We start from the raw sequence: 228403 nt of genomic DNA on the forward strand, positions 1-228403 counted from the left end.
TACATGCTCAGAGCGGATCCCGTCCAGGGAATTCATGTTATTATTGCCACATGGGACCTTAGTGTTGAGCGCTATTAAAGCGATAAACAAAAGCACGCTGCACAGATTAGGGAAATATATAATTCGGTAAGAACCTGCAGAGATAAAGACAATAACTCATCAGTCTGTCACAATGAAAGGCCTCTCAGGACACAGATGCTCCTTTTTATAGAACTCCTTGAGTGGTGCACTGTTTTTGCAGTGCAGCTTGGTTGGTTGTCTCCACTGCAATATAGAAAAAAGAATAACAAATTCATCCATTATCAGGGTCTGGCCTAGTCTCTGGGCTTCAGGCTAATTAACGACAATATGACAGCTATTGTTCCAGAGCCATGGCCTTTTACTACAGAGCAATAATACTTTGTTTTTTTTGGGAATGCAACAGTGCTTTCACTTTATCTTTGAGTAGCCTAGACTTAACACAAACAGACCTCCTGAAAGATAGCATGACCTAATTCGCCACTGACGCACCACTCCATCATGATTTGGAAAACTTATGTGGCATTTTTACAAAGTGCTTACGAGAGCATGAAATTTACAGTGTGGCTGGGACAGATCTCAAACAGTAACAGAGCTTGAATATTCCTAAATTTGATATAATGTACTTTACTGTTCAGATGTCAGCGATGATACAAGGTAGTCTGATTGATGTGTTGTAGACTCCTAAAGGCCCTTTGGGGAATGAAACCTGTATTTGCTGCTTATTTGTGCTGATGCCCAGGGTCTGTCTGTTTATTGTAAAGCTCAGCTGCATTTATACATGCAGTATAGCCATATATATATATGTATCTGTGTGTGCAAGCAAAATTAGTGGAGGGAGTTTGGAGATGGGGTCTGCCTTGTTGGAAGAGTTGGAGGAAACACTGCTGACAGCAGGGTTTTCTTTCGGATTGCAAAAAATGTTTTTTGTTTGTATTTCAGGCATAAAAATTTCAAGATGGCTTCAAGAGCCATTGATATGCTCATTTTTAATAATGAATCATGATTGTTTTTTCTTTGTCTTGCCACAGTTGTTAGAAAAAAGAAAAATAATCCTGACGTAATCTCCCCTCGCATTTTGTAATGAAGTCTGTTGTCCTGTCATATTCACCTCGTCTGCTGTGAAGTCTTAAAATCAGAGTCTATTCAAAAGTCTCTGAAGAGCACTGTTGTCCTTACTGGTTCACAGTTGGGGATCAATAAAACACGTCGATGATTGTTCGATCTGCTGCAGGAGTCAAACGCTTTGCCTTCCAATTATAAAGGTGTTAGAGGTCGCTTTAAAGGGTGAAAGACCTCTGCCTGATTGTTCTCAAGCATCACATTAATCAATAATGCACTGCAGTTTGACTGCATGGCCGCTTAATTCACTGCTCTGCTTTCTTGGAAAATTATTCAGTGCAAAAGTTTCTCTTTCGTTGACACACATATCTGTGTCACATGTGTGCTTTCTAGCAACCAGCTGCATTAAACTGTGATATCTCGCAGCTCTCTCAGAGGAATAAATGCATTCAAACCATCCACTGAGTCTAGTGAGTTGCTTGTAAAGCAGGTGTTATGGATTGTCTCAGCTCTGGGAACAAGTTGCTGACCCTTTTGCCCAATCCCTTTCCTGTTTGGTGTTGGGTGTGCTGGCAAGTGCGGGGAGAGATCAAGTCAGTTTGTTTTTCTGCTACCACAGCGTGTTTTTCTCAATAATATCACCGTTGCCCCCTTCTCTCTTCCAGTCAAGCCATGTTCCAGGTGGGGTGACAGAGCGCAGTGCACAGCCACAGGCTGTCCAGGAAATTTGTGTCCTCCATCCAAAAACATGTTTTGACCGTCTGTGCCACATCTGGGGGGGATATTTACTACTGAAGCCATTCTTTTCTGCAAGAGCATGACACAATACTCTTGACAGGTTCTCTTTGCACACCCAGCAAAAGCAAAACATATTTTGCTCAAATGAAAGCACAAAAATAAGGTCATACGCACCAATTGTGAATAAAATACTCTTGAGAGTGGAACATTGGCACTGCCAAAAGACCAGACTGGAGCTATCTTTAGTCATCCAATTGAAAAACAAAAGGTTGCTTTATGGCAGCTATAAATGTGCTACTACTGACAAAAAAATATCTTGGCTTCAGCATACCACAATAGTTTTATTTGTGTGGTTTTTTTACAGTATCACAATCTAACAATTGGAAGCGGAACAACTGAGTCACAGTGATCAAATTGTTTTGCTGTACCGTATTGCAAAATACATTAGTCAGCATCATACACAAATAAAGAGTTTAATTACTGCAGCAAATGCTGCGGTCACATTTCCAAGTGAAATAATCTCATATTTAACATCCTCTATGGTGATAAAGTTAATAATTCAGGAATTGTATAATAGCAAACACTAATTTTATTATATATTTCTTAATTAGACGACCCACAGAAGAGCAAAGATAACATGGAGTCATTATGACATGAACACTCTCTGCACCTGCAGCAAAGTCTGGTCCCTTCTGCACCAAACCATCTGGAATGGGAATTTTCCAGTGTGTATAATGTATGGGTCTGTACGCCAGCGCAGCAGTGAAGACCAGAGCCCTGTGGTGATACACTAGATGATTCGTTCATTGTGCTTCTCTGCTCTATCACTATCCACTTCAACTGCGCTGTAGAAATCCCTGAGGTATGCTGCTTTGTGTGACCTTCAAGTGGGTAGAAAAGCAGGAAGAAAGAGGTGAGCTACTCCTATTCTAACTGTGGGCATTTAACCAGCATTGGGAGCTGTCAAATCAGAGACCCCTAAGTAGGCTACGGTCCCGGTCTCCCCATGTTGCACAAGGTGTCCTTGGAATCCCACCATGAGCCCCACTTTTAAGCTGTTTGAAGTTTTTCAATTCCTCGAACCATCGTGCTCTGCAGAGCACCAGTCAATCATCTTTGTTGGAGGTTACCTAAGGGGTTAACATTACCAACCTTTCCCATCTGTTGCTAGGGAAGTGGTGCCTGTTGTGCAGGAAACTGGGAGAGCAGTTTCCTGTTATGAAGAGAGGTTTTTAAAGGGTTGCATTCATTCAATCATGCCACAGATGCCGGGCCAGGAAGCCCAGCCAATAGCAAAAGCTTTGGTGTCCTAGAGAAACTGTTTTTGGAAACTGCTTTTAGGAGCCTTTCTATGCACTGTTCTAGTTCAGGAAATGCTCCATGAGCAAAACACACTGGAGAAAAACTGCTTCATTTCTGACTAGATAATCCAGAGATGCTCCAAGCACGACAAGTATGCAGCGACACAGCTGAACAGCTTATCTAACTTTGTGGATCTTCCAACTGTCATCAGTTACATGTCAATGAAAAGACACCTAACACACGCACACGCACAAAGAACAGATGTTGTTTTCCATGCAAAAAAAAAAAAAAAACAATAAAAAATGTAGCTGCAGATTTAAAGCTGTCCATCGGGACGATACGGAAGATGAATTGTGGCTTATAGTTTCATATGTACTGAACAAATCTCTCTCAACTCCATCTGACCCTGCTGGTCTGTATGGTAACATTTACACGCATATGTGGAGCAAAGGACAGCCACTCGTGTGGTGAAGTACACTGATTCGTCAGTGCCAAAACTTCCACAGCAGCTGAGAGAAATTGGTGTGCAGTGCATTTCGAGTGGGGCTGAATCGCGCCTCGAGTCCGCGCTGCGCTCCGTAATCCTGCCTCAGGAAGCGCCAGGCAGCACCTCCCGTTTCCACACAGCAGCGTCCGCTGCTCAAAGCTCAGCTGCTCATTCTGCGAGAAGAGGCACCTTGCACAAGTCGACCACCACTGGAGAACATAAAGATGACATGTTCTGCTCCTCTTCCTCCACAACTTGATTCTCCGGCGATGCGTTTGGATTAAGTTTCCGCGTCATTTGGAGAGGCACGATCGGCGTGTGGGCAAAAATGAGGATAACTTTCACTTACCGTGTATGATGATGTCCAAGAATGAACGCAGGTTGGTTGTGAAATATATAAGCGTTGCGTGAACACACCAGAAAGGCAACTTTTGGTTTTACATGATGAAAAGTGTGTTAATGCAAGAGTGTTAAACTGTGAATCTGGTTCATTGTGCCTGGAGTTATATTGCACCTACTTGCTTTGCACGTTACAGGATGATTTTCATTGTATGACTGGAAATGATCTGGTCCGTTATATTTTAGTTAGTTTGATAGTTTGGTCACACATCTACTGATCTTTTTTCATGTGAATTATCTGTTTATAACACTTTTCGAGTGGTTTAAATCACAGACCCGTTATGGCCAGTTCCCAGTGGAGGGCTCCACCAGGAAAAAATGTCCTGTTATAGGATTAGTATTAGATTTGGAATTAGGATTATAATCCATCTCCATGAAAGTGCACAAAGCAATTGTTCTGGATAAAAGGTCACCTGTCCTGAAAGGTTTAGCCTTCAAGAAAGAAAGAAAAAAAAAAAGAAAGTTAGTAACCGGGTACAGTTTAAGTGAAAAATTTCAACAGTGATTATCAGTTTCTGTATGACAGCCTCCTCGCTTTAGATTTTAGGTTGGTTTGGTGTGATTTTCATGGTTGGTATTCATAATAAGGACTCAGTCTGAAATCATATCCTGAGAGATTGGCACTGTCAAGGTCCCAGTGTCTGTCTCTTCCTTTGTTTTTCAAGCATTTGTTCTAATTGAATTCTTGTTGCGTAATCCATATCCTGTTGTTTGCAGTCGGTTGCTTTGTCAGACTGGGATCCTTGTTTTTTTCTCTTCCTCTTTTATTGTTCTTTGACACACTCTTTCAGGAAAAAAAAGAAAAGAAAAACTGTGTGTGCGTACATATGCGTTTCTGTTTCTGGGTGCTTGGGAAGAATGGCGAGAAGGAAGCGCATTTGTGTTGTGAAAATGTATACTCCTAAAGAGGTTTATGGAGGAATGATTGGGGGGGGGGGGGGGGGGGGGGGTCGTAGTTAATGTTCTTTCCCTATCCTGCGTGGAGTCCTTCATGTTGTCTCGGCTGGCCTGATTAATGAACCTGGAATTCTTTTTTTTTTTTCATTACTGAATAAAGTCAAAGTGTTGGAAGAATATGCTATAAACGAGAAGGAGAGTGCACTGGCACACACAGAGAGAGAGAGGGGGAACACTAAGAGATAACCAGGGTGCACACAGGGTTTAATAGGATGTGCGTCAGGGCAGGTACTAAATAACAGGAAGAGACCAGGGGTGTATACACACTTTGTTAAGTATGGGTGTGTTTCATTAGAATTATACATTTCACAAGCAGTGCTCTTCACTGACTTAACACAATTTAACACCTACTTCATTTTAATAGTAAAAAAAAGTTATTATAGGTATAACCACCTTAATCATATCTTATGAGATTGTTGAAATACACATATGGCAGTGTGAAGAATTTTTATGAATTTAGTTGAAAAGTTTTCACCATAACCAGCCCATCATTATCTAATCCTGCTTTAACTGACCAATCTGCATGTGTCACTTCCTAGATGGGAAATGTTATTGTTCCTTCTCTAAGTACCCTGTGGCTCTGTTATTTTTCCTGCTGATTGTGTCCCCTGCAGCTTTCTGCGTGTCACTGACTACTACAGTGGACAAGGTTTCCTCTTAGCAGTGTACACAGCAGCAGAAGCCACATATTTTATCCCAGCGTAAGCTTGCAAAGTATGGCAAATATTATTTGCGTGTCACTAATTTCTTTAAATTTTCTCACTTTCTTTGCACAGATTTTCAAAATCCACTGCAAGTCCCTCGACCAAAGGTCCGCAGTCATCTCGCCATCAAAGTGCAGTCCAAGCTAATGTCGAGGCCTTGTCCCACTGTCCAAGGTCCAAAACCTCCTGTCGCCCCCAAGCCCAGACCCCTGTATGAGCCTTACCCACAGGGGGAGCCCTGTGCTCAGCAGAGTCTCAGTAATGGAGATGTGGCTCACTCTGATGGAGAGACTGAAGAGCTCCATGAAATGGAGAATCAGGACCAAGAGGAGAAAAGTGAGGCACAGGAAGGGGATAATGACAAAGGGGACACAATAGAGACAGAAACTAAAAAGGAATCAGAAAATGAAGAAGAAATATTAGATAATAACGGTGATGTAGACAGCATTGGCTCTGATGACACGGTCAAAGCAGATGATATTTCCACTGTTGACACTACTGAGAATGAAAATGATGACACTGACTTGAACTCCCCTGAAGGTGGCAGTCGCACTGATGATGATGAGAATACACCAGCACCTTCTCAAACTGAAACAGAGGAAGAAGCAGGAGAGGAGGATGAAGAAGAAGAGGAGCAGAGATTAACTGAAAAGACTGAAATACTTTGTGAGCCTGCAGAACACTCAAATGAAGCTTTAGAGGAATCAGACACTGATCAAACCCAGTCATTCAACAACAGCGAACCGAAGGAGGAAGTCAGTGGAGAAAGCGACGAGCATCTGCACGATGACCCACTTACAAATGAGAATGAACTGACAGGTGGAGGGTTTGCCTTTGGATTCAGCATGCTTCCAACTGTAACTGAGGAATATCCCTACGATGTGATTGGTCCCACAGACGATGCTAGTGATACATGTGAGTCATGCGACCCAGCTGAAACAGGGGACACCGAGGTCTGGCAACCAGAACGGGCAACCAAGGATCCTTCCGGCTGTTTCCGATTCACATCCAGCACGGAGGATGTGTTTGGGCCTTACTCTGTCATACAAGCTGTTCCGGGAGATGTGACTGACACTGCTGACCCTGAGTGGAATCAGGATGATACTGATGGGAAACCTTCTACCACAGATGAAGAGCACACAACAGGCTATGCTTCTAACCAGGAACCTTACTATGTGTCATCAGATGATGTGGACAAGTTGGAGGATAAGCAGGCGCTTTCAGAACTGGGGCACATCGATGAGGCCACTGAACAGTCAAACGAGCACAAAGACAAAGCAAAGGACAGCGAGTCAGCAGATGAGTATGCAAACATTGATGATTCACTCTGCCCTAAAGACGATGACCTTGAGCAGTTAGAGTGCGTCTCATCAGAGGATTACATCGAGATAGGTGATGACGATGAAGAGGAAGCAGAGGAAAAGAAGCATTTCCGAGTAAAAAGTGCAAAAGAAAGAAATGCCAAAAGAGAGCAGGCTCTGCGCAGCCAAAGAAAAAGCTGCCAGCCTCGTCTCAGGTTGTGTAATATCACAGTGCCAGCTGACCTAGACCTGGGCCGAACCCCAGAGCTAACCAACAGGGTGGTGTTTGCCCACACGACTGAGGCCTTTGAAGAAGACATAGAGGAACTGGACTGCCATATTGTGCCTTATTATGAAGACACAGACTCCGATAGTGAAGAGCATATTTATGAAGAGGCAGGGTTTGACTCAGAAGGGGAGAATTTTGTGACACTTGATCGAAAGACAATAGTCACTCGATCACGATCCTATTCTGGGAAAGTTCCTGGTTATGTCCCGGAAACGGTACCAGAGGAGACGGGGACTGAATACCAGACCCATGACTACTACACGGTGTCCTTGGACAAGAACAGTGAATCTACCAGCCACCCCCAGCAAGCAGGTGTAAACTGTGTGATTCCATCTATGAAGTCTCGCCGCTTCTTGTTATACTCACGGTCTGCAGATGGCCCAGACGTGTCCTTGAGCAGCCCACTTGAGATGGGTCAATCATTGAAAGATGAAATCAGGATGAAGAGAAAGGATGACACCCTTTCCCTTCCATGTATGATAACTTCTTCTGGAAGTTTCTCCCAGCGTAGCCATCAGTCCTCCAGTGGTGTTTCCACACCAACTTCTCTAGTGGACATCCCTCCGCCATTTGAGCTGGCTTACATCACTAAAAGACCAGTTACCAAGAGTTCCCCATCCCTCCTCATCCAACACGAACCCAGTGACCTACCGAAGAAGAAGAAGTCCTCCTTTAAGCGCTTTTTAGCACTGAAGTTCAAGAAAAAGACAGATTCAAAGGGATTCAGTGATGGAAGTGTCCGCTCTTCGCGTTCTTCTTCTGAGTCAAGCCACCACGGTCCAGTGAGAGTCATCGAGCTTGATCGCAGAAGCACTGGGAGCTCTCCTCAGCCCCAGTCCCGCATGGTGAAACCTCAGCAGCGTCCCTCAGACCTCCCATCCACCTTTCTCCTTTATAAAGACCAGCACAGGAGAAAAGGAGACCCCAAAGCTTATGGCAGGAGCGTCTCTAGAGTGGAGTCCTTCGAGGAGCGCTCTCGCCGCTCTGCCATGCCGCTGCCTTTGACCAAACCCCGCTCCATCTCGTTCCCCAGTGCAGATACCTCAGACTACGAAAACATCCCAGCCATGAGCTCAGACTATGAGAACATCCAGATCCCAGGCAGACCCACTAGATCCCACACTGTTACTGAGTTTTTTGAGGATCCAAACCGTTCAACAGTCCCCTGCAATGAGAATGATGGCTATGTGGATATGAACAGTTTCCCTGGGATTGACAGCAAACCCCAGCCATCGAAATCAGACAGTGAAAGGTAAGATTAAAAATCCAGCTGCTCTTCAAATGATTTAGTTTCAAAACCAAGATTTTGAAAAGTTTGTTTCATCTGAGCTCTAAAAAAGATGTTACCTCACACCCTACTGTCTATAGTGGCATCTTATTAAATGCATTAAATGCATACAGTCATACAAAGATGAACATGCAAGTGCTACACAATATAGACCAAAGTCAGTTCAGTAACTGAGTGCCTAGTTTATACAGCCAGAAAAATTCACGCATTAAAAATTATGAAATGTATTTGGTCAGACCTGGTTCCTCTGTTGGTATTTGATGATTTATAGGTTTTTAACCTTTTTAGAGTTGTCATGACCCCAGCTTTATTTGTGTACACTGGAAATGTTTAATCTGATGGCTGAATGAGGCTTAAAGAAATTCAATCAAAAAGCTTCCGTTGTCATTTTCTACCAACAACGATAAATGAAATGTACCTTAGTGTATGTTACCGAGGACAGCTACCTGCCTGGTGGGTGTACCTTGAGAATCCCAGATATAGACCAATACAAACAACTATCAGTGTTTTTTTTTTTTTTTTTTTTTATGGCTGTGAGCACCACAAATGATATCACATCTTTCTGTACTGCACTGGGGCTAAAGCTGCATCCCAGCATCTGGGCTAAAGAAAATGTAATCTCCATATGCTATGAATTGGATTGCACTGGCCTTAATACACTACAAAAAACTGCTCCGTGAGCACCAGCCAACGACAGATGATTAGTGCTTACTCATTTAGTCAAATTAATTAGCTAATCCATTAGCTGTCCAACAGCTTGACTTGGATTGCAGCCTTATCTTGTATGTCTTTATTATAATACCCCTTTAATGGATGTTGTTTATGATCAGCTGTTGATTTCCAGCCAGTCTTTTTATACTTGGACATTTTAAACTCTAGAAACAAAGCTTATTCTGCCTGTTCATTTTGCAGTCTGCAGAACAAGAGAGCGCGTCTCTCACTGGAATCAGTTTTAAAGTGAGTAAAGCTTGAGTTGTTAAGGGCAGCGCAATACACGCAAGAGTTCAGGCTTAACCCTAGAACAGCTGACAGACATTGTGTGTGAGAGATGAGCAGCCTGCTATGTCAGGCATCACTGGCTTCGGGAAAAAAGACAATGCTTATGGGAGAGCTTACTCCTGATTTTCCATTTGGTGGATTTAGAGGTCACATCTGGTGGTGCTGCTGCTTCTTCTGCAAGTCTGAGTAGATAGAACAGGTAATGGCAATTGCGTAGCTGGCAGAGTGCAGGTTACACACATTAGAGAAAGTCATTATGGATGCAATTAAAAGTGCAAAAATCGAGAGGAGGTTTTTTTCACATGTAAGAAGTGGGGAACACTAAAGAAAGTGTGAGAGCGTGAGGGGAGGGGAGGTGTGACTAAAAGGAGCTGATCAGTAAGAAAACAAAGAGAATAGCGATCAAGTGAGGTGGTGGGTGGGGGCAGTAGGAACAGGAAAAAGAGAGCGAGAACAGTTGTGGTGTAATTGCTCTCCTGTACCTGACACTGATAGTTAAGTTCAGGAGGGCTTTTATTAAAGTAGCTCTCTCCTGAGTGCTCCTCTTTCATTGGACCCTTGAGGGGCAGCAGGGTTTACTGCAGTGCGTGATAGAGTGAGGAATCACCGAGATCAGACTGGGCCAAATTACCCCAGCCTGTGGCACAGCTTCAGCCACTGCAGGCCTCAGTGTTTCCCCAGTCTTAATAAAAGAGTCGTGTTTGATGACTTCTGTGTGGTCAAAGAGATGGGTCATTACTGAGAGCTCTGTGAAATGTTTAAGATGATCCTGGGACAGAATGCTTCCTCCTCAATTTGCCCTTATTTCTGGCAGTGTCCTTTGTGTTTTTTTAATTTAATGATCTAATCTACAGTTTGTTTTATAGGTTTATTAGCAAATTATGTCCTTCGTAACACTTAGCCACACAAAGCTTCTTCTCCAGGTATGCAGCTGTTCATTTTCACCATACCAGCATACATAGTTATATACATATTTCAACATCTTTTTAAATCATTTCAAGCCCTTTCCCGTGGCTTTTTGTCTCCTGATGATGCTATCAATGTGGCTCATTGTGTGCCGAAGGTCTCACAGCGCTCACAAGGATGCAAAAAGCCTATCTGTCCAGTCACCTTGCCTATTCTTCGTTCCCCCGGAGAGGCATCTATTGCCAGGGTCACTCTTTAGTGTATCCATATATGTCAGAGTGTATATACCGCATGTGTGTACCTGTGTTTTACTGCCTACAGTAATAAAGTCCTGTATAGTTGGTGTAGGTGCTTTTGTCTGCGTGTATGTGTACATCTTGCCCAAAACTCTTTTCAAATCTTGACACTTGCCACTGTCCCAGGCCACCAAGCCGACGGAGGCAGTGATTTATTGAGGAAAGATTCAACAGTCAATGTGGTTGTAGACCCACAGAGGAAAAAGTGTGTTTTTGTGGTGAGGAAAATGGCCAAGTGGCCCCAGAGCACTGCACACAAAAGGACCATGCCTGCAGTCGCAGACATGCATTTTAAGGAGAACTTACAGGCTTGGCCTGTTTCCACGCATGTGATTAATGTCCAGCAGCATTCAGACACTACTTTAACACAGGCATTCAGGCAAAGCAAAGAGACATGTTCATTAGCAAGCTACCATAGTGTACAATGGATAAGGAAAAGGTGCACTAATGATTTATTCCAAGCCCCATACAAGATGTTTGTTTGTAAGTGGTGTGTACATGCATATGTGCACACATACTAAGTTACGGCTCTGTGTGCTTTATCAAAGATGAGTCTCATGCTGAGTGTGCAGCCTCAGCAGAATAATGTTTGCCAAGTAGCCCTTGCAGTAACAAATGAGAGCTGGAAAACAAGCATTTTAGCAAGGAAAGTCCAGGATTTAGGACTGTGCTCAAATTACAAAGCATAAAGTGTCCCTTCAGGTAGCTCAAAGCACTTCCAGGTAGGTTTACAGCAGTAATGCAAATATGTTGCCCACACTATGCACACAGTAAAAGGTTTCCATGTGCTGAGCTCAGTGACACAGGCAGAATTGTGCATCTGTGGTTTATCTTTTGGCATCATTTTCACTTCAAACGGTTCAACGTGAACTTCCTCAGAGTGATGACAAAGCCTTGGCATGGCCTCTGAAACAGCTCCTCCACCCACTGTTATGTTAGTGTTAGTAGTGATGAGGGAGACATCTTAAGTACATTGTTGTACTGGGTGGTGGCTGTGTAGCGAGGTGGTGGACAGGGTGTGTCACTGGTTTGGCCAGGCCTGGTGCCAGTCACTCTGAGGTCATTGCCAGGTCATCCCCGGGGAGGAAGCGTCCAGCCTAGGAGCTTCCCACCAGCCTGTTTACAGGAAATGCAGGACGAGGGCTGGGCTCTGGTGGGAGGCAGCAAGGTGGAGAGAGGGGAGGACAGATAGAACGAAGTGGGAAGAAGGGGGTCACCGAGGTGGGGTGGAGGCTCGCAGACTTTCCCTTGAATAGCAGAACGAGGTGTGGTGCAGTCAGGAATGTCAGGTCCAATGTTATTGTTGTTCCAGTTTATCAAGACCATCCCCAGACTCTCGGCATCTTGGCCCAAAGTATAGCAGCATTAAGGATGAATCAACCAGAAGTGAACAGGAGTTATAATGCTCTTCTATATACGGATGGAATGAATTGCAACCAATCACGATATGGAAATATTAATAACCTCAATCTATTGATCACATCACAGGGAAGGCAGCAGCAATACAGCAAGTCTTCTTCTCACAGTTTCAGCTACACAACAGCCACAGGCTATATGTAATCGTCCTCTCTAAAAACAGAAAAACAGCTATTTAGCATTGCTCCCACACTCTTAATCCTCCCATTAGTATCCCAGTCTTCAATAGTTAGCAAGCTAATGAAGCTTTTCCTTTGGTCCTATTTCTTGTAATAGTGCCATTAGGAGAGGGAAAAGGCCTGTCTCATTGGTCCAAATATATACTTTAACACTCAGCGTTTAGCTCAATTGAATTACATATTACAAGCATCGCCAAATTCGCAGCAGATTGGTGGAATATCGGCCGTTTAGCAGAGAGCCATTGTGTCTTCCTCGGAATTTGACACAGTAGATTTAACTTTGTCGCATTAACAGGGGACATTGCAGTCGGCTGGCGTAATAGCATTGCCTTAATGGTCTTGCGAAAGGCCTAATGAATTAGTATATTACAAAACTCATATTTGCTGATTTAAATATGGTAATGGCATTTATGTATTTAGTTGGTTGAAGTTTAAATTTGGCATGCCACCGTTTAGAGTAAAAATAGGGCAAAATGGGCTGTTTTTAAAATGTTAGTATATTTTAAATCAGCAAGCAGTGTGTGTGTGTGTGTGTGTGTGTGTGTGTGTGTGTGTGTGTGTGTGTGTGTGTGTGTGTGTGTGTGTGTGTGTGCCTTTCACATTTTCTTGTTTGGGAAACAGCACTTGAATTTGGCCAGTGTAAAGTATCCATAACACACACAGAGGGTTTGTTTACAAAGATTGTTCTGCCGTTCGAGGTTGAAGGTGAAAAGGTGAAGGTGAGAGTTTGTCTTGGATGTTTGAAGTAATTGATCTCACTTTGAGCTTAGGAGCTACCCATTCCCCCACCATTTCTCTTTCTTCACAGTGTCACCCACGCAATCCAGGCTGACCTGTCTTCTCTAAGGTCACCAGGCTGGAGGTGCTTTCACCAGCCAAACCAGTGAGGTCAATTGGTGTCTGTGTGTGCACGTGTGTGTGTGAGTGACTGAGTATGTGTAAGTGAACGGAGATGAAGTCCAGGGGGATACCTCTTTTAACCTTTGGTCTACTCTCAGTTTGCGCTGAGGGCCGTTCGAGGCATCAATAAAAACACTGATTAAAGGAATGCATGTGAGAATCTATCTCACATTCTCACATGCATTCCTCCTTCATGGATCATGCTTGTATTTGGTGGGGTGAAGAAAACAGTAGTGTGAGTGGAGACCTGATTGAGGCAGGCAGACAAACAGAGAGGTCAAGAACCGGATGCACAGAGACACAAGGTCAGCTAGCGATAACTATTAACACTTGTGAATGTCTACTTGGACTTAACTTTAGTAGCACATAAGTCTGGCAGAGACTGGAGGGAACAGCCTGGCTAGAAATATTGCAGACTAATGAACCTCAGGTCTGTGGGAGGATTGGCAGCAGGCCGTGTAAATGGCATGCCACACCAAGAACAAACAGCAGACCAAACAAAAGCATTACACACAGCAACAAATGCAAGTAATGAGGAAAAGGTACAAGGAAAGATCAGGTCATTTACATTTTCTCCAACAGGTCCAATTCAAGGTCACAGAGGGTCAGACAATGATTCACACGCAATGTCATTTAAGAATCACAGATTAAATATTACTTGATAGTTAGATTAAAGTAGGTGTTTTTCTAACTCACAGCAGTATTTTGAACTGTGTGTTTCACAGTGTATCTAGTCAGGTCAGGTAACTGTGGCCCATCACACAATGCTGGGGGGAGAAGTTTGTCTCCAGAGCTTTGTGGCTGATGTGCTTTTTCTTATAGTTGCACTAGGGAAAACAGCAGTTGGAGATTACTGTTTTATGTATTACTGGTTTAATTACTATGCCCAGTGAACTGGAAATTGGTGCTTCAAAGACAGGAGGCAGGTCTGTGATCACTCCCAGTCAGCTACTGTCTTGAAGCAACATTGGTGCACTAAGACAGCAGTAAAATGGCAATAAGACAGAAAATAGATAGATCTGAAACTTCCTCCACAGATAGTGATGTAGTTGCTTCACAACAGCGATTCAACAGCAACTCAGCAACCTTGTTCTTACACAGGAATATAACCAGAATACAAGCAGTTGGGAACCAGTGGAGTCGAGTCCTCCAGTGTAAAGAGGCAAGTTTTCACACCTGTAGTTCATTTACTCTGGTCCCAGTAGGCTGGTGAATTTGTAAACTTGTAGCTTTCCCGCTGTGATTTGATTTCTTGTCACACGGAGAAAAAGGCTATCGAGCTCCAAACGAACCAAAATGAATCACTACAAACCATGTGAGCATATTTAGTCCACTTATTGGACAGATATGTCTGGGGCGGGAGCAACACAGGTAAATACAGGAAGAAGGTGCTGTGTTCTGGACTATTGGAGAACATATGGAGAATTTACTTTCATTTCATACCTAGTTGCTATCCTTTACAGACCTGTGCACATCTATAGTGCCTTGCTGCATCCCAAAATACAAAGTATTCATGGCTATGGGAAGTTTTTTAGCTATGCTTGCAGCGCACACCTGTTAGTTGGTTCAACTGAAGGTCCGATCATGTTCACATCATAAACAAATCGCTCTGGATTTCATTTGGAACCACACCAAGACCAAAGGGTCTCAGTGCGATTGTTTTGTTCCGCACCCAAGTGCAATTACCGTGTTCACTTATGCACAAACAGACTGCACCAAAGAGGAAAATGACTAAATACTTACTCAACCAGGCAACCAGTGCAGTCGCCTTGTGATTACACCCAGAGGCTGACCATGCCTCAACCTCTGGGTCAGCAGTTGGTCCTTGTAACTGCTTAAATCTATCTCAAACAACAAAATAATTCAATGTGATCACCAGGCAACCACCAATTTTTCCTAGTCACGAGGAGGTTGCCATCCCACTTTTACTCTAGGAGGTCAAGTGAGGTAATAAAGAGCAAAAAGGTTGCGGTGTGAGAAATGTTCAGACACACCATTTTTAAACTTTTAGGTCTAAGAAATGAAAATATTTGAAGATGTTTACCAGTGCTAAGCTTCTGTCACAAAGCTCTGAAGGTAAACTTTACCCCAGTTATGATTTTTTTTTTCAGTATAATAGTTAAAATAATAAAATGCAACCTAAATGCAAAAAAAGCTCTTACTTATATTCCACCTTGAGTCATTACCAGTAATTACTAGGAGTAAAAACTGATCATGTTTGGGTTAAAATTCTGAACTTTACTATGCTGTAATTGTTGAGTAATGTAATGTGATTTCCAGTGTCTGCCAAGAACAGCACTGAGGTTTGTTTAGGCCACCATGACTGAGACTCCTGTGGCTATTAGTGAGTGCCAGCGAGTGTTCACATTCAGGGTCATTGTTTTAATGCTAATTAAAGCTGTGTTCTTGTAGTCATGTAATGTATGAGGCTCAGTGACTGTGACAAAAATGAGATCTTGGCTCTACTAATAGTGTGAGAGTATATTTTGTGAACTGATTTATTTCCTAGTAACTTAAACTCATGTATATTGAGTTGCTTTTTATTTAATATTAAGTAGAGCTCACTAACATGAGTTAGGATTTAAAGTGTAGTAATTTGTGTTTCATCAGAGCACAGGCAGTGCTCTCAGCACCTATTATACATGTCCTATACATGTCATACTGCTGCTCTGCCAGTAACTGTTACTTAGGTGTCTTACTGACAGTGTGACTGTTAGGATACTGAATGGGTCTTAATGGGCCAGAGGGCATTAATAATTAGCACAGGTTGCATTTAAAGGGATTAAATGTGAAGTGACCTACAACGTGCCCCTCTCAGGTATAGAAGCTCACTAAAGGATTACCGGCGCACAAACACAAACGTGCCATCTGTGAGGAGCACAAATCAGGAAAGGGATTACAGTATCCCTCTGGAGGGCTCCATATGAGGACAGAAATGCTTAGAGATGCACACAGGAAAAAGAAAAACCCACAATTACAGGGAGTTTGAAGTAATCCTTAGTGTTTTAAAGGAAGCCCCATTAGAACACGGTGGCTTTTTACAGTAAATGTGCTAAATGCGTCCTCTGTGCTACCTTGAAATCCCAGTTGAATATATTCAGCATCTTCCTGGTTAAAGCAACACAGTTTAAGATTTGCTCTAATGATAAAGCCTCCTATCGTAGTAGATATTTCATATGTCATATTTCATTACCAGTGCTGTTTTGCTGCTTTCATACTTTTTTCTCCGCCTGGTAGTGCCTACACAGAGCCTTTCCCAATGAACCCCGTCTCTGCTGGGCTGTCAGCAGATGAGGACCATGGGCGTACCTCTGAGGAGGAAGAGGGGGTTGTGGAGCAGGGTTATGAACGACAGGTGAGTGGTGGGATGTGAAAGCGAGAGAGAAAGTGGTTTATTTAGCCCCATGAGCTGCTAATGGGTTTAGCAACTCTTGATGAACAACCGAAATCCTGCTTTATTTTGTTGACTAGACTAGACTTTGTGCTAGATTCGGATTGTCAGACCTTTAATAAAAGTAAAACTGAAAAATGAGGGGTAAACAATTTCTGTACAGTAGAAAGCAGACATTTTACAGTAGCTCAAAGATGGACCCCACCCATCCTGCTGCTATCACAATTGCATCAGCCCCCTGCTCTCGTTATGTGACTCTCATTTCCTTGTTCTCCCTTTCTTCAAAGAAAAGCCACAATAAACGAGAGGAGAATGCAACGAGGAAAGGGGAAAAGTGAGGTTTTAGTTGTTGGCCCCAGGAACAGATTCATTTAACTGCATTTTGTTTTGGTTTTATTTCAAGGAAATGAGGTATTTAATGCAGTATTTGTGAAATGCCGCACGTAGGAACAAAAATAAGGCCGACAAGCACAGGAGCTGTACCGGTAAATCCCTAAAAGGCTCCAATGTTATGTTTTGGCTCGGATGTTTTGAGGCCCTTTGATTAGCTTCTAAATCAATGGGCAGCACTGTTGTCACCACACACACACGCACGCACACACACACACACACACACACACACACACACACAGGCTCTCATACATAATGCATCTCAATTTAAAAGTCACGTATTTTGAGGAAACCTTCATGTCTGCGCTGCAGTGTAATGAAATAATCAGTCTTATTTTGACAGCAGGAATCTACAAAAAAGTGGATCTGAGTTTTTGTCGGTCTCCTCGGCCGCCGCGTGGCTTGGCTGCGCATTAGCGTTCGAGAGCAGTAAGTGTCCACAGAGAGCCTTTAAACATGCACCGTGTTCATTCGTCTCCCGCCGTTCTCCCTCCCTGTCACGCAGATTGATGGCCGATCCCGAGCGTTCTACATCGCCAAAGAGCTCGTCGACTCAGAGAGACTGTGAGTTGCCCGCACTTGTGGATTCCTCCAATTTGAGCCAAATCTCTCACAAGCATCGTCCTCTATCGACATCTAATTTATTTTTTAATACAATATTGTTATTTTTATGCTCCCGCCCCCCGTTTTGCTCTCCATTTCCATCCAACTGCATCCCCCCTTCTTCTCCCTCGTTCATCAAGCTGCATGCAGAGTAACTGACAGCCAATTACACAAGTGTCTTTCACCAGTCTCGCTCCTGCCCTGCTGCCCACTTAACCATTCCACTGATGTAGTTTTTCCATCATGCATAATTTAAATAATTAAATGAGTCCCATGGAAAAAAAAGAACTTAGTTGTGTAGAAGGTTGTAAATTCCTCCCCGCAGTTTAATTAGATCTAATGCTCCTCTTCTCTTCTTGTTTTGCAGACACATCAGCTCCCTGAAGCACCTTCAGGAGGTAAGAGGACATTCACCGGCACACGCCACAAAAGTGTCACATGGACATAAAATCGCTCCTGCTTGAAGGCCTATTAAACTGTCTTGATAACATCATATCCTGTGTGTCTGCTCCCCAGTCTCTGTCTGCTTTTTCTTACCCCCTCACCCCCCTCCACCTTTGTATGGGTCCGTTCAGGTTTATCAGTGTTGTTGCAGCAAGATCTACTTCCTGGTTCTGACAAAGTTGACATGTAGTACTCTGGCGTGGTCAGTTGTAAGATGACGCAGCGTTCCTAATGATGCCGTCCTTGTGTCCTTACTCATCTGACACTGTGTGCGTGCGCACGCCCACCCTGGAATGGCAATCTGCCACCCGAAGGTCACGAAAAAAACCAAAAAAACAAAGCAGGAGGGTCCTTTTTTATATTTTGCGCGCACCTCGAGTTCCTCGTGACCGTGTTGTGTCATCAAGTGGAGAATTTCCCTCTCATTAGAGGAACAAGTAAAGTTATTGTTGGACAGAGGATTTGAAAGTGAGCCGTGATGAGCCAGAGGGCGGCCACGCATCGCAGCCAACTGTTGTCACCTCTTCCCATCGTTTCTCACTCACTGCCTGTCATAACAAGAGCACATCCCCGCAGAGGTACAAACAAAGAAGGATATTTGACACCTAAAATGACCTTCAGTGACAACTTTTATTTAATTCACTTTTTTTTTAAAAAAAGAACTTGTGCATTAGAAGTGAAAACACGGTGTGGAGAAGTGGCTATTAAGGTGATGGTTGCCAGTACAAATCTGACAGGTAGAGTCATTGAAGCCGGGGAAGCCCATCAGTCAGCCTGTACCTTCTAACCTTGAATAAGGTCATAACCTGAATTTCTTATGTGTGGCCCTTCACCATGATTTATGAACGCCTGCCGTGAGTGCACCGTAGCAGCTTTGTGTAATGGCTAATTTGATGCCATTAAACAGCAACTAATATAAATATTATGCGATGGGCCCAACTCATTATCATATATCTGCAGTCTCATCATGATCTTCAGTCATGCTAATTAGCTGATGTGTGGCAAAGTGCAGGCAGAGACATATGCTGGACATCAGTGCATCAGCGATGAGACGTTTCAGCAAGTAATTAATGAACATTTTTCTTCTATGTAAATTATTATTATGTTACCAGAAATTGCCATTTAATAGACACCGAGTAACCTCGCATTCCTCCTCAGTGTCACCACACCACCTTTTCTGACACCTTTCAGAGGTGACATTGAGGCTTTTCAGGTTTTTAATCATGTATTTGCATAATGCACGGGGGTTATTCTTCAGACTTCAGAAATGTGGTCTTTTGAGATATCAGTCACTGTTTTTATGCAGGCTGATCTCATAATTAGAATGAAACAGAGATATTCCAGCCGCGGAACGCTCCAGCGGCACAACACGCACAAACACACAGTCTGGGAAAAAAAACAAGGCGCAGCGTAAAGTGAGAGGCACACATGAGCTATTGTTCCATTGTTTGATAAGGAATAACAAGAACACAAAGAATTTCCAGGACCGTGCCTCCACATAGGAAGGGAGGCTATGCTCCTCTTCTATGACTTTCCCCCATAACTGCTTCAGCATATGAAGCTCGGGCTTATTATTATTATCATTATTTTTATATATTTTTTCTCATTTATGACCTGCTGACCTCTGAACAGATTCTCTGTGCTGAATTATCACCGAGCATGACTGGCTGCTCAGCCGAGTGCTTAACGTGGTGCTTGTTGACCTGCTTTACGTGAGGAAAATCGGGAGAAGGTTGCAAGTTAATGGGCAAAAAAAAAAAAAAGCTGGGTAAAGCTCATTCATCCATGGATCTGAGGGAGTGTGTGTGTGTTTGTGTGCGTGTAGAGGAATTTGACCTGAACCGTAAAAGCAGGTGTGAGAAGTGATGAATGTTAACTTGCACCAAGATCGATTGCGTGTGATGGACGACGTGTAGCGAAGCGCCCGGTGTCACCACGTTATCTCACGGGTCTATGGGACATCTCTGTTTGTTTTATGGCTGCGCTTTACCCAGAACGGGAATTGATGCACTTCTACCTCACAGACTCACCTCACCTTTATAGACGGTAGTTTCACACAAAGCTTTCCTTATGAAGGAAACTGATATTTTTTAACCAGTGTTGGCAGCTCCAAATGATTCACCTACTTCCTTTAACTTTTTGTGCTTATTCGCTGAGTAGATAAATTACCTCTGATCTTGGTTTTCCCTGCCATAACTCCTCATATTCATCCTTTTAGTCACTGACGCCACAGCTATAACTAGATATTGCACACTATTTATGTGAGCGAATGGATTTAAGGGACCCTAATTCACTGTATATTAGTGTACGCTGAGAAATTAAAAGCTATGAGCTATGTACAGAATAAGAGTGTATCATTAAGTAAGGTCATTACGCAACAGCACCTGGATCACAGCTCTTGTGCAAGCAAGGCCACTTTTCCTGAATGCCTGGACAAAGACCAAAGTAATGAGATGATACGCGGGGAGGGCAGCAGGAAGGATGTTAAGGAGGATCTGACCTTCCTTCCATTTTTCTCCTGGTTCCTCATTCCTCTGTACCTTTCATTTCTCCTGCCTACTCACACCCCTTCCCCCAACCACCTACTTCCTTCTTCAAGCCTCTCAACAAATTCCTCCATTCCTTTTTCCCCCTTTTGCTCCATACATTTGTCTTCTTAAATAAAAGAACAACAACTAAAAAACGCTCTTCTCACTAATCCTGTTTTCCCTCTCTTATGCAGGACTTTAGGTCAGCAGTGACTGAGGCGGTGGATGAGGAAGGAGAGCCAGTGCTGGAGGAGCAGAGGCTGGGGGAAATACTGGGAGTGCTGCCTGAGGTGTACACCCTGCACAGCAGCATCTTTACTGAGCTGGAAGAGCGTATTAGTCAATGGTGAGAAGCGAGAAACTGTAGAAACTTTTACAGTCGTGTTAATTTACTGTCCACTGAGACTCTAATAATCACTCTGAAACATTCAAACACCACTTTAAAAGGCCGATTATAATCGTTTCATTACAGAGGGGTTCTTCCTCAACCAAAGGTAGTACCTGTTACCTGCTGCTAAGCATAGATCTATGCTCTTCTACGGTCTGCTGCGTCCTGATTTCTGGAAAAAAAAACTGCATTAATTTCTTTAGCCAAGATGGAAAGAGCGATGATGGGCTCATGTCCATACACTAAATTTAAGTTGCAACTACAACGGATATATTAATTGCTCATTAAAGGTTCTCAAACATCCCGATGAGAAATGTGTGGCTTGAGTAACTGAAGTGCTGCTGGAATAAAGTTCATGTCAAGTTTGAGCTCAGCTGACAGACTTTGTGTGGGACTCTTTCTTTAACAAGAAAATGACTTGGAGTGATTAAAGAGCATGCACTTAATCGCTGATTTTCTCCACTGTGAAGGGAGGAGAGTCCAAAAGTTGCAGATGTGATCTTGTCACGTCGGGACAACTTCAGCGCGTTTGACACCTACATCTCCGAGTACGACCGCAGCATGTCTTTGCTCGAGGAGAGCTGCAGGAAAAACCCGGCTTTCGCCAAAATCGTCAAGACGTTTGAGGTAAGACACTGAACAGACTGACTAAAATGCATACACATAGTAAAGACAGCTCTTTGTCGTGCTTCCTGCCAACTTTCTCTTTCTGTTGCAATTTTTCCTTTGTTTTCTTGTTTCTGCAAGCTTGGGTTCAGAAAAAGCACATGATAAAAATGATCCCATCCATCCATCCATTTGCTTCCGCTTATCCTTTTCAGGGTCGCGGGGGGGCTGGAGCCTATCCCAGCTGTCTTAGGGCGAGAGGCAGGGTACACCCTGGACAGGTCTCCAGTCTGTCGCAGGGCTAACACATAGACAACCATTCGCGCTCACATTCACACCTATGGGCAATTTAGCGTTTTCCAATTAACCTATCCCCACTAAGTGCATGTCTATGGACTGTGGGAGGAAGTCGGAGCACCCAGGGAGAACCCACACAAACACGGTGAGAACATGCAAACTCCACACAGAAAGACCCTGGCCTGATGGTGGAATTGAACTCACTGAACTTCTTGCTGTGAGGCAACAGTGCTAACCACCTTGTCACCGTGCTGCCTTCGCTAAAAATGATCCAGTATTTTTTTTAAAAACATAAACAAAAGAAGTAAAATCTCAGGTTTCCTTTAAACATTCATGGAGGGAAAGCAAATCAGGGTGCAGAAATCAAACCTAGCGTTTCCCCTGGTGCTTACTTTACAGCTCTCAGCTTTTATTTTTGTCACCCAGCTTCCACAGGGAGACGCTGGCCTTTCTGAACCCCCTCTATCCCCTCTCCTCTTCATCTAACTGACCTTTCTGCTGCCATGCTCGCATATTCTATACCCACTCCAAAGCAAATTCTCATTGTTTTGCCAGCGTGAGTCTCTTCATCCAGGAGGTTGGATTTGGGTGAAGGGATCAGCAAAGGCTCAGTCTAATAAGGTCTGTGGTCTAATTCCATCACTGTGGTCAAAAAATTGTGCACATGGTCCGCTTAATAATCCTTACTTTGTGCTCCTGCTGAATATGAACATGTACAGCTTGAGCGGGTAACAACACAACTGACATATTTTGAGTAAGACGCAGGATATTAAGAAACCCTATAGATAAACCCACATACACAGCATTCTCATCTCTGCGCTGCTGTTTACTGAGCTTAAACCAATGTGAAGCAGCACACAGGTGACCCTGAGTAGAAAGTCTACCAACTCAAAATGATTGAGTCTTTATATAAGCCTCATCTGCCTCTGGTTTCATCAGTGTACAGATCATTAGAAAGCACTGCCCGGGCTCATTCATGTTACCTATTCAGCTCAGCTCCTCTGTAACCAAATGCACGCGTCAACAGCTCCATGCCGTGTGCTGATTCGCCGTGAGTGCCTGACACAATGGTTCCAAGCATTTCTGGTTTGATAAGAAAAACGAATGGACAAGGCACCAACTGTCTTCGCTCATGAATATTCAACAGCAGCTGCCTCTTCCCAGAAAGAAAAACTTTGGCTCTGTCAGATCAAATATAAATAGAGGGGAGCGGAGGTGAGAAATGACTCGCAGCCACGGACAGTAAACACTGACCTTTCGTAATCTTACGACATGTTTCCACACTTGGACAAGCTCGGCTCTAAATAACCTTGATCAAAGTCAATTACATGCCTCAACATGAAGGCGCTATAAGCTCCTTTTCTCACATCATAAACTGCTGCTACCCCAGAATATATGCCGTGAATGGCTTGATTGGTCTGAATGATTTGTGTGGGGTTGGCCTTACATCTCCAAAAGTATCACCCGGAGAGGCAGTCGCTATTAAATTCTCCTGGGAGGATCGCTCCAGCTGTCAGTATATATTCAACCTGCATTTACTTTTCCCTTATTACATATAAGCATGTAACCTGGAGTCTGTCCTTCCCACAGTCCCACACCAGGGCATTATGTGTGGGTGATGAATGCTGTGCTGTACCAAAGGACTGCTTTGGGAGTTACATGGTGATTGTGACCCCACTGTAATCAGGAGGAAAGAGGGCTGAGGGAGAGCAAAGACAATCATATAGGCACACTGTACCTGCTCCTGAGAGATGCTGTGTTGTTGTTTAATACTGGTTGTGTGGCACATCTCAAGTCATTATACCTACAAAAAAGCACAAGCATTGACTCGGGTAATTGTACTCACAGCTTGCTGTTCTTTTTTCTGCATTTAAAAATAGTCAATCTTCATTAGATCTGGCTATTTTCAGTGCTTACCTCCCCTCAACACCTCCGTTTCCTTTTTTCCACTCTCCCGGCCAATTGCTTTTTTAATGCCACAAGCCAAAGTGCTGCAGCATAAGTGCTAGCAATTTCATTGTGGATGTGGTGATGACAGTGATAAAGTAGCCACAGACCCTGATCAGATCACTGCTCGACCCTTACAGGATTACAGTCTCCTCTGGATGGCCAGTGTTGCTCATTTACCACGTGAGCCAACACAGCGTGGTGTGCTTGTGTGTTACCCATTACCTCTGTTACCCATTCATTTGTGTCCCTGCATGTGTGTGTCTGATTGTCTTTGCAGGGCGATTGTCATTCACAAATTGCATGGATGTCATTCAACTGCAAACACTTCAGAAATCTCCTTCCACAGCACTTCAGGTTGGATTAGTATTCATGCGGTAGCGTAGATGTGTGTAAACGTCGCGTGTTTTCCTCCTGTGCCAGAAGCCTAGGGGGACAGTGGGAGGCTGTGCAGCAGGTGGACAGAGAGCGATAGGGGGAAGAGAGAGCGATGGAGTGAAATCCTTGTAAAGGCAGCTGGGCAATGAGGCAGACAGAAGCTAATTAGAGCCACAGCCTCCTTTACAACTCCCCAATTAGATCAGTTCTGTGTGCAGGCAGCAAATCAGCTGGCCGTGACAGAGTGTGAGAGGTGTGGGGCTTCTTTTTTTTTTTATCTCTGCGTTTCTGTGGACGTGTTTATTTGCCAGCACAATGCATCGCACATTCGCTCCTCTCTCCCCCTTCGTTTGGTCTCACCCAAACAAACTGCAGGCTAATTACCATCTCTCGAAAGCTACTTCCTCTTTACAAGTGTCAATTGGATGACAATTTACATGCAACACTTGAGTGGAGCGGATGCTCTGAAAACAGAATGGAGAGCTAGTTATTATTGTTCTCAATGCATCATGCAGTGATCAGTGAGACAGGAGGAAAGAAGGAAGGCAGAAAAGTAAAGGCTAAAGCTGAGGGGTAAAAAAACAACAACACACCTTCATACACAGAAACCTAAAGAGTAGGTGAGTGGACGTCACTAGAAGAGGCCTCAGCTTTCTGTTACTTTTTGACTCCTGCAATCCAGATAATGAAGACAAAGCGGTGTGTTTAAGTCATACCGCATCCCTCCCCTTTTAGAGCCCCAATCAGCGTTATCTCATCACCAACCACGGCCTGGGTGTACGTGGGAAGTGATCCATCATTTGCACACTGCACGCACGTGTGAATGCGTCTGAAATTGGATGATAGAGCGTGTGTTTGTGTCTGCGTGGGCTCCTGTGTGTGCACGAGTGTGTATGCGTTTGTGTGGTGTAAATAAGATGAAGATGCTGTTTCCCACAGGGTGCTATCTGTGCCTCGCTAATGAAGGATGGGACTTCATTGGATTAGAAAAAAAACTCTGTGCGTGTGTGTGTGTGTACACAGACAGTACACAGACCCCCACTGCTTCTCCACCGCTTAGGGCATAAATACCTGTCAGAGACAATTAGATCCTGATTGATTTTCTAAAGCTCTCTCTGATTGTGCCACTTTTTGTCCCCTTTCACCTGCAAATGACTGCACCGAGCAGAAGAATGGGAGTCGCTTCAGGTTTTTATACACTGGTGGAAAAGATGTTTTAAGGTCATCCTGTCCGATAGGTTTCCTTTGGTCACTGGTGCCCTTGACTTGCAACACTGACTCATAGTGGTTAACCTTATTTGGGAGCCAGAGAAGCGGCTCTTTGTGTGTAGCTCAGGGGCACCGTTGCACTCTTTTGTGGGTGAGATCTTTTGTGGGAGAAGGTATTTAATTTCACAAAAATTTTGTTCTGCGGAAATAATATGTCTGCAGTGTACACTTCAGCAAATGACCCCTAATAAAAACCTTTCCATGTAGACTAGTCATGGATGATTTTTTACAAGCCTCTAAAATTTCCAATGTGTGTGTGTGTCTGTGCAGAGAAGAAGCCCAGAAGAAGCAGAAGTCCCACTGAAACACCAGCTGCTGCAGGTTATAGTGAGAGTGCTTCAATACCGCATGCTACTCACAGGTAACACATAAACGCACATATGCACACATTTAATTGTAAGACAAAGTGTTATTTATGCTTAACATGAGCTGTTGTTTCCACTTGGAGCAATTATGTGGCAGCTTAACCTGCTGACATCAGCTAACAGTAGCCACTCAGCATAGTGTTGCGCATCCCAGGAGTTATACTGGGCTGGGGCTGTCTGGGGTCCATCCGCTCTTCAGTGTCATCACAGCACACTCAACCTCACTCATTTTCAACAGTGTGTATTCTTGCAAAAGTTGGACTTAAAGATACAATTTCATTTGTACCACTAGTTATGGCCAGACAACCGTAGATGCTTCACACCTGCAAATTCAGATTTAACCTTGTTTTACCTTGTCTTGTTTTCATATCTTCTCTCTGATTTCTCCAGATTACCTGAACAACCTCTCTCCTGATTCCAAAGAATACGAGGACACTCAGGGTAAATCTGCATGCTTTGTGCTGACACACGCGTGCACACTTGCACGCAGCTGTATCGGGGCCTGGCTGTTGTGTCAGAGCCAATGAGAGGGTTCCAAGTCCAACACTCTCTCTTTTTCTTTCTCTGTTTGTGTTGCAGCTGCCTTGGTGATTGTGTCCGAGGTAGCCGACCAGGCCAACGACAATCTGAAACAGGGGGTGAGTCTCTGAGTCAGGATACACCCCGCGAGTTTACATTCAGACTGTGTAGCCCCTGTTGAGTTTGACATATTCACAGCCCAGCGTTGCGGTTGCTGCGTCTTTATTCTGCGTGGCAATGAAAGAACAATTTTCAAGCGTGACAAGATTAGACAGCTGAGGTTTTTCTCCCACGTGAATCCTTCTTCCAAACGACTTGCAGGAGTGAAGGGGAGCTCTATTCCTCTTTTTTGGCATTTAGCTTGTTGATTTACGCAAGAGGCAAGGAAAGATGATGTCATCAGAAAGTCCCAGGTGTTTATTACAAAGGGAGCAGTGTAAAGGGTGAATATGACCCCCCACCCTCCCACACACACACACACACAGACACACACACACACACACACACAAATTATCTCTTCATGGAGATAATTATAAGGGAGGGAATGGTTTGTGAATGAACTGGCAACTCCACCTCACTGCCGAGCTCCCATGTGGATCTTTGGCTTACCTCCTCTGTTTATCACACTTTTTTTCTCATTTGTGCACAAGCCCTGACACATACACATACAAACTGACAGACGGTGGTAGCACATCTCTCTCTTTGGGCATGAAAGGGAGGGAGTCGGAAAGGGATGTGATACTAAAAATGTGAGGGATGGCAGACACAGAGAAACAGGGATGGTTCAGTTCTTTGTCTTCTCTTCCATCAGTCACTAGATAATCTCTCTCTCTAACTTCCTGCTTCTCTTCTTCTGCAGGAAAACTTGTTGCGTCTGGTTCACATTGAATACAGCGTGAAAGGGAAGAGGGACCTTCTGAAACCTGGAAGGGTGAGTATCGTGTAGTTCTGTCTGACAACGTTACTGCTGCACTGTCAAAAACAAAGCAACACCAAAATCTGAATGCCAGACCTCTGAGGTCACTTTGAAAGCATAAAATGACTGGTCATGTGTTTACGTAATGTTGTAAGGATTAGTTTACAACATTACAACAACCTAACATGCAAAGCTTTTATACTGTTTCTTTTGGCAGATGTTTGTCAAAGAGGGCACACTCATGAAGGTCTCCAGGAAAAGTAGGCAACCTCGGCACCTGTTTCTGGTAATGGCATTACATCGGATACTTAGTACTACTGGTGTTAAAGCTTAAAAGTATTTCACTATTTTGTTTCTTCAGTAGTTTGAAATGATCTAATATTAGCTGTGATTAGCCTAGCTTATCTTTAAAAATGCTAATCATAGGAAAGATTAAAGAAAATGTGGTGGACAAACTGTGCAATGTAAACACTCGTAACATGGTGGAAGGTTGTTTCTCCCATCTCTTCTTTTTATGTATTAGCCTTATTAACCTTTGCTGAAAGACTGGTAAATATCTAATATCAGCCAATAGTTTTACCTCACCAATAAATCAGTTGGGTGCCAATCTTTGTTCAAAGTAGCATATTTAATATTTATCCTGAGTGACTTAATCAAACTTTTGGCTATAGCTTGACCTTTCTTTCAAGTGCTTTTTGCATTATTTCACACACGTTTACCAAAACAAAGCCTCGTGTATTCAGTATCTTTGGAAAGTGCCATCTCAGTTAGAGTTCAAAAGAAACTCGTGTGGTTTTAAGCAAGGTATGGATGGACAGCACGAGGACAGAAAACACCTGCAGTGTTATTTAGGTAATGTTAAAATGAATGCTGGCGTGGTCTGCAGAAAATGTGGAGGAATGTTGGACAGGGTTGTGCCGCAAGTTAGGTGAGGTTTTGGGGAAGGGTGGGGGGCACAAGGCCAAGGCTGTAAGACCTCGACTAAACACCACACCCATCTAGCCAAGGGCCTCCCTCTCCACTCTCCTCCTCTCCCCTCCTCCCCTCCCAGGACTTGTTTTCCAGGGCCCCACTTCCTTACAGGATGTTTGGTGTGGGTCACTGGATGCCGACTTCCTGTGTATTGGGAGGGAACTGACAGCGAAGTGAAGGCCAGACACCCTGTAGAATGCAGGGAGGAGGGGTGGTGGTGCTACACAAACACATAATGTGAAATAGAGAAGTCCCATCTATTGTTTCATGTGCAATCAGTGCTGTCTCATGTTATGAATTTCCATGGGCAGCATATTTGCCATAGGGTTTTCCAGGTAGCATGTAACATTTGAGACACCCAGGATTGAATCATCTTTTTCATTTTGTTCTCTTCCATCAGTCTCTTGCTGTTTCTAAACTGATAAGCTCTAGCTTGAAAATGTTAGTGGTTGATACTTTAGGCTATTAGGACTATAAAGCTATTTTCTCCCTTGAAGCCGACAGCTCCAGAGGTTGAGGTGTTATTTATGGGACTTTAAAGAAACTGAAATACAAACGGCGCCGATGAAAGCAATCAACCACCTCTGTGACAGAGAGAAGCTGCACCCATGTCACAAGCCAGGGCTCACAAAAGAAAGAAAAGCAGGCTGAGTGAGTGAGAGGAGGGATTAAGAGGGAGGATGGAGATCTAGAGAGATGTCAGAGGGAAACGAGTAAAAGGGGCAGGTAAAGGAGGTGACGCTTTTAGGGGAGGAGATGAAATGCCACTGTCGAAAAAAGTAAATGTCTTGGTTGCTCAAGTGGATATAATTTGCGTCTCGTGGGTTATGTCTGTGAAATCTGTTAACTTGGCGCTTGCTTGGATTTCTGTGGAATGAGTAAATGAGCAGTGCAGGGTGGAGCAGAAGAGCTGCGGCGGCTCGAGCACAGAGGTCGTAGGCAGGGCTCGGGCTTGGCTATCATGCAGTGTTTTGTCTCCAGCCAGTCGTCCAATGAAATGCGTTACTGCTGCTGTTTGTGTTGTTGTTGTGGTGAAGGTGGCCAGTTCCACCCAGCTCTGGTTCTCAGCGTAGCCTAAGAAGGCTGTGAAGGCGAGGGGAGGCCCGGAGTCCAGAGCAGGGTGGAGAATTCCTGGATGCTGCTTATAAGGCCCCAGCGGATGTTTAGAGCACACATAAGGTGTGACCGATGATGTCATTTCTTTTGTCTGTGTTGTGAGAACACAATAGACTCTTGGTGAATTCAGGGGATTCAAATACCTCAAGTTTGACAGGAAAATAAACATTTTCCTTACAGTAATGCCTGATTTTGTTGTTTGCATACATGGGAATTCTGTGCTGACAGGATGCACAGAGGTGAGTGTGATGTGAAAACGCAACCTAGTACTTAACCAGCTCTACCCTCGGTGCTGTTTTGGGCAGCTGTGGTGCTTTTGTTTATATAACACTACCACCTTGTGTTAGCAGGTGGTATTACATCCCGAGTAAATCATTTTCTCATCAGGAGGAGAAACTGTAAAAATCTACAATAAATCAAAAGCTTAGTCAACAAATAAATCAGTTAATAAAAAATATTATGAATTAATTTATTGTTTCTGCTTTTTTTTTTTTTAAATGTTGGCAGTTTCAGTCCACCATATAATATTGTGAGAATAAGAGAGCAGCTGAAAGTAGCCATTATATCTCAAATAGTCAGTGTTGGGGAGTAATACATGTACCGCCGTTACGTATTTAGAATACAAAATATGAGTAACTGTATTCCGTTACAGTTACCGTTTAAAAAGGTGGTATTTAGAATACAGTTACTTTGTTGAAATAAATGGATTACACGGCGGTACTTTCCTGTTTCATATTGTCGCGGGTCAGGACTGTTTGGGTTTGTTTGACAGCTACGTTCTGTTGTTCCAGGCGGCAGCGTTACGGTTGCCATGGTTACAGTGTGACGCGCTCTCTCTCTGCGTGTTTCCTGGGTGAGAGAGCGCTTTTTTGTTGTTGTTGTTGTTGTGCTAAGCTAAAAGGCAGAATGCTACAGGCATGGCCCTAAAGAATGTAGCCTCATGGGCAGTGTAGTCCGTGCTGCAGCGAGAATGGACTACCATACACGTTATGTGTCTGTGAACGAGGGAGGGAGAGAAAGGAAAAGTCCGAGCTGTCACGGAGCAAAAACGGGAGCTGGAAGCATGTAAATATAATAATAACCACTGCAGCCAAGAAGAGTGCCTGACGAGCCCATTTGTAAGTAAGCTATTAAGACTCAACTGTACACTGTGTTCGTGTTTTCCTCCGGAAAAAATAAGTTCCGTTGGAGCAGCCTTTCAACGCCTCTCTCTGTCTCTCGCTAGCAAAGTTGACCCAGACAACAAAGTAAAGCTAGTTTTCAGCTACGAGCCCGACACGGAACCCGCCGTATTAGCCAGATGTCCCTTTACTGCGGTTCGGAGCCGCGGACCTTCAGTAACAGTAATAAATCACAGCAATAGTACATTCACGTAGTTGTAAACAGCATGATAATATATTAAGTAATCCAAAGTATTCAGAATACGTTACCCTCATTGAGTAACGTAACGGAATACGTTACAGAATACATTTTGGGGCATGTATTCGGTATTCTGTAATGGAATACATTTTAAAAGTAACCTTCCCAACACTGCAAATAGTGAAATCTTTCTATGCCTCTTATATTTTCTTTCCTTTTTCTCCTTCAGATGAACGACATAATGCTGTACACCTACCCTCAGCAGGATGGGAAATACAGGCTCAAGAACACACTGTCTCTGTCAGGGATGAAGGTACATTAACTTTTCCAAGTTTCATATACACGTTTTGCTTTTTTGCTTTTTACTGCACTGTGATCTGGTCTTGTTTGTCACACACAGGTGAGCAAACCCACGCTGGGCAATGTGCTGAACTGTCTTAAGATTGAGGTGTCCGACATCACCATTACACTCTCTGCCAGGTGAGCCGCTGACATTCAGAACTCTGATGTGAACAATGGCTGTCATTTCCAAAGAAATCTACACATTCAGTCAGGCACATCAGGGGCATCAAGTGTGTATTTCTGTATTTCTCTTCAGTTCTGTTGGAGAAAGGGAGGACTGGTTCCACACACTAAGTCGAGCCATAGCGGACCACGCGGCGGGACTCTGCACATTTGGCGGGCCCTGCAGTGAGGTAGGAAAAATAACTTCAGTGTAACACAATACGATTTGTCATAGAAGAGAACTTTCATCTGAGTCATAGTAAGAAAGTATGGCGCAGAATTAGCTAAGAGAAGGGTTTGATGATTCACTTTTTAAATAAATTACCATTTATAAGCCCTATCTACTTATTATTGCTGGCAATAACTTGCAGTTCAACTCCTATGATATGTATTTGTCAGAAGGTTCAATAAACTCTCTCAGCTTTGAAAACAAAAAGACTTTTCTGGCAATTATTTTGTGGTTCGAGCTTTACAGGGTTAAGAGTTGAATTCTGAAAAAGCGAGCTTTATTCGTGCTGTAACATCTCAACATCACTGTCCAATCAGGCCCGTGAGAAATTGTGGATGGCCCTGGGTGAGGCTGCACCTGTCCTCGTGCCAGTTTCTCATGTGATGATGTGCATGAACTGCACCTCCGACTTCAGCCTCACTCTCAGACGACACCACTGCAATGCGTGTGGCAAGGTCAGACCCAAAGTTTGCTCTCACTCGAACGTGGTTGGCGTTTAGCTGTAAACTTGTTTGGGGATATTGGGGACATAATCTTACCATACCTTACTGTTACTTTGGAGATTTTCACTGTAGATGTATTACGATGTCACTGATGTGTCCGCACAGGTGGTGTGCCGGGCTTGTTCCAGAAACAGATACCCTCTGAAGTACCTCAAAGACAGACTGGCTAAAGTGTGCGATCACTGTTATGCCGAGCTCAGGAAAAGAGGTGAAGCTTGTTTTAAAACTCACTGTACAATGTAAACCTTATTATTTCCAGTTGTTTACCTTGATAAGGTAATGAGTTTGCATTTGCCTGCAGGTGGAAGTGTGTCAGCTGCCTGTGATAACTCCAGCCCTCGGACTCACCGGGCCAGTCGTCCCCTCTCTGCTGTTTTCCAGAGTCTGCAGCCCCCTAGTCTGTGGAAGTCCCGGAAGAGCATTTCCCCTCTGACCCAGGTGAACTACTCGCTGCCTGTTATCTCTACCCTTTTTTCAAATCCTGATAACTATTAGCAAGAGAGTATTGCTTATTATTACCAAAGTAACACGGACCACTGTGATATTTAGGAAAACCTTTTAAGAACATTTATATCCCACATACCCTTGTATTACTGGCGAAAGTAAAGATTATTCCCTGACCGGGAATCGAACCCGGGCCGCGGCGGTGAGAGCGCCGAATCCTAACCACTAGACCACCAGGGAGCTGTGTGAATGGAGGATGTCTGTGTGTACTGCCATCACTGGAATCTAGTCCAGCTGCTTACTGCAGTACACAAAAACTGCCACTAGGGTTCACACTACTTTGTACCCTTTCATTTGTCTTTACAGCTGTGACAAACAGCTGACTCATCATCCCTGTTATTAGAGTTTCTGAATGTCTAATAAATTACAATTATCTGCAGGTGTCACTTGGTGTGGAGGGCTCAACCATGAGTGGGAGTTTGCAGCGCAGGAAGAAGAGCAAAAGGAAGTGGAAGCGACTGTGGTTCCTCCTCAAAGACAAGGTGCTCTACACCTTCACAGCCAGTGAGGTGAGGGGGCACAGAGTCTCCCACACCAGCCCCAAACACATTCACACATTATCGCCACTCAAGCAAAGAAATATTCTTACTGCCTTTATCCAGCTCTTCTCAAGTGCATGACAGCTATTTAACTACATATCCATTAACTTTTTCAGCCTCATGAGCAGAACACTTATTGACTAATAAAGGGAATCTCTGTGCTCTCTCTCTCTCCCTCTCTCTCTGTTTCTTTTTTCTTTTGTTTTCCTCAAAGCACGAGCAACTTATTAAGTTGTTGTTGCTGCTGACGGCCAGATTGGCATTTTTAACTTGTGCCTGCTTCCTTCAGGATAAAGTGGCTTCAGAGAGTCTGCCTCTGCAGGGCTTCACCGTCAAGCTGACTGAGAGGCCAGAGGGAGAAGAAAGCAGTAACGTATTCCATTTGTACCACAAGAAAACACTCTACTACACCTTCAAAGCAGATGATCAAAACACTGCTCGCAGGTCAGTGCAAATGCTTTTACAAGCACATTCATGGAGTGTCTTTTAAAAGCACATTCTCTGACTAGGAATCATAGCCAGACTACAGCAACAAGAGCGCTAAATCTTAATCACTGGACCACCAGGGAGCTGTAGCAAGGCATGTGTGGTATGTTAGACAGCAGGCAGTGAGCAGCTGATCTCCTGCAGTGCAGCATAATGTACTCTCCATGCATTCTCGCTTTCTCGTGTAAGATTGCTGCACTGACCGTTAACAAGTCTCCTGTCTTCTGTTAATGTTTGCACTCGTTTATCTGCATTTATGTCCTCTATTGCTGATCTGTTTTGGTAGAATGTGTGACTCTGTGAAGGCTGACAGCAAGCTTATTAATGCACTTGTTTTAATAAATACGTGGCAGTTTGCAGCATCCCCATTTTACTGGCAAAGAGTGGAGGTGGCAGGCTGTGTTTGTTAAAGTGGATTCGTTTCTCTTCCAACTGACTTTGAGATTTACAAAAGGCATCAATTATTATAATGGGCCATGACAATTTATTTGAATTCACTTGTTACTTACTGTCAGCCCTGTTTTGTAGGTTGTTGGGGTTTTTTGCTTGTAAAAACAGTTCAAAAGAGTGCATATATATTTATTTTTGAAAAGTATTTGAGCAGGAGGTCTTCCAAGATTTAAACTGGATTCCTTTGAGGGGCTCCTGGGATGGGATGACATAAAAAGAAAAATAACTCCAAGGCACTTTCTTTTAAATTGCAAATAAAATGGATTTATTCTCACGGCGCTCCGTGAAATCTGTTCTGACTCCCTGACGAAGATTTGCATCCCTTTTTTTTCTGCTTAAAGTTAAATATAAGCGTGTCACAACAATAAAAGAGAGCCTTTTTTAACTTTTAAAGTTCATATTCTTATTGAACAAAGCGTGAATGTTATTTGGAGCGCCGCTGGATTTATACAGTCATGTAAAATAGTAAGCTTACCCTTATTAAGAGGGTAAGTAGCTATTGGGGACGCTGCTTGTCAAATGTGCTTGATTAACGGATCATCAGCGCACGTGAGCACCTCTGTGAAAGCAGAAGTTTTGTCCTGGGAGTAACAGGCAAACCTTAATTGAGAATGGGTCATGCAATAGGACAATGATCTCAAGCACAGTTACAAATCTACAGCAGAATGACTGAAAAAGGAAAGAATCCGTGTCTTGCAAGAGCACAGACCTCAACCTGATTGAAATGCTCTGGTGGGACCTTAAGAGAGCTGTGCATATATGAATGCCAGTAAATCTCGATGAACTGAAGAAACTCTGTAAAGAAAAGTGAGCAAAATTCCTCCACAATGATGTGGAGAGGGATAAAGTCATACATGATTACTTCAAGTTTTTGCTGATAAAAATGGCACTAAAAGCTACTGAATCATGGAGTGTTTTTGGTGTTTCACAGTAAAATAGTCTATTGAAATCAAAACAAGCTGATAAAGAGAATGAGCAGAAGGTGTACACAATGAGTGCAAATCATACAAACCTGTTAAATAAAAAAGACAAAGAAAGCCGCTGAGTTTTATGATCTATTTTGTAAGATTTAATTTGTTGATTATACTCCACAAAAAACAAAGTGGTTAATATTCATATTAACAATTTAGTATCATAATTATGAGAAAACAGAAAAACACTGGGTGACCTTGACCTCTGATCTGTGACATAAGCTGACTTTCAAATCCAGTCAAAAAAAAAAAAAAGACAATGAGGTCGAAGGTCTAATGCTCCACTTCTTTGTGTTTCAGATGGGTCAATGCCATGGAGGAGGCCACTATTTTATAGCATCTGCTAAGTTAAATAAATGACGCATCCACTCCGTGACTGCAACAAAGCTACCTGCTGCATGTGAAGTCAGTCCATCAGTAAGGATTCATCACATCAGGCCTTTTGTGGGATATTGAGTGACAATTCAAACACCTGGGAGATTTTTCCTCAGAGGAATTCTGCTGTATGGAGAAGAGCAGCAGAATCCTCGAGTCGGATTTCACAAGAGCCTTCAGGAGCAGCTCAGATACCTTAAATACGTCACCTGAGAGAAAAAAAGTTATTTCTTCTGTTTTCACCTTTTTTTCAGATGTCTGCACTTTTTCCATTTTTTTTTTCATTTTTTTTATTTTTTGCTTTTCTGGTGTATTTTACCCGAGTTTCCACTGAACTGTTAAACCAGTCTTTGTCTTCTGCAGGAGACGTCCTTTCATATCAGTTTCGTTGCAGTTATGCATGACACAGTTTTGAGGTAACTGCAAAGACATGAAAAATAACTTTTGCTTCAGGGTAGTATGCATATCTTGTAAAGGGGGAACGGAGAGATACTTGGTATTCTGAATATATATTGTGAAGTATACACTGCAGATACTGAAGTGAGTTAGATGATTTATCTGTATAAAAATTGTGATTCACGATGTCCCCAATAAGGGTTCGTTTTAATCATCATAGTATGTGTACATTATTGTTCTTGTGGAGTTTTACACAGTTTTACTCTTGTGTTGAATCTGCAAAGCAAAGAAATGACCCTCGGCATGCCGTCCGCTCTAAAGCGTTTGTCAAAGGATGAACAATTTTGAAGATACTTTGTATTTTTTAAAAGTCTTTTAGAAATTTTTCACACAGCTCTGAAGTGCCAGTTGCTTTCTTCCTGTTGAATGCAGTGCATTTTGCAAGTGATGATGAATGTGCCTCACTCTTTATGTTATCACAGTACTGTACGGAGGGACCTTGCTTTTTAATCTATTCTTACATATACTTTAACCTTATAGTATTTTTGAACAGTTCAGTTACTGTGCAATCACATAAGAATATGTTATTGTGCCATTTTTCTGAGGGCCTTTTTAATGCTGTATATATATGCTGCTAGATATAATCATACTTTGGCTGCTTTATTATACAAAAGCTTCTTAAAAATACTACTGTCAAACTACCTTCATCCTCACAGTATTAGAGTGATCTCAGCCACTCGTGCCACAGGATTTCACTCGTAATCAGATGCAGAGTTTCTCTTAAATAACCCATCCAATGGCATTATCTGTTCCTTTCAGAATGAAGATCCATCATCAGACAAGCAGCATGATATCAAAAGCACATGTTTGAGTACTGTTCAGCTTTTCTACCCGTTTCCTATAGCTCACACCTACAGTGTTACTATGGTTGTACCTCTATAGCATATACTGCATTGTAAATGTTTATGTATATAGATGCATATAAAAAAAATAAACTACATTAAAAATACTTACTTAGTGGGCGTTCGCTGTGCCGTGCTGTGCTGCAGGCTTGTTTCTTTTTTACATTAAAATTCAGTATCAACAATAACGAGCGACTGTAAAATGATACCCACTGCAATAGCATAGTAACTTTTTGTATGTGTGTGTGGTTCTGGCTTTGCTGAGGATAGTTACAAGCACAACAGCACTGGATGCTCAGAAATGGATGTGCACTTCATCCTCTTCTCTCTGACAGAATCGTCTGTTGATTTATTCCCGTCTTGTTGCTATGCATTGTGTGTTTTTTGTACTGATGTTCACGCTGTGCTTATCTCCTACTGGTGATAAATACCGGGGTGATGGAGAAATGAGAACACAATGTACCTATCCTTCTCTATTGCCTGTGGTGCTGGAAAAATACAGCTTGGTTAAGTGAGCCTTTAATCCAGAAGGGGGCAGCACTACATCGTGTCAAACTGGTCTAATGTGAACTTTAGCCAGCCTACATCCTGTTTATTGTCTGTGTGAGCATGAGGAAATAGCTGGTGTTAAGTTTAAAAGGAGAGAAGTGAAAATAAGATTTAATAATCAATGAGAAAAGTGGACTTACATGGTAATGTTAATGAAGTTGTCAGCCCACTGATATGGATGGAAATATTTTGCTTTTAATATAAGGTTTTAAAAGAGAAAGAAAGAAAGAAAGAAGATTCATTTTGTTGTTTTATTGTTTTATAGTGTATCAGGATAAGTGTGTGCCAGAAACACACCACAGAATTTATAGTCTTAGCTTATTTGCAAAGGCCCGTGGCCTTTAAAATACATGAAACTCAACCACAAACACAGCAGAGGTAGTACAACACACAGTCTGCACAATACAGGTATAGATCAAGAGCAAAAGCTCACAACTGAACAACAGCAAAGTTGGCAAGTCACAAGAAAACCATGTAATAGAGAGCAGCAGATCATCCATAATTGCATTACTCAGAGTTTCAGGTGTAAATGATTTCAGTCAAAATCCAGATATTCCACATGTCGATCCCCAGAGAAGAAAAAGCTATTTGCGGAAATGGGGATTTACATAGAGCCCTTTATACTCCTCACTGGCTGCTCATCATGTTTTTGAGTACAGTCATCTTAAGGGTGACTAAGCACCTGAGGAGCCTGATCATGTGATAATTTAAATACCTTGCATCCTATTTAAAGCATTAAATTTTGGCTTCTGAGCTTAGCCATGCAGTATGATTCTCAATTGCATAGATGAAGTTGCTTGAAACATTCCTTAGAGATTTTGCTCCATATTAACATCATAGCAACTACTAATGCAAATCTCCCATTCCACACCACCAAAAAATAGTTGCAAATGATCTGACCTTTATGACATAGTGTAATCCTGGTGGAAGCAGCCATCAGACAGTACACAGTACTTTATGACCACAGTACACTGTGGTCTGTAACAATACTCAGGCGGGCTGTGGTGCTTAAATGATGCTCAGTTGGTATGAAGAGGCCCAAAGTGTTCCCCAACACCATTACACCACCATCAACAGGCTGAACTGTTGATGCAAGTTGTTTACACCAAATTCTGACTCTGCCATCTGCATGTTACAGTAGAAATCAAGACTCATCAGATCAGGCAATGTTTTTCCAATCTTTTACTGTCCAGTTTAGTTCAAATTGTATTCTCGGTTTCCTGTTCTTAGCTGAGAGACACCCAGTGTGGTCTTCTGCTGCTGTAGCCCACCTTACATCATCTTACAGTGCTGTGATTGCAGCCATTCCCCAACTCTCTGTGAATGGTACTCATGGCCATTGATCAGCGGTCTTTGATCATTGGTTGCTGATCAATGGGCATGAGAATTTGCATAATTATGATGAATAAACTGACCTCCCAGCCTATTGTTCCTTCAGTGGGCTGGTTTCAGTCATTATGCAAATGTACTGTTTATAAGATTGGGGAAACCTGCAGTCAGCTGAGACTGAACAAGTCACTTGGATGAGTGACGAAACGTTTCTCCCACAAAACGCTACATCCAAATGAACAGAATCAACTTTTGGAGATTTACTTACCTGGATGATTGAGAATGCATCAAGATGTTTTTACCCACTTAGGATTCAGGCATTTCTTTTAGTTTGATATCACAATCATTCTATGATTGAGTCGTTTACAGAACCAGCAGTTAGCTGCAACTTTAACACAAGTCAAGTACAGTTTTATTGTCAACCCAACAATATACACTCAACTATACAGTGGGACAAAATGTGGTCCTTCTGGATCAAAGGCGCACACTGTAAAAATAAATCGAAAAAATAAAAATGAAAAAATTCAAATATACATACATACATACATACATACAACTACACAGAAATAAGATAAACTAAAAGTACAATAATATTGTACTTGAATAAAGAGAGTAAAAAAAGAAGACAATGAGAATGAGAATAAATAAATACAATAGTACACAGAATAAATACAACACACAGACAGAGTCAAACAGTGCAATACAGAATAGTGCAAGTGTTGGGAGTGAGAGGAGAGTGTTATGTAGTCCAAGAAGTGTGTAGTGAAGAGAGTCCAGTGTGGAGGAGGGCAGCACGGTGTTCAGGAGCTGCTGGGGGGAAAATGCTATTGCACAATCACGCCGACCTGCTCCTGATGCCGCAGAGTCGTCTTCTGGATGGAACAGGAGTAAACAGTTGGTGGGAGGGATAATGCGGGTCAGCCATGATTCTAGTGGCTTTCCCATTGCAGGTGTAAATATCCTGTAGACTGGGTGGAGAGCTGCCAATAGTGTGCTCTTCGGTCTGCACAATCCTCTGGAGGGCTCTGGTCTCGTCATCCGATATATTTCGTCATTTCGCACAGGACCTAGGTGGAGGTGTTAACTTCGAGCAGGTCCAGCTTGCCGATCAGCTGTTAGGGAATGATGGTATTGAATGCTGAGCTGAAATCAATGAACAGCATTCTTACGTGGGCGTTGCGTTGATCCAGGTGTGATAGGGCTAGGTGGAGAGCCAATGAGATCGCATCATCCGTTAATTGGTATTGGTACAATTGATTGGAGTAAGTGCTACTGGACGGTAGTCTTTGAGCTCGGGCTGTAGCTGTCTTTGGTCAGCACAGGCTCTGAGCACATGTCCGACTTGTCTGGCCCAGCAGCTTTGTGTGGGTTGACTTTAGCGAGTCTTTCTCACACTGGCCTCTATAGTCCATCTTCCATCCCATTTAAAGAAGTGTGTGTTCACACTGCCCCTGGATGTCGTCTGAGGTGGCCTCTGGTTGTTGGTTGTAAACTGATCAATTTATGATGGCAAAGCCTGTGGTGAAAAAAAACAGAGAGGCTGATCATAAAAATGATCCAAGCATGCCTTGTGATCTTTACAGCATGTACAGTTAACACAGCTAAGTGGCTGAGAAATTTTTAAGATACTTTTGAAATAAAGCTATTCAAAGTCAATTAACTGGGACTATAATAATAGCAATGTTAGCCAGCAAACAAAACATTAGCTAACAAAGTTACTAAGTTATGTTACTGTTTCAAGCTCTCTCCCTGTTTGACATGCAGGGCGGATATTTTGGTGACACCGAGATTGGTAAGACACTAAACAGCAGTGTAATACCAACACTAGGTTAGATGACTCCTAATCCGATAAACTGAAATTATTCCTGTTTATAGAAGAAGTTTTTTGCCTGTTCGTTTGACTGACAGGAACAGGAAACAGTGGTTGGAAATTACTGTTGGTGTTACATGAGGGTAAAAAAGGGCTTTAAGCACCCGGGTAAAAACTCGACCCATGATAAAGCAGTACAACAAGTACAACATATTCTTCAGTTTTAATATGTGTCAATATTGTGCAGACTGCTGGCTACTTTCGTTCTTACATTTGATTTATACTGGGTCACTACTTTTGCGCTATAATGATGCTGCTGGCTTCTTGTTTCACACTGAAAATTAGGAAATGTGTCATCAGTTATAAAAAAGCTGACAGGAAAAGAAGGATGGAAATGTAATTTGGTTAATTTAGTTACACTTACAAATACTGCTGCCTCCAAACTGCAAGCATCAATAAAATGTTACAGTATTGTTTTCTATATCCGTGGATATATCATTATTGCTAGTTTTCTTGAAATAGACAATGTTCATTAAAAAGAATATCTCTGATAACAACATTTCACTGTCCTACAACATACAGAACAGACCACATTAGAAATGATGTATATGTAGACGCACTAATTACACCTGGCTGAATGGATGCAGTAACAACATGTTACTTAGCTAATCTAGTTATTTGTTTCCAGTTGTGTGCAGTTGCTCCAGTCTTATTGAAAGTATACTTTTTTAATCTTAGCATGCTTGTGGACCAAGACTTGTGGCCTGTTGCTCGATAACTTATTGTCTGCCTACATTAACTACAGTTCATAAACATCATTCATTTTCTCCCACTTATTCCATTCAGGGTGTATTCCAGCTGTCATAGGGCAAAAGCACACCCCGGACAGGTCGCCAGGCTGTTGTAGGGTTATTAGAGAGACGCAGGCGACCACTCACACCGAGGGCCAAGTAACCGAACCCGAGCATGTCTTTGGAGGAGTTCAACACCAGTCTGGCCAAATCACAGATAAGCAGGGTGTCTGTGCTGCAGAGCACAGCTGTGTCAGACACTCGACATCAATTTAGCGTTAAGGAGGGGGGTCAGGACGGGGAGCGATGGGTGCACTAACACAATGAAATTATGACAGTGATCGTCATCGTCTCTGTGCTGTTGCGCTCTTATTCATATTATTGAAACCACATATCTATTCTAGCTCACCCTAAAACTGTGGAGAAAATTGATCTGTTAATAAACGTGGTCAATTATTTGGGAATGTTCTGGCAAGCACGTCGCATTCTTCCGGTGGGGAAACTAATCAAGGGTAAAGTCCAAATAACACCTGCCACTGACTTTCATAAGCATACTTGTCGATCACTTCCACGCAGTAACGTTGTAATAAATATAATCCCCGGTAAAGTCAGTTAGCGAACGCTACTGGCATGTAATGCCAATGACGACCATTTCACAAACTGTGGAAAATGCTCAAAATGTTGTCGGCACCAAAAGTGAAGGGCTGACAGTTGTGTTTATTTACAAACCGCAAGCGCTAATGTTGGTTAGCGTCAGCTAAAGTTAGGAAGTCTGACACTTGCAGAGGCAGTGAACGCAGAGAGAGCTTAAAAGTGCATCTGTGTTTTTTGTTTTGTTTTTGTTTCCTTTGCTTTGTTTTTCGGTTTTCTTGCATTAAGATGTTGCGCACAGAATTCGAGATATAACAGTGACGTAACTGCTTGTTGGATAAACCCATGGACCTTAGAAAAGATTAACATTTCCCAGATGTAAGCACCCATGTATAACAAAATGGGAAAAATTACGCTTGCTAACTTTTCCACATCATAGGTTTCAAAGTAAATAAATGTTTTTATCAAATACTCACCAAGGTCTGAGTCAGTTTAAACCTTTTTTTACTCTGAAAATATGGCTGTATGGCGCTAAACTTTTCGCTTGACAGCTAGTGCAACGCTAAGATTTACACGGAAACGATCCGCGGAAATCCTAAAAGTACTATTGGTCCACATTTTTCTTCTATGGTAGCAGCCTGGGCAGAGTAACATCCAACTTTAAACTGCTGCGATCTGTTGGCACCAAGGACTGTAGAAAACATTGGTTATTGCGTCGACACTTTTTTTTGAAAAATAACAGAGATTGAAACTTTACTGATAATTTGTCCAAGTTGAAAAATGCCCTCCTCCACAAATGTCATGTGACAACCTCATTGCCTTACAGAGTTATGACGTCACACACATGTAGAATCTTACCACCATTCTGATTCTTTGATCCTTTGATCCTTAAAACCCTTAAATAGGGGTGAAAAGCAACAACTTTTAGTCCGCTACTCGCAACATTTATGTTCGCAGCGTTCAACTGTTCAGTCAGAAAAGCCTTTTGAAATATTTGGATCCTGTGCATAGTCACTGTATCCAGACCCAACATGTCTCAAACCGAAGATACAAAGAGACAAGAAGTTGACCTCAACGCTCTTCCCTGGGATGAGCCACTAGACCCTTACCTTTCCTCTCTTCCTTGGAGTGACCAAGTGGAAATAGAGGAAAAGCGTTCGGAAGAAATGGAGGATGAAGCGCTCACAAACACAGACAAGATTAAGTTCTTGATGGAGGAAAATGAGCGAAAGAGCGCTGAACTAAAAAAGTTGTCATACCAGCTTCAAGAAAAAGAAGCTATTATTGAGGAGAAACAACAGGATCTCAATGACATGGACAAAAAGAACCAGGAGCTCCAAAGAAAGCTTGATCAAGCTCTGCAACAAAATAAAAAACTCCTCCAAGAGAAGAAACAAGACGGCATGAAGAAGAGAGGGCTGCACAGCAATCTCCGAGACATGGAGTTAATGTACAGTGCTGACAAAAAAAGGCTTGATGACACACTACAAGCAAATGAGAAGCTTCTTCAAGAGAAAAGGGAACAACAGTTCAAACAAAAAGAATTGGATCGCAAGCTTCAGAGCATCAAGCAACACAGTGAAGGCTTGCAAGGAAAGCTTGATCAAGCTCTGCAACAAAATAAAAAACTCATCCAAGAAAAGAAACAAGAGGACATGAAGAAAAGAGGGATGCGCTGCAATCTCCGAGACATGGAGCTAATGTACAGTGTTGACAAAAAAAGGCTTGATGACACACTGCAAGCAAATGAGAAGCTTCTTCAAGAGAAAATGGAACAAGAGATCAAACAAAAAGAAATGGATTGCAAGCTTCAGAGCATCGAGCAACACAATCAAAGCTTGCAAGGAAAGCTTGATGAAGCTGTGCGACAAAATAAAGAAATCCTCCAAGAGAAAGAGCAGCTGGACAGAAAGCAGGGAGACATGGAGTGCCATCTCCAGCACATGGAGGGAAAAGAAAGGATGCTGCAGGTAAAGTCTGATGAGACACTGCACAAATATCAAGAGCTGCTTGAAGAGAAAGAACAGCTGGCCATTAAGCAGAGAGGAGAAAAACTTCTTCTCCAGGAGTTTGAGAGGAAAAACCAAAATCTGCAGGAACTTTACAACAAAATGAAGTTCAAAGCATCTGAGCTGGAAGGAGAAAATGAACAACTGCAAAAACAGGAGGCAACATCTAAAGTGCTGAAAGAAAGGTTGGAAGAAAAACAAGCCGAAATAGAAGAAGTGGAGAAAAAATACAATACGCTGCAGAAGCAAAATACAGAAATAATCGAGGAGTTGAAAATCCTCATCCTCGAGAAAAAGGTGCTCGTGGAAAAGCAGCTGGAAAAAAAGAAAAAACGCTTCCGCTTCTTCCGGAGGAAGAACACTCCTTCTTTCACTACTGCCGATGTCACCTCATCTTCCTCCACCTCCGTTCCAGCTTAATCCTCCCCCTTCTCCCTTTAACTCCTAACACCTCTCCCATCTCCCTCCCCTCTCTCTCTGTTTTCACACTCACCCCCCAACCAGTCCCGACAGTTGACTGCCCCCTCTAGAGCCTGGTTCTGTCATAGGTTTCTTCCTGTAAAGGGAGTTTTTCCTATCCACTGTCGCCTAGTGCTTGCTCAGAGGGGATTGTTGGGGTTTTCTCTCCTCTCTCCCTTTACTACTTTCAACAACCCCCCACCCCTTCTTTTTTCTCAATAATATAACAATAAAAACAATTGGCTGCATTTTAAATGTGTCAGATCAATGTCTTTATTCAAGAATACAAGTAATGGGTGCTGCATGTGTGTTTGTGTGTGTGCATAATATGCATACTTTACTTGTTGGATCCATATCCTACAAGGAATTAAATAAAACAAGACGACAAACAAAAACAAGACAAAAATATTTTTCTCTCCCTTCCAAGGTCAGGAATCAGGGTGAGGAAGAAATTAGGTCAGATCAGAGCAGGTTTTCGTACTGCTGACATTGAAAAATGTTTGGCAAGATTTCCAAAATACATTTGCAATCAAATAACTTTGACAAGATAAAGTTTTTTAAATCAAAGAGCGGAGCTGGAAAGACAGCTTAGCTCAACAGGTTACAGGAGATCCGATGCCACCTACTTTTCATGACAATCTTCTTTGTGGCATAAATCTCCCCTTTGATCATTGATCAGTAAATCACTGCATATAAATTCATCTAACCGTTATAACTTAATGAGTAAAAATTCTCAGATGATTGAATTGCGGTTTTAGTAAATGTTGAACCTTGTTGCGATTTCTGTTATTAGAATCAATAGCACACATTTTGATCCACTGCTGAAACGTGCCTTTGAGTTTTTCATCATTTAACAAGAATAGGTTCAGGCAATCATTGTGTAATTAGGCTTTGTGTATGTTGGAGATGGCATTTGGCCAAATAGAGAACATGCTATTACTAGGCTGCAGTGGGGTGTTGGTTCTTCACAGTGGTCTGAGATCGAGGGCGGAAGGGCTGCTCTGAGATCCTTCCCTTGCTAGCAAGTAAAACCCATCGATCGCTGTTCTGTCTTGCTTTCTTCATGGGATTAAGTCTGAACTAGCGGGCCTGCTGTAACGCAGACCCAACACTGGGTGATGCTGTTGCGCTCTTATTCGTATTATTGAAACCACATATCTATTCTAGCTCACCCTAAAACTGTGGAGAAAATTGATCTGTTAATAAACGTGGTCAATTATTTGGGAATGTTCTGGCAAGCACGTCGCATTCTTCCGGTGGGGAAACTAATCAAGGGTAAAGTCCAAATAACACCTGCCACTGACTTTCATAAGCCTACTTGTCGATCACTTCCACGCAGTAACGTTGTAATAAATATAATCCCCGGTAAAGTCAGTTAGCGAGCACTACTGGCATGTAATGCCAATGACGACCACTTCACAAACTGTCGAAAATGCTCAAAATGTTGTCGGCACCAAAAGTGAAGGGCTGACAGTTGTGTTTATTTACAAACCGCAAGCGCTAATGTTGGTTAGCGTCAGCTAAAGTTAGGAAGTCTGACACTTGCAGAGGCAGTGAACGCAGAGAGAGCTTAAAAGTGCATCTGTGTTTTTTGTTTTGTTTTTGTTTCCTTTGCTTTGTTTTTCGGTTTTCTTGCATTAAGATGTTGCGCACAGAATTCGAGATATAACAGTGACGTAACTGCTTGTTGGATAAACCCATGGACCTTAGAAAAGATTAACATTTCCCAGATGTAAGCACCCATGTATAACAAAATGGGAAAAATTACGCTTGCTAACTTTTCCACATCATAGGTTTCAAAGTAAATAAATGTTTTTATCAAATACTCACCAAGGTCTGAGTCAGTTTAAACCTTTTTTTACTCTGAAAATATGGCTGTATGGCGCTAAACTTTTCGCTTGACAGCTAGTGCAACGCTAAGATTTACACGGAAACGATCCGCGGAAATCCTAAAAGTACTATTGGTCCACATTTTTCTTCTATGGTAGCAGCCTGGGCAGAGTAACATCCAACTTTAAACTGCTGCGATCTGTTGGCACCAAGGACTGTAGAAAACATTGGTTATTGCGGTGACACTTTTTTTTGGAAAAATAACAGAGATTGAAACTTTACTGATAATTTGTCCAAGTTGAAAAATGCCCTCCTCCACAAATGTCATGTGACAACCTCATTGCCTTACAGAGTTATGACGTCACACACATGTAGAATCTTACCACCATTCTGATTCTTTGATCCTTTGATCCTTAAAACCCTTAAATAGGGGTGAAAAGCAACAACTTTTAGTCCGCTACTCGCAACATTTATGTTCGCAGCGTTCAACTGTTCAGTCAGAAAAGCCTTTTGAAATATTTGGATCCTGTGCATAGTCACTGTATCCAGACCCAACATGTCTCAAACCGAAGATACAAAGAGACAAGAAGTTGACCTCAACGCTCTTCCCTGGGATGAGCCACTAGACCCTTACCTTTCCTCTCTTCCTTGGAGTGACCAAGTGGAAATAGAGGAAAAGCGTTCGGAAGAAATGGAGGATGAAGCGCTCACAAACACAGACAAGATTAAGTTCTTGATGGAGGAAAATGAGCGAAAGAGCGCTGAACTAAAAAAGTTGTCATACCAGCTTCAAGAAAAAGAAGCTATTATTGAGGAGAAACAACAGGATCTCAATGACATGGACAAAAAGAACCAGGAGCTCCAAAGAAAGCTTGATCAAGCTCTGCAACAAAATAAAAAACTCCTCCAAGAGAAGAAACAAGACGGCATGAAGAAGAGAGGGCTGCACAGCAATCTCCGAGACATGGAGTTAATGTACAGTGCTGACAAAAAAAGGCTTGATGACACACTACAAGCAAATGAGAAGCTTCTTCAAGAGAAAAGGGAACAACAGTTCAAACAAAAAGAATTGGATCGCAAGCTTCAGAGCATCAAGCAACACAGTGAAGGCTTGCAAGGAAAGCTTGATCAAGCTCTGCAACAAAATAAAAAACTCATCCAAGAAAAGAAACAAGAGGACATGAAGAAAAGAGGGATGCGCTGCAATCTCCGAGACATGGAGCTAATGTACAGTGTTGACAAAAAAAGGCTTGATGACACACTGCAAGCAAATGAGAAGCTTCTTCAAGAGAAAATGGAACAAGAGATCAAACAAAAAGAAATGGATTGCAAGCTTCAGAGCATCGAGCAACACAATCAAAGCTTGCAAGGAAAGCTTGATGAAGCTGTGCGACAAAATAAAGAAATCCTCCAAGAGAAAGAGCAGCTGGACAGAAAGCAGGGAGACATGGAGTGCCATCTCCAGCACATGGAGGGAAAAGAAAGGATGCTGCAGGTAAAGTCTGATGAGACACTGCACAAATATCAAGAGCTGCTTGAAGAGAAAGAACAGCTGGCCATTAAGCAGAGAGGAGAAAAACTTCTTCTCCAGGAGTTTGAGAGGAAAAACCAAAATCTGCAGGAACTTTACAACAAAATGAAGTTCAAAGCATCTGAGCTGGAAGGAGAAAATGAACAACTGCAAAAACAGGAGGCAACATCTAAAGTGCTGAAAGAAAGGTTGGAAGAAAAACAAGCCGAAATAGAAGAAGTGGAGAAAAAATACAATACGCTGCAGAAGCAAAATACAGAAATAATCGAGGAGTTGAAAATCCTCATCCTCGAGAAAAAGGTGCTCGTGGAAAAGCAGCTGGAAAAAAAGAAAAAACGCTTCCGCTTCTTCCGGAGGAAGAACACTCCTTCTTTCACTACTGCCGATGTCACCTCATCTTCCTCCACCTCCGTTCCAGCTTAATCCTCCCCCTTCTCCCTTTAACTCCTAACACCTCTCCCATCTCCCTCCCCTCTCTCTCTGTTTTCACACTCACCCCCCAACCAGTCCCGACAGTTGACTGCCCCCTCTAGAGCCTGGTTCTGTCATAGGTTTCTTCCTGTAAAGGGAGTTTTTCCTATCCACTGTCGCCTAGTGCTTGCTCAGAGGGGATTGTTGGGGTTTTCTCTCCTCTCTCCCTTTACTACTTTCAACAACCCCCCACCCCTTCTTTTTTCTCAATAATATAACAATAAAAACAATTGGCTGCATTTTAAATGTGTCAGATCAATGTCTTTATTCAAGAATACAAGTAATGGGTGCTGCATGTGTGTTTGTGTGTGTGCATAATATGCATACTTTACTTGTTGGATGCATATCCTACAAGGAATTAAATAAAACAAGACGACAAACAAAAACAAGACAAAAATATTTTTCTCTCCCTTCCAAGGTCAGGAATCAGGGTGAGGAAGAAATTAGGTCAGATCAGAGCAGGTTTTCGTACTGCTGACATTGAAAAATGTTTGGCAAGATTTCCAAAATACATTTGCAATCAAATAACTTTGACAAGATAAAGTTTTTTAAATCAAAGAGCGGAGCTGGAAAGACAGCTTAGCTCAACAGGTTACAGGAGATCCGATGCCACCTACTTTTCATGACAATCTTCTTTGTGGCATAAATCTCCCCTTTGATCATTGATCAGTAAATCACTGCATATAAATTCATCTAACCGTTATAACTTAATGAGTAAAAATTCTCAGATGATTGAATTGCGGTTTTAGTAAATGTTGAACCTTGTTGCGATTTCTGTTATTAGAATCAATAGCACACATTTTGATCCACTGCTGAAACGTGCCTTTGAGTTTTTCATCATTTAACAAGAATAGGTTCAGGCAATCATTGTGTAATTAGGCTTTGTGTATGTTGGAGATGGCATTTGGCCAAATAGAGAACATGCTATTACTAGGCTGCAGTGGGGTGTTGGTTCTTCACAGTGGTCTGAGATCGAGGGCGGAAGGGCTGCTCTGAGATCCTTCCCTTGCTAGCAAGTAAAACCCATCGATCGCTGTTCTGTCTTGCTTTCTTCATGGGATTAAGTCTGAACTAGCGGGCCTGCTGTAACGCAGACCCAACACTGGGTGATGCTGTTGCGCTCTTATTCGTATTATTGAAACCACATATCTATTCTAGCTCACCCTAAAACTGTGGAGAAAATTGATCTGTTAATAAACGTGGTCAATTATTTGGGAATGTTCTGGCAAGCACGTCGCATTCTTCCGGTGGGGAAACTAATCAAGGGTAAAGTCCAAATAACACCTGCCACTGACTTTCATAAGCCTACTTGTCGATCACTTCCACGCAGTAACGTTGTAATAAATATAATCCCCGGTAAAGTCAGTTAGCGAGCACTACTGGCATGTAATGCCAATGACGACCATTTCACAAACTGTGGAAAATGCTCAAAATGTTGTCGGCACCAAAAGTGAAGGGCTGACAGTTGTGTTTATTTACAAACCGCAAGCGCTAATGTTGGTTAGCGTCAGCTAAAGTTAGGAAGTCTGACACTTGCAGAGGCAGTGAACGCAGAGAGAGCTTAAAAGTGCATCTGTGTTTTTTGTTTTGTTTTTGTTTCCTTTGCTTTGTTTTTCGGTTTTCTTGCATTAAGATGTTGCGCACAGAATTCGAGATATAACAGTGACGTAACTGCTTGTTGGATAAACCCATGGACCTTAGAAAAGATTAACATTTCCCAGATGTAAGCACCCATGTATAACAAAATGGGAAAAATTACGCTTGCTAACTTTTCCACATCATAGGTTTCAAAGTAAATAAATGTTTTTATCAAATACTCACCAAGGTCTGAGTCAGTTTAAACCTTTTTTTACTCTGAAAATATGGCTGTATGGCGCTAAACTTTTCGCTTGACAGCTAGTGCAACGCTAAGATTTACACGGAAACGATCCGCGGAAATCCTAAAAGTACTATTGGTCCACATTTTTCTTCTATGGTAGCAGCCTGGGCAGAGTAACATCCAACTTTAAACTGCTGCGATCTGTTGGCACCAAGGACTGTAGAAAACATTGGTTATTGCGGTGACACTTTTTTTTGGAAAAATAACAGAGATTGAAACTTTACTGATAATTTGTCCAAGTTGAAAAATGCCCTCCTCCACAAATGTCATGTGACAACCTCATTGCCTTACAGAGTTATGACGTCACACACATGTAGAATCTTACCACCATTCTGATTCTTTGATCCTTTGATCCTTAAAACCCTTAAATAGGGGTGAAAAGCAACAACTTTTAGTCCGCTTCTCGCAACATTTATGTTCGCAGCGTTCAACTGTTCAGTCAGAAAAGCCTTTTGAAATATTTGGATCCTGTGCATAGTCACTGTATCCAGACCCAACATGTCTCAAACCGAAGATACAAAGAGACAAGAAGTTGACCTCAACGCTCTTCCCTGGGATGAGCCACTAGACCCTTACCTTTCCTCTCTTCCTTGGAGTGACCAAGTGGAAATAGAGGAAAAGCGTTCGGAAGAAATGGAGGATGAAGCGCTCACAAACACAGACAAGATTAAGTTCTTGATGGAGGAAAATGAGCGAAAGAGCGCTGAACTAAAAAAGTTGTCATACCAGCTTCAAGAAAAAGAAGCTATTATTGAGGAGAAACAACAGGATCTCAATGACATGGACAAAAAGAACCAGGAGCTCCAAAGAAAGCTTGATCAAGCTCTGCAACAAAATAAAAAACTCCTCCAAGAGAAGAAACAAGACGGCATGAAGAAGAGAGGGCTGCACAGCAATCTCCGAGACATGGAGTTAATGTACAGTGCTGACAAAAAAAGGCTTGATGACACACTACAAGCAAATGAGAAGCTTCTTCAAGAGAAAAGGGAACAACAGTTCAAACAAAAAGAATTGGATCGCAAGCTTCAGAGCATCAAGCAACACAGTGAAGGCTTGCAAGGAAAGCTTGATCAAGCTCTGCAACAAAATAAAAAACTCATCCAAGAAAAGAAACAAGAGGACATGAAGAAAAGAGGGATGCGCTGCAATCTCCGAGACATGGAGCTAATGTACAGTGTTGACAAAAAAAGGCTTGATGACACACTGCAAGCAAATGAGAAGCTTCTTCAAGAGAAAATGGAACAAGAGATCAAACAAAAAGAAATGGATTGCAAGCTTCAGAGCATCGAGCAACACAATCAAAGCTTGCAAGGAAAGCTTGATGAAGCTGTGCGACAAAATAAAGAAATCCTCCAAGAGAAAGAGCAGCTGGACAGAAAGCAGGGAGACATGGAGTGCCATCTCCAGCACATGGAGGGAAAAGAAAGGATGCTGCAGGTAAAGTCTGATGAGACACTGCACAAATATCAAGAGCTGCTTGAAGAGAAAGAACAGCTGGCCATTAAGCAGAGAGGAGAAAAACTTCTTCTCCAGGAGTTTGAGAGGAAAAACCAAAATCTGCAGGAACTTTACAACAAAATGAAGTTCAAAGCATCTGAGCTGGAAGGAGAAAATGAACAACTGCAAAAACAGGAGGCAACATCTAAAGTGCTGAAAGAAAGGTTGGAAGAAAAACAAGCCGAAATAGAAGAAGTGGAGAAAAAATACAATACGCTGCAGAAGCAAAATACAGAAATAATCGAGGAGTTGAAAATCCTCATCCTCGAGAAAAAGGTGCTCGTGGAAAAGCAGCTGGAAAAAAAGAAAAAACGCTTCCGCTTCTTCCGGAGGAAGAACACTCCTTCTTTCACTACTGCCGATGTCACCTCATCTTCCTCCACCTCCGTTCCAGCTTAATCCTCCCCCTTCTCCCTTTAACTCCTAACACCTCTCCCATCTCCCTCCCCTCTCTCTCTGTTTTCACACTCACCCCCCAACCAGTCCCGACAGTTGACTGCCCCCTCTAGAGCCTGGTTCTGTCATAGGTTTCTTCCTGTAAAGGGAGTTTTTCCTATCCACTGTCGCCTAGTGCTTGCTCAGAGGGGATTGTTGGGGTTTTCTCTCCTCTCTCCCTTTACTACTTTCAACAACCCCCCACCCCTTCTTTTTTCTCAATAATATAACAATAAAAACAATTGGCTGCATTTTAAATGTGTCAGATCAATGTCTTTATTCAAGAATACAAGTAATGGGTGCTGCATGTGTGTTTGTGTGTGTGCATAATATGCATACTTTACTTGTTGGATCCATATCCTACAAGGAATTAAATAAAACAAGACGACAAACAAAAACAAGACAAAAATATTTTTCTCTCCCTTCCAAGGTCAGGAATCAGGGTGAGGAAGAAATTAGGTCAGATCAGAGCAGGTTTTCGTACTGCTGACATTGAAAAATGTTTGGCAAGATTTCCAAAATACATTTGCAATCAAATAACTTTGACAAGATAAAGTTTTTTAAATCAAAGAGCGGAGCTGGAAAGACAGCTTAGCTCAACAGGTTACAGGAGATCCGATGCCACCTACTTTTCATGACAATCTTCTTTGTGGCATAAATCTCCCCTTTGATCATTGATCAGTAAATCACTGCATATAAATTCATCTAACCGTTATAACTTAATGAGTAAAAATTCTCAGATGATTGAATTGCGGTTTTAGTAAATGTTGAACCTTGTTGCGATTTCTGTTATTAGAATCAATAGCACACATTTTGATCCACTGCTGAAACGTGCCTTTGAGTTTTTCATCATTTAACAAGAATAGGTTCAGGCAATCATTGTGTAATTAGGCTTTGTGTATGTTGGAGATGGCATTTGGCCAAATAGAGAACATGCTATTACTAGGCTGCAGTGGGGTGTTGGTTCTTCACAGTGGTCTGAGATCGAGGGCGGAAGGGCTGCTCTGAGATCCTTCCCTTGCTAGCAAGTAAAACCCATCGATCGCTGTTCTGTCTTGCTTTCTTCATGGGATTAAGTCTGAACTAGCGGGCCTGCTGTAACGCAGACCCAACACTGTGTAACGCAGACCCAACACTGGGTGATGCTGTTGCGCTCTTATTCGTATTATTGAAACCACATATCTATTCTAGCTCACCCTAAAACTGTGGAGAAAATTGATCTGTTAATAAACGTGGTCAATTATTTGGGAATGTTCTGGCAAGCACGTCGCATTCTTCCGGTGGGGAAACTAATCAAGGGTAAAGTCCAAATAACACCTGCCACTGACTTTCATAAGCCTACTTGTCGATCACTTCCACGCAGTAACGTTGTAATAAATATAATCCCCGGTAAAGTCAGTTAGCGAGCACTACTGGCATGTAATGCCAATGACGACCACTTCACAAACTGTCGAAAATGCTCAAAATGTTGTCGGCACCAAAAGTGAAGGGCTGACAGTTGTGTTTATTTACAAACCGCAAGCGCTAATGTTGGTTAGCGTCAGCTAAAGTTAGGAAGTCTGACACTTGCAGAGGCAGTGAACGCAGAGAGAGCTTAAAAGTGCATCTGTGTTTTTTGTTTTGTTTTTGTTTCCTTTGCTTTGTTTTTCGGTTTTCTTGCATTAAGATGTTGCGCACAGAATTCGAGATATAACAGTGACGTAACTGCTTGTTGGATAAACCCATGGACCTTAGAAAAGATTAACATTTCCCAGATGTAAGCACCCATGTATAACAAAATGGGAAAAATTACGCTTGCTAACTTTTCCACATCATAGGTTTCAAAGTAAATAAATGTTTTTATCAAATACTCACCAAGGTCTGAGTCAGTTTAAACCTTTTTTTACTCTGAAAATATGGCTGTATGGCGCTAAACTTTTCGCTTGACAGCTAGTGCAACGCTAAGATTTACACGGAAACGATCCGCGGAAATCCTAAAAGTACTATTGGTCCACATTTTTCTTCTATGGTAGCAGCCTGGGCAGAGTAACATCCAACTTTAAACTGCTGCGATCTGTTGGCACCAAGGACTGTAGAAAACATTGGTTATTGCGGTGACACTTTTTTTTGGAAAAATAACAGAGATTGAAACTTTACTGATAATTTGTCCAAGTTGAAAAATGCCCTCCTCCACAAATGTCATGTGACAACCTCATTGCCTTACAGAGTTATGACGTCACACACATGTAGAATCTTACCACCATTCTGATTCTTTGATCCTTTGATCCTTAAAACCCTTAAATAGGGGTGAAAAGCAACAACTTTTAGTCCGCTACTCGCAACATTTATGTTCGCAGCGTTCAACTGTTCAGTCAGAAAAGCCTTTTGAAATATTTGGATCCTGTGCATAGTCACTGTATCCAGACCCAACATGTCTCAAACCGAAGATACAAAGAGACAAGAAGTTGACCTCAACGCTCTTCCCTGGGATGAGCCACTAGACCCTTACCTTTCCTCTCTTCCTTGGAGTGACCAAGTGGAAATAGAGGAAAAGCGTTCGGAAGAAATGGAGGATGAAGCGCTCACAAACACAGACAAGATTAAGTTCTTGATGGAGGAAAATGAGCGAAAGAGCGCTGAACTAAAAAAGTTGTCATACCAGCTTCAAGAAAAAGAAGCTATTATTGAGGAGAAACAACAGGATCTCAATGACATGGACAAAAAGAACCAGGAGCTCCAAAGAAAGCTTGATCAAGCTCTGCAACAAAATAAAAAACTCCTCCAAGAGAAGAAACAAGACGGCATGAAGAAGAGAGGGCTGCACAGCAATCTCCGAGACATGGAGTTAATGTACAGTGCTGACAAAAAAAGGCTTGATGACACACTACAAGCAAATGAGAAGCTTCTTCAAGAGAAAAGGGAACAACAGTTCAAACAAAAAGAATTGGATCGCAAGCTTCAGAGCATCAAGCAACACAGTGAAGGCTTGCAAGGAAAGCTTGATCAAGCTCTGCAACAAAATAAAAAACTCATCCAAGAAAAGAAACAAGAGGACATGAAGAAAAGAGGGATGCGCTGCAATCTCCGAGACATGGAGCTAATGTACAGTGTTGACAAAAAAAGGCTTGATGACACACTGCAAGCAAATGAGAAGCTTCTTCAAGAGAAAATGGAACAAGAGATCAAACAAAAAGAAATGGATTGCAAGCTTCAGAGCATCGAGCAACACAATCAAAGCTTGCAAGGAAAGCTTGATGAAGCTGTGCGACAAAATAAAGAAATCCTCCAAGAGAAAGAGCAGCTGGACAGAAAGCAGGGAGACATGGAGTGCCATCTCCAGCACATGGAGGGAAAAGAAAGGATGCTGCAGGTAAAGTCTGATGAGACACTGCACAAATATCAAGAGCTGCTTGAAGAGAAAGAACAGCTGGCCATTAAGCAGAGAGGAGAAAAACTTCTTCTCCAGGAGTTTGAGAGGAAAAACCAAAATCTGCAGGAACTTTACAACAAAATGAAGTTCAAAGCATCTGAGCTGGAAGGAGAAAATGAACAACTGCAAAAACAGGAGGCAACATCTAAAGTGCTGAAAGAAAGGTTGGAAGAAAAACAAGCCGAAATAGAAGAAGTGGAGAAAAAATACAATACGCTGCAGAAGCAAAATACAGAAATAATCGAGGAGTTGAAAATCCTCATCCTCGAGAAAAAGGTGCTCGTGGAAAAGCAGCTGGAAAAAAAGAAAAAACGCTTCCGCTTCTTCCGGAGGAAGAACACTCCTTCTTTCACTACTGCCGATGTCACCTCATCTTCCTCCACCTCCGTTCCAGCTTAATCCTCCCCCTTCTCCCTTTAACTCCTAACACCTCTCCCATCTCCCTCCCCTCTCTCTCTGTTTTCACACTCACCCCCCAACCAGTCCCGACAGTTGACTGCCCCCTCTAGAGCCTGGTTCTGTCATAGGTTTCTTCCTGTAAAGGGAGTTTTTCCTATCCACTGTCGCCTAGTGCTTGCTCAGAGGGGATTGTTGGGGTTTTCTCTCCTCTCTCCCTTTACTACTTTCAACAACCCCCCACCCCTTCTTTTTTCTCAATAATATAACAATAAAAACAATTGGCTGCATTTTAAATGTGTCAGATCAATGTCTTTATTCAAGAATACAAGTAATGGGTGCTGCATGTGTGTTTGTGTGTGTGCATAATATGCATACTTTACTTGTTGGATCCATATCCTACAAGGAATTAAATAAAACAAGACGACAAACAAAAACAAGACAAAAATATTTTTCTCTCCCTTCCAAGGTCAGGAATCAGGGTGAGGAAGAAATTAGGTCAGATCAGAGCAGGTTTTCGCACTGCTGACATTGAAAAATGTTTGGCAAGATTTCCAAAATACATTTGCAATCAAATAACTTTGACAAGATAAAGTTTTTTAAATCAAAGAGCGGAGCTGGAAAGACAGCTTAGCTCAACAGGTTACAGGAGATCCGATGCCACCTACTTTTCATGACAATCTTCTTTGTGGCATAAATCTCCCCTTTGATCATTGATCAGTAAATCACTGCATATAAATTCATCTAACCGTTATAACTTAATGAGTAAAAATTCTCAGATGATTGAATTGCGGTTTTAGTAAATGTTGAACCTTGTTGCGATTTCTGTTATTAGAATCAATAGCACACATTTTGATCCACTGCTGAAACGTGCCTTTGAGTTTTTCATCATTTAACAAGAATAGGTTCAGGCAATCATTGTGTAATTAGGCTTTGTGTATGTTGGAGATGGCATTTGGCCAAATAGAGAACATGCTATTACTAGGCTGCAGTGGGGTGTTGGTTCTTCACAGTGGTCTGAGATCGAGGGCGGAAGGGCTGCTCTGAGATCCTTCCCTTGCTAGCAAGTAAAACCCATCGATCGCTGTTCTGTCTTGCTTTCTTCATGGGATTAAGTCTGAACTAGCGGGCCTGCTGTAACGCAGACCCAACACTGTGTAACGCAGACCCAACACTGGGTGATGCTGTTGCGCTCTTATTCGTATTATTGAAACCACATATCTATTCTAGCTCACCCTAAAACTGTGGAGAAAATTGATCTGTTAATAAACGTGGTCAATTATTTGGGAATGTTCTGGCAAGCACGTCGCATTCTTCCGGTGGGGAAACTAATCAAGGGTAAAGTCCAAATAACACCTGCCACTGACTTTCATAAGCCTACTTGTCGATCACTTCCACGCAGTAACGTTGTAATAAATATAATCCCCGGTAAAGTCAGTTAGCGAGCACTACTGGCATGTAATGCCAATGACGACCACTTCACAAACTGTCGAAAATGCTCAAAATGTTGTCGGCACCAAAAGTGAAGGGCTGACAGTTGTGTTTATTTACAAACCGCAAGCGCTAATGTTGGTTAGCGTCAGCTAAAGTTAGGAAGTCTGACACTTGCAGAGGCAGTGAACGCAGAGAGAGCTTAAAAGTGCATCTGTGTTTTTTGTTTTGTTTTTGTTTCCTTTGCTTTGTTTTTCGGTTTTCTTGCATTAAGATGTTGCGCACAGAATTCGAGATATAACAGTGACGTAACTGCTTGTTGGATAAACCCATGGACCTTAGAAAAGATTAACATTTCCCAGATGTAAGCACCCATGTATAACAAAATGGGAAAAATTACGCTTGCTAACTTTTCCACATCATAGGTTTCAAAGTAAATAAATGTTTTTATCAAATACTCACCAAGGTCTGAGTCAGTTTAAACCTTTTTTTACTCTGAAAATATGGCTGTATGGCGCTAAACTTTTCGCTTGACAGCTAGTGCAACGCTAAGATTTACACGGAAACGATCCGCGGAAATCCTAAAAGTACTATTGGTCCACATTTTTCTTCTATGGTAGCAGCCTGGGCAGAGTAACATCCAACTTTAAACTGCTGCGATCTGTTGGCACCAAGGACTGTAGAAAACATTGGTTATTGCGGTGACACTTTTTTTTGGAAAAATAACAGAGATTGAAACTTTACTGATAATTTGTCCAAGTTGAAAAATGCCCTCCTCCACAAATGTCATGTGACAACCTCATTGCCTTACAGAGTTATGACGTCACACACATGTAGAATCTTACCACCATTCTGATTCTTTGATCCTTTGATCCTTAAAACCCTTAAATAGGGGTGAAAAGCAACAACTTTTAGTCCGCTACTCGCAACATTTATGTTCGCAGCGTTCAACTGTTCAGTCAGAAAAGCCTTTTGAAATATTTGGATCCTGTGCATAGTCACTGTATCCAGACCCAACATGTCTCAAACCGAAGATACAAAGAGACAAGAAGTTGACCTCAACGCTCTTCCCTGGGATGAGCCACTAGACCCTTACCTTTCCTCTCTTCCTTGGAGTGACCAAGTGGAAATAGAGGAAAAGCGTTCGGAAGAAATGGAGGATGAAGCGCTCACAAACACAGACAAGATTAAGTTCTTGATGGAGGAAAATGAGCGAAAGAGCGCTGAACTAAAAAAGTTGTCATACCAGCTTCAAGAAAAAGAAGCTATTATTGAGGAGAAACAACAGGATCTCAATGACATGGACAAAAAGAACCAGGAGCTCCAAAGAAAGCTTGATCAAGCTCTGCAACAAAATAAAAAACTCCTCCAAGAGAAGAAACAAGACGGCATGAAGAAGAGAGGGCTGCACAGCAATCTCCGAGACATGGAGTTAATGTACAGTGCTGACAAAAAAAGGCTTGATGACACACTACAAGCAAATGAGAAGCTTCTTCAAGAGAAAAGGGAACAACAGTTCAAACAAAAAGAATTGGATCGCAAGCTTCAGAGCATCAAGCAACACAGTGAAGGCTTGCAAGGAAAGCTTGATCAAGCTCTGCAACAAAATAAAAAACTCATCCAAGAAAAGAAACAAGAGGACATGAAGAAAAGAGGGATGCGCTGCAATCTCCGAGACATGGAGCTAATGTACAGTGTTGACAAAAAAAGGCTTGATGACACACTGCAAGCAAATGAGAAGCTTCTTCAAGAGAAAATGGAACAAGAGATCAAACAAAAAGAAATGGATTGCAAGCTTCAGAGCATCGAGCAACACAATCAAAGCTTGCAAGGAAAGCTTGATGAAGCTGTGCGACAAAATAAAGAAATCCTCCAAGAGAAAGAGCAGCTGGACAGAAAGCAGGGAGACATGGAGTGCCATCTCCAGCACATGGAGGGAAAAGAAAGGATGCTGCAGGTAAAGTCTGATGAGACACTGCACAAATATCAAGAGCTGCTTGAAGAGAAAGAACAGCTGGCCATTAAGCAGAGAGGAGAAAAACTTCTTCTCCAGGAGTTTGAGAGGAAAAACCAAAATCTGCAGGAACTTTACAACAAAATGAAGTTCAAAGCATCTGAGCTGGAAGGAGAAAATGAACAACTGCAAAAACAGGAGGCAACATCTAAAGTGCTGAAAGAAAGGTTGGAAGAAAAACAAGCCGAAATAGAAGAAGTGGAGAAAAAATACAATACGCTGCAGAAGCAAAATACAGAAATAATCGAGGAGTTGAAAATCCTCATCCTCGAGAAAAAGGTGCTCGTGGAAAAGCAGCTGGAAAAAAAGAAAAAACGCTTCCGCTTCTTCCGGAGGAAGAACACTCCTTCTTTCACTACTGCCGATGTCACCTCATCTTCCTCCACCTCCGTTCCAGCTTAATCCTCCCCCTTCTCCCTTTAACTCCTAACACCTCTCCCATCTCCCTCCCCTCTCTCTCTGTTTTCACACTCACCCCCCAACCAGTCCCGACAGTTGACTGCCCCCTCTAGAGCCTGGTTCTGTCATAGGTTTCTTCCTGTAAAGGGAGTTTTTCCTATCCACTGTCGCCTAGTGCTTGCTCAGAGGGGATTGTTGGGGTTTTCTCTCCTCTCTCCCTTTACTACTTTCAACAACCCCCCACCCCTTCTTTTTTCTCAATAATATAACAATAAAAACAATTGGCTGCATTTTAAATGTGTCAGATCAATGTCTTTATTCAAGAATACAAGTAATGGGTGCTGCATGTGTGTTTGTGTGTGTGCATAATATGCATACTTTACTTGTTGGATCCATATCCTACAAGGAATTAAATAAAACAAGACGACAAACAAAAACAAGACAAAAATATTTTTCTCTCCCTTCCAAGGTCAGGAATCAGGGTGAGGAAGAAATTAGGTCAGATCAGAGCAGGTTTTCGTACTGCTGACATTGAAAAATGTTTGGCAAGATTTCCAAAATACATTTGCAATCAAATAACTTTGACAAGATAAAGTTTTTTAAATCAAAGAGCGGAGCTGGAAAGACAGCTTAGCTCAACAGGTTACAGGAGATCCGATGCCACCTACTTTTCATGACAATCTTCTTTGTGGCATAAATCTCCCCTTTGATCATTGATCAGTAAATCACTGCATATAAATTCATCTAACCGTTATAACTTAATGAGTAAAAATTCTCAGATGATTGAATTGCGGTTTTAGTAAATGTTGAACCTTGTTGCGATTTCTGTTATTAGAATCAATAGCACACATTTTGATCCACTGCTGAAACGTGCCTTTGAGTTTTTCATCATTTAACAAGAATAGGTTCAGGCAATCATTGTGTAATTAGGCTTTGTGTATGTTGGAGATGGCATTTGGCCAAATAGAGAACATGCTATTACTAGGCTGCAGTGGGGTGTTGGTTCTTCACAGTGGTCTGAGATCGAGGGCGGAAGGGCTGCTCTGAGATCCTTCCCTTGCTAGCAAGTAAAACCCATCGATCGCTGTTCTGTCTTGCTTTCTTCATGGGATTAAGTCTGAACTAGCGGGCCTGCTGTAACGCAGACCCAACACTGTGTAACGCAGACCCAACACTGGGTGATGCTGTTGCGCTCTTATTCGTATTATTGAAACCACATATCTATTCTAGCTCACCCTAAAACTGTGGAGAAAATTGATCTGTTAATAAACGTGGTCAATTATTTGGGAATGTTCTGGCAAGCACGTCGCATTCTTCCGGTGGGGAAACTAATCAAGGGTAAAGTCCAAATAACACCTGCCACTGACTTTCATAAGCCTACTTGTCGATCACTCCCACGCAGTAACGTTGTAATAAATATAATCCCCGGTAAAGTCAGTTAGCGAGCACTACTGGCATGTAATGCCAATGACGACCACTTCACAAACTGTCGAAAATGCTCAAAATGTTGTCGGCACCAAAAGTGAAGGGCTGACAGTTGTGTTTATTTACAAACCGCAAGCGCTAATGTTGGTTAGCGTCAGCTAAAGTTAGGAAGTCTGACACTTGCAGAGGCAGTGAACGCAGAGAGAGCTTAAAAGTGCATCTGTGTTTTTTGTTTTGTTTTTGTTTCCTTTGCTTTGTTTTTCGGTTTTCTTGCATTAAGATGTTGCGCACAGAATTCGAGATATAACAGTGACGTAACTGCTTGTTGGATAAACCCATGGACCTTAGAAAAGATTAACATTTCCCAGATGTAAGCACCCATGTATAACAAAATGGGAAAAATTACGCTTGCTAACTTTTCCACATCATAGGTTTCAAAGTAAATAAATGTTTTTATCAAATACTCACCAAGGTCTGAGTCAGTTTAAACCTTTTTTTACTCTGAAAATATGGCTGTATGGCGCTAAACTTTTCGCTTGACAGCTAGTGCAACGCTAAGATTTACACGGAAACGATCCGCGGAAATCCTAAAAGTACTATTGGTCCACATTTTTCTTCTATGGTAGCAGCCTGGGCAGAGTAACATCCAACTTTAAACTGCTGCGATCTGTTGGCACCAAGGACTGTAGAAAACATTGGTTATTGCGGTGACACTTTTTTTTGGAAAAATAACAGAGATTGAAACTTTACTGATAATTTGTCCAAGTTGAAAAATGCCCTCCTCCACAAATGTCATGTGACAACCTCATTGCCTTACAGAGTTATGACGTCACACACATGTAGAATCTTACCACCATTCTGATTCTTTGATCCTTTGATCCTTAAAACCCTTAAATAGGGGTGAAAAGCAACAACTTTTAGTCCGCTACTCGCAACATTTATGTTCGCAGCGTTCAACTGTTCAGTCAGAAAAGCCTTTTGAAATATTTGGATCCTGTGCATAGTCACTGTATCCAGACCCAACATGTCTCAAACCGAAGATACAAAGAGACAAGAAGTTGACCTCAACGCTCTTCCCTGGGATGAGCCACTAGACCCTTACCTTTCCTCTCTTCCTTGGAGTGACCAAGTGGAAATAGAGGAAAAGCGTTCGGAAGAAATGGAGGATGAAGCGCTCACAAACACAGACAAGATTAAGTTCTTGATGGAGGAAAATGAGCGAAAGAGCGCTGAACTAAAAAAGTTGTCATACCAGCTTCAAGAAAAAGAAGCTATTATTGAGGAGAAACAACAGGATCTCAATGACATGGACAAAAAGAACCAGGAGCTCCAAAGAAAGCTTGATCAAGCTCTGCAACAAAATAAAAAACTCCTCCAAGAGAAGAAACAAGACGGCATGAAGAAGAGAGGGCTGCACAGCAATCTCCGAGACATGGAGTTAATGTACAGTGCTGACAAAAAAAGGCTTGATGACACACTACAAGCAAATGAGAAGCTTCTTCAAGAGAAAAGGGAACAACAGTTCAAACAAAAAGAATTGGATCGCAAGCTTCAGAGCATCAAGCAACACAGTGAAGGCTTGCAAGGAAAGCTTGATCAAGCTCTGCAACAAAATAAAAAACTCATCCAAGAAAAGAAACAAGAGGACATGAAGAAAAGAGGGATGCGCTGCAATCTCCGAGACATGGAGCTAATGTACAGTGTTGACAAAAAAAGGCTTGATGACACACTGCAAGCAAATGAGAAGCTTCTTCAAGAGAAAATGGAACAAGAGATCAAACAAAAAGAAATGGATTGCAAGCTTCAGAGCATCGAGCAACACAATCAAAGCTTGCAAGGAAAGCTTGATGAAGCTGTGCGACAAAATAAAGAAATCCTCCAAGAGAAAGAGCAGCTGGACAGAAAGCAGGGAGACATGGAGTGCCATCTCCAGCACATGGAGGGAAAAGAAAGGATGCTGCAGGTAAAGTCTGATGAGACACTGCACAAATATCAAGAGCTGCTTGAAGAGAAAGAACAGCTGGCCATTAAGCAGAGAGGAGAAAAACTTCTTCTCCAGGAGTTTGAGAGGAAAAACCAAAATCTGCAGGAACTTTACAACAAAATGAAGTTCAAAGCATCTGAGCTGGAAGGAGAAAATGAACAACTGCAAAAACAGGAGGCAACATCTAAAGTGCTGAAAGAAAGGTTGGAAGAAAAACAAGCCGAAATAGAAGAAGTGGAGAAAAAATACAATACGCTGCAGAAGCAAAATACAGAAATAATCGAGGAGTTGAAAATCCTCATCCTCGAGAAAAAGGTGCTCGTGGAAAAGCAGCTGGAAAAAAAGAAAAAACGCTTCCGCTTCTTCCGGAGGAAGAACACTCCTTCTTTCACTACTGCCGATGTCACCTCATCTTCCTCCACCTCCGTTCCAGCTTAATCCTCCCCCTTCTCCCTTTAACTCCTAACACCTCTCCCATCTCCCTCCCCTCTCTCTCTGTTTTCACACTCACCCCCCAACCAGTCCCGACAGTTGACTGCCCCCTCTAGAGCCTGGTTCTGTCATAGGTTTCTTCCTGTAAAGGGAGTTTTTCCTATCCACTGTCGCCTAGTGCTTGCTCAGAGGGGATTGTTGGGGTTTTCTCTCCTCTCTCCCTTTACTACTTTCAACAACCCCCCACCCCTTCTTTTTTCTCAATAATATAACAATAAAAACAATTGGCTGCATTTTAAATGTGTCAGATCAATGTCTTTATTCAAGAATACAAGTAATGGGTGCTGCATGTGTGTTTGTGTGTGTGCATAATATGCATACTTTACTTGTTGGATCCATATCCTACAAGGAATTAAATAAAACAAGACGACAAACAAAAACAAGACAAAAATATTTTTCTCTCCCTTCCAAGGTCAGGAATCAGGGTGAGGAAGAAATTAGGTCAGATCAGAGCAGGTTTTCGCACTGCTGACATTGAAAAATGTTTGGCAAGATTTCCAAAATACATTTGCAATCAAATAACTTTGACAAGATAAAGTTTTTTAAATCAAAGAGCGGAGCTGGAAAGACAGCTTAGCTCAACAGGTTACAGGAGATCCGATGCCACCTACTTTTCATGACAATCTTCTTTGTGGCATAAATCTCCCCTTTGATCATTGATCAGTAAATCACTGCATATAAATTCATCTAACCGTTATAACTTAATGAGTAAAAATTCTCAGATGATTGAATTGCGGTTTTAGTAAATGTTGAACCTTGTTGCGATTTCTGTTATTAGAATCAATAGCACACATTTTGATCCACTGCTGAAACGTGCCTTTGAGTTTTTCATCATTTAACAAGAATAGGTTCAGGCAATCATTGTGTAATTAGGCTTTGTGTATGTTGGAGATGGCATTTGGCCAAATAGAGAACATGCTATTACTAGGCTGCAGTGGGGTGTTGGTTCTTCACAGTGGTCTGAGATCGAGGGCGGAAGGGCTGCTCTGAGATCCTTCCCTTGCTAGCAAGTAAAACCCATCGATCGCTGTTCTGTCTTGCTTTCTTCATGGGATTAAGTCTGAACTAGCGGGCCTGCTGTAACGCAGACCCAACACTGTGTAACGCAGACCCAACACTGGGTGATGCTGTTGCGCTCTTATTCGTATTATTGAAACCACATATCTATTCTAGCTCACCCTAAAACTGTGGAGAAAATTGATCTGTTAATAAACGTGGTCAATTATTTGGGAATGTTCTGGCAAGCACGTCGCATTCTTCCGGTGGGGAAACTAATCAAGGGTAAAGTCCAAATAACACCTGCCACTGACTTTCATAAGCCTACTTGTCGATCACTTCCACGCAGTAACGTTGTAATAAATATAATCCCCGGTAAAGTCAGTTAGCGAGCACTACTGGCATGTAATGCCAATGACGACCACTTCACAAACTGTCGAAAATGCTCAAAATGTTGTCGGCACCAAAAGTGAAGGGCTGACAGTTGTGTTTATTTACAAACCGCAAGCGCTAATGTTGGTTAGCGTCAGCTAAAGTTAGGAAGTCTGACACTTGCAGAGGCAGTGAACGCAGAGAGAGCTTAAAAGTGCATCTGTGTTTTTTGTTTTGTTTTTGTTTCCTTTGCTTTGTTTTTCGGTTTTCTTGCATTAAGATGTTGCGCACAGAATTCGAGATATAACAGTGACGTAACTGCTTGTTGGATAAACCCATGGACCTTAGAAAAGATTAACATTTCCCAGATGTAAGCACCCATGTATAACAAAATGGGAAAAATTACGCTTGCTAACTTTTCCACATCATAGGTTTCAAAGTAAATAAATGTTTTTATCAAATACTCACCAAGGTCTGAGTCAGTTTAAACCTTTTTTTACTCTGAAAATATGGCTGTATGGCGCTAAACTTTTCGCTTGACAGCTAGTGCAACGCTAAGATTTACACGGAAACGATCCGCGGAAATCCTAAAAGTACTATTGGTCCACATTTTTCTTCTATGGTAGCAGCCTGGGCAGAGTAACATCCAACTTTAAACTGCTGCGATCTGTTGGCACCAAGGACTGTAGAAAACATTGGTTATTGCGGTGACACTTTTTTTTGGAAAAATAACAGAGATTGAAACTTTACTGATAATTTGTCCAAGTTGAAAAATGCCCTCCTCCACAAATGTCATGTGACAACCTCATTGCCTTACAGAGTTATGACGTCACACACATGTAGAATCTTACCACCATTCTGATTCTTTGATCCTTTGATCCTTAAAACCCTTAAATAGGGGTGAAAAGCAACAACTTTTAGTCCGCTACTCGCAACATTTATGTTCGCAGCGTTCAACTGTTCAGTCAGAAAAGCCTTTTGAAATATTTGGATCCTGTGCATAGTCACTGTATCCAGACCCAACATGTCTCAAACCGAAGATACAAAGAGACAAGAAGTTGACCTCAACGCTCTTCCCTGGGATGAGCCACTAGACCCTTACCTTTCCTCTCTTCCTTGGAGTGACCAAGTGGAAATAGAGGAAAAGCGTTCGGAAGAAATGGAGGATGAAGCGCTCACAAACACAGACAAGATTAAGTTCTTGATGGAGGAAAATGAGCGAAAGAGCGCTGAACTAAAAAAGTTGTCATACCAGCTTCAAGAAAAAGAAGCTATTATTGAGGAGAAACAACAGGATCTCAATGACATGGACAAAAAGAACCAGGAGCTCCAAAGAAAGCTTGATCAAGCTCTGCAACAAAATAAAAAACTCCTCCAAGAGAAGAAACAAGACGGCATGAAGAAGAGAGGGCTGCACAGCAATCTCCGAGACATGGAGTTAATGTACAGTGCTGACAAAAAAAGGCTTGATGACACACTACAAGCAAATGAGAAGCTTCTTCAAGAGAAAAGGGAACAACAGTTCAAACAAAAAGAATTGGATCGCAAGCTTCAGAGCATCAAGCAACACAGTGAAGGCTTGCAAGGAAAGCTTGATCAAGCTCTGCAACAAAATAAAAAACTCATCCAAGAAAAGAAACAAGAGGACATGAAGAAAAGAGGGATGCGCTGCAATCTCCGAGACATGGAGCTAATGTACAGTGTTGACAAAAAAAGGCTTGATGACACACTGCAAGCAAATGAGAAGCTTCTTCAAGAGAAAATGGAACAAGAGATCAAACAAAAAGAAATGGATTGCAAGCTTCAGAGCATCGAGCAACACAATCAAAGCTTGCAAGGAAAGCTTGATGAAGCTGTGCGACAAAATAAAGAAATCCTCCAAGAGAAAGAGCAGCTGGACAGAAAGCAGGGAGACATGGAGTGCCATCTCCAGCACATGGAGGGAAAAGAAAGGATGCTGCAGGTAAAGTCTGATGAGACACTGCACAAATATCAAGAGCTGCTTGAAGAGAAAGAACAGCTGGCCATTAAGCAGAGAGGAGAAAAACTTCTTCTCCAGGAGTTTGAGAGGAAAAACCAAAATCTGCAGGAACTTTACAACAAAATGAAGTTCAAAGCATCTGAGCTGGAAGGAGAAAATGAACAACTGCAAAAACAGGAGGCAACATCTAAAGTGCTGAAAGAAAGGTTGGAAGAAAAACAAGCCGAAATAGAAGAAGTGGAGAAAAAATACAATACGCTGCAGAAGCAAAATACAGAAATAATCGAGGAGTTGAAAATCCTCATCCTCGAGAAAAAGGTGCTCGTGGAAAAGCAGCTGGAAAAAAAGAAAAAACGCTTCCGCTTCTTCCGGAGGAAGAACACTCCTTCTTTCACTACTGCCGATGTCACCTCATCTTCCTCCACCTCCGTTCCAGCTTAATCCTCCCCCTTCTCCCTTTAACTCCTAACACCTCTCCCATCTCCCTCCCCTCTCTCTCTGTTTTCACACTCACCCCCCAACCAGTCCCGACAGTTGACTGCCCCCTCTAGAGCCTGGTTCTGTCATAGGTTTCTTCCTGTAAAGGGAGTTTTTCCTATCCACTGTCGCCTAGTGCTTGCTCAGAGGGGATTGTTGGGGTTTTCTCTCCTCTCTCCCTTTACTACTTTCAACAACCCCCCACCCCTTCTTTTTTCTCAATAATATAACAATAAAAACAATTGGCTGCATTTTAAATGTGTCAGATCAATGTCTTTATTCAAGAATACAAGTAATGGGTGCTGCATGTGTGTTTGTGTGTGTGCATAATATGCATACTTTACTTGTTGGATGCATATCCTACAAGGAATTAAATAAAACAAGACGACAAACAAAAACAAGACAAAAATATTTTTCTCTCCCTTCCAAGGTCAGGAATCAGGGTGAGGAAGAAATTAGGTCAGATCAGAGCAGGTTTTCGTACTGCTGACATTGAAAAATGTTTGGCAAGATTTCCAAAATACATTTGCAATCAAATAACTTTGACAAGATAAAGTTTTTTAAATCAAAGAGCGGAGCTGGAAAGACAGCTTAGCTCAACAGGTTACAGGAGATCCGATGCCACCTACTTTTCATGACAATCTTCTTTGTGGCATAAATCTCCCCTTTGATCATTGATCAGTAAATCACTGCATATAAATTCATCTAACCGTTATAACTTAATGAGTAAAAATTCTCAGATGATTGAATTGCGGTTTTAGTAAATGTTGAACCTTGTTGCGATTTCTGTTATTAGAATCAATAGCACACATTTTGATCCACTGCTGAAACGTGCCTTTGAGTTTTTCATCATTTAACAAGAATAGGTTCAGGCAATCATTGTGTAATTAGGCTTTGTGTATGTTGGAGATGGCATTTGGCCAAATAGAGAACATGCTATTACTAGGCTGCAGTGGGGTGTTGGTTCTTCACAGTGGTCTGAGATCGAGGGCGGAAGGGCTGCTCTGAGATCCTTCCCTTGCTAGCAAGTAAAACCCATCGATCGCTGTTCTGTCTTGCTTTCTTCATGGGATTAAGTCTGAACTAGCGGGCCTGCTGTAACGCAGACCCAACACTGTGTAACGCAGACCCAACACTGGGTGATGCTGTTGCGCTCTTATTCGTATTATTGAAACCACATATCTATTCTAGCTCACCCTAAAACTGTGGAGAAAATTGATCTGTTAATAAACGTGGTCAATTATTTGGGAATGTTCTGGCAAGCACGTCGCATTCTTCCGGTGGGGAAACTAATCAAGGGTAAAGTCCAAATAACACCTGCCACTGACTTTCATAAGCCTACTTGTCGATCACTTCCACGCAGTAACGTTGTAATAAATATAATCCCCGGTAAAGTCAGTTAGCGAGCACTACTGGCATGTAATGCCAATGACGACCACTTCACAAACTGTCGAAAATGCTCAAAATGTTGTCGGCACCAAAAGTGAAGGGCTGACAGTTGTGTTTATTTACAAACCGCAAGCGCTAATGTTGGTTAGCGTCAGCTAAAGTTAGGAAGTCTGACACTTGCAGAGGCAGTGAACGCAGAGAGAGCTTAAAAGTGCATCTGTGTTTTTTGTTTTGTTTTTGTTTCCTTTGCTTTGTTTTTCGGTTTTCTTGCATTAAGATGTTGCGCACAGAATTCGAGATATAACAGTGACGTAACTGCTTGTTGGATAAACCCATGGACCTTAGAAAAGATTAACATTTCCCAGATGTAAGCACCCATGTATAACAAAATGGGAAAAATTACGCTTGCTAACTTTTCCACATCATAGGTTTCAAAGTAAATAAATGTTTTTATCAAATACTCACCAAGGTCTGAGTCAGTTTAAACCTTTTTTTACTCTGAAAATATGGCTGTATGGCGCTAAACTTTTCGCTTGACAGCTAGTGCAACGCTAAGATTTACACGGAAACGATCCGCGGAAATCCTAAAAGTACTATTGGTCCACATTTTTCTTCTATGGTAGCAGCCTGGGCAGAGTAACATCCAACTTTAAACTGCTGCGATCTGTTGGCACCAAGGACTGTAGAAAACATTGGTTATTGCGGTGACACTTTTTTTTGGAAAAATAACAGAGATTGAAACTTTACTGATAATTTGTCCAAGTTGAAAAATGCCCTCCTCCACAAATGTCATGTGACAACCTCATTGCCTTACAGAGTTATGACGTCACACACATGTAGAATCTTACCACCATTCTGATTCTTTGATCCTTTGATCCTTAAAACCCTTAAATAGGGGTGAAAAGCAACAACTTTTAGTCCGCTACTCGCAACATTTATGTTCGCAGCGTTCAACTGTTCAGTCAGAAAAGCCTTTTGAAATATTTGGATCCTGTGCATAGTCACTGTATCCAGACCCAACATGTCTCAAACCGAAGATACAAAGAGACAAGAAGTTGACCTCAACGCTCTTCCCTGGGATGAGCCACTAGACCCTTACCTTTCCTCTCTTCCTTGGAGTGACCAAGTGGAAATAGAGGAAAAGCCTTCGGAAGAAATGGAGGATGAAGCGCTCACAAACACAGACAAGATTAAGTTCTTGATGGAGGAAAATGAGCGAAAGAGCGCTGAACTAAAAAAGTTGTCATACCAGCTTCAAGAAAAAGAAGCTATTATTGAGGAGAAACAACAGGATCTCAATGACATGGACAAAAAGAACCAGGAGCTCCAAAGAAAGCTTGATCAAGCTCTGCAACAAAATAAAAAACTCCTCCAAGAGAAGAAACAAGACGGCATGAAGAAGAGAGGGCTGCACAGCAATCTCCGAGACATGGAGTTAATGTACAGTGCTGACAAAAAAAGGCTTGATGACACACTACAAGCAAATGAGAAGCTTCTTCAAGAGAAAAGGGAACAACAGTTCAAACAAAAAGAATTGGATCGCAAGCTTCAGAGCATCAAGCAACACAGTGAAGGCTTGCAAGGAAAGCTTGATCAAGCTCTGCAACAAAATAAAAAACTCATCCAAGAAAAGAAACAAGAGGACATGAAGAAAAGAGGGATGCGCTGCAATCTCCGAGACATGGAGCTAATGTACAGTGTTGACAAAAAAAGGCTTGATGACACACTGCAAGCAAATGAGAAGCTTCTTCAAGAGAAAATGGAACAAGAGATCAAACAAAAAGAAATGGATTGCAAGCTTCAGAGCATCGAGCAACACAATCAAAGCTTGCAAGGAAAGCTTGATGAAGCTGTGCGACAAAATAAAGAAATCCTCCAAGAGAAAGAGCAGCTGGACAGAAAGCAGGGAGACATGGAGTGCCATCTCCAGCACATGGAGGGAAAAGAAAGGATGCTGCAGGTAAAGTCTGATGAGACACTGCACAAATATCAAGAGCTGCTTGAAGAGAAAGAACAGCTGGCCATTAAGCAGAGAGGAGAAAAACTTCTTCTCCAGGAGTTTGAGAGGAAAAACCAAAATCTGCAGGAACTTTACAACAAAATGAAGTTCAAAGCATCTGAGCTGGAAGGAGAAAATGAACAACTGCAAAAACAGGAGGCAACATCTAAAGTGCTGAAAGAAAGGTTGGAAGAAAAACAAGCCGAAATAGAAGAAGTGGAGAAAAAATACAATACGCTGCAGAAGCAAAATACAGAAATAATCGAGGAGTTGAAAATCCTCATCCTCGAGAAAAAGGTGCTCGTGGAAAAGCAGCTGGAAAAAAAGAAAAAACGCTTCCGCTTCTTCCGGAGGAAGAACACTCCTTCTTTCACTACTGCCGATGTCACCTCATCTTCCTCCACCTCCGTTCCAGCTTAATCCTCCCCCTTCTCCCTTTAACTCCTAACACCTCTCCCATCTCCCTCCCCTCTCTCTCTGTTTTCACACTCACCCCCCAACCAGTCCCGACAGTTGACTGCCCCCTCTAGAGCCTGGTTCTGTCATAGGTTTCTTCCTGTAAAGGGAGTTTTTCCTATCCACTGTCGCCTAGTGCTTGCTCAGAGGGGATTGTTGGGGTTTTCTCTCCTCTCTCCCTTTACTACTTTCAACAACCCCCCACCCCTTCTTTTTTCTCAATAATATAACAATAAAAACAATTGGCTGCATTTTAAATGTGTCAGATCAATGTCTTTATTCAAGAATACAAGTAATGGGTGCTGCATGTGTGTTTGTGTGTGTGCATAATATGCATACTTTACTTGTTGGATGCATATCCTACAAGGAATTAAATAAAACAAGACGACAAACAAAAACAAGACAAAAATATTTTTCTCTCCCTTCCAAGGTCAGGAATCAGGGTGAGGAAGAAATTAGGTCAGATCAGAGCAGGTTTTCGCACTGCTGACATTGAAAAATGTTTGGCAAGATTTCCAAAATACATTTGCAATCAAATAACTTTGACAAGATAAAGTTTTTTAAATCAAAGAGCGGAGCTGGAAAGACAGCTTAGCTCAACAGGTTACAGGAGATCCGATGCCACCTACTTTTCATGACAATCTTCTTTGTGGCATAAATCTCCCCTTTGATCATTGATCAGTAAATCACTGCATATAAATTCATCTAACCGTTATAACTTAATGAGTAAAAATTCTCAGATGATTGAATTGCGGTTTTAGTAAATGTTGAACCTTGTTGCGATTTCTGTTATTAGAATCAATAGCACACATTTTGATCCACTGCTGAAACGTGCCTTTGAGTTTTTCATCATTTAACAAGAATAGGTTCAGGCAATCATTGTGTAATTAGGCTTTGTGTATGTTGGAGATGGCATTTGGCCAAATAGAGAACATGCTATTACTAGGCTGCAGTGGGGTGTTGGTTCTTCACAGTGGTCTGAGATCGAGGGCGGAAGGGCTGCTCTGAGATCCTTCCCTTGCTAGCAAGTAAAACCCATCGATCGCTGTTCTGTCTTGCTTTCTTCATGGGATTAAGTCTGAACTAGCGGGCCTGCTGTAACGCAGACCCAACACTGTGTAACGCAGACCCAACACTGGGTGATGCTGTTGCGCTCTTATTCGTATTATTGAAACCACATATCTATTCTAGCTCACCCTAAAACTGTGGAGAAAATTGATCTGTTAATAAACGTGGTCAATTATTTGGGAATGTTCTGGCAAGCACGTCGCATTCTTCCGGTGGGGAAACTAATCAAGGGTAAAGTCCAAATAACACCTGCCACTGACTTTCATAAGCCTACTTGTCGATCACTTCCACGCAGTAACGTTGTAATAAATATAATCCCCGGTAAAGTCAGTTAGCGAGCACTACTGGCATGTAATGCCAATGACGACCACTTCACAAACTGTCGAAAATGCTCAAAATGTTGTCGGCACCAAAAGTGAAGGGCTGACAGTTGTGTTTATTTACAAACCGCAAGCGCTAATGTTGGTTAGCGTCAGCTAAAGTTAGGAAGTCTGACACTTGCAGAGGCAGTGAACGCAGAGAGAGCTTAAAAGTGCATCTGTGTTTTTTGTTTTGTTTTTGTTTCCTTTGCTTTGTTTTTCGGTTTTCTTGCATTAAGATGTTGCGCACAGAATTCGAGATATAACAGTGACGTAACTGCTTGTTGGATAAACCCATGGACCTTAGAAAAGATTAACATTTCCCAGATGTAAGCACCCATGTATAACAAAATGGGAAAAATTACGCTTGCTAACTTTTCCACATCATAGGTTTCAAAGTAAATAAATGTTTTTATCAAATACTCACCAAGGTCTGAGTCAGTTTAAACCTTTTTTTACTCTGAAAATATGGCTGTATGGCGCTAAACTTTTCGCTTGACAGCTAGTGCAACGCTAAGATTTACACGGAAACGATCCGCGGAAATCCTAAAAGTACTATTGGTCCACATTTTTCTTCTATGGTAGCAGCCTGGGCAGAGTAACATCCAACTTTAAACTGCTGCGATCTGTTGGCACCAAGGACTGTAGAAAACATTGGTTATTGCGGTGACACTTTTTTTTGGAAAAATAACAGAGATTGAAACTTTACTGATAATTTGTCCAAGTTGAAAAATGCCCTCCTCCACAAATGTCATGTGACAACCTCATTGCCTTACAGAGTTATGACGTCACACACATGTAGAATCTTACCACCATTCTGATTCTTTGATCCTTTGATCCTTAAAACCCTTAAATAGGGGTGAAAAGCAACAACTTTTAGTCCGCTACTCGCAACATTTATGTTCGCAGCGTTCAACTGTTCAGTCAGAAAAGCCTTTTGAAATATTTGGATCCTGTGCATAGTCACTGTATCCAGACCCAACATGTCTCAAACCGAAGATACAAAGAGACAAGAAGTTGACCTCAACGCTCTTCCCTGGGATGAGCCACTAGACCCTTACCTTTCCTCTCTTCCTTGGAGTGACCAAGTGGAAATAGAGGAAAAGCCTTCGGAAGAAATGGAGGATGAAGCGCTCACAAACACAGACAAGATTAAGTTCTTGATGGAGGAAAATGAGCGAAAGAGCGCTGAACTAAAAAAGTTGTCATACCAGCTTCAAGAAAAAGAAGCTATTATTGAGGAGAAACAACAGGATCTCAATGACATGGACAAAAAGAACCAGGAGCTCCAAAGAAAGCTTGATCAAGCTCTGCAACAAAATAAAAAACTCCTCCAAGAGAAGAAACAAGACGGCATGAAGAAGAGAGGGCTGCACAGCAATCTCCGAGACATGGAGTTAATGTACAGTGCTGACAAAAAAAGGCTTGATGACACACTACAAGCAAATGAGAAGCTTCTTCAAGAGAAAAGGGAACAACAGTTCAAACAAAAAGAATTGGATCGCAAGCTTCAGAGCATCAAGCAACACAGTGAAGGCTTGCAAGGAAAGCTTGATCAAGCTCTGCAACAAAATAAAAAACTCATCCAAGAAAAGAAACAAGAGGACATGAAGAAAAGAGGGATGCGCTGCAATCTCCGAGACATGGAGCTAATGTACAGTGTTGACAAAAAAAGGCTTGATGACACACTGCAAGCAAATGAGAAGCTTCTTCAAGAGAAAATGGAACAAGAGATCAAACAAAAAGAAATGGATTGCAAGCTTCAGAGCATCGAGCAACACAATCAAAGCTTGCAAGGAAAGCTTGATGAAGCTGTGCGACAAAATAAAGAAATCCTCCAAGAGAAAGAGCAGCTGGACAGAAAGCAGGGAGACATGGAGTGCCATCTCCAGCACATGGAGGGAAAAGAAAGGATGCTGCAGGTAAAGTCTGATGAGACACTGCACAAATATCAAGAGCTGCTTGAAGAGAAAGAACAGCTGGCCATTAAGCAGAGAGGAGAAAAACTTCTTCTCCAGGAGTTTGAGAGGAAAAACCAAAATCTGCAGGAACTTTACAACAAAATGAAGTTCAAAGCATCTGAGCTGGAAGGAGAAAATGAACAACTGCAAAAACAGGAGGCAACATCTAAAGTGCTGAAAGAAAGGTTGGAAGAAAAACAAGCCGAAATAGAAGAAGTGGAGAAAAAATACAATACGCTGCAGAAGCAAAATACAGAAATAATCGAGGAGTTGAAAATCCTCATCCTCGAGAAAAAGGTGCTCGTGGAAAAGCAGCTGGAAAAAAAGAAAAAACGCTTCCGCTTCTTCCGGAGGAAGAACACTCCTTCTTTCACTACTGCCGATGTCACCTCATCTTCCTCCACCTCCGTTCCAGCTTAATCCTCCCCCTTCTCCCTTTAACTCCTAACACCTCTCCCATCTCCCTCCCCTCTCTCTCTGTTTTCACACTCACCCCCCAACCAGTCCCGACAGTTGACTGCCCCCTCTAGAGCCTGGTTCTGTCATAGGTTTCTTCCTGTAAAGGGAGTTTTTCCTATCCACTGTCGCCTAGTGCTTGCTCAGAGGGGATTGTTGGGGTTTTCTCTCCTCTCTCCCTTTACTACTTTCAACAACCCCCCACCCCTTCTTTTTTCTCAATAATATAACAATAAAAACAATTGGCTGCATTTTAAATGTGTCAGATCAATGTCTTTATTCAAGAATACAAGTAATGGGTGCTGCATGTGTGTTTGTGTGTGTGCATAATATGCATACTTTACTTGTTGGATGCATATCCTACAAGGAATTAAATAAAACAAGACGACAAACAAAAACAAGACAAAAATATTTTTCTCTCCCTTCCAAGGTCAGGAATCAGGGTGAGGAAGAAATTAGGTCAGATCAGAGCAGGTTTTCGCACTGCTGACATTGAAAAATGTTTGGCAAGATTTCCAAAATACATTTGCAATCAAATAACTTTGACAAGATAAAGTTTTTTAAATCAAAGAGCGGAGCTGGAAAGACAGCTTAGCTCAACAGGTTACAGGAGATCCGATGCCACCTACTTTTCATGACAATCTTCTTTGTGGCATAAATCTCCCCTTTGATCATTGATCAGTAAATCACTGCATATAAATTCATCTAACCGTTATAACTTAATGAGTAAAAATTCTCAGATGATTGAATTGCGGTTTTAGTAAATGTTGAACCTTGTTGCGATTTCTGTTATTAGAATCAATAGCACACATTTTGATCCACTGCTGAAACGTGCCTTTGAGTTTTTCATCATTTAACAAGAATAGGTTCAGGCAATCATTGTGTAATTAGGCTTTGTGTATGTTGGAGATGGCATTTGGCCAAATAGAGAACATGCTATTACTAGGCTGCAGTGGGGTGTTGGTTCTTCACAGTGGTCTGAGATCGAGGGCGGAAGGGCTGCTCTGAGATCCTTCCCTTGCTAGCAAGTAAAACCCATCGATCGCTGTTCTGTCTTGCTTTCTTCATGGGATTAAGTCTGAACTAGCGGGCCTGCTGTAACGCAGACCCAACACTGGGTGATGCTGTTGCGCTCTTATTCGTATTATTGAAACCACATATCTATTCTAGCTCACCCTAAAACTGTGGAGAAAATTGATCTGTTAATAAACGTGGTCAATTATTTGGGAATGTTCTGGCAAGCACGTCGCATTCTTCCGGTGGGGAAACTAATCAAGGGTAAAGTCCAAATAACACCTGCCACTGACTTTCATAAGCCTACTTGTCGATCACTTCCACGCAGTAACGTTGTAATAAATATAATCCCCGGTAAAGTCAGTTAGCGAGCACTACTGGCATGTAATGCCAATGACGACCACTTCACAAACTGTCGAAAATGCTCAAAATGTTGTCGGCACCAAAAGTGAAGGGCTGACAGTTGTGTTTATTTACAAACCGCAAGCGCTAATGTTGGTTAGCGTCAGCTAAAGTTAGGAAGTCTGACACTTGCAGAGGCAGTGAACGCAGAGAGAGCTTAAAAGTGCATCTGTGTTTTTTGTTTTGTTTTTGTTTCCTTTGCTTTGTTTTTCGGTTTTCTTGCATTAAGATGTTGCGCACAGAATTCGAGATATAACGGTGACTTAACTGCTTGTTGGATAAACCCATGGACCTTAGAAAAGATTAACATTTCCCAGATGTAAGCACCCATGTATAACAAAATGGGAAAAATTACGCTTGCTAACTTTTCCACATCATAGGTTTCAAAGTAAATAAATGTTTTTATCAAATACTCACCAAGGTCTGAGTCAGTTTAAACCTTTTTTTACTCTGAAAATATGGCTGTATGGCGCTAAACTTTTCGCTTGACAGCTAGTGCAACGCTAAGATTTACACGGAAACGATCCGCGGAAATCCTAAAAGTACTATTGGTCCACATTTTTCTTCTATGGTAGCAGCCTGGGCAGAGTAACATCCAACTTTAAACTGCTGCGATCTGTTGGCACCAAGGACTGTAGAAAACATTGGTTATTGCAGTGACACTTTTTTTTGAAAAATAACAGAGATTGAAACTTTACTGATAATTTGTCCAAGTTGAAAAATGCCCTCCTCCACAAATGTCATGTGACAACCTCATTGCCTTACAGAGTTATGACGTCACACACATGTAGAATCTTACCACCATTCTGATTCTTTGATCCTTTGATCCTTAAAACCCTTAAATAGGGGTGAAAAGCAACAACTTTTAGTCCGCTACTCGCAACATTTATGTTCGCAGCGTTCAACTGTTCAGTCAGAAAAGCCTTTTGAAATATTTGGATCCTGTGCATAGTCACTGTATCCAGACCCAACATGTCTCAAACCGCAGATACAAAGAGACAAGAAGTTGACCTCAACGCTCTTCCCTGGGATGAGCCACTAGACCCTTACCTTTCCTCTCTTCCTTGGAGTGACCAAGTGGAAATAGAGGAAAAGCGTTCGGAAGAAATGGAGGATGAAGCGCTCACAAACACAGACAAGATTAAGTTCTTGATGGAGGAAAATGAGCGAAAGAGCGCTGAACTAAAAAAGTTGTCATACCAGCTTCAAGAAAAAGAAGCTATTATTGAGGAGAAACAACAGGATCTCCATGACATGGACAAAAAGAACCAGGAGCTCCAAGCAAAGCTTGATCAAGCTCTGCAACAAAATAAAAAACTCCTCCAAGAGAAGAAACAAGACGGCATGAAGAAGAGAGGGCTGCACAGCAATCTCCGAGACATGGAGCAAATGTACAGTGTAGACAAAAAAAGGCTTGATGACACACTACAAGCAAATGAGAAGCTTCTTCAAGAGAAAAGGGAACAACAGTTCAAACAAAAAGAATTGGATCGCAAGCTTCAGAGCATCAAGCAACACAGTGAAGGCTTGCAAGGAAAGCTTGATCAAGCTCTGCAACAAAATAAAAAACTCATCCAAGAAAAGAAACAAGACGGCATGAAGAAGAGAGGGCTGCACAGCAATCTCCGAGACATGGAGCAAATGTACAGTGTAGACAAAAAAAGGCTTGATGACACACTACAAGCAAATGAGAAGCTTCTTCAAGAGAAAAGGGAACAACAGTTCAAACAAAAAGAATTGGATCGCAAGCTTCAGAGCATCAAGCAACACAGTGAAGGCTTGCAAGGAAAGCTTGATCAAGCTCTGCAACAAAATAAAAAACTCATCCAAGAAAAGAAACAAGAGGACATGAAGAAAAGAGGGATGCGCTGCAATCTCCGAGACATGGAGCTAATGTACAGTGTTGACAAAAAAAGGCTTGATGACACACTGCAAGCAAATGAGAAGCTTCTTCAAGAGAAAATGGAACAAGAGAGCAAGCAAAAAGAAATGGATTGCAAGCTTCAGAGCATCGAGCAACACAATCAAAGCTTGCAAGGAAAGCTTGATGAAGCTGTGCGACAAAATAAAGAAATCCTCCAAGAGAAAGAGCAGCTGGACAGAAAGCAGGGAGACATGGAGTGCCAACTCCAGCACATGGAGGGAAAAGAAAGGATGCTGCAGGTAAAGTCTGATGAGACACTGCACAAATATCAAGAGCTGCTTGAAGAGAAAGAACAGCTGGCCATTAAGCAGAGAGGAGAAAAACTTCTTCTCCAGGAGTTTGAGAGGAAAAACCAAAATCTGCAGGAACTTTACAACAAAATGAAGTTCAAAGCATCTGAGCTGGAAGGAGAAAATGAACAACTGCAAAAACAGGAGGCAACATCTAAAGTGCTGAAAGAAAGGTTGGAAGAAAAACAAGCCGAAATAGAAGAAGTAGAGAAAAAATGCAATACGCTGCAGAAGCAAAATACAGAAATAATCGAGGAGTTGAAAATCCTCATCCTCGAGAAAAAGGTGCTCGTGGAAAAGCAGCTGGAAAAAAAGAAAAAACGCTTCCGCTTCTTCCGGAGGAAGAACACTTCTTCTTCCACTACTGCCGATGTCACCTCATCTTCCTCCACCTCCGTTCCAGTTTAATCCTCCCCCCTCTCCCTTTAACTCTTAACACCTCTCCCATCTCCCTCCCCTCTCTCTCTGTTTTCACACTCACCCCCCAACCAGTCCCGACAGTTGACTGCCCCCTCTAGAGCCTGGTTCTGTCATAGGTTTCTTCCTGTAAAGGGAGTTTTTCCTATCCACTGTCGCCTAGTGCTTGCTCAGAGGGGACTGTTGGGGTTTTCTCTCCTCTCTCCCTTTACTACTTTCAACAACCCCCCACCCCTTCTTTTTTCTCAATAATATAACAATAAAAACAATTGGCTGCATTTTAAATGTGTCAGATCAATGTCTTTATTCAAGAATACAAGTAATGGGTAATAGCTGCATGTGTGTTTGTGTGTGTGTATAATATGCATACTTTACTTGTTGGATCCATATCCTACAAGGAATTAAATAAAACAAGAAGACAAACAAAAACAAAACAAAAATATTTTTCTCTCCCTTCCAAGGTCAGGAATCAGGATGAGGAAGAAATTAGGTCAGATCAGTGCAGGTTTTCGCACTGCTGACATTGAAAAATGTTTGGCAAGATTTCCAAAATACATTTGCAATCAAATAACTTTGACAAGATAAAGTTTTTTAAATCAAAGAGCGGAGCTGGAAAGACAGCTTAGCTCAACAGGTTACAGGAGATCCGATGCCACCTACTTTTCATGACAATCTTCTTTGTGGCATAAATCTCCCCTTTGATCATTGATCAGTAAATCATTGCATATAAATTCATCTAACCGTTATAATTTAATGAGTAAAAATTCTCAGATGATTGAATTGCGGTTTTAGTAAATGTTGAACCTTGTTGCGATTTCTGTTTTTAGAATCAATAGCACACATTTTGATTGGAGATGGAATTTGGCCAAATAGAGAACATGCTACTACCAGCATGAGCCCCCTTTTTTCTCAACCTTTTCACTGGTATCCATTACAGTTCATTTGTTATACCAAAGACTTCCACAAACCCAACGCAACTGACTCCAACCAAATAGAAAAACTATGACTGCTTAAGGAAACCGCGCAAAACATTTCAGCCTGTTTCAATTTCAGCATCTGCAGCATTAATTAACATGAGTGAAAACAGATCAGCTTTCTGAACTAAGAGGTTTTAATAAATTTGCACAAAAGGTAAGGAAACTTGTGTTTGGTTGATAATTTCTTTTCATCAGTAAACCTTATAACGTCCGCCCCCCCGCTAAATGGTGCCACATTTGTAAGGAAAATGCATTTTTGGTAACACCCATGAGAAACTTGCCAAATGTTCTCTGAGAATCAGTGTTTTCTGCTACTGACTATTATTTTGAGCCTCTTGTATTCCACGTGCTGACAATCAGGTGCCTGAATGGAGCCTGGTTGTCAGCACCTGTTAGCTTAGACGGTTCCACAACAGTCAGTTGCTGTTTACTCCAAACATACCACATTTCTCTGATCTGGATAGTGCCCATCCCATAAGGTATCTATAAGATGGTAGTCTACAATGAAGATGAAATGGCCTGCCCTCAGTCCTGAACTCAAACCCACTGAACACTTGTGGGATCAGCTTAGGCATGCTAGAGTAACCAACACAACCCCACTGGCTACTGTTGTGCCTGTGTATGGTTCTTCCACATGCAACTGAGGCTGTCTGATAAATGAATAAATTGTTAAATGTATTGTCTTATGTCTTGTCTCTTTATACTTCAACCATCCAATCCAATAAACAACAACAAACAAGAGTCAAGCAGAGAATAAACTGTTTTTGGCAGAGAAGATTTAGCAAGTTTTTTTTATGGGCACACTCCACAACTCTGCTGCTCAACCTACACGTGCATTTTCCTTACAGATGTGACACCATTTAAGGTGAAATACACAGGCTTTCAACAGTATAAGGTTTATTGCCGAGAAACAAAGAAATAATCAATTTCCTTACTTTTTGGTCTAATTTCATATCAGCTGGAAATGGATCCTTTAATGACTCAAAGCAGTCATTTGATTTGCTGTTTAATAATTTTATAAGGTTGTCAATATTGATAATAAGGAAGTAAGAGAACAGAGGACAGTGTTTGCTGAGGACATGGTTACTGTATATAGAGATCAAGAGTGAAAGGTTATTTTCAATCAAATGACTAAAGCTGAAGAGTCAGGAAATAGGCAGAACAGAAAGTAGGAAGATTGGGGTTGCTCTAGATACACGATCCCAGGAGCCTCAATGACCCAATACTTAACTTGAAGTAACAAAAGAAAGAGAGAAGTGAGAGCAGCAATGAAAGCGATGACAGTTGTTCATTCCCTTTAAACATCTGATAGTAAAAGTCACCTTGTTCCCACCTCTCGGACCCAAACTCACATCCTGCAGCTTCTGTCGCACAGAAACTCATTCAGCGGACCTTTCCTCAAGTAACTGCTGGTGCATTTTAATCAATATGTTTCAATTTCTGAAGTCTCTGCAAAATTTTAAGAAAAAAAGCTCTAAAAATAGTAAAAGAACACAAAAATCAGATCAATGCAGTGCTGCTATTACAGCTGTATGTAGAATGTCAATAGGGAGAGTTGTTTGTCTCAGAAAAGTACACTGACATCATTGTAGGCATTGTAGGCAGATTAGCAACTTTCCATGCCGGCATCTGAAATTCCTGTCTTGGTGCAATACTGTAGGCACAGTGGAAAAAAACATTTGAGGGTTTTTTCGAAGGTCAGGTGCTCCGTCTACATTTTTTTCTTGTCTAATAGTCACGTTAGAGCATAGAATCTGTTACACAACAGAGGATGGGCATGAGTGACAGGGGCAGCCGAGTACACTAATGGATGCAACACACCAAAACCTCACTGATCTTCAAGCTGTGCGTGTTGTCTGCTTTCGCAACTGGCACATTTTAACCACAGACAAGACAAAACACTTGTAGATGTGCTTCTGTTTTGTTTTTATTTTCACACAGTGATGATAAAAAAAACTTCATTGCAACAGTGGCACTGCTTCTTTTAGAGATAACCCAAACCCCAACGTGATGTTTTTGACTACTTCATGTTGCCATGTCTGTGCACAAAAACTGGCACCGTTTACATCAAGGTCATTTAAATGAACCAACAGTTGACAGCTCTTTGTGTTAACAAGCGCACACTTTTCAGTCTTGAAATCTGAAAAATAGGCAAAAGAGCATGTAGAGAACAGAGAGAGAAAAAATAAGGAGAAAAAAGGGGATGGAAATGAGGACAGTTAGAGAAAGGCAGATTTAGTCTGTGGCATGTCTCTTGATGAAAGGACCATTTCTCTCCTTTTTTAGGGATTGTTTTTTCATCCCTCCCTTCACTCCCACCGCCCCTCTTGTCTGTTCCTCGCATTACTCACTGCAGTGTTTGCACTGGCTCAGCTGGGATTGCAGAAATGGCCACCACAACAGGAACCGGCTGGGTCCCCAGCCTGCTTATATGGCTAATTCACACATAAAATCTGAAGCCTTCGTAGGCAAACATTTGCTGTGTCATAACATGCTTCTACTGTTTCTTTTTTTGTTTTTCTGTGAACTTGCATAACCCACACAGACTGTAGCCGAAGTGGAATTCCCACAGTCAATAATGCTGTTTCTGATTTCAACTTTAAATCGCTTGTTGATTTTTTTTTTTTCACCTTTTCCAGTGTACTGGGCAGACCTTCACAAACATCACTTGACTTGTAATATATCAGAAAACCGTGCAGTACTCTGACCTACATTGCCTCTCTCTGAGGGTGGTGATGGTGACATTGTTTTTTAATTATTGCTTGTTCATGTCGAGAAGAAAATCTTGCTTCCCCATTTTGATGTAGTTCCTGTTAAACCTGAATTCTGGCTGTTACAAAACAGAGGGAGGTGTGACTCAAGTACATATTCACTATTATGACTAAGAGGCAGGTTAACGTAATTGGAAGGGCAGGCAGGAATGACTGATCAAAAGTCCATAATAGTTTTGTTGGGAGAATTTTTTTCTTTCTTTCTTTTTATTACAACACTGGTGCAGCATGAGGTCATTGGTGAATATAAACAGTTTTCCAGGAAGTAAGAGTAGTGGAAAGAAGTCGTCTTTTCCTGTCACAATCTGAAGAAGTTCTTTTTCTTTTATAAGAGATTTGAGTGTCTGTTTTGACTGATGACCAGCGTGATAAAACTTTCTTTGATATTAAAATCCTATCACACAGTTGAATTTAAATCACTCTAAGCTACATAACATATCCTATAAGATTATAATAGAGTGATTTAAATCCAACCATATTATAATGTGGTATCCTGCCCACCCCCTCGCCCCTTAAAAAATCATAATATCCCTCATCTCTGTTTTAACTGACATGTTTTTCATAAAGATTGAGTGCTCTTCTCAGTAATCTGTCATTCAACAGTAGGTATACCAGCATGACACTGCTATACCTAATGTCGTGGCTATAAATAGCCCTTTTGGACCCGAAACAGATTTACTGAATTTACCAACCCATTCTCTCTTATAGCAATGCAGTTTTGGTAGGTGGGGCTAATGACTCAACACCACGTGGATCAACAGGCTTTGTGTAGGCCGAGAGAGAAATGGGATCGTGGAGGTGCTGTGGGAAGGCCTGATGTGGAAACGCATGGCTGTTTGACTTGACCTGAGTACTGAGAGTCCACAGTGCCCTAATATCCCGGTTCCCTTGATCTACCAAATTCATATTTTTCACATAAAGAGGTTTAATCAGCACCTGCTCAAAAGCTCCCTCGCTTCCTTGTTTTGCCTTTCCGCTTTTATCGCCTGATACCGTGCGTCAGGTTCAGGTCAAGGTGTTGTTAAATACAAAGTGAATTATGGGAAGACGCAGGCGCTGAGAAAAGCCGGTTTACCCGTGAGGAAGGTCAGATTTCAAATGCTGCCGGTCCAGTCTAGCAAAGCGACCGCGCTCGGTTTGTAAACGAACATGTGAACACGCCTTTAAATGGGTTTGTGGCAATCACAGAGTCGCTCGTGCTCGTGTCTCCGGGAATGCACCTGTATGACGTCACGCAGTCGCCGCGCGCACCGCTAGGAGCCGCGACACACAAAAGCTGGCAGACAAACAGAGAGGGAGAGCCTCGAGTAACAGCAGCGCACTTGAACACTTCCTTAAAACCATTCAAGCGTTTAAAGTCGAAGCTCCGGGAAAAGAAAAAAAAACTTAAAAAAGAAACTTAGAGTCAGGCTAACGAGGTAAGTCGCATTTTTTTAATAAAGCAACAAAAACTTAATTGCGTTAAAAAGAAGAAGAAGAAGAAGAAGCTTGAGCTCGGTATTTGACAACACCGAGACAACAGTCCTTCCTCGCTTGCAGTATAGATACTGGGAGTCAGGAGTCGCCAGCGTTTGCCTTGGCACGACTCTGGCTGGTGTTTAGTCTCACTTGGTGACTACAAACCTCGATTGTTTAGCCGTAAATTGATGGTTAGGGCTGTGTGGTTTCGAGAAAGAGGAATGCTGCTGTCGCAGAAAACCTCTCTGTGTGTTTTATCGTGTTTTTGTCACTTAGCCCGGCAAACTTTAAGCCATGTGTCATTGCTGCAGGTTCGCGTACTGTGGCAAGAGCTTGTATCAGTGAGCTAGGTAATAACCCGGGAAACAAGCTTATAGGTCCTCCGAGTAACTACTACAAGTTGGCGCAAAAGGTAATCCGTATAATAGTGAAAATCAGGGACAGGGCGTTTTCTCGTTATATCAAATCCACCTGCTGCAGAAGCTAAAGGGACGGTTTAAATGGGGGTACACTCGTAATCATTAGTATAGGCCTAATTCATGTGTGTAAAAGTGTCATAAACGCCATATTTTCATAGCTATTATTACCACTGTTTATATGCAAGTGCTGTTAATTATTATTTTAAACGTCATAAAACTGAGTTCTGCAGCTATCATAGTGACATAAGCGGTACAGTACTGGGTGAGTGTTTAGTAGATTTCCATTAAATCGCAGGTTTTTGGTGTGGCTGGACAGAGTGCTGACAGTCTCACCGTCACTACAAACAGCAGCCGTCTGCCGAAGCGGTTTAACTTGTACCGAAGCCGGATTGTATTGTTCAGCTGAGACTAAAGTCCACCAGCTCGAAATATCAAAGGTCCTCCCTCACGTTAGGCGGCTGTCATTGCTGTTAGTCATCCTGCGGTAATGTAACTTCTTTTTTGTTGCCAGAATCACATGTGGCTTTGACATGACAGCATAACCCAGAGTACATATGATGGCTCACTTTGGTTTGTGGGGATGTGTCTGTGTGAGGATTACCCTTCGTTCCTGCGGCTGTAAAAACTCGGCCTTCTCAGTAGGAAATGGTTAACACAACTTCTTATCTGACCGGCAACACTAAACCCATTATCCCATGTTGAAATATTCCATCCACTGCTTGCAAAAGTCTTGTGTCACTCACTGCAAAACAAGCCTCTTGTGTTGCGGAGGCTGCAGGTAACATTATCTGACTGCATCTGCCTGCAGTTACTGGTTTGTCAATATTGGCTTGTGGCATCATGAGCTGCTTGGAGGACGCGGTTGGGACATCTGCTCAGTGAGGAGCAGCACTGATCCTGCCGGTTGCACGAAACTCACAAACATTACAGATTCACGTAAGCCTGACAGTGTTCAGGGCGTATTCATTATGTATGAATAACTAAAACATTGTTTAAAGACAGTACCTAAGAGCTGGTTACATTTAAACAGCTTAAACCTTTTAATTACCAACCCAGCTATGTTTGAGAATTAACTAGAGAAATACTAAAGACAAATCATTATTCTTTATTTCTCCAATTTAAATAATATGGCAGACTTGGAAAGTGTATTCTGATTAGTGCATCCCCTCACACGCACATATGATGTGGACCTTTTTAATAGGACACATGCAGTTTTTTTTCCCCCCACACAAGTAAACAATGAAAGAGCAAGAATCGTGGGCATTGGGCTCAAATTTTGCTAATTCATCTGCGGGTGATGATAGTTTAGCTCATTACTTGCCCTTGGCCTTGTCCCTCTTGTCTCTCACACACACATTACAATCCTGCTTGGCTCCCCTTGCTCTGATGCTATTTTGCTCGACTTAACCAAGGTTTTGTAAACTGTGAGAGGGGCAGAAATGGACACCGCTTTTAATGCATGTGGAGAGAGCACTCTCGCGCACGTATGCAGACAGGGGCAGGATTCTGTCCTCACTGTGGTAGCAGGTTTGAAGCTGTGCCAAAGAGCTCAGTGTTCCTCTGAAATAAGTAACAAAAAGCCCCCCTCCCATTTAACAGTTGCACTAAAATTTCAAGTTCAAGTGTACTGTTCCTCAAGCATTTAATACCAGCGTGTACTGGTTTGATTGACGCAGTTCCCAGATCCAGAGTGATCACAGGCATGGGTGCTTCACTGCAGCGATTTGTGTCTCTGACCTTGCAGCGGTAACATCAGTTCATCTCTCCAAATCTTTCTCACTTTTCTCCCCTGTCCTAATTTAACCTGATCGGTGGTGCATGTGTGTCTTGTGAGTTTGTGATAGAGGGGAAAGTCGGGCAGAATTTAACATCACAGTATAACTTCTCTGTTAGTATTACCTGTGTGTGTGAGAGAGAGACAGTGTTTGGGAAAGGGGTGTTAGCTATTAACCCAGGTTAGTGAAAGAAAGGAAGGCTTTGATTTTTCTTCAAGCCACACTCTGCTGAAATTCATTAAAGGCCCCTTTGTTCAAGGTTATTAGTATGTGCTTATGCGAGCACACTTGTGTGCTTTCCAGAAGGTAATGCGGTAATAATGCACACCACCGTGCCTCAATGAAAGACTTGTGGATTTAAGTGAGGTATGTGGAATTGATGAAGTTTTCTGTCAAAACTGAGGTTGAGAAAGGAAATCAAGCGATTGATTAGGTTCAGAGGTTTACCTATGTCATGTAATGTTATTACCTCCACCAAGGAAGGTCTTGGTTTTGGTTCTGCCTGTCCCTTTATATTTGTATCAACCACTCACCTTTCCTCAGCTGCAGATTTTGAAACTTTGCGCTACTACTCCTGCCTAGTTTTTTGGCATACCGTTTTTTTGATGTACTGTGGCATTCATTTGTAACTAGTTGCTAAATTTGTACGTGGACAGTAAGCTGTCAATACTGCCATCATAATGAATGACCAAAAGTCAGTAATCCCAGTCTGACTCTCCTGAAACTTTACTCAGTTTATCCATAGAAAATGCTGCATGGTTTTCTTTGTGCATGCAGGATGCAGAGCTGGATCTACAGTTTGACTTTTAACGTCTGACAGGTTGTAATTTAAACAGAAAATAGGAATTAGTTTTTGCTGAGCAGTTCAAAGTTTCCTGCTCTTAAATCAAATGTGGTGTAGGAGCTAGGAACAGCACTTTTCCATGATCACTGTTTGACTCCAGTGTGGAGAGGGTTTTTTCTCTCTCTCTCTTTCAGTCAGCATTAAGTGCCATTTTGTGATTAATAATGGATGTTTACATACACAGCCACACACCAGGTTATTTGCTCTAGGTCTGACGCTGACTATGAAGTTAGAGGCTCATAATAATTTGTGTTTGTTCAGCTCTCATGTACCAGGCCACTGGCTCGACCAACTCTATTAGCAAGACTGTTCTGGGTCTGTCCGTAGCCTTGTTCATACATGATCTCTGGAAAATGTTAGGAATCAGGTCACACTGACACTGTGTGTAAATGAACACAGCAGGAGATCGTTCACATCAGACACATTCTCACTACTGGACATACTCCATTTGGTTTAGGATATTTAATGTCTCGCCTGCCTGCTTAGGACATTAGTGTTCAACCATACACCTTTGCTGGGTAATGCCTAGAAAAGTTCAGGTCTGCAGTGCATGTGTGCAGACTGCATTCCCATTCAGTCTTGCATCCCCCTCTCTTTCTCTTTCAGTGCATGTTGTGCATTGAAGTAACTAGTACACAAGAGCCAAAGTTTCTCACAGGGCAGATTTTCTTCCTTTTCATTTTTTTTACGCTGTGGTCGATTTCCCAATAATTCTAACTGAATATGTTGCATGCAGTATGGGAACGTGCCAAATCTACTTCATGTAAGCATCATCTGCCCTGAAATAGAACCAGCTACTAAACCTGACATCCTCTCACTGTGGTTTTAATGATATTACCTGTCAGCTGTTTGAGTTATCTTCATTAATGTTGGGATTCTTTTGAAATGCACTGGCTGACTGATCATTTCCAGAACAGGTTGTTCTGTTGCCTGCATCCACACTCTTCATTTGCTTGTATATAGAATCCTGTTAGGCTAGTTTTCATTGCTCTGGGTCATCTTTTGGCACAAAGGCAGACAAAGTGTCTGTGAGAAACAGCCACGTTTTAGTTTTGTTTTTATTTTTAAGTAAGCAAACGCATGACGTATGAAGCTCAAAGGCATACTGAATATACTGCAGATGCATTTTCAGCAATTCTTACACATCAGTCTTGTAGCTCAGCTGTCAGTGATTGCTAATGATGGCTCAACTCTAAATTAGAGTCTCAGTAAACAGCGACAGTGAGCAGGCCTGCACAGTGCAGAACCATGAAACCAAAGCAGCACGAAGGAAACTGAAGAATTAAATAATTTTCAGTCAAGGTCACGGGTTATCTTCCATCCTTCCCAATCTCGTTAACATGATGTAAATCAGGAATGTATTGAGGAAGTTTCTTAACATATGCCGAAAATCTCGTTGTTTTCCGTGATGAACTGATTAGAACCTGGAGGTCAGAGGTCGTTGTCATCGTGATCTCACAGGAGATGTGGTCTTCTTTCTTTTTTCTTTTTCTTTTCTGAGCTCAAACTCAATAAATCATGATCGAAATATTGCACTGTACATAGGATACTGTGCTGCTGGGTTAAAATGTTATTCTTCAGTTCACTTCTTCTCCTTTAAGTGTTGTCTACTCCCACGTCTAAGATATGTCCTCACAGATTTGTTTTCTTGGCCGAGCATAAAAGCACTTAAAACAAATTGTTCCAGATCCCTGTTTTCTGTATAAGTCTGTGCAGATGTAGATGTCAGCTGCAAATTGACTTGTTGGCAGCGTCGTACAACCAAGAGCCAGTAATTCTAGTTCTCCACCTGTGCTTTTCCACCTGTGACATGTTCAAACATCTTCTGTGGAAATAAAAAAGCCCTCAGTATGTAAGCAGAGAATGCTGGTGTATTCAAATCTGCGCAGATCTTTTGTTTTGTGGACATTGTGATGTGTCACTGGCGATAAGGTGATGTAATGTCAGCATTAACAATGGTTACATTCCATCTAAGTGATGTAGTTCAGGGTCTTTACCGTAGCCATGCTGGCTTACAGGGTTATTTTTGGATCGCTTCAGCTGAGTCATGTTTATTTATGTTAGTTACACCTGCCCATTTTTCACCCATTTGAAATTCAAAAGTACCTTAAGTGTGGAGAGTCTTCTAAAGTAAAACACAGCTGTTTTGGGATCATCCCATTCCCATACTGTATATATGTATATATAAAATATGGGCATAAAGTGCACTCAAAGTATCTCGAGAGTTCCAATTTTCTAGCACTTGCACAGAGACTTTAAAATTAAACTGTGTCTGTGGCAACAATTAAAATGGTCTTTAAATTAACATCTCAAGAGAATTTTTATTGACTACCAAATGAAGTGCCTTTAGCTTCTTGCAGTCAGTGATTGTCTGAAGTCTACAACCTTTAGATATCAACAGACACTTATTGATGCTAGAGGCTCTAATTGCCTTTTATTCATCCAGCATGCTCATGCTTTGTCCGAGGGGATGGAGCCAACTGGGCTAAGATCAGGTCACTAACTTTACTAAATTAAACTCTCTTCTCATTTAAAAAATGAGTTGGCTGGCTTTTCGAGCCTGCTAAACTATTCTAATATTGAGAGACAGTTCATATTAGCCTACAAGTTCTAAACTGCTAACCTTATGTGGACAACATCACATGCTGGTTTTTTTTTGTGTTTTTTTTTTAAACGAATAAATCTTCCTTGTAATTATGTAGCAAGAGGGAAGCAGGACAAGGATTTAAAGCAATGCCAGTAATATCTTAGATCATATTTCTGATTCTTGTTTGTTGTTCAACTTTTGTTTATTTCTCAAATTACCCGTCTTTGTTCCGACCTGCCAATCAAAGGTTACTCCCCAGCCTGCTAGACCGGCTTGGTCATTTATTCCCCATCTCCACAAATTCACTTCATACCAAGCCTTTGACTTGTCCATGGTGCATCGCTGAGCATGAACTCAATGATGGCCTAGCTTTTGTAGGCAGTCATGCATGTCCCTCTCCCGGACTATGTCTTGTTAACTCAGTGCACAAAAATAGAATATTTGTTTTACGTCATTTCAAGTAAGGGCTATTGTGCCACTGGTTTTCTTGTACTGTTTAATACCGAAATGTGTGTTTTTTGCTGTTGTGCGTATTACAGGGTTAGCTGTTTCCGTATTTGTTCTTATTAAACACTGACTTTGACATTAATCACCGTGTGTGATTATTGGAAGAGAAATCCTTCCCAATTCCCAAACCAAGTGGCAGCTAAAGCCCTAGTTACCAGCATCTTTTTGTTCTCTTGTTTTCCTCATACTGGTGATCCATCTAATTAATTCTGAAGAGCATTTTGAAATTAAGAGAGACAGTACAGGTATGCAGCCCAGCCTTACATCTTCTGGCACTCCAAAAGTACTAAAGACTTATTTAAGAGTATCTTGGTATCTCTTCAAAGACGCACACTGACAGATGTACGTACAGTATCTGTTTCACTGGAGGTTGATTCTATTGTATGAGTCAGTCTAGTGAGGGCGACTCTGGTTTCCCCCTCATGTCCAGTGGCATGTCTGCCAGTGTGTTGTCTGTTTTGTTTTTTCACCCTCTCTTTCTCTCTCTTGCTCTTTTCCCCTTCCCACCCCTTCCTCAATTGCATATGCTCACTTTTTCCACTTTCTCTGGGGAAACAAGGCCTTCTTTTGCACATAATGTCTGTGCATGTGTACATTGGAAAAAGCGTGTGTAAAGTCCTGATAAAACTGGAAAAGTATATATTCCCAGTAAGTGTTTATGTGTTTTTCTTCATATTCCTGTATGCCTGCCTGTGTGAGTACATGTATAGGAACTTTCAAGAGCTCTCCTCATTTAAGAGCAGTCTTGACCGCAGTCAGAAACAGTCATTTGTTTAGCAATCTTCAGTTCGGCGTCTGCCCGATGGTATTATTTCATAACTATATAAACATTTAAGGTGCCCGAGGCTGTGAAAGGGGCGTATATGTGCTGGTTACTGAATAATTTCTGTCTGTTGAAGAAGTTGGCAATGAAAGAGCACATTGGAGACGATTTCTGAGACATCACTGTTAGTTATTCATTTCCTCACCCAGACTGTTTGTTTTGGATTTCAAGCCTTGACCTCCAAATCACAAGGCCTGTCTGTGTAGGACATCACTGCCTCCCAAACACTACACATCCCTTTATTATAGTTAAAAAAACTCTCCTGCTTTCTCTCTCTGAAAGTGTCACCCCAGCGAACACAAGATGTGATCTTACTTCCAGCCTGAGCTCAAAATAGCATCTAGTCTACCTTTTAGCAGTCTGAGCAGCATGCTTATACATACATTAAAAGCACATACCAGGTTCTTCAGTTGGCACCTCAGAGCATGTTTCATTCAGCAAAGTGAAAGGAACGTGAACACGAACAAACCTTGTCTTCTTATGAGTGACAGATAATGTAGACACACAAAGGCGGCATGTCATTTCTGTGAATCTCATGTACAGATTCATGCTTAAGCGTGAGAAGAAGATTTTGCATTTTGAGATTACTTCCTGTTATTGAGAAATGTTTTCATAGAGCAACTGAATTATGCAAGTAAAATCTGATGTTGTCAGATATGTAATTTCTTAAATATAGACATTAATAGTAATTTCCATCTATTAAATATACCTTCATATATCTAGCTCCTAAATTTTGAAAATGTTAATTTTTTGGGGTAGTTTGTTTTAAGGGCCCTTGATGGATATGTCACTAATGTTGTGCTTTCTATCAAAGACCACTGAAATATTGGAATTTGTGTCCTACAACTGAATATGCAGGTACAAGCCAGCTACTGTAAAGCAGAGCTGTTGTCCGCTAAAAAAAATCTTCCAAAGAAAGTGTTTAGCAGTTGACACGAGGCAAAAAATCCTTTTAGTAGTGGAACATCCATCCAGATACAATCTTTCCAGCAAGTTCTGGTGTCCTGGGTGTTGAAAAACTTTATTTACAATTACTTTGGGGTGGTGTGTCTGCTCATATTTATGTAGAATTCATCACGTCTTTTGGGAAAAGCATTCATTAACACTGAAATAGTATATAAAGTATAGTGGTTGACCGCTTGGCAAGTGAAAGGTTGCTGGTTGAATTGTAGCTGCAGACCAGCATCCTCTTTAGATTTTGTGACAGGAATGACATCTCCAATGCAAAACAGTTTAAAATAGCTTTATGCATTAACACTGAAATCCTTTCACACTTATTATTCTGTCCAGATGGATAAAAGGCACTTGGTAACAGGTTGCGTAGACTAGAAGCAATATGTGCACAAACACATAGGAAGCGTTATTCAGCCAAAGTGGTCAGTGAAGCTATGAGCTTCTTTGGAAGTTTTTGGTTTCATTTTTATGCTTTGAAAATGAAGTGAGGAATTTATCTTCCACTATGACACAACATCTGAAAAATGAGTTTATTTTAGCACAAGAAATGGAGCTTTAATAAGTAGATGACTTGTCTTGTTACAACAACAGTTTTAGGAACTTAGGACATGTAAAATTTATATAGATGGATTCAGAAGCATTCATTTTATTAGACTACACTAGATGGAAGTATTAGACAGAAGAGATGAGATTACTGAAAAAGGAGACATGCATTTGTTTGAACATTTTGTTATGCCCCTCACCTACAGGCCCCAGAACTTCAGCCAGTAGCGCTAACATCCTGGATAAACACAAGCCCCCCCCCAATAAAACATTAAAAGCGCTCCAGATTTGTCCACTCACAAATAGCAGGGCTGTTGTTGGTGTTGACAGTTATGGAGCCTTTTAAAGAATGGTCAGAGCAACAGATGGCGACATCTGCTGAAAAGAATTCATAACAGGCTTGAAATTATATATTTGTGTTTTTAAAAATGTTCTCTCGCTGTCTGCCTCTCTAGAGTACAGTTTAGGATTGACATTCTGTTCCTTCTTCCCTCGTTACTGGCAGGTAGTTTCCAAACTTATGTATGAAGTAGAAAACCACTACTTCCTCTGCAGGATGCTGCTAGCCGCTGTTACCCTCTTCCTTCTTGTTTTACGCACAGAACTTGAGCAATGTGTGAGTGTGTGTGAGAGCAAGAGACTAAGATCTCTCTCTAGAAAGTCTAGACAGAGTGGCTTAAATCACAGTCTTTTTTTCCCCCTCAGGAGCCTTTGGTGAGTGGTCACCATGCCACCCTTCCTGCGTATCACCCTCAGTAATTACGATGTGGGCGCGCTGTCTCCTCTTTCTGATGCTCCCATCTGTGCCATCAGGATAAAAGAGTCTATCGACACAGGTATGTACAGTTGCACGTGTTTGTGCTTGTGCAAGAAGTGCAACAGTTGACAAGGAGACCTTACAACATCAGTTTGACTGTCACTATCTACTGCCCTCAAAAGTCCACAAGCAAACTGATTTTTAACAAACTTCTTTGTGCTATAACCATTCCTTAATGCAGCGATGATGATGATGATGATGATGATGATGTCATTGTTCTTTCACAGAAAGAGGGAAGACCCTGGTCCAGAGGAAGCCCACCATGTACCCCCCCTGGAAGTCCAATTTTGATGCTCATATCAAGGAGGGGCGTGTCCTAGAAGTTGTTCTTATGCAGAGTACTGAGGAGCCATTGGCCAAGGCCACAATGGGCGTGTCTGTGCTGGCAGAGCGCTGCAAATCCAAGTCTAGAGGCAGCGGACGTGCTGAGTTCTGGGTGGACCTGCAGCCTTCTGGGAAGATTCAGATGGCTGTGCAGTTTTTTTTGGAGGATGGTGATGCCGGTAATGTGATTCAAGTTTAGTTTACAATCACTAGTTTTCTATTCTTCTTGGGGGAGAGAAAACATGCAAGGTCTTTTGATCATTATCAGTGGCTTTGTGGAAACATAAACATGTGACCAAACAGGTGTCACCTTCAGATTCAGATAGTGATATTGGTGCATGGAAACATATGACATCACCTTTACTCCAGTTGAGTCCAGCCCATTTCAGGCATGATTATAAAGCACATAGAGCTCTACATGCTGTTGTCTAATGTGAAATAGCTGAAAATGGTTCCAACTTTATCAAAGTGTCTGTTACTTGAAGTAGGTTTACATTTAAGAAATATATATTACAGGTTGTAGAAAACAGTTTTTAATTCAAAATATTTTTATTGAGTATTTGTGGATATAGTTTACAAAGAAAAAAAAGAAGACGGAAAACACAAACTGTTTACAATGAATACAAAACAACAAAATAACAAAAGCCACAACCCGGGAGGGATTATGATATTAACTAACCCTTTCCATAAGAACCACACAGAAGTTAGCTACAACATCACTGAGCTTCACATTCCCGTTAACACAGACAGACAACAGACCACTATGGAGAAGCAAATCCGTTACTCAGCTGGAACATCCTTAAGTTGAAGTTTAGAGACGTTTTCCAGAAAGGGACCCCAAATTTTATTAAATGTGCCCTTTTGGTTCTGGATGGAGCAGTGGATCTTTTCCAGACTGAGACACGACATGAGATCAGCAAGCCACTGAACATGGGAGGGCGGGGCAGCAGCCTTCCACCTCATCAAAATGGCACGCCTAGCCAGGAGGGAACCAAAAGACAGCACCCTACGCTTTGCTCTGGGAATATACTTATCATCCTCTCCCGCTGTACCAAAGAGAGCAAGTAGGGGGTTGAGAGCTAGTTTCAGGCCGGTAGCCTTGTTCAAAGTGCAGGAAACCTCCTCCCAAAAATTTTGCTAGGCCAGGGCAGGTCCAAAACATGTGGAATTGTAACAGGGAATGACGGGCGCAGAGTGATGTAGAATTTACCAGAGAAAGGACTGAGTCCCAGACGTCATGTGACATAGATATGTTCAACTCCTTCTCCCATGTGGACTTGAGGCCCACAACGGGAGCTGGGGTTACACTGCACAGTTTATTATAGAGACATTACAGCTTTGCCTGATAGTTGCAAATTAAGGAGCTTGTCCAGTAAGTTAGCAGCTGGAGCTTCTGGAAAATTGGAGAGGTGGGATTGCAAAAAATGTCTCAGTTGTAAGTATCTAAAAAAGTGAGTTTTGGGAAGACTGTATTTTTCTGACAGCTGGTCAAATGATGCTAGTTTATTGTGTATAAAGAGATCTTTATACTGCTCTAAACCAAACCTGGAACAAGTTGTCCAAAGTTGGGGGGAGGAATAGGTGGTTTGAAAGGATGGGGCTTTGAAGTGAAAAATTATTATTATTATTGCCGAATTATTGGATTAGATCTAAAGTTGTCAATGGATAAAGGAAGAGAAGAACCCAGAAAGGAGGCAAGAGAAATACCCTGAGTTGAGTCTGATTCCATTGCCAGTCAGCTGGTGGGGCCCACACCCTCCCCAGACGGTAACCAGTAGGTCAGAGATCGAATATTGGCAGCCCAATAGTAAAAGCGGAAGTTGGGGAGTGCCAGACCCCCTTCAATCCTAGGTTTCTGTAAATGCACCTTAGCTACTCGAGGTCATTTACCCTTCCAAATATAAGAGGAGATTATAGAATCTAGAGTTGTAAGGAAAGACTTGGGGATGAAGACTGGTAAAGATTGAAATAAGTATAAGAATTTAGGAAAGATATTCATTTTAATTGAATTAATTCATCCGACCAGAGTTGTGTTCAGGGGTGACCACTGTTGAAGGCTTTGTTTGACATTCTTCAATAGTGTAAAAAAGTTGGCTTTGAGAAGTTGTTTATACTTTCTTGTGATTGTAATACCCAGGTAGGCGAACTGCTCTTTGACCACTTTAAAGGGGAAATTTAATAGACCAAGTTCGCTCTTGGACAGATTTAATTTATAACCAGAGACTTGACTGAAACGCGCGAGTAGTGACAATATATGAAAACAGTTTTCCCTGACCGGGAATCGAACCCGGGCCGCGGCGGTGAGAGCGCCGAATCCTAACCACTAGACCACCAGGGAGATGTGTGCTCAGTGAAAGTCGAGACCTTTTCCGGCAACAGTCACCCACTCCTGTCCCTCACCACCATTTTCCCATCTGTCTACTCTGTTTGCTATACATCACCCTCTACTGGTAGAAATGCTTCATTTTCCTTCTTTTTCTACAACCAGCCACAGATTCCATGTGTTTATACCTGACATGTGTTTATGAGGTTTGTGGAGCAGACACGCTTCTAAAGTGCCTTGAAATAATCTGTCTGCCTCAGGCTGTTGATGATTAATCTGCATGCTGGTTTCACACCTCACACTGGTCTGGTCAGCTGACTAGGTGTGCCATGAAACCATTGCAGAATAAAACTAATCCTCTGGTGTCATTACAAATTTAGCCTGTGGCTTGGTCTGCAGTTCAACTATTTCTGACAAGGACTGTGAATGTTTGTTTTTCTTAATACACCGCACTAGTGAGTTTACTAAGAACTGGGGTAAACAAACACCTACACTGTATTAATTGTTTTTGTCTTGTCAATTAAAATGAAAAAACACTGCAGGATTGTCAGTCTGTGAAGCCCATTTAAATATATTGAATAACATTCTTATAATAATGATAATAATAATTATAATAATAATAATAGCAGAGCACTAGCTGGCTTCATGCTGCATTTAGGGTACCAAGTTGTCCGGATGGCAAGGCCAGCCCGCATAGTCACTGTTAACACAACAGACATTTCGTGGTATTTCCAAACTGCGTTCTGTGTAATGAGAGTTTCAGTGTGGGAGTGGCACAGTCTGGGTTTGCTGTTACTGGGTCATTATAATGAAAACTCCATATTCTGCATCTTGTCTCCTTCCAACACCCTCCGTAAGTTTCCTGAAAAGCAGCCCGGAGTATTTTTAGGCACGTGTGAACAGTCCTCAGCAGTATCTGCCCCCTCTGTCATTCTCTTTTCCTCTCGCTCGCTCCCACTTTCTTGACTCAACTTACCAAAATGCTGTCCAAACAAACATCTGTCAGTAGACTGGCAGATAAGAAAAAAGTTTCTCCCTCACCTCATCACTCTTCCCACTTTCCCCCGTCTGTTCTGTTGTCTTTAAGGCGGCTTCTTTTTTGAATTGTCCCAAAATGCCACCTCCCATCCACCCACATACCCTCCCTATCTCTTCCATAGTTTCTGTTATGTCTTTGTTTACCACTCTCACGCCTCTTTCGCTGTCTTCTCTGATTGACTTTTGACCCCCACCCATTTGATTTGCATCAGTTAGAGCAGCTAATCCAGGGAGGCATTTTGCAGTGTTTAGCCTCCATTCAGCAGTGGCAGTGGCTCATGTCTCCCCTTTCCTTAGCTCATAAGGTATTCTTAACAAATGGTTTTCTGTTACAGTTCACAGTTACTGATCTATGATCAAATACACAGTGGCAACATTCAAGGTTTATCAGCCAAACTGTTTGTGAATTTAGGTAACGTTTGACAGAAATTATGTTTCTAAAATTTAATGGAAATGCAATTATTTGATTGGTAACTCTATCTCTCCCCACAGTGGCTGCTAGGCCGACCCCGAAGGCTCCTACTGAAGACGGATTAATGACCCTGAACAGGAGGAGGGGCGCAGTCAAGCAGCCCAAGGTTCTTGTCATCAAGAACCATGAGTTCACCTCCACCTTCTTCCACCAACCCACCTTCTGCTCTGTCTGTAGAGACTTTCTCTGGTGAGATGCAAAAGTCCCTCTTTGTTAGATGGCAGCTGCCACTATTATTATTAAATCTTAGTTTTTCACTGGTGTATTTTTTTTTTTAAATCTCAGTAGAGTCTCAGAGTGAGGCTATGAATGTTTTTCCTTCCACTTTATTTGAACATGACTAATCCAGAGGCAGCTAGTTTGCCTGTCTGTTTGCTTGCTTTTCTGCTTTGCTTTGTGTGCGTGCGTGTGTTTTATTTCACTGGTACAACTAGTCCATACTTTCAAATGTCTTTCTTAAAAGATTGGTTATTTTGTTTTGCTTAATGGAGCAGTTTAAGGGAATTAAGGGGGGAAAAAAACCCTGTAAGAGTGCTATTGTGAGAATGAGTCACCTCCTAGGGAAATCCCACAAGGCTGTTATATCAGTGTCAGCAGCACTAATCTGTGAACCAAACTCCTCCTTGTACTCAAACTTCAGTATTATCTATATCTTGTAAAACAGGGAGGAGGAAGTCTGATGTTTGTTGAGTCTGTTGTATATGTATGACGCTGGTATTTTTACACCCATAGAGTTTCAATCTTATGACCTAAGATGGGAGGGGAATCTAGTTATCTCCACACGATCTAAAGTATATCACTATCATCAGCAGTCCTACAATTAAAATCATCCCGTGTACATTACTCTTTTACAGTATTAGCAGAGAATATTAGAATATATTCTCTAAATTGGATATATCTCAGCCATTTACCTTCTCCCTTTTTTCCCCATGCAGGGGGCTCAACAAGCAAGGATACAAATGCAAACGTGAGTGTTTCTTTGACTGTTACCAATTCATGTGGCGTCAGACTTGCACATAAACACCTTTCACCTCCAGGAAAAGGGGAACCATCAAAGTTGCAAGTGAATGGACTGTTAATATTTCAGTCTCACAGTTAACACAATATTTATCGATTTATTTATTTCACACAGAATGCAATGCAGCAATCCACAGGAAGTGCAGCGACAAAATCATTGGCAAGTGCACTCGAACAGCGACCAACAGTCGTGAGACTATGGTGAGCGAAGTTGTGTATGGACAAGTACAGTCACTCTGCTGGTTTCTTTTTATCATGAAATTGAGGATGATTTTGTATTTTATCTTGTAGTAATATATCAGTGATACACTATTATGTCAACTAAACAGTCATTTTAACACTATACATTTTTTTTTTGTCTTTACACGACCACATATCTTTGACTCAAATGAATACTCATCCAAACACATCCAACCAAACCTACAAACATCATCAGTATTGGATTCAGTGTTCAAATCAGTTGAAACGTGTGATTGCTTATTGTCTGTAGAAGTTCTGTGTGACTTTTACCGGCCACTCAAAAGCAGCTTAAACAGGCAAAACATATAATCTTGCGTGTTTTAATCGTCAGGTACCAGCATTCTCTGGGTTTAATGCTCTTCTTTGTGTCTGTAGTTCCAGAAAGAACGTTTCAATATTGACATGCCACATCGCTTTAAAACTTACAACTACAAGAGCCCCACCTTCTGTGACCACTGTGGAAGTCTACTGTGGGGTCTGTACAAGCAGGGCCTTAAATGTGAAGGTAAGTCTGATGTGTTGAGTTTCTTTGTTTGTTTTGTTGTTTTTTTAATTTTTATTAATATATTTTCTACTAACATTTTCTCTCTGAATCTTTTCCTTTGTTTGGGCCGTTCCGTTGTTGACTCCACTGACCAGACTGTGGCATGAACGTACATAGTGGCTGCACAAGCAAAGTGGGCAATCTTTGTGGAATCAACCAGAAACTACTAGCAGAGGCTTTGTCTCAAGTCTCCCAGGTTTGCACAGTCATTGGTTGAACATTGTATTAAAAAGCTAAGAAAAACTAATTAAAAATATGAAAGAATCTGTTGCCAAACTTCTTTTTCTCCATAGAAATCTGTGAAGAAATCTGATGACACCCCTGCACCAGATATTGGAATCTACCAAGATGTCAGAAATGCAACAGTGGACCCTAGTGGTGAGAAGCTTTCATTGTAGCACTGACTGTAATACAAAGTTTTTCTAAAATGGTGTATCAGCTTTAGGGGACCTATTACTAGACCTGAGTGACGCTTTGTCTGCGGTATGCAGTTTTACCTCCTCTGCTTTTAAGGCCAGATGCTGTTTAAGCAAACTTTTGCAAACAGAAGGTTTGAACAGCAGGTGGGAGAAGCTGCTGTGCTCACAGTCAGAGCTGTCTGCCTGAGATGGCCATATTAACAATACACCCTCTAAATAACATAATTCAGAAACAAGAGTAAGAAAACACGATGTAAAGCAAATCTGAAACTCTAGCTTTTGGATCAAAGCAATTGCTTGCAAGTATAATAATGTCATTATCTGCATATATATATATATATATATATATATATATATATATATATATATATATATATATATAATTCTTTCCTTATTAATTATGTCTTTATTATCAACCTTAAAATGACCTTTTTGCTGTTTCAGTTTGCATGCATGTTTGTTTACAGGTTTGCATACTCATTTACTTAAAGTTTGCAAATGTGCATTTACAGCAGGTGGCAATGGGAAGGGCCCTAGCGCTAGCCCTAGCCCTGCCCCAGCCCCAGCAACAACTACAGTTTCCCAGGTACGCCTCTCCCTCAACCAGCTAATATTCCACAAGGTTCTGGGAAAAGGCAGCTTTGGCAAGGTATGCTCCATGTTGCTGTCTTTAAATCTTTAAGTCTTTATCATGGACTGTAAGGCACCATAATGTTACACAGACTTGCATGTGAAAAGAATGTTTGCTTAAGAAAATAAACTCAAAATACTCCTTCAATTGTCCACATGGGAATTTTTGCTGATGTAGATTAACTATGAACTATTATGTTGGTAATGGGAGTAAAATATTTTGAAAAAACTGTATACAAAGTAAAAATTCACATGTTTTAGAAGACAAAACCATTAAAAGTAACATTACTAAGGAAAAGTGAAGATGTTTAAATTCAGATGAAGGGAACCTCTGAAAGGAAATCACTTTCATAAGGGAAAAAAATCTCATGTGCTAATTTCTTTTTTCTTTTTTTTTGTTAATTTAAGTGTATAACTAAAGCACATTTTCATTTACATGCCAGATGTAGTTTACCCCACTTTTGATCTTTAGTCTAGCTTATAAGATCTGTACAACCCCCCGCTGCTTCTGAAATGACTTCCTTCACTCTGCAATGGGAGCATTTGACTGCTTTCAAGCGCAATAAGAAGTTGTTCATCTGTCACCACAGATACCAGACATCATTTAACACACAGAATGATTTACAAGAAAAGGAGAAGGCAAATTTATTTATATCCAGTCCCAGTGTGGGCATTGTGGGCTCTGCATTGAAGTGAAACATCTACACAGAAATGCAAAAACATAGCTCATTTTGTTTTGTTATACTCTAGTTAATGAAGCAGGTGTGATTACCCTGATGATGTTACTGACAGTAATGCGGTTCTGACACCCCAGGTGATGCTTGCAGAGCTAAAGGGACAGGGCCTGTACTTTGCTGTGAAGGTCCTGAAGAAGGATGTCGTTCTCATGGATGACGATGTGGAGTGCACCATGGTGGAGAAAAGAGTCCTTTCCCTCGCCTGGAACAACCCTTTTCTCACTCATCTCTATGCCACATTCCAGTCAAAAGTAAGTGCACACATGCTAAACACCTCTGCTAGTAAAGTTCATAAAACATCTTCTCTGATGTGGAGTCTTCCAGGCTGCAGCAATAAGAGTCACAGTTCCAAGCTGTCATTAAAGGCTGCATCCTCAACAGTTCAATTCTTTCAATTTGTTTTAAAATAAACACTGTTTTAACAGCGGTTCAGTTCAAAGGAACACACAGCAGTGGTAAAATATTGAATTTATCTGCACAACAGCTATGGGTATAGAAAACAACACCTGTAATGCCTGTAATTCATTATCTGTATTAAATTTAGTGCCATGCAATAGGTAGTAAGTAAGTAATAACTGATGAGAGCCAGTCAGGCAGCGAGCCTTGGCATCTATATAATTATTTTAAAATGTTAGTTTTTCTGCCTGTCAAGACTTAATGACCCTGTGTTAATATAAAACTCTTTTAAGGTTTTTGGAACTTCTTAATTGTCAGATTAGTGTGGACTCTCGGCGTACCGAGAAAATGGATTAGTGTGAGCAACTTACCCCGCTCTCCATATCTCCTTTACGTCTGCTGGTTAACTTACGATAATGTATTATTTGCACAGGAGCACCTCTTCTTTGTAATGGAGTACTTGAATGGAGGTGACTTGATGTTTCACATCCAAGACAAGGGCCGATTTGATCTCAACAGAGCTACGTGAGTACATGGGGATACAGTGTTTTAAAAAAGGAAGAAAAGAAAAAAAGCTACAAGTGTTGTATGAGTTATCATTTTCAGCGTCATTAGGTCTTAAATCGTACTAAAACTGTGTTATTTCCTCAACTTTTAGATTCTATGCTGCTGAGATTATAGTGGGACTGCAATTCCTCCACTCAAAGGGAATTATCTACAGGTAAAATCCCACAGGCTCTCTGTACTCCTTCCTGCATTCTCTGCATTCAGTCTGCTACTGCAGCAGAGTAAACGGAAATTTCGTTTTAGATTACATGGCTTCAAACTGAATTTACTGTGACAGTCCTACATTGTTTAAATATCATCCTATATCTGTTTACAGAGACCTGAAGCTGGACAATGTGATGCTGGACAAGGACGGACACATAAAGATAGCAGACTTTGGCATGTGCAAAGAGAATGTCTTTGGAGATGTCAAAGCAAGCACATTCTGTGGGACACCAGATTATATCGCACCGGAGGTTAGTTTGCCTGGCTAAGGGTTCAATACCTTACTTTTCCATCAAAATCTTTCATCTTTTTATAAAAGCCACAATCTGTATGCCATTCGGGTGGCAACCTGAATTGTTTGTTTGCAGTCTCTTTGTAATACTATGTAACAAGAACAGAACACTCCAGACATCACATTTCCTCATTCTTCTTCCATGCTTCTGATCAATTTGTCTCTTATCTCAGATCCTGTGTGGACAGAAGTACACATTCTCAGTGGACTGGTGGTCTTTTGGTGTCCTGGTGTATGAGATGCTAATTGGTCAGTCGCCATTCCAAGGTGACGATGAGGATGAGCTCTTTGAATCCATCAGGTCGGACATTCCTCACTACCCTCGGTGGATCTCCAAGGAGTCCAAGAGCCTGCTTGACCTGGTAAAAATATAAATTAATAAATTACTAGGCAAACATGTGTATTATGGAATTATAGTTACATAATGAGATCTATTGTGTTCTGTTATTATTTCAGTTGTTTGAGCGAGATCCCACTCGCAGATTGGGTGTTGTGGGGGACATCCGAGGACACCCATTCTTCAAAAACATTAACTGGACAGCACTGGAGAGGAGACAAGTGGAGCCTCCTTTCAAGCCTAAAGTGGTATGGGCCTAAAATTTTGGTTTTAATTAACATTAGTTCACAGCTATTAATTAGAGCTGTCATTAAATATAATTGCTTGCCTCTGGGATATCAGATACCTCATCTTTTTTTTTCTTTTTTACTTTAACCTGACTAAATGCCTAACCTCCCACCAACAGAAATCTCCCAGTGACCACAGCAACTTTGATCGTGAGTTCCTGAATGAGAAGCCGCGTCTCTCCCATGCTGACAAAAACCTCATTGATTCTATGGACCAGGCAGCTTTCGCTGGCTTTTCCTTCATCAACCCTAAACTGGAACCCATAATAACCAAATAAGAAAGTAAAAACGGCATCCTCAGATGGCTCATCACTTCCAGCAAGCTTCTTACCCAATTCCCTTTGTCTTCATGTGGTGGAGGGCCTGAGCTTGACAATGAAGTTTTTTTGTTTTGTTTTGTTTTTTCAGTTCCCCAAAAGAGGAAAAGATCAAATAAAACCAAGATGTTGTTGGAAGCTAAAAGTGTAATAATATCTCAGCTATCAAACTTGTACAGGTGTATAAAAGAGTGTCTAGAAATTAAGGGAGTTTCTTCAGAAACCAGTGTTACCATTATCAGTCTGGGGACGGGTGTGTGTAGTAGAATATATTCAATCTTTGGGCACTTTTCTTTCCCTTTTCCACGTGATCACACTTTGAATCTATATGTATCATTTAGTGTACTGTATCATAAGTTTTTATTCACAGACAGAAATGCAGCACCTTTGTTTAGTCATAGAAATTAATACACCTAGCATTGCTTAGTCAAACCGTGTTTGTGTTTGTGTTTGTGTGAAAGACAGAGTGTGTGTGGTGCATGCATAAGAGCCTGTGGGTGCGTGCAGGTATTTTTGTATGTAAATGGTGCCTCTGTAGCCAGTAACATTAGCTGTTGGTGTACGAATTCTCAGCTGGTCCAGGTAAAGGTGCCGTGAATTTAAGTCTAGCTGAAATAAAGTTGTTTTTTTGTTTTGTTTTTTTTGTTTTTAAATGCTAGAATTGAAATTTTCCCTCACTGACTGCACTCTTGTTTAGAAACTAGACATGCATTACCCACAGTGTCACATCTACTTTTTTAAAAAAAATGCACATGATACCCACTTTTCTTGTGTTATTTATCCAACACTGGTGTTAAAACTCATTCTTTACCTCAGACTCAAGCGCGGGGAGGGGGGTCACTGTAAGGACAGATCTTTAATATGTCTTATATTACTTGAATGCAGGAATTTTAACATGGAAATAATATTGCTGTATATGGAAGATTAAAATGTATGTTACTATGAGCTTTCTGTAAGTTATGGGTGGACTTATTTTTTACTCTCCTCATCTTTTACATTTGATTCTGAATAAATATACTGTAAACTCATGCCTTTTCTTCTGCTTTAAATCCATTTTGCATCCCAGTTATTTTTGGTACAGGTTAAGAAAACGTTTACTTGGTTCACGTGCACCTCTGTACTACTGGCATTGTGTTAGGAAAAGACCTGTGGTAATTTACCGCCACCTAGCGATCAGGTGTTTTTATTGCAGCTTAACGTGCCTTAGGGGGAGGAAAAAAAAAAGGCGAGGAAACGTTCATGCAGCGCGCTCGCCTTTTTATGACCTGTCCTCGTCCTCTGTCCCCCACCCCGCCCCGACGCATTTCGGTGTTTTAAGTCTTAGTGCAAACTGTGGACAAACAGCAAACAAGAGACGGGAAACTGAAAGCTGCACTGGGAGGCAAACGTGTTCAACTTGTTCGGAGATTTGCCTCTCTATGCAAACAGCCTTAAGCCTAATGCAGCGTTAAAGTTGCAGGCCATTTTAAAAAGAAAAAACGACCCAACCCAGATGACAAATTAAAAATAACACGATCAAAAAGATAAATTGAAAAATGCGGCACGGTTAACAAATACTTTCTCATTCAGCAGCAGATTTATTTGTGGAAACCCAAATTCCTTCTCGTCTAGTCGAAAGCTTTTAGTGCAAGGCAGCTCCACACTGGAATAAAAATCACCAGATAAATTTTGAAAATAAATGCGTGCCCCCCTCCCCCAGTCCCCGTCACTTAAATTTATTCACGGCTCTGCGATTGTTTCGACTGTTTGTGCAAGATCCGATCGCCTCTCTGTGGCCAACATTTACTGTATTATTTCCACCTGAAAAAGAAAAAATAAACGCTTTTAAAAATATTTGTAGGCATCCGTAAGGCTGGTCTATTGTGGGGGATTATATGAGGCAGTTGCCTTTATATGATCCAAGTGAGCGGCAAAATGTGTTTTAGATACCGGGTGAGGCTTGAAGAGCTGAAGACGGGTTTATCGAAGCGAGGTGTACACTTGTTTCATAAGGAAAGCGCCTTTCTTGCACAAAATAGGTAGACTTTGTGCGCTACACTCAGTGTCAGCGCATATTTCCAGCAGTTTCTCCCGCCCTCTCCCCCCCAAAAAAGAACCAAAAAAAAAAAAAAAAAACACACACACAAAAAACAAAAACGGCTTGGCATCCTTGCGCAGCTTGAGTACCCTGACAGCAAAGACGCGTAGAATTGTATCCTTCAGTGTGATTATCCATTTTAAAAGTACGGGACGTATGTCAGGCATTGTGTGTGAGCTTATTTCATTTACTTAACAGATATTACAGTGAATGGAAATAAACCAACTCGAGGTCATCTTCAATAACACAGCCGATAGCCTACTTCAATACAGAATGAATTGCTTTTCTTTTGTAGCAGAAAAAGAAACCTATTCCACTTATCGAAATTGTGTCGATTATACGTGCAATTAATTCCGGCTCAGCCATTAACTAAGTGTTGATTCCGCCGGGTATAAAAAAAAGCCCTTTAACGGCTGGTGAGGCTGACCCTCCCCTTCTGCACGAACACGGCAAACATTTAGCTTTTTGTGTTATAGATTTGAGTCTTCACTCCTGTTGTGTGTCATTTTTATTGTGTGTGTGAAGATGGAAGTCAGTGTGATGTAGCCAGGCTCAGAGGCATATAGGCGGCAGAACATGCGCAGTGGCCGCTCGTGCCATATTGGAATGAGGTCGTGAACGAGAACTGCGTTAAGCTAACGGCACGCTGCCGAAGCAAAGCCGGAAGTATCTGCGGATTAATCCTCGTCACAGCAAAAGCTCGTTGCTCGGGCAACGGCTGTAAAGCGGTGGCTCGTGAAGGCGGTTTTATTGTGAAACGTCCCACCGGGGCCTCGGCTTTTTATTCGCGCTACGCTAACGCTGCTGAGAGCGAGCAGGCGGAGAGGATCGGCATCTAAAAAGCGACTTGGAAAAACTACTTAGCGGTAAGGGGCCGATTTTGCGACTAAATATTCACTTGGTCCGTGTTGTTGCGCACAAATTCCTAGCGATGTTTTGTGCTGGGGTGGCGCATTCGCCTTTTTTCCCGTCTCTCAAAAAGATGAGTCGGGTTCGGTCGAGTGTAAGCGCCCTTATTGCTCGTCAGCCTGCTCTTATTGCTCAAGCCGTGACGTTCAGTAACTTGACTCGGACACAGGCGGTTTTAAACCATGTGTCCGAGAAGTCCCGCACGGCCGTTACACGCTTACCCTCGTGTTTTTTAATTTATTACACGGAAATTGAGCACATTTCTCCGGCTGTCTGTGTCATGTTCCGCTCAGTGTGAAAGTTAGACCGTTGGCGCTGTAGTCTCTCTCTCTCTCTCTCTCTGCAAAGCCATTGCGTTGATGGCCCATCTCTCTCTCTCCCTCTCTGAATGCTGCGGTTAGTCGGAACAAGCGGCGCAATCTTAAGCTAGTTACAGTTCAAGGACCGTGTGGAAGTGTCCACGGATGTGCCCTCGTGTAACTCCGTATATTTGTACCGTTTAAGTCTTGCATAATGAAGGTTGCACGACCTCATCCGATTTGTGTTGCTACCACCAAGCAGGCTGCATAAACTAACTGCCCCCCCCCCCCAAATCCCTCTTTTTCTCTCTTTTTTTTAATTCCTCCAGCTTTTTAACGCGGATAAACGAGATGATGCTCGAAATGTCCGCGTTTTCCCGTCAGATTCACCGTTCACTTAATGCACCCTATTATTCATCAGCCCCCTTAACTTCCCTATTGTGCAACTTGAGTGATCCGCTGGCTGGCAGCGCTTGCTCGGCTTGACGTGCCGCTGTGCAACGAGCAGCCTTTACTGAAACTAAATGGAGCACCTGAAGGAAATAGGTGTTATTTAAGCGTACTGTATTGAGGAAATTGGTCTTTTCCATTTTTAGCCTCCTCCCCCTTCTTCTTTTTCTTCTTCTTTATTTTTCTTCTTCTTTGGATGTGAAGTTGTCGCAGGTTTCGCTGGGATGTCGCAGTGATTTACGGGAGCAGGCCAACTCTTATTTGTTGGGCTTTTGTTTACAACCATTACCTCCACATTGAAGATGTCAGGGTGTCTGAAGTTATTTAAGGTGTGTGTTTGGTGATGGGGGGTGGTGTCTGAGGAACAACCAAAAAGGCTGCTGTTGTGAATTTTATGGTATCGTTTTAAGATGCATTATCAAGAATGACATAGAGTTTCAACCTTATGTGCTAGCCCTTTAAAGGGGGTTTCGCCTAAAACCAAAACTATTCTCGCTTACCTATTGTGCTATTATTATTGACCTATAAACCGTGTGGCTTTCGTGTCATGAGCCAAGAGGTATCAGTCAGACAGTTCTGCCTCTGTAGACTCAATAGAGGATCATTCTGTTTGTGATGTGAAATTATTCTACTGCAACACCTCCTGGCATTTAACATAACCTCATATTTCATTGTACACAGTTTTTTTTTTTTTTTTTTTACCACATAAAATGCTCCTATTAACACATTGGGTTATTTAGAGCATGGTGGGCTGTCACAGTTTCCAGATGGCTTTGTTGTTGGTGATTTTTTTTATTATTATTTTTTAATTTGTCACATTTCATTGCTTTGAACACCACCAACAGAACTCTGTTTGGTTTGCAAGAAACCACGAAAGATTTGATAGCATTACAGGTGTAAATTTATACCAAATGCAACAGATACGTTTTAGGTTTTGTGAAGGTCAGAGTGTGGGCTGCTAACTGTAGAAATGTATTTTCAGTCACTGGTGGATGCCATTTAATAGTGCTTGGGGAAGTGACTAATTTAATTGTATCGAAAGCAGATTGTGTTCTAGACAAGCCACACAATGTGTAAAGACTTATTTAGTTGGTTTGCGTTTCCCTCCCCGAGACGTCAGAGGCCCTGAAAGGCATTATTGAGAACGCTCAGTGGCATGCTAAGTGCTGATGAGAGTATGATTCGGTGAGTGCTTGTAAAGAGGATGTAGTGTGGATGTCAGTTGTGGGTGTGTGTGCATTTGGCTCTTTCTCTTTCAGGTTCAGTCAGAGTCTTGGGTGTAGAAAGATTCAGGCAGAGCTGTGGTCCACACAGACCACTTTACTTTATATGAAACAGGGGAAGTTGCTTTTCTTCCTGTCTGCTGTGGCAGTTACACAGCAAAAGTGCTGCAGAAAGTTACACCTCATGGACTCAAACAATTCCCTGTGAAATAACCAACTCCATGGAACGTATCCATGTTCCACTCATAGTGATTCTCAAATGCTGACGTCCTCCTATTTGTTCAAGAAAGCATGATTCGGTTTTATGCTGTTTGATTTTTGTCAAATGTATTTATTTAATCTGAAAATTCCATTGAGACCAAATCTGGCCAAGGTAGCAGCCATACAAACTCCAAAATATAAAAAAAATGCAACAAGTACCATAAAATACAAGATTACATAATTATATACAGTATAATTTAAAACTAGTGGTCTCAAGAAAAACATCCATACGTCTCCTGCACTGCATTCCCTATGATGCTTTTAAAATCAGCACTAGACATAACTGTATTTAGGTTTGGGTCTTTCATGTAGGCACAAAAGAGAATGGGAATTACATGAATTTGGATGTCTCTGCCTTGCTTGTGGGTGTATTTTTACACAGCTCAAGTAAGATTCCATGTAGATGCTTCTATTTCTAGCAAACAAGATGGAAAGATAGGAAAGGCAATACAGAAACCTCACAAATCTCAGCAGCGTTAGGGGCTAAAGGAAACAAGTTGTGCCAAGAAGGTAATAGGGAAGTTGTTCAGGCTACAGTACAGAGTAGCGGTTCTTAGAAAAACCATAGCCCTTAGTTTGCAAAATATTTTAGCAATTGATGTGACAAGACTTTAAAATATATCGTGTCTTCAGGTGCTAGCGAATAAAGCCATGAAAACAGCCAAGGTGAGCTTTAATCCTGTCAGGCTGACTTTTAACTGCAGTTTGAGCAAAATGTCTATAATGTGAAAAAAAATGTAAGTGGTAAAACATGGTTACATTGAAAATTTAAATTTTCAAGTCATTACATTGAACAGTTTTAGAACAAAATAGTTCCTGTGGCTTTTAGGGTATAATTAGTGGTACGTATTTGCATAATCAGGGTTAGGATTCTGAGCGAGTGCTTTAAAAATTTTCTCCTCTAAGGGGTCCCAGTGACCAGAAAGCATGAGGAACTTTTGATGCAAACTCACGTCGTCAGAACGTAAATGTTACCTGAAAATCCTCCATGTGTGAACAAAATTATCAAGGTATTGTGCTCGCGTGCTTGGAGGGAAAAATGAAGCAATCGAAGAGAGAATTTCAATTAGAAAACACAGACTTCTTCATATATGAACAATAAAATAAGACAGATCTGAGAAGAGCGCTGCACTCGCTGTTTGACTGAAGGGTGTAAAAGTCATCAAGAAAACAGTTTTCAAACTATGACAGGGTGTTCACAAGCAGAAAGGGAAAATACCTCATGTGTTTAAGCAAAATGAGGAAAAGAAGCGCCAGCAGACTCCTCACAGGAGGACTCATTGTTGAGCACACATCATTAATCGCTGAACTTGAAGAAACTGAGAAAAACGTAATTTCTTTATTGCAGAAATGCTGCAGCCACAAGAATGTCAATCATTCCCTTAGCTTTGTGAGTATCAGAATCCAAAAATTCTGATATTTAAAAAAATAACAATAATCAAATAATTAAAGGAAAAATAAAGCGGTCTAAAAGATATTTGGATATGAAGTGTCTAATGATTCACAGGTCTGACGGTGTTTCTGTGTAATAAGTGAAAGCGTAGTTGTTAGAACAGCCTGGGATCTGTGTAAAATTATTTCTGGTTACAAAGAAATACAAAGAAATCTGAGGCTCCAGTCCCTAAGCACTGGATGGACATAGTTAAAGATATCTTTGTGATGGAAAGGGTGCACTAGAGATGCAGGTTTCTCAAGAAAAGGAGAAAAATAGACTGTTTACATAAAGTGGGTGCTACATTTGTGTGATTTCATTATGGATGGTAATGGAGTTTGTGAGACCCTTTTTAGGGTTCTGTTTTTCTTTATCTGTTGTATCAAAATGTTAATTTTAATTGAGTACAGAATAAAAAAAGAGATATCAGTTTAGAATGAGGCCCCTAGGACCCCTTGGAATATAGCTTTTTTACTAAAGGCCTGTAGCTCTGCTCCTATCTCTACTGCTCTTTTTCCACACTGGTGTAAGGAGTGTGCAACCCCCCGGCCCCCCCAGGACAATGAGGTCCTCTGCTGCATGTTTGTGTATGTGCTGGAGGGAGGGGGATAAAGGCAGAGCGAGTAAGGGACAGGGTCGCGGGTGAAAGGCGGCACTGGTCCCGGCGGAGCACGGGGGTCGCAGTGGTAGTCTGGCGGTTGGGAGGGGGTGGCTTCTGATGGCGGCCTTGGTTTTAATAGAGACATCAGATGTGACAAAGACGGGCTGACAGGGCGCCTGAATGGAGCTGCAGTGACAGACAAGCTCTACTCAGCATCCCATACAGCGTGCTCTCCACCATCGTCACGCCCAGCGCTCCGCTCTTTCTCATTCATGCCACTTCTCTTGTTGTATTAACTTATTTCATCTGGCTCTCACAATGCTCTGGGTTGGGTTTCATGTGTCCGAGATTGACGTGCGAGTCCGCATTCATGCGTTTGTGTTTTCACATTGGGCAGGAAAAGGCATATGACTGTGGTTTTAAAAAGAAGAACCCAAATGAGTTTCATAAGTAGAGAGGTGAGGTTGGATGAGATTAGCATAGCTACATATATTTTCCAGCTATCGTACCATCTGGTGCGTTACTTAGGTGGTAAGTCTGGGACCAGATAGAAGCACTTTGAATATTAATGTTAGATCTTCTCTAAAGACACTGGCAGCCCTATTATCAAGAGGCAGCAAGTCCTTGATTTTCGAATGGCTCAGGGATTCAAACTAATGCAAATTCATTTTTTTTGTTTTGAAGCACAGTTTGCAAATTAATGGTGTTGAATTTTCTTTGTCTTATGTCCGCTGTTTGACCCAGTAATGCAGGTTACTCTGCCTGCCATTGTGATGCTTTCTATTCTCTATGGCGAGTGGCTTACATGCTGTTAACTGATATGGATGTTTATATATTATAATGATATAGATGGTGTTAAAATAAAGGTATAGGCACAATAGTGGTGTGCCACAGATGACTATTAGGAGCCTGGATGAGTGCACTGTTTTCATTTCTGTGTTTCATTCTCTCTTCTGCCAGAGTTTTGGAGTCCTAGTTGGCCGCGAGGGCACCAGCATGAGCCAGGAGACACTGGTGTCTGGTAAGAACAATTCTGTGAACAAATGTGTGAAAGGCAAAAAGTTTAGGGAGGTTTTGATTATGAAATTCAAAACCATCGTTGACATTTAAAATAACAGTTTGGCTACACAAAAATCTGGAGTGACCCCTCATTGCTTTATATTGAGCTAGATAAGTGTTAATAGATGCAGCGATTCATTTAAACATGGGCAAAAAGTTATGTAAATATAGTATATGAGGAAATATTAGAGGTGGAAAAGGGGCACATTTTAATTAACTAAAAAAATAGACATTTGTAGGACAGAAAATTAACCGAACCAATTGTGTGAATTTGGAAAACAAACTAAATTCAAATTCAAATGTAGAAATATCCTTAGTTTTAGTCTTTGTCAGTAGGCAATATTTGTCATGGAAATGTTTATTGAGACTTGTCTGCGAGTCAATTGCTTTTAAAAAGTTCTGTATTATTTTTTGATTTTACTTATGTCTGACATGTGCCTTCCATACATAATACGTAAAAACACTGAAACTAATGAAAATGAAACAGCAAACCGATAATTTTCCAACAATAAAAACTAAGTGACACAAACAAGCCCACTCTGGAAACGTTCAAAGGTTTTGAATTGAAAACAGAAAGTCAAAACGAAATAGAAACAGAAACTAGTTAGAAAATACAAAAGCTTTAATAACTGTGCTTCTTGAAGGGGATTCAAAGCTCTTTGGATGTTGGCTGACTTTTAATCTTTCGTGATGATCCCACGCTGAGGTCCGGGCCAATCCATGACTGATATGGTTTTTCTGCCCAGGTGCTATCCAGTTTACTACACTGGCAGTGTGTTTGGGATCTTTGTCATTGCTGAAAAATGAAGCTTTTGCCAGTAAGAGGTTTTTCAACAATTTTGATAGCTGCCCAACACCAGTGGTTGAAATGCAGTCCCACACTATGACAGAACCTCCATCATATTTTACAGATGGATGCAGACATTCACTGTTGGACCTCCTTTCCTGTATGCATTTTTGCAACAGGCTACTAGTAACAAAGGCCCCATTTAAATTGGTTACTTGCTAGTACGTAGACACAGCACTACTTCATCCCTTGAGTTCCAGTTGTTATCTTTAATGCTTGCTGTTAAGTGACTCAACAAACGACAAAAAAACATTCCTACAAGAAATGGTCAGCTACAAGGACTGTGCTCAAAATAAATATGAAAAAAAAAAACAAACAAACCCAAAAATATATATAAAAATGCAAGTGACCCGTGGATATTTGTGCATTCCTGTGTAAGACAAAATGCTGGAAAGCAGGTTCATGAAGAAAAATGCGTTTGCATTCCAGATGGAGACTCTGCTCAGGATGCTCCTGACTTTAACTGGGATGATTACCTGGAGGAGACTGAAGCCGTGGCTGTGCCCCATCACAGCTTCAAACATGTGGGTGTCGACAACCTTGACAGCTTACACACATTTCTGGATAAGCTTGTGCTAGCTATTTATGATGAATTACATAGCTTCTGTGTAAAGTCTTCAGAGAGACTGGTGGGGTCAAACTTCATATTAAAATTTAAATTGAAGTTTTTAAGCTTATTAGCATGCCCATATGGTGTTTTCATTAATGTGCTAGAAGGCATAGAATGAGGAAAACAAGCAGTCAGCACCATGTCTGAATGTTCTTTTTGTAGTAACAACAGAGTCACCAATGTCACCATTTTTTTCTTTCCCGACTAGTGTAAAGTTGGCTCTAGCTGTTACATTGTTACAAATTACTTCCTGTATAGGCGCAACTTAAGTTATTCTGTTGTCAGACAACCAAAGCAAGTAAATATGAGTGAAAATTAAACCCTTTTTCATAGTAACTCTTGTTAATTCTATTAACTAATTACAAACATGTGCCTCACATACGGGCAGTCCATACTGCAGCACCTTTTTTCTGAGGTCGTTTTGATTTGACCAGCTGTAATATGCAAAATGCATTGAAAAAGTTTGGAGATGTTGAGGAAAAATGTGGGTCAGGTTTTGAAGTAATTAGAGCTGGGCGATATAAGATTTTTTTCATATCACGATATGTTTTTTTTCATTTCAGGCGATAACGATATATATCACGATATAAGCCAAATAACTATATTTGTAAGATTTAAATGTGCCGTTGCTCACAAGTAAAATGTGAAATAATCTGCAGCTTGTTTTGATTTAAATATTTAATTCCCATAATAAGTTCAACAGGGTAGATGTACTTAAGGAACATGAGACTTTTTCAGATAAATAAAGGCAAATATTGCAAACTACACAAAAGGCAGCCGCTAAAGCGTTTAAGTTTCAAAATAGAACAAACAAAACAGACTACTAAATTGTCAATTCCACTTAGAAACAAAATATTAATTCAAAAAATAAATCTTAGTTTGTTTTACAGAAGAACAGACAAAATTGACTAACTTTTGTCAATATCAAATAAACTGAGAACTAAAAGGAAATTCTCAATCTCTCCTTGTTGTATAGCTTAGCTTTTCAAACAGTTTTAACAGTGACTTTAGTCTGACAAAAGCCGAATGACGAATTAGCGCTTTCAGTCAGAGATTGAGCATGCACCGGTTTATTGTATTTCCAGACTTGCTTTCGGCACAATTTACAGTGCGCGTTACTCTGTTTTTTGTCTGACTTGAAATAGCCGAAATACCTTTGCACTACGGAAATTCTATGGCCTTTCCGTTCGACAATCTCTCCGGCATTGGAACCATCATCGGTTTTTTCTTCGGTAACCTTCGCTCACGCTCTCGGTTGATTTTTCTCTAGTCGGCAAACTCATTTCCTCCATTACCCGGGCAGCCCGGCTGCAAAAACAAATACACATGTGCGCCTTGGCACTTGTGCTGTACGTAACAAGTCACGTGACGTGACGCTGCGGCTGTGATTGGTTTGGCTCTGCACTACTTAATTTGGATTGGCTGTTCTTTATTTTTTTTAAGAGGACAAGAGGGATGAGGCCTATCGCAATAGTTAAATTTTTCTATCGAGAAAAAGTTATTTCGCAATACATATCGTTATCGTTCTATCGCCCAGCTCTAGAAGTAATCCAAAGAAATTTGACCACATGTTCTTTGCAATCCAGTGGATTATATGACTAAATATTTCCATGTGCTTTGTGCTCATTTTAAAGAAACCTAACCCAACCCTGTGTTCTCTGGATAAGTTACTTGTAGCAAACAATTGGAGAGTCCTTGTGTTCTCTCATAAAACTAGTGTTTTAACCCATGTTACTTAAGCTGAAAGCTGGTAGGTAGATTTATTTAGGATGAAAACCAATAGAATAAAAGTCTTTTCTCTTATGTTGATTTGATCTCCTGTTTTCCGTTCTCCCCTCAGGTGGACCAGGGCCTGCAGACAGGGCTGACTCCAGGCATGAAGCTGGAGGTATGTGTGCGCTCTGAGGCTGACAGCCCTTACTGGGTGGCAAACATCATCACCACATGTGGACAGCTGCTGCTTTTACGTTACGAGGGATACCAGGATGACCGCCGTGCGGACTTCTGGTGTGACATCATGACGGCAGACCTCCACCCTTTGGGTTGGAGCCGGCAGCACGACAAGACAATGAGGCCCCCTGAAGGTGAGGCACTGCTGGGGTTGGCATCGTGATTTTTGAATTGTGGGACGCATAGTTAGAGCTGACTGATCTCATAAATCACAGTCAAGTAACCTTTCTGTCTTTTAAATGGAGAGAGCTCTGCAGAGACAATGCAAGATTTTGGGGGGTTTTCTTTCATGCCAAAATGTAATTTAATGTTGGAACTCAACTAGGTAATTGGACTTTTGTTCATCAATTAGATTTAAGTAATGAATATTTCTGTTCCCCTGATGTGCTGCTGGCACAGTTGCCCACAGGTGAAACACTGGGGTTTCCCTTCTTACGTTCTCGCTTCATGAAAAATAGATTTCCCACGAAATGGGTAGGCGAAACACTGAAGGAAATTAACTTTTTTCTTGTGCATTTTTTACATTAATGGAGATTAAAAAAACCTTGATACTTGTGTGTATAAACAGAAAACATAACAAAACAAAATACTTGATTTGCCATTATGGGATGTGGTAGATGACACAGATGAAAGTTTGATAAGATAACATCTCACCTTCAGTATATGATCCCTCTAGTATTTTTTTTTTCTGTTTTATAATTGATGTGATGCTTCAAAGCAGCTGTGTGAGGAAAAATTAGAATTGGGATGTGTGTAATGCTAAAGACCACCAGCTTGTTTGGTTAATAAACTAAATGGTGTGTGTGAATCATCCACCTCAGGTGTGCGTGAGAAGCATCAGGACTGGGAGGCTTTGCTGGAAAAGGCCTTGGCTGAGGAGTGCAGCGCGCCTGCCAGCCTGCTGGAATTGGTAAGGCAGGGGAAGGAAGCAGCTGTCCTTCCAAAAGGCTACTCACACCCAGGGTGGGGCGTTAGCTTTCGGCATTTCGGTACCCACCCGTGCCAACAACAGTCTCCTCTATCAGGGCAAATTTACGGCACACACTGTGCACTCCCATGTGCCATATCACTTAAATGTCAGATAATTACAAGTTGCATCCTCTCACATTAGACGGGCAGTTGAGGAATTGTGGATATATTAGGGAAGGGATGTTGAAGATAGAGCTGCCAGGGATGTGGAGAGACGGAGGCAGGTGATCAGCTGTGACAACCCCTAAAGGGAGCAGCCGAGAGGAGATCCTCTCTCAATATTTGACTTACCTTTGAAAGTAATGGGGTAATATTAGAGCTTATTCCAAATTACAAAGTAACAAATTAGATTTGCTATATTAAAATTCAGGCCCAGCAGAAGGAATTTAAAGCAGCAGAAGTCAGTGTCTTTCTTCCTTTTTCTCTTTTTTTCCCACTTCTTAGCTTTTCTGTCTTCATTTCTGATGCCAGACTCCCTCAACATGGACAATTCCAGTTTTTGTGGAGAAATGCCATCCTTCAGAGACTTTTTTTTTTTTTTTTTTTAAGCTGTGCTTTGCTAGCAGAGTGTCTCTGCTACCTTTGTGACATCCACATTTTCCTCTTCTGTCAACTCTTTCTGTGATTATTTTATTTGTTACATTTTGGCCAGTTTGCCTTTGATTGTTGTCAAGCTAGAAAATGTCTCTCCTGCAAATATTATGTAAAACCTATCAACCAGTGTTTCAGTGTATCCACAGGCATTCATCTATACATGTCATCCCAAACAGACTTTGCCTCACGCAGCCCCATATCACACTCTCATCTCCCTTGCTTCGTGGTCAGAACATTGGTTTCACTGTGGTACTCTTGGCCAGGATCATGCCAGCCATGCTGGAAACCATCTGAACAAATTTATCTTGTGTCTCATCTGATCAAAGAATGCGCTTCCATTATTAATAAGGCTTTTTTGTGCACTTTAGCACAGTTTAATCTTTTAATTTTGTGCCAAAGAGCAAGCAGGGGAATTTTTTTTTTCTTGGCTGGTATCCATAAAAGCTGACATTAGCACAGCGTCCTTCACACTGTCTGAGCTGTTGCAGAGCATCTCATTTCTACTCAAAAACTCTGTGCCAAGTCTTCTTTTAAAGTTCTTTTTGTACAAGTGGTTCTTGGCTTATTCTGTAACTTCTGATTACTGTGGAAATGTGTTCCACTAATTTTTTCCCCTGATCTTCCTCTATCCTTTTGCGTCTTTGTGAACTCTCAGTATCAGATTGCTGCATTGATTTTCTACTTTGGGGCCTGTATTCACAATATAGTATCTCTGAATATTTTGAGTGTTTATGATAGGAAACGGGCACAGAAATAAGGCAGTTGTTAGAGATGAATTGCTTTAAATTTTAATGATATTGCACTCATCACTGTTGCTACTTAGTTATTTGTATTCTCCTATTTGTATTTTAAGTCTAGATTTATATCTCTAAGAGCCATAATAAAAAAATCGACATTAGAATACATCTCAGCTTGAACTAAATAAGATTTTATCTGCTGAAGTATACAAAACACAAGGCTCTGAGCTTTTGTTTACACCATGGATGATGTGCTGCTGGAAGCAAATACACTGTAGGAGCAGCCTGTGAAATTCTTCACATCCATTAGTTAGCTTTCAGTCACCGTGCTTCAGTTCTGCCACTTAGCCATGCAGTGCATTCTCTCCACTGCAAATTCCTCTCCTTGTCTAGGCGTGTGTTCATGTGTGTTTGTGTTAGTGTGCTATGGGCTTTCCATTTACCACTCCTGGCCCCCTTCCAGCCCCAGCGTGGCAGAGACCCAGTGGAGCTCCTGTGTGCGGGCTGCTATGTGGAGCTCCAGGATAGTGTTGACCCGGGGCTGGCCTGGGCTGCTGAGGTGGAGGAAAATGTCGGAGGAAGGTTGAAACTGCGGCTTATAGGCACAGAGGGTCTCCCAGACACACCTGCAACTCTCTGGCTCTTTTATCTCCACCCACGCCTACACCCACCCGGCTGGGCCAAAGAGCACGGCTGTACCCTCAGGCCTCCTTCAGGTCAGTGGCATCGACATGGGTCAGGTTTTATTTCCAGAAGTAAAGGAAGTTCCTTTCTTCTTCATCTATAGGTTTCTGAGCAAAGTGCCATTGCATGCATTAGTGACAGTTTAGAAGAAAGGACACGTGGACGATCCATATGAATGCATTTTAATTATCAAGTGTAATTCTATTATTTTCCTATACACTGGCCCAGCAACAAAACTTCTCAGTACTTCCTGCTAGACCTTGAAATTAATTTTCCATACAGGATTTGATAGATCACTGCTAATACTTTTGAGGTGGATACAGTTTGTTGGCACTGGAGGCTGTAGCTCTGTCCTTACTGATCTGTCTTCTAGTACCACCGAAAGTCTTCATTTATTTTAATACCACCCTTTTTATAGCTCAGATACAGGATAATGTTAGTAAAAGGAGTTAATTAGATGTTTTTAGATTACTTTTTCTTCTTCGTAAGATGTTTTTATTGTATTTTTTTTTTCAAAAGCAGTAATTTGATTTCAGCCATTTAATTTCTGTCTGGAGTCCAATATCCTGTGATAAGAAGTTTCTGTTTTGTGGTTGCAACATTGCGGAGAGCGACATTGATTTTTTTTTTTCTTCCCTTGTTTAATTAACTGGGAGCAACTTTTTCAAGGTCCAGCTACAGACCAAGCTGACATACAGGCTGTGTTTTACCAAGTACTGCTTTATACTTTGTGTTTATTTAGTCAAATTCAAAAGCATGCCCTTGATAATCAAACATTACCACAGTTATCTTTAACAGTTATTTGGTCTTTGTTTCAGATCTGTTAGGTCTGCGGACGGAGGAGGAGTGGGAGGACGTGAGACAGAGGATCAGTGACCTGCCTCAGGATGAAGCTCTGACTGCAGAGTTAACTAAAGTACGGTCAACTGCGCTCTTTATTTGTTCTTCCTGACCAGAACATTCCTCTGTTTATTCACGAGTTAACATTTGATATTTATGCTTAACTGAAAGCGACATTCTCCAAATCGGGTGCTGAAAGATTTTTAAGACCAAGGCTTTTGGAAATGGCTCTTCATACAAGTGTTTGTTTGTCTCAGGATCAACCTGCCATCTCTGCTCATTGTTTCAAAGAAGGGATGAAACTAGAAGCTGTTGACCCTGCTGCTCCCATTTCCATCAGGCCTGCAACTGTCACCAGGGTAACGGAATTTCCCATTAAATCTGTGTCTTCTGTGCTCAGTTTTGCTCCTGTTTACTGAGAATTTCTTTGCTATCATACTGCAGTGAAACTCAACTTACAGCGAGTTATTGGCTTGCCATCCACTTTCTATTTCAGAGCAGGAAATAGAAAACGCGCAGTTTTAAACTATGTACTATTCTTAATCATTATTTTCTTTATATGTTACAATAATATATGTAACACAATCAATAATCAATCATTTTTTCATCAGCTCAGCACTACTTTGATCTTTTTATTGTTATATGTGCAGAGTGTGAAAACAATTCAGCACACTATTATTATTATTATTATTATTATTATTATTATTTTTATTGCACTATTCTCAGTCTTTCCTCTTCAGACACCGGGGATGCAGCCAAATGTAACAACACAGTTTCATATGCCAGAATGAAAGCTTCCTTGTAGTTAGCTTGAGTTGGGCAGCGATGCCAGTTTACTTTAATATTTGTATGTGAAATAATCTCAAATTTTAACAGCACAAAATGCTGTCATTTAAAAATGCTAAATATTTCTCTACAGTAGATTCCTAAGAAAACGGTCTGCTTTGATGATGGGCTTTTTCTGCTCTTCTGCTAAGCACAGCTAATGGCCCCTCGTTTACTCACGTCTGCAAACCTGCGTACAGGAAAGAAAGTAACTTAAATTTTATCAGATCAGGAGCAGACTTTCGAGTTCCAGTGTTTAAATTATATGTGAAAGTGACTCATCACTGCAACGTGTTCTGCAGCATCTTGGGCAGCAGGTTCTAACTTGTGAAAAGGTTGATCTTTTTACACAGAAGTGTGGCTGCTCTGCTCTATCAGCCCATCATAGCAGCTGTATCATCGCTCGCAAGCCAACAAACTGCGCATAATTTCTTTGCACTTTATAAATGCAGGATGTTGCAGACAGCAGCCCCGGTGCAGAGCTGCAATTTAACAAGCCACACAGCTCCCCTTTGTAGGAAACTGATGTCTGACGAAGTCTGGGCAGACAAACAGCAGCAACATTTCTAGGGTTTTTTTTGTGTGTGTGAGTCTTCTGACACTTGGAATCCAGTTGATTTACCCCTTTATTTAGTTAACAGTAGTGTAGTTAATGAAAAGTTGAAATACAACAGGATCCGGTTCATCCCCCCAAGCAATCATGCTGTTGACTGTTTCAAGGCGACGAGCTAAAAATCTGAGTGTTTCTGTTTGTTTTTTTTGTTGTTTTAAAATAAGCCCACTGGCATAAAATAATATAAGCAGAGGGAAGGACATGTAAACCAGAGGACTTTGGGGGAGCCTCCTCATCCCTCCTGGCAAGGCACACACACACACACACACACACACACACACACATACATACATACATACATATATATATATATATATATATATATATATATATATATATATATATATATATATATATATATATATATATATATATATATATATATATATATATATATATATATATATATATATATATATATATATATATATGAAATATGGGCCCCCGCACAAAGCACCCAGAGTGTCCATGCTGTGCTGTCTTTATTCAGTTAAAAAATGTTTATCCAACATGCTTACATATGCCTGAAACAATAGATCATATTAGAAATGCTAAATTGCTAAAAACTCAACCAGCTCAGTGTAACTACAAGATAAAACATCTGACAGTCTCTGGGTCCGGTGTTGTATATTCCAGGTGTATAACGAGCAGTACTTCCTGGTGACAATGGACAACCTTTGTGATATTGAGGAGTCAGAGAGCGCTGGGCGATCCTTCCTGTGTCACAGAGACAGTCCGGGGATCTTCCCTGCTCAGTGGAGCCTCAAAAACGGGCTCCCACTCAGCCCCCCACCAGGTTTGTTCTGTCACTTATCACTTTTTGACAACTTGAAATCAGATAGTTCATGATAACAGTGGTGAGATTGCTTGTGCTGTCTTGGTTTCTCTCTAAATTGCCTTATTTCCTTCTCTTGTTGGTGTTTATTGTATCATGCACAGGATACCAGGGTCCAGACTTTGACTGGGCAGACTACCTGAAACAGTGTGAAGCTGAAGCCGCTCCTCAACATTGCTTCCCAACTGTAAGTAAACCTTTTTTTTTTTTTTTTAACCATCTGTCTTGCAGATTACTGACCAGAAAAATAATGATTAAAAGAAAAAAGAAAAACTTGGGTCTCACTATTTATTCATGCTTCTGAATTGAGGGTTATTTGTTTGTTTGTTTGTTTGTTTGTTTTTTTATATGAATTGAGTTTAAATAAAATAATGTTGTTTATATACATGATGGTGCATCTAAAAACTAGGCTAAGTTAAAAATTTGAGGAATGGGGAGAAAATAGTTCAATAAAACATTTTTCTGATATAGTTTTGAGAGAGACTGCAGGCAGCGAAGATAACAAAGATAACAAATAGTGGAAATATTGGTTTTCCTTGATTGTGTCATTGCTTATTCTGTTTTTGCCCCTTTTGCCTGTCATAAATGACCAAATATGAGAAATTACACTTTTCAGTTTAGCCATGTGACTGACGGCATAATCGGATACCAGTGATGAAATGTATCCCGACAGTGTAATGGGGTTGTAGAGCAGGTGACCCACTGTGACTTCTCTTGCTTTTTACGGGAGACTCAGCATGTTGTTTTCCTAATGGACAAATTTCACAAAAACTAACCATCAGCCATCCTCCCTCACCGTGAAACAGCTCTCTCTGTTTACCTCCCAGGAGCAGTGTGAGCATAGCTTCAAAGAGGCCATGAAACTAGAGGCTGTCAACCCACTGTCACCTGAGAACATTCACGTGGCCACAGTCACCCGGGTCAAAGGGCAATACATTTGGCTGAGCCTTGAAGGTGAGATGACTACTGAAACTTTAGTAGATGGATTCAAATGAACAATTACAATGTGCACAGTTTTTCTTCTGCTGTTTTAATAAGAAAATGCTGACATAGTATTTGAATGGCAGCAAAAAACAAATTTGCAGCTAATTACGCAGAAGGCAAAGTTCATTTGTGCCTTTCCATTGTGTGCCTTCCCCCTGTTTTGTATATACTCCTCTTGTCTATTATTTATTTTTGCTGTCCTACTATTTATATTTTTATTCCATGGACAGTTGGTGTGGAGCACCCACACTTTAGTTGTACATGTGCAATGACAACAAAAGCCTATTCTATTCTGTTCTTCTATTTTGAAAATAATCTTTTGTTTTAAAAGAAGCAGTTTCATGTCTGATTTTTATTTTTTTGACATTGGAAGGGATTTCTTTAGAGTTTAAAGAGTGTGTGTGTGTGTGTGTGTGTGTGTGTGTGTGTGTGTGTGTGTGTGTGTGTGTGTGTGTGTGTGTGTGTGTGTGTGTGTGTGTGCGTGCCCATGTCTGTATTCTTGCAGGTCTAAAGCAGCCCATGCCAGAGCTGATAGTTCATGTGGACTCACTCGATATATTTCCTGTCAGCTGGTGTGAGACAAATGGCTATCCACTTGTCTACCCTATTAAGCCCTCAGGTATACAACATGACTCATCATTGTAGAGTTTCATGGTAGTGGTGGTTACCCAGCAGCTTGAATAAGCCTGTTACTAAGAACACAAATAGAAACAAAATACGATCTTCATTTTATCCTGACGTTGGAATAAATAGCAATGAAAAGCAGTGCATCCGGGCACACGTTAATCTCTCCTTGTTTTTCAGTTGAGAAAGAAAAGAAGATTGCTGTGGTGCAGCCAGAGAAACAGTAAGTATGAGAGGAGGGGTGGGGTGTGTGATTGGTGGTAAAGTGGACTAAGCTCAACAGCCTTTCAACATCTCATTTAATTTTCATCCTTTTACAGCAGAACTCCCCCCAAGTCTTCATCACCTGACACTGTCAAGCAGCAGATAGCAAACCAGTCGGAGACAGGTCAGTTTGTCTGATCAGTTTTTAAGACCCTATATATTATGTTCGGTCTGCTGGTTATCTACTGTGGTGGTTCCATCATATATATGGCCTTGTGTGAACGTGTGCAGGGCAGGGCAACGGGAAATACTGCTGTCCCAAGATCTACTTCAACCACCGCTGTTTCTCAGGGCCCTACCTTAACAAGGGACGCATCGCTGAGCTGCCTCAGTTCATCGGCCCTGGAAACTGCGTCCTCGTGCTCAAAGAGGTGAGAAGGCTTGATCAGCTGGTGACATGTCAGATATTTTAGCCATTTTTATATCCAAAACATTGTTATATGACCAAATATCAACAAAACTAATGCGTTCCAGAAGTAAAAATCCCATCCATATTCTCCATAGAGATTTTGATTATGAGCCATAAAGTTGTAAACATCCAAAGCAGACTTAGGACAAGCTACAGCATTATGGAATGCCGGAAAGTGTTTCTATGGAAACCACAAGTCTGCATGTATATCCGCCTTGTTTTAACAGAAACATCTTTTATTGTGATGCTGTGGAACTACTTTACCCACAATCCTCAATCAAAACAGTGATGACTCTGATTGGTGGAGGTTGCTGTTACCATAGCAATGTTTAAACCCCACCAAATGCCAGAACACCAAACTTCAGAAACTGTGAGAATGGTAATTACAGTCAGGAATAAATCACTCTACCAATAACCATGCAACTATGCTGTACTTTACTACATATACACAACACAGACTACTAAATGTCAAGCCATCCATCCATATTAAAAAATGGACACTTAGCACTCAAGGGTCAGGAAGTAATTTGCTGTGGAATCTGGGATTTTCAGTGGGTTATGGGATTAATAATTCTTTCACCAGTAAAAGTAATTATCTACACAGTCTTGTGCCTGGCCTCTTTTCTATTTTTATTTTATTTATTTTATTTTTATTGTCATGTTTCACCTTGTAGCTGGTTGGATTGGTTCAAAGCTTGAAACTCTTGGTACATAGATTTTTTTTTTTTTTTGGTTAATGGAGAAAATGAATAAGGAATTCACTTCCAGAAATAGAGTCCTTCAAAACGAGTGCAGTGGCCATTGTTCTGTTTTACATCTTTCTTTTGTGCAAATTAGTCAATGTTAGCAATGTCCTAAACTGTCATACTGAACACTGCAAATGTAAATGCCAAATTAAAGGTAGCAGCTTTGTCACTGTGAGGTTGTTAGTATAATCAAGTTAGGATTTCACCCAAAGCACTGTATAGCACGGCTAGACCCAGGTTCTGAAATTGTTTAGCTCGTTGTGTTTCGTCAGAAACTAGTGAAATTATGCCTATTAGTTAACAACACAATGTTGTACTGTACAGCAAAAATCTTGTCTCAGGCTGATTAGGGATTTTTGATGTTAAGAGAAAACACATAGTGCTACTAAAGTATAAAATAACTAATTCTTTTCATCGTTTTCATCTCGTCTCCAGGTATTGACTCTGCTGATAAACTCGGCCTACAAGCCCAGCCGTGTGCTGAGAGAGCTGCAGCTGGACCAGGAGAGCCGCTGGCAGGGCCATGGAGAGACACTCAAAGCAAAGTGAGGAGACGCGTCATTTAATTCTTCACTCAAAATACTCAGTTCTTCAGAAGAACCTGCAGGAATAGAACAAGTGCTTCCAGCTGGCATATTTGACAGAACAAGCTGGTTTAAAAGTGTACTTAAAGCACAAATAGGTACAGACATGGGTATATTCACACCGGAATCAGGGGCAACCCACTAATACTTCAGTAAAGTGGTGAATAAGATGATAGCATCTAGGTTTCTGTAAGGAGAGATCTTGTTAGATTACATATCGAAGCGGTTTGGGTTTTAAGTAACTGAAATTTTTTTCCAGCCCAGCACTTTGTGGAAAATTAATCACATTGACCATTGCTTTTCTTTAAACATCAGGTACAAAGGAAAGAGCTACCGGGCCACCGTGGAAATAGTCCGTACTGCAGACCGTGTGGCAGACTTCTGCAGGAAAACCTGCATTAAGTTAGAGTGCTGCCCGAACCTGTTTGGACCTCGCATGGTTCTGGAGCACTGCTCAGAGAACTGCTCTGTCCTCACCAAGACCAAATACAGTAGGTGGCAAACAGGTCATTGAGACTTAAAATTATTTCTCATTTCATCTGAAGTGTTTGTTTATATAGCTAGAGAGGCAATATAAACAACCTCTGATATTCATGTATAATAGCTTAGAAATCTTTGTATTTGTTGATCAGCTGTTATAAACTCTTTGAGATGCAATTAGAAAACTCAACAGATTTCTAATTGAATTAGAAAGTATATGTGCAATCTGGACGTTACCCAACTAATAAAAGACTCAGATCATGCAGTGATACAGTGGAAATCCAGTAGAACGTGTTTCTGTAACTGACAGCATTTGGCATTTGAAAGACTGTGAATATGGTGGTGTTTGAATCAGGAAAAGGAATGTCATTGCAGAAGTGATACGGAATGTCTAACGTTTCCAACCAGTGTTTGTAATACATGCTCAGCATTGTGGTGGCACATGTAAACCTTTAAAGCCCCAACCATGAAATAATTGCTAGAAATTTCTAATGTTTTGAAAATTGTAGAAGTCTCAAAATGCATGTATTAAATGTGATAGGATTAATTTTACTTTTCATTATCTGTTTGTTATGTGTGGAGCTCCATAGTTGTCTACTAAAGAGGTTTTGCACTCCAAAATAATATTATTGTGTGTTCTGGTCAGTGCATGTCTCCTCTTTTGTCTGCCACCTTTTGGGGCCGTTTGTTTTTGCAGATGTGTTTTGTTTGTTTTTTTAATATAAAAACTTGTATATGGAAATGTAGGTATTTAGAGATTTTAATTAAGTTATATATTTTTATTTTTATATTTATACATTTTTGTGAATATATATATATTTTTTGTAATTTTTGAATATTTTTTTTCCTTTTACAATTTTCTTTTTTTATGGCGCTCTCATGGCTCTCATTTTGTCCAAAGCTTATTCACCTTCAGTTCTTTTCATTTGTGTAGCTCGTGAATAGAAACGATCCGTGCGTATGTAAACACTGCCTTGAATGTGAATATTCTGAGAAATAGAACAAAGGGCTACAGCATTTTTTTTCTTTTTTGCAGTAACCTTTGGCTTAGCAGGTATTCAGTGAGCACACAGAGTTGGTAGAAAATCGGTGTCAGGGTTGGCCTCTTTGATCTTGTGTAAAACTCTTTTTTTTAAGCACAAAGCCACAGATTTGCTGATATGTTTACTGCAGCTGCATCAGTGTTGTCGTTAACTGATGCAATTCAATAGCAACAGACAAATGATTACGCTTTCTCTTTTTTCATCTCATTCAGACCTACCGAACAGCCTGTTTATCGGTGCTTTTCTTATAGAGAGCATTTAAGAATACAAGCATTAGAGTCAGATTAATATCCATCTGTTTCAGTAGTGTGTTCAAGTCTATAAGACATGCCAGATGCAACATGATAATGACACCACAGGTTTGTTGTTTTACCATCAGCATATTACTATGGAAAGAAGAAGAGTAAACGTGTTGGTCGTCCACCTGGAGGCCAAACTAATCTGGATGCTGGAGTGAAAAGAAGGGGGCGGAGGAGGAAGAGGAGGAAGCAGCTCTTTGTCCATAAAAAGAGACGCTCATCAGCTTCCGTTGACAACACACCTGCCGGCTCTCCACAGGTACCCCAGAACTCATGTTACTTCTGCATTAAGCTTTAGGTTAAACGAACTGTGTGAAATGACCGCTTGTCACCCTTTTGCTCACAGGGCAGTGGGGAGGAGGAAGATTTAGATGAAGATGACTCCCTGAGTGAAGACTCTGGCTCTGAGATGCAGGACGATCTCCAGGACGATTCTGAGCAGTCAGTCGGGAAATCTCAGCCCACCACACCGTCCCCTTCCCCGCCGGCGACTCCCAGACCGACACGCAGACGCCGGAAACCCCGCTCCCCCTCGTTCTCTGATGATGAGAACCGCCCCCCTTCACCAAAGGTGATGAAAATTACAGAGAGGAGCTTTGCAATATTTCTAATTATGTTTCCAAGCAGTGTATCTGTAATTAATACTCAGCAGGTTCACAAAGATTTTCCACTTGTTCTGCGCTCTGCCCCTCCAGTTGCACTCTAAATAAATGCCTTGTGCTTTCTAACATTTCCATTTTAGTAACATTTTAAAAGGTGTTTCTGCCGCATTACACTCTGTCCCATTATGCTGCTTCAAAGAAACAAAAATGTCTCCAGTGACTGTTTGACTGTGACCTTTTACTGCTTTTACACAGCTATTATTTCTTTAATGAAATGTTTAGGTCTGGTACCCGTCTCAGCATCAATTGCAAGGGTTAAAATGAGCTGCGAGCCTTTCCTCTTTGGCAGGGAAATCTCAGTCTGTCTGACTCACACTGTCTGTGTGTTTGTAGACGCCAAAAGCTGAGCCTCCTCAGAAACTGTGTTTGGATACCAGCCCCCTGGAGTGGAGCGTTACTGATGTGGTTCGCTTCATCAGGACCACTGACTGTGCGCCTCTTGCGAGGATTTTCTTGGATCAGGTATGAAATACTCAGACTTAATGGCCGTTGCCACTCGGGATAAGAGCTCACTCTACTTCAGCGCAATAAGTGCATTATACACTTGTACTGTATCCATGGTTAGAAATGGAAACATTTTAACATTTCTCGTGTGTTAAGCCAAAAACAAGCTATATATAGAATGCATCTCACATGAACTCGTGTGTCGGCAGGAGATTGACGGACAGGCGCTGCTGCTGCTGAACCTCCCAACAGTGCAAGAGTGTATGGACCTGAAGCTGGGACCGGCCATCAAGCTGTGCCACCACATCGAGCGGGTCAAGCTGGCATTTTATCAGCAGTTTGCTACGTAGCTGACGGGGGACCAGATGTGGGATGTGACTGCACCCTGTTCTGTGTGTTAATCCATTCAAAGACAATGGGTTTTTTTGTTTTTCCCCTAACACTGGACATCGTTTAGAATCCTTCCTATTCCACAACCTGCGTGGACATGAGATAGACAAAGCAACATTTCTTGATCCTTGGGGAGGGGGAAAGACAGCTGAGAAAGTAGAAGACCCAAAGGAAGGACTTGTGGCTCTTTGATGGCACAAATAAATGTAAAGACACATAAATATAAATTCAACATATTTTGACATCAAAACAAACCATCACCAAGGACTTGCTTTAGGTTTAAAAAAGAAAAAAGAAAAAAAAACTTGGTTTCTGTATCTATTTTAATGAATGCTGTTTGACTAATTTTTATCTTCAGAGTGTTGTGAACCTGTTTTTTTTGTTTTGTTTTGTTTTTTGTTCCCCCCCCCCCCTTTTCTTACCCCACTTAAAAAGTGACTTAGCGCCACTTCTAGAACTCTTGTTCTATTTAATCATACTTTTCAGTCCGCTTACGGCAGTACCACAGGATCAAAGCTTTTAAATTGTAATACTGTGTGATAATCTCACTAAGTAATAAGTGAGATTAACTGCCTTCTGATCTGGTGACTTCTGTGGAGAATATTTAAAGTGTCTTCAAAAATGTATTTCGGTGTATTAGTTAAAGAAAAAACAGAGTAATCGTTTCTTCAGAAATCAAACTAGACGATGCAAAGAGTCTGCTGCCCAGTTGTGAAGCGATAGTTTGAGTCATTGCAGGGACTGCATTAGATTTTAAACATGCAACATGTATATCAAGATCCGTTGCTAGTTTTAAGATGGAATACTTTATGCCAAATTTGTATGCTTAATGTAAAATGGGGCCTTGATCTTAAAAGACTAAGGCTCTCTGGTTTAAGTCTCAATATGTGAAATGATTTTGTACTGCAAGCACAAGCAAAACCATGCACTACATGGTGGTATGCAATTATGACACGTGCATGTCTGTATATAGTGTACATATTCAAATATCTTCTAGTGCAACAGGGTGATTTGAAAGAAAAATCGTCTTTGTGCATACATGTAAATGCCCAAACACAATATATTTGCACAGAATAGGTCTAAACTTTGCAATATTGGGTATATGATGCGAGTCCGTTTAGCTACAGTTGATAAAAACATTTTTAACAGCAATGGGTTATTTTAATTGCTAATGCTAAATTAAATTGGCAGTTTTAAAGCAAGATGATACTCTTAACATGCTTTTGTAATTCGTTTTTCCCCTCGTTTTTTTTCAGTCCGTGTCGTGCGATTTGATGTAACGTGCTTCATTTTGTGTGATGTTTATGTTTACTAATTTTCTCGTAGTTCCCTTGTGCTCAGAACAATGGCACAGGCCTTCGTTTGAAGATTATTATCACTGCTATTTAAAGACAACACTGCAATAAAAGCTGAACAACGACTTTTTTACGAGACTCGTGTGTTCCTTATTTCCCGGCATGCACTTTGTGGCTACGTGCGCGTCACGTGACCCAGCGTCTGTCAACATGAGTGGGCACTGCTGGGCAGAGGAAGCAGCTGGATATGACCTGCAGTTCTTCATTTATTTTTTTGTTCTTTTTAAACAGACGAGCTGGTATTGTGCGCGACTGTCACGAGACGCCGGTGCAGGCGCCGTTTTAAACCTTGTAGCAAGTATAACTTTGCCTGAAAGCTTTTGCTTAACTGAACTCAGTAGTTCGCTTCGAGGTTAGCTAGGTAGATAACGATAGCAGCACCTCAGTCGCTAGGTCTCCTTAGACAGTGGACGGTTTCCCATCAATTAAAATTAACCTCCGAGTGGCTGACATGTCCGTATAACGCCTTAAACACTTGCAGTTTATGCTGCAGTTTAGCCGGGCGTTTATTTTTATTGCTGATGTTAGTTGCCAGATTAAAAGATTCCAGGTCGACCTAGGAAGTGTTTGCTCTACTGTGTGTGTACCTTTAAACTAGCTTTTTTTTTTTTTAGTGTTGCATTGCCGTTTTAAACTGTGTACACGGCTCAGTTGGGACCACGCTATACGTCGTTGCAACTTCGAGCGCCGACGGCTTCACTTCTCCAGTGACAAAGAAGCTATGGCTGTATGGATGTCTGAAGCAGGAGAATGAGTGCGAGCTTTCAATGGAGAGGATGTCACCATCTTTCACCGAAGACTGTCCTGCTTAGCGTATCGATTAGCTGACCGGCAACTACGCAAGAGAACTGGGTCCGAGCGGCTGCTGCTGCTTTTCTTCACTTTATTAGTCACGTCCAGATCTTCTGTCCCATGGCTGCAGCAAGCGGGGTCAACATGCTGTCCCAGCATGGAGAGGTGGCACTGGCCGGTCCAGGAGGAGCAGGAATGCCCGCGGGGCCTCTTACCAATACATCGGTGTCTTCCATACTGACACCAGATTCCAATAACCGAGGGTGCGAGAGCGGCGCCTTGATGGGCTTCCTTGGGATCTTCCTGCAAGGTCTTCTCGCTGTGATGGCTTTCAGCACGCTCATGTGTAAGTATGGCTAATGCTCTGCTGTGTGTCAGATATCTGACACCAGCTGCTGATGTAAGCGGGTATCATCCAATAGCAACACTCCGATAATCAAATGTGATATTGATTTCAGCTGGGAGGGTTGAGGTAAATCTATACAGAACCAGACAAACGACATTAATACGTGTAAATCTAAATGCAGGGGTTTCACTTCACTGTAACAGCATACCAGTTGGAGTCACTTGTTGGGGCTTTCTTGGCTGTGTTGATAATAAAAAAAAAAGATACTTCCTCTCTGCATTTCCTGGCACATTTGACCTTTCGTGCTGCATGTACTCCATATACTGCTGCGCTTTGCAAAAATAAATGAAAATGACTTTGTTTGGATGTTGCTGTAGTTTTCACATACATTTCTGCTTGGCAGTCAGTTGAGGAAGCAATCGCTGTGGGGAGGAAAGATACAAAATGTTGCTTTCTTTTGATTCGGTGATGTGCAGATAGAAAACTGTCCTAAGTAGATTCAGAAAATGTTTTTAAAGTAAAGTGCTGTATCGCAAGTGATGGTCACTCTATATATCCTGTAGGTGCTTCACAGTAACAGCCACTAATGAGGTTTCTTTGTCTCAACTAGCATATATGGATTTCAGAAGTAGAGATCATGTTATTATTATTATTTTTAATAAACTATTTAGAGAGACCATCTTAAATAGGTTTAGAAAACTGCAGTATCACTGAGTTTTCAAAACACACTTCTTCTTTCAGTTCTTTAGGGGTTACCCTATCCCTCGCCTCTGTGCATGTCCCTCTTCTCTACATCTGTAAACATTCTCTGTGTTCTTCTCATGGCCTCAGAATCACAATCAGAATTAGCTTTATTCACATAAGCTCTCAATGTAAACAGAACAGACACACAATTGCAACATGACACAGACAATATGTGCAATGGTGCAGAGTCCAACAACATTCCTCTCCTCTTCATTTGTCTTCAGCAGTAGCATAGTTTCCAACAGCACCGGTGGCAGTCATCATTAACCCAGGCCTGGACCAATCTTGTTTCAAGGTTGCATTTGATGAGCATTGTATTTAGTTTGATGAGGGTCCTTCCTAATGGGAAACATGCTGCCTTATGTAGTCAACATAGATTGTAGCGCATCACTATATCTAGTTTTTCTTTTTTCTTTGGCTGTCCTTGTCTCGTGATGGCTAAATGTCATCTTGGTGACACCTACTGCAGCATGAGACTATTCGCTAGATTGTCTCTAGTTGCTTGTTGTCATTAAGCTCATCTTCTTTTACCTCTCCATGTGGACAGACTGTAAAATTTTTCTTTTTACACCTCAGGCTAAGGTGGCTTTACATTAGAGATGGGCAGGCAAATGTCCATAAACACAGACAAGGAAACACTGGCACAGAAGATTGGGTTCAGCCGGTGTCTGGCACCAAACTGGCAGCTGTGTGACCTAATGAGAGAAGCCTTAGTTTTATGTGGCTCAGCAGCCTCGCAGCAGTGAGTATTTTTTTTTTTTCTGGGCAGAAGGAGGAAGCAGAGGCCTCTGTCTGCCTTCACATCACACCCAGCTGTAAGTGGGGTGTGTTGGTTATGAAGTCACACTCGGCTCGGAGCACAAACTGAGCTCATAGTTTTCCATAAAAAGTAGCCCTCAGTATATATTTGGACAGCGCAACAACAACATTTAGCTTAAGTTTACAAAATTGAGGTAGTTTGATGTCGACTTTCCATGATGGAGCCGTAAAGCGAAGACTTGAGTGAAGCAGATTGCTTCCCAGAATAACAGTCACACCGATGCATACATACAGTGGCTTTAGTGTTTGTTACCCAGCAGGAGTGCATAGCAAACAGTTCACTAATAGCTTAATTTGTATCACTTTATTTCATGTATCTTTAAATTGGGCAGACTAGATGAACAGTTTTCCTTCTAACACTGATTTATTGATTCTCTCCCTTTTCATCATTTTGAAAGAAGCATCCATTGCCTTTCACTTAAACTCTCATAGCTAATATTTTCATGTCAGCTTGATTAGAAACTCTTTGATTTCTCGCTTGTTAACATAATTGACTGATATCAGGGCAACGAAGGCAAGAGTCTTAGTTAGAATGAACCGGTATTCATATACGAAAGCAATAAAATGCTCACTGGAGCTTTGATGGCTCAGAGGAGGGTTGTAACTTGGTTTAATGAAAACAAGAGAGAATGTTTGAATGTGTGCAACTCTATTTGCAAGAGTGATTTATTGTAAAATCCCACTATCTGTGTGGCACTCTCTTTCCTCTACAGTGAAGCGCTTCAGGGAGCCCAAACATGAGAGGAGACCCTGGAAGATCTGGTAAGGGAATCGAGCCAGCGCTAAATTAAATTCTGTGCAAAGAAACCGCATGAGACCCACTGGAGTGCCTTGGAAGTAACGTAAGCATGTATCTGCAGGTTTCTGGACACCTCAAAACAGGCAATTGGGATGCTCTTCATCCACTTTGCTAATGTCTATTTGTCGGACCTCACAGAGGAGGATCCCTGCTCATTGTGAGTATTTGGATGTCTCTGATAAATCAGAGTAATCTTTTTAAAATGAAGATCATTTAACCTTGTAGACACTCAGTTCACATTAATTTTCCCTTTTCCCTCCAGATACCTCATTAATTTCTTGTTAGATGCTTCTCTGGGCATGTTGCTGATCTATGCAGGGGTAAGAGCCGTCAGTGCTATTGTAGAATGGAGGCAATGGGACTCCCTGCGTTTTGGAGAATACGGTGAGGACAGTGCCTATGATCTCCAGTGGAGGGCAGTAGCTGCCCTTGCTATTATAGCGCTGCAGTGCCATTTCCTACCCTTTCAATGCTTTACTTTGTTCTTCTGGCAATTATGTGACATCTAATATTTCTGTACTATATATATATATATATATATATATATATATATATACACATACATACATGTGAAATACATAATCATGGTTTTAGACAATCATCTGTCTCCCCAGGAGAGCCAGTGCAGTGCACAGCGTGGCTGGGACAGTGTATCCTCTACATTCTCATCATGATGTTTGAGAAAGTCCTTATCATGTTGGTCCTCCTCATCCCCCAGTGGAAGCAGGTCAGTAGAAGAGTGTGTTTTTTGTACATGACCACACTATACATGTGAGGTAAATTCACTTTACACGGGTCAGCCCTGCCTCTCACTCGGCATGCTGCTCTGGTCTTGTTTTCTACAACTGAACGTTTTGGTGGATGTTGTGCTAGTTTATTTAAGAGTAATTTGTGAAGTTTAGTACACAAAGATGATGCCCAGAGAACTTGTGTAAATACAGTAAAGCATGGTTATAGAGAGTTATTATAGTTTTGTAATTTCTAGAATTTAGTTTAGGTTCAGCTAGTTTCCAGAGTGAGTTTGCTTGTTTCAGTTTAGTTTTTTGAAAATGTTTTAGTTTAATTAATGTTAATTTTAGTCTTAGTCTTTATTCATTATTGTTTGGAGGGCATGTGTCAGTGGTAAGATCTAGGAAAATCAGTACAGATATAAAAAAAAAACTTTTTGAAAGCAGAAGAGAAAGTATTTTGTTACGCTACTAACAGTTTTACTTTCACATTGAGAAATACACTTACATAATTACCATTTAATAATGAAATTAATCTCACAAATGATGAGGACACACAGCATATTTCTTTGAGTGTTTCAGTATGAGCCCAAAGCTGACAGCCAAGCAAGTTGTCCAAAGAGCACTTAACTGTGATTTTGATATTGCAACATTAGAAAAAGAGTCTGCAATCCATCACTGTGTTTGTTACCTGCTGAAGGTCAGCCTCTGGCAGCTTGACTGGGGTTAGTGTACACTTAGGTTTAACTTCACTCTGGGTTCTTCAGTACTACCTTTGTTGGCTCTGCAGATGTTTTCAAAGAGTCTGTGTGGTGTGAGCATCAGTTGTTCCTGGCCCAGGGTGCAGCTTGCATTTATTTGAGAAACTATTGCATTCATTCCCCTGCTGGACTTGACCCAGGGGCACTGAAAGCATTAATTCCTAACCACTGGGCCTCCAGAGACAATTTTTTCATGCACAAAACAGTTTGTTGTGCTGTACTTTAGCAATTGTGGCGCACTGATTATTTGAGACCTCAGTGTTAGGGGGAGAAAAATGAACGCACCTCAGGCCATGCGGTGACTACGTAAGCTACGCAAATTACGTGCGGGATCCGCCTTTCCTTCGTGTTGTGTTAGCGTGGGTGTCGGTCGTTGACAATAATGGTCTAAAACCACGGGGTTACAGCTAAAAAAAATAAAATAAAAGGTTGTTTATCTGCAGCACGTTAATTTAAGGGTAATACTGCTGTAATTGTAGTAACCGCGATTTACAGCACAAGGATGATGCCTCATTGATGCCTATCTATGCATACTATGCAGTCTGCAGATTTGCCAGCTTTCCTCTCTTTCTTTCCTTTGTATTTGCAGCAGCTGTTTTCCATTCACACATTTGCTTATATTTCGCTTGAATATGACAGGCCCGTCCTTTTGTAATGGTCACTGTTTCTTTAATGTGAACTTATTCGTATACAGGCTGGATAAACCCAGGTTGACTTTGAATGAAACAAAGTTTAATTGACACGATTTTAATGGGGGGAAAGCAGTTTCCAGATGCTGTGGCATGAACCCTTTTTCTACAGATTTCCTCGGTTTGTCCATATTAATATTCTGCAGGACTGTGCACAAAAAGTACAGCTTTTTAAAAAAAAAAAAAAATTTTATTTGGACATTTATCTAAGGTCAACTTTATGTGACCAGAAACTGAGGTTTTCTGAACCGGGCTCCTGATTTCCTCAGGATAATACACTGCCTACACACAGTTTTATGTTATAAGGCAGAGAATATGACTTTTGCTTAACAGAGATTTTTTTAAAAATCTCAAAACACCTGCAGGGGCATTCCTTTACCAGGATTTGAACCTGTGCCACACCAGTTAAAGTGCCAAATTCTGACCACAAGACCTCTAGGGCTGTTTTCTTTTGTATGTTTTTTAACTTAGACTTTAACAAAGGCATGTGCTGGAAGCATTTCAAATCACTTTGTTTCTTTGCATAGTCTTTATAAGGATTGATGGTGTACAAAACCTCTGCTTTCTCTTTGAAGGTTTCTTTTGACTAGCATCCTTTAACTGGCCATACCAGCTCCACATGACTCACTCAAATAAGCAACATGAGCTCATGGTTAATTAATATATCACCACATAATGCAAGTGACAAGGCCATTTCTTTATTGATATTATTCATGTTATATTTAAAGACGTACTGTTTACAACAACACCAAGGTTGCTCTTGACTGCATCTCAAAAGACTGTGCCACTTGTGGTCAACCTGTGACATGTTAGATTTACCTGCCAGAGTTTGCTATGGATCTCACGTTTATTCTTTCTTTTTTTTAACTGTCTAAAACCTATAGTGGTGCCAGATGTACCAGTATACTGATATAAATCGGTATCCAGTAGGAGTCCTGGCTAGACCCCCCCCCATGCTAAACCAAGCCCTGGAATGGTCCGGCTACGTCTGCAGCCTGTCTGCAGCTCAGAGACAAGCATTTCACTACATGTTGTACTCTGTATGATGTGTTTGTGACAAATAGCTTGTTTGTTGTTGTTTTGTTTGTTTAAATGTCCCATGTGGTATGATTCTTTTTCTTTTTTCTTTTTTCTTTTTTTTTTTAAATACCATTATACCCAGAATAACGTGTGTGGAAGGCCACACTGGGCTGATTGAATATTTTCTTGGCCACTTTTCACACTGAATAGTGAGAGGTAGTGAGAGGTGGGCTTTATTAACTGTACACGGTTTACATAATGTTGAAAACATGTGACACATTTACAGGTCCATTGAATACTGCTTTGTGCATTTAAGACTATAATATTGTCAGTGTACAATAATATTATGGGCTGCATGTTTAACCATCAAAAGTTAATGCTGTCACTAAGTGCAAGATTATATTTGTGCTTGTTGTGTTTGTTTGTGTGGCAGCTGGCACTCCTCAAGCCTATACACAATGCTGCCCTGGAACTGGCCATCGTTATGCTCATCGTTCCATTCTTCATAAATGTAAGTCTGCCTTTATCTTATCTTATCTTTCTTTTCTTTTTTGTCTGATTTTTACATCTCCTGCAAAACCAATATTACATGTCTAGCAGGGGTGGGAGAAAAACTGTTTAATTTGAGGACCTAGTTTGTAGTTGAAACAATGTGATAAATCACAATATATGTTACTCAACAAATCAAAAAATGTTACAAGTCACAATAACATGAATGAAGTGAGTGAAGTACTTCGATAATATTGTGTCACTAACGTGCAGTGAGACATTGTCATTGGTTACCAAAATCATCAGTGCCCATTGTGTTGCTTGTACACAAAGGTAAAAGCTGTTTCTCTAGTTTTGGTGGATTTTTAAAAATCGCTTGAATCAGTTCTGTAGAGAAATCATCCACCTGTATTTTCTGTGTCATATAGGCCCTAATGTTCTGGGTAGTAGATAATTTCCTAATGAAGAAGCACAGAACAAAAGCAAAGCTTGAAGAGAGGGAAGAGGACTCACGGGGGAACGGCAAGGTGCGATACAGAAGAGCTCTTTCCCATGATGACTCGGAGTCAGAGGTAAGTCTAACTGGAAAGCTAATGCTAAAGGAGACAGATTAAACTGACACATACCATTTCATTTCTTCAGTCCATCTGTCTCTCTCTCTTTTTTTTAACCCAGTAATCTTCTTTTGAGCTCAAACCTAATAAAAAGTGGTACATCACATTTACACAGTAAAGGTTTCAGTGCTGCTGTGGTCCTCTAACTAGTGGTTTACTTTATAGCTGGTAAACCAGTGTTTACATATCTCTTCTCCACACACACACACACACACACACACACACACACACACACACACACACACACACACACACACACACACACACACAGACAGAGTATTCATTCACCATTTATTCAATAACATTTTTCAAATGTTAGGACAGATAGTCCCTAGATTTTCTGGAATTTTATACTGTTATGCTGATCACACTTAACTATTCTGTTATATATATATATAGATAGAGAGAGAGAGAGATCTTTCTAGTCCTAAAGTATACTGGCAGCAGTTTTCACATCGTTTTTGTGTGCTGCTGCCTTTGGAGCACATGCTGTTACTATACCACAGAGTTGTGGGGGATGGGTTAACTGTTTTGGAGACACGTATTTGTGTAGGCGGCCCCTTCATTCTGCAGCGGGCCAGTGGCGCAATGGATAACGCGTCTGACTACGGATCAGAAGATTCTAGGTTCGACTCCTGGCTGGCTCGTCACTTCTTTTTTTTTTTTTCTTCTTCTTCTTCTTTTTTTGGGGGGTTAGATTGACAGTAGTACTCAGTGACTGTTGTCCTTTGCTGGAATTTATTCTTTTTTTTGAGGGGAGGGGGGGGGGGGGTTCTTGTTTCCTTAGCAGGTGTTGATTAGGAAAATGAAATGATCCAGACAGGTCGTAGCATTTTAAACAGTTGTTAAATGAAAATTTGTAAAGTAAAGGATACATGGGAGAAATAGTCTTTGCAATGTTTGTTCATCAGAGGGCACTCAGCAACTTTGCTGTTAGAAACATGCCACAAAGTCAACAACCAGCTGGTCCAAGTAGAGTAGGGCAGAGTATAAATGAGTAAAATACAACTTGTTGTTGTGACAATAAAAGAAGATTATTTTCATGTTATCTTAGCAAGGACTCAGAAATCAATACACATATTATTGTCCTTTGACTGAAATGATTTTTGGCCTGTAAAATTGGTGGTTGTTTATAAGTTCATGTGCAGTGTTACAGATTTGTATATATTTGATGTATGTATGTTTAATCTCAAAGCAATATCAGGCTTATTTTTGAGGCATTTGAACACTGTAGCAGTCATGCAGTGTTGACAAACGCAAGCTTTGTGTTACTTCCTTCTTCTTGTGTGTTGCTGTTGAGTACCACATGCAGTCAGCAGAGCAATAGACTGTGGGGGATGGGCTGAGCTGTAGTAAGACGCATGTATTCCTGTAGGGGGGCACTGCATTCCACTGCGGGCCAGTGGCGCAATGGATAACGCGTCTGACTACGGATCAGAAGATTCTAGGTTCGACTCCTGGCTGGCTCGTATGTGTTTTATTTTCTGGGTTGCTTTGATTCGGTTGAAATAATAGAAGCAATTATTGTTATTCTTGCATAAGATGAGAACAGTCATACTATGAATACATTTTCTGTGACCTACTTAAGGCTATAGCAAAATTACAGCATAACTTCATTAAATAAAGCTACAATAACTAGCTTTTAGGATTCAGGGGTTTGTAACCTTTTCTATGGAGAGATTTTAGGGCATTTTGTGACCACAATATTGAGCATAAACCGACATGAACATATGTGGGCCTTTAGTATAACAGTTACTACATGGTGTGCAAATGAGCAGCAGTGCAGTTCAGTTAACAGTCACAGATGTAATTATTAATAACTATAGTTATATTAATGAGGTTGCACAGACCTCCACAAGTCCAGTATTTAATCACTCTCCAAATTCCTCTTTATGAAAAATACAACAAATCTCCTTAAAGGGGACATGAAACACTGCACATATAAAGGCTAATTTACACGATAGAGCACTGCTCTCAACCACTGACATGGATGTAACAGAATCAATAACTCAGAGGAAAATAAAGACACTAAACCAAAAATCAGTTTAAGGGGATCACATTTGTGCTGTCTCTGCTGCAACAATGAGTTTTATGTTACGAAACCGAGGATATACTGTCCACTTTCACTGTCTGTCTCTTTAGCAGTAATTGGCTGTTAATGTCTAGCGTTTCTTGTCCCCTTTAACACAGTCATCTTTTCCCTCTTATTTATTTGTGAAGTAGTGTTTACTCCAGCTTCTGTTACGATGTGTTTACATTGTGGAACAACATCAAGTGGATTTTGAAAGCATGAAAGGTCACAGCAGTGCAGTTTAGCTTCCCTTTCTGAGAAAGTGTTGCTGCTACACGTGGACCTTGCACCCAGGGCACAACTGTGGGGGATGGGTCGCAGTAGTTGCATTATGGGGCCAGTGGCGCAATGGATAACGCGTCTGACTACGGATCAGAAGATTCTAGGTTCGACTCCTGGCTGGCTCGTAACTTTTCTTTTTTCTTTCTGGGGTTAGATTGACAGTAGTACTCAGTAAAGTCTTTGTTTTCTTTTTTTTTTGTTTCCTTTTCCACATGTTAAAATACAAAATTAGCAGGGGTTGATTATGAAATGATGCAGACAGGTATTGGCATTTTAAACAGTTGTTAAGTGAAACTTTAATTTGACTCCTCGCTGGCTTGTGATCTTTTCATGTATTAAGTTTTGCTGTTACTTTAGATTTTGTTAGTTTGTAAAATAAAACAATCATTCCCACTGTTGTTTTTTAGTGAGGATATTAGACATTATAAAATTATGCTATTATGCTTTCATATCATGCTCATTTGGGAGCTCGAGTTTTATGTGGGAGGTCTTCTTTGTTAGGTTTATGTGCTTTACTCTGACACCCCCCTCCCCCCACAGCATTTCTTTTCATTTAATTTTTTTGAGCAAGGTTAAAAACAAAAAGCTACATCAGCAATGAGGCTGTGAGGCTAGATTGGAATGTGACTGTGCTTTTATGGGAACGGGCTCTAAAACATCTGGAGGGCAAATATAAAAAGAAATATTTCTGTGTTTATCTCCATTCTGTGATCAAGCCCTTTAGAGTAAACAGTGCATCTGGGAGTCAACATGATAATGATGATGGCAGTCATCGTGGATCTTTTTTTTTCTTGTTTTTCTTGTTTGTTTGTTTTTTAAATGTAACCGTTAACCCCGTTTAACCTTTGAGGTCTGATATATCTCTGTCTCTCCTTCGTCTTCCTCAGATCCTTTTCTCAGCAGATGATGAAATGGATGAGTCTGATGAAGACGATGTCCGTCGACTCACTGGTGTGAAGATGGTGAAAAAGAAGAAGCTTCGCATGGGGATCCCTGTCTGACCTGCGTGCCTAGCTTTACTGTTAGGATCAAAAAGTCCGCATACATCCCCCATTCCCCTGCAGATTGTGTGATATTGCCTTCAATCAGTGACCTTCGATTACAAAATAATACACTGTATCTGAAGTTCCTTTACCATTGGCTCCTGGAGGACAGCTATGTGAACTTCTTTTTAGCAGTTTAGCAGCAGAAGTTTTTCTTTTCTTTGTTTTGTTTTGTTTTTTAATCATTGTTTATTTTAAACATGGCTCTCATGATGTGAGTGTTGTGCTTCAGGACACTGGGAAAAACAATAATGAGTGAAGTTACTGTTAAATCCTTAATGTAATGGGAAAACTGAAGTGGCTCCAGCAGAGCCAAATATGATGTAGTGGGTTACATTTGATATCCTTCCGAAGTGCACCCCCCTCCCTCCAAAACAAACAAACAAACAAAAATGAGCAAACAAAAAAAAAGATGTTTTCCTTGTGTTCATTCCACGTGAACGTCTGTCCTGTTGTCGTCACATGTAGATGCCCCACCATGGCCCCTGTTATACGTGTGTCTGTGACGGTGTGTACAATTGCACACCCTTTAACTTTAAGAGGAGCATTACGTCAGGTTTTGAATCACTGTATTGACTCTCAAAACTTTGCAACACACTTAACTACCGTATATCTTGTATGTGATGTTACTTTAGTCGAATGGAGCACATTAATCCTTGCAGCAATCTTCCATTTCTTTTAACAAAGACATCTGAAGTCATTTTTGAACTGTTGATCCTGTAAGACTGCAAGTGCTGCACTGCAGCGTCCTTCTAATGTCAGCTCAGCCACTGTTTTTTCTGTAAGCAAACGACTGCAACATGTCTGACTCTTTTACTGATGTGCTCTGACTTTATGTTTTAGTCCTTGAATGTACTTTTTTTTTTTTTTTTTAAAGTTTTGAGTGTTTTACTTTCGGGCCAAAAAAGGTGAGTATGCTCATCCCAAAAGTGTTTTTTCATACTTTGATTTAAATGGAGAAAGTAATTATGGGAACAGGTTCTTGCACAATTTCCCATTTTTCTCAGCTTTCGCCTTTCCCTGTTCTAATGTGTGGGTTTTTTTGTTTTGTTTTTTTTGTTTTGTTATTGTTGTGTTTTTGTTTTGTAGTTCCAGCAATGTGCCTGAGTTAAATTACCAGCAGTCATTTTATTTTTGGCTTTGGTTCGGTTTTGTTTTCTTTGACTGTTTTAAGCAGAGCTCGAGATCTCCAGAGGGGTATACTACGAAGACAGTTTTAACACAGCCAGGCTTTCTTTGTATTAGTATCATCTTATTAGTACATGCACATTCCAGTAAAAATGTGGAACTTCATTCAGTGGTTTATTAAGATACAGCTTAACAACTTGCACAAATGAAATACATTCCCCTAGCATAGAATCTACATTGCGCTTAACACATGCTGTAAGTGAAAATGTGAGACTTCTGCTAATTTTTTAACTGAAACTCAGAACATAACCTGCTCCTGTCCAGTTTATGTGTTGAGCATAAGTTACTACGGCAGTTTTGCAAGCTAAAAAAGGAGTCACATCTGTGACACAAAACTCTGAGTTTAAGCTCAGCATAGCTTTCTAAGCCACTAATCTCACTTTGTAGTACACCCCTCAGGCATGAAGCACCATCCAGCAGGCTCTAATGTTAAGGATGTGACGTACATAGACCTCTAAACTGTAAACAGTAAGTGCAGACCAGGCAGCTGAGAGAAAGGGTGTGTTTGTGTGTGTGATTTAACACACACACACACACTAGTGTGTATATAAACTGGCATGTGCTGAATATATGTGTGACTGCTGGTCCTGTTTAAAGTAAAAGGCGTGACTTAAACTACAATGATTACGGTGCTGCTGATGATTTCATTCTGATGTTTTTGGCATGTTGGTAAAGAAGGAAAGACTGTGCATTTTTAAAAAGGGGAAAGTACAGGACAGTGCAGAAGTCATGGTAACTGTCAGCTGAACTAGGACAAAGAGGGCTTTAGTATTTTGCAGAGCTTAATCTACTTGATGAACAACATCTGATGGAAATAAGTTATCATATGAATGCTTTTCAAATAAACGGTATGATACAGAATGAAAGCAGTGGATTACCTTTCTGTTGTGGCAGAGAAAAGGTGTTCCCTGACCGGGAATCGAACCCGGGCCGCGGCGGTGAGAGCGCCGAATCCTAACCACTAGACCACCAGGGATTGAAAGGGGGTACGATGTGACGTCATAAAATGTGTAAACGCATTTATGTTAAAAAAACAAAGGGGGGGAAATGATGTTCATCCCAAAAGTGTTTTTCATACCTTGACTTTCAAACTTTGTATTTATTTTATAAAAGTGAGATTCAAAGACATTCATTGATATCTGCATTTGTTTTTTTTTTTAATGCCATGTTTATACAACAAAATTACAACACGGTGATGATTTCAGCATCTCTTTAATTGTGGGGATTGCTTGCTGTTTACCAGTAGGGGTAACGCATTCCTTATCAGAGTCGACCGGTAATGATTGTGTTCCCAGAAATAGATCTGCTTTCAACAAATACACATGCAGTAATTAAGCATCAGGAGCCATTCTTAGGGGCTCTTTAAAGTTCACGACATGTTGGATCAACAGCTTAATTTAAAAGGCACCTTTTGTCTCTTTGTCTAAGACTTTTTGTCTATTTATTGCTTTTACTGTAAGTACCATGTTCTGCTCAAAAACATATCATTTGTTGCGTTTAAGATTTTAAGTGTTGTGGTTTTAAATGCTGATGATGGAGCTCCAAGCCAGTTGTTTAAGGGTGAAGGATATATTTAACTGGCCAGCATAAACATACATGCGTAATGAGATGCTCTAAACATCGCACTGGGAAAAGTCTTAATAATCATCATAATCATCATCTGTACAAACGGATAATCCAAATGATGGCTAAAAGTCCTATAACTGCTTTGACTGCTCTAAATGGGTAACAATCACATACAAAAAGTAACGACTCTTACTGTGTGTCACTGAGTTAAAACAGTGATGAGTCGGTGTTTCCATCATCCCACAGCTCACACCTTGAATTCAAACACTGATGCCAAGTCTAATGAGTAATAGTGCCTGAACAGTTTGCTTACTTGTTCCAGGCTAAAAGAAAAGTGTAAAGGCATTTAAAACAATCTGGATCGAGTGCATAAAGTAATATGATATTAAGTCCTAATGGTCCATACGAACAGATTTGGCAGAGAATGCGTACTGAAAACACAACTGGTCCAGATTGACATTTGGGCGGCTCTTACTGGTCCAGCCCTTATTTTGATGGTTAATTTGTTAACTGGCTGAAAATGCTTTTTACGACATCCCAACAAGAAACATCCTCTTGCCTAAATCAAGTTATAGAACTGAGTAAGCAGATTCCCAAGAACTGGCTCTACAAGGCGGTACTGCTGGGTGGTGAACACTAGTTTAATGTAGTGCAAAGCCCTACAGAGACATTTTCAAAAGAGGATGTGAGTGCAGGGTTAACCGGAGGAGGAGGTGTAGCCTTCTGCCACTCGTGTTGTGTCCTGAAATTGTCAGCTGTTGGCCTGTAAGCTTATCGTTAACGATGGGAGCCCCATTCCAGCTGTACTATCCTTCACATCACACCTAATAATACACTGTGACAACAGGCAGTGGAACCGATGGCAGGGGGGCCTGACTGACTCACTGCAGGCTGACACAGGACTATATATAATGTCTGGGGGACAGACACACACACAACAGAATAACAACCAACAAATCAATTACACTGTCTGCGGGATCAGAGCACCAACTCTAACAGCCATGTCACAGGTACGTTACATCACCTCACATACAGCAAATGAATACACAATGAATCCACGCTTAACCAGAGAGCCACATACGTTTTATTTGCCCTTATTTTCTTTACTGTAGCCAGGCGAGGTAAAAAAGAAGAAGCGCCCACCGATGAAGGAGGAGGACCTGAAAGGAGCCCGCAGTAAACTGGGATTGAAGGGCGAGGTTAAGAGTAAGACCTATGAGGTCATGGTGGAGTGTGGTGAGTAAAGTCCTTGCTGTCTGCAAAGACATTATGTCTTCCTGGACTTACTAGTATGATCTCAATGGGCGCATAGACCGTAAACATGACTATGTATATCTCGTAAAAACAGACTAGCTGACTTTGTGTTGTACTCGTGTCCGACTGTTGTTTAAAAAAAAAAAAAAAAAACAGTTCCCTGACCGGGAATCGAACCCGGGCCGCGGCGGTGAGAGCGCCGAATCCTAACCACTAGACCACCAGGGAGAGCTGCAGCTTCGAAAACATGTATCACTTTTAAAGGACACACTGACGCTGAATTCCCCGTGTTTCGGGTAGTTCTCTTGATAATAAATCAGCAATGGTTTCTGTCGGAGTGAGTGGAGGGACATTTTATAGCTTCTTCAAACATTGACTCTTTGAAAAAGTAAATACAGAAAAACCCCCAAGTCCTACGACAGCACTATCTCACGAACATTGCACACATTCACATCCATATAAGTGTCCACACTCCAAACACCTCATAGTTTTAATAGCAGCTTACTTGGACATGACGTTGAATGATTAGTATTCCTTTGGGGTTGGTGCCTGGTACTAAGAAGTGCCTGATTAAAATTATGAATGTCAAATTCTCAACTATGAATCGAGGAAGTGCCACAAACAGAGAGTGCTTTTCTGACATGTGTCCTGTGTCTCTGTCTCGTTCTGTGATCAGAACGCGCGGGCAAAGTTGCTCCATCTGTGTTCAGTGGTGTGAGGACAGGAAAGGAGACCGTGCTGGACCAGCCCACAGCTGCCAAAGCTCCTGGAGCCAGTGTGTTCAGCAAGTGAAGCACACTGCAACCTAAAACCAAACAAATACCACAGGAAGAACATGCACACTATTGGCTTTGTGCTTCAGACTTTTAAGTGTGTGCTTCTTCCTGCTTTAATGACAAATTTAAGAAAGATTAATTGAAGACAGATGAATGTGGTTCATTGCTATGATTATATATTGTGAAAAAAATGTTTGTTTGTTTTTTACTCGTGTTCAGCATTTTCCTAAATAAACTCTCACTGTGACAAGCAACCTTAAGACTTTTATTTCAACATATTATAATCTGCTTATTGTAACCCAATTATTTAGGATTGATTGTAAAAGTAAAAAACCCCCCCACATGAACAAATGTTTTTAATGCAAATGTGCACATCTGCACCAAAATAGAAATGTGTGATAAATCCGATGTTTTATTATTGTACAGGACTGTAAATCTCTTTCTTTTAAAGTTATTTGTTAACAAATCTCCAGATTTTCAGAGGCCTTCCCTAAGTATCAAAAAAAATAAATGTTCATTTGTTGTATTTTAAACACTGATCCCTAACTAGTGAACAAATAGAAATGTGGGGGTTGGTCAACATAGTGCCACAAAATGAGTTACCAGATCTGGCTAGGTCTGGAGTAGAGAAGAGCCAACATCAATAGTTGTTTGCCAAAATTGCAACACAACAAATAAGCAGACAAAAATCTAGTTTACTGTCTGTGGAGATTATGTCTACTTATGTTTCTGGGCTTAATGACAAACACATCTTTACATAAATGCTGATGATGAGAAATGATAAAAAGCCTCTTGTAGTTTCTGACAGCTCTTTAATTCCAAGAGCATAAAAAGACTGCAGACCAATATTAAAAACATCAGGCTCCTATATCATCGCCCTACACTTACTTTAGTACACTTGTAGACTGCAGTGGCATAATGTTGTGTTTGAACTGTGAACTATTTAATACAGTAGGGGAAATAATGAGACATAAAGAAACAGAATATCAACCAAAAATCAGGAAGAAAAACATTATATAAAAGTTATTATTTCCATGTCATTGAGTGAAATATGTATTTGATCCCTTCCAACCCAGTCTGAATATTGGCTCCCTCAGTCTGGAGCTTTATGAAAGAAACAATAGTAAACCAATATGATGTAGGGCTGTTTTTTTGCTATGGGTACAGGACAATATCATGGCACTGAGGAGCCAATAGACGGGATCATGTAAAGTCCCACACAAGAACCTCCTTCCTTCAGCCAAAACAACAAGGATGGGATGTGGAAGATCTTGGAGTGGCCTAGCCAGTCTCCAGAGCTCAGGCCTGTAAAAAATAAAGTTTTGAGTTTCCAGGCGGCAGCCAAGAAACCTAAAGGATTTAGAGTGATTTAGAGACATCTTTCCCCATCTTACAGTGCTGTGACTGCAGCCATTCTCCAACTTTCTTTGAATGGTACTCATGGCCATTAATTAGAAGTCTTTGATCAATGGTCTTTGAAAAGTGTTTGTTGACCAATGGTCATGACAATTTGCATATTAATTATCAAGGAACTGGCCTCACAGCCCATTGTTCATTCAGTGGCCTAGTTTCAGTCATTGTGCAAAGGTACTGTTTATAAGGTTGGACAAACCTGCAGTCAGCTGAGACTGATGAAGTGACTTGAATGAGTGACGAAACGTTTCTCCCACTGAAAACGTTACGTCCAGATGAACAGAATCAACTTTTTCGGATTACTTTCTTAATCTTGAAACCGTTGGTGTCGATTTTATTGTCACTTTGCTGAGTCTTTAAATAAGTGTCGATTGGATTCACTCTCCCAAACTTACACAAGCTAGCAAATATTATCTTTGTGGTTCACAGTACTCACAGCCTCCTGGACATTGAGCTCAGGGCAGTTGACCAATATAAGAAAACACACACATACGTGTCCCTCCCACAGGGCACTGAGAGTTTTGCTCTGCACTGAAGTCAGCCAGTGTTCAGTCAGAGTTTGATCATGTCTGGACTGTTGGGTGTTCGTCTGCTGCTGCTGTGGGGCTGCGCCTGCCTCTGGCTGAGCAGCTCGGCCTCGGGAGCTCTGGTCATCTCCAGGCACAATGAAGCCATACAGGTAACGTCAAACACTTTTGTGTTCTTATATGAAACTGAAATAACTTTGTGGCATGATTTTGACAGCATTGACCTCAGAAAGTAGTCCTATGATTTTTTTTTTTAAACCCAAAACCCTTAAACAGAAACTGTGTCTGAGTTTTTTGGAAGCTTTTTCTTACAACTTACTTCATGTAATCTCCGTAATATCCTGTGTGTGTATTTCAGGAAAGAAGAGGCGCTGCCAGATCACTGCAGGTACTTGGCAAATTATTCACACATAGTCTCTTTGTCTTAGTGAAAACATCTCATTAGTTTTTAATCACTGCTAAACATCAGTTTCTGATACTGCGTCATAAAAGCTCAACTTCAACATAACACAGATCACACTATTTTTAAAGATATATCTACTGTAAACCGATAACTATATAAATATGCAGTGGAAATTAAGAGCTTAGTGCAGCCTTATTATTTTTAATGTGAATCTATTGCCTTTTTTTCTTACAGAAAAGAAGTACAAATGAAGCAATGGTAAGAAATGTATCCATTCATATTCCTGGTGATGATAATAGTGATGAGAGATAATTGATTTAATTCAGATTAAAAAGTCAGAATCGTGGAGAGAAACCCATTTTTATCTTCTTACATTTCCTTCTGTCTCTCTGTCTCAGGTGGAGGTGTACAGTGTGACAGTGGACTGCACTGTGACCTCTCGTTTTGCCCACACTGTCATGACCTCCAAGGCGTTCAACAAAGCAAACTCGTCACAGGAAATCTTTTTTGAAGTGGAGCTGCCCAAGACTGCTTTCATCACAAACTTCAGCATGTTAGTCTGTTTCCTCTCTAATCGTTCTGACAGTTTTTATAGGACAGTCCTTCATTTCACAACTGTGCTCCAAAGCTGAATTTGTCACTATCATGGTGTCAATTTATGTGCTTTAACATCCCTCATGTCAATCACCATCTTTTTGCCTCACAGGGAAATTGAGGGTCAGGTTTATGTTGGAGAGGTGAAGGAGAAAGAGAAAGCTAAGAAACAGTACGAGAAGGCTGTTTCCTCTGGACAGACTGCTGGACTCGTCAAGTGAGTCGTCCAAATGAACCATAAACACAGATTGTGTAAATTCACTGGAGCAGCTGTCAGATGTCTCTGTGCTGTTTTGTTGTTGTTGTTTTTTCCAGGGCTTCTGGAAGAAAGATGGAGAAGTTTTCAGTCTCTGTCAATATTGCAGCTGAAAGCAACGTGACCTTTGTCCTGACATATGAGGAGCTCCTTCAGAGGAAACTGGGCCGATATGAGCTGTTGACCAGAGTCAAACCCAAAACACTGGTTCAGGACTTTCAGGTGAATCCATGTTTGATTGAATTCCCTACTTAGGGTGTCCCAAAAAATGTATTCTTTGTATCTGGCTGTAGTGCTTTCAGTGGGAGAAACATTTTGTCACTCATCAAAAAGCATCTTTGCACAATAACTGAAATTAGCCCACTGAATGAACAATGGGCTGTGAGGTCATTCACTGATCAGTGATCAATGGTCTTTGATAAGTGGTTGCTGATCAATGGTCATGACAATGTGCATATTAATGATCAAGGAACTGACCTCACAGCCCTTTGTTCATTCAGTGGGCTACTTTCAGTTATTGTGCAAAGGTACTGTTTATAAGGTTGGACAAACATGCAGTCAGCTGAGATTGAAGAAGTCACTTGGATGAGTGACAAAATGTTTTTTGCACTGAAAACAGTACATCCAGATGAACAGAATCAACTTTTTGGGATTTCCTTACCTGGATGATTGAGCATGCATTAAGACATTTTAACCCTCTTAGGGTGATTTCCTGATTTACATTAGAAATGATCTCCTGTCTCTATGTTTGCCTTTGTGGAAACAGATTGTGACAAACATCTATGAGCCTCAGGGCATTTCTTATGTTGACGCCCATGCAACCTTCCTCTCGAATGAGCTGCTCCCTCTGGTGGAGAAAACTGTCACAGAGAGAAAGGTACCTTCATACAATTGATGATCATCTATAATAAACTTTCTGATTATTGCGCTGCATTTTATTGCATGGTTGAATCTGAGTTGGGATGATAATTGTTTATGTATTATTCCCTTTTCAGGCGCATATCTCCTTCTCACCAACCATGGAGCAGCAGAGGAAGTGTCCAGGTTGTGATGGAACACTTATTGATGGAGATTTTATTGTCAGCTATGATGTGAAGCGAGAGAAGAAGCTTGGAGACATACAGGTCAGTGAAAGCTTCAAGTGCTGAATAAGATCAAATTGAAAAAGTGATTTATTACACTGTTGTTTCAAAATTCATTACTTTTTGGAATGTGTCTCTTCTTCAGGTTGTAAATGGATACTTTGTGCACTTCTTTGCTCCTGAATTACCCAAACTCCCAAAGAATGTGGTCTTTGTAATTGATACAAGTACATCAATGAGTGGAAGAAAGATGGAGCAGGTAAGAAGTTGTTCTGACCCCTGATGTGCTTCTAATATGTCAAAGTTCACATGGACACACGTCATTCTCTGACTCTTTGTAGACAAGAGAAGCTATGCTGGCCATTCTTCAACAAGTCCATGAAGACGACCACTTTGCCATCGTCAGGTTTGATTCTGTTATTGAAACCTGGAAGGATTCACTTACCAAAGCAACAAAGGAAAACATAACTGAAGCCATGGATTACATCAGAAGGATATATAGCAGAGGGTGTAAGAAATACAAAAAAACAAGCAAACAACACAAAAAACCAAACAACTAACAGCACAAAAACATTAATAGTTTATGCATTTTAAAACATGAATTGTGTTTTCCTTTTAGGGACCAATATTAATGATGCAGTGTTGACCGCTGTAAACATGCTGGTCAAAGACAGACAGATGGAGAGGCTACCAGAGAGAAGTGCAGATATGATTATATTACTGACTGATGGAATGCCAAGTGTGGGTAAGTATTTAGAGTGCAAACATACTGTAGGACAGATTATGTTTGTTCAGCATTTAACATTACATTGCATTTTTTATCTTTGTGTGTTGCATGCATGCATATTTAGGAGAGAGCAACATTGGCAAGATCCAGGAGAATGTGCGTACAGCTATTGGGGGAAACATGTCTCTGTACTGTCTTGGATTTGGAAATGATGTGGATTATTCCTTTCTGGATGTGATGAGCAGAGAAAACAAAGGCCTGGCCCGCAGAATCTTTGAAGCTTCAGATGCTGTTGTTCAGCTCCAGGTGCGAGTTCCTCTTCCAGCTTAATCTGTGTAGCTCCCTTATTTAGAAACCTTTAGATAATAATAATAATTTGTTTCTTCATTAAAAGGGTGAGTGTGTTGCATCTGAAAACAAACATATCTATGCAAACACCTCTCCTCTCCTGCGGCACACTTTGCTCTACCCCCTTCTACTCTTAGGTGTCCCGTTCAGATAATATATACAGCCCACAACAACCCAGACAGTTTGAATTCATTTGAAAGCCTGACTCTTAGCCAACACAATGCAGAGCAGCTACCTAAACTCTCACAGAGGTTGAGAGTAGAGTTTGGTCCCCTGCACCCTGTTTCTGGCTCCCCTGCAGTGTTGGGCAAGTTACTTTCAAAAAGTAATTAGTTATAATTACTAGTTACTTCTTCAAAAAGTAATTGAGTTACTAACTGAGTTACAATATTATAGAAGTAACTCATTGCTGGGAAAAGTAACTATTGTGTAACTTTAAAAAAAATGTCTAACCCCCTTGGGTCGAAGGTATAATTGTTGTTATTTTACTTCTACAGTTCACCTTTAAAAACTATTTATCTTGCCTTGTTTGGTATCATTCTTTTCAGGACAAGTTATTTGTGCCACTCCAAAAAATAATCATATCCACTATAACAGCGGTCCCCAACCCCCGGGCCATGGACCGGTACCGGTTCGGGTGTGAAATGGATGGTTTTCATGGTTTTTATCGGTTTTTAGCGTTATTTTGTTATCGTTTTCGTCGTTAAGTCAGTTTTCCTGTGAATATGTGAATAAATCTTCTTTTTTCGGTACCGGCACTAGTTTTATTTTGTTGTATTTATCTGCGACACCTTAAATATTGTCGGGCATAAACCGGTCCGTGGCGCAAAAAAGGTTGGGGACCGCTGCAGTATAAGATAAAGGAGCACATCACAAGCCTGATACCTGCAGGCATGACAGCAGGAGATGTATCACTCCTCCTGTTTTCCACCTGGAGACAGCGTTTACACTGCAGTCTGCCTTTGGTGGCTTTTTGGCAGCAACTATGACATTCAGCAGTCGCCTCATTGTTCTGACACACAAAACAAAACTATCGACTACACTAAACACTAACTACACAACACACTGACTACACACTCCAGACACGCTAAACATCACAAATCTCTCACATCTCAAAGCTCTCTCTCTCTCTTTCGTTCTCTCACCGCCATCACTCCTAAAACATCCCCCTCTCCCTAAAGATCCAAATGCCATGTGACCATATCATTTTTTTATTGGTCGACATGGTACATTTTTCCACCAATAGGAAGGGGGTGTTTTTTTTGTTTTGTTTTTTGTTTTGATCATAAGCAGAGAGTGCTTGCAAGCGCTGTCCTTAGACAGTAAACGTGACGATAGTATTCTGGAAAAAACACCACGTATATTTTTTTTTATCTTGACATTTATGATTTTTTTAATCATGACTCTGGTTTTACTTGGCCTATCAACACAATTTATATAGCATTATAGCATTATATAAGATGCTATATGGTATATGGTATATGGCATCTTGTTTCTATGTCATCTTTAACTGGTCATGTGATTGGTTTACCATGAATGCTTTATTCTTCGTCAGCCAATCAGCAGCACTCGATTGTTTCGCCCTGCTAGCTCCCGGTGAGATGAGCTTCAGCCGTCTTCTGTGTGTTGAAAAATAAATAGTAAGGCGACTGCACTGCATTTTCTTCTTAGTAAGAGTAACGGCATTGTAACGATAGAAATAGTAATTAGTGAGATTACTAATTGCTGAAAAAAGTAACACCGTTACTTTTAATGCCGTTATTACCGTCACTGCTCCCAGGGGCAGTCCTAGCCTGTTTGGTGCCCTGTGCAAACACTCCCTCTGCCACCCCCTGACACACACACACACACACACACACAAAACATATTAAGGATTATACATTAACATATCTTATTGTGAAAACTGATGTTGGAAACGTACTGAATTTAACCAGATAAATATTTTATATAGTGAGGGAGACACTATGCAAATGGCTAACAAACAGTCATTATAATTCGTCATACATTGAGAATACCAGACAAATCAACAATACAGCTCTTCCAATTAATGGCTAATTAGTATTGTGCTGAAAACAGTCCAAAAGAGTCAATAAAGCCACATCAGTGTCTACTGTTTGTCTACTATATAGCCAAGTGGCTAAGAAAGGTACAAACTTTGGACAAACTGCCTGAAATGCGTTGACAGAGACATGTCAGGGATTTTGAGTCATTCTGCGCTCCAGATGGATTAATTGCGTTAAAAATTTTAATTGTGTTAATCGTGATGAGGGCGTTAACGTTGACAGCCCTAATTTGTTGGGTTTTTAAATTTAGTTTTATTTTGCAAGCTGGTTTTAGGTGCTGTTCCAGCCAGCAGGAGAGTACCCTGCCATTCCGCCCCTCCCCTCCCTGTGCCGCAAGAAGCAGGCGCCTCGTAAATGGAGGGCGCCCTTACTCCTCGCAAATAGGCATGTGCCTATGCAATCTCCAAAATTTGCTGGCATGATTTCGGGACAGGATGGGTGCAAGCAACTTTTTTTTGCCGATGCCATGATGCCGCTCTGGTCAACGGCCATGTCGCCTATATCAAAACCCGCGACTGACTGCTCCCCTGAAAATAGCCTCAAATCAGAAGTACCTCATCCAACTTGATTTCAAGAACATGGTGAACAACATTATTGAATCCTATTTCTTCTGTCCAACAAACATTTGGATCAACGAAAGCTGCAGCTTCATCAACTCACAAACATGGTTTCTCACTAATTAGAAGTTCTTCACTGAGCCAGAGTTTTTTGCTCTTAAAAGAAGTGATTAGAGTATGTCTTAGGTGTCAAATGTACTGCACTGCAATGATTTAAATTAAGTCTATCTAATAGACTATAATTTGGTCATGTAAATGGGGGAATTCTCTTCACAAAGATTAATTATGGAGTTCCACAGGGTTCTGTGCTTGGACCATTTCTGTTTACATTATACATGCTTCCCTTAGGCAGTAAAATAAGAAGGCATAGCGTAAATTTTCATTTCACATACGAGGTGTTAAATACTCAGGTCCCACCTTCTCTTAAAGACGATAAAAAAGTAATGTAGCACCTCAACAGAGCACTTCGCTCTCTTACTTGTGGTTCCCAGGTTATGTAAAAGTAGAGTGGGAGGCAAAACCTTCAGTTTTCAGGCTTCTCTTCTGTGGGTTCGATTTCAGGAGCCAGACAGACATTGTCATGATTTCTTAGATTTTCATTCAAAGCACTGCAGTTATGCCATATTCCTATGAATTATATGCCGTCACTATTTCATGCTAAATTAACAACAGAAAATTGAAAACATGCAAATGTGATAAAGTGTTTGTATTTATTTCAGGGTTTCTACGACGAAGTGGCCAGCCCTCTACTTTTAGAGGTGGACATGCATTATCCTGACAATGCAGTGGATTCTCTGACCACCAGCCACTTTAGCCAGTTGTTTAATGGCACAGAGATTGTTGTGGCTGGTCATTTAATGGACAACGACCTTGACAACTTCCTGGTGGAAGTGGTTGGACAGGGGGTGAGGAAAACCCCCCCAGAAATGACAGAAACATTGAGATATTGAATAGACATAGCCTATATTTATTTGTTTTACTCTGATTTATATGCATTTTATCTTTTGTTTCCCCTGTAGCTTGAAGAAGACTTCAGAGTCCAGGGTCAGGTCAGTGCTGCAGACTGGGATGTTTTTTACCCAGACGAGGAGTACATCTTTGGAGATTTTACTGAGCGGTTGTGGGCCTACCTCACTATCCAGCAGTTACTGGAGAAGAGGTCAGTTTAAATCAGTTCAGTTTGGCTGCTAAGGCACATTGTTCTCATAAGAAATATGGTATGATATATAGTCTTTGATGACACTTGTTCTTTTACCAGGACGCTCATTTTAATGATTTGATGTTCTTTTATAGATTTCCCTGTAGTAATACATATATTTTCCTTCTGGCAGCAAGAGCGGTACACCAGATGAGAAAGCCAACACAACAGCCAAGGCCCTGGATATGTCCCTGCAGTACAGCTTTGTCACCCCTCTCACATCCATGGTTGTTACCAAGCCCGAAACCGAAGACTCAACAAGCAGCCCTCTTATTGCTGACAAGCTGACTGAAGGTACCTGAAGAAAATAGAGTTTAAAAATGTAAAACACTGGGCTGGCTTTTCTCTCTCTCGCTCGCTCTCTCTCTCTCTCTCTCTCTCTCTGTGTGTGTGCGTGCGTGCGTGTGTGTGTGTGTGTGTCACTTTGAAATGGCTGCAGTCAAGCTTTACCAGAAAAGCAAAGCATGGCTGCAGCTCATTCATAAAGAGAACTGGTGACTGAGTTTACATTTTCCACATATTATTCCTCTTTAGTGAAGTATACCAGCAGAAGCTGGAGCTCCAGTTTAAAACTGTTATCTGTCTGTTTTTTCTCACAGAGCAAAGACAGCAGGCTGAAAAAATGGGTAAGTGATTTTTTTAATGATAAATCACAAAAAAGATTTATGGGACAAAGTCAATTTGTTGTATTCATGTTGATTTGGATTTTATTCTCCCTGTTCAAAGGATATAATTATATACCCGCGCAGTCATATCCACGGCATTACCAGCCAGCACCCACATATTTTGGTAAGTACATCATATACAGTTCAGATAGGATAGATTGTGCTCCAGCTATGACGTCTGACTTTGCTGATATTTACAGATCTGCATTAAGAGGCACTGTTAATTCGATAAAATGCCATGGCATCTTTCACAAACATAGGAGGACTTGGTGACTGCTTCACTTTAAATTTGGTGCCACTGCAAGGTTTAAATTATTGCTAATTATTATTTCAAGTCCTACTGCACTAACTGGTCCAAAGATGTGTGGAAATGCTCTTCATTGCTCTCAGATAATGAATAATCTTGGCTTCATCTAAATTTTAGCTTTGTTGGCATGTTTTCAACAGTATGCTAGAAAGATGCCATTTCTTTGAATGTAAGGACATGCTTAGACTCTGTTTAAAAATGGATAGATGCAGATGAAACATTAAGGAGAGCAATGTTATTGACTCTGAGTAAGGAAAGGCTCACTTGTAGTCTTTTCTTAATATGCTGCTTTTGAATTCTTTTTTATTCTAATGGGGGAAGTTTACAAAATGAACCCCATGTTTTTTCAGTTAGACTTAAAATCATGACTAAGATCATAAATTAGTCAGGAAATAGATTACTGAAACCACGGGCCAATTCCCAAAGATATTTATACATATAATTTTATTTTTGAAACACTGACAAGCCTCCCCCTGCTGGCCATGAGAATGACAGCAGATTTAAGACATCTCCATATTTGATTCTCTTTTTGGATCCAGAAACTATCTCCATCTTTAATATACAGTCTATGATGGACAGATTTGTTTTTTTTTTTTTAAACAGCATCAGTGTTTCAAAACACTGACAACAACACTTAAGATTATGTAGCTGGAACTAAAATGAAGTAGATGGATGTGGTTCCACCCATGAGTGTGGACTCATGGGTGGAACGTCATGAACGTCATGTTGCTTGTGTGTTTTTCTGCAATATGTATTTATTCCTGTCACTGTATTCTGGGGCCCCTGCAGTGGATGGAGATCCTCACTTCATGATAGAGCTACCAGACCGAGGTGATGCTTTGTGTTTCAACATCAATGACAAACCAGGAACCATCTTCAACCTGGTCAGAGACTCAAATTCAGGTCAGCCCCGTGTACACAGCTGTCTTAAGACTTAGGAAATGCAGTCTTAGTGTCCTCCTTGTTCTTTTTTATGTATAATTTTATAGATCCAAACTTATACTGATATTTTTTCCTCAGTTTACACATGAGTTATGCAATATGTGCCAGAAAGTCCAGACATCATGTGACTGACTGGATCCCACTGTCTCCAGGTATTTTGGTGAATGGTGAGATTATTGGAGACAAGAAAACTCCCCCTGATGGGAAAATAAACACCTATTTTTGGCGTTTTGGCATTGTCCACCAGACCCTTGGGGTCAGGCTAGAGGTGAGCACTGAGGACATCTCGCTGTTCCAGGACGGCAAATGGGTCAAACTGCTTTGGTCTGACGCGGCCTCCATTAAAGGATCCAAGTGAGTGATTACATTTTTAAAGTTACAGCAAAAAAAAAAAGGTCTACGTAGTTTCTCCATCATCCAGGGAGTCTTACGAGTTTTAAAACAAAGCCACTTGATTTCTTGAAGTTTCATGATGACGTTTAAAGATATTTGCCTACATACTACCGCTCTATGTAAGTAACAGTGGGCTACAATAACTTGAAAGGGAAAAGAAACTACTGGCTTATCAACTGCCTTTTAAAACTCCCAAACAAAAGCCAAGCAACACAGTGTCTTTTGTGCATTGTTCAAAGGAGTGCTTGGACCTCTACATGGGAAAAACCAAACAACCACTCCATTAAGGCGTGGCATAACATAAAAGAGCTAGTGATGTGTCGGTCGCGAACAAAATGGCTCTTAGAGCCGGATCTTTGAAGTGAACGACGCGAGCCAGCTTCTTATCGCGAGCCGTGGGTTTTTTTTTTATTCTTTCTCTCACCCTCTCTCTCTCACTTTTTTTCTGCTTCACTCCGCACACGAGCCTTGTGCTTTGCGCTGGGAAGAGGGGGGAGGGGCGGTAGTTACACTCGAAGTAGCACAGGAACAGAGCGGGAGGGAGAGACAGAGAAAGAGAGCCAGGGACAACAACGTCACATTAGAAAGGTATAGTAATCATCCACAACTATTTTCAGTTGCGGATGATAAAGGATTCAGAAAGTTTACTCATGCAGGCCCACAGAAGACGGCCCGTAAAAACTCCAAAACACGTAAAAACTCAGAAGCACGTAAAAACTCCAAAACACGTACAAAAGACAACAGAAGTGCTTCGGGAAGCTAGGTGCAGTGTTGAGCTTTTGTTACCTAGTGGCTACACAAGCCAGGAAGTGCCAACGACCGAATGTGGTGTGTGGTAGTAAAATGTAAATGAACATTTTTTTTGAATTATTTGAATATATATGAGTGCTTGTGTATAAATACACAAACAATACACATATGCTTTCAATTGTGTAATTTAAGTGATCTGGGTAGCTCTGTTTTGGAAGTTCAGTTAACGCTAGAAATGTGTTTTGGAGTTTGTACGTGCTTTGTCTCTAGGGGCCACCGCATATATTTTTATATAAACATTTATAAATAAACCCCCTTTTTTTACATTAGTAATTCCTTTTGTGCATAATTTTATATTGTTGTTAATAATAAATTAATTAACGCAACAAAACAACCTAAAGATCCGGTTCAGAGCCGAAAGAGCCGGCTCTTTTTAGTGAGCCGAGCCGAAAGAGTCGGTTCTCTAAAAAGAGCCGGAAATCCCATCACTAAAAAGAGCCCCCTCGACAGGACAAGACTCACTGTAGATCTGCATCTGAAGGATAAAGGTTAGTCTGTTGAGGATGCCAAAGCATCCTTGACAGACCTCGACAGCATTTGGACAGACAAGACAGATAGTTTGAAAGAGAAGTGAAAGAGGCCATTTAAGTCCACTGTGAACGACCATCCTTGAACAGAGGGGGTGACTTACGCCACCATCTGTCATCCACCTAAAATGCAGTTTCGAGATTCCTTCCCAGGTGATTCAACCTCCACTAACATCTTGTGTCAGGTAACCTCAATATGCCACATGACAAGTGAGGCAAGGTCTCACAGTGGTTTCTCTCAAAAGGTCTGGTGGTAATGATCCACAGCCTTTTTCACACTTTGGCTCATGTGATTTTGTGCATGATTAATCATGAGCCAATGATCACCTCCTAAGGCACAACCCTCACTGTGGTTTAAATACCTGGGACTCTCCATCTTTTGGTTTTTGAATCAAAGACGTTTCTTAGATGTGAGATGAAACGTCTCCATGAAACTTAAAGAAGTCAGGCTGCCTTCTTTTCAAGCTCTTATGATTGATTTTTATTCTTTCTCCTACAGTGTGGATCTTCTTGTGACCAAGGATCGCAGCCTAACAGTAACACTAAGAGATTCAGTTAAGTTTGTGATTTTGCTTCACAAAGTGTGGAAGAAGCACCCATACCACCGGGACTACTTGGGTTTCTACACCCTGGACAGTCACCTCCTGTCCCCTGATGTTCATGGCCTGCTAGGTACAACATGACACATTTCTTCTCTAAATTTGTGGTTTATCACTGATGTTTTCTAAGATGTTTCCATGTTAATGCAATTATGCAATTAACAATAATATAGGACCACAAATTTCTTGTGTGAGCAAAACAAATACAGCAAAACTCAAAATATTTAGGTATAATTTAAAATTACCAGTATTGGAAAGAGTCCAAATTCAAATATTTTTATAATTTAAATGGTTTACCGTCCTCCAGGTCAGTTCTATCATGGGATTAACTATGAGGTGGCAGACTTGCATCCAGGAAAAGTCCCAGAGAAACCAGATGCCACCATGTATGTGAAAGGACAGGAGCTCAATGTAACCAGGTACACTAAAGACTTCAGTCTGGAAGTGTTTGCATGTAAAATGAATTTTAAATGTGTTGTTGCTGTATTTGTGCTCTCGCAGTGTGAATTTTCTAAATGAAACATCTCTCTCTGTCACAGAGGCTGGCAGAGGGATTTCAGGAACGATGTGAAGAACGGAGAAAATGTTCCGTGCTGGTTCATTCACAATAATGGGACTGGCCTCATTGACGGACATGTGACAGACTACATTGTTTCTGGCCTTTTTAAATCTGTTTAAGACGAGGCCACACAGCTGTACCAGCTACTGAAATCATCAAAATGCAATTCTTTTAAATAAATATTCAAATCTGCAGGCACTTACAGCACCGATAACCAGCAACCAACACAAGACAGCTTTCATTCATAGTGCTGTATACATAATAAACTTAACAGTGTCAAGTACTTGGAGACTGTCTCAGTGTTTTCTTGTATTAAAACATGTGCAAAACAGTCATTAAAGATGTGCTCAAGATTGGCCAATATGTGTCCCTTTTTCATGGTTTCAAACACTGTTCGTGTTTCCTCCTATTTACTGGAAAATGTATTTAACTTAGACACTTTTAAAACAGGGATGGGCAATTAATTTTCCCAACGGGGTACATGAGAGACTGGGACTGTTGTTGAGGGCCGCACCAATAAGATGAAGTCAATTCTCTTTATAACTGTAATCTCAGCTACTGGTAAAAGTGGGAGCTATAACTGGGCAATGAAGATGTGAAACAGGCATCGTAAACATGCCAACATTTTATTACTATCTAATCCATATTTCCCAAAACAATGCTGACGCATGATGTTAAAAACTAAAATGTAAAAATCTAGTGTGTTTTGGGCTTGAACGAGCACATTACAGTCAGGCGAGAGTCAGTGAGAGAAGATGTGTGTCTGGATTTGATTTTTTATTTAATCACTGAGGATGTTTGTTCACACACACTGCCCTCCATGATGTTTGGAACAAAGAAACATTTTTTTGCAATTATGCCTAAGTACACTGTTTAAGAATTACATCTAGTTTTTATACATAGTCCCAAGTCTGAGAAGATCAAAATTAATGAAAAAATTTACATCAATTTAAATGTGAATTTAAAAAAAATGTAATATTTGAATCAACCCATGGACATCACTAAATGTTGTGCTTCCTCCCTTTAGATGCTCTGCTAGGCCTTTACTGTTGCCACCTACAGTTGCTGCTTGTTTGTGGGTCTCTCTGCATTATGGTTTGTATTCAATATTGGGTTGACTTGAAATCAGGTCACTGACTTGGCCATTGAAGAATGTACAATTTCTTTAGAAAGTCGGGTTTAGTTTCTTTTGAAGTCACATCATCAATAAACACTAGTGGCCTGGTTCCACTGGCAGCCATGCATGCCCATGTCATAATGCGGTCTTCACCTTGTCCACCATTCAGGTACAAGTTACTTTTGGCAGGATAAAAAGTAGAAAAGCAGAGTATGAATAAAAGTGTCATAAAAAATGTGGAGAAATGTATGTTTTGTTTGTCACGACTTCTTCTGAAAGCATTAAGAAATAATCATTTTTGGATCAGCATGAAGCTTAGAATAGATCTTTATAGAATAGAATAGATCTTTATTGTCACTGTTGCAAGAACAACAAAACACATTAGAGATAACTGCATACAGAAAAACACATTTCAGTATTCACATATGCCTGACTTGAAAAACAGTGACTCTGTCCTTTATGTACATCTGCTAGGAAGGTTTCTGTCTCTCTGTCTCAGGTGGAGGTGTACAGTGTGACAGTGGACTGCACTGTGACCTCTCGTTTTGCCCACACTGTCATGACCTCCAAGACGTTCAATAAAGCAAACTCGTCACAGGAAATCTTTTTTGAAGTGGAGCTGCCCAAGACTGCTTTCATCACAAACTTCAGCATGTTAGTCTGTTTCCTCTCTAATCATTCTGACAGTTTTTAGAGGACAGTCCTTCATTTCACAACTGTGCTCCAAAGCTGAATTTGTCACTATTATGGTGTCAATTTACGTGCTTTAACAGTCCTCATGTCTATCTCCATCTTTCACATCCACAGGGAAATTGAGGGTCAGGTATATGTGAGAGAGGTGAAGGAGAAAGAGAAAGCTAAGAAACAGTACGAGAAGGCTGTTTCCTCTGGACAGTCTGCTGGACTCGTCAAGCGAGTCGTCCTAAAGAACCATAAACACAGATTGTGTAAATTCACAGCTCTCAGATGTCTCTGTGCTGTTTTGTTGTTGTTTTCTTTGTTTGATTTTTACAGGGTTTCCTAAAGAAACATGGAGAAGTTTTCAGTCTCTGTCAATATGGTTGGACAAACCTGCAGTCAGCTGAGGTTGAAGAAGTCACTTGAATGAGCGACGAAACGTTTCTCCCACTGAAAACGTTACGTCCAGATGAACAGAATCAACTCTTTTGGATTAATTTCTTAATCTTGAAACCACTGGTGTCGATTTTATTGTCACTTTGCTAAGTTTTTAATTAAGTACCGATTGGATTCACTCTCACAAACATCCACAAACTAGCAAATATTATCTTTGTGGTTCACAGCACCTCACAGCCTCCTGGACATTGAGCTCAGGGCAGCTGGTCAAAATGGGAGAACATACACATACGTGTCCCTCCCACAGGGCACTGAGAGTTTTGCTCTGCACTGAAGTCAGCCAGTGTTCAGTCAGAGTTTGATCATGTCTGGACTGTTGGGTGTTCGTCTGCTGCTGCTGTGGGGCTGCGCCTGCCTCTGGCTGAGCAGCTCGGCCTCGGGAGCTCTGGTCATCTCCAGGAGCAATGAAGCCATACAGGTAACGTCAAACACTTTTGTGTTCTGATATGAAACTGAAACAACATTCTGGCATGATTTTGACAGCGCTGACCTCAGAAAGTAGTCCTATGATTTTATTAAAAAACAAAACAAAACAAAAAAACTTAAACACCAACTGTGTTTAAGTTTTTTGTAAGCTTTTTCTTACAAGTTACTTCATGTAATCTCCGTAATATGATACTACTACTACTACTACTACTAATAATAATAATACATTTTATTTAAAAGCGCCTTTCAAAACACCCAAGGACACTGTACAGAGCAAACAAGACAAGCATAAAAACAGGAAATAAACACAATAATAAAAGAAAATTTAAGAGCATGGAAAAGTTATCTAGAGTAGGCTATCTTGAATAGGTGGGTTTTGAGGGTGTGTCTGAGGTCAGGGGGTAGGGAATTCCAAAGTCGAGGGGCAGAGCGACTAAAAGCCCTGTCCCCCATGGTAATAAGAAAGAAGGGAAGGAATAGAAAGGAGAGAAGAGGAGGGTCTGAGGCACCGGGATGGGATGGAGATCTGTACCAAATCAGAGAGGTATGGTGGGGAGAGAGAATGAATAGCCTTAAATGTATAAAGGAGTATTTTAAAATTAATACGAAGTTTAACCAGGAGCCAGTGAAGCTGCTTCAGGGGTGAGGTGGTGGTAGAGGGAGTTCTAGTAATAATACGGGCAGCAGAGTTCTGGACACGTTGAAGCTTATTGATGGATTTTTGTGTAAGGCCAAATAAGAGTGAGTTGCAGTAGTCGATCTGAGGGGTAACGAGACTATGGACAAGGATAGCAGAGGCATGTGGAGTGAGGAAGGGGCGGAGGCGATTGATGTTGCGGAGTTGGAATTATGCCGAGCAAGTGACATTATTGATGTGAGAGTTAAAGGATAGTGTACTGTCAAGAATGACACCCAAACTTTTTACAGAGGGAGAGATAGAAACCTACGAGTTACTGATAGTAATAGAAAAACTGTTAGTTCTGGATAGCGATAATTTGGAGCCAACCAGGAGAAGTTCTGATTTGTTGCTGTTGAGTCTGAGAAAGTTGGAGGAAAGCCATTAATTAAGTTCAGCTAAACAGAGGGTGAGAGTGGGTGGAGGGTCGAGTCTGCTTTGGTGGACAGGTAAAGCTGGGTGTTGTCGGCAAACAGTGACACTGAATATTATATTTACGGAAAATGTGTCCCAGTGGGACGAGGTAAATAATGAAAAGGAGGGGCCCGAGGACAGATCCCTGGGGCACCCCAGTAGACAGAGGAAAAGGCTGAGAGGTGAAGGATTTTAATTGAATGAACTGAGTGCGGTCAGACAGGTATGATTTGAACCAGGCTAGGGGGTATGAGAAAGGCCAATAGAAGCTAATCTGCTGAGAAGGATGGAGTGAGAGATGGTGTCAAGGGCTGCACTCAGATCGAGGAGAATAAGGATGGACAGGAGACCGGAGTCAGCTGCCATAGGAAGGTCATTCGTTATTTTTATAAGAGAAGTTTCGGTGCTATGATAAGGACGGAAACCAGACTGGAACTGTTCATAAAGGCTATTGTTGGTTAGGTGTAGATAAACTGGTAAAGCAACTATCCTATATCCTGTGTTTGTATTTCAGGAAAGAAGAGGAGCTGCCAGATCACTGCAGGTATTTTGGCAAACAATTCACACGTAATCTCTTTGTCATAACATTCAACAACACAGATCACACTATTTTTAAAGACATATCTACTGGTAAACCGATAACTACATAAATATGCAGTGGAAATTCACAGCTTAGTCAGCCTTACTATTTTTTAATGTGAATCTATCGCCTTTTCTCTTACAGAGAAGAAGTACAAATGAACCAATGGTAAGAAATGTATCCATTCATATTCCTGGTGATGATAATGGTGATGGGAGATAATTGATTTAATTCAGATTAACAGATCAGATTCATAGAGAGAAACCTGCTTGTTGTTCTCTATGGGCCGTGTGGATAATGTCACGTTTAGTTAACGGACTCAGGCGCAGACCAGAAATCGTTGTAGAGAAGACAGTAAGTTTATTGATACAGACAGTACCAGGTGATACTATATACAACGTGCTGGAAGGGGGGGGGGGGGGGGGGGGGCAGGGCTCCGGGGTCCGTGAGAGAAAGGAAGGGGATCAGACGCGCTCCAAAGAATCACTCTTCTCTCTCCACAACTGGGTTACACAAATCCACACACTCGTCCACGAGATGACAGGCAGGCAGGGAAAGATCTGTACACAGAGGCAAACAGAGGCCTAATATGTGATCCGCCCAAGGGATCCAAGACTGTTCCTCCAAGCCGTAGCCTTCCCAATCCACCAGGTACTGGTAGCCACGCCCCCGGCGCCGGGAATCCATGATACGGGTGATAGAGTAGGCCGGGTGTTCTGGGAATCCATCCTACCTGACAAACCATCCTACCCGTTGTTTCTGCGTATGCGCACAACACGAATTTCAGTGGCGAACCGTCCTACCTTTGTGAATGTGACCTACAAGCATACTTTAACAGCTAAAATTCAGTGGCAAATCATCCTGCCTTTGTTAATAAGATCTAGAAACATACTCTGAAGCAGGGCCGTGCAGAGACGTTTAAAGGGGCGGGTGCTCAAAATTAAAAATTGGCACATTGAACCAGGCTGAATAACAACAACACACATTCATCAAGAATCTAATATGTGATCGCACCATACTATATCACTGTTGTGAGGTGGCGACAAGGCAAAGCAAACGTAGCCTATGTTTTACCTGATGGGTACATTGTTGCTGTTGAGGGGTTTCTGCTGCTCCTGCTGCTGATAGTGCTGGAGTGCAGGGCTGTGCTGATGTGATACTGTAGACATTAAAAAGTCCATAGGAGAAATGGTAGCTGATTAAACAAGTGTCATGAGATAATAACAAAATGCAAAGAACATAACAAAATGTGCTTGGAACCATAAGGCAACATAAAACTGTGAGAAATAAACTAGGCTCTGCCTGTAAATCTCTCTTTGCTTCTCTTCTTCCTTCCATCCCCTCATTTCATATAACACTCTTCACTTGCTGTCTATCTGAGAATAAGGCACAACTTGCTATTGCAATAAACTATAATTTAATTATCCACACCTAACAACTCCTGCACTTAATCTATAATAAAATGATGACAGAAAAATGTTATAGAAGCAAAACATTCCAGTTGTGCTTATTATTATTTTTATACTGGAATACCTCTCCAACAACTGGTACATGTGTTAATGTTACCTGTGCTCTTTGTAATCCAGCTGCTGAGGGATCCACTGCCTTTAGTAGCCTCACACAGCTCCTACTGTTTCCTCCTCATGTCCTTATCAGGCATGTCTGGACAATGTTATATCATTAGTAATTATTTTTAAAAATCCATATAAATAAAACACACACATGCACGCACACACAGTGACATTTTAGACCTTCTTCAGAATACTGTATACACTATGGGCATCATGGTGCTGATCCAGAATCCTTCCCTTATTATTTATTAATAGAGCTACAATAATAAAGCAATGAGGGGAAAAAGTAATAAATATGAAATAATGTATTTATGATGATTCCATTTGTTTCACTATCCACTCTGTGCAGGCAGAAAGCTTATTAAACGTTTAAACTGCAGAGATACAATAATTTTACTGCTGTAAAATCAGCATTTTAAAATATAAATCTAATATAATCTGTGCCTTAATGTATGTTCTTTAAAATACAGCATATGTTTTTTTTTTAAATATTATAATTATAATAATCCATAATTATGTGGACATGCATATTACATCGTTTTTAGTGAAATATAAGCCCCCCAGAAAGGCAGGAAAAGCCCTGTAACTTACTTTAAAACTAAATATGTTCCCTAAAACGGTGGACAGAGCTACAGACCCATGACAGCCTTACCCAGTTAGCCAGCAGCTATGACCAGCACTACTTGTGCAGTTAATAAAAGGACAGGTAATGTTTGTCGCGCTGTTACACACACAGCACGCTCGTTTGTTTCAGTTCGTCAGTTGCAACAAGACAGCTTACCAACGTGTACGTAAATAAGCTAATACTCCTGTGTGCTATAGACTACAGTGTACGCTGTACACCTACTTACTGATTTTGTCGCATCAGTCTGTCTCTGAGTTAATTTGTGTTTCTCCTACAGCTCCGGACCGCTAAAAATGCGCGTGCTTTTTATGAGCTCGTTCCCGAGCGCATTCTGCCGTCAAGGGCGATCATTGGTTAATAGTGATCATGTGACTGATGCAAGCCAGATCCTTTTATTTAGCAAAACTGTGATTAATAGTTAAATAATTTTGTTGAGGGGCACAGACAGGACTCCACACGCACACACATTAAATAAATAAATAAATATATATATATTTTTAAAGTTGCCTCAACTAAAGGGCACTTTGGGCACAAATCAGGAAAGGGGCGGGTGCTCAAGCGGGTGTGTGTGTGTGTGTGTGCGTAGAGAGAGAGAGCTCTTAAAATTAGGTGGTGTTCTTCATTGTAATAGTAAAGGTAACATGGGTCCCCACCGTTTCTCAAAGACAGGTTTCTGTAGTCTGAGTATGTAATTTGTTCCATCAGACAGACATCATACACTCTCTGGATCCATAGATTATATGTGGTTTTAATCATCTGATAGTTATGCATTTTAGGGCTGCAGTGAGTAATATATTCAGTAGAGGTTTTAGATACGGGCGACACGGGCGGTTGCCCGGGGCGGCATCGTGGTGGGGGGCGGCATCACGGGCATCGGCAAAAAAAAAAACGCTCGTACTCATGCTGCCCCGACATCATGCCAGCGCATATTGGGAATGGCATAGGCACCGATCGGTTTTCTATCGCCCATTTGCTGGGAGTAAGGGCGCCCTCCGTTTGCGAGGTGCGCCTGCTGCTTGCGGCACAGGGCGGAGAGGGCGGGGCGGCGGGGGATTCTCTGGGTGGCTGGAGCAGCATCTAATAACCAACTTGCAAAATAAAACAAAATAAAAACAAACCAACAACACGAAAACAGCAGACATTATGATACAGACTTATAATTTGCACCGATGTTTTTTCGAAATTCTATACGCGAAAAGTGAGCGCGAGAGCCCTCGGTGCGCCTACTCGCTGCTGAAGTAAAGTAAACTTTATTGTTATCTCCGCTACATACAGTCCAGTATATAGAGAGACGAGACGACGAGGCTCCAGTTACAGCAGTGCAAGAAAACAAACAATAAATATAAGAAGAGTAAGAAAATAAATATACACTTTAGGACCAGGGGTAAAGGGATCAATAACAATTTAAAATGTATATTTTATATTTTGTTGATTTAAAGTCTCACACACAACCCGTTTTTAAAGTTTAAAAAAAGAGAAAAGAAGAGGAGGAGTTTAGCGACTTCCACAGTCGCTAGAGGCCGGGGATGGAGCCTGCCTATTTGCCTGACGCGCTGTCAACTTTACGCAATAATGCGAGAGGTGCAATTGCTTGCTTGTTTATTAAAGTGCTTGAAAAGTTTACAGAGCAATGTGATCGGCTCGCGATTCAAACTCTTAAAACATCACAGCTCTAATGCAACAAGGGGAAACTCGTTGTGCTGCGGTCAACAAAAACTACGGCTACCCAGTCCTCCTCTCTGTCAAAATCAAACCAGTGAAAGACAGACTGACAACGTCCTCTTAATGTCACCGCTAGCACCCACGTGACTACACATCACCATAGCAACCAAACAAATGAAAACCCAGTGATCATTAAAATTCAATACATTTAATTATGGCTCCTACAAGGAGAAACGAGCAAAAGATACAGGTAAGCAGATGTGTCATTGGATAATGGCAGGTCATGTATCCTAAAACATTAAGAATCAGAATACTTTCTTAATCCCTAAGGAAATTATGTGGGTTACAGTTCCTCCAAGAAGAAATGGTAAAAATAGTAACAGTAAGAGACTAAACTCCAAACAATATATACAATAATATAATATTAATTAGTCAGTTTGTTGATTGTTGATTTGTCCTGTTCTCATTGTATGACGAATTATGATGTCTGTTTGGTAGCCGTTTGCATACTATGCATACTCTCTCTCTCTTCATATATAGGGTCATATATGTGTGTGTGTGTGTGTGGGGGGGGCAGAGGGCGTGTTCGCCCAGGGCGCCAAACAGGCTAGGACCGCCACTGAATATATTTAGCAGGTAAGTTGCGGCTTTGCAGTCAATATGTTCTGCAATCCTTCCCAACACTGCTACTGTGGGACTTAGTGGAATATTTACCTTGGAAAATGTCTTTGAGAGCATCAAATATCTGCCTCCAGAATACACAGAGTTTAGGGCAGAGCCACAATATATGAGTATGGTTGGCAGAGTGTGTCCCACAGTTCCTCCAGCATGAACTCAGATGTGTTGGACTCATCTTAGCAGTTATTTCTGGTGTTCTGTAGAATCTGGTGATATTGTTCCATTTAAACTCTCCATGTGTTTGAACTAGTGGTTTGCTGTGCTTCAGTACATATTTCCCACCAGGTGTCATCAGGTATTTTTTTCATTTATTTCTGCCTCCCATCTTTCCCTCATCCTCAGGGAATTATGCTTAATCATGGATGAGCCTGCGTTATAGATTTTACTAATAGTCTTCTTGTCTCTGTTTCTGATTTGTTTATTTTTTAGAAATTCTTCATTAGGTGTGGGGTTGGCAATGTTTCCCCAGCTTTTGAGTGCCATCAAGAAGGACCTTAGTTGTAGAGATCTATAAAAATCTGTCCTGAGGAGATTAAATTCATTCTTCAGATGTTCAAATGTCTTAAAGTTCCATTGTTCCAGTAGTTGTTGTACATATTTCAGTACATTATGTGCCCACGTTTTAAACCCAGTATCTGAGTTATTAGAGGAAAAGGTTTTCATAGATCCTGTGCTTGATAGTAAAGAAAGACACTTTGGTAGTCCCAGTGCTGACTGAATTTTATTCAAACTTTTTAATGTATTTTTGTCCAGGTTGCCATTTCTTTTACGGGTTTTTCTAAGAAAGGTAGTGTTTCCAGTGTTTTGAGAGATTTACTTTTTTCTATTTTGAGCCAGCGAGTATTTATATCATTTTGCAACCATGTCAGCAAAGGTTTTATTTGTGCAGCCCAGTAGTAATATTTAAAATTAGGTACATTAATGCCCCCCTTTATTTTGGGCAACTGCAGGGCTTTGAGTCTAATTCTAGGCCGCTGTTTAGCCCACATGAAGCTCGAAATTCTTTCATTCAGCTTATCAAACATTGTCTTCGGGATTTCAACTGGTATCATCTGAAATAAATAGAGTAGCCTGGGCAGAACATTCATACGGATATATTCAACTCGACCTAACAGAGACAGGGGGAGAATAGACCACTGCTCTAAATCATTGCTGATACGCTGAATAATTTTATTATATTTTTTGTCAAACAAGTGGTCCAAGTGTATGGGAATGAAAATTCCTAAGTATGTAATACCCTCTTTAGACCATTTGAACTCACTTTGTACTTTAATATTTTCTGGAATTGTGACATTTATATTTATTGTCTCAGTCTTGTCTATGTTAACCTTGTAAGCTGAGTTTATTTATTTTATTATTTTTTTTAATTTTTTTTTTTTTTAGGTATGATATTGTAGAATTGGGTTTTGTTATATATAATATTATATCCTCAGTGTAGAGGGATATTTTATTTCATTGTTCCTCTGGATAGCAGCATGACTGGCAATTCCTAAAATGGTCTGTCTGGTTTAGAGTGAAAAAAATGCATTGAGCATTTCTCAAACAACCAAGGAACAGACAGGACAACTGCTCAATTACTTTAAAAAATATATATTATTTGACTAAAAAGCTATTTGAGCAACAAAAATCACAGACAAATGGTAGGATGTGTGATGTGTGTGTGTGCCAGTGAAGTAAAATTTGTAGCTGAGCATCAAATATAAAATAATTAGGTCAGTGGCAGAGAAAATGAAAGACAGTCACTTCTTTTATAAAAATGAGTAGAGATGTAATGGATTGTGTTTAGACATCAGCACTTATGTGTCACAAAATTTGTTCTTCATGCACTACGTTACTTTGTTTTTCACAGAATTTCACAAGTTTCAAAACGTTTGTTTGCAAATAAATAAAAGTTTAGTGTTGCAAGTGGTGCCACTGTTAAAACCTTTGACTATAACTGTACTACCTGACTAACTGGAGGAAATTACTAATAACAACCCCAGTGTGCTCACAGCTGTCTGCAGCTTTCTTTGGCAGAGGTGCTAAATCTTATCTGAAAATTGAAGAAACACTCACACATCTCACACATCTGCTTTGGTAGAACAGCTTACAGGGATCACTCCCTTTGCTTGAGTGCTTGAGTTTTGTTTTAGCCTCACACTACACAGTCAATTTCTCCGAAACTTAAGATTTCATTTTGGACTGAGAGGACTGACACGATGGCTCAACAGTGACAATGGATTTTAAGAGATTAAGCAAAAAAATAAACATCTGAAAAAAAGTGCTGCGAGCTATGGATACAATGCAAAAGTACACCATCAAACACAGAGGTGTGTTGTAGATCTCTGGATTTAATAATCAGAAAACCAACCTCATGGTTGTTATACTACATTACACATGGAGGCATTTTGCAGATGGGGCAATGTGAGAACAGTATCTAGTTTAACATATTTACACTCAATATCTTCTTAGAAAATAATCTATGAAAGTGTTTCTATTTTGCGAAATCAAGTAGGACAATAGGAATTAAAGCTAACCGCAAAAGATTACATTTTTTTCCCCCAGTATAGTTTTACTGTACGGCTTAGTAGCAAATTTGATAACAATAAAAAGCATCTCATTTCTTCCTTCTTTCATATTTCTAATAATGATTGGTTTAATGGATTTGCAGTAAATTTCATGTGCTCTGCACAAAGGGAAGATTATTTTTTTTAAAAAGTATCAGTGTCCAAAAATGTACGGACCCAGCTGTTCCATAGCGTTGAGTCACCTCCCAAAAGGAGGAGAGCTTGTTTATTTCACAGGGTCAGTGCTCTTTTACCTCGAGTGCACTTGTGAGGACACTTCTCCACACTTTAAATGTGCTCTGATGGGAACTTGTGGTAACATTTAGTCTTAACTGACATAACATATTGCATCTATAAATGTGATTAAAATGTTTACCCATGACTAACTTTTTTCATTCAGAACAAACAGCATATTTCAGGTTAGGGCTGCACAACTATTTTGTCCAATATTAAAATGACAGCTGTTTGTTACAATTATTCACAGATTGTAGTGGCAAAATGTGTTTTGATTGCACTGTCGTGTCAGAATACTGCTTTCACATTTACATTGTGCCACACTCATGTTAATTAATCTTCATAAATTAATGTTTGCAAACAAAAAATATAAAGTTTTCCACTCTGTTATTTGTACCTGCACAATAGATGTGAATAAAACTCAAACCTATATGAGCTCCTTCTGTGTTTCCCTACAACATTTTGTGTAGATCTAATTCTTTGCCACATAAATAACCTTCTGATGTGTTTACAGTAAATGTATTTGATGTTAGCTTATTTTGTTACTTTTAGTGGGCCTATGACATTCAGTACCCAGTTATTATTATACCACTTAAAATGTTAAGTGTAAATCATCCCCAGCCCACAATAGTAGCTGAATTTACTACCATTTCAGATCTTTTTACACTTCAATGAGAAACCACCGATGTGTGGTTGACAACAGAATGACGTAAACAACACTGCTGTAACTGTGCAGCTCTGAGGTTTTATCTATTGTTTCTCTGTGTGGCCAGCAGGGGGAGGTATACTGCTTAATATTATTTTTTTTTAAATATTAATGAAAACAGTTTTCTTGAAATTTGCAAATCTGCTATCTGCTTTTATGACATTTTTCACTGTGGATTACAACAACATCAAGATTAGAAAATGAAATACATTTATAGTAGGTGATCATTAATCAGTGTTCTTGGCACTAATAGAGGGCCCCAAAAATCTAATTTTGCTTAGAGCCCCACAGAGACTTTGGCCAACCCTTTTCACACTTCAGCAGTTGTACACAAAATACAATCATCCATCCTTCCATCTATTTATTTTCTTCCGCTTATATAATTCAGGGTCACGGGGAAGCTGGATCCCAGTTGTTTTTCACACAGAGGGCCAAGCAGTGGAGGGAGCTGCCGACCTCCCAGTAATACATGTAAAAGCTTTATTTTATACTGACTCTGGTCATCTTTATCTATCATAAAAATTTGTTTGATGATCTGAAACATAAGTGTGGCAAATATGCAAACAGCTAAGAAATCAGGATGGGGTAAATCCTTTCTCACTGCACTTCTGTTAGGCGACTGAATGAAGAGACAAAGTCAGCAGTCTGGCTATGAATGTCTTTAATGTTTCCCAGATCAGAATCACAGCATACAGTGTATAATAACTTCTAAAGTAAACAGAAATATCATCACCTCATTTATTTATATAATTTTACTTTACTTTTTTTTAATAATCATCTTTTTTTTATTCCATTATTTAACATTTTTCTTCATCTCAAGTCTCGAGTTTCTGAGTTCAACAAAGAAAGTAGAAACAAGACAACAGGTGCAGATTTGCAATGGACACCAAGCTGAGGATTTCTCTGTGGGTGTCACTGTCTCTGTGCACGTTTGACACTGTGGACGTGACACGGGATCATCCAATCATGAAGTTTTGCCTTGCTGACAGTTTTTGAGTGTTGAAATAAAATAAATCCAGCAGTTAAACCACAGAAAGGACAAAGTGTGGCTCTAACAGCTGTTGAACACACACAGACTTTGATGTTCTCCACACGTCACACATCGCTCTGCACTTTTCGAGCATCCAACTGTTTTTCTGCTACATAACATCACTGCACGAGAAAAACAACGGACAGACAGACAGCACAGTGTGACACGAGTAGGTCAGACCACCTGTGTGATCTCATGAGTCTGTGAGGATATGAGGCATCTTATGGTATCAAAGCCCTGGAGTCTGTCAAACATGGCTACATGTAAACACTGCTACATGTTAGGTGAGCTAACATTTAACTGACTGCACTTTTTTTCCAGTCTCAGTTTAGGTCATTTATGTCCTTACTGCGAATCACTGAAAGGCAAAGCTGGCTTTTATCGCTCTGATGTTACGCACATCACGCAGCACAGATTCATCTCTGATCACAAGACTCATATTTCAAAATAAAAGCGAGCTAAGGCTTGAAAAGAGGACGACGATTTTATGACAATCGCAGAGAAAAGAGCAACGAAAGGATTTAAAACTTGATGAAAATGTTTTTTCATCAAGTTCTCCCATACTGGACGTACGCTACCATGTGGGCTCAAACAGCAGCACATCAGCTCAGTTTACATACTGTTGACATCTTCATCAGAGGATCAGCAGGGAGCGCTGCTGAGCTGCAGTCGTCTCCACCAGAGTGACGGAGCAGGAATCACAAACAGCACAAACCCGATATATAGCGATACTCTACTTTTCTTTCGTTTTTCTTCTCCCTCGATGAGAAAGCAAACACAGCAGTACTTACTTGGCACCTAAAAATGCTGGTAGAATGAAAGATATCAGTGTTTTCATAGTTATATTTTTAGTGTACGCCTCCCCCCTCCAAACTGCTCAGCAGATCGGGAATTTTTAGAGAAGAGCAGGAGGGAGGCGTGTCACATGAGAGGAAGAGAGCAGTAATAAAACACGGATGTAGAAAAGAGAAGCATAATGTGCACATAACACACAGGAGATGGAAAAAGAGATGACGCCAACGTAAAAAAGAGAAAACAGCGAGGAGCGAGAGAGCATTCGTCCCTTTGACAAATGTTGGAGGTCTTGAGCCTGGAAACAGCAGACCGTCTTTGAAAACAGTATCTTTGAAAGATCTGAGTCACCCACCCCACCCCCACCCCAAACTGCTCATCTGCTGCTGTACACTTCAGTTGCACCTCCACATGCCACCAGTGGAGGGAGCTGCCAAGTTTTACAGCACATGACGCAGCAGGTGTAGTTGCTTTTGGAGAAAGAAGACAATAAGAGGACAGAACGAAGGCCCACGTCTAGAGGCCTCCCTTCCAGAGCGGTATTAGAGCCAGTGTTCCTGGTCCCTAGGTGGCGCTGTGTCGGGCCTGTCCCTACTATACCCTGGTGGTATGGTGCAGAATCATCAACAATGATCACAATGTCTCCTGGCATGAAGTTTCGTTTTGGGTCGCACCATTTCTGTCTTTGTTGCAGTTGTGGAAGATATTCTTTAATCCACCTTTTCCAGAATAAATCTGAAATATATTGGACTTGTTTCCATCTGCGACGAGCATATATGTCATCTTTCTGAAAACATCCTGGTGGTAGTGATGGTGCAGTCTTAAGAAGCAACAGGTGGTTTGGAGTAAGCGCTTCAAGGTCATTTAGATCTGTAGAAGCCTTTGTAATAGGACGAGCATTCAAAATAGCTTCAGCTTCACATAAAACAGTTCTGAGACTCTCTTCATCAAGACTTTGTGCATTTAAGGTGGAATTAAGAATCTTTCTCACAGATCTTATAAGTCTTTCCCATACACCTCCATGATGTGAGCCAGCTGGGGGATGGAAAGTCCATTTAATGCCCTTTTGAAGAAGGGTATTGTGTATACGACGTTGGTTCCAATCTGCTATCATTTCCTTCAGCTCACGATGGGCTCCCACAAAGTTGGTGCTGTTGTCAGATCGCAGTTCTTTTATTTGACCACGTCTGGCAATAAAGCGACGAAGGGCATTGATAAAAGAGTCTGTGTCCAGTGATGATGCCATTTCAATATGAATGGCTCTTAAAGCTAAACATGTGAATATCACACCATAGCATTTTACAGTAGTCCTTCCACGTTTTACTAGAAATGGTCCAAAATAGTCCACTCCAACGTACGTGAATGGTGGTTCATCAGGAGTTACTCTGTGTAGGGGCAGGTCTGCCATTTGCTGTTGTCCTGCTGGGGCATTTACGCGCCGACACACAACGCATTTAGCCACAATTTTTCTTATAGGTACTGTGACACCTGGAATCCAGTATTTTTGACGCAGTTTAGATTACACGTGGTTACGACCTCCATGACCCACCGCTTCATGGACATGTTGAAGGATTAGGTTAGAAATGTGGAAGTCTTTGGCCAGAATAACAGGATGTTTTCTCTCTTCTGGCATTGCAGTTCCACTGAGTCGTCCACCAACTCTCAACACACCTTCTTCCAGGATGGGAGTAAGTTTATAAATGTGACTGGTTCTCTTAACATTCGATCCTTTTGTTAAACAGGAGATTTCATCAGCAAACTGCTTCCTTTGACAAAAGGAGATTATAGCCATTTCAGCGCTAATCAGCTCCTCAACTTTGAGACTGCTGGTGTCCAGACAGTGTCTCTTTGTTTGAAGTTCAAGATTTTGTTCAGGATCGTGTTTAATGTGTAGTTTTCTTCTACTGTAATGCAGAAGCAGTTTTTTAACTCTCAGAATCCATGCCACTGCACACTTCAGCCGTGTCCAGGATGAAAAATATTGAATGAAGTGAGAAACCGGATCCATTTCTTGTGACGTCTGAACACCATTCACTGTTGTCTTAATTTCTACATCGTTTGATGAGATTTGTTTCACTTCATCAGGATTCTGAGGCCACTCCTCTCGTGGCAGTAGAAGAAATGGAGGTCGAGAGAGCCAAGTTTGTTTATTTTTCAAAAAGGACTGTACCGTTAAACCTCGAGAAGCCAAATCTGCTGGATTGTTATCTGTGTCCACATATCTCCATTGTTGAGCATTTGAAACTTTGACAATTTCAGAAACTCTGTTGGCGACGAAAGTGCGGAACCTTGTTGTTTTATTGTTGATATATTTTAGTACAGAGGTGCTGTCAGTCCAAAATACTGAGTCCTTCAGATCCATCTGCAGCTCCTTCTTCCACATTACATCCATTCTGCTTGCTAAGGTGGCAGCAGTTAACTCCATTCGAGGGACTGTAACTGGTTTTAAAGGAGCAACACGTGCCTTTCCCATAATGAATGCACAGTGTGCCTGGTCTCGTTCATTCTTTAGTAACAAATAAGTTACTGTTCCATAGCTGTCCTCAGATGCATCTGCGAAATGATGTAACTGAGCAGATTTTACAGTTCCAAAACTGTTGGTCTTAAAACAACGATCAACCTTAAACTCCTCCAGCTTGTAGAGCTCTTGCATCCAAATAGTCCATTCCTGTATAAGTGCATTAGGTAATGCATCATCCCATCCAATCTTTTTTCAATACAGATTTTGCAGTATCTTCTTAGCATTTAAGATTACTGGTGCCAACATTCCTAGGGGGTCATAAACAGAGCTGACTACAGAAAGGATGCCACGTCTTGTCAAAGGTCGATCTCTCAGAGTGATTCTGAACTTGAAAACGTCAGACTCAACACACCATTGAACGCCCAAAACTCTTTCCACTGGAAGCTCATCACTGATCAAGTCTAGATCCTTTATTTTGTTTACTCTGTTACTTTCAGGTATTACAGCCAACACATCACGACTCTTACTTATCCACTTGTTCAGTGGAAAGCCTCCTTTCAAGCATATGGCACAGAGTTCATGATAGAGATCTATTGCATCCTCTTCTGTGGCTGCTGAGACGAGACAGTCGTCGACATAAAAGTTGTTCAAGATTGTATCCACGGCTTGTTGTTTATGATCTTCAGCACATTTCCTTAGTGCACAACTGGGAGATGATGTTGCTCCAAACACATGTACTGTCATCCTATATTCAACCATGGCTTGAGTGTAATCTCCGTTGGGCCACCAAAGGAATCTCAACATATCGCGATCCTCCTCTGGTATTTTAACCTGGTGAAACATGGCTTTAATGTCTGCAGCAATGACAACAAGTTCTTTACAAAATCTTGTCAGAACTCCAATTAACGTGCTGGTCAAGTCTGGACCTTGTAAGAGCTTGCAATTTAGCGACACTCCTTGATATTTGGCTCCACAGTCAAACACGACTCTAAGGTTTTTCTTTTTGCGGATGCAGAACACCATGGTGCGGCAAATACCATTTCCTGCCATCCGTCCGTTCTACGTTGTCCTCTGGTACCTTTTCTGCATAACCTTCAGAGATCATATCTGCCATAAAGGTGTTATAGTCCTGCAGAAAAGAAGAGTTCTTCATAAGTCTTTTCTTCAGATTCTGAAGGTGTTGTTCAGCAACACTTTTATTATCTGGCATGCAGACCTTTAAGTCTTTCAATGGGAGTCCAATATAATAATGACCATTACGTAGCTTTGCAGTATTGGAAACTTTATCCAAAAACTGTTGGTCTTCCTTAGAAGGTTCCTTCTCATCTCTGGCACACTCTGGAAAATCAGTTTTAAACTGCTGATTCCACAGCTCATCAAGTTTCACCACTGAAACTCTATTGACACTTATCTGTGGCTGATTGGGTGAGACTCAAACTGAAGCTCACAAAGGTCCATTTACTATCCAGCCAAGGACAGTTTTAACAGCATACGGTCCATCTCCAACACTTCTAATGACATCCAGTGGTTCCAGAGCCTTTGGCACATTCGAGCCAATTAGCAAATCAATTTCAGAGTCAATTTCTGGCAGATGTACAGACTTCAAATATGGCCACCAGAATATATCGTTCTGGTGAGGAATGTTTCCTTTATGCACAGGCATAGTGAACTGAGTATAAAGAATGGGAAGATCACAAAACTCATTCCCGTCTAGTCCAGCGACTTCTAAATCTGCAATAATATCCATTTCAACAACTTTATTTTGTCCCATAGTTCTCAGCAGAATGTTGGATCTTCTTCCATGAATTTTCAATTTGATGCAGTGCTGCCTGGGTCAAGAAATGCATAGGTGTACAATATTACATTTCCTTTCTTGGCCTTAACTTTCACAGGCACGATTGAAAGTTTGAATTCATCTTTACCGGCCCCAGTAAGAGCACTGGTCTGAATAGAGACTATGGCACGCTCTTAAGTTTGTTCCTTTGGTTCTTGTTCTTTACTCATTGTCTTTTGATAGATGTGTAACATTTGAGGATGCTTTAAACCACACGTCTTGCAACTGAGGTGCTTTTTGCAGTCTCTACTAATTTGTCCTTTACAAAGACATCCAAAACAGACTCCATTCTCTTTTAGAAAAGTGATGTCTTTTTGCATTTTTCTTTCCAGCTCTTGACACTTTTCTAAGGTATGTTCACCTTTGCAAAACAAGCAACTCCTCATTTGTGTGGTTCTTTCCTTTTCCTTAACTTTCTTTTCTTTTTCAGATGCCATCACAGAGGTAGCAAAAGAACTTTCTCTGAATCTTGTGTGAGTTTGAGACTTAAGTTTTCTTGTGTCTCTGTTTGTCGTGCAGATATCCTTGATGTCCCCAAACACTGGGTCAGATGCGATCTTCACTTGTTTTTCAAAAAAATCCACAAGATCCTTAAATGTAGCTTGTCGATTACACTTCTCATGGAAATCACTGACTGCAGTTCTCCACTCATCTCTCTGTCTGTAGGGAAGTTTCTTTGTTGGCAGGCATGTCAAGCTCCTGCATATAGCTGAGATCTTCCATAGCATTGCAACAGCCTCTAAGGAATATTGTGTAAGCTTGAAGAGCTTTCGTGTCTTCTGCTTTTATTGAAGACCAAGCAAGAGCTTTGCTCATGTAAGCCGTGGCAAGTTTATGTTCATTACCAAAATGCTGCCGTAATAAACACTTTGCCTTTCTGAATCCTGCTTCTGAAGTCATGTGTAGGCAACTCCTTACAAGTTCTCTTGGTTGACCCTTTGTGTATTGTTCCACATAATAAAGACAATCTCCAGGGTTTTTATTTCTGCTTTCAATGTTGTGTTCAAACGCTTTAATAAAAGTCTGGTACTGAAGTGGATCTCCATCAAAAACTGGGATCTCCTTTTTAGGTAATGAAGAAAGACTATGTTGTTGGATTAATAAAGCAGTGAGTTCATTTTGCTTACTCATGACAGATAAGATGTTACAGTCTTCTTCATGACTAGAAATTTGAGAAGGCACATATTTATTTTCACGTGAATTTCTAATGTTTGACTGATATGTCAAGAGATCTTCAGAAAGAGTCTGAGGTTGTGTTGGAACTCTGCCTGTGGTTAAGAGAGATTGTGAGCCTGCAACATTATGCTCCTTAAAGATATGCACATGTTGCCTTTCATGTACAGGATTATCAGGACTAGTATTCAGCACTTGAGTTACTTTTTGTCCCTTTTCAAAATATGACTCCATACCATCTGATATTTTTGATAGTTTACTTTTAATACTGGATCCTTTTGAGCCTCCCAGTACTTTCATTTTTGCAACCGTGGCAGCTATATTTGTTTCCAGCTCCAGTTGCTCCCGCTGTCTCCTTAACTGTGCTTCATGTTCCTCCAAGGCGTGTTTATCCTTAAGCAGTTTTTGCCTTACAATCAGTGCAGCTGCTTCAGCTTCAGCCATTATTCGTGCTGATCTTGTACTTGAGGCTCTGGAGTTTGAGCTTGAAGAACTGATTTTACTCTTTTTGCTTCCTATGTTTGAAACACTGTCACCTGGCTGTATGTCATCTTGTATGTCTGAATTTGTTTTAACCTGCTTTGGAGATGTTAAGATGTTATGTTTATCGTTTGTGGAAGAAACCATCTCCTTTGATAAAACAGTCTCAGCAGAAACGGGCACATCTAAACTAACAGCAGTAGGCATATTCTCAGCTTCATTGCCTTTTTCCATAAAAGGTCTTCCAGCTTCAAGAAGCCACCGTTTCACATCTTCAATAAAATCATCATTACATTTTGTTATGCGTCCAAACCAATCAATATGAGCGTCTTGTTCATCTTTAGGAATCAATAAAATGAATGCATCATGAACTGCTTTACCATTTTTATACAAATCATTCAATTTTTCCAAGTTAAGCTGCACAGCTTTTGCACTGTCATCCTTTTTCATCAATTCTTTAATATCGCGTGTTAACCCTTTAATCTTGTTAACATGGGACTTTCGCTCTTTCTGCAAAGTTTCCATTTTAAAAGCAAGTGCTTTAGCCGTCAGTTTTGCAGATTTTTTTCCTTCCAGTTCATGTTCGGCTTCTTTTATTTCACTCATCATCACTTTTTCCACATGCATCAAAACAACATTATATTCCACAGCTTCAAAGATAGATCACAGCCAATACTTTTCGTCCATGTAAACCAATGTGCAGCAGCATCACAGGCTGTCAAAGCCAGAGCAGCGTCCTCCAGCTTGCCAAATCAAGCACGTGCACGCACACAACTCAGATTAAACCAATGTCCCCAATGGACAAGCGGTGACACTTACAAACTGTGTTCAAAACATCCAATAATACACAGAGTGAATCCGCGTGTCCTACCGCTTCTGAAGTGTCTGTTGCACTGCGTTCCACCGTGCCAGTGTGACGGTGCCATTTACTCATTTGAGAACTGCGTCCGCCCATCTGAAAGCTCCGTGACTCCAAAACGTATATCCAAAAATCCTCTTCATTGTTTTCTGATGTATGCGATAAAAGAGGATTTCTGTTGACTAAATGTTGCGACTTTCATCCATAAATAAAGCCGCAGCCGGCTGAGTTGGTTGTGCTCCTGTGACGTGCCTCCAATAATCCATAATGAGTCATACTTGTACTTTGCGCATTTATTTTAAGAACAAAACAAAACAAACTTTTGCGCTTTGAATCAAATTACAAACAGCGCATGCATTAACTGATGTGCCAAAAAATGACGGTCAACAGAAAAGTTTGCCCACAAAACACTCACCCAACACCCCTGCTGCGAGCACAGAGATCAGGTAAATAAACTGTGACCACACCCCCATGCAATCACCTGAGATGCAGGTAAAGTTATACACCTGTGCCACCATAACAAACAAAGAAAACATAAAAATTGACTTTGGCTCTTACACTGAGATTGGGAGCTGACTACCTGGGGGATGATAGCATTACTGCCCACAGAGCCTCAAAGGTTAAGGCGCAGACAAGCCGTGATGTGGATGAGTGGCTCTCTTTAGCACGCTTGTTTTGTTTGATTCACTAAATTGGGCTCACATTTTACTGATTCCATTCTTTACTTGCATGTTTTAAACACTTAAAGACAGGTTTTGATATTCTTTTGAAAATTCATGTGAACTCAAGCTGTCAGAACTGTAATGTATGCTTTAATAATTGCCCACATTTGTAATTTTGATGATTATCCGCTTATTTTAATGAATACAGCAAACGGGGGGGGGGAATCCCAAATCAACAAACGCGGCTCCTAATAAGACAAAACCTGATGATGCTGCAAAACGCAGTTAAGTTAGAGGAGGCTGTAAAATGGAATAACTGAAAAGTGGCAGTGTACAGAGCTGGCGTTCCTCACCCTCTGGGTATCCGTAGAGGTTGTCAACAAAGTTGGAGATGGTGTAGTCGAAGGCTGCAGCTGAGATGCCGTCGTTGTCCTCACTGTCGTCCACAAACTTCAGCCCCTCTCCCTGGTTCACTCCTATCAGGATGTCATAGTTTAGGAACTCCCCCTGGTGGAGAAAATAAGGAAGAACATGCTGAGTGCTGGAACAGAGCCTGTGTGCATCACAAGTCTACAACAGGAAGTGCAGCTGAAACACAGCTTTGTGAATTGGCAGCATTTCATTTCCCAGTAAACAAAAAAAAAGAATAGCTCTTGGCATGAAATTCCTAATATAAGCTGTAAATCCTGCAATATATGCAGGGTTCATACTCATTTTTCAGGGTTAAATTCAAGCACTTTTTAAGCACATTCAAGGTCCATTTTCAAGCTTTTCCAGCACATTACCAAAAAAGAAAGCATGTTTCACTTTGCATCACCTCAGTAAGACCATGTAAAATTTTAAACAAATCATCTTAGGTCGACTTAAATGTCTTTTGTTCCCCTTTTGTTAAAACAGAGAAATGCACCACACAAAAATACTGAAAAAGGAAACGGTTGCCTTATATGCATATAGTGTACAAACTCAAAAAACACATTCCTCTTAAAAATTAAGATGTGCAAATGTGAACAAATCAACTTGTTAGAGATAATCATCTCCACTGTAAATAAACAACCCAGAAAACAGGAAAACTGCACCAAACACCACAAACACTAACAAATTAATGTCTGCTCATCAGATATTGATGCTTCTTTCCTGTGTGACACAAAAAAAATAGGAGACAGATGTTTGTTTGTTTGTTCTTTTTAACTAGTTAAGCACCCACGCCCCGAAAAATGGGGGCATTTCATTTTCAAGCAGGAAGCTCCCCCTTTTTGTTATACCCTTTAGATCAGGGGTCGGCAACCTGCAGCTCCGGAGCCGCATGCGGCTCTTTAGTCCTTATAGTGCGGCTCCGCGTGGTTTGGGAAAATAAATTAGTATTTAGTTGAAGTGTATTTTATTTATGTTAGTTCTTTTTTTTTTAACTTGTAGTTCTAAATTGGAAGATTATTGTGATTTTGCAATATACAAATAAAATTATATTTTGTTATTTTTTTCATTGCTCAAAATAAGCGTCACACCAGTGTATCCGGTGAAACGCCGTGCATTTATCGAGACTTTCAACCCCAGGTAGGCCAATTATGGATCTTCGGCTCTTTGGGTCTTAAAGGTTGCTGACCCCTGCTTTAGATGAACAGAGTTTTTTAATTAAATACATATTCTTTAATAAATGTTCTCTTTTATAACAAGTAGGATAATTTAAAAAAAACTTTTATTATAGCTCTATTGCCTAGAAAAAAAACTGTCTTGTTTTCTGTTTTCTGTTATATAATATTAGGGATGTTTGTGACAATTAATTTCTTAATTGGCTGGACTAACCAATAGTCCACAACTAGGAAACACTGAAATTTTAAGTTAAGTTTGAAAACAGTTTAAAAAAAAATACCCCATTCCAAAATGTCTTGTGACAATCTGATTGGCTTAGGGAGTGATGATGTCATAGGGAGATCTTAAGAATCTTAAGTCCTTTGATGTTTTTCCTTAAATAGGGGTGAGACACAGCAAGTTTTAGTTCGTTTCAGCAGCATCTGTGTTTGCAGCCTACAAAACGTTCACCACAGAAACATTTGGAAAGCTTTTCAAAGTCATCGTATAGAAACTCCAACATGTTTCCAAGAAACAAACAAGCAATTCAAAAAGATTACGCCGCCTCTCCTTCCTGGCGTGGCCGGCCAATTTCCCCAAATGGCGTCTCATCCTTCCAAAGGGCGTTAGAGGAGAGTAGGAAGGAAAACTACCTTCTCCAGAAAAAAATGCAACAAATTGAAGAAGAGAAACTTCAACTGGAGGACAAGTGTAGACGAATGGAAGCCCAAAATAAAGAGCTGGAAGACAGACAACAGCGCCAGCCGGACATAAAAATTATTAATGAGGGCTGGGGAATTAAGTTTGCTCAGGCCCGAGAGCAGATTGTGCACCTCATTAAAGAAAATAAGCAAAAGAGCGCGGAACTAAAAGAAATGACCAACCAGCTCCAAGACAAGAAAACGATGACTGATAAGATAGAAAGGGATCTCCAACACATCGACCAAATGGATCAGCTGCTCCAAAGACAGCTCCGTGAAGTTGTGGAAGAAAAGAGAAAAATCCTCCAACAGAAGGAAGAGCATGACAAAAAGCAAAGAGACATGCAGCACGAACTGAAGAGCATGCAGGAAAAATACCGAATGCTGAAAGAAAGCCTGGATGAAACACTGCACCAAAATAAAGACCTTCTTCAACAGAAAGAGCAACAACAAGAAAGACTGAAAGAAGGAAAACGTATCGTCCAGGACTTTGAGTCTAAAAATCTAAAACTGCAAGAGTTTTGTAATCAGCTGGAGGACAAAGCAGCTAAAGTGGAAGAAGAAAAGGACAAACTGGAGAAACGCTGCTCACAGATGCAGAAAAGGATCGAGCAAAATGCGAGAAACAACTCCGAGCTCGTTAAGGGGATTTTGGTGGAATTCAATAACTTGAAGCGTGAAAACACTCAAATGCAGGCGCAAAAACAACAACAGGACAAAATACATGAAGACCTGCAGCTCACGCTCCAAGAAATCCAGAAAAGAAACGAGCAGTTAGAAGACAAGCACAAAGAAGTCCAACAGAGAAATGCAGACATGCACAAGGACAAGCTGATACAGGAGGCAACATCCAAACAACTCAAAGACAAGCTTGAAGAACAACAAGCAACATTAGAAGAGGTGGAACAAAGATGCCAGAAACTTGAAAAGCAAAACACAGAAACAATCGATGAGCTGAGAAATCTCATCCTGGAGAAAAAGGCGCTCGTGGAAAGGTGCATGAAAAAAAAGACAAAATGGTTCCGCTTGTTCCGGAGGAGAGACGCTACTGCTTCCTCACCTGATGTAGCCTCGTCTTGCTCCACCTCTGTTCACCCCCCCAACCAGTCCCGGCAGTTGACTGTCCCCTCCTGAGCCTTGTTCTGCCGGAGGTTTCTGCCCGTTTAAAGGCAGTTTTTCCTCGCCACTGTCGCCAAGTGCTTGCTCAGAGGGGATTGTTGGGGTTTTCTCTCCTCCGCCTTTTTTCTTCATTTACTTGTTTAACTTTGTTCATTATTACTTCATTTTACCTTTTTTCTTCATTTACTTGTTTAACTTTGTTCATTATTACTTCATTTTACCTTTTTTCTTCATTTACTTGTTTAACTTTGTTCATTATTACTTCATTTTCTTCTTCTTCATTTTTCTTTCAACTTATCTAAATAATAAACCAATTAAATTTATCCTTTGAGCATTTTTCGTCTCATCTTTACAGAATTTTTACAAAACATTTTCAAACATTCAGATCTGTCTTTTATTTTCTTCTTGAAACCTCATAAATGGTGAACTAAAAACCCCAGAAATTGGTTTGAAACATTGTTTCAGCTGAAACCGGCATAACGTTTCAACAGAGTTGAAAAGGGCTGGCTTTTCTGTGTGTGTGTGTGTGTGTGTGTGTGTGTGTGTGTGTGTGTGTGTGTGTGTGTGTGTGTGTGTGTCAGGGTATCACTAGTTAGGTCATCATGTTTAGGCTCATTCACCTCAAAATTATTTAGGCCAAATATTTAAAACAGTGTCATTGCATACATATTTTCAATTCACTTCAATCGCACAAATGCAGAAATAATTATTTGCAGTATCTTATTTATTATGAGAATGTCATGACTGATCATTTGTACCTACACCACCAAAAATGGGAGCAAAAGCGAGGAGATCATGTTTAATCGGTTATAAGAAAAGGTCAGAAATATAAGTGCCGACATGAGCAGTGTCCACAGAAACCTCTGAATCTCAGCTCAAAGCTCATATAAACCATTTCTACAACCAGCAAACAAAGCAAAGACACCAAACAGTTAAAAGAGCAGTTACGTCACCACGAATCTTTGGTCAGGTAATATCCATACTTTGATTGATGATTTTCTGGAGTTAAATGTGAACCGAAGCATATTTTCAAAGGTGTTATATGCTATAAAATACTTTTAAATAAAATCATCTCTAATTAATTAGGTGTGGGAAATAAAAAAATCTAATTTTTCTATGTTTGAGTCACAGTAACTTTTAGTTACAACACTTTCAAGCACATTTAAGAACCACATTTGAAATTCAAGCACTTTTCAAACCTTGAAAAGACAATATTAAAATTCAAGCATTTTCAAGGATTTCAAGAACCCTGTATATGACTCTTAAGTCCATGATCTTCATCATATTGCGTGTTCTGCAGGTCACGGCTTCAAGTCTGCAGTGTCGATTAATGCATAGAGCTGCAAAACTCACACTTCTTCCTCTCACACACAATATGTCACTGTAGTGATTTTCACGTTACTGCTTTCTACACACCTTTTGTTTGATTGTTTTCACCTTACATAAAACACTTCCCCCGTCTCACAAAATGACTTTCACATTAATGACACTGATTGCATCTGCAACCTCTTCAAAATGTAGCATTTATTTAATCAAATTATAAAACTTTTGAAGAATCTCTTTTGTAATTAAAAATCCTGGTCAACCAGCAGTGGTTACTCACAATAATAATACACACAAATCAACTTCTTCAGTTTTTCACTTAGAAGATGATCCAAAATACCATCTGGATGGATGAATAAAAAAGAATAATAATTTTTTATTCTTGTCACATGAAAATATTCCAGTCGAACTGAGAAGAGAAACCCGCTCTTTGAAAACCTCGACAACTCTGTCGGCTTTGAATTACAGGATCACATCTTGCTGCTTTAAGGTTCTGTTCCAGCTTAACATTTTCCAGGTCTGACTACATTTAGCTTATTTGCTACTGTGTCTTGTTGCTTCCTGTTTTATTTTGGTAGCGATTGTTAGAAGAAAGCTGCTCTCCCAGTTAGTTTTACTTGTCCCAGTCAGATCGCTCTTTGTCTCTATAGTTGTGTCTCTTCTTTGCGTGTACTTGTGTTTATACTTTTCGTTAATAAAGTCTTGTTTGTTTGCTTTTTGGGCTTCTGGCGAACGCTCATGACAACACAATAGAAACATCTCAGTGTGTCTAAAGTATACCGCCCCGATCATGTACATCACCAACACTGCAGTTATTTTCTCTGCTTTACAGTTTGGTTAGTTTTGGTTTCACGTCACGGCTGATCCCAGGAGTTCTCATCACTTTGCTTGTTTAATAAAACACAACAGAGATGTGCAGCTACTGTTATCAGACCCTCACCTGCTGCATGAGAATCTCTGGATCATCAGGAACTACGTCTCCGTCCACAACAGGCCCAAAGGCGATGTGATAGCGGGCCGGCTGGATGTCTTGGTCCACCAGCTCTCTGAAATTCTTGCGCCTCAGGCAGTCAACGAGGTCAGCCGTCTCTGCGTAGGTGCAACCCACCTTCCGTGCCAGGATCTTGGTGTACTTGAGGGGTTGGTAGTTAACGGACCAGCTGGAGATGGCTGTGCCACTATGCGCTATGGCCCTGTGGCTAATCAACGACGTTGATTAGCTGCGTATATACGAATGTGAATCGCATTATTGGCTGGACTATGGGATAAGGTGGCATCGTTCTAATCCCATACGGGAGCAGCCAGTCACTTACTGACTAACACTGCAAAACAGAATTGTTAAAGTATTTATTTTAATTTCAATTCAGGTTAGAGGTTTTTTTTGTGCGCAACGCAGATTTTCTGTGCGCAGAGACCGTGCCAGCAGTGCGCAATTGCGCACGCGCGCAGTTTAGAGGGAACATTGATGCCAACCTCTTGGAGAGTGTTGTTCACTTGGTTGGCTGTTTTTAAGGGGTTCACCATGGAATTGATTCTGCGTTCATCCATCACTGTTGTCTTCTGTGGATATCCAGTTTGTTTGTTTTATGTTTGTGTTTGGGCAGGGGAGGGGGGCGTCACAACAAAACGAGAAAGTTATCCTTGTCTTAACTTTTTGAATAGAGAATGGTAATAATCTTTTTGATGTTTTATTAATCATAATCATATCATAGTGTGTATGATAACTAGTTTACTTAACTATCTGTTACTCTCAAATGTAAAGGATAATTAATAAAATAAAATAAAAATATATATATATAAAAAAACAAGCTGTGAATCTACTTCATATTTCATGCTGCCTCCTGACTTCTTAGTGACAAAAAAATACAGAGAAATTCAGGAAAACAAATTCAGGGAAACTACACCTCCTGCTGTCCAAACAGGTATGAACACCAAGATCACAATACTGGTGTATCTTCTTAATTATTACTGTTTTTTTAACTCAATTTTTATTTATTTTTAATCAGCAGTGATACATCCTTCACCTCCTCTATTCAACTGTACCCGCATGTACAAACATATACTCACACAGGGCCGTGCAGAGACGTTTAAAGGGGCGGGTGCTCAAAATTAAAAATTGGCACATTGAACCAGGCTGAATAACAACAACACACATTCATCAAGAATCTAATATGTGATCGCACCATACTATATCACTGTTGTGAGGTGGCGACAAGGCAAAGCAAACGTAGCCTATGTTTTACCTGATGGGTACATTGTTGCTGTTGAGGGGTTTCTGCTGCTCCTGCTGCTGATAGTGCTGGAGTGCAGGGCTGTGCTAATGTGATACTGTAGACATTAAAAAGTCCATAGGAGAAATGGTAGCTGATTAAACAAGTGTCATGAGATAATAACAAAATGCAAAGAACATAACAAAATGCGCTTGGAACCATAAGGCAACAAAAAACTGCGAGAAATAAACTAGGCTCTGCCTGTAAATCTCTCTTTGCTTCTCTTCTTCCTTCCATCCCCTCATTTCATATAACACTCTTCACTTGCTGTCTATCTGAGAATAAGGCACAACTTGCTATTGCAATAAACTATAATTTAATTATCCACACCTAACAACTCCTGCACTTAATCTATAATAAAATGATGACAGAAAAATGTTATCCATCCATCCATCCATCTTCATCCGCTTTATCCGGGGCCGGGTCGCGGGGGCAGCAGCCTAAGCAGAGAAGCCCAGACCTCCCTCTCCCCAGCCACCTCCTCCAGCTCATCCGGGGGAACACCAAGGCGTTCCCAGGCCAGCCGAGAGATATAATCTCTCCAGCGTGTCCTGGGTCTGCCCCGGGGCCTCCTCCCGGTGGGACATGCCCGGAACACCTCACCCAGGAGGCGCCCAGGAGGCATCCTTGTCAGATGCCCGAACCATCTCAACTGACTCCTTTCGATGTGGAGGAGCAGCGGCTCTACTCTGAGCCCCTCCCGGATGGCCGAACTTCTCACCCTATCTCTAAGGGAGAGGCCAGCCACCCTTCGGAGGAAGCTCATTTCTGCCGCTTGTATCCGCGATCTCGTTCTTTCGGTCACTACCCACAGCTCGTGGCCATAGGTGAGGGTAGGGACGTAGATTGACCGGTAAATTGAGAGCTTCGCTTTTACACTCAGCTCCCTCTTCACCACGACGGACCGGTGCAGCGTCCGCATCACTGCAGCCGCAGCACCAATCCGTCTGTCGATCTCCGGCTCCCTTCTCCCATCACTCGCGAACAAGACCCCGAGATACTTGAACTCTTCCACTTGGGGCAGAACCTCATCCCCGACCCGGAGTGGGCACTCCACCCTTTTCCGGCTGAGAACCATGGCCTCAGATTTGGAGGTGCTGATCCTCATTCCCGCTGCTTCACACTCAGCTGCGAACCGTTCCAGTGCGAGCTGGAGGCCTTCACTCGATGAAGCCAACAGAACCACATCATCCGCAAAAAGCAGAGATGAGATTCTGAGGCCACCGAAGTGAAAGCCCTCCGCCACTTGGCTGCGCCTAGAAATCCTGTCCATAAAAATTATGAACAGAACCGGTGACAAAGGGCAGCCCTGGCGGAGCCCATCACCCACCGGGAACGAGTCCGACTTATTACCGGCAATGCGAACCAAACTCTTGCAACGGTTGTATAGGGATCGAATGGCCCGTAGCAATGGGCCAGACACCCCATACTCCCGCAACACCTCCCACAGGACACCCCGAGGGACACGGTCGAATGCCTTCTCCAAGTCCACAAAACACATGTAGACTGGTTGGGCAAACTCCCATGCACCCTCAAGTATCCTCGAGAGGCTAAAGAGCTGGTCCAGTGTTCCGCGACCAGGATGAAAACCGCAATGTTCCTCCTGTATCTGAGGTTCGACTAGTGGACGAACTCTCCTTTCCAGCACCCTGGCATAGACTTTCCCAGGGAGGCTGAGGAGTGTGATTCCCCTGTAATTGGAACACACCCTCCGGTCTCCCTTCTTAAAGATGGGGACCACCACCCCGGTCTGCCAGTCCAGGGGTACTGCCCCTGATCTCCACGCAACATTGCAGAGGCGTGTCAACCAGGACAGCCCTACAACGTCCAGAGCCTTCAGGAACTCGGGGCGGACCTCATCAACACCAGGGGCTCTGCCACCAAGGAGTTGTTTAACTGCCTCAGTGACCTCGCCCCCGGAAATTGGCGGGTCATTCCCCTCATCCCCAGACTCTGCTTCCTCCTCGGAAGACGTGTCAGTGGGATTAAGGAGGTCCTCGAAGTATTCCTTCCACCGCCTGACAATTTTCTCAGTCGACGTCAGCAGCGCTCCGCCAGCACTATACACAGTGCAGGTAGAGCACCGCTTTCCCCTCCTGAGACGCCTGACGGTTTGCCAGAATCTCTTCGAGGCAGTCCGAAAGTCTTTTTCCATGGCGTCTCCGAACTCCTCCCACACCTGAGTCTTTGCTTCAGCCACTGCCCGAGCCGCATTCCGCTTGGCCTGTCGATACCTGTCAGCTGCCTCCGGAGTCCCACAGGCTAGCCAAGCCCGATAGGACTCCTTCTTCAGCCTGGTGGCTCCCTTCACCTCTGGTGTCCACCATTTGGTTCGGGGATTACCACCACGGCAGGCACCAACCGCCTTGCGGCCGCAGCTCAATGCAGCAGCTTCGGCGATGGAGATGCTGAACATGGTCCATTCAGACTCAATGTCCCCAGTCTCCCTCGGAATGCTGTCGAAGCTCTGCCGGAGGTGTGCGTTGAAGATCTCGCAGACTGGGGCCTCTGCTAGACGTTCCCAGCACACCCTCACTACGCGTTTGGGTGCACCGGGTCTGTCCAGCGTCCTCCCCCGCCCCCTGATCCAACTCACCACCAGGTGGTGATCAGTTGACAGCTCAGCCCCTCTCTTTACCCGAGTGTCCAGAACATATGGTCGCAGGTCTGGTGATACGATTACAAAATCGATCATCGACCTGCGGCCTAGAGCATCCTGGTGCCACGTGCACTTATGGACACTCTTATGTTCGAACAAGGTGTTCGTTATGGCCAAACTGTGATTTGCACAGAAGTCCAATAACAAAACACCACTCGGGTTCAGGTCAGGGAGGCCGTTCCTCCCAATCACGCCCCTCCAGGTCTCGCTGTCGTTACCCACGTGAGCATTGAAGTCTCCCAGCAGGACAACAGAGTCTCCAGGTGGGGCACCTTCCAGCACCCCCCCCCAGCGACTCTAAGAAGGCTGGGTACTCTGAACTGCCACTCGGCGCATAAGCGCAGATGACAGTCAGGACCCGTTCCCCGGCCCGAAGGCGCAGGGAACAAACCCTCTCATCCACCGGGAAAAACCCCAACGTACCAGCAGCAAGCCGAGGGGATATTAGAATACCCACCCCAGCCCGCCGCCTCTCACCAGGGGCAACTCCAGACTGAGACAGAGTCCAGCCCCTCTCCAGGAGACTGGTTCCAGAACCCAAGCCATGCGTAGAGGTGAGCCCGACTATATCTAGCCGGTACCTCTCAACCTCACGCACTAACTCAGGCTCCTTCCCCACCAGAGAGGTGACATTCCATGTCCCTATTGCCAGTCTTGGCAGCCGGGGATCAGTCCGCCAGGGCCTCTGCTCCTGGCCTCCGCCCGGCATGTAGATAGAATAGAATTGCTGTGTATAGAAGCAAAACATTCCAGTTGTGCTTATTATTATTTTTATACTGGAATACCTCTCCAACAACTGGTACATGTGTTAATGTTACCTGTGCTCTTTGTAATCCAGCTGCTGAGGGATCCACTGCCTTTAGTAGCCTCACACAGCTCCTACTGTTTCCTCCTCATGTCCTTATCAGGCATGTCTGGACAATGTTATATCATTAGTAATTATTTTTAAAAATCCATATAAATAAAACACACACATGCATGCACACACAGTGACATTTTAGACCTTCTTCAGAATACTGTATACACTATGGGCATCATGGTGCTGATCCAGAATCCTTCCCTTATTATTTATTAATAGAGCTACAATAATAAAGCAATGAGGGGAAAAAAGTAATAAATATGAAATAATGTATTTATGATGATTCCATTTGTTTCACTATCCACTCTGTGCAGGCAGAAAGTTTATTAAATGTTTAAACTGTAGAGATACAATAATTTTACTGCTGTAAAATCAGCATTTTAAAATATAAATCTAATATAATCTGTGTCTTAATGTATGTTCTTTAAAATACAGCATATGTTTTTTTTTAAATATTATAATTATAATAATCCATAATTATGTGGACATGCATATTACATCGTTTTTAGTGAAATATAAGCCCCCCAGAAAGGCAGGAAAAGCCCTGTAACTTACTTTAAAACTAAATATGTTCCCTAAAACGGTGACAGAGCTACAGACCCATGACAGCCTTACCCAGTTAGCCAGCAGCTATGACCAGCACTACTTGTGCAGTTAATAAAAGGACAGGTAATGTTTGTCGCGCTGTTACACACACAGCACGCTCGTTTGTTTCAGTTCGTCAGTTGCAACAAGACAGCTTACCAACGTGTACGTAAATAAGCTAATACTCCTGGGTGCTATAGACTACAGTGTACGCTGTACACCTACTTACTGGTTTTGTCGCATCAGTCTGTCTCTGAGTTAATTTGTGTTTCTCCTACAGCTCCGGACCGCTAAAAATGCGCGTGCTTTTTATGAGCTCGTTCCCGGCTCGTAACCAGCGCATTCTGCCGTCAAGGGCAATCATTGGTTAATAGTGATCATGTGACTGATGCAAGCCAGATCCTTTTATTTAGCAAAACTGTGATTAATAGTTAAATATTATTGTTGAGGGGCACAGACAGGACTCCACACGCACACACATTAAAAAAATAAATAAATATATATATATTTTTAAAGTTGCCTCAACTAAAGGGCACTTTGGGCACAAATCAGGAAAGGGGCGGGTGCTCAAGCCCCTCCAGCCCCCCCCCCTGCACGTGCCTGATCTGAAGGGTAAAATGAAGTGCCAAACCGTCCTGGCTTTACGAATATGAGCTACAAGCATACTCTGATGGGCAAAGTTAAGTGGCAAACCGTCATACTTACTTAAATTTGTGCTGAAATTACTCTGTGACAGCAGAAATGTGCATAAACTACTTACGGTAGGACGTTTTGCCAAAGTAGGATGGTTTGTCAGAACACCGGCAGACCATCCACGAGCCTGGGGGGAGGAGGGGGCCTGGAAGGAGGGCACAGAGGGCTGGACTGGACAGGTTTAATCTGAGACACATTGAAAACGTTGTGTATCTTCATGTTGCGAGGTAGTTTGAGCCTTACTGAAACAGGGTTAACCAATGCTGAGATCTCGAACGGGCCAATAAAGTTGGGGGTGAGCTTCTCGGATTCCGCACTGACGGGAACGAAGCGCGTGGAAAGTCATACCTTTTGTCCATCAGCGTAGGCGGGGGTAGAGGTCCGGTGGTGGTCAGCAATGCGTTTATTACGGTCCTTGGTGCGCAATAACGCAGCCCGGGTGGCCTTCCATACCCGACGACACCTACGCAGATGCGCCTGGACTGACGGCACAGAGTGTTCGCCTTCGATGGAGGGGAAAAGAGGTGGCTGGAATCCAAGGGAAGCTTCAAAAGGCAACTGGCCTGTGGCTAGTGATGCGCGAATCATGAACGAATCGTTCAATACTCGAGAATCACTTTACTGACTCATGAATCATGATTCACAAGCCCAACTGACTCACTGACTCATCCCTGTTGCTGTTAGCAGCAATATATCTAGCTTATAATTAAAATTGTGGAGAAAAACACAACATCCAGTATCTTAACAAAAACATTTCTGCTCTGAACTGGAAGAAAAAACCCTGAGTAGAAGCTCACATCAAGACAATAGCTCCTCGGTTCACAGTAGCATCGCTCTGCTAACATGCTAACAGCACATTTGAGCTACTCACCTCCTCCCTTCCTGTGCTGAATCGTAGCATAAGCGAATCACTCAGGACTCACTCACCCCCTCCCTCCTGTGCTGAATCATAGAGCAAGCGAATCACTCAGGACTCACTAACCCCCTCCCTCCTGTGCTGAATCATAGAGCGAACGAATCACTCACTCACTCACCCCCTCCCTCCTGGCTCACAGCTTCTTCTTCTTCTTCTTGGTTGGCAACCAATGTTAAGGCGCATTACCGCCCCCTGGCTCACAGCTCAGTGGACATTTAGATGAGAAAATATATATTTGACACATTTAAGGAAAATACTAATAAAATAAAAATAAACAAAATAAATGTTCCCTTTAGAAATTTTTTTGCTCTTTTTTGCTCTATAAAATAGTTGTTTTCTTTTAGAATCACTCATCTTAGCAGTAGGATATACATGAAAAGAGAAACAAATTAAGTTTGAGTGAAAATGTACATTTTTTGCACTCTCTGGTCAACTGACTCAGTGAATCAAATGACACAAAAAACCCGATTCACTTTGGTGAGTGACTCATTAAAACTCGATTCAGTAAAAAGAATCAAATTTACCATCACTACCTGTGGCAGAGGAGGTCATGCTGTTGTGGGCGTATTCAATCCACGGCAGCTCCTCACTCCAGATGGCCTGGTTGGAAGAGGCGACACAGCGCAGGGTCGCCTCCAACTCCCGGTTCGCTCGTTCGGATTGGCCGTTGCTCTGAGGATGATATCCAGAGGACAGACTGACCTTAGGGCCCAAAGAGGTGCAGAACTCTTTCCACACACGGGATGTGAATTGGGGACCCCGGTCGGACACGATGTCATCAGGGATGCCATGCAGGCGAAAGACGTGGTTGGTGAGCAGCCGTGCAGTCTCTAACGCTGTGGGTAGCTTGGGCAGAGCAACAAAGTGAGCCGCCTTAGAGAAGCGGTCAACGATTATGAGTATTACAGTATTACCTGCAGAAGGTGGGAGGCCGGTCACAAAATCCAGAGATATATGGGACCACGGTCTGGTGGGCGTGGATAAGGGATGAAAAGGCCCGTGGGTGGCTGGTTTGAATGTTTGTTTCGAGCACAGTCTGTACAAGCGGAGACGTATTCTCGGGCGTCCCGGCTCAGGGTGGGCCACCAGAAGTAGCGCTGCAGGAAGGTAATGGTGTGGTGTATTCCTAGGTGACAGGAGAAACGAGCTGTGTGTGCCCACTGTAATACCTGAGATCTGACGGATTGGGGAACGAACAGTCGTCCAGCTGGCCCTCCTCCTAGATCCAGTTCCATTCTTTGAGCCTCTCGGCCGACTCAATCTCCCAGGAGATGGCTCCCACTAAGCAGGTAGCCAGGAGGATGGGTACAGGGTCCGCCTGGTCCTCAGAGGTGGAAAACTGTCGGGGCAGGGGGTCTGGCTTGACGTTGCGGGACCCTGGCCTGTAGGTGATTGAAAAGTGGAATCGTGTGAAAAACAGAGACCACCTTGCTTGCCTGGCGTTAAGTCTCTTTGCGGATTGCAGATGTACTAGATTCTTATGGTCTGTCCAGACGATGAATGGCTGAGCTGTGCCCTCCAACCAGTGCCTCCACTCCTCCAAGGCAGGTTTGATTGCCAAAAGTTCCCGATCACCAACATCGTAGTTGCGTTCTGCAGGGGTGAGATGACGGGAAAAAAACGCAAGGGTGAAGCTTACCATCCTTCTGCTGTGAGAGGACAGCTCCCACTTCCGTGTCAGATGCATCCACCTCTACCACAAACTGCAGCGTTAGCAATTGTAGCAATTGTGTTTTAAACAGAAAATAAAAGGGCAGCTCTTTTCTTATATGCTGATTCATTACACATGGCATGTGATAGTTGATTTAATTCAGATTAAAAAAATCAGATTCGTGGAGAGAAACCCGTTTTTATCTTTTTACATTTCCTTCTGTCTCTCTGTCTCAGGTGGAGGTGTACAGTGTGACAGTGGACTGCACTGTGACCTCTCGTTTTGCCCACACTGTCATGACCTCCAAGGCGTTCAACAAAGCAACTCATCAAAGGAAATCTTTTTTGAAGTGGAGCTGCCCAAGACTGCTTTCATCACAAACTTCAGCATGTTAGTCTGTTTCCTCTCTAATCATTCTGACAGTTTTTATAGGACAGTCCTTCATTTCACAACTGTGCTCCAAAGCTGAATTTGTCACTATCATGCAGTCAATTTATGTGCTTTAAAATCCCTCATCTTTGTGCCTCACAGGGAAATTGAGGGTCAGGTGTATGTTGGAGAGGTGAAGGACAAAGAGAAAGCTAAGAAACAGTACGAGAAGAAAATGTATTCTTTGTATCTGGCTGTAGTGCTTTCAGTGGGAGAAACGTTTTGTCTTTGCACAATAACTGAAATTAGCCCACTGAATGAACAATGGGCTGTGAGGTCATTCACTGATCAGTGATCAATGGTCTTTGATAAGTGGTTGCTGATCAATGGTCATGACAATGTGCATATTAATGATCAAGGAACTGACCTCACAGCCCTTTGTTCATTCAGTGGGCTACTTTCAGTTATTGTGCAAAGGTACTGTTTATAAGGTTGGACAAACATGCAGTCAGCTGAGATTGATGAAGTCACTTGGATGAGTGACAAAATGTTTTTTGCACTGAAAACAGTACATCCAGATGAACAGAATCAACTTTTTGGGATTTCCTTACCTGGATGATTGAGCATGCATACATACATTAGAAATGATCTCCTGTCTCCATGTTTGCCTTTGTGGAAACAGATTGTGACAAACATCTAAGAGCCTCAGGGCATTTCTTATGTTGACACCCATGCAACCTTCCTCTCGAATGAGCTGCTCCCTCTGGTGGAGAAAACTGTCACAGGTGCCCTGAGCAACAACTCCCTCTGCCACCCCCTGACACACACACACACACACACACACACACACACACACACACACACACACACACACACACACACACACACACACACACACACACACACACACACACACATAATAATAATGGATTGCACACAAATCAACAACACAAGTCTTCCAATTAATGGCTAATTAATATTGTGCTGAAAACAGTCCAAAAGAGTCAATAAACCACATCAGTGTCTACTGTCTGCCTACTGCTTACTATCATAGCCAAGTGGCTAAGAAAGGTAATCAGAAGTTTTCCCAATCCCTACTAATGAATGTTATCTTGTTTCAGGATACATGTCATACATAATACCTGCTATTATCCAAAGACACATCTGCTTTCCTGTATCTTTTGCTCGTTTCTCTCTTCTTTTCTCTTTTTTTCTAAACTGAGGACCTGATGGCTTTGACCTTTTCTTTTCCATCTTCCATCAGTAATTTTGAACTCCATTACCAACACCCAATCCTACAACATAAACTAACAGACCTACCTGTCTGGAGCGCAGAATGGACAAACTTTGGACAAACTGCCTGAAATGCATTAACAGAGACATGTCAGGGATTTTGAGTCATTCTGCGCTCCAGATGGATTAATTACGTTAAAAATTTTAATTGTGTTAATCGTGATGAGGGCGTTAACGTTGACAGCCCTAATTTGTTGGGTTTTTTAATTTAGTTTTATTTTGCAAGCTGGTTTTAGGTGCCGCTCTAGCCAGTAAATGGAGGTAAATGTGGTAAATGGAGGGCGCCCTCACTCCTCGCAAATAGGCATGTGCCTATGCAATCTCCAAAATGTGCTGGCATGATGTCGGGGCAGGATGGGTGCAAGCAACTTTTTTTTGCAGATGCCATGATGCCGCCTCCACCACGATGCCGCCCTGGGCAACAGTCCAAGTCGCCCATATCAAAAACCGCCACTGACTGCTCCCCTGAAAATAGCCTCAAATCAAAAGTACCTCACACCCTGTTATAACTCACAAATGCAAACCTTACTCAAGAGGAGAGGAACATGGTTTCTCACTAATTAGAAGTTCTTCATTGAGCCTGGAAAAAGAGTTTGTTGCTCTTAAAAGAAGCGATTAGAGTATGCTTTAGGTGTCAAATGTACTGCAATGTAACCGTTTTAAATAAAGTCTATCTAATAGACTAATTTGTTCATATAAATGGGGAATCCTCTTCACAAAGAATAGTTGGCTTTTCTTTATTGGCTCCCTGTTACATACCAAATCAAATTCAATCTTCATATACAAGGTGTTAAATACTCAGGTCCCACCTTCTCTTGAAGACCACAAAAAAAACCAAAGTAATTTAGCACCTCAACAGAGCACTTCACTCTCTTACTTGTGGTTCCCAGGTCATTTAAAAGTAGAGTGGGAGGCAAAACCTTGACTTTTCAAGCTTCTCTTCTGTGGGTTCGATTTCAGGAGCCAGACAGACATTGTCATGATTTCTTAGATTTTCATTTAAAGCACTGCAGTTGTGCCATATTCCTATGAATTATATGCTGTCAATATTTCATGCTGAGTTTACAATAGAAAATTGGAACATGCAAATGTGATAAAGTGTGTGTATTTATTTCAGGGTTTCTACGACGAAGTGGCCAGCCCTCTACTTTTAGAGGTGGACATGCATTATTCTGACAATGCAGTGGATTCTCTGACCACCAGCCACTTTAGCCAGTTTTTTAATGGCACAGAGATTGTTGTGGCTGGTCATTTAATGGACAACGACCTTGACAACTTCCTGGTGGAAGTGGTTGGACAGGGGGTGAGGAAAAACCCCCCAGAAATGACAGAAACATTGAGATATTGAGTAGACATAGCCTATATTTATTTGTTTTACTCTGATTTATATGCATTTTATCTTTTGTTTCTCCTGTAGCTCGAAGAAGACTTCAGAGTCCAGGGTCAAGTCAGTGCTGCAGACTGGGATGTTTTTTACCCAAACGAGGAGTACATCTTTGGAGATTTTACTGAGCGGTTGTGGGCCTACCTCACTATCCAGCAGTTACTGGAGAAGAGGTCAGTTTAAATCAGTTCAGTTCGGCTGCTAAGGCACATTGTTCTCATAAGAAATATGGTATGATATATAGTCCTTGATGACACTTGTTCTTTTACCAGGACCCTCATTTTAATGATTTGATGTTCTTTTATAGATTTCCCTGTAGTAATACATATATTTTCCTTCTGGCAGCAAGAGTGGTACACCAGATGAGAAAGCCAACACAACAGCCAAGGCCCTGGATATGTCCCTGCAGTACAGCTTTGTCACCCCTCTCACATCCATGGTTGTTACCAAGCCCGAAACCGAAGACTCAACAGGCAGCCCTCTTATTGCTGACAAGCTGACTGAAGGTACCTGAAGAAAATAGAGTTTAAAATTTTAAAATACTGGGCTGGCTTTTCTGTGTGTGTGTGTGTGTGTGTGTGTGTGTGTGTGTGTGTGTGTGTGTGTGTGTGTGTGTTAATTGTCACTTTCAAATGGCTGCAGTCAAGCTTTACCAGAAAAGCAAAGCATGGCTGCAGCTCATTCATAAAGAGAACTGGTGACTGAGTTTACATTTTCCACATATTATTCCTCTTTAGTGAAGTATACCAGCAGAAGCTGGAGCTCCAGTTTAAAACTGTTATCTGTCTGTTTTTTTTCACAGACCAAAGACAGCAGGCTGAAAAAATGAGTAAGTGATTTTTTTTTACGTTAAATCACAAAAAAGATTTATGGGACAAAGTCAATTTGTTGTATTCATGTTGATTTGGATTTTATTTTCTCTGTTCAAAGGATATAATTATTAGGGGTGCAACGATACACAAAATTCACGGTTCGGTTCGATACTTTGTTGTCACGGTTCGATATTCTTTCGATACAAAAAAATGTTCATGCCTTTTTAATTTGTCATTTATTAAAATTATAAATATATATTTTAACTCAAAAGTACAGTTTTTAAATTTAATGTTGCTGAAACAACAAAGTAATAAAAAAATAAATCTGATGGAGAAATCACTCATCTTTGGAAAAAGAGTTTATTACAGAGAAATGGCTCTTTCCAAAATAAAAGCTATACTATACGCTTCTTCTGGGGTATACTCTCAGCAGCATATTAAACATATCAGGTCCCCATAAGGAGAATCATGTGCTAACGGCTGTCTAAATGACTCAGGTAAAGTTTGTAGCATGCCTACTTGTTGTTTTTGTCTGCTTCCACTTGTCTTTGCACTAGGATGATGTCGGAATAAATGTGCAGTCATATTCGTTGTGTTCCCACTAGTGCTGTCAGCGTTAATCTCGTTAAAATGACATTAACGCCATAACACGGCAAATCTCCATTAACGAGTTACCGTAGATCGCCCCGTGCGTGGGGCTGGACAGCGTCAACACGTTAACGAGCAAACTGCGCTAACGCACTAGTTCCCACCCATGTAATTGAGCAATGCGTGGCACATCCGACATACTGTTTTACTTTTGTCCATGACGCGCTTACCTTCAGGGTCATACTTCACATGAAGACCAAAACAGTTCCAAACGCCAGATCTGAATGAGGGTGGGGGAGGTTCAATTTGCCATGTTGCAACGAGCTTAGCTTCTGTCTCGCTAGCTTGCGCTGCGCTCAGTGGATCTGCGCTCGACAGTGCAGCCTAGGCGGATAAGTCGAACGCAGATCCACTGAGCTCTCAACAGAGACAGCATCGTCAGAAGAAAAGTTGATAAAATAAATTAAAAATTTTGTATTGTTCGATACACATGCGTACCGAACCGAAAGCACTGTATCGAACGGTTCAATATCGATACAAGTATCGTTGCACCCCTAATAATTATATACCTGTCGCAGTCATATCCACGGCATTACCAGCCAGCACCCACATATTTTGGTAAGTACATCATATACAGTTCAGATAGGATAGATTGTGCTCCAGCTATGACGTCTGACTTTGCTGATATTTACAGATCTGCATTAAGACGCACTGTTAATTCGATAAAATGCCATGGCATCTTTCACAAACATAGGAGGACTTGGTGACAGCTTGAGTTTAAATTTGGTGCCACTGCAAGGTTTAAATTATTGCTAATTATTATTTCAAGTCCTACTGCACTAACTGGTCCAAAGATGTGTGGAAATGCTCTTCATTGCTCTCAGATAATGAATAGTTTTGGCTTCATCTAAATTTTAGCTTTGTTGGCATGTTTTCATCAGTATGCTAGAAAGATGCCATTTCTTTGAATGTAAGGACATGCTTAGACTCTGTTTAAAAATGGATAGATGCAGATGAAACATTAAGGAGAGCAATGTTATTGACTCTGAGTAAGGAAAGGCTCACTTGTAGTCTTTTCTTAATATGCTGCTTTTGAATTCTTTTTTATTCTAATGGGGGCAGTTTACAAAATGAACCCCATGTTTTTTCAGTTAGACTTAAAATTATGACTAAGATCATAAATTAGTCAGGATATAGATTACTGAAACCACGGGCCATTTCCCAAAGATATTTATACATATAATTTTATTTTTGAAACTCTGACAAGCCTCCCCCTGCTGGCCATGAGAATGACAGCAGATTTAAGACATCTCCATATTTGATTCTCTTTTTGGATCCAGAAACTATCTCCATCTTTAATATACAGTCTATGATGGACAGATTTGTTTTTTTTTTTAAAACAGCATCAGTGTTTCAAAACACTGACAACAACACTTAAGATTATGTAGCTGGAACTAAAATGAAGTAGATGGATGTGTTTCCACCCACGAGTGTGGATTTCTCATGGGTGGAACGTCATGAACGTCATGTCGCTTGTGTGTTTTTCTGCAATATGTATTTATTCCTGTCACTGTATTCTGGGGCCCCTGCAGTGGATGGAGATCCTCACTTCATGATAGAGCTACCAGACCGAGGTGATGCTTTGTGTTTCAACATCAATGACAAACCAGGAACCATCTTCAACCTGGTCAGAGACTCAAATTCAGGTCAGCCCCGTGTACACAGCTGTCTTAAGACTTAGGAAATGCAGTCTTAGTGTCCTCCTTGTTCTTTTTTATGTATAATTTTATAGATCCAAACTTATACTGATATTTTTATCTCAGTTTACACATGAGTTATGCAATATGTGCCAGAAAGTCCAGACATCATGTGACTGACTGGATCCCACTGTCTCCAGGTATTTTGGTGAATGGTGAGATTATTGGAGACAAGAAAACTCCCCCTGATGGGAAAATAAACACCTATTTTTGGCGTTTTGGCATTGTCCACCAGACCCTTGGGGTCAGGCTAGAGGTGAGCACTGAGGACATCTCGCTGTTCCAGGACGGCAAATGGGTCAAACTGCTTTGGTCTGACGCGGCCTCCATTAAAGGATCCAAGTAAGTGATTGCATTTTTAAAATTACAGCAACACCCCCCCACCCCATATAAAACATCTTGTGTCAGGTAACCTCAATATGCCACATGACAGGTGAGGCAAGGTCTCACAGTGGTTTCTCTCAAAAGGTCTGGTGGTAATGATCCACGGCTTTTTTCACACCTTGGCTCATGTGATTATGTGCATGATTAATCATGAGCCAAAAATCACCTCCTAAGTCTGTGAAGGTTCTCAGTCATCCAGGTCATCGTAGTCAAAGGAGTTTGCAAAGGAAAGCGTCTGGACTTCTTTAAGTTGCTTGAAGACGTTTCACCTCTCATCCGAGAAGCTTCTTCAGTTTTAAGGTCAAATGGCCGAGAGTCCCAGATTTAAACCCAGTGGGAGTATCCCCCCAAAGGGGGACAAAGGACCCCCTGATGATCCTCTAATCACATGAGCCAAGGTGTGAAAGCGGGTGTGGGACCTAATCAGCCAGGGTTTCGGGTGAGCTCATTGTGAAACTGGCCCCACCTTGTCATGTGAATTCCTGAGGTCAGATGGCCCAGAATGTGAGTGGGCATTAAGGCGTCTGGGGAGGGAACTCAAAACTGGATTATAGATGGCAGACAGTTGGTGTCGTAAACCACCGCCTCTGTTCAAAGATGGTCGCTCACAGTGGACATAGATGGCCTCTTTCACTCCTCTTTCAAACCATCTGTCCTCTCTGTCCAAAATGTGAACATTGGCATCCTCGAAAGAGTGACCTTTATCCTTAAGATGCAGATGGACTGCTGAGTCTTGTCCTGTGGAGGTGGCTCTTCTATGTTGTGCCATGCGCTTGTGAAGTGGCTGTTTGGTCTCTCCAATGTAGAGGTCTGGGCATTCCTCGCTGCACTGTACAGCATACACCACGTTGTTAAGTCTGTGTTTTGGAGTTTTGTCTTTCGGGTGAACCAGTTTCTGTCTGAGTGTGTTGCTGGGTCTGAAGTACACTGGGATGTTGTGCTTGGAGAAAACTCTCCTGAGTTTCTCTGATACACCGGCTACATAGATCATCTCCTAAGGCACAAACCTCACTGTGGTTTAAATACCTGGGACTCTCCATCTTTTGGTTTTTGAATCAAAGACGTTTCTTAGATGTGAGATGAAACGTCTCCATGAAACGTAAAGAAGTCAGGCTGCCTTCTTTTCAAGCTCTTATGATTGATTTTTATTCTTTCTCCTACAGTGTGGATCTTCTTGTGACCAAGGATCGCAGCCTAACAGTAACACTAAGAGATTCAGTTAAGTTTGTGATTTTGCTTCACAAAGTGTGGAAGAAGCACCCATACCACCGGGACTACTTGGGTTTCTACACCCTGGACAGTCACCTCCTGTCCCCTGATGTTCATGGCCTGCTAGGTACAACATGACACATTTCTTCTCTAAATTTGTGGTTTATCACTGATGTTTTCTAAGATCTTTCCATGTTAATGCAATTATTAATAAATAATATTTAACAATAATACAGGACCAATAATCTTATATTAGTAAAACAAATACAGCAAAACTCAAATTTTTTAGGTATAATTTAAAATTACCAGTGTTGGAAAGGGTCCAAATTCAAATATTTTTATAATTTAAATGGTTTACCGTCCTCCAGGTCAGTTCTATCATGGGATTAACTATGAGGTGGCAGACTTGCATCCAGGAAAAGTCCCAGAGAAACCAGATGCCACCATGTATGTGAAAGGACAGGAGCTCAATGTAACCAGGTACACTAAAGACTTCAGTCTGGAAGTGTTTGCATGTAAAATGAATTTTAAATGTGTTGTTGCTGTGTTTGTGCTCTCGCAGTGTGGATTTTCTAAATGAAACATCTCTCTCTGTCACAGAGGCTGGCAGAGGGATTTCAGGAACGATGTGAAGAACGGAGAAAATGTTCCGTGCTGGTTCATTCACAATAATGGGACTGGCCTCATTGACGGACATGTGACAGACTACATTGTTTCCGGCCTTTTTAAATTTGTTTAAGACGAGGCCACACAGCTGTACCAGCTACTGAAATCATCAAAATGCAATTCTTTTAAATAAATATTCAAATCTGCAGGCACTTACAGCACCGATAACCAGCAACCAACACAAGACAGCTTTCATTCATAGTGCTGTATACATAATAAACTTAACAGTGTCAAGTACTTGGAGACTGTCTCAGTGTTTCCTTGTATTAAAACATGTGCAAAACAGTCATTAAAGATGTGCTCAAGATTGGTCAATATGTGTCCCTTTTTCATGGTTTCAAACACTGTTTGTGTTTCCTCCTATTTACTGGAAAATGTATTTAACTTAGACACTTTTAAAACAGGGATGGGCAATTAATTTTCCCAACGGGGTACATGAGAAACTGGGACTGTTGGTCAGAGCCGCACCAATAAGATGAAGTCAGTTCTCTTTATAACTGTAATCTCAGCTACTGGTAAAAGTGGGAGCTATAACTGGGCAATGAAAATGTGAAACAGGCATCGTAAACATGCCAACATTTTATTACTATCTAATCAATATTTCCCAAAACAATGCTGACGCATGATGTTAAAAACTAAAATGTAAAAATCTAGTGTGTTTTGGGCTTGAACGAGCACATTACAGTCAGGCGAGAGTCAGTGAGAGAAGATGTGTGTCTGGATTTGATTTTTTATTTAATCACTGAGGATGTTTGTTCACACACACTGCCCTCCATGATGTTTGGAACAAAGAAACATTTTTTTGCAATTTTGCCTAAGTACACTGTTTAAGAATTACATCTAGTTTTTATACATAGTCCCAAGTCTGAGAAGATCAAAATTAATGAAAAAATTTACATCAATTTAAATGTGAATTAAAAAAAATGTAATATTTGATTAAACCATGGACATCACTAAATGTTGTGCTTCCTCCCTTAAGATGCTCTGCTAGGCCTTTACTGTTGCCACCTACAGTTGCTGCTTGTTTGTGGGTCTCTCTGCATTATGGTTTGTATTCAATATTGGGTTGACTTGAAATCAGGTGACTGACTTGGCCATTGAAGAATGTACAATTTCTTTAGAAAGTCGGGTTTGGTTGCTTTTTGTTGGTCAATGTATATGTTTGAAATAAAAATGAACTGAACTGAACATCATCAATAAACACTAGTGGCCTGGTTCTACTGGCAGCCATGCATGCCCATGTCATAATGCGGCCTTCACCATGTCCACCATTCAGGTACAAGTTACTTTTGGCAGGATAAAAAGTAGAAAAACAGAGTATGAATGTGGAGAAATGTATGTTTTGTTTGTCACGACTTCTTCTGAAAGCACCATTAAGAAATAATCATCATAGTGTTCTGTTGCAGAGTGTAGCAACTCTGATTAAACACCAAGCTAAACCTTTGTCAATGACTACAAAGGTTTAGCTTGATGTTTAGTAGAGTTGACTTTTTACTCTCAGAATCTTCATTTGACAACTGGTAAAAACTGTAGTTGAAAAGAAATACAAAATAGAAAAACTAATCTGATTTACATAAATGCTGCATTATGAAATAACTCAAAATATGATTTATTTATGCTTTTTTAACATCTTTGTCATGAAATATATACAATTATGGCGTTGCCTGAACAATGTTTCAAAGATGGCTGTACGTAAGCCTCAGAGCATAACCAGCACGTCACTCTCCCTCTCAGAGCAACCAGGAGGAGTCAATAAACAGAAAAATCAACCAATACAGGAAACCCAGCAGGAAGTGCGGTTATTGGCAAGTTGGCCTTCAAAATAAAGTCTTCTCATTTAACATTTTTTAACCTTTTTACTGTTCTTTATAACTTAAATGTATGTAAATGAATTATTTTAAAGGAAAAATAAAAGATAAATGACATAAATGCCTTTGAGGCATCACAAACATTTTTGGACCATTATGAAGCTTCATCATCAGAGTTTATTTATACAGCACTTTAAAAATGCACAAGGCTGACCAAAGTGCCGAACAACAGAAATAAAGCTTAGGGATGAGTGCATCCAGAAAAACACATTTCAGTATTCACATATGCCTGACTTGAAAAACAGTGACTCTGTCCTTTATGTACATCTGCTAGGAAGGTTTCTGTCTCTCTGTCTCAGGTGGAGGTGTACAGTGTGACAGTGGACTGCACTGTGACCTCTCGTTTTGCCCACACTGTCATGACCTCCACTAACCATGTTAGTCTGTTTCCTCTCTAATCGTTCTGACAGTTTTTATAGGACAGTCCTTCATTTCACAACTGTGCTCCAAAGCTGAATTTGTCACTGTCATGCAGTCAATGTATGTGCTTTAACATCCCTCATGTCAATCACCATCTTTGTGCCTCACAGGGAAAATGAGGGTCAGGTGTATGTGAGAGAGGTGAAGGAGAAAGAGAAAGCTAAGAAACAGTACGAGAAGGCTGTTTCCTCTGGACAGACTGCTGGACTCGTCAAGTGAGTCGTCCAAATGAACCATAAACACAGATTGTGTAAATTCACTGGAGCAGCTCTCAGATATCTCTGTGCTGGGTTTTTTTGTTGTTGGTTTTTGTGTTTGAGTGTTTACAGGGCTTCTGGAAGAAACATGGAGTTTTCAGTCTCTGTCAATATGGTTGGGGAAGCCTGCAGTCAGCTGAGACTGAAGAAGTCACTTGGATGAGTGATGAAACGTTTCTCCCACTGAAAACGTTACGTCCAGATGAGCAGAATCAACTCTTTCAGATTTCTTTCTTGATCTTGAAACCACTGGTGTCGATTTTATTGTCACTTTGCTAAGTGTTTAAATAAGTATCGATTGGATTCACTCTCCCAAACTTCCACAAACTAGCAAATATTATCTTTGTGGTTCACAGCACCTCACAGCCTCCTGGACATTGAGCTCAGGGCAGCTGGTCAATATAGGAAAACACACACATACGTGTCCCTCCCACAGGTCACTGAAAGTTTTGCTCTGCACTGAAGTCAGCCAGTGTTCAGTCAGAGTTTGATCATGTCTGGACTGTTGGGTGTTCGTCTGCTGCTGTGGGGCTGCGCCTGCCTCTGGCTGAGCAGCTCGGCCTCGGGAGCTCTGGTCATCTCCAGGAGCAATGAAGCCATACAGGTAACGTCAAACACTTTTGTGTTCTGATATGAAACTGAAACAACATTCTGGTATGATTTTGACAGCGCTGACCTCAGAAAGTAGTCCTATGATTTTATTAAAAAACAAAACAAAACAAAAAAACTTAAACATCAACTGTGTTTAAGTTTTTTTGTAAGTTTTTTCTTACAACTTACTTCATGTAATCTCCATAATATCCTGTGTGCGTATTTCAGGAAAGAAGAGGTGCTGCCAGATCACTGCAGGTACTTGGCAAACGATTCACACATAGTCTCTTTGTCTTAGTGAAAACATCTCATTAGTTTTTAATCACTGCTAAACATCAGTTTCTGATACAGCGTCATAACACAGATCACATTATTTTTAAAGATATACCTACTGTAAACCGATAACTATATAAATATGCAGTGGAAATTAAGAGGTTAGTGCAGCCTTATTATTTTTTTCAATGTGAATCTATTGCCTTTTTTTTCTTACAGAAAAGAAGTACAAATGAAGCAATGGTAAGAAATGTATCCATTCATATTCCTGGTGATGATAATGGTGATGGGAGATAATTGATTTAATTCAGATTAACAGATCAGATTCATAGAGAGAAACCTGCTTGTTGTTCTCTATGGGCCGTGTGGATAAGCTCACAGGGACCTCAAGTGATGGCTGCCAAAGAAGCTGTGTGATCAAAGTGTAGTTTCCAAGCTGCTGATTAATCTGCAAAGATTTCTCTTGTCTTCTTCTTACTTTCCCCAAATGAGCAAACTCGTTATAACAGCCTCTCATTACTCTGAAAGGCTTTTTTAATTCAAACACTACACTTGATATAAACCTGAGCTCATTAACGTATAAACAAATATGTGAGTTACCAAAGGTCAGTTTGGCAAAAAAATCCCCCCAAAACAAGGCTGCATCATGAAAGGAGAACGCAAACTCCTTTAAACAGCAGGTGGACATATTAAGCTAGTCCATCCAGATGAACAGCACACAGGTAAAATTTGTAAAATACTCTCAGCTCAATTTAGTGATGTGATACTAACAAGGAGTGTTAAAAAAGTGTCGAGAGATTATAAATTGCACATTTATGCAACACCTGCTGCTGTTGTGAAGATCTGAGCAGAGTAACAATTGTGTTTTAAACAGAAAATAAAAGGGCAGCTCTTTTCTTATATGCTGATTCATTACACATGGCATGTGATAGTTGATTTAATTCAGATTAAAAAGTCAGATTCATAGAGAGAAACCTATTTTTATCTTCTTACATTTCCTTCTGTCTCTCTGTCTCAGGTGGAGGTGTACAGTGTGACAGTGGACTGCACTGTGACCTCTCGTTTTGCCCACACTGTCATGACCTCCAAGGCGTTCAACAAAGCAAACTCGTCACAGGAAATCTTTTTTGAAGTGGAGCTGCCCAAGACTGCTTTCATCACAAACTTCAGCATGTTAGTCTGTTTCCTCTCTAATCGTTCTGACAGTTTTTATAGGACAGTCCTTCATTTTCCAACTGTGCTCCAAAGCTGAATTTGTCACTATCGTGGTGTCAATTTATGTGCTTTAACATCCCTCATGTCAATCACCATCTTTTTGCCTCACAGGGAAATCGAGGGTCAGGTGTATGTTGGAGAGGTGAAGGAGAAAGAGAAAGCTAAGAAACAGTACGAGAAGGCTGTTTCCTCTGGACAGACTGCTGGACTCGTCAAGTGAGTCGTCCAAATGAACCAGAAACACAGATCGTGTAAATTCACTGGAGCAGCTGTCAGATGTCTCTGTGCTGTTTTGTTGTTGTTGTTTTTTCCAGGGCTTCTGGAAGAAAGATGGAGAAGTTTTCAGTCTCTGTCAATATTGCAGCTGAAAGCAACGTGACCTTTGTCCTGACATATGAGGAGCTCCTTCAGAGGAAACTGGGCCGATATGAGCTGTTGACCAGAGTCAAACCCAAAACACTGGTTCAGGACTTTCAGGTGAATCCATGTTTGATTAGATTCCCTGCTTAGGGTGTCCCAAAAATGTATTCTTTGTATCTGGCTGTAGTGCTTTCAGTGGGAGAAACGTTTTGTCACTCATCAAAAAGCATCTTTGCACAATAACTGAAATTAGCCCACTGAATGAACAATGGGCTGTGAGGTCATTCACTGATCAGTGATCAATGGTCTTTGATAAGTGGTTGCTGATCAATGGTCATGACAATGTGCATATTAATGATCAAGGAACTGACCTCACAGCCCTTTGTTCATTCAGTGGGCTACTTTCAGTTAATGTGCAAAGGTACTGTTTATAAGGTTGGACAAACATGCAGTCAGCTGAGATTGATGAAGTCACTTGGATGAGTGACAAAATGTTTTTTGCACTGAAAACAGTACATCCAGATGAACAGAATCAACTTTTTGGGATTTCCGTACCTGGATGATTGAGCATGCATACATACATTAGAAATGATCTCCTGTCTCCATGTTTGCCTTTGTGGAAACAGATTGTGACAAACATCTATGAGCCTCAGGGCATTTCTTATGTTGACACCCATGCAACCTTCCTCTCGAATGAGCTGCTCCCTCTGGTGGAGAAAACTGTCACAGACAGAAAGGTACCTTCATACAATTGATGATCATCTATAATAAACTTTCTGATTATTGCGCTGCATTTTATTGCATTGTTGAATCTGAGTTGGGATGATAATTGTTTATGTATTATTCCCTTTTCAGGCGCATATCTCCTTCTCACCAACCATGGAGCAGCAGAGGAAGTGTCCAGGTTGTGATGGAACACTTATTGATGGAGATTTTATTGTCAGCTATGATGTGAAGCGAGAGAAGAAGCTTGGGGACATACAGGTCAGTGAAAGCTTCAAGTGCTGAAGAAGATCAAATTGAAAAAGTGATTTATTACACTGTTGTTTTGAAATTCATTACTTTTTGGAATGTGTCTCTTCTTCAGATTGTAAATGGATACTTTGTGCACTTCTTTGCTCCTGAATTACCCAAACTCCCAAAGAATGTGGTCTTTGTAATTGATATAAGTGGATCAATGAGTGGAAGAAAGATGGAGCAGGTAAGAAGTTGTTCTGACCCCCGATGTGCTTCTAATATGTCAAAGTTCACGTGGACACACGTCATTCTCTGACTCTTTGTAGACAAGAGAAGCTATGCTGGCCATTCTTCAACAAGTCCATGAAGACGACCACTTTGCCATCATCCTGTTTGATTCTGTTATTGAAACCTGGAAGGATTCACTTACCAAAGCAACAAAGGAAAACATAACTGAAGCCATGGATTACATAAGAAGAATATATAGCAGAGAAAGTAAGAAATACAAAAAACAAGCAAACAAAACAAAAAAACAAACAACTAACAGCACAAAAAACATTAATGGTTTATGCATTTTAAAACATGAAGTGTTTTTTCCTTTTAGTGACCAATGTTAATGGTGCAGTGTTGACCGCTGTAAACATGCTGGTCAAAGACAGACAGATGGAGAGGCTACCAGAGAGAAGTGCAGATATGATTATATTACTGACTGATGGAATGCCAAATGAGGGTAAGTATGTAGAGTGCAAACATACTGTAGGACAGATTATGTTTGTTCAGCATTTAACATTTAACATTACATTGCATTTAGCATTTTTATCTTTGTGTGTTGCATGCATGCATTTGTAGGAGAGAGCAACATTGGCAAGATCCAGGAGAATGTGCGTACAGCTATTGGGGGAAACATGTCTCTGTACTGTCTTGGATTTGGAAATGATGTGGATTATTCCTTCCTGGATGTGATGAGCAGACAAAACAAAGGCCTGGCCCGCAGAATCTTTGAAGCTTCAGATGCTGTTGTTCAGCTCCAGGTGCGAGTTCCTCTTCCAGCTTAATCTGTGTAGCTCCCTTATTTAGAAACCTTTAGATAATAACTTCTTCCACAGTGTAACCTCGTGTGCTTTATCCAAAGCAAACTTTCTGCTAAATCACCTGCAAATTATAATTATAATAAATGCAGCCTGTTTGTAGCTTTAGAAGCCAGGATCACTGAGTTGGAATTCCAGCTCCAGACCCTTGAAATTCCTGCAGCTAGCCAGAGCCCTGTAGTCCATGTGGACTTAGCCATCGTTAACTGCCTCCCCAGGCGGTTTGTACAGAGTAGCCAGTAAATCAGACCAGCTGGGTAACAGTAAGGAGGAAGTCCATATTGTCCTGTTCACCAACCCATAGTTTGAATTACTTTTCCTCCCGTGGTGAGGAAAATATTCTCGTTATTGGCAACTGTTTTGAGATGCGTGAAACTAGAGACACCAGCGACCATTGTCTTCCAGTTAGAGTCGGGTGGACTGATCCAAATATTGATAATATGGATAACAACACTAGCAGTGTTATCAGATTGATATTTGAATTTGTTTCTTCATTAAAAGGTTGAGTGTGTTTGTGGTGTGAATGAGACACGGCGGGTCCATGGGTCAGTGTTTTGAGCCATTTTATTGATTTCACATCACACCACGACCCACCAACCCCTGATTCCCCGTGTTTTTAACTCGGCGGGCGTGATTAAGGATGCCGTGCAGGTGCGTCCGCCCTCCCTGCACGGCACCGCAGACCACGCCCCACCACATACCCCCATCGCCCGATTGAGGCCGGGGAGCCATCCGGCCGAACCTACTCCCCACCGTGAGTGGGAGAGGGAATCACCCCGGACCGTCTGCGCCCCCGAGCCCCGGCCAAGCGACGGGGAGGTGCGAGTTCAGGTGGCCGCCCGCGAATCCGGCGGAGCTGGTTCGGAGGTCGGCCGCGTGGCAGGTGGACGCGGCGCGGCCGGTACCTGCACAGTCGTGAGCCCAAGCTCACAGGCGGCTGGGCAGATGTCCGGCGTGCACTGGCCTCTGGTGAGGGTGAGGCCGGTCTGGCGAGCACACCGACCTCAAGCATGGCGCACGCCTCGCTGGCCGGCTCCAACCGAGTAACTTCCCCTGGCACGGGGACCTCTGTCTCCTCCGTCACCGCGGCCCCGGGCTGGAGCAGCCCATCGCACGGCTTCTCCGTCACCACCGCCGCCGCTCCCGGATCGAGCAACCCCTCGCACGGCTCCTCCGTCACCACCGCCGCCGCTCCCGGCTGGAGCAGCCCCTCGCACGGCTCCTCCGTCACCACCGCCACTCCCGGCTCAAGCAGCCACTCGCGCAGCACCTCTTCCTCCGGCCGGCGCAGACCCTCGCCCGCCTCGTCTTCCGCCTCCGGTTGGAGCGGCTCCTCCATCGCTCCCAGCAGGAGCAGCCCTTCACCCGGCTGTTCCTCCTCCTCCGGCAGGCTCGGACCCCCGCGTGCCTCGTCCACCACCTCCGGCTGCCGAGGTGCCCCACACAGCTCCTCCACCGCTTTCCCACTGTCAGGATACCCCGGTGGGGGCGGCGGCGTCGAGGTCGCCCAGGCCTGGAGCAGCGCTGCCAGCTCCGCCATCCTCCCCAGGTGGCGTTCGCTCTCCTTCCGCAGCTCTTCCTGTTGGCGGCGCACCTCCGCCGCCTGCTCCCGCTGTGTGGCCGCTATTTCGGCCACCATCTGGGCCAGCTCCTCCCTTCCCTGGCTCCGATAAGGACCCGCCGTGCCGTCTCCTGGGTTTCGGCACCAGTGTGGTGTGAATGAGACACGGCGGGTCCATGGGTCAGTGTTTTGAGCCATTTTATTGATTTCACATCACACCACGACCCACCAACCCCTGATTCCCCGTGTTTTTAACTCGGCGGGCGTGATTAAGGATGCCGTGCAGGTGCGTCCGCCCTCCCTGCACGGCACCGCAGACCACGCCCCACCACAGTGTTGCATCTGAAAACAAACATATCTATGCAAACACCTCTCCTCTCCTGCGGCACACTTTGCTCTACCCCCTTCTACTCTTAGGTGTCCCATTCAGATAATATATACAGCCCACAACAACCCAGACAGTTTGAATTCATTTGAAAGCCTGACTCTTAGCCAACACAATGCAGAGCAGCTACCTAAACTCTCACAGAGCTTCATTATCTGATAGATTCTCAACGGGTATGACTCTGAATACTCTGGCTCCCCTGCAGTGTTGGGCAACTTTCAAAAAGTAATTAGTTATAGTTACTAGTTACTTCTTCAAAAAGTAACTGAGTTAGTAACTGAGTCGCAATATTATAGAAGTAACTAATTACTGGGAAAAGTAACTATTGTGTAACTTTAAAAAAATGTCTAACCCCCTTGGGTCGAGGGTATAATTGTTGTTATTTTACCTCTACAGTTCACCTTTAACCCTGGAGAACCCATGGGGTCAGAGCCGACCCCATTGGTTTTCTAGGGAAACCATGGGGTCAAATTTGACCCCATGGTTTCTTCAGGGTTAAAAATTAATTATCTTGCCGTGTTTGGTATCATTCTTTTCAGCACAAATTATTTGTGCCACTCCAAAAAATAATCATATTTACTATAAGATAAAGGAGCACATCACAAGTCTGATACATGCAGGCATGACAGCAGGAGATGTATCACTCCACCTGGAGACTACACTAAACACTAACTACACAACACACTGACTACACACTCCAGACACACTAAACATCACAAATCTCTCACATCTCAAAGCTCTCTCTCTCTCTCTCTCTTTCGTTCTCTCACCGCCATCACTCCTAAAACATCCCCCTATCCCTAAAGAACCAAATGCCATGTGACCATATCATTTTTTTTTATTGGTCGACATGGTACATTTTCCCACCAATAGGAAGGGGGTGTTTTTTTTGTTTTGTTTTTAAATTTTTTTTTTTGGATTATAAGCAGACAGTGCTTGCAAGCGCTGTCCTTAGACAGTAAACGTAACGATAGTGTTCTGGAAAAAACACCACGTATATACAGTGGGGCAAAAAAGTATTTAGTCAGCCACCGATTGTGCAAGTGCCCCCACCTAAAATGATGACAGAGGCCAGTAATTTGCACCAGAGGTACACGTCAACTGTGAGAGACAGAATGTGAAAAAAAAATCCATGAATACACATGGTAGGATTTGTAAAGAATTTATTCGTAAATCAGGGTGGCAAATAAGTATTTGGTCACCTCAAACATGGAAAATCCCTGGCTCCCACAGACCTGTAACGTCTTCTGTAAGACGTTTTTCTGTCCCCCACTCGTTACCTGTATGAATGGCACCTGTGCGAACTCATCATCTGTATAAAAGACACCTGTCCACAGCCTCAAACAGTCAGACTCCAAACTCCGCCATGGCCAAGACCAAAGAGCTCTCGAAGGACACCAGGAAAAGTATTGTAGACCTGCACCAGGCTGGGAAGAGTGAATCTACAATAGGCAAGCAGGTTGGTGTGAAAAAATCAACTGTGGGAGCAATCATCAGGAAATGGAAGACTTACAAGACCACTGATAATCTCCCACGATCTGGGGCTCCACGCAAGATCTCATCCCGTGGGGTCAAAATGATCATGAGAACGGTGAGCAAAGATCCCAGAACCACACGGGGGGACCTGGTGAATGACCTGCAGAGAGCTGGGACCAAAGTAACAAAGGTCACCATCAGTAACACACTAAAACGGCAGGGAATCAGATCCCGCAGTGCCAGACGTGTTCCGCTGCTGAAGCCAGTGCATGTCCAGGCCCGTCTGAAGTTTGCCAGAGAGCACATGGATGATACAGCAGAGGATTGGGAGAATGTCATGTGGTCAGATGAAACCAAAGTAGAACTTTTTGGTATAAACTCAACTCGTCGTGTTTGGAGGACGAAGAATACTGAGTTGCATCCCAAGAACACCATACCCACTGTGAAGCATGGGGGTGGAAACATCATGCTATGGGGCTGTTTTTCTGCCAAGGGGACAGGACGACTGATCCGTGTTAAGGACAGAATGAATGGGGCCATGTATCGTGAGATTTTGAGCCAAAACCTCCTTCCATCAGTGAGAACTTTGAAGATGAAACGCGGCTGGGTCTTCCAACATGACAATGATCCAAAACACACCGCCCGGGCAACAAAGGAGTGGCTCCGTAAGAAGCATTTGAAAGTCCTGGAGTGGCCTAGCCAGTCTCCAGACCTCAACCCCATAGAAAATCTGTGGCGGGAGTTGAAAGTCCGTGTTGCTCGGCGACAGCCCCAAAACATCACTGCTCTGGAGAAGATCTGCATGGAGGAATGGGCCAAAATACCAGCTACTGTGTGTGCAAACCTGGTAAAGACCTATAGTAAACGTTTGGCCTCTGTTATTGCCAACAAAGGTTATGTTACAAAGTATTGAGTTGTATTTTTGTTACTGACCAAATACTTATTTGCCACCCTGATTTACGGATAAATTCTTTACAAATCCTACCATGTGTATTCATGGATTTTATTTTATTTTATTTTTTTTTTTTCTTTCACATTCTGTCTCTCACAGTTGACGTGTACCTCTGGTGCAAATTACTGGCCTCTGTCATCATTTTAGGTGGGGGCACTTGCACAATCGGTGGCTGACTAAATACTTTTTTGCCCCACTGTATGTGTGTGTGTGTGTGTGTGTGTGTATATATGTATATATATATGTATATATATGTATATATATATATATATATATATATATGTATATATATATATGTATATATATGTATATATATATATATATATATATATATATATATATATATATTTTTTTTTTAATCATGACTCTGGTTTTACTTGGCCTATCAACACAATTTATATAGCATTATATAAGATGCTATATGGTATATAGCATCTTGTTTCTATGTCATCTTAAATTGGTCATGTGATTGGTTTACCATGAATACTTTATTCTTCGTCAGCCAATCAGCAGCACTCGTGCGATTGTTAGCTCCCGGTAAGATGAGCTTCAGCCGTCTTCTGTGTTTTGAAAAATAGTAAGGCGTCTGCACTGCATTTTCTTCTTAGTAAGAGTAACGGCATTGTAATGATAGAAATAGTAATTAGTTAGATTACTAATTGCTGAAAAAAGTGACACCGTTACTTTTAATGGCGTTATTACCGTCACTGCTCCCAGGGGCAGTCCTAGCCTGTTTGGTGCCCTGGGCAAACACTCCCTCTGCCACCCCCTGACACACACAGACACACACATAAAACATATTAAGGATTATACATTAACATATCTTATTGTGAAAACTGATGATGGAAACGTACTGAATTTAACCAGATAAATATTTTATATAGTGAGAGAGAGAGACTATGCAAATGGCTAACAAACAGTCATTATAATTTGGCATACATTGAGAATAGCAGACAAATCAACAGTATAGCTCTTCCAATTAATGGCTAATTAATATTGTGCTGAAAACAGTCCAAAAGAGTCAATAAGCCACATCAGTGTCTACTGTCTGCCTACTGCTTACTATCATAGCCAAGTGGCTAAGAAAGGTAAACAGAAGTTTTCCCAATCCCTACTAATGAATGTTATCTTGTTTCAGGATACATGTCATACATAATACCTGCTATTATCCAAAGACACATCTGCTTTCCTGTATCTTTTGCTCGTTTCTCTCTTCTTTTCTCTTTTTTTCTAAACTGAGGACCTGATGGCTTTGACCTTTTCTTTTCCATCTTCCATCAGTAATTTTGAACTCCATTACCAACACCCAATCCTACAACATAAACTAACAGACCTACCTGTCTGCAGCGCAGAATGGACAAACTTTGGACAAACTGCCCAAAATGCGATAACAGAGACATGTCAGGGATTTTGAGTCATTCTGCGCTCCAGATGGATTAATTGCGTTAAAAATTTTAATTGTGTTAATCGTGATGAGGGCGTTAACGTTAACAGCCCTAATTTGTTGGGTTTTTTAATTTAGTTTTATTTTGCAAGCTGGTTTTAGGTGCCGCTCTAGCCAGCCAGAGAGTACCCTGCCATTCTGCCCCTCCCCTCCCTGTGCAGCAAGGAGCAGGCGCCTCGTAAATGGAGGGCGCCCTCACTCCTCGCAAATAGGCATGTGCCTATGCAATCTCCAAAATGTGCTGGCATGATGTCGGGGCAGGATGGGTGCAAGCAACTTTTTTTTGCAGATGCCATGATGCCGCCTCCACCACGATGCCGCCCTGGGCAACAGTCCAAGTCGCCCATATCAAAAACCGCCACTGACTGCTCCCCTGAAAATAGCCTCAAATCAAAAGTACCTCACACCCTGTTATAACTCACAAATGCAAACCTTACTCAAGAGGAGAGGAACATGGTTTCTCACTAATTAGAAGTTCTTCATTGAGCCTGGAAAAAGAGTTTGTTGCTCTTAAAAGAAGCGATTAGAGTATGCTTTAGGTGTCAAATGTACTGCAATGTAACCGTTTTAAATAAAGTCTATCTAATAGACTAATTTGGTCATGTAAATGGGGAATCCTCTTCACAAAGAATAGTTGGCTTTTCTTTATTGGCTCCCTGTTACATACCAAATCAAATTCAATCTTCATATACAAGGTGTTAAATACTCAGGTCCCACCTTCTCTTGAAGACCACAAAAAAAAAAAAAAAAAAAAAAAGTAATGTAGCACCTCAACAGAGCACTTTGCTCTCTTACTTGTGGTTCCCAGGTCATTTAAAAGTAGAGTGGGAGGCAAAACCTTGACTTTTCAAGCTTCTCTTCTGTGGGTTCGATTTCAGGAGCCAGACAGACATTGTCATGATTTCTTAGATTTTCATTTAAAGCACTGCAGTTGTGCCATATTCCTATGAATTATATGCTGTCAATATTTCATGCTGAGTTTACAATAGAAAATTGGAACATGCAAATGTGATAAAGTGTGTGTATTTATTTCAGGGTTTCTACGACGAAGTGGCCAGCCCTCTACTTTTAGAGGTGGACATGCATTATCCTGACAATGCAGTGGATTCTCTGACCACCAGCCACTTTAGCCAGTTGTTTAATGGCACAGAGATTGTTGTGGCTGGTCATTTAATGGACAACGACCTTGACAACTTCCTGGTGGAAGTGGTTGGACAGGGGGTGAGGAAAAAAAGAAAAACACAAAAAATGGCAGAAACATTGAGATATTGAGTAGACATAGCCTATATTTAATTGTTTTACTCTGATTTATATGCATTTTATCTTTTGTTTCTCCTGTAGCTCGAAGAAGACTTCAGAGTCCAGGGTCAAGTCAGTGCCGCAGACTGGGATGTTTTTTACCCAGACGAGGAGTACATCTTTGGAGACTTTACCGAGCGGTTGTGGGCCTACCTCACTATCCAGCAGTTACTGGAGAAGAGGTCAGTTTAAAACAGTTCAGTTTGGCTGCTAAGGCACATTGTTCTCATAAGAAATACGGTATGATATAGTAGCTGTGTCCCAAAACGTCGGCTACATCCTTCGGAGGACCCGGCCTTCTCGGTCTACGTGGGCTGGGTCCTTCGAAGACTGAGAAGGCCGGAAGTGCGAGGCTGTGAAATGGGACGGTCTAGCCTTCAGATTTGCGTCACCGCTGTGTCGGTGGAGTTTAATAAACTCGGCCGTCTGCTCCTTGCTTTCTAAAATATAACAGGACACTGGCGTAAATTCTCGACCGTCTCACACTTCTGTTTAATCAGTTTTCTGTTTAACGTTTATTCAGCTGTGTGAAAATCCCGGAGGAACCCACCCGATGGATTAATAAAGTTTTATTTAATCTAACAATCTAATAACTTTGATCTCAGCCAATCCGATTTACTCCGGAACAAATAAATCACAGAAAAAAGGCAAACAATTACATTTTTAAGTTATCTGAGTGACTTATATATCATGTTTAACCTGAGTAGCGAAAGAGCGGGGGTCTAAAAACGATGAAGCCGGGAGGACGCCATTGTTGGCAGCTGAAATTTGGCTGGGCCGCGCTATGAATTCTGGGATATGGTGGGCCACGAAGGACACACCCGACCCATCCTTCAAATTCGGGGAAATGAAGGACGCATTTGTCGGCCGCATTTGAAGGAGTCGACGAATTGGGACAGCCTTCGTCGCCTGACTGTGACGTAATCGGCTTTCAAATGCGGCCTCCGGAGGATGCAGCCGACGTTTTGGGACACAGCTATAGTCCTTGATGACACTTGTTCTTTTACCAGGACGCTCATTTTAATGATTTGATGTTCTTTTATAGATTTCCCTGTAGTAATACATATATTTTCCTTCTGGCAGCAAGAGCGGTACACCAGATGAGAAAGCCAACACAACAGCCAAGGCCCTGGATATGTCCCTGCAGTACAGCTTTGTCACCCCTCTCACATCCATGGTTGTTACCAAGCCCGAAACCGAAGACTCAACAAGCAGCCCTCTTATTGCTGACAAGCTGACTGAAGGTACCTGAAGAAAACAGAGTTGAAAAGGGCTGGCTTTTCTGTGTGTGTGTGTGTGTGTGTGTGTGTGTGTGTGTGTGTGTGTGTGTGTGACTTTGAAATGGCTGCAGTCAAGCTTTACCAGAAAAGCAAAGCATGGCTGCAGCTCATTCATAAAGAGAAGTGGTGACTGAGTTTACATTTTCCACATATTATTCCTCTTTAGTGAAGTATACCAGCAGAAGCTGGAGCTCCAGTTTAAAACTGTTATCTGTCTGTTTTTTCTCACAGAGCAAAGACAGCAGGCTGAAAAAATGGGTAAGTGATTTTTTTAATGATAAATCACAAACAAGATTTATGGGACAAAGTCAATTTGTTGTATTCATGTTGATTTGGATTTTATTCTCCCTGTTCAAAGCATATAATTATATACCCGCGCAGTCATATCCACGGCATTACCAGCCAGCACCCACATATTTTGGTAAGTACATGATATACAGTTCAGATAGGATAGATTGTGCTCCAGCTATGACGTCTGACTTTGCTGATATTTACAAATCTGCATTAAGAGGCACAGTTAATTCGATAAAATGCCATGGCATCTTTCACAAACATAGGAGGACTTGGTGACTGCTTCACTTTAAATTTGGTGCCACTTTAAATTATTGCTAATTATTATTTCAAGTCCTACTGCAATAACTGGTCCAAAGATGTGTGGAAATGCTCTTCATTGCTCTCAGATAATGAATAATTTTGGCTTCATCTAAATTTTAGCTTTGTTGGCATGTTTTCAACAGTATGCTAGAAAGATGCCATTTCTTTGAATGTAAGGACATGCTTAGACTCTGTTTAAAAATGGATAGATGCAGATGAAACATTAAGGAGAGCAATGTTATTGACTCTGAGTAAGGAAAGGCTCACTTGTAGTCTTTTCTTAATATGCTGCTTTTGAATTCTTTTTTATTCTAATGGGGGCAGTTTACAAACCCCATGTTTTTTCAGTTAGACTTAAAATTATGACTAAGATCATAAATTAGTCAGGAAATAGATTACTGAAACCGTGTGCCAATTCCCAAAGATATTTATACATATAATTTTATTTTTGAAACTCTGACAAGCCTCCCCCTGCTGGCCATGAGAATGACAGCAGATTTAAGACATCTCCATATTTGATTCTCTTTTTGGATCCAGAAACTATCTCCATCTTTAATATACAGTCTATGATGGACAGATTTGTTGTTTTTTTTTAAACAGCATCAGTGTTTCAAAACACTGACAACAACACTTAAGATTATGTAGCTGGAACTAAAATGAAGTAGATGGATGTGTTTCCACCCATGAGTGTGGACTTCTCATGGGTGGAACGTCATGAACGTCATGTCGCTTGTGTGTTTTTCTGCAATATGTATTTATTCCTGTCACTGTATTCTGGGGCCCCTGCAGTGGATGGAGATCCTCACTTCATGATAGAGCTACCAGACCGAGGTGATGCTTTGTGTTTCAACATCAATGACAAACCAGGAACCATCTTCAACCTGGTCAGAGACTCAAATTCAGGTCAGCCCCGTGTACACAGCTGTCTTAAGACTTAGGAAATGCAGTCTTAGTGTCCTCCTTGTTCTTTTTTATGTATAATTTTATAGATCCAAACTTATACTGATATTTTTATCTCAGTTTACACATGAGTTATGCAATATGTGCCAGAAAGTCCAGACATCATGTGACTGACTGGATCCCACTGTCTCCAGGTATTTTGGTGAATGGTGAGATTATTGGAGACAAGAAAACTCCCCCTGATGGGAAAATAAACACCTATTTTTGGCGTTTTGGCATTGTCCACCAGACCCTTGGGGTCAGGCTAGAGGTGAGCACTGAGGACATCTCGCTGTTCCAGGACGGCAAATGGGTCAAACTGCTTTGGTCTGACGCGGCCTCCATTAAAGGATCCAAGTAAGTGATTGCATTTTTAAAGTTACAGGAAAAAAAAAAAGGTCTACGTAGTTTCTCCATCATCCAGGGAGTCTTACGAGTTTTAAAACAAAGCCACTTGATTTCTTGAAGTTTCATGATGACGTTTTAGGATATTTGCCTACATACTACCGCTCTATGTAAGTAACAGTGGGCTACAATAACTTGAAAGGGAAAAGAAACTACTGGCTTATCAACTGCCTTTTAAAACTCCCAAACAAAAGCCAAGCAACACAGTGTCTTTTGTGCATTGTTCAAAGGAGTGCTTGGACCTCTACATGGGAAAAACCAAACAACCACTCCATTAAGGCGTGGCATAACATAAAAGAGCTAGTGATGTGTCGGTCGCGAACAAAATGGCTCTTAGAGCCGGATCTTTGACGTGAACGACGCGAGCCAGCTCCTTATCGCGAGCCGTGGGGTTTTTTTTTATTCTTTCTCTCACCCTCTCTCTCTCACTTTTTTTCTGCTTCACTCCGCACACGAGCCTTGTGCTTGCGCTGGGAAGAGGGGGGAGGGGCGGTAGTTACACTCGAAGTAGCACAGGAACAGAGCGGGAGGGAGAGACAGAGAAAGAGAGCCAGGGACAACAACGTCACATTAGAAAGGTATAGTAATCATCCACAACTATTTTCAGTTGCGGATGATAAAGGATTCAGAAAGTTTATTCATGCAGGCCCACAGAAGACGGCCCGTAAAAACTCCAAAACACGTAAAAACTCAGAAGCACGTAAAAACTCCAAAACACGTACAAAAGACAACAGAAGTGCTTCGGGAAGCTAGGTGCAGTGTTGAGCTTTTGTTACCTAGTGGCTACACAAGCCAGGAAGTGCCAACGACCGGATTTGGTGTGTGGTAGTAAAATGTAAATGAACATTTTTTTTGAATTATTTGAATATATATGAGTGCTTGTGTATAAATACACAAACAATACACATATGCTTTCAATTGTGTAATTTAAGTGATCTGGGTAGCTCTGTTTTGGAAGTTCAGTTAACACTAGAAATGTGTTTTGGAGTTTGTACATGCTTTGTCTCTAGGGGCCACCGCATATATTTATATATAAACATTTATAAATAAACCCCCTTTTTTTACATTAGTAATTCCTTTTGTGCATAATTTTATATTGTTGTTATATTAACGCAATTAAACAATTAATTAACGCAACAAAACAACCTAAAGATCCGGATTGGAGCCGAAAGAGCCGGTTCTCTAAAAAGAGCCGGAAATCCCATCACTAAAAAGAGCCCCCTCGACAGGACAAGACTCACTGTAGATCTGCATCTGAAGGATAAAGGTTAGTCTGTCGAGGATGCCAAAGCTTACATTTTGGACAGAGAAGACAGATAGTTTGAAAGAGGAGTGAAAGAGGCCATCTAAGTCCACTGTGAACGACCATCCTTGAACAGAGGGGGTGACTTACGCCACCATCTGTCATCCACCTAAAATGCAGTTTCGAGATTCCTTCCCAGGTGATTCAACCTCCACTAACATCTTCCGTCAGGTAAACTCAATATGCCACATGACAGGTGAGGCAAGGTCTCACAGTGGTTTCTCTCAAAAGGTCTGGTGGTAATGATCCACAGCCTTTTTCACACTTTGGCTCATGTGATTTTGTGCATGATTAATCATGAGCCAATGATCACCTCCTAAGGCACAACCCTCACTGTGGTTTAAATACCTGGGACTCTCCACCTTTTGGTTTTTGAATCAAAGACGTTTCTTAGATGTGAGATGAAACGTCTCCATGAAACGTAAAGAAGTCAGGCTGCCTTCTTTTCAAGCTCTTATGATTGATTTTTATTCTTTCTCCTACAGTGTGGATCTTCTTGTGACCAAGGATCGCAGCCTAACAGTAACACTAAGAGATTCAGTTAAGTTTGTGATTTTGCTTCACAAAGTGTGGAAGAAGCACCCATACCACCGGGACTACTTGGGTTTCTACACCCTGGACAGTCACCTCCTGTCCCCTGATGTTCATGGCCTGCTAGGTACAACATGACACATTTCTTCTCTAAATTTGTGGTTTATCACTGATGTTTTCTAAGATGTTTCCATGTTAATGCAATTATGCAATTAACAATAATATAGGACCACAAATTTCTTGTGTGAGCAAAACAAATACAGCAAAACTCAAAATATTTAGGTATAATTTAAAATTACCAGTATTGGAAAGAGTCCAAATTCAAATATTTTTATAATTTAAATGGTTTACCGTCCTCCAGGTCAGTTCTATCATGGGATTAACTATGAGGTGGCAGACTTGCATCCAGGAAAAGTCCCAGAGAAACCAGATGCCACCATGTATGTGAAAGGACAGGAGCTCAATGTAACCAGGTACACTAAAGACTTCAGTGTGGAAGTGTTTGCATGCAAAATGAATTTTAAATGTGTTGTTGCTGTGTTTGTGCTCTCGCAGTGTGGATTTTCTAAATGAAACATCTCTCTCTGTCACAGAGGCTGGCAGAGGGATTTCAGGAACGATGTGAAGAACGGAGAAATTGTTCCGTGCTGGTTCATTCACAATAATGGGACTGGCCTCATTGACGGACATGTGACAGACTACATTGTTTCTGGCCTTTTTAAATCTGTTTAAGACGAGGCCACACAGCTGTACCAGCTACTGAAATCATCAAAATGCAATTCTTTTAAATAAATATTCAAATCTGCAGGCACTTACAGCACCGATAACCAGCAACCAACACAAGACAGCTTTCATTCATAGTGCTGTATACATAATAAACTTAACAGTGTCAAGTACTTGGAGACTGTCTCAGTGTTTCCTTGTATTAAAACATGTGCAAAACAGTCATTAAAGATGTTCTCAAGATTGGCCAATATGTTTCCCTTTTTCATGGTTTCAAACACTGTTCGTGTTTCCTCCTATTTACTGGAAAATGTATTTAACTTAGATACTTTTAAAACAGGGATGGGCAATTAATTTTCCCAACGGGGTACATGAGAAACTGGGACTGTTGTTGAGGGCCGCACCAATAAGATGAAGTCAATTCTCTTTATAACTGTAATCTCAGCTACTGGTAAGAGTGGGTGTTATAAGTGGGCAATGAAAATGTGAAACAGGCATCGCAAACATGCCAACATTTTATTACTATCTAATCAATATTGTTAACTTGTTATTTTCTGTTATATCGCGAGAGTTCTGTTGCCCGCGAAGTGTTGTTGTTGGTGGTGAAAAATGGCGTTACGAATAAAGCGCTTGGAATAAGACTACGACGTCGTGTCTTTTGAGTTAACATTGGTAGCAGAGGATGGTTACCAATTACAAAGTACCACCAAAGCTTGATGAAGCCAGGCCATACGAGTGCTGGAAGAATGAAGTCAATATCTGGAGACGAGTTACGGAGCTGGATAAAAAGAAACAGGCACTCGCGGTGGCTCAAGGGAAGAGCCAGAGAAACGGCCATGGAGATATCCGCGGAAGATCTGAACGGTACTGTACTGGGGATGGTACTGTAGTGTATTCCAGCAGAAAAGTGAAACTTCCAGCCAAAATTGGACAAACGAAATGTGACATTGAAAGTGAAGTAGTTCCTGTTGACATTCCACTACTACTGAGCAAAACGTCTCTCAAGAAAGCAGGGACTGTTCTAGACATGGAGAATGACAGTGTTGTCATCTTCAAGCAGCCTGTTCCCCTAGAGCTCACTAGTTCGGGACACTATTGTGTGGACATTAGAGATGAAAATACTACAGAAAGCTGCAATGAAAATGAAGTTCTCATGGTAACTGCTGAAATGTCTACAAAAGAGAAACAGAAAGTCCTTGTGAAGCTTCATAAGCGGTTTGGTCATGCATCTGCAGAGAGGTTATTGAGGCTCATCCAAAGCTCTGGCAATACAGATAAACAATGTGCAGTTATTCTACAAGAGATAGTTCGTGACTGTGACATTTGTCAGAGATATTGCAAAACCAAGCCGAGACCTGCTGTTGGTCTACCCCTGGCTTCTGAGTATAATGAGACAGTAGCGATGGATCTACATGAGCTGGAGCCCAATGTGTGGTACCTTCACATCATCGACCACTTCACACGCTTCAGCGCTGGCAGCATTGTAAAGACAAAGAAAGCTGCAGAGATCGTCAACTCCTTCATTCACACCTGGATAAGCATTCACGGTGCCCCCAGACAGCTCTACACAGACAACGGCGGAAAGTTCAACAACACAGAGATTCGGGACATGGCTGAAAACTTCAACATTGAGGTAAAGACAACGGCGGGGTATAGTCCCCCCCGAGCAATGGACTACTGGAGAGACATAACATGACACTTACAGAAATCCTCCTGAAGGTAAAAAAGGAACGAGGATGTGACTGGCACACTGCGTTAGACTGGGCCCTTATGGCAAAAAACAGTATGCTTAATGTACATGGTTATAGTCCACATCAACTTGTGTTTGGCCAAAACCCCAACCTTCCTTCTGTGTTGATGGATAAGCCACCTGCTGATGGGTTTAGATTTTATTATTGTCATTTGTATTAAGGAATATTTAACCATATATGCTTAGAGGTGTATAATCGATTGTGTAGTGATAGGATGTGTGATCTTTAGTAGGCTTTGTGTGCATTCCAGAGTGCTCTGGCTTTCACACCCACATTTTGGGAGCATGGGAGAGGTCGTACCTTGTCTTATTGTTTTATGGTAGGATAAACGTATCTATATCTGTTTTAGTCTAAGTGCCTTTTGTTTAGATGAACTGCTGGACTTCCAGACCAGCAGGTTTAGGGAAGTCATTTATGGGGTCACACTCTGACCCCACACACGCGCGCACACACACACACACACACACACAGGGTATTCTTTGTTCACATGTATATCTATGTAAGATGCTATATGTTAATGAACCTATGCATATTCATGTAACCACAATAAAAGGAGTGCTATGGGGAACCTGGCTGAGAGTCTGACGGAGGTCAAGTGGGTGGAACGACACTTGGCTCCAGACAGGCCTCCTCATGCATGAGTAACACAAAGAACGTTGCCTACTTGTGTCTTGTTCTTGCTGTGTAGCAAATTGTCCTGAACGTTCCAGCGAATAGGTTTATGCTACAAACCTATCACCTGCCTTAGAGGGTACAACTGTAAGTGCAAAAGTAGCTGAACATATATCAGCATTACATGCTTCCAGGAAAGCATTTACTGAGGCAGAGTGTTCAGAAAGGATCAGGAGAGCACTACGCAAGCAACTTAGGCCTACAGATGACAAATATGAGGCAGGAGATAAAGTATACTACAAACGAGTCGACTGTACAGAGTGGAAGGGTCCAGGTGTAGTTATTGGGCAGGATGGAACTGTTGTATTTGTAAGACATGGGGGGACTCTTGTAAGAGTACACCAGTCAAGGTTGAGTAAAGTGGATGCACAGAGTGGAGATAAACAAATACCACACAGTATTACTGATGATGACACTGACAACAAAGACACAGTTGAAAATGATGACACTGACACACCCGATGGTGAACAGAGTATTAGTGAGGAAGAAGACATCACTATTGACAGAGAAACTAACACTACAGAAAACACGTCTGTCACACAAACTGCAAATGAGCCCTCTACACCCACTGATCCTAGTCTCCTCTGCAAATGTAAAGTTAAGGGCAGGACAGCTGATCACTTTTACTTGCAGAGACAACAGTGTTCAACACACAGCCAGAGTATTAGGCAGAGCGGGAAAAGCAAAAGGGCAATACAAAAACTGATACAATGTGCAATATCTTCAGCCTGATGGTAGTGAAGGTGAAAAGAAAGCTGTAGACATGTCACTTGTTGATGGTCTTTGCACTGAAGCTGAAAACAGAGATGCAGATGTACTCATGACAAAAGATATCTCCTTTGATGCTGCTAAGCAGCAGGAGATTGAGAGCTGGCAAAGTAATGGTGTGTTTGATGAAGTGAAAGACCTGGGTCAAAAATGTGTGTCTACTAGATGGGTCTGTACACTCAAAGAAACTACTAATGGTATTGTCCCAAAGGCCCGACTTGTGGTACGCGGGTTTGAAGAGGTAAATACTGAAGAACTACAGAAAGACTCTCCAACATGTGCGTCTGAGTCCCTCAGACTGGTGCTAGCTATGATATGTCAAAACAAGTGGAGAGTAAATTCAATGGACATTAAATCTGCCTTCTTGCAGGGAATGGAGCTGTCAAGAGACATTTATCTTCGTCCCCCACCTGAAGCTGGGAAGGACAATGTTCTATGGAAACTGAAAAAGTGTGTTTATGGACTTGCAGATGCTTCACTTTATTGGTACAATAAGGTCAAAGACATTATGCTCAAAACTGGTGGTAAAATATCACAGGTTGATCCTGCAGTGTTCTATTGGCAGAATGACCAATCTGAGATTACAGGAGTGCTTGCATGTCACGTTGATGATTTCCTTTGGGCTGGTTCAAGTCACTTTGCAACTCATATCATTACTGTACTGAAATCTACCTTCCTTGTGGGCCGTGAAGAACATGACAGCTTTTCTTATGTTGGTATGGACATTTGTACAGTTAATGATGTAATAGAGGTGCATCAACAGCTTTACATTGACAACCTACAACCGGTTTAGTTACAAGCAGCACGGGCTGTACAGAGGGATGCCTCCTTAAGTGAAACGGAATGTGAGCAACTCAGGTCAAAAATAGGACAGATTTTGTGGGTTGCCAAACAAACGAGGCCTGATGTTATGTTTGACACATGTAGCCTTGGATCTAATATCAAAGATGCAACTGTACAGTCTATTCATGAAGTGAACAAAGTTATCCGTAAACTTAAGGCAGAGAAAGTGACTCTTAAGTTTCAGCACTTGGGTAACAGTGAGGATTTGGCATTGGTTGTTTTCAGTGATGCTTCATTTGGCAACCTTCCTGATGGCGGTACTCAAGGAGGGGCGTTAATCGTCCTTATGGGTAAAGGAGGAAAGTTTTGTCCTCTCTTTTGGCAGTCTAAAAAGATCAGGCGTGTGGTCAGAAGTACACTGGCAGGAGAAACTCTTGCCATGTCAGATGGAATAGACAGTGCTGTCTTCCTGGCAACACTTTTTTCTGAGCTTAC

General features: G+C 41.4%; 8 protein-coding genes, 1 long non-coding RNA gene, 7 other non-coding genes and 1 pseudogene across 23 annotated transcripts; 11 read left to right on the plus strand and 6 right to left on the minus strand.

Annotated features, from left to right (window-relative positions):
* The first annotated feature begins 3729 nt into the window (after positions 1–3729).
* fgd5a (FYVE, RhoGEF and PH domain containing 5a) lies at positions 3730–36895 on the plus strand. 2 transcript variants are annotated; one of them, XM_063474612.1, is made up of 21 exons: positions 3730–3987; positions 5740–8509; positions 16479–16596; positions 17528–17586; positions 17993–18023; positions 20792–20943; positions 21456–21612; positions 25753–25843; positions 26238–26288; positions 26427–26485; positions 27226–27297; positions 27500–27568; positions 30959–31042; positions 31130–31209; positions 31328–31424; positions 31780–31917; positions 32071–32173; positions 32267–32403; positions 32850–32978; positions 33298–33452; positions 35216–36895. In XM_063474612.1, exons 1-21 carry the CDS (start codon positions 3978–3980, stop codon positions 35250–35252), a joined length of 4599 nt encoding a protein of 1532 aa, XP_063330682.1. In that variant the 5' UTR covers positions 3730–3977; the 3' UTR covers positions 35253–36895. The 2 variants fall into 2 exon arrangements, with proteins under 2 accessions (XP_063330682.1, XP_063330683.1); XM_063474613.1 differs by having other exon boundaries at positions 32850–32951.
* trnae-cuc (transfer RNA glutamic acid (anticodon CUC)) lies at positions 32578–32649 on the minus strand. Its single transcript has one exon. It is a non-coding gene; the product is annotated as a tRNA-Glu (tRNA).
* A 32660-nt stretch (positions 36896–69555) lies between the features above and the next one.
* LOC134628244 (trichohyalin-like) lies at positions 69556–78871 on the plus strand. Its single transcript, XM_065470971.1, has 4 exons — positions 69556–70941; positions 71420–71432; positions 73380–74562; positions 77215–78871. The coding sequence occupies exons 1-4, from the start codon at positions 69556–69558 to the stop codon at positions 78869–78871; spliced, it is 4239 nt and encodes a 1412-aa protein (XP_065327043.1).
* Positions 78872–83953: 5082 nt separating this feature from the next.
* LOC134627221 (protein kinase C delta type-like) lies at positions 83954–104477 on the plus strand. The gene is made up of 17 exons (XM_063473170.1): positions 83954–84046; positions 93244–93374; positions 93583–93858; positions 97533–97701; positions 98448–98479; positions 98645–98730; positions 99145–99274; positions 99409–99509; positions 99607–99691; positions 100245–100381; positions 101177–101350; positions 101929–102020; positions 102154–102216; positions 102379–102517; positions 102732–102920; positions 103015–103143; positions 103302–104477. The coding sequence occupies exons 2-17, from the start codon at positions 93266–93268 to the stop codon at positions 103458–103460; spliced, it is 2070 nt and encodes a 689-aa protein (XP_063329240.1). The 5' UTR covers positions 83954–84046; positions 93244–93265; the 3' UTR covers positions 103461–104477.
* trnae-cuc (transfer RNA glutamic acid (anticodon CUC)) lies at positions 95946–96017 on the minus strand. Its single transcript has one exon. It is a non-coding gene; the product is annotated as a tRNA-Glu (tRNA).
* Positions 104478–106370: 1893 nt separating the features above from the next.
* Positions 106371–129668, plus strand: sfmbt1 (Scm like with four mbt domains 1). 5 transcript variants are annotated; one of them, XM_063474615.1, is made up of 21 exons: positions 106371–106442; positions 111712–111772; positions 113087–113181; positions 115108–115351; positions 116039–116127; positions 117981–118233; positions 119020–119117; positions 119299–119400; positions 121116–121275; positions 121419–121501; positions 122121–122268; positions 122804–122917; positions 123103–123145; positions 123243–123310; positions 123418–123557; positions 124777–124886; positions 125241–125431; positions 126828–127006; positions 127094–127318; positions 127743–127871; positions 128063–129668. In XM_063474615.1, exons 2-21 carry the CDS (start codon positions 111748–111750, stop codon positions 128201–128203), a joined length of 2637 nt encoding a protein of 878 aa, XP_063330685.1. In that variant the 5' UTR covers positions 106371–106442; positions 111712–111747; the 3' UTR covers positions 128204–129668. The 5 variants fall into 5 exon arrangements, with proteins under 5 accessions (XP_063330685.1, XP_063330688.1, XP_063330687.1 ...); XM_063474618.1 differs by having other exon boundaries at positions 125241–125416; XM_063474617.1 differs by having other exon boundaries at positions 123246–123310.
* An 80-nt stretch (positions 129669–129748) lies between these two features.
* Positions 129749–145723, plus strand: stimate (STIM activating enhance). 3 transcript variants are annotated; one of them, XM_063474623.1, is made up of 10 exons: positions 129749–130736; positions 133013–133061; positions 133160–133255; positions 133361–133482; positions 133713–133825; positions 136730–136807; positions 137214–137357; positions 140640–140747; positions 144662–144785; positions 145480–145723. In XM_063474623.1, the coding sequence occupies exons 1-10, from the start codon at positions 130511–130513 to the stop codon at positions 145593–145595; spliced, it is 1176 nt and encodes a 391-aa protein (XP_063330693.1). In that variant the 5' UTR covers positions 129749–130510; the 3' UTR covers positions 145596–145723. The 3 variants fall into 3 exon arrangements, with proteins under 3 accessions (XP_063330693.1, XP_063330691.1, XP_063330692.1); XM_063474621.1 differs by lacking the exons at positions 144662–144785; positions 145480–145723 and having other exon boundaries at positions 129749–129896; positions 130213–130736; positions 140640–143095; XM_063474622.1 differs by lacking the exons at positions 129749–130736; positions 133013–133061; positions 133160–133255; ... (3 more) ...; positions 137214–137357; positions 140640–140747 and adding an exon at positions 144366–144559.
* Positions 137974–138046, plus strand: trnar-acg (transfer RNA arginine (anticodon ACG)). The gene has a single exon. It is a non-coding gene; the product is annotated as a tRNA-Arg (tRNA).
* On the plus strand, positions 138796–138868 carry trnar-acg (transfer RNA arginine (anticodon ACG)). The gene has a single exon. It is a non-coding gene; the product is annotated as a tRNA-Arg (tRNA).
* On the plus strand, positions 139805–139877 carry trnar-acg (transfer RNA arginine (anticodon ACG)). Its single transcript has one exon. It is a non-coding gene; the product is annotated as a tRNA-Arg (tRNA).
* trnae-cuc (transfer RNA glutamic acid (anticodon CUC)) lies at positions 142888–142959 on the minus strand. The gene has a single exon. It is a non-coding gene; the product is annotated as a tRNA-Glu (tRNA).
* On the minus strand, positions 144960–145031 carry trnae-cuc (transfer RNA glutamic acid (anticodon CUC)). Its single transcript has one exon. It is a non-coding gene; the product is annotated as a tRNA-Glu (tRNA).
* A 1806-nt stretch (positions 145724–147529) lies between the features above and the next one.
* LOC134628032 (inter-alpha-trypsin inhibitor heavy chain H3-like) lies at positions 147530–159871 on the plus strand. Its single transcript, XM_063474624.1, has 22 exons — positions 147530–147671; positions 147878–147907; positions 148157–148180; positions 148321–148475; positions 148629–148733; positions 148832–148994; positions 149539–149649; positions 149768–149896; positions 150000–150113; positions 150196–150364; positions 150474–150599; positions 150706–150887; positions 154269–154454; positions 154569–154708; positions 154881–155041; positions 155347–155373; positions 155474–155536; positions 156509–156622; positions 156814–157015; positions 158891–159063; positions 159298–159409; positions 159530–159871. Exons 1-22 carry the CDS (start codon positions 147558–147560, stop codon positions 159666–159668), a joined length of 2739 nt encoding a protein of 912 aa, XP_063330694.1. The 5' UTR covers positions 147530–147557; the 3' UTR covers positions 159669–159871.
* A 2047-nt stretch (positions 159872–161918) lies between these two features.
* LOC134628245 (inter-alpha-trypsin inhibitor heavy chain H3-like) lies at positions 161919–204086 on the plus strand (annotated as a pseudogene).
* LOC134628033 (uncharacterized) lies at positions 164332–166420 on the minus strand. Its single transcript, XR_010093942.1, has 4 exons — positions 166319–166420; positions 165463–165558; positions 164971–165055; positions 164332–164655 (listed from the first exon to the last, which is right to left on the minus strand). It is a non-coding gene; the product is annotated as an uncharacterized LOC134628033 (long non-coding RNA).
* Positions 180931–187466, minus strand: LOC135933062 (neuroligin-2-like). The gene is made up of 4 exons (XM_065470943.1): positions 187360–187466; positions 186859–187117; positions 181563–181716; positions 180931–180974 (listed from the first exon to the last, which is right to left on the minus strand). The coding sequence occupies exons 1-4, from the start codon at positions 187464–187466 to the stop codon at positions 180931–180933; spliced, it is 564 nt and encodes a 187-aa protein (XP_065327015.1).
* Positions 204087–207646: 3560 nt separating the features above from the next.
* On the plus strand, positions 207647–224153 carry LOC134627222 (inter-alpha-trypsin inhibitor heavy chain H3-like). The gene is made up of 20 exons (XM_063473172.1): positions 207647–207665; positions 208441–208595; positions 208749–208853; positions 208952–209114; positions 209624–209734; positions 209853–209981; positions 210085–210198; positions 210281–210449; positions 210559–210684; positions 210804–210985; positions 217896–218081; positions 218202–218341; positions 219243–219403; positions 219671–219697; positions 219798–219860; positions 220823–220936; positions 221128–221329; positions 223166–223338; positions 223573–223684; positions 223805–224153. Exons 1-20 carry the CDS (start codon positions 207663–207665, stop codon positions 223941–223943), a joined length of 2574 nt encoding a protein of 857 aa, XP_063329242.1. The 5' UTR covers positions 207647–207662; the 3' UTR covers positions 223944–224153.
* The last annotated feature ends 4250 nt before the right edge of the window (positions 224154–228403 follow it).

This window comes from Pelmatolapia mariae, linkage group LG5 (assembly GCF_036321145.2).
Source record: "Pelmatolapia mariae isolate MD_Pm_ZW linkage group LG5, Pm_UMD_F_2, whole genome shotgun sequence".
Taxonomy (NCBI): Eukaryota; Metazoa; Chordata; class Actinopteri; order Cichliformes; family Cichlidae; genus Pelmatolapia; species Pelmatolapia mariae.

Excerpts from the sequence above, each read along its gene's own strand:
- LOC135933062 (XM_065470943.1), bottom strand. The coding sequence starts at position 187,466 with ATGGATGAACGCAGAATCAATTCCATGGTGAACCCCTTAAAAACAGCC. Across the intron at positions 181,717-186,858 it reads CAGAGATTCTCATGCAGCAG|GGGGAGTTCCTAAACTATGA; the intron begins GTGAGGGTCTGA and ends TTTCTCCACCAG. Across the intron at positions 180,975-181,562 it reads CCTCTACGGATACCCAGAGG|CAGGGGTGTTGGGTGAGTGT; the intron begins GTGAGGAACGCC and ends CTGTGCTCGCAG.
- LOC134627221 (XM_063473170.1), top strand. The coding sequence starts at position 93,266 with ATGCCACCCTTCCTGCGTATCACCCTCAGTAATTACGATGTGGGCGCG. Across the intron at positions 93,859-97,532 it reads TTTGGAGGATGGTGATGCCG|TGGCTGCTAGGCCGACCCCG; the intron begins GTAATGTGATTC and ends CTCTCCCCACAG. Across the intron at positions 101,351-101,928 it reads ATGCCACATTCCAGTCAAAA|GAGCACCTCTTCTTTGTAAT; the intron begins GTAAGTGCACAC and ends TTATTTGCACAG.
- LOC134628244 (XM_065470971.1), top strand. The coding sequence starts at position 69,556 with ATGTCTCAAACCGAAGATACAAAGAGACAAGAAGTTGACCTCAACGCT. Across the intron at positions 74,563-77,214 it reads TCTAAAGTGCTGAAAGAAAG|ACCCAACATGTCTCAAACCG; the intron begins GTTGGAAGAAAA and ends CACTGTATCCAG.
- sfmbt1 (XM_063474615.1), top strand. The coding sequence starts at position 111,748 with ATGAGCCAGGAGACACTGGTGTCTG. Across the intron at positions 116,128-117,980 it reads CTGCCAGCCTGCTGGAATTG|CCCCAGCGTGGCAGAGACCC; the intron begins GTAAGGCAGGGG and ends GCCCCCTTCCAG. Across the intron at positions 123,558-124,776 it reads GCGTCCTCGTGCTCAAAGAG|GTATTGACTCTGCTGATAAA; the intron begins GTGAGAAGGCTT and ends TCTCGTCTCCAG.
- LOC134627222 (XM_063473172.1), top strand. Across the intron at positions 209,735-209,852 it reads AAACTGTCACAGACAGAAAG|GCGCATATCTCCTTCTCACC; the intron begins GTACCTTCATAC and ends TTCCCTTTTCAG. Across the intron at positions 219,698-219,797 it reads ACAGCAGGCTGAAAAAATGG|CATATAATTATATACCCGCG; the intron begins GTAAGTGATTTT and ends CCCTGTTCAAAG.
- fgd5a (XM_063474612.1), top strand. Across the intron at positions 27,298-27,499 it reads ACCTTCTGAAACCTGGAAGG|ATGTTTGTCAAAGAGGGCAC; the intron begins GTGAGTATCGTG and ends TTCTTTTGGCAG. Across the intron at positions 31,210-31,327 it reads ACCATTACACTCTCTGCCAG|TTCTGTTGGAGAAAGGGAGG; the intron begins GTGAGCCGCTGA and ends ATTTCTCTTCAG.
- stimate (XM_063474623.1), top strand. The coding sequence starts at position 130,511 with ATGGCTGCAGCAAGCGGGGTCAACATGCTGTCCCAGCATGGAGAGGTG. Across the intron at positions 130,737-133,012 it reads GGCTTTCAGCACGCTCATGT|TGAAGCGCTTCAGGGAGCCC; the intron begins GTAAGTATGGCT and ends TTTCCTCTACAG. Across the intron at positions 133,256-133,360 it reads GAGGAGGATCCCTGCTCATT|ATACCTCATTAATTTCTTGT; the intron begins GTGAGTATTTGG and ends TTTTCCCTCCAG.
- LOC134628032 (XM_063474624.1), top strand. The coding sequence starts at position 147,558 with ATGTCTGGACTGTTGGGTGTTCGTCTGCTGCTGCTGTGGGGCTGCGCC. Across the intron at positions 149,897-149,999 it reads AGAAGCTTGGAGACATACAG|GTTGTAAATGGATACTTTGT; the intron begins GTCAGTGAAAGC and ends TCTCTTCTTCAG. Across the intron at positions 150,600-150,705 it reads TGATGGAATGCCAAGTGTGG|GAGAGAGCAACATTGGCAAG; the intron begins GTAAGTATTTAG and ends ATGCATATTTAG.